This window comes from Rhinolophus sinicus, linkage group LG02 (assembly GCF_036562045.2).
Source record: "Rhinolophus sinicus isolate RSC01 linkage group LG02, ASM3656204v1, whole genome shotgun sequence".
Lineage (NCBI taxonomy): Eukaryota > Metazoa > Chordata > Mammalia > Chiroptera > Rhinolophidae > Rhinolophus > Rhinolophus sinicus.
Genome location: NC_133752.1, coordinates 66,999,966 through 67,288,323, shown reverse-complemented (window position 1 = coordinate 67,288,323; position 288,358 = coordinate 66,999,966). Strand labels below are relative to the sequence as shown.

The window sequence follows — 288,358 nt, the reverse complement described above, 5'->3', positions numbered from 1 at the left end:
ATATAAGCAATATTTGAAAAGCTTTATTCTAAAAAAATATATGATTTAAATTATTCACTGAATTATTTATATATCCTGGCTTTAGAGTAAATACATATCTCTTAAATTTCACTTCAACACAGGCTCATTGTTTCTCTTTAAATCATTCTGCCAATGATTGTATAAGTCTTCTGCAAGCTAAGAAACTTCAATCTTCATGTGTAATTTTGTTAGAGATGAACTGTGGCGGATTTAATAAAACATTGTTGACATACCAGATTATTAAATCTTACTTGGAAATGACTAAATTGATTTTCATATGATGTCTGTTTCATAGACTAGAGGTAGACTGAATGGCATTGAAAAAATATATGCTGTATACATATAGTATTGATTTCTCTCTCCTTATTGGATTCCATCAAAATATATTGAACACAAATTTCTGCAAAGCAAATTCAGTTTCCCAATGAATTTCCTCATAAAATTAGAGATGTGGTCTTTCAGAACAAACTTTTTATTTATTTTTCACTTTTTCCAGATTTTTTTATTCAGTAGAGATGCAAAGTAGGAGCTCATAGGTCTTAGAATAAAGTCTTTAAAAGGTCATTTTAGAAATACATATTAAATTAATTTTTATTAGACATGGTTAATGGCATAACCATACCCACTAAAATCATATTAGTATTCTTTGAGACTTGTGCCACATAAGACTAAGTTCCTGGAATATGCTTTTCTTTCTTCTGTCTGGGTTCAGCTCAGTAGAGATTGGCACCAGTATATGCCAGTGAATGCTCCACAGAGGATATACTTTACTGATAGTATCACAAAATCATATCTGAGATAACAGGTAAATATTAGTAGAAAAATATAAGTAGAAGAGATATAAAGGTTTGCTGTCTAAATATTTTGCTGAAAATGACAAAAGGAAAACTTTTAGTTTGTATCTTCAAATAGTCACACATATTTTAATAGTTCACTTATATGTAGTGTTAAAGAGAAAGAAGCTATTAACTTATATATGGGTTTTTCAGATATATGAAATGTAATGTATAGGACTATGTAATAAATCCAGATAAAAATTACAGTAACGGGATCAAGAGAGTTAATATAGCTCCAGTGTATTAAAACTAAGATTACATCATTTTATTTTGTTCAATCACAGGATTACATTTTACGGGAATATTTAGAGATAGGAGCCCATCAAAAGGATAATGTTCAGAGTGGTAAATTATCTGAAAACCATTCACATTTGAAGAATAGCTAAAAAGGAGAGAATACTTATTAGGTTTACTGATGTCTGTTTTCAAACAACTGAATACCCATTATGAAAACAATCAAAAAAGAGGATTAGACATTAAAAAGTTGAACAAGTAACAGTTGAAAGTATGGCAGATTTCTGTTTACTGAAGAAGCAATTTTCTAACGATTATAATTGCTCCAAAATGAATCCTTGTGTCACAGATCTGTTCAACTAGAGGACTGAAAAATACCTCTTTCTTGCAGAAACCTTCCTTTATTTGGAGAAATTCTATAATGCTTTTTAAAAAAATGTGTTTTGTTTTCAAAGCAAAGGTAAAACCTAAAGAAATTTAGAAAGCACTACACGTGAAATCAGATTTAAATTAACATTAGTTCCAGGACACAAATAGTCACAAGAAAATTTTGATGTGCACCCAGGATTAGGAACCATGATGATTGACTTAGCTCAAAATGCTGGAGAAAATCTAATTACCAAGTTGGGGAAGATTCCTGGAGAGGGTGGTATCTAAACTATAATTTGAAGTATAAGAGGGGATAAATATACCAAAAATGGTTAACAGAGTGGGCAGGGCAGAAGCAGAAGAATAAGTAAACATCAGAACATAAAAGCATAGATAACTGCAGGGGTCTGTAGTACAAGGAAGACTGTAATGACAGGTAAATCCAAAGGTGAGGAGTGGCTCCTGGCTAAAATACGTGCACCTATGTTATTTTTGCAGGCCAACCATAGGTATTTAAAAAGGATTTACCTGGCAGGTTTCACAGGAAAAAGCTACCCTCCCCCACCAGATTTGTGCACAGCCAGTTCATTGTAGTCTCTCTGAAAGGACTTGCAGTCAAGCACTCAGGTCCCCCTGGTGGACCATGATCTTGTACATATCTGCATTCCTGGCCTGGGCCAGGCCTTCTTCAAGCCTCTGATCAGGAGAGGGGAGAAATCCTGATAATACTTTTCTTCATTCTGACTCAGTACTCAGTACTGTTCCGCTCTAGGCTTTCCCCTTCCACTCCCCCTCCTCAGCCTGTAGGTCCCTAAAACTGAAGGAGCTCTTTGTTCTAGCCTCCCTCAGTGGTGATGCAATTCCCAAGTCTGTAGTGATCTACTGACCCTCCACTGGTGCCATCCGTGGGGAAAACTGGAACAGTGGGGGATTCCATCCCTCTTGCTTATACTATCACACTAAGAGACTAAAGGCTGATTGTTACTTTCATTTCAGTTTGTTGTTTTAATTGGCAACTTTGACACCTGGCATCTCAGTTCTCTCCAGCTGAGCTCATCCCTGACAAAAGGAAGGAAGTGATCATTTGAAATCTAAATAGTGTGAAGTTTTTCATGAAAGTAATCTACGTGAGTAATGATAAGTGTCTTCAGCAGCGGTTACAGGAATGCCGGATACAGTTGGTAGCTGTCTAGGAGGTAGACTCCATAGAATTCGATAATTGATGATATGAGAGCATGGCAAGTCATGAAGAATAATCAAGGTGGAGGTTTTGATTTATGTCTTGGGCCGTCAGATGGCCTTAGTTGTTCACTCATATAATAAGTGATACTGAATGGTGAAACGGTTTGGTAGGGATCATTTAGGTTTGGGGTATGGTGACATGCTTGTGGGATATCCATATGAAAATGCACAGGAGTCAGTTGGACCAATCAGACATGTTTGAGAGAGAGAAAGAGTGTGTGTGTGTGTGTGAGAGAGAGAGAGAGAGAGAGAGAGAGAGAGAGAGGTAGACTATCTCTTTTAGTATAATCAGGGATAATTTTTTTAAGTAGTTAAATCATGACAGTATATAAAGTCATCAAGGAAAAGTGAGTATAAAGAGAAGGATTCTATGGCACGGCACCTTCTATTGAAGGTGTTGGCCTGGAGAGTGGCGCTAATAAAGTGTGCTAAGATATAGTAGTCAGTAGAAAATTTACCCATTGATTTCTGCCACTCAGTTTTAAGCCTCACCATATGGGTCTTTTCAAATTCCCCAAAACCCAAGTTTCTCCTTCTTTAAGGTCTCTGAAACAGGTTGTTGTCTCTACTTTGAAAACACCTGCTGCCTGCCTTCCCCGACATCTGCTAGGCATCTATTATCTACTTGCTGGCTTCAATTTATTATTTTATTTTATTTAAGATTTTTATTAAAAATATAGCTGACATACAATATTATATTAGTTGCAGAGGTACACTATAGTTATTCAACATTTATATACCTAAAGAAGTGATCACCATGATAAGTCCAGCAACCATCTGACACCATACTATGCTATCACAATATTATGGACTAGATTCCCTGTGCTGTATGTTACATTCGCATGACTTATTTGTTTTATACCTCAAAATCTGTAATAGTAAAAATCTGGACCTCTTGTTCACCTTCACCTCCTCCCCTTTTCACGTTTTGCAATTAATGTTGAAGTTCAATATTATTTTACACTAATTTTAGGTGTACAGCATAGTGGTTAGATATTTATATATTTTAAGAAAATTTGCAGACATTACCCTTAGTAATATTTTTATACATATATCCCCTTGGGCAAGGGAAGTAAGATTAAAAATAAATGTATGGGATTATATCAAACTAAAAAGTTTTTTCACAGCAAAGGAAACCATCAATAGAACAAAAAGGCATTCCACTGAATGGGAGAAGATATTTGTCAATGATACATCTGATAAGGGGTTAATGTCCAAAATTTATAAAAAACTCATTCAGCTCAACACGAAAAAAACATAAAACCCTATTTAAAAATGGGCAGAGGACATGAAAAGACATTTTTATAAAGAGGACATACAGATGGCAAACAGACATATGAGAAAATGTTCAACCCTACTAATTGTTAGACAAATGCAAATAAAAACCACAATAAGATTTCACCCTAGTCAGAATGGCTATCATCAATAAATCAATAAATAACAAGTGCTGGTGAGGATGTAGAGAAAATGGATCCCTCGTGCACTGCTGGTGGGATTGCAGCCTGGTGCAGCCACTATGGAAATCATTATGGATCTCAAAAAACTGAAAATAGAACTACCTTATGACTCAGCAATTCGACTCTTAGGTATCTATCCAAAGAAATCCAAAACACTAATTGAAAAAAATTTATGCACCCCTATGTTTATTGCAGCGCTATTCACAATAGCCAAGACATGGAAACAATCGAAATGCCCATCGGTAGACGACTGGATTAAGAAACTGTGGTACATGTACACAATGGAGTATTACACAGCCATAAAGAAGCATGGAATCTTACCATTTGCAATGATATCGATGGACCTAGAGAACATTGTGCTAAGTGAAATTAGTCAATCGGAGAAAGACAAATACCAGAAGATCTCACGTATATGTGGAATCTAGAATAAATGAACAAACTAATCAGAAACCGTCTCAGAGATATAGAGAAAAACCTGAAGGTTGCTAGATGGGAGGGGGAGGATGAGGGAGAAGGTGAGGGAATTAGAAAGCACAATCGGTAACCAAAAAATTTCCACAGGAATATGAAAGACAGTTTGAGGAATATAATAAATAATGTTGTAAAGATTTTGCAGGGTACTTGATGGACATTTGTCTTGTTAGGGAGACCACTTTACGGACAGTGTAGGTGCCTGACGACTGCAGTGTACACCTGAAGCTAAATAATAATGAATGTCAACATATATATATGATGTAGAATACAGCATAAAGAACAGAGTCAGTGGAACTGTAACTGCTATATACAATGTCAGAGGGGTAGTAGATTGGGAGAGGGAGGTTATCACTTTGTGAGGGGTATAAATGTCTAACTAGTACATTATTTTGTACACCTGAAACTAATAGGAAAAAAAAAAAAAAAGAAGTGATCCCTCTGACTACTCTGGTACCCACCTGGCACTATACGTGGTTATTACCATATCATTGACTATATCCTTATGCTTTACTTTACATCCCCATGACTATTTTGTAACTACCACTTTGTAATTCTTAATCCCTACACCTTTTTCACCCTGACCTCAACCTCCTCCCATCCTTTACCCACGCAAATCTAGTACCCATCTGACACCATACATAGTTATTACAATATGATTGACTATATTCCTTATGCTATACCCTACATCCCCATGACTATTATACTTTTTAACAACCAGCTTGCACTTCTTAATCCCTTCCCTTTTTTTCACCCACACGCCAACCACCCCTCCCATCTGGCAACCATCAAACAGTTTCATGTATCTGTGAGTTTGTTTCTGTTTTTGTTTGTTTATTTTGTACTTTAGATTCCATATATAAGTGTAATCACATTGCATCTGTCTTTCTCTGTCTGACACACTCCCACTCAGCACAGTACCCTCCAGGTCCATCCATGCCACCTCAAATGGCAAGAACTCATTCCCTTCCATGGCCAAGCAATATTCCATTGTATATATGTACCACCTAATGTTTATCCATTCATCCATTGACAGACACCCAGGCTGTGTCCCCATCTTGGCCATTGTAAACAATGCTGCAATGAATGTATGGATGCACAGGTCCCTCAGAGTAACATTTCAGGTTTCTTCAGATAAATACCTGAAACGGGATTACTGGGTCCTTCTTTGTCTCTTGTTATAGCCTTTGTTTTAAAGTCAAATTTTTCTGGTATAAGTATTGTTACCCCTGATTTTTTCTGTTCCATTTCATGAAATAACTTTTAAATCCCTTTACTTTCCATCTATGTTTGTCTTTCAATCTAAAGTGAGTCTCTTGTAGCCAACATATGTAAGGGTTTTGTTTTTCTTATCCATTCAGCCCTCCTATGTCTTTTTTTTTTAATTAAAGTTTATTGGAGTGACAATTGTTAGTAAAGTTACATATGGATAAAGGAGTTGTAGTATATTTACACAATGGAATAGTATTCAGCCTGCTATGTCTTTTGATTGGAACATTTAATTCATTTACATTGAAAGTAATTGTTGATAGATATGTAGGTAGCTATTGCTGTTTTATTTGTATTTTGATTTTTTTCCCCTGACTTAAAGAAGTCCCTCTAACGTTCTTGTAATATTGGTTTAGTGGTGATGAACTCCTGTAGCATTTTTTTTTTTTTTTTTGTCTAGGAAGGTCTTTATCTCTCCTTTGATTTTAAAGGATAGTCATGCTGACTAGAGTATCATTGGTAGTACGTCTTTGCTTTTCATCACTGAATATTTTCTGCCAATCCCTTCTGGCCTGCAAAGTTTCTGTTGAAATCAGCTGACAATGTTATGGGGGATCCCTTATAAGTTACTGGTTGCCTTTCTCTTACTGCTTTTAGGGTTCTCTCTTTGTATTTAACACTTGCCATTTTAATTATAATGTGTCTTGGTGTGTGGCTGTGTGGGTTCATATTGTTTGTGACTTCCTGTGCTTCCTGAACTTGTATGTCTATTTCCTTTGCTGGGTTAAGAAAGTTTTCAGTCACTATTTCTTCAAGTAGGTTCTCAATCAGTTGTTTTCTCTCTTCTCCTTCCGGTACCCATATGATGCGAGTGTTGTTACGCTTAATGTTGTCCCAGAGGTCTCTTAAACTATCCTCATTTTTTTTTTTTTTTTTTTTGGGGGGGGTGCTTCTTTTTCTTTCAGTTGCTTCAATTGAGTGTTTTCTATTAATTTGTCTCTCAAATTATTGATTTGATTCTCTGCTTCATTTAGTCTCCTGATAATTCCTTCCTGGCAGTCTTCATTTCAATTATTGTATTTTTCGCTTCTGACTGTTTATTTCTTTATGGTTTCTACATCCCTTTTTTATGCTTGCTCTCTGTTAAAGTTCTCACTAAGTTCCTGGAGCATCCTTATTACCATTGTTTTGAACTTTGTCTATGGTAGGTTGCCTTTCATTTGGGACATATTTCTTGTTTCCTCATTTTGGCTGCCTCTTTGTTTTCTTTTTTCTGTATCAGGTAGATTTTCTATTTCTCCCAGTCTTGGCCTGGTGGCCTTATGTAGTGGGTGTCCTATGAGACATTGGCACAGTGTCCCTGGTCACCTGCTCCAGGTGCTCTAGGAGTGTCCCTTGTGTGACTTGTGTGAGTTCTCCTGTTATAGTTGAGCCTTCATTGCTAATAGCACATCAATTGGTAGCATTGGCTCTCAGGGTGATTGGCTCTGGGGTTTGGCTATGTACACAGCTGATGGGGTACTGTGCAGGGGAGCTTACCACTTAGAATGGGATTCACAAATGTCGGCTCTGGTTCCTGTTGAGATTACCATTTGTGTGTGCCACTTGTGGGCCTTAATTGGGCAGTGCTCTGCTGTGGTTTAAAGCTAACCTCCAAGTATGTTTGTTCTTGGGCCTCTTGGTAGGGGCTCTGGTGCAAGCTGAGGTCACCGACTGCCTGTGACTCATTGGGGACTACTTGGTAGGAGTTACAGAGTGATTGTCAGTTGTTTGCTGCCTGTTCTGTACCTGGAGGCTCATGGGAGAAGCCACACTGTGAACTCAGGATGTCTCTGCCACCAGTACCAGGCCTGGGGACAGCTGCCACTAGTACCAGGGCACCCCAAAGCCTGCTACCACCTGCTATCTCCCTTACAGTTCAGTGATTGATAAAGCTTCATGCAGTACATGAGTTGGGTGAGGCAGGGTCTCAGGGATTCACTAGAATGGGAAGAGTTGTGGTCACCAGGTTAATGTAAATGCTGGCTTGGTGCCAGTGCTGAGCCTGGAGCTACTCAGCAAAAATCTCAGAAAGACCAATGCTATTCACCTCCCCCATCTGGGGCCTGCTGACTCCAGTAGTTTTCCAAGAATAAATGTTATGTGGGTGGGGCTGGCTGCTCATGAGAAAGTGACTCTGGCATTTGAGGAGTTGGGAGGGGCGGGGTCCCAGTGGAGCTCACCAGACCAATTCAGATTCAGATTTGGCCACGGGCATGGGGAAGGGGCTTATCACAGGAAAGATGGCATACCACCTGCCTGCTGTATGGGAGAAGGACCCCACACAGGGAAAATGGTGACTGTCCTCCAGTATTCACCCCAAAGACACACACTTCAGTCTGCCCCTTGTTTGTACCCAATGACCCCCAAATCACAGTCCCTCTGCCACAGCCTAGGGCAAGTGCCTATGAGTGAGTAATTCTGTGCACAGACACTTTAAAAAATCATCTGGGTTTCCTGCAACCTTCTGTCCCACCTGGATGGTCAGAAGCCTCACTGATTTTTCACAGCCAGGTGTGTGGGGCCTCCTCTTCCCAACACAAGTACTCCAGGCTAGGGAATCTGGTGTGAGGCTGTGGTTTCTTGCTCCTCTGAGGGGACGCATCTGCAGCCGAGTTATTCCTCCTGATTCTCTACCACCACACAGAGATTTAGGGCCTGTTTCACATCTCCACTTCTCCTACTTGTCTCCTTATGTCTTCTTTATGCATTTACTTATTTAAAAGAGAGAGAGAGAAAGAAAGAGAGAGAGAGTAAGTGAGCCTATAAGCTCCATTTTTTGTTATTGTTGGTAAATTCAATTTGTATTGCTTATAATGGAAAGCAAGAGAAAGATAAAAATCAATTGCTAAGTTTACAGAAAATAAAAAATATGTTCATGGAAGGAAACATGCACAGTCTTTACTCTACCATCTTGGATCTTTGTTGCTGGCTTCAATTTAAAAATACTTTCCTCCCCTAAGGTGTATAGAAAAAAAATCAAGAGAGTGGAACTAGACAATCTGTACTCAAATTCCATCTCTTTGCACTTAAAAACTTTGTGACATTGGCAAGTCTCTTAGCCTCTCTGCACTTCAGCCTCCTTCTTTGTAAAATAGATAATAATGGTTGACTACCTAAAGCACACAGAGCAGTGCTGGTCCAGCATAAATGCTCAGTCAATATTATTAGCCATTATTGTGTTGCCCTCTCAGCACTTTGTCTCTTTTCTACAGTAGCCTGGAAAGCCTATAAGAGGAGAGATCCTGGCTATCTTTTTATTACTCTTTATTCAGAGCGTGGGCCATAGTAGGGTACTCAATAAATGATGGTAGAATATGTGACTCAGGATTTTTTTTGCTTTCAGCTTAGTTGCAAGTGGAAGTTTTCATCATCTTTGGGTATGTCTTTGGGAATGTTCAAAGGATATATTCATTAATCAGGTTATACCTGGTTTCATCTAATTAACTTTGGTTCTAAACAGCGTGAGAATCCATGGTTTCCAAGTCTAGTTTGTTTTTCAGTTCAGAAAATTTGACTTTTTTTTTTTTAATGGCCACATTCCTTCTGATTCAGTTGACTTGTTTTCTACCTTTGGAGTAACTCTAATTTACAGATGAATCTCAAAAATGTGACCTACTGATCTATCTCTTTGACATACTTTATATTTTCCAGTTTGGGTAGTATTTTTCAGTAGTGGTTTCTAGCTCGCAATTTACTTTCTATAGAACAATTCTAATTTTTATTTATTCCAGGGTACACTTAATTTCTGGTGCATTTATTTATTTGGTTTTGTTTGTTTATATACATAGTTTTTCATTCTATTCTTCTCTATTAATTGTCAAGTCTATTATTATTATGGTCTACATTATCCCTGCATTTTTCTCTTATTTAACAGAGATAATTGTCTCTTAAAATTCTTTTAGGTATATTAAGCAGGTATTGTGTGTGTGTGTGCGTGTGTGTGTGTGTGTGTGTGTGTATTATTATTTTTTCTTTTTTACGAGGTAGCTCACTTATAAAGTAGAATTTTCCTCATTCATTCATATGAGGCTATCCCTTTTCTTTTCCTTCCTTCCTCCCTTCCTCTCTTTTGGATTTGGCTATTTTTTCTAGATTGAATATTGGTTTATCTAGATTTATATGACAATTATCAGACTTATCTTTTAATCTATAGTATTCACATATTTTGTCACCATTTTCTACCATTAAGTCCTAAACCCAGAGAACACTGTGAGAAACTTATACAGTTTCTAGGTAAAACAGGTACACTCAATGCATGCTGCATATTTTAATTCAAACCATAGTATAATTTTTCCAGTAGAGCAAAGGGCAATCCCAGCCAAAGCCAAGAGCAGTTTCTGTGGAGTCATGACTAAGAAAACAAGTTGGAGGTTAGGCAAACCTATGAGTTAAAGAACACTATTCCTGGGGTTCTAAAACTGCCTGGACATATAGATGCAAACAAAAGCATTGGCCAAGATAACTTTCTGCCCTCTGTCCACACTTTAGAGACTTGTGCTTCCCTCAGTCCATTTATCTTCTTAATAATTGTTTTCTTTTATGATGCTATTTCCCCAGCCATATATCTTGATGGCAGATAGAATCAAGTAAGCTGATAAATTACAGATAACAGTGTAGTCTCAGTGTATGAGTGTCTCAGTGTAGTCAATGAATGGCCCCCAAATTTATTTCATTTTTTCCACCAGAAAATACTGATAAATTGAAATACGGAGGCCTGAAACTTTCTTATGACACAGGGAGATGTAATGATTGAGGGACATCATTTGCTTGATTAGAGCCAAAACTATATGGTTCACAGAAAAGATGACCACAAACTGGGAAAAAAGGCAAGTCATATACATATTTCCTTAATAAAAATCACCATATTTATATTTGTTGACATAATAGGAGGATGCAACTTGATGACAACACACACTAATTAAGCTATAGTATAGGGATTCATGACTAACAGTACACTAAAACAATGAACGTAAAAAAAAATAAAAGTTTTAATCAGGTGTATAAAGTAATAAAATAATAAACTCCATAAAATAACAAGGCAAAAGAGCAGAATTAGTAGCTAAAGGAAATTCTGAATATTACTTAAATGAGGATGTAGGAAATAAAAACCACAAAATCAAGAATTTAATTTTATTTTTTCCTGTGGTTCCTATAAACTCTGTTAATTTTAATTCTTATGATGGTGCTCAGGGCTAAAGTTAGTATTTCACTTCACCTGGATAGCCCCAATTTATTGCCTACTTGGGACCTAGAAAACAAGAATATTTCCTCTTTTTGCAAAATAATACCATTTATAGTGCATCTGATGACCACGTTATAGCATTACTGAATATAATGATTAATTGTAGACTCAGTACACTTTTGTTCTTCCAACTCAGTTTATATTATTAACTGCCCCACTTATTGGTGATAATTCTGTGTGCATCACCAGTCTACAGTGGCTATATTTAATGGTTCAACTTGGAAGGACTTGAATTCTGTTTAATGCAAGTTTATTGAAAGTATCTAGCTTTGCTCAGGGTATGCTGGCTACCTTAATGTCTTCCTCTGATAGTAAGACTATTCTAATATTACTTGAAAAATTGTATGGACCAACTTAGTAAATTTGTATTAGTTTTAATAGTTTTTTTTTTTTTCTTTTTAAGACCCATATACCACATGGTTATAGATTCCCTAAATAATAACAGTATCTTATTGGCTATAGAAAAATGGAGAATCTCAGATAGAGTGTATAAATTTAGATCAAAATTTGAAATTGAAGTGTACTTTAGTTTGTAAATATACTTAATCTAAATCAAAATATAATGTGAACCACCTTATCTGCCACTATAGAGTGTCCACAGCGTTAGAAACTGAATGAAGTCAACAAGGAAAAATAATTCATTTATTTCTTTATTCAACAAGTATTTACTGAGCATCTAACATTGTTATGTTATCTTCTGAGTAGCACCTAATATGAGTTATGTTATCTTCTAAGTGCTGAACAGTGGTTAACAAATAAAAGTCCCTACCCTCACCGAAGCTGTATTCAATATTATGGAGTATTGACATTCCTCAACTGTATCCTTCAAGTAGGCTGAATTGTCCTTGTTAGAGTCAGCTCAGATTGAATTCAATTAAACTCATTTAAATGTAAAAAATCCTATTATTTGGGAGAAGAGTAGAAACTGTACTTGAAATTGCACCTATGTCTAAAAGGAATGGTGTTTTCAAACTTAAAATATTTTTAGCATCGTTCTTGAAATAAAAGCCCTGACATTATGTTTCTTACCAAGTAAACACTTACTGACAAATCCAACCATTACAACTAGATAGCGAAAAATAAAAAATATTTTGTGTATTTTGACCTTATACAATGCAGTGAGAATCATCCTAAATGAGTAAGTGAAACTGAAATCTCCCCCTAACACCGTGTCTATATAACACATGATTGCGGTTAAAGTAATTGGCTCTGGAAAAAAATGGTTAAACTAAATTATTTCACTCACAAACATGCCTGAAGAAAAAACCAAAGAAATTGTTCAAGAATTCAGTTTTAACTTATTCGTTCATTTATTAATCCATCAACAAATACTTGTTGATTCCTACTGGGTAATAGGGACATAAAAATACTTGATGAATAACTGTGTCCTAGAACAAATATTAATCTATTAAAATTTTAAATATTCCAAATTTACAAATACACACATAATTGGTGAAATGTGAATGGATATATATATATATATCCTGGTATGCTAAAATAATTTGTAAATTACAAAGCTAGACTTTTAGTTTAGTTCTGTCTTATGTATGTGGCATATTAATCATTAGTATTGAATGAAACTGACTTTTTACTTCTTTATACCCACTCAGTATAGTATCAGGAATATACTCAATATTTGAGCTCTGAGTTTTAGATTTGGCAGAAATATATTAGCTTATAAATTTAAATGAAACTTTAATAATCATAATACTTTTCAGAAATGCATCTACCACCTCACACTTGTCTACCACCTCATACATGTTCATTGACTGACATATATAAATCAAATAATATGGTACCTAAGATGTATTTCTTACGTTAAATGTTCTCTGTGATTCTTTTGTTTTATATTAGTTTGTTTCACTGTTATTTCATGATTTCAGTGAATAATTGTATTTCAGAGTAACCATATCAATGTTGATTTTAATGACAGAACTTCTATATCTAAACATATATATATGTGTGTGTCACCAAGACATCCTTTATACTTACAGGGATATGTTTATAGATTCTATTATGTATACTTCAGTGCTTTGTTTTTTGAACCCAAAAAGAACTGAATAACATAAAATCTTATGTGATGGCACTGAAGATATGTATAAAATAAAGAAGTGAAATAATGAATAAAACATTCAAAGGGACAAAAGATACATGATTTTTACTGGTCTGATTAAATTATTCTAATCTTAAACTAGAATGTTAATCTTACCTAAATAATAAAATTCATGTTTTAATTTTAAGCTCTTTAGAGAGTGGAAGTGTAGTTCTCTAGATTGAGACACATACATGACCAAGCACCTAAAATCTATTATCAAACCACATAAAATCATAAATGGGAATTTGCTGTTAATTCTTAGCAAGGGAAATATTGAATATCTATATTTACCCTTTCCTCTCTCTGTTCTATCTCTGCTTCTATCAAAGGAAACATTTTCTTATGTACTCAGTCCATATTTATCATGGATGTTAGCTGTATTTCATATCTTTTATTCTGCCGACAGGGGGCAAAATAACAGAAAGAAGCCCTCTATCTGCAGGCTAGCTCTACTGTTCATACTTCATATGTAGTAATGATCAGTTTACTGCCTCATAAGTCTGAAAATAACTTCTAAGAGTGTAGAATGGACAGATGACTCCGGGCAAAATTAAAATGATTTGTGTATATTTGGCATGGTAAATTACTTCATAAAATATTTACTACACTATAACTTGTTAAAAAGAAAGGGAAACATCAAGGCCAATGGTTTAGCTTAAGTCCAGCTGGAAAGCAGAGCCTGAGCCCTGGGTTGGTATGCAGGAGCAGTGCCCTTAGAGCATATCGCACTAGCTGGAGACGGGTACAAGAGAGGTCTAAGAGACAGTCAGAGTCCGGGATATTGGGATTTATTAAATCATGGTTAGGTGGCTGGTGTGTATTTTTTTCTTTTTTTTAATTTATTGGGGTGACAATTGTTAGTAAAATTACATAGATTTCAGGTGTACAATTCTGTATTACATCATCTATAAATCCCATTGTATGTTCACCACCCAGAGTCAGTTTTCCTTCCATCACCATATATTTGATCCCCCTTACCCTCATCTCCCATCCCCCACCCCCCTTAGGTAGAAAGCCATTGGTGCAAGGATGCAATCAGGGTTGCTATTATAAAATGCTTTAGCTATTAGTTGGAGAGTACATTTTAGAAGAAGAATGGTGGCAAGAAAACCAGATAAGACAGTTTTGCAGTAGTCCAAGTGATAGATGATAATGTCTTTAGCTAGTGTTTAAAGAAAGTGGACAAGGGGAGAATTTAGTTTGGAGAATGATAACCAAGACCTTGTTAATATATTGGTTTTTGTTGAAAAAGGAGGAATCATGGTAGATACCTAGATATTTCACTTGAGTAATTTAGTAGCTGATGGTGCTATGTACTAAGATAAAAAAGGCTTTTGGGGAACCAGCCTGAGGAAGAAATCAAGAGCTCTAATTTGGCTATGTTAAATATGAAATGCTGCTTAGGGAACATATAAGCATTTATTTACTTATTGGTACACAAAAGCTTTACATAAATAATATAGACTGCTTGATGAGTTTGGAAAGAAATATACATCTATGAAACGATTACTATAATCTATGTCATAAACCTATCCATCACCTCCAAAAGTTTCCTCCCATCCATTTTATTTATTTATTTATTTATTTATTTATTTATTTATTTATTTATTTATTTATGATAAGAGCACTTAACATAAGATCTAGTCTTTTAGCAAATATTTAAACATACAATACTATATTGTTAAGTATAGGCACTATGCTGTATGGTAGATCCCTAGGACTTCTTCATGTTGTATTATATAACAGAAACTTCGTACACTTTGACTAAGACTTTCCTGTTTCCCCTTCCACCCAGCCCTTGGTAGCTGCCATTATACTCTGCTTCTATGAGTTTGACTATTTCAGATTCATCATAAAAGTAAAATTATATAGTATATTTCCTTCTATGTCTGGCTTATTTCACGTAGCAAAATGTCTTTCAGTTTGATCCACATTGTCATAAATAGTAGGATTTCTGTCTTTACGAAGACTGAATAATGTTGCCTTGTATGTAGATACCACATTTTCTTTATCCATTCATTTATCAGTGGCCATTTAGGTGGCTTCCACCTACCATATAACAACACAATGATATAAAATAAAAATTAATTAAAATTAAATGTATAAACATCAAGTTCACAAATACAACATTGGGTATAATAGGCAAGTTGTAAGAGAATTTGTAGGTCTAAGAGTAACATATGTATCAAAACATATTAAAAATACAAATTTATACTAACCTTAAGGTATTATTTACCTCTAGGTTGGGAAGAAAAGGAATAGGAGAGGGGAATGAGGGAGATTTAATGATAGTTATGAGTATTCTGTTATATATATAGATAAAGATGTATATCTAATCTATATCTACATATCTATATTTCTAGATAGATAGATAGATAGATAGATAGATAGATAGATAGATAGATAGATAGATATCTCCAATACAGCAAAATGTTAACATTTCGAACTAATATCTAAATTCAGGAGCAAGTCTTAAAAAGGATTAGAATAGGACTTTCAGATAGGGCTTAAGTGATTCCGTTGGTGAGAAGAAGAATGATTATGAGACAGAGGAATCTGGCAGGAAATGATAAACATTAATCATGAGACAACTTTGGCCATTTTCAAATTTCTTGCAACTTTTGGCACATATAATTATGATCTTCAATATTTTTGGGAACACTTACTTCAATTATATGTTCTAACCAACAAAAAGCCATCACTTTCATGATTCCTAAATATAGAATTTAACAATAGCAAATTAGTGTGGTGTTGTGATGATAGAATTTTAAAATAGGAATAGTTTTTATTTGATTGCTTTAAAAGGTTTTTAATTATAAATTATCATAGATTGTAAAACTAATCGTTATTTGGATTGTGTCTACATTTAAGAAAACATTATCATGAGTAGCAGTGAGATGTATCTTAAATTCTTCTCACCAAATACTCTCTGTGATACCTGAAGGGTAGTATGTGTAATGTCTAAGAGAGTGCTCTGAGACAGACTCTCAGGTTTCTACACTGACTCTGCTATTTTCTAGTTGTGTGACTGACACTGGACGAGAACTTCTCTAAGCTTCTCTACCCACATCTGTAGTGACACAAAGGATACTAGTCTGTGTGCGATGTCAGAGGGATAGTGGATGGGGGAAAGGGGGTTGACACAGTGTGAGGGATATAAATGATAAACATCTAAGTATTACTTTGTTTTGTGCACCTGAAACTAATAAAAAAACAAAAAGAAACAAACAAAGAAAAAAACAAAAGCAATGGGGAAACAAAAAAAGAATAGTAGTGATTTCAAGAGAAATTTTTGTTTGTTAAAATAGATACTGCACATATACCACTTAGAATATTACTCAGTAAAGTTAGCTACTATTACTATGACTTGTAGTTGCTTTAATTTTAGGAACATTTTATAATCAGAATACTAGTTCTGTGATGTTGTTAATGTTACATATAAATATAACTTACGTATGAACACAAAATTGGTAAAAAGTTCAACAATTCATTTCCTCATGTTACTTTCTTACAAGTGAAAGAAAAAAATAATACAGCTATTCAAATATATGTTCATTATCTTTCTCAATTAACAGGGAGATTTCTGTCGACAGGTAGATGGGCAAACTGGGAAGAAAAGGGGAATAAAAAAAAAAGATAAAGGGAGAAAAAGACAAAAAGAGTGAAGAGAGAAGGAAAGAAGAGAGGCACTAACTACCTTTCCAGCAATTTACATACTGAATACCCATAACTCTACTTTCTCCATCTACTAGGTCAGCATTTCTAATGGGCATTAAGGGAAAAGCAGTGCATTATCATTTTGCAGTTTCCTCTCGGGAGGTAAATTATCCATATGGCTTCACTTGGGCAAAATAATCATAAGGTTTTTTATTTTAGCTTCTCTGTGTCTATTTGAGTAATTTAGTTGGATAACAAGGGCAGCTTATTGATCAGTAAGTTATATTTGTGCTCCTGAGCATCCTATGCTAGTTAGAAAAGAAGAAAATATATGATATAGAAAAATTCATAGACATGTTTATAGCTGCTTAAAACAATGTTTGTTTATTGGCTTACGTTAGAAAAATTCCAGGAATTTCACTGTTTTATTAAAATGAACATGGACTTATCAGGTAGATCACTTCATAGATTATATAAATGTCTAACCAATGCACTGTGCACCTGAAACTAATATAAAATAATATTGAATATCAACTACAAATATATATATATATATATATATATATATATATATATATATATAGTCATGGGATATAAAGTACAACACAGGGAATATAGTCAATGGTATTGTAATAGCTGTGTACAGTGTCCAATGAGTAGTAGACTTGGTGAGGTTATCACTTTGTGAGGGGTATAAATGTCTAATCATTATGTTGTTTTATATACCTGAAACTAATAAAATAAATACAATAGTTTTTTTTTTAATTTTTAAAATGAACATGGATTTATGTCTTTGAACCAGAAAATTGTATGTAGTCAAGTAAACACTCCATTTTTTTTTTTGTAAATCAGGGGAAGGATCTAATTTTTATTTTAATATGTAGAATTCCAAAATTATTCACAGTATTCAGAATATTCTGATTAAATGTCTCAATAAAAAATGATGCAGCTTTCCGATTTTCCAAATGTAAATATAAAATCTCTACTAAGGAAAAGCTACCTCAGCAGCTTCAAAACAGTTATTGTCTCATAACCTTCATTCATGCCAACTTTAAATACGTCTTGAATTTTTTTTCAGTCAATAACCTCTTTAGGAAAATTGTCAAGTCTCTTTCCATGTCTTGCTTGTGTCGAGTCATATCCATCAAGTAAAGAAGCTCTGTGAAAGGAAACTGCAATGATTTATAAGGGCAAAAATATAACCAGACTTTGACTCATGTCCCTCACACTATTCTGAGGCTACTGAGATACTAGGTGTTGGACCACAGAACTGAGGATGGAGATTGGGAATGTTATCTAACTTGCACTTCATTAGACTTCCTTGAGAAATTTGGGAAAAGCCAATTAAATACAGTGTAGTAGATGTCAGTTTGGATAAAGAGAAAACATTTACAAAGAGTAATAACATAGATGAGAAAGAATTATTTTTGCTAGTCCTGTTTCATAGAAATAAAAAGTAATCTGCTAATGCTGTACTTTTGAGGTACATTCTAAGTAACATGATCCCAAATTTTGTGCTAATGAATGTTAACTGACATTTCGCTTCCCCCTTAAAAAAAAGAAAAAAATGCATGTAGTATCCTGAGGCTTTACTTCAAACTGTTGATAAGCTAGTACCATAAGACTCACAGATTTTAGTACCAGAATCAAAGCTACAGGCTTCTCTCTTCATCTGAACGTGATTTGGTAAAGTTTTCTACCATTTTAACCATTTGTCTTGAAATTATTTTTGTCTGTTTTTATATTTGGAATTATTTATTATATTTCTAATGAGAGGCCGAGGAATCTCTATTTCACTGTATTCCTTATTAATGGTTTATGTGTACTTACTGCATATGTGTGACTACTGTAAAATTAATCGAGGTAAGAAACATTTTTTTCTAACGCACCAAGAGAAGGGAGGAAACTGGGTGGGAACAATATGCTTTCCGTATAAAGATGCAACTTCTTTTGCAGTATGAAAGTCAAAAGATGTCAGCCTCAAGATATGAGCAGATGCTACAAATTGTGTACTGAGATTCACTGCTGGCTACTTGGCCCAACTACTTCATTTAAGTCCATAATGAAATGTTAGGCCACAAAAAACAAAACAAAAATATTATTTTGTTCTGTTATCTTTCAGTATTTTACTTAGAAGAGGGATTATTGGAATCATTGACAATAATATCACAATCATACTTTTAGCCTTACCAAAATGTTTGCAAATCACTAGACCTATGTGTCTTATCATATGTTTGACAGAGTAGTTACCAATATTTTTGGAATGAATGACAAAATGAATGAATGAATAAATCCATAGATGTTAGCAGAAATTTAAAATACAAGTCTCTCCATTGGCATTTACATAGTTTGCTTAGATCAATTTTTATGCAAAGGTATTCTTAAAATGTTAAAAGAATACATTTATATGTTAACAGAATACATTTGTAGATCTTTGATGTTGCAGGTATTTTTAAAATGTCTTTTAAAGGATAAATGTAAAATTATACCACGTTTTGTACTCATGACTAATTTGGTTCCAGCTCTTCTAAATATATATTAATATGTTGTAGACTCTTCTCATTTGGATCATATGTTTCTATGTTTACTTGCATATCACTTAAAATCTATAATATGCCCTGTAGAGATCAGAAATAGAAGATGTTTCATATCTATTTTTCTACTCTGTGTGTGGTTAGTGTACATTTTAGATTACTTCATGATAAACATCTATATAACCAAATATCAAATTCCTCAAACTTTAATGTCAAGACCCAACCTCAAATATATTACATAGATTTTGATTTTATTTACTGTGCTTGTCAATACTGTCTTATTATTCTATTTCATGTCTGATCTTTAATGAAGTACCTGTGAGTTATGATGTGGAAAAATGTCAGGATGAGAAAATGATGATCCCCATTTTTTTCCCAGCCATGACATTTCAGTATTATGAGCTATATCTCACAAAGTTAGGACTGTATGACCTATTTTGCTCTACTCATTATCCACTAATCCCGAAACAGAGACCAAGAGAAAGTAAGGAGTATATTTTAAAAGGACTTCTGGCCATGGTCTTGTGTGATGTGTTGCCTGGGAGAACGGGGGGATATTACTCACTGACCTTTAAGTTAAAATTAACTGAAGTTGTGTCATAAAAAAAATTAACTCATGCCCCACCATAAAGAGTTGGTAATCATATTATCTTCTCACCACCTTTTGCCACCCATGTCTATGACAGAGAGAAAAGGTGAAATCATCTTTTTATGAAAACACCTTTACTGGCCTCATGAGCAAACATTTCTGAGGACAAGAGTTGAAGAATTATAATTCCAAAATTATTAAAAAAAAAAAAAATCTGTCATTTTTTTTTTTTCTTTTTGAAACTAGCCTATCATGCCAATGTGAAACAACAACATAATACTCAAAGCTAGTAACAAATTAACTATATCCACTGAAGGCTAAGAATCCAAATTTTGACAATTCTAACCTGGGAACATATTTGTTTTCCCTGTAATCTTAGCAAATATTGAGAATTATTTTTCATTCCTAGGATTTATTATCTCAAAAAATGGCATTGTCTCCACTTCTAAAGAACATCCATAATATCTAACTGCAAAGGGAAAACCCAGGCCCTAGAACAAATACCAGTAGAATGAAACTGAACCAAACCAGACATAAAGCCATCATTCGTCAAGCCCATCCTAGATTAGCTTAATTGCAGCAAACCTAGACACCCAGGAACATTAAAATAACCACTTTTAAAAGATAAGCCACTGAGTCTGGGTGATTTGTTATGCTGCATTATTGTGGCAGTAATTGGCTAACACAAATACTAAGGGTACTGAACCTGAGTTAAATTCCATTTACCATGAGAAACTTATTTAAATTTTCCATGACTCACTTTTATAATATTAAAATAGAGATATTTGGTTAAATTTACTTGGTAAACTAGGGAGTGAGGTCATCAACAAAGAATGTAAATGGGGGAAGAGGGATTGAAATGAGGATAATGGGAGTGTGAATATAATAGGAAAAACAGAAAAAAAACTCTGGACCGTATTGTATGTTTTACTAGTTTCAAAGGATTATTTAAGTTCAGGCATCTAAAGAAATGAACAAAAAAGATTCAAGATTGTGGTCATAGAGTAGGTTGTATGAATATGAGATCGTGGAGGGGTTAAAGTTATGATCCTGACAAAGTTTAGGATATGAAAATGTTGTTGAATGAATAGGGTAAGGGACAGTAGTGTAATAATATTAACTGAGAAGAGCCATTCAATGACTTGAGAGATGAGAACATTGCAAAGATCAACAATTTGTATAGTACTGAAATAAAAAATCAAGTGTTAGAGAGAGTGACAGTTAACCAGGAGCTAAAAATCTCTAAGAAATGACAGAGAGTACCTAAGGATCTATGGGTCATGGTGACAATAGGGATACTGATACTCGTATTCTGATAACCAAAATGTGTTTGCCTTGATGGAGGAGGTACTGAAAATGGTCTTGAATGGAAAAAAAAGGGACACAGGGCACTCCTAGCTCACCTTCAGGTTTGGGAAAACTGTCACCACCTGCAATGCCATTCGGATGCTAGCTAGTAGAGTTAGCATTGATTTCGCAGGTTAAAGGCACAGACTCCCACAAGGAGTCTTCACTTTAGATACCAGCCACAAGTTTGGGGCTCCCCAGGTCACCCACAGTTCTGACAAATGCTATAAGTTCAGGAGTTCCTCTTACCTTGTTAGGTTCAATAATTCACTAGAACAACTCATAGAACTCAAACAAGCACTGTACTTAGAGTTTTATTATAGGGATACAAATCAGGAATGCGCCAAAAGAAGAGACCCATGGGGAAGGTCTTGGAAGTCCTAAATGCAAAGCTTGCATGTCTTCTCCCATGGAATCGGGAGGCATTAGCCTCCCGGCATATCAATATGTTCACCACCCTGAAAGCTCAAATGAGCTCTGATATCCAATTTTATTGGAATTCTATTACATAGGCTATTTGGTTGAATAATTGGTTTCATAAATGAACTTGACGTTCCTGGAGGGCGGGTCAATATCATCTGGTTCAAAGCCTCAGCCATCTAATCACATGGTTGGTCTTTCTTGCAAGGTCAGTCCCCACTCTGAAATAATCTGGGGACACACCATGAGCCACCATTCTAGGGTAAACTGAGATATGGTCTCAGGAGCTCATCCTGAATTCAAAAAAAGATACTCCTATCACGTGGGAAAATTCCATGGATCTAGAAACTCATTCCCGGGAACTTGGGATAAACCAGACAAGTTCTTTATTATGTAACACCATTTAAGAGGCTGTAGGGAAATCAGTGACCTTACGGAAGAACCTGATTTCCTTTAGAGCAAGAATGTGAAGAGGTTTAAGAAGGGCAGGGTTTTGCTGATGAATCAGCGTTAGAAGGTACAGTGCAAAGATTTCAGAAGGTAGAAAAGAGTGATGTTATCATAAAGTGGACTTTGAAAAGTCATATCAGGATTTGTGTGCAGAAGATAAAGAGTGAACTGGGAGAAATGAACTTGTGGTTACAAATCCAAATTGCTCCAAAGAGACTAAGAAGATTAATGCTGATGGTATTAATGTGAAAAGCAATGTTCAGACTGTGAATACTGGCAAGTAGGTAATCAAGTCTTTCTAGAAGCATGCAGAGTTCTGAAGATCCCTTTAAACTTAAGTCAGAGGAGTTGTGGAGTCTGGGAGGGGTTTGAAGTTCCCGGTGGATACTGGTAAACCATTCACCTTACGCTTTCATGTGACCCAGGATAAAGAAAATACCCCCAAATAACCACCACTGACTTCTTACACCGTAGGTAATTCTTGAATTTCATATAAGGGAATCCTAAACTATGCACTCTTTTTGTCTCTGCTCTCTCTTTACACTATATTAAATTGTTAAAAGTTTTAACCAACTAATAGTTGCTTCATATGGTTGCTCATGCTTTACAAGATATATTATTATATATCATTTCCCTGAAGTCTCACATAAAATTAGGATGCTACACCCACCAATGATGAAAGAATGAAAAGCATTTGGTCCCATAGAATACAGCTACTAAGGAATGAAGCTCTGCTTTAAATGCATAATTTCCCAGTGTGAAATTCTACCCTCTTCCCATTAGTTCCCAGTACCACTCTATTTAAGGGGAGGGGAGCTTATTTCACATAAGCTTATATTCGTAACCCATATATGACATCTTAAGTATACTAAACCAACTCAGGTATGTCTGAATACTTAAGTGAAGTCTTGTTTAGGTGAATTGTCTCTGCAAGACTTCCTGATTTTTACTTTTCCTTTGATTCACAAATATCTTTGATGGGTTTCTGCATCATTCTGCCATAAGGAACTCTACAGAGAAGTAAGACATCTCACTGTGTGTATCTCCTTTGAAGTTAACAAGACTTGTCAGGAACGATAATTCTTGTTTCCTATTTATGATTCAGGGCTTAAACATTTTAGAGGACGTTGCCTTTACAAATTCATTTCATGAACGTTTATAGTGTCCCTCTCCACCCAGTTAGCCCCTAAGGATGAATTGAAATAATTTGATAAAATATAAGGAAAGTGCTCAGTCTTGCAAATTTATTTGAAAGGTGGGTTTTTATTAGCATATTATGAATAATAAGGGGCTTTTAAACAAATAATAAACCAGTTTTGATATTGATGCATATTTTAGTTCAGTTTCCCCTACTTTTGAGCACCAGATTTACTTCATATGTATTTAACATGTTTTCTGTAACCAATATTTACTTACTAAATTATGTAAACAACATAACTGAATCATTAATGTTACAATGGATCCATAGAGTACTATACTTCAGATCCATAATTGTCTGTCATGTATTAGTCCCGCAAAAGTGTTCTTTTTCATTATTAGGGAGTAGCTTCTCTGTTTCTTGTTCTAATGTTTTCATCCTTGACTTTGTTTTGCTTATACTCCTCATCTCAAAGGGGACAGAAGTAAAGAAGAAACCACAGCAATAATTACCAACTGTGCAAGTCATTACCGTTATAGTAGAAATTGAATTAAAATGGTAAGAGTCTGGCATTATTCATAACATATTTGAAATTTGCACAGGCTTCTTTTGAGCTATATATACGTCATAATACTAACACAGCTTAGGATATAAAATCACATTATAATACACTGATCAAGTCTTTTAGGTCAAGTCTCTAGGTGTATCACAGCTCTGATCCTTATGACCTCTCAAAAATGTTTTTCTGAGGAGTTAATAGAGAACAGATGTTACCTAACGTAGCAGCTGTTATAATTAGACAAAAGGGAAAAATTGGCAAATGAAGAGGGCAGAGACTCTTTAAATAAATGATCCAGTTCCTTAAAAAAAACCAATGATAAGTTTTGAAAAGGTCAAAAAAAGGTGTGCAATCATGTGTGTTTGCACATATATGTTCATTAAAAAGAATCAAAAAACAACTTTCACTGAAATAAAAGTTCTCAAGGGTTCATTTGGAATAGTATAGTCATTGTAATTATGAAAAGCAAATCTTTCTATACTGAAAAATGTAAAGTTCAGTTTTATGGAGTTTTCAAGTTTATGTTTCCTCATTTTATTATAGTCAATAATATTTTCTTGATGACTCAAGGTGTTTCTTACTTAATGATGAAAACCTCAGGGGATTTTCTGTTTCTCATTTGTAAACTCATAGACACAGATAATAGTTTAGTGGTTGCCAGAGGGTAAGGGGGGTGGGGGGTGGGGGGTGGGAGATGAGGGTAAGGGGGATTGAATATATGGTGATGGAAGGAGAACTGACTCTGGGTGATGAACACACAATGGGATTTATAGATGCTGTAATACAGAATTGTACACCTGAAATCTATGTAATTTTACTAACAATTGTCACCCCAATAAATTTAATAAAATAAAATTAAAAAAAAAAAAAAAAAGAAAAGAAAACCTCAGGGGAAAAAATGCAATGCTCTCTTTTCCAGTCTAGAACCTCATCTTCTGTCAGTGAAAAGAAACATGTGAACATATAATGCGGTACAGCTACTAGAATTGATGGAAAAATTAATCTCCCTGACAGGAAAGGAAAGTCTTATAAAGAAGTGATATTTGACATGGGTCCTGAAGAATGAAAAAAAATTTTTCAAGCAGAGAAAGAGAACAGTTTTACCACAGGGAACCCTGAGCAATACACAGAGCCCTGAAAGGATATCTAATGTTTAAACCTGAGCAAAATATCAGAATTGGACAGAAGAACAGAGCTTCTCAAATTCTAGTGTACATCAGAAATATTTTGTGTTTTTGTTAAAAATGCAGATATCCGAGCCCTATCCTGGATATGCTGATCTAGAAAATCTGGGGTGGTATCTGGGAATCTTCATCTTACCAAGCACCCCTTACTACTCTAATGAAGTCAGGGAGTAGACTGTATCTTGAGACACGTTTCTCTAAAGAGTGGTTTTTGAAGTGTGGTCTCCAGAAGAGTATCACTGTCATCTTCACCTGAAAACTTGTTAGAAATGTAAATTCTCGGCCACACCCAAGAGTGGTAGAAACTGTGGGGATTGTAGTTATCTGTGCTTTAAAAAGTCCTTTGGCTGATTCTGGTACATGATCAGGTTTGAGAATCATTACTTAAATTGTACAAGTCTCTATTGGCCAGGGAATCTCACCTATTGACTGGTTTCCAGAAGTGGGCCACACTTAACATTCCATACTTAATAGTAACTTCATCTGTGAAAATTGTTAGATGATATAGGAGCAAAAATAAACCCTATGCAGTTTAAACCATTCACAATTGCTGGCTTTACTTGAGTGGTCTAATTACAGATTCATTCTTTTATGGGATATAAATATGGACCAGGATCCAGTTTGAAGTAATATAAAAAAATTGTCCCCAAATAATTGTTGAACTATAATCCTCTGTCTCAGAAGTTTTATGTTCCTGCCTCATTTTAACAAATAAATTCTTTTAGTCAGATTTTTGGATTTTAGTGTAGGTTGTTGAAATTGAACTTCACATGAAATTATTTGGAAGAGATTAGTTGAAGGGTGCTCAATTGAAGTTATATATCTCATTTAGAACGTAAGTAAGAAATCCCTTTAGTGTGAATCAAGGCAGTTGAAGGAACATTGAGGTCCATTTTTTTTTTTTAATTGTTCATATCTTTCCAATGAGTGCATAGGGTAATCTATTTGTAAAGAATCATTATATTTCATGTGGTATATGTAGGATAAAATTTGTTATTTGACGTTCCCTAACTACTACGCAGAATAGATGCTAGCCCTGTATAAAATGATATTTTTTGCAAAATCAGACAGTAGTCTCCTCCCATATTTTTTGCCTGTGAATATAACTCTTCTTCCTGAACTTCAGATACCAAAGCATTATTTCATCTACCTATTAAAAGGACACGGAAGAACAAATATTTCTGATTTTTGTCTTCTTTTACAATAAAGGAATATACAGATTCATTTGTTTCTAAATGGATAGCATGAATACAATTCTTAAATATGAGTGGAAATAACATTCTTAGAAGAATGTGCCTTGCTCTTTGTTCTTCTCTTCCCCCTATTTCTTTTCTCTGTCCCAAACCGTCATGGTCATGTACTAGTCCTTCGTGAAGAAGGAAGAGTCCATGGTCTGCCTGAACTTCTCAAAGAGCACTTCTGAGTTGTTTTTCAAAATAGCAAGGTCAATGATTTTTAGAGCAAAGATAGAATATGTTATATAACTGTAGAAAACTCTATGTTCTCCATTTGTTTACTGTTCATTGATTGATTAGCAGCTATATTCCAGACATTGTGTTCAGAAATAGGTGGAGGCAAATAATAAATAAAGCAAGATTCCTGTAATCTGCAGTCTACGATCTTCTCAAAGACAGAACCACAGGCCAAAGTAGCTTAAAAACAAACAAACAAAAAACTTGGACCAAAGGACAATGTTATTATTTACATGATAGCTCTGATATACCAAACTATTTATTTGACAACCAGTGATATCAGCATATATATATGTAAGTTGACTTTAATCAAAAGGAGTAAGTGGCTTGCTTTGTTTTTTATAGGGTTATTACATCACTTCTCTACAAAATAAACACAGAAGTGGGGTAGAACATAACTTAGAAATTAGTACCGAAACTGCAGAAATGAACTTTTGGAGACAGGGTGATTTTCTTGCAGATGGAAGAGACTTTGAATCCAAGCAGATTCAGGTTAAAATCTGAGTTGTGTAATTTCAGGCAGTTATTTTAACCTTTGAAATTCTGTTGCTTCATCTGTGCATCTGTGAAATGATGATAATAAATACTACAATATATTGCTATGAAGTAATTAGGTGAGATGATGTTTGTAAAGAGCCTGGCATTTGATTGGCACTCAATAAATTTTAGTTTTACTTGATATACATTCTATTTAATGCCTTCATCTTTCATATGGAGACATGTGTCAGCCTTTAGTTGCTTGCTGCTAGTTTAACTGCTTTCACATTATATCTTTTTGATGTCTAAGGAGTCTAACTTAAAAAACAAAAAAATTGTTACACTACATACTCTTTACCTATTATTCAAACAGTACATGGTGTACATCTACTGTATATCATGCATTCCCACTGGTATCAAGAAGCAGTTGGAGTGTGTGGTGGCATGCAGGATTACAGACTGGAGAGTTAAAGCGATAGATGGGTTGGACTGATTGACATTTACGACAAGAATGGATAGGAAGAGTAAATGGAAGAACACAAGGGGAGTTAAAATATATATACAATAAGTCAAACACCAATTATCTTTTAGTGTTGGCTTTGACTAGTTATCTGAAGGTTTCTTTGTAAATACAACACTCTCTATGTTTGCTATGTGTATCTGCATTCTATTTTGACAATTTCTATCATTAACAGTAAAAAATAAAATTTTGTATTTCTTTAGACATAGGAGCAGTGGGGAGAGATATTGAAAATTCGCTTCACATTACATACAGTCTGGAAAACAACCTACCAGATATGTGCTTGCAGTTAGTGTTTGTTTATCAAAGCTGAGAACCAGAATGGAAAACTATGTTTTTACTGGTTTTAATGACAACAGTAGTTTTTACATATTTATTAAATAATGCAACAGTTCATTGAATCATGTTAAACACTGCTGTAGACACTAGTGATACAGATATGAGTAAAACAGGATCTTATTCTGAGGAGCTCAGGGTCTCCTGATAGAGGATACCCAGTTCCAGTTCCGTAAAAGTCTGTTCGCAGTGCAGTAAAGTTTCCACTTAAATGGCAATACCTTCATCACTTAAAGGAAAATGAGTAGAAATACAATGGGAGGGTAGGTTAAAGAAGGATATATATATATATATATATATATATATATATATATATATATATATCAGATAACATCATACTAAGATTTTAGCAAATTATTTAATGTATTGTAAAGTAAAATAGTAAGGTAGAAGCAAAACAATGTTCATTTTTTCACTCTGTGTGTTGTACAGGTTTATAAAGTCATAGTAGCAATATAATGTTTAAAAGAATCCTATAATAATGTTTTGTTCATCATGTGACTAAAGAGAAGACATTATATGTTAGATGAGTGCTTTTTAAAATACCATGATTAATGCAATTGTTTTTTGTTTTATAATTTACCCAAACTATGCTTCTGGGGAATTTTTGAGAAGAGAGCATATCATGCAAAATTGAGTCATATATTTCCAAATGAACTAATTTTTGTATTAGTTGTTGAGACTGCCAATTTTGAAAAGAAATAAATCCTTTTTGTTAACTTAAAAATCTGAACCATATTTCAACAATCATTGTAAATAGTATGCTTTGTGTCCTTCTATGAGAGAGGTCTACAACCAATGTACATGTCTTAAGAGATAAAGCAACCATAAAATCTGTTGACTCTGAGAAGGAATATACCTGCCAAAAAGGACTCCTTGTGGTTAACTGGACTCAAATTCCTAAATAGAGTCTAACAGTGATCGCCTACGGAGATCTCTGCTGCACACTGCATTTCAGAGATAAGGCCACAGACTGATTTGGCAGCCTTCTGTGCTGTTTTCTTCTTGTCTGAGCCAACCCTCATAAAAGAGTTCCTGGCATTTTGTTTCAGGCAATGGGCTGAGACCTGCCCCCTCCAATCAGAACTGCACAGCTGTATCCTCCTTTGCTCTGTACTTACCAATCAGAGTAACTGTATAACAACCAATCAGAACACATAGTTCTGACCAAGGAGGACAGTACTATTGGGATCAATCAGATTGTGCAAATATAGATTTCTCATGTGCAGAGAAATAGACCAATCAAGGACCAAGCTGAGGACTTTCTCTACAAAAGCAGGTCTTCCCTTTGTCTCTGTGGAGAAAAAATTCTGTTTCCTCATGAGGCTGTGTCTCTCAGGTTTGCAAACTGTTTATCTCAATAAAGTTTCTCCTTTTACTGCACACAGATTGGAGACTCCTATTAGCATTAGATTGGTGGCAGTGACTGTTTGTTGACAAAACTCAGTTTTGGATTCATTCTCAGGTTAAAATTATTTTATTTTACAAAAATCTGCACATGCTTCATAGAATGAGAACATTCCAGGGACAAAAAAAGAAGACAAGCAATCCAATAGCACTGTTCTTCAAGCAACACAAAGCTTTTGAAAGATATCTCACTACTCTGAGGAACAAACCTCTCCAGTAAACTGCTATTATTTTTATCACCATATTACAGGGGAAACTAGCTGTGTTTCAGAGAGATTAAATGATAATTATTGACCCACTATGAGCAGATGGTAAAGCTAAAAATGAGTTTTCAAACTTAAAGCCTAATTCTATTCTCCTTTCCCTGGACAAGGGATCGCCTTGTTTTCTGCTCAGAATTTTATGTAATGTTCAGATGTTTGGATTTAAATGAGAAACTGATTGTTTTAATAATACCAGCATATCTCAGAGATATCATGATTTCAGCTCCAGAACATCGCAATAAATCAAATATTTCAATAAAATGAGGCACACAATTTTTTGTTTTGTTTTTTGTTTGTTTGTTTGTTTTGTTTTGTTTTGGTTTCCCAACACATATCAGAGTTCAGATTCCCTGGACAGAGATTAGTGTTCAAGAATATATTAGAAATTTAGAAATTGCTCTTTGGATCAACTCCTGTGGGAGAGAAAGAAAGCAGTAGGATCTGGTGAAGAAAAAAGTTAGTCTGAGTTGCTATCTCCAATGAAAGCTTCGGTCAACCAGCACGGAGTGCTGGAGCTGGAAGGCCATCTAAAGTCTGTAAAGCAAAGTTGCCAAGCATTTAAACCCTCATGTCCATAAGTCATTGGATGTGGTTGCCCCCAAGACGGGGCCTGGCCTTGGGCAAGTCTTCAGTCAGTCATAGAAGAAGACAAATAGCTGAGAGTATTTTACCAGCATCATTCCCAGCAGCTGAGAAAATAATCCTTCAGCCCTGGAGAGATATTGAGGAAATAAATGACAGTATCAATTATATTCCACATTACGCTATTCAGATGTTTACACTTCAGATAAGTCCTGGGAGTAGCAACTTCCAGGAATAAAGGGATAAATAAACGTTGTAAATGCCGCACAGATATAAACATGAAAACTTATAATTAGTATATATTTTTATTTATGGACACTACCTCTGAAGTAAAAGGTTGAATCTGAGTTTTCCACATCAGAGTATGTTAGCGTATTATTGATCCTTTTGCCTTCAGCTTAATGACATGATATTTTTGGTCTTTTCTTCTGTAGTTTCTTTCTCAGGGGATGATTTTGTATAATTTAATGAATAGAGTAATTTTTAAATAAAAATAAAATACATAACAATAATTGCTCACACTTTTAAAGTGCTTTGCAATGTGCCAAGAATTATTTTAACTTATACCCATTCATTCACTTAATTCTCGTTCCCGTCTTACAAATGAGGGAAATGAAGCTCAGAGAAAGGGTCAAGTTATTTGCCAAAGCCAAACAGCTATGGATTTGACCTTAACAGTCTGGCACCAGTGGCTACACTTTTAAACACCAAGTTAGGCCAACTTTTTCGTTTCTTCCTTGTAACTCCAAGAACGGTAAAACAATTTGTCTAAATATCCTGACTGGTGACTATTTTTAGAAATTGAATGTGAAGTTATATAATTTCTGGCTTAGATATCTGTCTTAGACATAGTGTTCTGGGGGAAGATTGAAGAGAGTATTGCAAATATGCTCTCACACTATTTGTTTTGTTTTATATTCTGGCTTTAAGATAAATTGCTTTCAATTCATATAGAAAAATGAAAATGAGTAAAAAACAATGTCCAGCATATTCACCCTAAAAAGACTATAACAATTTGATAGACAAAGAAAAGAACAGAAGAAAAAAAGTTCTTTCTCCTTCTTCTCTCTTTTTTTTAAAGTAATTACTTGCTGAATCTTATCCCTCTGGGAGGAAAACACAGTTATTGTAAAATAACAATGAAAATGAAATCCTTCAACTGTTGTAGACGAACTTTGTTTTCTGCATACTCAAACCATGATACTACACAATTCTCCAAATAATTGAAAATGTTTTTTTCTTGTTAATTTTCTTCTAGTTTTTAGAATTAAGTTTCTAAAAAGCCATCAAAATTAGTATGTGTGAAATATGGACAAACACAGAAATACAGAGGGTGTTTAGGGAAAACAGGTTAAAATGAAGTTATATGCAGTGATCTGGTACTATTATGAGAACTCAAGACTTCTAGGAATATTTTTCTGGGACAATAGCTTATAGATGTTGCTTAGTACGTTTCATTTGCTGTGAAGTTCTATGATTGAATATAAAATTATTTGTACCCTTATAAATGAAAATATGTTGTCTGTTGCAGATCAAAATCCTTTAATTCAAAGAAATGTCTCGTAAGTTCTACTTGTTGAATCCCAAGAGATTTCTGGGTCACTTTTATCTTTCTTTATCTGTAAGGATAGGAAAATTACAAAATGAAAAAGATAAAAAGGAAATTAATTCTCTTTGTTTTTCTTTTTTAAGACACCTCTATTGAGGCTAAATTGACATACAATAAACTGCACATATTTAAGTATATAGCTTGATTACTTTTAAAAAATATTTTTATTAAAAGTATAGCTAACATACCATATTATATTAGTTTCAGGTGTACACCATATCTATTCAACATTTAATTATCTAAAGAAGTGATCACCATGATAAGTCCAGCAACTATTTGAAACTGTGTTTCTCTGAAAATAAGACCTATCCTGAAAATAAGCCCCAGTTGAAATCATCAGCCAGACAGATGCATTTAATACATTATGATGATGTTCCAGAAGAAGATGACATGACTGTATTTGAATAAATGTAGATTGGTTTACATGAAAAAATAAGACATCTCCTGAAAATACTCCCTAATGCGTCTTTTGGAGCAAAAAATTAATATAAGACTTATTATAAGAAAATTAATATACATTAAATTAATAATAAATTAATATAAAATAATATGAGATTTATTATTATAATTAATATAAGACTTATTAATATAAGTCTTATTTTCGGGGAAACATAGTATGCTATCACAATATTATTGACTATATTCCCTGTGCTGTATATTATATCCCTATGACTTATTTGTTTTATACCTGGAAATTTGTACCTCTTATTCCCCTTCCCCTTCCCCCATTTTTAAATTTTACAATTACAGTTAACATTCAATATTATTTTATACTAATTTCAAGTGTACAGTATATATATATATATATATATATATATATATATATATATATGACCTGTGGGGCTCTAGCAATCTCCTTGGTCTCCTGCTCTGGATGCTCCAGGAGTGTCCCTCCTGTGAGTTGTGTGTGCACTTTGGCACTTCTGCTTTAGTTGAGCCTTGATTGCTCTAGGCATGTCAATGGCTGATGGGGTGTGGGGTTTGGCGACATCTATAGCTTATGGGCTGCTGTGCAGGAGGTGTACTCCACTGAATAGGATTCACCCCAGCAGGCTCTGGTATCTGTTGAGACCACCCTTTGTGTGTGCTGCTTGTGGGGCTAATTGGGCAGTGCTCTGCTGTGGTCTGAAGTCAACCTCAAAATATGTTGGTTCTGGGCCTCTTGAGAGGGCCTCCAGTTTAGACCCAGGTTAGCCACTGCCTGTGACTGGCCAGGGGATACCTGGTAGGAGCTACAAAGCAATCCCCAGTTGTTTACTAATTGTGCTAGACCAGGAGGCATGTGGGAGATGCCACACTGTGAACTGATAACGGTACACCAGTACCGGGACTGGGATAGCTCCACAAAAAGCCAGAAACCCCAAGGGCTGCTGCCACCTGCTGGCTCCCTTAAGGTTGAGCTACTGATAAAGACTTGTGCAGTATGTGAGTTGGATGAGGAAGTGTCTCAGGGATTCAGTAGATTGGGAAGAATTGTGGTATCCAGGTCCATGTCAATCCTGATTTGGTGCCAGTGCTAAGCCTGGAGCAACTTACCAAAAGTTTCAGAATAGTCGTCACCTGCATGCTGCCTACAGGACGATAATAGTTTTCCAAGGAAGTATTCAATGTAGATGGGGCTGAGTGCTCATCGAGAAAGTGCCTCTAGCTGTGAGAGTATTGGGTGGGGCAAGTTCCCAATGAGTCAGCAGGGAAGAGCAGTGGAGCTCATCAGGCCAATCAGATTCAGATTTGGCCTGAGGAGGTGGGCTCAACACAGGAAAACTGGCACCTCATTTGCTGGCTGCATAAAAGCTGCCGAATGTCCTCCAGTTCTCCGCCCAAAGCCACACACCTTAGTCTGCCCCCCTACACCCCCGCTGATGTCTCTGAGACCCCCTGAATCATCATCCCTCTACTGGAGTCCAAGGTGAGTGTCTACAAGTGAATGAGTCTGTGCGTGGGGCATTTAAGAGGATATCTGGGTTTTCTGCATCTTTCTGGCCCAACCGAACAGTCAGAATCCCCACTGTTTTCCACAGCCAGATGTTGTGTGTGCTCTTCTTCTCAGCACTAGTACTCCCTGCTGGGGAGTCTGGAGCGGAGGTTAGGGTCCCTCACTCCTGCATGGCGAACCACTAGCCGAGATATTCCTCCTGATTCTCAACTGTTACACACAGATGTGGGGCCCATTCTGTGTCTTCGCCCCTCCTATCAGTCTTGACATGGCTTCTTTATACTTTTAGTTATAGGACTTATGTTTGGCTAGACTTTAGACGTTTCTCCAGGTTAATTGTTCTGTAATTTAATTGTAATTTTAATGTGTTCATGGAAGAAAACAAGTACAGTGTATATCTACTCTGCCATCTTGGATCGCTTCTCAAATCATTTTTAATATCACCATCTACTGTTAATATTTGTGTGTATCTTTCCATTATTCTTCTATACTTATTTATTACAATGCACATAGACAGAATATCTAATTTGGGGGGTCAAGTGCAAAATGAAAATGCAGGGCTCCTTCCTCAAAAATTATTAATTACCAGATGGCAACAACATAACATTAAACCAAGTGCAAGTCTCTTCTACAAATGGGAATGAGTGCAACTGCATAAGTCACAGCCCATGAAGCTGGCTCTGGTTTGTTTAGTGCAGGAGTGTCCAAACTTTTTTCAACGTTTTTCACCAAGGGCCATATGCGGTAAAATACACAAACAGCCAGGCCACTCACTCGAGGTGAAGTACGTATTGCCTCACCTGGTTTATTTAAGTAAACTAAATATATTTTTGGAATTTGCTGTGGGCCAATTAACAATGGATCATGGGCCGCAGTTGGCCCGCAGGCCGCAGTTTGGACACCCCTGGTTTAGTGAGTGAATGTTGAATAACAGTAGTTATTGAATAAGCCAAAGATACATTAAAAGTTCTGAAAAACTCAGGATGACATGAGTTTGGAAATATTGTATGTACTTTCCATTTCTGAATATCCAGAATATGCTGGAGAATGAAATTCGTGTAGAAATAAGAATCCATACTTACATTATGGTTAAGAGAGAGAAAATGAGGTTGGAACTAATAAGCTAATAGTTATCACAGAAATATATGTAGGGAAGAACAGGTTACAGAAATAAATAAAATGTTATTTAAATGAAATAGCCAAATAGTAGGACATAGGCAATCACTACAGGATATATTAGAAAATATTTACTCCACCGTACTTAAATTAGTTCTTAAAGAAGAATTGCAGCATAAGAATATCTAGGCAAATTGGTCACTGAATGTTTGCTAACACTTTCCTAAACTATACCATGTATGGTTTATCATTTTATATTTGCACTTATCTCATTAATGCAGGAGCACTGATAGGTTTTCGACTCTTTTTGCAAATTGGAAAAAAATGGACTGATTAGAGATTACTGGTAATGCAATTTTGATCCAGCCCTTGAGACTAGGGATTTATATCTCCCAAGATTGCTTTCACCTACCTTGAAAGTAATCATCAAACTTTGAACCATAAATGTAGAAATATATTTGCAAGTTGTAGAAATTATACACATATTTATTCCTTGTGTATTTCTGACAACAGTATAAATCACCACTGGAGATTACTTTGTAAATGTTGGTGGCTAATTACTAAATAGTCAACATCTGTCTATTTGAAATAATCAAAGGAAGCAATAATGTGAAGATTTTGGAGGAGTAGATGACATGAAGAATGCTTTTTGCAGGTTTTGCATCAAGATTTGTTTGGTTAAATTATTTATTATTAACTAACATGGTGAAATGCTATTAATATTATTAGTGTAATATTGGTGTATATTAGTGTAACTACTATTATTGATATTAGTTATTAATATCATAGTTAATATTAACCATTACATGATTTATGTAAAATACTAACCTATGATTAGATAACACAATGCAATATTCAGAATATATACTTTAGCACATATTCCACCTTAGGATACACTCAATCTTTATTTTTCTCACAATTGTCTGAGTTTCTCTCTAGATTCTGAGTTCATTAAGCCATGGGGATTGCTACTTCTCTCTTCCCCAATATTACCAGTGCATTTATTTGAACATAGTAGCTGTAAATAACTGTTTGTGGAATGAATAAATTGAAGGATCAATGGATAAGTAACTTTTAAGGAGCATATGGCCCTACTGAGAGAACACTTATGCAAATGAAAACTAGAGAAACAGATAATAAAATAGTATCAAAAGTGATAATATGTATTAATTTTAAAACGGTCATGTTGTATTGTGAAAGACATTATTAAAGTGAGTCAGAATTGTCTGAGTAAGATTCTGAAAGAGATAGGATATGAATGGACACTTGTTCTGAGCAGTATATCCATGGACAAAGTCAAGGATAGAGAAGCACATTTCAAACAAAGGGAGCTGGCTGAATGAAGGGGACAAGGGTGAGGTTTATGCAAGAGATTGTAAGTCTGAAGCAAAGTGTTCTGTTTATTTTAAAACTTTTTTCTTTCTATTATTATGTTATTAACACAAATATAGAGAGTTGAATTAAACAAACTCCTCATGTACTGTATTTATTTGTTCTTCTCTGAATCCCAATCTACACTCCATACTTGAATGTATATTATTATGTATAATAGTACATAATAGGTACTTCACCTTAATAGGTACCAACACTGATGTTTGATATATCCTTAGGCGTGTGTTGTTGTTGTTTTTTGTTTTTTTAACAGTGTTGTTTTTATGTGTTTTACATTTAAATAATTAGTTTCTTTTCTGTGCTCATTCTGTTTTGTGCTCCTTTCACCAAATACCATTATACAAAATTCATTAATGTCACAGCATAGACCTCTAGTTCTTTGCTCCTAATGGATGGATGCCTGGTATGTTATTTACATATCCCTAACTCCAGTAAGCCACACCTGGAGACAAGAGGGTACATGCATCTTATAGTATCCCACCCTGCTCCTGCTCTGGCTGTGTCCTCACTGTAGGGTAAGAAGTCCAGGGTTCACAGACAACTTCCTCATCAAGAACATTACAAGTGTCTTCGCCCCTCTGGCCCAGCACCCCTGCCACTCACTTCTAGACCATATTTCAGATACTTAGGACTCCAAAGTTGTTTGCCCAAATGTCCCCAGGCCATTTGTCTTCCAGGGACCGACTGGCTCTGTCATCCAAAATCGAACTGTGTTTCTGGTGTACTCAGCTCTAGACTGGATGGATGGCCAATTGTGGATGAAGTTTGTGGATGGAGTTCCCACATATCTATAGGTGAAATTCTTTGCAATGTTAGCGAGAGCAGGATGGAAGTACAGGAGGAGGAGGAGGTGAGGGTGACATAGAACGAAGGTATAATAGGTGGTGGGAGTGTGCTGAGGTGTTTGTTTCAATGGAGAAAGGGATTTGTATGGAAAAAATACACATAAACATGCATTTAATAAGTTTGCATAATCACAAAAAATTCAGTTCCTGGGTATATATCCAAAAGAAAAAACAATACAGCAAAATTACAAACTTAAACATATGAAGATATTCATCTAGGCATTATTTATGGTATCACTTAGTTGGAAATGACATGCTATCTATCTCTAGAGTAAAATTAGGTCAGGATTAAATTATTTAATCTTATTAACAGATTATCTAGCTAGCTAGCTATTATCTATCTATCATGTATTATCTATCTTAATATAATACACAAATTATATAACTTTTGTTTGCTTTAAAAGCTCTCTTTTCTTCTAACTATTGCCTTTGACGTGTTCCTAATGATGTAGTTCTAAATATTTTGTTATGTTTTGTGTTCTCTTCTTTAATCCTGGGGTTTTAAAAAATTAACATACATTATTTTTTAGAACAGTTTTAGATTAAAAAAAAATAAGCAAAAAGTACCCTATGATTTCTTTTTCTCTCTTTGCCCTCACTTTCCCTATTGTTAATATCATGCATTGGTGTGGTACATTTGTTACAAGTGATGAACTGATATTGAGATATTATAAACTGAAGTCATTGTTTGTGTAAGAGTTCTCTGTTTGCATTGTAAATTTCTGTAGATTTAGCGAAATGCATGTCATGTGCCCACTATTACAGAATCATACAAATTAGTTTCACTGGCCTAAAAGTCATCTCTGCTCCACCATTCATTCCTACCCTCTTCCTGACCCCAACCCTTGACAACTACTGATCTTTTTATCATCTTCATTAGTTTATTTTTTCCACAATGTCATACAGTCAAATTGTACAATGTGTAATCCTTTCATACTGGCCTCTTTCACCTAGACATATGCATTTAAGTTTCTTCCATGTCTTTTTGTGGCTTAATAGTTCATTTATTTTTAACACTACATAGTATTCCATTGTATCCATTCCTCTATTGCAGGACATCTTGCCTGCTTCCAAGTTTTAGAAATTATGAATAAAGCTGTTGTAAACATTCGTGTACAGTTTTTGTGTGGATATGTTTTAAACTCATTTGTCTAAATACCTAGGAGTAACTAAGACTATGTTTAGCTTTATAAGAAACCACCAAACTTCTTCCACATCCTCACCATATGGTGTTGCCTGTGTTTTGGATTTTAGCCATGCTTTTCTTTAAGGTGTGTAGTAGTATCTCATTGTTTTGATTTGCAATTCCCTAATGACCTATGACATTGAGCATCTTTTCAGAAACTTATTAGCCTTTTGTATACCTTATTTGGTGAGGAGTCCGTTCTGATCTTTTATTCACTTTTCAATTGTGTTGCTTTCTTATTGTTGAATTTTGAGAGTTCTTTGTGTACTTTGAATTCAAGTCCTCTTCAGATATGTGTTTTGCACATGTTTTTCCCTGTCTGTGGCTTGTCTTTCCATTCTCTTAACAGTTTTTCATTGTGTGTGTGTTTGTGTGTGTGTGTATCATGCTTCTTGTGTTGTATCTAAAATGTTATCACCGAAGTCAATGTAACTTAAATTATCTCTATGTTACTTTCCAGAAGATTTAGAATTTTGTGTTTTATGTGTATGTCTTTGATTTTAGGTTTTAGAGTTTTTTGTGATTGTTGTTTATTTATAAATATGAGAACGTTTTGATCTTTTTCTAACTATTGATTTCTAATTTCATTGAATTATAGGAAAATAACTTAGAGTGCTTGATGCTTCAGCATGCTTTACTCATCTTGAAAATTAATTTTTATTCTCCATTCATTGGTTTTGTAGTGCACTCTCTCTTCATATATATTCAAATATATATATATATATATATATATATATATATATATACACACACATATATATATATATATATATATATACATATCTATGCACACATATAAATCCTATAATAGTATGTATTTATACTATTATACATAATAATATACTTGTATGTATATATGTTTGTATGCTTACTAATAATATTATCTTACTGTGTGCTTGTTAATTAAATCATATGAATCTTCTATACATATATTTACCTCTCTCTGTTTGGATCTAACAGCTTCTGAGAATGACATAAATACAAACAAGGGGGAAAGTACCTGTGTGTTAGGTGCTGAAGGCAGTAGAGGGGAGCAAACAAGGGTAGAAGAGGAATATGGGGGCCTGCACACTAAGAGCCAGCCCTCCCTGTGAAATTAGAATCTTGCTTGAAACTAAGAGGAGTCAGACAATTCTAAATTTAAACTCAGACCTGCTCCTTGCAAGTACAGAGCAAGTTTACAAATTGAGACTCACATAGGAGTACTCTAGTTCCAAATATTTAAAGATTATAAATCAAAATAATAAACAATTAAATCAATGTATCCTGTGCATTTACTTTCCCGAAACACCTCATAAAATCCTTCAAGGCCGTATTTAATTGTCTAATTAAAGAAGATTTTGTCAAGTGCTTGTACAGAGTATTTTTAATAATTTTTTTTCTTTCCTGTAGCCTTACATATTTTCAGATTTATCTGTTAATTATTGGATATTATCTTATAATCTGTATTATAGTAATGTTATTGTAACCTTTTGTTGTGAAAAGCTAAAGATTTCCAAGAGTGTGGTTTTAGAATATGGGCCACTGTTATTTGTACATTCACTGAAAAGCTACGAATTCTTTCAAGTATCTTCCTGAGTCTTATACTTCATAAGCGTTGCTCTGAGAGCTGTGGTGAATAGACACCTAATGTTAGTGTAGAATGGCAATAATAATTCTGGCTGCGACAATTAAGCTTAATCAAATATATCAATCTATGAGACAGCTGGATTTTTAGAGGAATAAGATCTTACTGAGATGTGTAAACTCTTTCTTTTGCTGCCAATAGTTATATCAACAATGCAAATTCATGGTACTGTCTCCCTTTTGACGTTTCCCTTCTAGGTCACATCATCACCATAATCAGGCCGTATAATGATAATGACAGTGTTTGGCCTTTGCATTAGCCTTTTAGCTAAAAACCCTTAGGAGATATTAATTAATTAATTACTTTCCGTCTTTCTTGTTGGACAGCATTATCCATACTAAAAAATGGCCTTGGCAGAAAGCATAGATACATATGAGGTATCTATATATAAACAGATGGGACAATAGTTTTTTCTTTGTTCAGAATTTACCTCCCCACCTTTCTTTCTCATGACTATTGAAGAGCATGTGATTATACAAAAAGAGAAGCAAACTCAGTGCCACCAGAAATCCATTGGTCATGAGAATGTTCAGGAGGAGATTTAGTTATGATACTTGAGATACTTTTGGACAGAATTAGTCCTAGAACATTTTCAATCATGTCCATCTGTTTACTACCCCTACAGTTTTCTGAGAGAGATCATCAGTACAGAGCGTACAGCAGGCAAGTGAATACTCCAGGCATGAGTGCACTGCCTGAGATTTTTGACTGTAAATTCCCATGTAATTTTGTCATCTGGTAGATTGAGCTGAACCAATTGAGGGTTGTTAGGACTGGTTTTGTACTCCAGAATTATGTCCTTGGCTAGAGTCAAGATAAAGTGGCCTTTTTGAATTGCGCCTCCATAATTGCTTTGTTTATTTGTTGATTAGTTAGTTTGATTTGTTTGGTTTTGTTGGCTCTAACGATATTCTGAAATATAGAGGTTAATATCACTCAAGCATAAGAAGTCCTCAGTTCATCTGTTTATAATTGCTGTCATGGAGTTGTGGTAGAAAAAAAATACTTATCCAAAGTGAGTGAATAGTGGAAAAGAAGCTCCACAAAAGTGAAAAGGAAACCTAATGTGAATAATATTTTTAATATATTTGTCTATTTCTGGTTGAAAAGTATCTCTTTAATGGCCCCCTAATATGGATTGTCACAGTAAAAACTCATAGTAACAACATAATAACAAACAAAAAACCTACACCCTAAAAACAACCTAATATCAGAAGCTAAGAAGAAATTAGCTAATGTTATAAAATAGATAAATGGAATTTAAGAATTCCTTATATCTAGTACATGGCATAAATTCATCTTGCTTCTCAAAATAGAAATTATTATAATAAAAATAGTGAAATGATAATCTATATACCATCTATGGCTGGACTGAAATATTGGAGTTGGTACCACACAGAAAATTTGAAAAAATAGTATTGATTTCTATATATATGAGATACTGCCCAGTGAGACTGGCAGAATATGATATCCAAAGTTCATCTTTAGCTATTAGGCTGGTGCAAAAGTAATTGCAGTTTAATAGGTTAAAAATAATTGCAAAAAACACAATTACTTTTGAACCAAGCTAATAATCTTGTGCGTCTTGTCAGACTTTGAATTGCGGAAGATAACTGGAAAGGTATAGAAGGAAAGGATGACATTGACATAGTTACTGTGGCAGAAATACCTCCCTACAAAGCCCTGCAAGAGACAGAGGAGGGAGATAAAAAGCAGGAAGATGCTTATGTCAAGATTTTAATTTATAATATTACCCTAAATTGTAAAGTTTCTTGCAATTGATGGTAGCAGAAATAAATAATGACTGGAAAAAAATTCCTTCATAAAAGCTTGCTATAAATGAGATTTAGAGTAAGAATTCAATCTATACATGAAGTTTAGCAACAGGCTGGGCAGATTTTACCGAATTATACCATAAATATGTATAATCATGCCAACATAGAATCTATAGATCACACAAAGGTGGCCATGCACACATATATATTAACATATGCACAGAGAGTGCCAAAAAATGTATATACATTTTAAGAAGTGAAAAAAACGATTAAAATTGTAATAATGCATCCAGATAGCAAAAGATGAATACAAGTCATGTGTATACATTTTTTTGGCATCCCCAGTATATGAACACTCAAAGTGAAAATAACTTTTAATATTTTGACTTTTTGAAAAATTCAAATATAAACATCAGGGCACAAAATAAGCTAATATTCTTTCTAAAACATCTCAGGAAATAAAAGCTATGAAAATATCTACACAGCAGGGAGAAAAAAAAATAGGATACTGTATTAAAAAGGAAAAAAAGAAGAAGACGTTTTTCATTACTATAGCAATCAATATAAATGGCTGAAGCTTTCCTAATAAAATGCAAAGCTTCTTAGATGATAACAAAAGACTAAAATACATTTTCAATAGAGCCAAATAATATAAGTTGTTAAAGACTAACTCCTCAAATATGCTTGTTCCTAAAATTATAGCTAAAGCCACAAGTCAGGTGGCACTGAGAAGTTGCTAAGAAAGCTTTTTGACTATTCATTAGTTCTAATGTGTTCACCAGTATCTGAATAAGAAGTTATTTAAAAAAAAATATTGTAGGTTTATTTTGCTCTCATTTAGCTCATATAATTGTTGTCAGGAAACATTCAAATTTTACCTAAAAGACACTATTCCATTCTGGGGCATTAACGTTACATTAATGACTCAGATTAGCTTATTAGAGATCATTTCAACAATATATTTCAATGGCATATATTTGTTGTTTTCATAGTATTATGAAGAATAATTTATGTACATACGTTTTTCAGATGTCTTATAACAAAATCAGAAATTTAAAAATCTTATCCTTGGCAATATTATGCTGACTTGTAATTCTCAGAGACTCTCGCCCATATGTTTTCTTTCTTCATCTGTGAAAATATGTCATATAAGCAGTTTTCTTCACTTTAGAATCAATAATGGTATGTTTTAATTTGTTCGTTTTAGAAGAAACACTTAAAATAGTAATAGAAACCCCTCTTAAACAAAGATCTCAGGATTCCATGGTGGCTAGTCTCTAAGGGAATTTAAAAGCATCTGTACTTGTATTTTTATTTTTCAGCTAGAAAAACCATGACAGCTTGGCAGGTAACAATTGGAAAATAATTCCCCAGATAATTTCTATACCTTTATATGAAAATCTTCTTACATGATTTGAAATATGACACAAAGTTGCAGCTTTAGGAAAGCTGCTGGTGAATTATCTTGTACTGATATTATCTGAAAATTTGAGGATAATGCTAGCAATTTTGGCTTCGTACTGATGATAGCTTTACATCTATAGAACAAAATTCCTCTTTAGAACTTAAAGTACTTTACAATGGTTCCCAAAGGGCAGGTGTCTTGTCTGTCAATTTTTTTAGTCTAATCCCAACGTTGCATCATATTTATCAGGGCGTATTGTGTATCCGCTGGGTGTAAATATCATAAAGGAAATGTTTTTTTTCAATGTTATATTTAATTTACATCTCAAATATTAAAGGAAGGGAAAATAATTTGCTGTAACAAAGATATCTTCTATGTGTGTAATACATATGATTATATGTTCAATCAAATAGAAGGGTTTATTTATAATTTTATAGTTTGATTTATGAAAATGCAAAAAAAATTATATATATATATATATATATTTATTTATTTATTATTATTATTATCTTTTTCAATTCTCATATAAAGATTCCTGGAAAACAGGCATAGGTGGGGAGCAAGGTTTTAGAATAAAGTGTTTTCTAGTTTTACCTAAGATTCATGTTTAATACATTAAATATAATAATTTGTTATATATGTATATACACACACACCATTGCCCTTAGTTGGAGCTTTAGGATTGGGACTTGTTGAGGATATAGCCAGGAGTGTATCAAACCTTTTTTCAACTTTAGCTATAATTAACATTATAATATATTATCAGATATAGTTTGCATATGTGTGCTTTCAACTATGACTTTTAATAGCATTGATTGACGGGAACCATTTGTATTATAAATACATAGTTTGAAAACTCTGTTCATAGTAATTTATTTTAGGAACCTAAATCATAACACCGTGGTTTCTATGCAGGGAATGGGCACAGAAACATAACAAGGAAACATATTGTGTTCTAAAGGAGATCAGAGGAATAAAGAGATTAAAGAGGCCTATGATTTTGAGTAAAATTTGAGAAAGGGGTATGCTTTTTATAATTGGGTCCTTAAATGATGAAGCGTCTTTTTAATTCAAACTTTATCTTTTAAACTTGTTCTTTAAAGAAGAAAAGAGCAAAAAGAATTCTGATTTTCTTTTTTAATACTGTGACCAAAACCTAACCAAGAGTTTTCAAACTGTTAGCTTTTCTCCGATGTCATTTATTTAAATCCCTAGGATTTACATTGCAGTATTTTGCCTGGCCTCCTTGTATTCCATCATTGTCAAGTCGATGCATTATTTTCTTTGTAGTAAAAAAATAAATCTTATAAATATTTGTCAATTTTAATGACTAATTTTTTAACAACCAGCTTCAAAAAATACACAATTTTTTCGGGGATTAGTAGAAAACTTTTGCATTAGTAATATGGGACATCAAACATAAACAGGCTATTTCATTTGATTTCCCAGTTCCCCATTATAGTCATGCTGTGTACAAGGCACTGTATGATATGCAAAATGGTCTTAGTTCTGAAGAGCTGCCTTGAAGTTATATATTATGGAGGACATATGTATCAATATAAGGCTTAAAATATTTTATATTGTTGTCTATGGATTAACTCGTTATTGTGCTACCTGGACTTTCACTTCCTATCAATGACAGAAATCCTATGAACACAACTGATAGCAATTTGAAAGCTAGAATTGAGACAGTGAAAGTGAAATATAAAGAGATGCCTTCAGAGAGACTTAAAAGAATAGCATTGCATATTTATTTTCCAGGCAACTTTCAAAATGGAGCGCAGATTTTCAAATTAACATAACTACATATCTAAATTTATGGATAAGCACACTTTGTTAAAAGTGAAGCTGATAATCTTGATAGGTTCAGAGGGTTAAGGTGGTTTGCAGATCAAGTTACTGACTCAGAAATTTTATAGAGTGGAAGAATTTTACAATAAGCAGGTACTACTAGCCTTTGTAAAAGTCTAGCTGTACGGACAGTAGTTCAACATTGAAGGTACTTTGTTATTCAACCATTACTCTGGTTGGAATAAGTTAATGCAATGCCAATAGATATAGCCTTTACCTAACAGTCGTTCGCTTTTGATGGTTAAATTAGGTTTGAGCACTCATTGTACATTTACTGTGCCCAGAATGTTTTCTCGGTGGGACTAGGGGATAGAACTGCTTGGCAGAGCATTCACTTTAAGAAGCTTGGCATCAAATTGAATACATAGCATGTAAATACTTGAAATGGCCTCAGGGCATTCACCAAGAAAAATGTCTGAAAAGTATATCTAATATAAACATACCAAACTTGTTAGAAAAGAGAGAAAAATGAGACAATGTCCAGAAGTTTCATATGGCCTAATTATTGTGATAAACACACACACACACACACACACACACACACATATTTAGTTGGGAAGACATAAAATAAACTGACTAACTAATTGAGCAGCAATTAGCATTGTGAATAAAGTCTCAAGAAAACACATAAATGTGAATGAATTAATGTAGATCATCAAGCAGAACAACACTTTCAAGTTAATATTCTGGAATGTGATTTATTCTGAAATAAAGCCTCAAAGCAAAGAATCACTTGATTATAAAAGTGATATGAGGGCTGATACCTTAATATTGAAAAAATTGTTTAAAGAACATGCAAAGGACCTTTAAACCTACTTTCTCTTTTTCTTTAGTAAGTCACCAACCTCTATTCTAGTTACAATGTTAGACCAATTTCCTCACTGGACCCTGAATGCAGCACTTTCCATCATGCCTGTGCCATTTAATTCATACTTTGAGAATGTATGAAAATCAGCTCGCATACAGTAGAGCTGGTAGAGTTGGAGTTGGATTTACAGTTAGTTACCTTTCCTCCATAATCTGTCACCTCCTTTTCCCTTTGTCTCTGTAAATCATCTTTCTACACTAGGTTCTAACTGCTGGAAGACTTCCGTGATTAGTTCAGTCTTCACTGAACTGTACCTTTGAATTTCTATGGGGTTATTCTATTAGCTTCAAATCATTTTGCATGTCATTGTTCACTGCTGTTTTGTGATATATTTAATTCAACAGTGATTTGTTGTGTGTCTTACAGATATAAAACAGAATACTTGGTATTAAATATATTAGTTTTTTTTCAACTAAATTATCTTTTCCTACTTCCTAGAAGATAAGAGTCATGTCTTTCTATTTTTTTATTTTGCTTTGTTTTGTTTTTGCCATTCTTAAGATGGGTTAAGCAGACAGATGCTAAATGAATGTTTTTTGATTAGTGCCATTTGTAATTGACCCTCAATTGCATTAGCTAAGTTGGAGAATTCATAACCTGGAGAGGAACAATCCACTGTATTTTTTATAATTAATTTTGCTAGTAGATACATTGGTTGTTTATGAATTTCAGAGCAAAGAGATAATTTATCCTGTTACGTCTGCACCGCAAAGGAATGGAGAGCTTCCTAGAGTTTCTATTAAGTCTCCAGTGCCACCCACCAGGAAGTACGTCTTTTCCTCTTGCTGCCTGAACCCTCATATTCAATAGCAATGCTACCCATATTAGCCACAACTAGAAACTACTCAAATGTCCATAAACAATAAAATGGATGAATTGTTGACATTCATCCAATACTACGTAATGCAGCATGACACATATGTGCATGAATTGAACAAACAACGTTGAACAAAAAAGGCAGCCATAAAACATTATATGTTGTTTGATACACTTACATAAATACAACACTGGTTACTCCTGGGGTTGTACTGACTAGAAGGGAGCACGGAGGATATTCTGGAGTACTCCTTAATGTTCTGTTTCTTGATCTGGGTTTCAATTATGTGGATGTATAAAATCCCAGCTTGCAAAAGTCTATTAAGCTGTATGCTTAAGTGTTCTTTTCTGTATGATATTGTTTCTCAATTAAAAAAAAAGTTAAAAAATTAAGAAAGGAGATAAGTTTATTAACATAGAAGGTACAAGTATATACAGCAAGGGGCCCTTTCTCCCATTGCAAGTGGATGATTTTCTGTGGACAAATGTAAGTGAAATCTATTGTATGTTTCCCTTTACTAATTTATTTACTAATCAACTGATATCAGTTTATCAATTGCTTATTCCACGTCAAAGAAAATAATAGCATAGGGTTCCTGCCTTTATGGGAAAAAACATTAGCATGCAAAAACAGATTTTATACTATATGCTATTCCTAACCTTGATAATTATCCAGAGAAGATTTGAGTAATGAACAAAATATGTGCAGATGTACAGTACACAACTGAATTTTGAAGGATGGGGAGGAATATTTTTAATTGAAACTTTTAATTCTAATTTTTTAATTGGAATTAAAAAATATATCAATATTTTTTTGAAATAATTGTAGATTCACATATACTTGGAAGAAATAGTACAGAGAGGCCCTGTATACTTTGCCCAGTTTCTACAGTGGTAACATTATGCAACATTTTCATTACAGGATATTGATACTGGTATAACCCACTGATTTTATTCTGATTTTTTCAGTTTGTGTGTCTGTGTGTATGTGAAGGTCTATGCAGTTTATCGCCTTCATAGGCTGATGTATACACCACCACAGTCAAGGTACTGAACAGCTTGACCATCACATGAGTCCCCGCTTTTACTTTTTATAACTATACCCACCTGCTCTTCTTCCCTCCTTCACCTCCCCACTTTGTCTCTAACCCCTAGAAACCACTAATCTAGCTTCCATTTTTAAAATTTTGTCACATCAAAAATGTTATGTAAATAGACTTGTATACTATGTAATCTTTTTGACTCTTTTTCATGCAGTGTAACTCCCTGGTGATTCATCCAAGTTGTTTAATGTATCAGTATGTTTGTTCCTTTTCATACCTGAGTAGTATTCCCTGGTATGTATGTGCCACAGTTTGTTTAGTCACTCATCTGTTGAAGGATGTCTAGGCTGATTTCAGTTTTTGGCTATTACAAGAGAAGCTGTTATGAACATTTGGGTACATAGATCTGGGTTAAGGAGAACTAATGTGGGAAGCATCGATGGAAATTAGATTATGTCATTAGGGATGTGGTTTTCTGTAGTTTTTTTAAAAAAGACAAACTTTAAAACACAAGTGAAGGTATTTAAAACTGATACTATAGCAAATAAAGGGCTACTGTTGGTTCCTTAGCTGGTAAGAGTCCTGTTGTGGTAACTCTGATGGCAATACTGTAGAAAGGGTAGACACAGTAGTTCTCAGCCATGGCTGAATATAAGCTCATGTGGGGAGCTTTAAAAAACACCAGTGCCTGGGCTACATCACAGACCAGTTAAATCAGAAAATCTCTGAGCAAAACTCAGGTATCCATATTTTTCAAAATTTCCCAGGCTAAACTAAGGTGGAATACCACTGCAGTAAAGACAGGTAATTCAATCATGAGGTAGCTCCTGTAATTCAGGGGCAAAATGAAAAGGAATTTAGTTACAGGGAATAAAATAAATTGGATGGTCTGAAGGGAGAAATGTCAGTGTTCAATGATAAAAAAAACACAAAAAACAAAAAACAAACAAACGAAAAAACATGAGGAAGAAGACAAAGAATGGATCAAGAGGTACCCAGCGTCCTGGGCTAAATTGTGGATTTGTGGAATGTTTTTCGGGAGATGTTTGAGAGGTCTTTGGTGGTATTGATCTATTTCATTTGATGGTAATGCACTCAGGTCGATATTTCTTAGAGGCAGCTGGAAATTTTCACAAACTTATTCATTCTTTTCCCCCATGGAAGTCAAAGTTCCATTTTTATATTATAAACAAACTTTCATCCATCTTAGCAGACACTGATGTTTTGTTAAATGCTTCTGTTTACAATATACTGAGGTGATAATATTGCTTCTCTTCTGAGATAAACAAATTTCAAACCTGGATACTCACTGCCATAAACTGAAATGAAAACACATCTTCGTAATATGTGAAATTAGTTATAGCTGTGCTGTGGGATTGGCAATCAGGTATTCAAAACTTGGCAGCAGCAAAGAAGAGCCAAGTGGCTTTCATAATGTATTTTTAAATGAAAGTCATAAAGAAAACTCCATTTCATTAAGTGCTTAAAGAGAGATTCTTGAAAATGTATTCAGATAGAGTAGCCCAGTTCCCCAGTGAGTCCCGTCATTCCACAGTAGGTGACTTTATTTTCCATGGTGGCTGAGTTTGGTTCTATTGAGTTATTTTCCTTGTCACCTTAGGCAAGCTTGATGGTTAATGGGATCGCTAATAGGATATACAGTCAGTTGCGGAGTTCTAAACTAGCTTGGTTTAGCTATGACTAAAATCAATTACCACAGTCCACTGGTCCACAGAAATCAGGGGGAACCTAATTTCTCTTCCTAGTGAACAGCTGTACTCAGTCCCCAAGAGGAGAAAAATATTACTGGCAAAATTGATGCTAATTAGCACCCATGTTGGCAGTCAGAATAGAGACACTGAGAACATTTGCAAAATGAGACTGGTTAAGGACAGTAAAAATTTGTCACTACAATTAGCCAAGTGAAATAGATGACTTTCCTGTGATTTTCTGAAAACCATATTGTTCACTTAACACATTAAAGGATACTTTTGTGATTGATGTGATATACGTTATACATTCCATTATTTATCCAGTTTTATAACTTCAAAATATCCAGTATCAGCAAACTTTTGTGCACCGCCAAATGTTACTGGCTTGCTGTAGATGTTTGCTATGACAAACACTTGCTCTAGTAGATTAGCATTGGCAAGCTGCAGCCAGTCAACAAAGACTGGTTTTTTGCTTAGCATAGTAAATGATAATTCTATTGGTTGTCCCTCAAAATTCTTCCTTTAGATGCTCATTTCCTTTGCTTAATACTTTGAGCTTAAAACAATTCAATAGGAGCAATAGAGCTTTTAAATTATTTACAGCTTAATGTGAGTGAATTTTAGACCATTGCCTGAGTTCACCTTGAGGGAAGAATGGTTGGAAGAACAGAAGAATTATAAGAGGCTCAAAAGACAGGAAGAGTTTGCAAAAATGATGTTTCCAATACTTACTGTATAATTAAGTTATCAGTTGGGTTTAATTAGTACTTTTATGTTATGTCTTAGGGCATAATTTTCCAAGATGAAATATTACTTGTAGTAAAAAAGATGGTGTTTTATTCCAAATCAATCAATACTGTGGTGGATAGCTTCATTGAAAATTGACTTTATTTTGGAAAAGTCATTCAATTTAGCTTCTGCAATTTATAACTGACATGCTAGGAAGAACTGATGTCTAAATTCAATCAAATATTTATGTTATCATTTTTCTTTGAAGATGGAATTGTCAATAAAGTAATACTGGATTAGGCAGCTGGTTGACAGCAAACATTTCATAGGAATCATTGATTGTGGTGATGTCCTTTATTGACATTCCTCTGCTTACCTATTAAATAGTGGTATAAAGGATAAGAGGCTGGCAGGAATTAAGAACAATACTTTAAACTTTCCAGGTAACTAATAGCACACACTCAAACGCAACTAATTTTTATATATGAGACAATATTTTTACCCTATGCTGACCTACGGGATCCTAAGCAATTATCTTCCCTTTCCATGAATGAGTTCAGTGCCATTCATAGATGTTCCTCCCACCTACACAGAAAGGTTAAAACAAAATCTCCTTCTGATAATATGACATCATCATAGAAGAACATGATGATACTTAATTAGTGTACAGGACATCAGAGTTTATGATTTTATAAACATCTTGTGAAGTGATCAGAACAGATATAATCATCTTGACACTAAACAAAGTTACACCAACTTGGACATTTAGCCAAGAATGGGACTGGAATCAGAATACTAGATTTTGAGACTAACTGTTAATGGTGACCAAGATCTAGTGCCTCTTTTGTATTTGATTTCCACTTTGCCTGCAGATATACAATGACAGTATAGTAGCATCATATGTGCATTTAACAGAGGCAAATTTAATTTGGCTCTTGGTGTAAGCAAATAAATAAATGAATAAATAAAATTTAAATAAAGATCTGTAACAATTTATACAATGCACAGTATTCTGCCTGTCATTCTATTTTGTGAGTTTATGCCCAAATAAAGCTGAAAGCATAGGCTTAAATGAGTTCTTCCCTTAGTAAGTCTCAATTCCCATAGCATGAGAATCTCACTATATTTAGTAATAAAGGTCCATATGCTTAATTATGTTTGAACCTTAGATTACAACATTGTGGTGTTCAACTGAAGGATGGTTAACGTTGGAAAAAAAATCCCTCTGTGTAGACTTATTAGACAATTCACATCCTTCTCTAAAATGGTATTGACTATACATTTTTGGATTTGTTTGTTTATTTGGTTTTGACATTTGCTGACTTTAGAACAAAAAACTATTGTAAGCCCAAATGCAGGATGACTTTCTCATCTCTTGGCTTTCATCAGTTAAAGTATTTTTTGGTTCGGTAATCTCAGAGCATGCAATTTTATCCACACATGTTCACTACCTGGCATAAGGTAGATGCTAAATAAATTATTGCTTAGGATAAATGTTACATGTGTAAATATAAGTCAGCTAGTGTGTTAGATAACACTAGAATTTAGGGTATTAGCTGGGTCACAGTGATGATAACAAAGGAAGAAAAAGGGGCAGTGTCAGCAAATACAGGAATTTTGAGCTATTATTTCTGAAAGTTGTAGCAGGAAATCTACAAAGTGAGGTATATGGAAATTGATCTTCAAGGAAGGGCCTCTAAGGAATGGAAGATGGAAGGGATAAACTGTAGGTTAGAAGATCAGCAAGAAATAGATTAGGAAATGTCAGGTTAGAACCTGCCCTAGAAAGAACAAATATTAAGGAAAGAGAGAGACAGGATTTTCAGATTGGAAAGCTGTTTACCAAGAGGGGATATGAATAAAGTTCTTAAGATGTTTATGTAAATATGGATGTATTCTTCAAATTATTCAGTAGTAATACTTGAAATTATAAATGATTAATTACAGTTGAATTATATCTCTACAAAATAGGCAGGGCATTTATAAGATTCAAAACACCAAACAATTACATTAGAGTATGCAGTCTCACAATTAATTTGTGAACTCATCCTAGAAAAAGTGCTACATACCTCATTTGAAGGTGACTATGGTCACCTTCAAAGTAATCCCCTTGGGAAGCAATGCACCGACTCCAATGCCTAGTCCACACTTCAAAGGAATTTTTCAACTCTTTTTCTGGAATGGCCATCAGAGCTCTTGTCATATTACCCTTGATGTCCTGAGTGTTGTCAAAATGTCTTTCATTATTTCCTTTATCTTAAGGTAAAGACAGAAGTCATTGGGAGTTAGATCAGGGGAAAAGGGAGGGTGTTCCAATAAAGTTATTTGTTTACTGGCTAAAAACTCCCTCACAGACAGTGCCATGTGAGTTGGTGCCTTGTCGTGATGCAAGAGCCATGAATTGTTGGTGAAAAGTTCAGGTCATCTAACTTTTTCATGCAGCCTTTTCAGCACTTCCAAATAGTAAACTTGGTTAACTGTCCAGTTGATACAAATTTATAATGAATAATCTCTCTGATATCAAAAAAGTTTAGCAACATTGTTTTGACTCGATTTGGACTGACAGAATTTTTTGGTCATGGAGAATTGGCTGACTTCCATTGTGCGCTTTGACACATTTTTTCAGGGAGGTATTGGTACACCCATGTTTCATCATCAGTGGTAATATGGCTCAAAACATTGTCTTGCCTCTCCAAAATGTCTTGGCAAACTTCAGCGCTCCTTTGCTTTTGTTCATCGGTGAGTTCCTTCGGTACCATTTTTGCACATACCTTTCTCACGCCAAGATTTTCCTGTATCTTTATTGATGTTTATTTGCTTTGCTCTGCTTCTCACAGTCATCCAATAACTTTGATGTACAATTCAATGGATTTTTGCAATGTTTTTATCAGTTCTGCTCATTACTGGCTGCCCTGACCTCTCTTCATCAGTAATGTGTTTTCTCTCCTCAGAAAAACATTTAATCCATTTGTACACTGACATTTCCTTCATGGCATTTTCCCCATAAACTTGGACTAACATGTCCCTGATTTCACTTCTACTCTTGCCAAGTTTAACAAGAAATTTAATGTTTGTCCATTGCTCTAATTCAAGCTCAGACATTCTCGCGATGGCACACAAAAACACATAGCAACAGTAATGAACACCACTCAGCAAGACACCACCACACGTTGACATGAACACAGCTGTGAGACACTGATATACTAAGGTTATGAAACCGTATGGAGCTGTTTGTACAGTGCTGCCAATGTAAGCACATGGTGGCAAGTTCACGAACTTAATTGTCAGACCTTGTAAGTAAGTTTTGGGTAGCTTTGGATTAATTAAATGAAGGGAATCATATTCTTAATGGGGTTCTGAAGGAAGGTATTTGTAAAATGGTAATATATTCCTCAAGTAGTAGATATGAAATGAGAGACTATGTAATTGCATGAACTTGAATCTTATGTTTGAGCTTTAGGCCAGTTACTGCACTTCTCTAAATGTCACTTTGCTCATCTGAAAATAGATATATTTGTTTTTGTTTTGTAATTTTATTTTGAAAGGTAAATTAAGTAAAACATCCGAGGCCCAGTTTAGCACCTAGCACATATTCAGTGCTCTAAATACGATCGGCAGTGATGATATCACAGTGACCCCAAAAAAATTTTTTAGCATGAGTGAAATTCTAATTGATTCCCATTCCTTCACTAAGGTCTCTTTTTAATTGGGGGATTTCTGCTATATGAGACCAGTACTCTTGCTGCTCCAAAATGTTTTTCTTTGAGAACTTTTGCATACAAATGGACCTTATATGAGACAACTCTCTTTTTATTTTCCTTAAGATTTTTTTTTAATTAAAGTTTATTTGGGTGACAATTGTTAGTAAAGTTACATAGGTTTCATAGATACAATTCTGCATTACATCATCTATATATCACATTGTGTGTTCTCTACCCAGAGTCAGTTCTCTTTCCATCACCATATATTTGATCCCTTTTACCCTCATTTATCACCCCCTTGTCCGCTTACCCTCTGGTAAACTATTGTCTGTGTCTATGGTTTTTTGTTTCTTCATTTGTTTGTCTTGTTCTTTTGTTGTTTTCAGTTTTATATACCACATATCAGTGAAACCATATGGTTCTCAACTTTTTCTGTCTGACTTATTTTGCTTCGCATAATAATCTTAAGATCCATCCATGTTGTAGCAAATGGCACTATTTCATTGTTTCTTATGGCACTATTTCATATTTTCTTTAATGTTTTTAATTAAAATATAGCTAATGTAAAATATTATTTTAGTTTCAGGTGTACATCATAGTTATTTAAGAGTACCCACCTATGCCAATATAATTATTACTGCATTATTGATTATGCTCCTTATGCTAAAGAAGTGATCACCATGATAAGTCTAGTGACCATCTGACACTGTACCCTGCTATCACAATATTGTTGACTATATTTCTGTGTCATATATTACATCCCCAAAACTTATTTTTTTTATGCCTGGAACTTTGAACCATTATTCTTCTTTATCTCCCCCTCCCCCTTTTTAATTTTTTTCAATTAGACTTGACATTCAATATTGTTTTATATTAGTTTCAGGTGTACAGCATAGTGATTATATATTTATATAATTTATGAAGTGATCCCCCTGACTAGTACCTACCTGGCACTATACATAGCTATTACTACATTATTGATTATATTCCCCATACTTTACATCCCCATGACTATTTTATAACTACAAATTTGTATTTCTTAATCACTTCACTTTTTAATTCTGCCTCCAACCCCCTCCCATCTATCACCCCAATAGATCTAGCACTCATCTGACACAATACATAGTTTTGCAATGTTGTTGACTATATTCCTTATGCTATACCCTAAATCCCCATGACTACTGTGTAACACCCAATTTGTGCTTAATCCCTTCCCCTTTTCACCTACGCCCAATCCCCCTCCCATCAAAATGTTCTCTGTATCAATGAGTTTGTTTATGGTTTTTTTTTTTTTTTTTTTTGCTTTGTTCTTTAGATTCCACTTATGAGTGAAATCATATGACATTTGTCTTTCGCTGTCTGACTTGCTATACTAAGCACAATACCCTCTAGGTCCGTCAATGTTGTCACAGACGGCAAAATTTCATTGTTCGCTATGGCTTAGTAATATTCCATTGTATATATGAACCACCTCTTCCACCTCTTGAATATAGGGATGAACATGTTCCTTCGAAGTAGCATTTTTGGTTTGTTTGGATAAATACCCAGAAGTGGGATTACTAGGTTCTTCTTTGTCTCTTGTTATAGTCTTTGTTTTAATGTCTATTTTGTCTGGTATAAGCATTGCTACCCCAGCTTTTTTGTTTGTTTCTTTCTTTTCATGAAATAACTTTTTCCATCGCTTTACTTTCAGTCTGTGTGTGTCTTTAGATCTGAAGTGAGTCTCTTGTAGGCAGCATGTGTAAGGGTCTTTTCTTATCCATTCAGCCACCCTATCTTTTGATTAGAGCATTTAATCCATTGAAAGTAATTGTTGATAGGTATGTAGTTATTACCATGTTATTCTTCATACGTTTGATTTTTGTTTTTCTTTTTCATCTTAAGGAAGTCCCTCTAAGATTCTTTGTAATGCTGGTTTGTTGGTGATGGACTTCTTTATTTTTTTCTTGTCTGGGAACCTCTTTATGCATCCTTGCATTCTAAATGATAGGTTGCTGTGTAGAGTAATCTTGGTTGTAGATCCTTGCTTTTTATCATGTTAAATATTTTGTGCCAATCCCTTCTGACTTGTAAAGTTTTTGGTGAGAAATCAGCTGATAGTTTTATGAGAGCTCCCATGTAGGTAACTATCTAACTGCTTTTCTCTTGCTGTTTTTAAGATTCACTCTTTGTCTTTGACCTTCAGCATTTTAATTACGATGTGTCTTGGTGTTGGCCTATTTGGATTCATCTTGTTTGGGACTCTGCGCTTCCTGGGTTTGTATGTCTATTTCCTTCACTAGGTTAGGGAAGTTTTCTGTCATTATTTCTTCAAATAGGTTTTCAATTCTTTGCTCTCTCTCTTCTCCTTCTGCTGCCTCTATAATGTGGATGTTGGTATGCTTGAGGTTGTCCCAGAGGCCTCTTAAACTCTCCTCAATTTTTTGGATTCTTTTTCCTTTTTTAAGTTTTGACTGGGTGTTTTCTGCAACTTTATCTGCTAAATCACTGATGGGAATCTCTGTTTCATCTAATCTACTGTTGATTCCCTGTAATGTAATCTTCATTTCAGTTATTGTATTATTTATTTCTGACTGGTTCTTAATTATGTTTTCTATCTCCTTTGTTGTTTTGTTTCTATCTGTTTGTTGAAATTCTTCCTGGGATCATTGAGAATCCTTATAACCAGTATTTGGAAATTGCATCTGGTAGATTACTTGTCTCCATTTAGCTTAGTTCTTTTTCTGGAGCTTTGTTCTGTTCTTTTATTTAGGACATGTTTCTTTGTCTCCCCATTTTGGCTGTCTCCCTGTGTTTGTTTCTATGAATTAGGTAGGTCTCCTATGTCTCCCAATCTTAGTAGAGTGGCCTTATGTTGTAGGTGTGCTGTGGGGCTTAGTGGCACAATCTTTCTGGTCCCCTGAGCCATGCACTGCAAGTGTGGCCCTCGTGTGTGCCCTCCTGTAGTACTTGAGCCTTGGTGGATAATTGCACATAAGTGGGAGGGACTGACCCTTGGGCTCGCTGGTTGTGAGGATTGGCCTTGTTTACAGTGGAAGTGTTGTTTTGCTGGACTTACCCTACAGAGCAGGATCTGCCTCAGCAGGGCTCTGGTGCATGCCCGATATGCCCCTTCGATGTGTATTCCTTGGAGGTGGCTGGGTGAGGCTCCAGCTTATTTTAAAGCTGGCTGCTACAGGCACTAGCCCCAGGGCCAACTGGGAGAGGGCCAACTGCGGGTCAAATTCAGCCACAGCTCATGTCCCACCAGGGACCACAATGAAATCTGTAGATGGCCATTCCCCATGTTGTACTTAGAAGCGCCTTGAGAGGCCTAGCCCCAAACCAAGGCTGGCTGCCATTAATGCCGGGCTTAGGGCTGCTCAGCCAGAGATGTAGGACATGCTCAAGCCAGATGATGTTTGTTTGAGTTCCACAAATCTTTGAGAGACCCTAGGAAAGTCTACAACATAAGCCAAGACAGGCAGTTTTAAGGATAAAGCCACAGGCAATGGTTTTGGTGTGCCTGAATGTTGGCTGGTGGGGTCTCAAATCACCAGGGCAAAGTGAACAAGCAGCTTTAGCCAGCTTGATGGAGACTCAGATATAGCAGCTACCTGCGTCTGCATAGCAGGAAGGGGGAGGGCTTAACAAAGAAGCAATGGCCTCTGCCGACTTCTCCATTTGGGAGAAAGCTGCTTTACCAGCCCCCGCCCTGAAACCAGACAACTGGGTTCCCCTTGGTATGTCCCTGCCACCTCTCCAGTTGCTGCCCCAGCACTGGAGCTCAGAGACACTGATTCCATAGGTGGGTAAGTTCATGTGAGCTCTCTTTAAGAGGAGCGCCTGGGACCTCAACTGCCCTCTGTGTCACTCAGTTACAATTTCTGCTGATTTTCCCAACCAGAACTTATGGGGACTTCTCTCTCTCACATTGAAAGCCTAGGCTGGGGAGAGACTGGGATCTCTTGCTTCTCCAGGGGGACCTGAACAGCCAAGATATCCTTCCCAGTTTTTAATGGTCACACACAGGTGTGGGACCAGCCTGTTCCCTGTCTCTGCCCTTCTACCAGTCTGGAGGTGACTTCTTCTGCATGTCCTTAGTTGTAGGGCTTCAGTTCAGCAAGATTTCAGGTGATTCTCAGTGATGGTTGTTTTGTAGTTGAGTTGTGATTTTGATGTGGTCTTGAGAGAAGGTAAGCACAGTGTTTACCTACTGCACCATCTTGACTGGGAAAAATCAAGACAGCTCTCTTTCTAATTTTATTACCGTTAATCTTAATTGTGTTCTTAATTCTGTTTGGCAATAATAGTAAATTTCTCTCATCTACCCATCCTCTACTCAGCCTCCTACTCATCTAGAGGACTATTATATGCCTCTCCTCTCTCAAACTTCAATATATCCCCCTCGTCCTTATGCCCAGCAGTTGAAATTGTTTCCTACTTGGCTAAAGAATTTAAAACAAATTTAAAAAAATGTCCACAGATGTCCACACTAATATTTATTTACTTGCTTTTTTTCTATATCTATTCACTTGGTATTTTTTTCTCCTAAAGTAGTGAATGGATTCTCCTTGCTTCAATCTCAAGCTAATTCTTCAATTTCTGCACTACTTCTTGTCCACCCTGGTAAACTCAAGGTCAACCCTCCAGCCATTCTTTTGTCTTTAACATCATCATTTCTTTCCTCTCTTCTGGATCAATTCTACTAGCAGAAAACATTCTGCTGTTTTTCCCATCTTTATGTATATTCTCATTTCTCTTCCTATTTCTCTATGCTTATGCTCATGTTTGCAACAATATTCTTTGAAAGAATTGCCCGTACTTACTGTCCCAAATTATTCATCTCTTATAACCCTACTCAAGTTAATTATCTATCTCCTTTTTAAACCACTCTTATCAATTTAACCAGGACCTTAATTTTGTAAATGTAAAATCATGTTTTTAAATTAAAGTTTATTGGGGTTAGATAAGGGGCTAATATCCAAAATATATAAGGAACTCATATAACTCAACAACAAAAAACAAATAATCTAATTGAAAATTGGGTATAGGGCCTGCATAGACATTTCTCCAAAGAGGACATAAAGTCATTTCTTGATCCTCATTGTAATAGAAGACAGCAGCCTATGGCATGTTGGTTGATCACTTCTCCTTCTTTTCTTCCCCTGGATTTCAGGTTGTCTAACTTCCCAAGTTGCTACTTCTCAGTCTCCTTTTTTGGCTTTGCCTCCCTTATCCTTTAATGTCAGAGTGGTCCTGGGCACTCTTGTCAACTTGTATCCTGATTTATATTCACTTCTTTGTTAATGTCATCCACTCTAATGACTATAATAACTATTGTATACTTGTTCTCAAATGTTTTTCTCCAGGTTATACCACTCTCCTTATCTCCAGACATATATCTGGCTATTTTGACATTTTGCCTTGGTTATCTAATAGACATTTCAAACACAACATGTCCAATACTGAACTAGTCCTTTTTCTACGTTCAAAACTCTGCTTCTCCACAAACATTTTAATTACTGTTGATGAGAATACCATCTTTCCAGAAGTTCAACCAGTAATTCCTCCCTGGCCTCTTCTTTCATACATAGTAAAAGCCAACATTCAAGTGATGTTTTAGAATGTGTTTTATGATCGATCTGGCCTCTCCTATCCTACCTCTTTTTCTAAAACTCTTCCTTACTGACTCTGCTGCTATCAAACTGACTTCATTGCTATTTAGCAAACATTTCACATGGAGCCTGTTTCCCTCTTCCTGAAATTGCTTTCTACTATTCCACCTTTTTCACCCCCGTCAAACTCTTGGCTCACATTTCACTTTCTCCACGAGGTCTGCTTTGACTCTCCTAATTCTATGTCACCCTATCTTCAACATTCCCTATCCGTCTTATTCTGCACCATCTTCTTTCATATTAGAGACTACCTCTTGCCAACATGCCATAGAATTAGGTATTCATTAAACTTACTGTTTTTGTTTGTTTGTTTGTTTTCCTCTACTTTGACTGAAACCTAAGCTGTATAAGATGTGGATTTTTGTCTCTTTTCTTCTTAGACACTTAGAAGAGTGCTTGAAACACAGTAGATATTCAATAAAAAGTTACTGAACAAATGAATACATTACTGTTTCAGAAAGGCAATTCTTTCACATATCAGAACAATGAGTGCTTTACTGTGTGAAAGAAATCTTGGCTAGCATTTTATAGGCTACGTATAGACTTTCATGTAATCACATAGGCAAAAATTAATGTTCAGTATTGTCTAAAATAAGAAGTCCTTTAAAGAATAAATATTCCATTATTGTTTTAGCTCTTTTATATTTTTCAGGATAAAGTAATAGAAACATTGGTACTATCAAAAAGTATACAGTATGTAGATTTACAAATTAGTAGAAAAATATAAGGATAAAAATAAATACTTTGTTACCTTCTTTCTCAGTGCAAACATCTTTATTTAATATACGTAACAGTCACAAGAGACTGTTTTATCACGAAATCATTTCTGAACTCTTTAACTGATAAAAATAATGCTTTTAATAGTAACTGATTGATCTCTGCTCTCCCAGTATCATAGGCATCAACCATTCCTGTAATGACATACTTAATAATAATAGTAGTAGTATTTAAACTTTACTGAATATATACTGTGTACTAGGTACTTTGCTGAGAGCTTATATTAGAGCTTTTCAATTTGAACAGTAATTATCTTTACTCGTTTCTCACAATGTTTCGTTCAGGACTGTTACTGCATTTTTATGTGACCTTATACTTACTTGCTTATATGGCTTTTTCTCACCATACTGTTATTCCCTCATGTATTGGTAGAATATTTGAATCACTGTTGTACCCTGTATAGCTTGACACATAATAAATAATTAACCAGTATATTCTGTATTTTAACTAAGCCCTTGACTTCTAACACCCTTTATTGGAAATGAGATTGGGAGAGATTTGAATGATCTATGCCATTTTTCTGAAAAGAAGATCTAGGAATCTACTTGGGAAAATGTTTAAGTAGGAGAACAATGTAGAGAGATAGCTAGTTTTGAATTAATGACCCTATAATTATTGCAGTAACCTGTTACCACATTTTCGTTCTCCCTCAAACTCTGAGGTAAATTTATTGTGAAATCTGGTTGTTTGGGAACTACTGCAATTTGACAAGTAAATACATTATGTGTAGGTACCAAAGTATCACCCAATATAAGGTGAATCAATAAAGTTCAAATAAAGTCATTGTCAGTGATAATTTGTCTAACAATTTTATGGCATTCTGCTACACTTCCTGACAGGCTGAAGCTTTTATACCCCCATTAAAACATGAGAAATAACTCTAAAAGTACATCCATAAAAACTACAAAATAGAGTATGCCAGGTATATTGAGCTTTTATTTATGTATTTATTTTTATAGAGCATTAGCTTAATAGTCCACTTTCCACTTTTGACTAATAATAAGATAACATTGTAGGGATGACCTCTCAAATTTGTAACAATGTTGTTGTAGGTTTTCAAGTGTCTCATATTTACTGTTATGTAGCTCTTGTCTTAGTTCTTAATTTCCCTATCTTAAAAACCTAGAAAGAATCCTTTCATACTTTGTGTATGAAAGACAGAACATCTTTCAATTATGTGCTTTGGTTTTCTATGGAAACAAGGCTGAGAAGATGTCTTTACTTGGCTAATAATATGTATTGATACATTCTGGAAAGAGGTGAAAGTGAGCGAATGAAAGATGACTTCACATGTATAAAAATATACATTTAATGTTCAAATATAATATTGCATTGGTTACTGTCCAGATTTTCTTTCTTTTTTGATGATTCTAATATTTTAAGAATGTCTGAGCCATACTAAAACAAATAGTAAGCCAAACACTTTGGTTATACCTTGCTAACAAGGTACTCAGGGAATCATCCAGCTTTTCTTTGGAAGTCCTTCATTGAATCCCTGGTGGGTTGTCAGATGTCTCAGAGCAATAGGTGACACCACCCTGTAGCTTGAATGTGTCATGACACCGAATCCTAAGCCTGTCTAATTCACTGTTGGTTTCATTATTTTTAGATGCACTGCATATCTCTTCTAGTAACACAAATCACATTCTTACAGGTGCCAGGTTTTCAGAATTTGCAACCTGACAAACTAGAACTGTCATAACAATTCCTTAAATAAAGAAGATACCTCACATTCCATTCCATCAAATACATCAGAATATTATAGTCCGTGGGTCACAGATGGCTGCTGCTGCGTGTCGGATTTGCTTGGCTTAGACATATCGAGGAAGTGCTTGCTATGCTGCCTCACTCCAGGTATGAAAAGGGAAAAAAAAAAAGTCACCTGGTTTCCATTAAAGAGCCTTTGACTATTGTTCCTCCTGAGAAGACATCTAACCACTGCCCTTTCCTGTTTACCCTTTATACGGAATCACACTCAAAGCCTTTAAAATTCATTGATGATTTGATATGCTGTTCAGTCACAATGCTTTCTATAGCAGGCATCCCAGCTTGAGACTGAGTTATATTCACTCTGAGATTTATGGGAGGGAACAAGGAGCCTTATGAGAAAGAACTCATAATGAGGATATTGTGATACAGAGTTTTGTTTCAAGGATGATAGGTCAGCATTAGAGAAAAAGGTCATAGCTCTCCCTTGGTTAATCCCTCAACCCAGCTGCCATCACATCTACTTCAGTCTTTAGGCAAGTCCATGGGAAATGAAAGATGAGTTTCAAATAAAAATGTCCTTTGGTCTTTCCAGTATTATCCACTCGAGAAATTGAATACATACACTTCAGTTATGTTATTGCGAGCCGCTTCTACAACAATGGGAAGAAAGGCCATTGATTTTCACAATAACACGAGAAAAACATTGGTTCCCTCAATAGTGGACATTGCCATCTCCACTATGATAATGAATGGAAATAACTCATTAGGTGAAGTCTGGGGGACTGGTGCTTTGGCAACCACCACAGGCAGTAGGAAGGTATCTTTTGATGAGGGCCAATAAGAGAGGCCATGTCACCTTTGGTAGGTTCCAGCATTGTTAGTAGAACCATTGGTGAACATCAAGACATAATTCCCACTTTTGTCATTGAGAGTAATAGTCAACACCAATATCACAGAGACCTGGAGATAGAGGGGGGCAAACTAAAAGGATTAGCCCGTAAAAGACCTTTGCAACACACTCCTGTAGGTTTAGAAAATTACCCAGCAGGAAGCTGAAGATATTTTGTTTGTAATATGTAGAGGAGAAATATAATGAGTGGTTTTAATAATTGTAATATGCTTACTCTTCTGTTTGAAAGGCTAAAGTATGTGAAGAATATTTATGTGGTTATTTAATATAATTGGCAAGCTCTAAGTTGGGTGTAGAGTTGTTGACTTGGTAGGAGTATGATTTGAGTTTAGAATACAGTATTACGATGTATCCTTAAATAGAAAAAAAAAAATTTTAAATGATGTCTTCAGAGGTCTTTGATGCTCATTCCTTAGATAAGAATAGATCTATTGAGTGACTACTATGGGCTAAGCATGGGCACAAGAGGGGATAAAACAAAGACCCTATTCTCAGGAAGTTTATACTGTAGTGAAACAGAAAGACAGTAAAGAGATAAGCAACTTAATATATAAACTAGAAATCATATAGTAATAAATATTAGGAAGACTAAATAAATAAAGAATAAAATAAAATAAGAATAAAATATCAGAAAATACCGGTGATGCTATTATATATGTTGTATTCAGGGAAAGCGTTTCAGAGCAGTTGGTCTGATAGGAATCAGTGTGTGTGTGATTTAATAGTTCTTGCTCTTCATAAAGACTATGATTTTGCTGCAACTACTTTATATGTCTCTCCCTAGTTCTCAAGGCGTATGTATATTTTGGAAATTATTTGAGTGCTGTTTCACAGTGGAATGCATGAACTATTGATTCATTTTCCTCTCAGTTCTTTGGATGGGTGGGGTTTTATTTTACTTACAAACACAGGCCTCTATTCATCTTAGTGCTTATTCATTCTATTTCCTGTCCTATTTTATAATATTCACATCTATATAAATATATATTTCAATTGATACACCTATACTCTATATAAATAGGTATGTAAACAAAGATATACTGTTTTAGATACAGATAAAGAGACAGACATAGACATAGAGATCAACTGCTACAGTTTTCTCTTAAGGTCTTTGGTCTGACACGAAAATATGTATTAAGCTTGGAGAACTCTCCATCTGTAGTTTCAGCTCTACAGGGTTGAACAAAAGACTGACTCTGAGTAGGTATGTGAATCATACTGTTATTTCAAGAAGTCTATTGTAGCAAATGCAGCTGCTTGTTCTGAAGCCATGGTCAAAGGGCAGGGAGCTTGCCTTACTGGGAATACTTCCTTTCTGTTGGCTGTCTATAATCACAGATTTTGAAGTTTCTTCAAAGACAGCATAACCCTTTAATATTTATCCTCACTGTAATCAAATTGCAATATGTTATTTACTTAAGTATTCATATTTTGTTTTTAAAAGCTATTGTGTACATGTTGAAGAAACAAAACTAATGAGTCATATCCCAGTTCTCTAGAGGCTAATATCCGTTTGAGGATACAAGCTATAGAGCAAGAAAAATCATGAAAATAGAAGAAGTAAATGGAAATGTGAGAACCATGATGACAAGTTAGAACAAGATGAAGCAAGTGCTAAGAGAATATTATTGGTGTAGAGTGTGCCTACAGTGATCACAAGATATAGCTAAGAAAGCTTTGGTGAAGATGTAAGAACTTGAGGTAAAATCTTAAAGGAGTTTATTTTGGGAGATATGAGCCATTGATGGGTGTTCATTGAAGGAAGTAGGACAACAGGAATGTTTAGAAAGTAATATTATGAAGTAGAATGGAGATTAGATTAGATTAGAAGGGGGGAGGTGATCAGGTAAACATTATGTTTTCAACATTATATAGATCTTAAATATTGGTTAGTTTGGTGAGAGTTTATATATTTGGGCTTTCCCATGCAGAAATTGGTGTTTAAAATAAAGCACTCATTTTCTAACAACACTATGCTATTTCTGCAATTATTTTAAGTTCCTGTATTTCCCAAGAGGATTCTTAGTTGCATAAACTAAATGCATAAATTAATTCCTTTCAAAGAGGAGGAGAGTGCTTTGGAAATTATATATTTGGTGCCAATGGGGAATAAAAGCAAATGTACAGGCGAGATCCATAGGGAAGGAAAATAGTTAGATAATGGAGTGAAGACAAGGTTGGCAATCTTAGCAAAAATGAAACAACAGATGGGGTATAATTTTTGTGAGTCCTCACACAGATGGTTCACCAGATGGATTCTGCCGGGTTCATACAGCTTATATGTATTTTTCAGCTGTTTATCATGACAGGCATTCTGTGTAGGCAAAATCTTTGCTTGGTCCAAGTTATTAAATTTAACACTAGAATAAATTGGTAGTTGGAGATATAAATGTAAAGTGTTTTTATTAACTGCCATTTCTAATTAGACAGAGACAAACAGATAATGTTATTTTGAAAACATTGGAATTCAGAAAGAACTGATAGGTCATGACTTAAATAATGTTATTCAAGGACTTTAAATAGGTTAGAAGATTTAGGGTCTTTAATTTGAATTTCAACTATTAATTGATTATCATCATTTGGAACTTCATTTTTAAAAATGACTTCCACTTAACAACAAAATATAGGATTTAATAAGTTTATGATTTAAATAAATCAAGAAAATATCTCTATGTAAATTAAATCCAATCTGTAATCGGCACTCAATATTCTATATTGTATTTTGGTTGATATTTATACTAGTAAATATCTAGTTAAGTATTATCATAGTAAATGATGAAAAGCATTATCTTTACTAAACTCTTATCCTTAGCATGCACATGTGCACTAATTTTAAAGTAAAGACTCAGTACTATTAATAACCATTCTCATTGATTGATGGGACTTCTTAGAAGGAACACCCCTTAGATAAACGACTGAATAAAAAATAACACATTCAAACATTATGTTTTCAATTAATTGCTCTTTATTAAGATATAGTTGAACAGATAATATAGCACAAACAAGGGCTCTATTTTATTTGGGGGCTGTCCTTTCCACTGTTACAAGATAATATCTTAATTCATGTGATTTTAAATTCTAACAGGAGTGATATTACTCATTGTAGCTATTGTAAGACATCGATTTGTAAAATCGAAGGAATCTGATCTGTCTGGAGACCCTGCATCAGGCTGGAATCCAGTAACTCCAGGATTTTTCAGATATAGTCTTTTTAAAGACAAATACACCAATGGCAGAGTGTTTTAAATAACACAGATACAGAGCTGTATAATTTTCTCAATATTTTTGTATTCATCATTTCATTTCAATCATGCAACAGTCATTGAGGTCAGTATGTCAAATATAACGATCTCCACTTTATAAATGAGAAAAGTGGGACTTGAGAAAAATGAGTGTCTAAATAAAACTTGCATAGTTAACCAATGGCAAAGCCTGGACTCTGACTTACTGCTCTTCAACAAATACTTACTGAGAGGCTACTGTGTGCCAAATGGGTATAGGCCCTGGCTCTGCTGTTGAGTGCGGATGTGAAATATACAAAAACAAGAAACCTAGAGATTGCATCTAATACACAAAAGAAACAAACCACATTGAAGATTTTATTTATTCTTTCAACAATTGGTTTTGTGCTTTATAATAAGTATCACTTTATTTTTTTTAAGTTGGGAGTTGAAGATTTATAGCAAGTGAGAAGGCACTTACTATCAAGACACTTACACTATATATTACAACATAACATTATCACAGTTAAGTGCTGAGGTGCTTTGGAAACAGAAAAAAGAGCACCTCACTAAGACCCCTGGAGGGAGTGAAGGAAACATAAAAGCCAAAATTACCTTTCTGGTGATTCTTAAAGGAGAAGTTGAAACATTCTAGTCAGAAGAGGGGCAAAACCCTTCAAGGGAGGAAAAGGGGCAAAGAGAGTCAGTGCACATTATACGCACAAAGATTTTACTATTGCTCAAACATAAACTCTAAAGCATGCTGTGGCAGAGGATAAGAATGGGCAGGGATGTAGCAGGCAGATCCTGACCACATGAATGGGTCTGTGAGGAGGTTAAGGTTTCTTTTCTATAAGCAATGTAAAGCTACTGGAAATTTTAAACAGAGGTCAAGCTGGGGAAGTGTGGTTTTTTTAAAGTGATAATTCTGGACTCTAGATTTGAAATTTCTGCAGTATGTGAGAAAAATAATAGGATCAAACTAGGCTAAAATAAGTGGAAATGAAAAATAACAACAGAAGTATTGAGGTGTTTGAATTGCAAGGGTTTAGGTAATTGATTGCATTTGGAAGGGGGAAAAATGAAGGGTTGTGGGAAGATGAAAGTATGTAAAATAACTCCCAGATTTCTAACTTGAACCATGTGATAGATGATGGTGTCATTCATCATGATAACAATTAGAGAAGAAAGACCAGATTTGGTTGTTGCCGATGAGTTGAGGGGAAGTTGGGGGATAGAAATGGAGCAGGGTGCAGATTTTATTTCATTTTTAATGGGAAATGTTTAAATTTTCTAAGTGTAGTGGTATTCAGTAGGCAGTTAGTTACTGTATTATGGTGATTTGGGTACAGATTTAGTAGAAAGGATCATGCATTTCAATATGGAAGATTTGGTCCTGAATAACATTCCCCAGGAATGAGTGTACAAAGTAAGAAATAAAGACAATCAAACATGGGGAATACCAATGTAAAAGGTGCAAAAAAAGGATAAAAAGTCTCTAAAATATTTATGTTACCAACTATTCTTATACTTCTTGAAGTAATTCGGTTTTTCCTTATCTGTCCCAAGAAAAGAAGACTGAATTCTATATTTAATTTACTATTTTATTTCTTTTAATTATTGTATGCTTAGTGCCTATAAAAATGTCTGGAACATAGTAGGAACCAAGTAACATTTTATTGGATAAATGGATAAATTATATTAAAGCAGCATTCAGGAAAGCCTATAGAAGGAGAAAGCTCAAATAGATTGGCAAATTTTATATATATGTATTATCAATCACTATGTGAAAATGTTACTTTAAGAAGAGTCTGAAGACTTGAATTGACACATTCTAGATAATATCTCTATTCTTTCCTCCTAGAACTAAAACATTATGCTTTTGTAAGAATGGAGTGGAAAAAATATTACAGGAATACAAATCTACCTAGGAAAATACGTTATTTGAAATTCATTCATCATTTAGGTAATCTTAATTTTCCGTATGGACACAGATAAATAATATCAAATGTAACCACAACTCAAGCCCAGATTTTGTGACTTGTTCAAAATTATGGCTTGTGACAAATCACTTTATGTCACAGAAATTGATTCATTAGATAAATAGAAATATGTGAAAGCCAGCAATTCTGTAATTTTTGATGCTATCTACATGTAGATTGTTTCTTTATTTTCTTATGCTATAAATGAGCAATAACTATATAATCAATCTGTTTGACTTAAAAGTATTTAATTTTCTGGAAAACACCATATTGGTCATCTTAACCAATGTTTTCATTACACTGATACAACTTAAATCATAAATCCATCTGCCATTTCAAAAAATTGTTTGGTGCTTTAAGTTCTTATTCTCAAATAAATGTACAAATATTTTTATTAGCTAAAAAGTTATCATTAAGGGCACTATTACAAGGTTTTCTAATTGATTTCTTAGAAATACTACGCCTTAGTGGAAAAGCTGTATGTATGTGTGTGCCTATGTACACACATGTGTGTGCATGTTTGCATATGTGTATACACATATATATTTATATGCACATATACATAAAATATTTATACTTATATAGTCTTATGACATACCAATTGTCTAGAATATCTAGTGCTTACCATGCTCTCTTGTAATTATTTGTTTACATATATAGTTTTCATTCTAGACTGTAATCTGCTTCAAGAAAAAAAAAAAAAGAACAACCCACTGTATATTTTGTTGTGTACGTCTCTGTGACTTTTCTCAATACTATCTGTATATTGCTTGCTGCTAAAAAGATTTTCCACAAATGCAATTCTTATTTTTTTTAATTCCCTTCTTGAAACTTCACAGGTTCTGTAAATAACTGAAGGATAAACCTAAACTCCTTCGTGAATCCTACAAATTTCTCCATGATTTGACTCCTGCCTAAGCTCTGATTTAGCTGCGGCTTGCTCTCAGGCTGTTTCTTGCTTCGGTGCCTTTCATCATATTGACCCAGGACTTGTGACTGGCTCTCATGAGCCCATACTCCTCTTTCTCTGCCGCCCACGTTGTTCTACTGTTACCTCCTAGCTGTCTGTTTTAAAAATTCAGCTCATGTCTTTTTCTTTGTAAAGTGTACCCTGTCTCCACTCACCCAGGTGGAAATGACAACTATCATGTGTGCCTTTTTGTCCTCACCATAACAGAGTCAAACGTCGATCACACCACCCTTCACATCTGGTTTTGCACTGTTATTTTGTATCCACTTCTCTTTCTCTATCTGTATCTTTGTCTATCTCTATCATCCCCACCTTTACCTCTACCTTTATTCTTACCCATACTTACACCTATATCTGTATAGAGGTGTCTCTATCTAGGTAATATAGATGTTTATCTATAGATCATCTATGTCAGGATATCATTTAAAACCAAGGACAAGGTTTTACTATCTCAGAAACTAAGAAAGTATTTGTCTTATAACAAGTGTATAATAGACATTTCTACTTGAATAAGTGAATTAATGAATATAAACACCATTATTTCAATGTAAAAATATAACAGAAGAGACAGGAAGATACCAATTCAGTAGTAGGTACTGAATAATTAGATGGGAGCTGGGTCAGGACATCTTGTCAGTTCTAACTTCAAGATATATCTAGAATCTGACCTCTTTTCACCGTTAGCCTTCATGGCTATGGGCTTATTCCCAGCTACCATCATTCTTTCTTGCCTCAGTTCTTGCAAGAACTTCCAAACTGGTTCTCCCTGCTGTTGCCTTTGACCCCTACACTGTATTTTAACACAATAGCCAGAAAACACTTTAAAATGTAAATCAGATCATTTTCCACATTTCCTGGCTTCTTTTCTAGAGTAAAAGCTGAAATCTTTACTCTGGCCCACAAGGCCTTTATGTTCTGCCATCATATCCTCCAGTGTGTGCGATCTCTCTCTCTCTCTCTCTCTCTCTCTCTCTCTCTCTCTCTCTCTCTCTCTCTCTCCTCTCTCTCTCACTAACTTTCCTCAAGCCACACTGACATCCTTGTTGTTTATGGATCTTACTAGACATATTTTGTACTCAGGGCTTTTAATCTAAGAATGTCTTTGTCTTGGAGTGCTGATCCCTAGGATATCTACTTGACAAACTCTGTATGTCCTTCAAATCTTTGTTCAGACATCAGCTTTTCCAATGAAGCCTATTCTGACCCACCTTTTAAAACGCTGTGATCAGCCTGCTCACTCTCACCCTACCTCTCAAGCCACCTCAGTACCCTCAACCCACCATGTGGTTGTGTCCATTAAAATGCACTGCTCAAAAAAAAAAAAAAAAAAAAAAAAAAAAAATGCACTGCTCAGATCTCCTCAGACCAGCACATAGTTGACTCATGTTTTGGTTGCTACCCTTCTGGATCGACCCCCAACACTACCCCTGTCCTCCTGTTGGCTCCACAGTTTCCATTATCTGTTCCCAGTCCATGATTGAGTATCATTGGAAGTTTAGTGGAAGCTCATTACTACAAGGCATGAGACTTTTTTTTAAATTAAAATTTATTGGGGGTAACATTGGTTAGTAAAGTTACACTGGTTTCAGGTATATAATTCTGTAAAACATCATCTATATATCACATTGTGTGTTCACCACCCAGAGTCAGTTCTCCTTCTATCACCATATATTTGATCCCCTTTACCCTCATCTACTAGCCCTCTTCCCCCTTACCCTCTGGTAACCATTAAACTATTGTCTGTGTCTAAGAGTTTTTGTTTATTTATTTGTTTGTCTTATTCCTTTATTGCTTTCAGTTTTATATCCCACATATTAGAGTAGATTGGTGCCGCTGCTATGGAAGGCAGTGTGGAGGTTCCTCAAACAATTAAGAATAAAATTACCTATGACCCAGCAATCCCTCTCCTGGGTATCTACTCAAAAAATCTGAAAACATTTATCTGTAAAGACATATGTGCTCTGATGTTCATCACAGCTTTATTTACGGTGGTCAAGCTATGGAAACTACCAAAGTGCCTTTCCATAGATGATTGGATAAAGATGATGTGGTATATATACACAATGGAATACTATTCTTCCATAAGAAAAGATGAAATAGTACCATTTGCAACAAAATGGATGGTTCTTGAGATTATTATACTAACCAAAATAAGTCAGACAGAAAAAGTGGAGAACCATATGATTTCACTGATATGTGGGACTTCTTTAATGGAAGAGAATGCCTCAAGGACTCCCCATCACATTAGCCAAACCCATCTTAGAATTGTGCTGCAGTCAAAGCTCTTTTTACTCAATGCTCTCTCCTTCACCATCTCCTTTATAAGAATCAGGCTTGCATTATAATTTGAAGGCTCTTCTAGCTTTATCTGATTTCCTTTCTTTTCTCCTTCACAGAACTTTCCCTCAATAAATTTCTTGCATATCTACACATATTTCTGGCTTGATATCTGCTTCTTGGAGGATTAAAACACACATGTTTGCTATACTCTTTATTTTCTTCATGGCCTTTGATTTGGGCCTGGGTTTTGACTTACAAAGGTGATTGATGATACAGAGTGGTCAATGTCATTGAAAGAAGATTTTTATTACTTACAGTTCCTGAAATGAGGAGTCGTGCTATACTATGCATGGCCATGGGAAATTCTGGGTTCAGTTAGGATGCAGAAAGAGGAGTGAAGGGAAAGCATAGTTCAGAGCTTTCATTGTATTTCCTATAGTAAAGTCAAAGCAGTGCAGGCGAAATGGCTTAGGGTTGGCCATAGTTTAAATAATGTTGGTGGTCTCTGTGCTTTAGGGATGGGCTTTAGCTATCTGCTGCCTGTCCCTGGGTAGTTTAGAGCAGGGGAAATATTGGTTTGGTATGTGAGAGTTAGATAAAGGAGGTGGTTGGACTTGGGATTGGTTGGAGTGTTGGTAATATGATTTCCACATGCTGTAAAAGCTGAATTACAGGAAGATGTAAACATTTGTTGTTAGTTTGGCCCTGTGTTTAATGGATGTGATATATAGATTAATAGACAAATACGGAATCTAAAAAACAAACAAAAATAAAAACACACATAGAACAAGCACCTATCTTCTAGCACAAGGGTCGGCAAACTACAGCTCATGTGCCAAATCTAGCTCATCACCTGTTATGAAAAATAAGTTTTCTTGGAGCATAGCCATGCTCATGCTCATGCATATAGTCCTTTCCCCCCACAATGGCAGAGTTCAGTAGTTACAACAGAGAACTTACGGCTGGCAAAGCCTGAAATACTATCTGGCCTTTTAGAAAAAGTTTGTCGACACCTGTTCTAGCCTATTGCATTATTTACTTATTTAATGTTTATTTTTTGTTGTCTGATTTTCCCAATAGAAAGTAAGTTGCACAATGAGAGAAATATTTCTTTGTTTTATTCACTAATACATCTCGGGAATCCACACTGGTGATTAGCATGTAATAGGGATGAAATTTATATTTATGGAATGAATGAACGAGTTTACACAAATTTGAATTTTTAACCCAGATGCTTTATTTAGTAGGTGACATGAACAAGTCCCAAACCTTTCTAAGTCTCAATTTTCTCATGTAATGATAGAGTTAATTTGAGGATTTAATAATATAATAAATGAAAAATGCTTAATGCCTGCCTGTATATGGTGAGCATTTAATAAATGTTATGTTCCATAGATAGAGAATGTAATGCTTTTTCTAACTGTTTAGTATTAGAAAAATTCAGTTTATTAAGTTTGAATCCATGTATGTACACTAAAGATTTGTTTGGAAAAAAATGTAAAGGTTCTATCTGAAGCAGTGTTAATAATATTTTCTATATAACCACAGGGTATTGGAAGGGCAGATAAGATTATATTTATAACAGTGTAGAAAACTAAACAATGAAATATGCAATATGAATTTAGATGCTTTTTATTCTTCTAACTTCAAGTAAAAATAATCAATAAATAAAATGATAGAGCAATTTCTGTGTGTTGCTTTTCATATAAAAGGTGTAGGTATAAGAGTAATTGAATTTGACATATTGTTGAAACATTTGAGCCATTTATCAACTTTATCATGATATTTGAATAATAAAAAAAACACCTCAGTTGGAAATGTTAAGCTCGTCTTTATATTTCAGTGGAGTTTGTATCTACATTAGCAGGTATATCGTAGATCTTCTGTAGATAAAAAATCTTCACTAAAGCAGCATTTATAAAGGTGTATTTTCCCCACAATACCAGCATAAGCCTTGGTAAACTGCAATCGTTTATATGGTGTTTGTGTAGGATTAGTACAGCTGCTTTCACTCACTCATTTCCTACTCCTTGTCACAACGTTCTTAATAACTTGCATTCTACCCATTCCTCTGGCACTGTATTTGTCAAGGTCACTAATTATATTTTGGACCTCATATTGGATGATATTTCTCAATCTGTACCTTACTTAATCTCTCAGAAGCATGTTAAATGGTTACCTAACCATCCAGTCTTGCCCTCTGCTTTAGTTGGATTACTTTGGCCACTCAGTCTCCTAAAGTGCTTTCTTTCCATTGCCTGCCTCACAGGGTTCTGATTTACACTTTCTAATTCTTTATTCTTAACCCTCTACTTTTTATTTATTCCCACGGCTTCAGTTACCATCAATGTTTTGATGACCTTTAATATCTATTGCTCCTTTTATGGCTTGTTTCCTAGGCTCCGAGCGCTCATTTAAATATTTACGTGGAAATAGATGAGCATTTCCTCTTGAGATTTAACATTTCTAAACTAAGATTGTCTTGCCTGTCAAGGCTGCCCCTCCTCCTATGTTTTTATTTCAATAAATTATACCATTTACTTTTGATCTTCCAAGCAAAAAAATCTGAAGACATCTTAGACAATTCTCACTCATTTTGTAACTACTCAGAATGAATTATAAAATACCATTGAGTCATTTTATGTAGATATTTCTTAAAGCTGTCTACTTCTCTCCTTCTATAGTGCTATTATTCTAACCCATCCTATCATCATTATTCCCTTGGATTATTAAAATTCCTTTTTGTTATCTCACACACTGGCACACAATGTGATATATAGATGATGTATTATACAATTTTACACTTTAAATGAACAAACAAACAAACAAATAAATAAATAAATAGAATTTTACACTTGAAACCTATGTAATTTTACTAACCACTGCCACCCCAATAAATTTAATTTAAAAAATAAAATCTCAAAAAGAAAGGGAAAGAAAGAAAAGAAAAAGAAAAAACAAAACAGGTAGAACTCAATCAACGACAACCTTGTAGAAGTAATCACATTTGCAAAAATATCAAAATACTGCATGTTAGAATTATTTTGCCCTTTAAAGATTGACAGCACAGAGCCTAATTTACAGATTTACTTAACTTATGAAGTTTTCATATTTATTGTTACATAGTCAAAACATTGCTATTTCTAGACAGACTATGCTTTTTCTTGGAGAAATTATTCAGTGGACTACAATTATAAAGCTACCTTAACTGACTCCATTGTTATAGTATTTCAGAACCATGTTTTATTCTTCTGGTTGGTTCCAGAATAAGGAGTAACGTCAAATTATTTAGAAATGTATTTGTCAAATTATGCTTTCTCGAGATTTGCCACCTCGCATTCGGTTTATTTCAACATAGCAGACATGTCCTCATATAGGATGACTGACTGTCTTGTTTAGTCTGAGACTCTCTGGATTCCCTGGATGCTGTACTGTCAGTTCTAACACTGCAAAAGGCCGGGCAAAGCAGGATGATGGATCCACATAGGTTGGATGTCCATCACATTTCATCTCTTATGTTTTGTGTTTTATTTAGCACCTTTAAAAATTCATTCCTATCTGTAAATTAAAAATTAATCTCACCCTCATAGTGTTGCTGCAAAAAATAAAAATAGCTGTAAAGACACAGTTCTTGTCCTATAATATGCGTAGCTAGGTATTAAATGATAATTCTTTGGATTCTCTGTCTTATTTTTGGAAAATGGAAATAATTGCTTGATACAAATAATATACAAGGATTTAAAAATAGAAAAATATATGTGATTAAAATGAAGAGACAGTTCACAGAAGAAGGAGTATAAATCATAGCATAAGTATATAAAGTAATAACAGGACTTCAGCCATAACAAAACACGTATGTTAGAGAAAACAAATGCTATTTTTAATTGTCAAAGAAAAATATATCAATAAAAATAATGTTAATATCTAGTATCAGTAAAAATATCAGAAATCAATATTCTTATACCTTTTGATGGAAATATAAATGTATAGCGTTTATAAAGACTAATACACACTGTGTAACAAAATTTGTATCATTTGACTGATAATTTCACTACTGGCACTCTATTGTACAGAAGTCTTTGCACATGTAGCCAAAGATATATGATCAGCAATGGCTATTGCAGCACAGCTTTCATAAGGAAGAGTTGTAAACAATCCAAAAAATATATGAGTGTATTATGATGAGTATAGCTCCATACTATGAAACATTATAAAACCATTAAAAACTGTGATATAAATCATTGTCATACATAGAGAAAACTCCATAATGTAGTGTTCTGAAATAAACATGGGAAGAAAAATACTACACGTAAATATGTATGATATATAATAAGATACATAGATAGAAAAATAGTATTTCTTCTGAAAAATTGTGTGTTTGCTCATGTGTGTGTGAGAAGGAGAGAGGGAGAGAGGGAAGGACAAAGGGAGAGAGAGGGGGAGAGAGAGAGAGAGAGAGAGAGAGAGAGAGAGATCTAGAAATATACTCGTACTCCAAAGCATTTACTTTCCACTGGATAGTGAGCCAAAGATTTATTATTATACTTAAATGCATGTATATTTGAATTTTTACATTATGCATATATTACTATTGCATTTAGTATCAATAAATAATATCGTTTTTCAAGAAGAGCTTTAAATGTGATTTATCAGATTTTTGTCCTGTTAGAATATAAAGGTCATAGGTTGAGGACATATGTCTATCATGTTTCTCTTTGAATTCACAACATCTGTCATAGTGCCTGCCAGACATGAGTTGGTCCTCAAAAAATGGTGGGAAAATGAAGAGATATCTTTTTAGTGTCAGTTATTCTACATGGAGCTGAGTTATATAACTGCCTGGGTAGATTGCCAAACTATTTCTTATAAAATGTTACTTACTAGGCTGCCATGAAGTCCTGTCATGGTTTTGGAAAAAATGAGATTTTTCTATTAAAAAAAAAAAATACTGGAGTAGTATTTTAGAAGACTAGAGTAGAGCTCCAATGAACACTTAAGGTTGAAAACACTAGAGTTAGCTTGGAAGGTGAGTATAGTAATGGGACTAATTGAAAAGAGGAGGGGGTACACAGCCAGAGGAAGATCATGAAAGGTGGGAAGACCTTCAACCACATGGGTACAAAGAAGGTGACATTGAGAGGGGGCAAAAGTCAACATAACTTTCGTACTATTTTTTCTAGAGAAAAGCTAGTTTTTATCCATCCTATTTTATCAATTCATCTTTTAAAATTCCATTTTAACATTTCTGAAAACAGACTGCATCTTTCAGTTAATGGTGTTTTCAATTGCTGTCAGTCAGCCAGGTAGCAGTTATCTGAAAACCTATCCTTGACCCCAGCTTCAAAGAATCTTAAAATTATCATATGAATTAACTGCTTCTGATATTATGAAAACAATTATTCTAAGGATATTCCTTGAGATGATTTCTCATTTTAAACATATAAACTAAAAGGAAACAGTGACTTTTGTTAAGGCTGTACAAAATATTAGTAATAAAGTAAGTGTTGCCTTAATAGCAGCAGGTAAACTGCTATATTCAATTGTTCGGCAATATTAACTCAATATCTGCCCTGAGGTGGGCATGGTGTTAGGCTGTGCACTGAGAAGGAAGATGAAGACAAAATGGTTGACGTAAAGGTACTAATTGGATCATTTCCACTTATCACAAAATAGGCTTCTGGATGGCCTACAAAAGAAATTAACTAGCACTTATCTTAGTCAATCATTGGTTTCTATGATTAAGTTAATCTGTAAGAGTGCTTCATAAGAATTACAATACATAAATCAAGACACATTTTCTGATGTGTACTTCTTATGTGTTGAAGTGGAATTACAGACAGGAATAAATACATGATCTAAATTGCAACTAGGTAACATGTAGGAAAAATATGATCGAGTTTAAATTGGTTCTGGAATTAGTAATCGTGTCTGTACTCACCTCAAGTACCTTCTAGTGAGTTAAATTTGTAATTTTCCCCCATGGCCCCTATGTTTTTGTTTTAAAGATTTAGTTTCTGCATTTAAGAGAGTCTTACAATGACTCCTGGGTAATAGCCTTTTACTACAAAGTCTCTACTATGTTGTGTATCTTGTCTGAAATTTTTGTATGGCTTTTTATTTATTGTGAGTCTAAATTAAATAACACTTGCAACTCTGAAGTGTAAAACCTAGTATTATACTTACTTACAGAGTGGTTCTAGCAAATGCCTCATTCTACATGGAAAGGGTAATATGAGGTAAAACATTTTTAAGTTGGAAATAAATTATTTCTGACAATGTAGAATTATTTGTAAATATCCGAGACATGGTAAAGTGTCCCTTTCTATTTATATGCATAGTGAGGAACTAAAACTGTTGACTAGAAAAGTGTCACAGTGGTATAATGTGTCACAGCTGTCTTGTGGGTTTAGAGCTACTAGGGAAAATAAAATCTAAATTGGCCTTAAAATTTATATTTGTATTCAATATATGCATTAAATCCTCCTTTGTGTTATCAATTTATCAGAAGCATCCACTCATGTGTGTTATGTTCTTTCCAGAATCACTTAGCCAAACATGTCTGTCTATCTTTCCAAAAAAGAGAAGATTTTTATAACCCTGGAAATGTTCAAAGCCCTGGAAATTTTGAGAAATCAAATATTCTCAAACATCCAGAATTCAGAAAAATTGAATATTTCTATACACTAAAGAATGCATCTAAATATACAAATGCCTGCCTATGAATTGAGAATATTAGTACATGTTTAATGCAGTAACCAATAAGCCTGTCATAAAGAGAAATGTATTAAAATCACTGCTGAAGAAAAAAAAAGGACAGGCCGAGAAGTCTTTTCCTTCCCATTCCTAACCCCTGATTGTGTATTATTCATTGACACTGTCATTATATTTAACATGAGATGATAGGCTGTCATCATTATTGTCCTTAACATTTTTATTTAACCATTACATATTATTGAATTATTTATTTAAATAAACTTATTTAAAATAAGTTTATACAGTCAATTACTTCTGTGCCTGCCTAGTTTCCTTAAGTGATGTTGAACAATTTGCAATTCTTAATTAGATGTATTTCTCTTAATTTTCTACTTAATTCCATAGCATAAACACTAAGTAAATTGCATGGCAACATATCATTGCTCCTTCTAAACTTTTCTTTGAAATAAAATGTACATACAAAAAAGTTTACACACCGTAAATGAATTATCACAACCATAAAACCAATACTGATATCAAGAAAGAGACTATTACCAGTAGCACAAAAATACAAGTTTCCATACCTGTGTCCTACCAAGGTAATCATTATCCTGACTTCAAATTGATTAGATTACTTATGCCTACTTTTTTACACACTATATAAAATGAATCATGCTGTTTATAGTCTTGTGTACATCTTCTTTCACTTATAATTATGTTTCAGTATTTGCCTACATTGTTGCATTAGATTATAGTTTTCCATTCTCATTGCTATATAATGTCTATTGTTTACATATATAAAATTTATTTGCAGCTTTTATTGTTGTACATTTTAATTGTTTTTTAGCTTATACACACACACAAACACAAAACATCTATCTAGAGAGAGACAAGGCAATATTTTTAGAAGTTTGCTTTCTTTCAGTTTTTTTTAAAACAACAGCATATAACTAAGCGAAGTATGAAAAAAATGTTTCTTTAAAACATACTACGTGCAAGGAACAAACACCTGGACCTTAATGTTACTCATTTCTTTTATACTAAGTTTTGCATTAAAGTAACCTATACACAGTAATAAATTGAAAACTTGCTCAGTTTCTGCCAAAGCAATCCGTGTTCATTAGAATTTTTTTTCCCACTTGGGAAATACATATTATTTTATTTTATTTTATTTTATTTTATTTTATTTTATTTTATTTTTTAATAAAAACTGGGGTGACAACGGTTAATAAAATTACATAGATTTCAAGTGGACAATTCTGTAATACGTCATCTATATATCACATTGTGTTTTCACCACCTAGAGTCAGTTGTCCTTCCATCACCATATATTTGACCCCGTTTACCTTCATCTACCATCTCCCTCCCCTTTTACCCTCTGGTAACCACTGAACTATTGCCTGTGTCTATGAGTTTTTGTTTTTTTATTTGTTTGTCTTGTTCCTTTGTTGCTTTCACATATCAGCAAAATCATGTGGTTCTCAATTTCTGTTTTACTTATTTTGCTTAGCATGAGAATCCATCCATGTTGTCACAAATGGCAGTATTTCATCTTTTCTTATGGCCAAGTAATATTCCATTGTATATACATACCACATCTTCTTTATCTGAGCATCTATAGAAGGACACTTCAGTTGTTTCCATGTCTTAGTCACCATAAATATTGCTGCAGTGAACATAGGGGTACATATATCTTTATGAATAAATATTTTCAGATTTTGGGGGGTAAATATCCAGAAAAAGGATTGCTGGGTCATATGGTAACTCTATTCTTAATTTTTTTGAGGAAACTCTGTACTGTTTTACACAGTGGCTGTACCAAATTTATATTCCCACCAGCAGCATATGGGAATTCCTTTTTCTCCACAGCCTCTCCAACACATGTTACTACTGGTCTTGTTAATAACAGTCATTCTAACGTGTGAGATGGTATCTCATTGTGGTTTTGATTTGCATTTCCCTAATAACTAGTGAAGCTGAGCACTTTTTCATACATCTACTTGCCGTTTGTTTTTCTTCTGGGGAGAAGTGTCTTTCCAGGTTCTGTAATTAGGTTTTGTAATTAGATTTTTTGTTGTTGTTACTGATGAATTTAACCATATTTTAACAAAATGCAGAAGCCTATCCTTGAGAAATCAAGTGTATTTTAATACTCATGATTCAATTTAAAATACTAAATCCCTTTGGTAAAGTTTAAGTAACTAATATTTTGACTAAAGACCATGTAAATAAATATTTTTAAAATTTATAATAAATATAAAACCAGAAATGTTAGGATATTGTAGATGAAAAAGAGGTGCTAAAATACACTTAACCAAAAATAACCTCACAGGTGATCTGATCATAGATTCCTAACTGGGCAGGTCATGGTGGGTAGTCATGTTCCAGGCATATAACTTCTTTAGTAAAAGGTTAATCTTTGTCTTAAGCAACCCCTGTCCATTGTTTTTGCACATCTAGCTTATCACATGTTTGGAATGCCTCTTTCTCAGACCCCTCTGAAGCATAACCACCCTAAAGAGAGCACATAATCTTGTTAACTATCCTCTAATCCAATCTTGCCTTTCTTTCTTCCACCTTCATATAATTTTCCTTGTGTTCCCAACTTAATTCCAAATGTAAAAGAAACTGCAAAACTGTCATTTTCCAGAGCATTTTGTATCTTGCTTCCTGGCAATTCTTGTCAGCTTGGTTAAAATAAACTCATAGACGTTCTCTACAGGTTTGGACATTTCTTACAAGTATAATATAGATCAAATATTTCCGAGAGGAAATGTATTCATTTCCTAGAAATGCTGTGACAAATTACTATAACTTTAGTGTCCTAAAACAACAGAAATATATTTTTGCATAGTTTGGAGGCCAGCATTCTGAAATCAATGTGTTAGTGAGGCAACTCATGCTCTGAAAGCTATAAGGGAGAATCTGTGCCTGCTTTTCACTGACTCTGGGGGCTATCTGCAATTTCTTTTCCTTGGTTTGTGGCCATTTTAGCTCAATCTCTGCTGATCTTCACATTGTCTTCTCCTCTTTGTGTCTTATTCTCTTTGATCTATTACAAGGACACAGATAAGATTAAACTTATTGGGTCTAGTACTGCCTTAGATAATCTCTTCTTCTCAAGATCTTTAATCACATTTTTTGCCATATAAGATATGTCACTCTGTTGCCATAAAACATAATATGTACTTCTTCCAGTGATTAGGTAATTAATATACTTTAAATGAGGCATTTATTCTCCCTTTCACAGGAAAGCAAGTAAAATTAATTCCTGTTTGATTCATTTTTCTTCTGACTATTTTGTTCAAATCAACTATTATCTTTGACATACAACACGTTAGCAGAAATAGTAACAGCTATATTTACATTCCCCTAATTAAATAAGTTCATAATTGAATAATTAAAACATTACAAATCACTAATTTTAATCATTAAATTGCTTAAAGCTAAGTAGCAACTGCTGCTATATTTAACCTCTTATCTTTAATTCACCCAAAATAGAGTTCATTTGAATTTGTTCCTTTTTCTTTTTACTTGTCTTATATTTTATCAAAATCTTACTTTGGTTTTTTACTTCACGTGCAGTTATTTTCTGCTCTTTTTTCTTAAGATTTTTATTTTAAAAATATAGCTAACATACAATATTGTTTTACTTGCAGATGTATGCCATAGTTATTCAACATTTACATACCTAAAAAAGTGATCACCATGGTAAGTCCAGCAGCCATTTGACACCATACTATGCTATCACAATATTATTGACTATATTTCCCATGCTGTACATTACCACCTATTACTTATTTGTTTTATATATGGACAATTTGAATCTCTTATTCACCCTCGTCTTTTCCCCCCTTTTGTAAATTTTCAATTACAGTTAACATTTAACATTATTTTATATTTATTTGAGGTATATAGCATAGTGGTTTGACATTTATGGAAATTAAGAAATGATCCCCCGATAGACTAGTACTCACCTAGCACTATACCTAGCTATTACCATATTATTGATTATATTCCCTGTGCTTTACTTTACATCTCCATGACTATTTTGTAACTACCAATTTGCATTTCTTAATCCTTTCACCTTTTTCACGCTTCCCCCTCCCATGTATCACCCTCACGACTCTAGGATCCATCTGACACCATAGATATTTATTACAATATTATTAACTATATTCTATATACTATACCCTACATCCCCGTGATTACTGAGTAACAACCAATTTGTACTTTTTAATTCCTTCCCCTTGTCAACTCACCCCGAAACCCCCTTGCATCTGGCAACCATCAAAATGTTTTCTGTATCTATGTTTGTTTCTGTTTTGTTTGTTTATTTTGCTCTTTAGATTCCACATAAAAGCAAAATCACAATTCAGCTGTCTTCCTCTGCCTTACACTCCACTCAGCACAGTACCTTTCAGGTCCATCCATGCAACCAATATGGGAAGAACTCATTCCCTTTCATGGTCAAGCAATATTAAGTTGTATATATGTACCACCTCCTCTTTATCCATTTTTCCATCAACAAACACCCAGGCTGCTTTCACATCTTGGCCATTGTAAATAACGTTGCAATGAACAAATGGATGCACAGGTCTCCTTGAAGTAGCATCAGGATTCATCAGTTAAATACCCTGAAGTGGGATTACTCGGTCTTTCTTTGTCTCCTGTTATAGCCTTTGTTTACAGTCTTTTTGTCTGGTATAAGTATTGCTACCCCAGCTTTTTTGTTTGTTTGTTTTTCTCCTTTCCCTTTTCATGGAATTTCTTTTTCCATCTCTTAAATTTCTTTCTGTATGTGTTTTTCAATCTGAAGTTATTTTCTTGTAGGCAGCTTATGTAAGGGTATTTGTTTTTTCTTATCCATTTAACCCTCCCGTGTCTTTTGAGTGGAGCATTTAATCCATTTTACATTGAAAATTATTGTTGGTAGATATGTAGCTATTACTATTTTATTATTTATAATTTTGATCTCCCCCCACCCCCATCTTATAAAAACCTCTCTAAGATGCCTTGTAATACTGGTTTGGTGGTGATGAACTCCTTTAGCTTTTTCTTGTCTGAGAAGCTCTTCCTCTGTCCTTTGATTCTAAAGGATAGCTTTGCCAGGAAGAGTAGTCTTGGCTGTAGGTCCTTGCTTTTCATCACATTGAATATTTGTGCCAATCCCTTCTGGACTGCAAAATTTCTCTTGAGAAATCAGCTGATAATTTTATGGGAGCTTCCTTATAAGTTACTAGTTGCCGTTCTCTTACAATTTTTAGGATTCTCTTTGTCTTTGACCTCTGCCTTTCTAATTATAATGTACAAATATCTCGGTATCAGCCTGTTTGGGTCCATCGTATTTTGGACTCTGCATTTTCTGGGCTTGTGTGTCTGTTTTCTTCACCAGGTTAGGAAAGCTTTCAGTCATTATTTCTTCAAATATGTTCTCAATCCCTTGCTTTCTTTATTCTCTTCTATTACATCATACCCCTATGATGTAAACGTTGCTATGCTTGATGTTGTCCGAGAGGTCTCTGAAACTATCCTCATTTTTTTTTTTTGTATTATTTTTCTCTTTTTGCTGTTCTGATTGGGTGTTTTCGGCTACCTGTCTTCCAAATCACTGATTCAGTCCTCTGCTCCAGATATCTAGTATGCTGGTAACTCCTTCTAGTGCATTCTTTATGTCAGTTATTTTATTCTTCACTCTGACTGATTCTTTTTTATGATTTCTATGTCCTTTTTTATGCTTGTATATCTTTAGTTATAAAACTTCTGTTTAGCCAGACTTCAGATGGTTCTCCAGGTTTATTGTTCTATAATTTAGTTGAAATTTTAATGTCTTCACTGAAACAAGCAGGCACAATATTTAGCTACTCCACCATCTTGGATCTGTCTGAATTTGTTCTTGATCCAATTCATTCTTTATTCAAATTATTCATGTAGCTTGCTGAGAGACGTAAACTATATATATATATATATATATATATATATATATATATATATATATATATATATATATATGGTAATAACTTAGTGAAAGTATATTGTGTGTGTATTTTTGCAAACTCAGAATATAAATTATATATTAACACTTAACATGTGAGTTTATCAAAATATTATCAAAATTAAAACTAAAAAATGAGAAATTTAGCCAAAGAAGTGTACAAATTATAGTCTAAAAATTGCGAAATATTTATCAGAAAATGGAAATAAATTCCTGTTCATGAATCAGAAGACCTAATATCATTATTATTATTATTAATTATTATAGTTTTGTTTTTTAAATTAAAAATTTATTGGGGCGACAATTGTTAGTAAAGTTACATAGGTTTCAGGTGTACAATTCTGTAATACATGGAAACAACCAAAGGATCTTTCAATAGATGATTGGATAAAGAAGATGTAGTATATATACACAATGGAATACTATTCTGCCATAAGAAAAGATGAAATAGTGACATTTGCAACAACATGGATGGTCTTGAGATTATTATACTAAGAGAAATATGTTAGATAGAAAAAGTAAAAAAACGCATGATTTCACTGATATGTGGCATATAAAACTGAAAACAACCAAAGAACAAGACAAACAAATGAAGAAAGAAACACTTGTAGACTTATTATTAAGATGAGAGTGTTCCTAAATTGATCTACAGTGTCCAAACATTCTCTATTAAATTTCAGCTGTTTTTGCAGAAATTGACAAGGTGATTTTAACACTTGTAGGGAAATGCAAGGGATACAGGATAGCCAAAATAATCATTAAAGGAAAGGACAAAGTTGGAGGACTCATACTTTGGACTTCAGAATTTAGTGCAAAGCTATAAATAAATTTAGTACAAGTCTATATACCTAGTGTGGTACTAGCATGTGGCTAGGTATACAGATCAATGATATAAAATTGAGAGTCTAAACCAAATCATTATGTTTATTGTCAATTGATTTATGAAGGAATGTCAACATAATTTAATGGGGCAAGAAATAATTTTGCTTTTTTTTAACAAAAGTTGCAGGGGCAACTAGAAATCTATATACAAAAGAATGAATTTGATCATACCAAAATAACTGTAAATGGGTCATTGAGGTAAATATAAGAGCTATAACTCTAATACTCTTAAAAGAAAACAGAACCAATTATTATGACAATGTGTTATCCAATGGTTTCTTAGACATGACACTAGAAGCACAAGTGACAACATTTTAAAAAAACTAATAAATTGGATTTCATCAAAATTGAAATCTTTGTGCTTCAAGATACATTATCAAGAAAGTGAAAAGAAAACCCACAGAAAGGAGGAGACATTTATAAAGCACATGGGGATTTTATTCAGAATATAAACCAAACACTTGTAACTCAAAAATAAAAAGATAGGGCAGCCGGATGGCTCAGTTGATTACAGCACAAAGTTGTAAAAACAAGGTTGCCGGTTCAATTCCCACATGGGATGGTGGGCTGTGCACCCTGCAACTAAGGTTAAAAACAGCGACTGGATTTAGAGCTGAGCTGCACCCTTCACAACTAGACTGAAGGACAATGACTTGGAGCTCATGGGCCCTGGAGAAGCACACTATTCCCCAATTAAAATAAAATAGATAGATAGATAGATAGATAGATAGATAGATAGATAGATAGATAGATAGACAGATGATAGATAGATAGATAGATAGATAGATAGATAGATAGATAGATAAGATAAATAGCCTATTGAAGATATGAACAGGTATTTATTCAAACAAGATATACAAATATCAAATAAGCCATGAAAAGATGCTCAAAATAATTAGCCATTAGTAAAATGTAAATCCAACCTACAATGAGATCTCGTTTCACACACACTACTATGGCTATAATAAAAGAGACAGAAAATAATAAACATTGATGAGGATTTTGAAAAATTGGAACTATAATATGTGGTGTGTGTGTGTGTGTGTGTGTGTGTGTGAGAATATGGCACAGTGGGTTAGAAAACAGACTAGTAGTTCTTCAGGCTGATAAATATAGTTACTATGACCCATTCCTAAGTAAGTATTTGATAGAAATAAAACATGTCTACATAAGTATTTGTACACAAATGTTCATAGTAGCATGTGCATAGTAGCATTATTCATAACAGACGAAAAGTGGAAACAATCCAAATGACCACCAACTGATGAATGAGTGTCCAAAATATAGTCTATTTATAAAACGGACTATTATTCAGCAATAAAAAGAAATGGAGTATTGACACCTTCTATGGAATAGATAAACCTCGAAAACAGTATGCTAAGTGAAAGATAACAGTTACAAAAAACACCTCGTGTATGATTCTATTTATATGAAATGTCCAGAATAGGCAAATCTATAGAGACAGTAAGAGATTAGTGGTTGTTAAGGCCTGAGGATGGGAGGTAGAGAGATAGAAAGACTACTGTCTATAGGGTATTTTGGGGAAGGTGATGAAAATGTTTTAAATTACATGGTGGTGATGGAAACAATTCTGTGAATATACTAAAAACCATTGAATTGTAGACATCACATAGAATAATTTAATGGTATGTGAACTATTCAAAATTTTCTCCAAAGAAATTTTCTTTTAGTTTTTAAATTTTTGGAGTGGCTTGGTTTTGAATATAAAATCATTTATAAAGGATTATATGCAATGCAAACTGAAAATGAACTTTTCTTTGTTTCTTCTTCTGTGTCTTGATTTTGTTTTTCTTTTTTTCTTTCTGTAGCATCAACCAGAATGAGGAATAAGGAGCAGGACAGAAATTGGTCTTGTCGGAGAAGATCTGGTAAGTGGGACAATTTGAAATTCCCCTGAGGGGTATAGTGTCCAAAATTGGGTTATAAAACATTGGCAAGGTGTGCAAGTGGATAGTTGGTGTGAGAAAGAATATAAACAATTCTTTTGGCAATTTGTTTATACCTGAAAACAACAAGCCTTTGTCTCAGTCTGTGTGAGAGATAGTTACTTTTCACAGAAAAGCTACCTCATACCCTGTGGGAGGCCTGGAGTGTCGCATAGTGACAACTGCGTTTTTCATTCACGTGTAGCTTACTGCAGTGTGTTCCAGGTTATGTGGACTTGCATATCGTATCACTTATCTTTAATGAACCTGACCCTCACAGAATGCAAAACCACCTAAAATAACTCTTGGAAAGAACTGTTTCTTATAAGCACAAGTGAATAAAAATAAAATGGTAGTAATGACAATAAACTTTACTAAATGTCCTCCACTGGAAATATCATGAGGTTAAAACAAAAATAATCTAATCAGTTTTGACAAAAAATTTACTGAGAAAATTTGAAGTTAAAGAAATAATATATTTATTTAGCTGCAATGGTTATTAAATAAAATTTATGAATTCAATTTACAAATATATGGAATGTATTTAATTCATAATTTACAAGTAGTAGAATGCAATACATAATTTAAAATGAGAAGTATTTTGTATATTATCAATATGGTTACTTAAAAATGAAAAAATAATGATTACCATGCTTTGTAATGCTTTGTAATGAGATGAGAAGTTACCAGGAAGGTTATCATCCTATGTAGGGGTGCTGGTTAACTCTGCATATAATACTTCAGATGAGTTTACCAATTCCACATTTGCTGACATAGTACATGGTAAACTGGGAGAAATAAGCAAATGGTAATTTTGATGACTTGATAGCATTATGTGTGGATTAGCATAAGAGTGAGAAACTCCTAGAGGCCTCAGTCTTAGTCAGGGGTCCCAAATTTTGTGGATTTTGCCTCTGGTAACCTTCCCAGGTTTTCACATTTAAGATCTGAAAAAAGATCCTCTCATGTACTGCTCTGGCAGGGGAATGGAAGAGTAATTATTGTGAAAAGCTGCCACCTTTTCTATGAAAAGGGCTTACTTTCCAAGGTGAAAAGACTTTACTAAGGCCTCAGGTCAGTTGGAGGAAGGAATCTCCTTCCATGCAAGTCCTCTTTGGCCTTCCTGTCTCACCTAATGATGCAGAGGGAAATGAAGAAAGAAAGAATACTGGAATAATACATGAGCATGTCAGAGCACAGAGAAACACTAAGAGATTGAAATTTCATTATTAAATTTTAGAAAGCTTCCTCTTCCCCTCATTTTACCATCACAGCAATAGGGCTCCAGTGTAATAGCAGTTGATTGCAGTAGACAGGGCTGCAAGAGGGAGACTTATCGTAGAAGTTCTTAGGGAAGACCAATCTCAACAGGAATTCAGAAAAGGACACTAGAGGAATTTGAAACCTCTGGCACTGTCCACGTTATAGTAAATATTAAGCACAGTTCAACTCCTAGTCGGATTAACATATATCCTCATAATAGAGGTTTATCTACCTCATTTCCTATTACTTGATTCAATTGTATATCATTTCCAATTACACATTTAAGGAGTAGGGCAATTACCCTGAAAGACTCTGCAGATTGTGATTCTATAAACATTATCCTTTGTGTATTCAAAGAATTACAACCTTGGAACCATGGAACAGGCCATGCATATTATCTGAGCCATATTAAACTAAATACCTGACTCCACTACAATTTTATGAGCCCATGCATTGAGATAATAAATGGTCACTGGCTTCCTTAGATATATTGTACTTCAACAAACTATGTTAGCATTCTAACATTCTTGGTTTAAATTCAGTGATGAAAGCACGTCTTCTTAATTGTTAGAATATCTTCATTATTGTTTTTTGTTTGGTAATAGAAATTACAGTATTTGATAAATAGTTCATAAAATGAGTATTGTTGGCTTTCTAATGTAGTCATTCTTACCTCATAGTTACAAAGTTTACCATTTCAAAGATGTATTAAGCAGTATTCATTTTCTTAACCAATATATTCTTCAAAGGATGTAAAACTCAGCACATCTCAGAAAATGACATACCTAAGCCCATTATGACTAAACCACTTGTAAGACCGAGGCCTAAATTAGATGTCAAACAATATAGTCTACAGTTGTGTGCATTCCTAAGCCTTTAGCCTCAGCAAGAGAAACCAATGGAAAAGTTTTCTTCCAGAAAGCTACAGAGCATCACCCTAAACAGACGCATTTACATGTGCTTATGTCCAGTCCAAATGTCACCATCAAATATTTTTACATTCTGCATTCTTTAGATGGGAGCATCATTTAAATCTAGAAATTCTATTCCCACAACTGCAGTGTGGCTCATTTCCACCAATGGTCAGTAAAGAACTGGAAGCTTGGGGATTGTGCTGCTAAAACTCAAATATATTTTATACTTGGAAGGGTTTTAAGTGTTGCAGTGTTTGTCAATGTTTTTCAGTATTTCCAATATTTTGTTTTTAAAAGCCGAAGTGCCTGGATCTTACATTAGAAATCCTAACCCAAAAATGGAATCAGCAACTCAAAGGGAAAGGTCTTATATTGTTAAGCCACAAAGAGGTTACTCATGTCACCTGTTAATAAACTGGTGTTCAGAATCTCCACTGTTTCCACCCCAACAGTGTGTCATTTTGAGTAGGCCCTTTCCCCAAACGTGAGACTGGAAATCTGTGATATACTGACTTTCCTCTCAGGAGATAGTCAATTCCCCCACTTTCTTCTCTGATCTCTTTGTAAGTTATGTATCAGTAAAATATTTTGTCATGTACAAGTTTCTGATTGTTACTTATGCAGTTATGACAACTTTGCCCTGAATAAATGTGTATAGCTCTCAAAACATTTAATAGATAATTGGGCTGAATACAAATGTTAACTAAATTTCAGAAAATCCCTATGGGGAAAAGTAGTTATATGCAATCTTTTCATTTCTAGAATGGTACAAAAATATCACTTTGAAAAATAAAAGGTAGTATTTAGAAGAAATAAAAAGGAAATTTAAGTAGATGCTTTGCCTATGGCCTAAGGGGGAAAAATATTGTGTTTGAAATTAAATAGACTTTTAATCCTGATTTTTTTTTCACTTTTACCCACCAGAGATAATTTATTAGAGATAATAATCTATTACACTAATATAGCATATTTCACTTTTCCTTTTTTTTGGCAATTAAAATAGTGTTGTATCTTCTATTTAAGAATTTTATTAAAATATAACTAACGTGCAATATTATATTAGGTTCAGGTGTACACCATAGTGATTCAACGTTTATATAACTAAAGAAGCGATCACCATGATAAGCCCAGCAACCATCCGACTATACCACGCTATTACAATATTATTGACTATATTCCCCATGCTGTATATTACATCCTTATGACTTATTTATTTTATACCTGGAAATTTGGACATCCTATTCCCCTTCACCTTTCCCCCACTTTTCAAATTTTTCAATGACAGTTGACATTCAATATTATTTTATATTAATTTCAGGAGTATAGCATAATGGTTAGACATTTATATAATTTATGAAATTATCCCCCTAGCAAGTCTGGTACTCATCTGACACTATACGAGTACTATATTTTTTACTATATATATATATATATATATATATATATATATATATATATATTTTATATTTTACTATATTTTTACTATATTATTGACTATATACTCTGTGCTTTACTTTACAGCCCCATAACTATTTTGTAACTACCAGTTTGTACTTCTTAATCCCTTCACCTTTTTCACCCTACCCCCAACCATCTTTCCATCTATCACCCCAACATACCTAGTGCCCATTTGACATCTATATAGATATTATAATATTATTGACTCTATTCATTATGCTGTATCCCACATCCCTGTATCTACTTAGTGACAACCAATTTGTATTTCTTAATTGCTTCCCTGTTTTCACTCACCCCCAAAAAACTTCCCATCTGGCAACCATCAATATGTTCTCTGTATCTATATTTGTTTCTGTTTTTGTTTGTTTATTTTGTTCTTTAAGTTCCACATATAAGTGAAATTACATTGCATCTGTCTTTCTCTGTCTGACACTTCATTCAGCGCAATGCACTTCAGGTCCATCCATACCACCTCAGATGGCAAGAACCCATTCCCTTTCATGGCTGAGCAATATTCCATTGTATATATGTACCATTATATATATGTACCATCTTCATCTATTCTTCCATCAACAAACACCCAGCCTGCATTCACAACTTGGCCATTGTACATAATACTGCAAGGTACAAATGGATGCACACTTCCCCTTAGAGTAGCATTTGGGTTTCTTCAGATAAATACCCAGAAGTGGGATTACTGAGTCCTTCTTTGTCTCTTGTTATAGTCTTTATTTTAAAGTTTGTCTGGTGTAAGTATTGCTACCTCAGTATTTTATTTTTTTTCTTTATTCCCTCCGTTTTAATGAAATATTTCTTTTTCATCCCTTTAATTTCTGTCTCTGTGTTTCTTTCAAACTGAAGTGATTCTCTTGTAGGCAGCATATGTAAACATTTTGTTTTCTTATCCATTCAACCCCCCTATATCTTTTGGGTGGAGCACTTAATCCATTTACATTGAAAGTAATTGTTGATAGATATGTAGCTACTGCCATTTTATTATTTATGATTTTGATTTTTTTTTTTTTTTCCATCTTATAAAAGTCCCTCTAAGATTCCTTGTAATACTGGTTTGGTGGTGATGAACTCTTTTAGCATTTTCTTGTCTAGGAAGATCATTATATCTATTCTTTGATTCTAAAGGATAGCTTTGCTAGGTAGAGTAGTTTTGGCTGTAGGTCCTTGCTTTCCATTACATTGACTATTTCGTGCCAATCCTTTCTAGACTGCAAAGTTTCTATTGAGAAATCAGCTGATGATGTTATGGGAGCTCCGTTATAGGTTACTCGTTGCCTTTCTCTTGCTACTTTTAGGATTCTCTCTGTCTTTATCCTTTGCCATTTTAATTATTATGTGTCTTGGTGTCGGCCTATTTGTATTCATCCTGTTTTGGACTCGCTGCATTTTCTGGACTTGTATGTGTATTTCCTTCACCACGTCGGGAAAATTTTCAGTCATTATTTCTTCAAATACATTCTCAATCCCTTGCTTTCTCTCTTCTCCTTCAGGTACCCCTATGATGCAAATGTTGTTACACTTGATGGTGTCCCAGAGGTCTCTTAAAATATCCTCATTTTATAAAAAATTCTTTCTTTCTTTTTGCTGTTCCCAGTATGTGTTCTCTGCTGCCTTTTCTTCTAAATTGCTGATTCGATCCTCTGATTCATCTAGACTGTTGGTGATTCATCTAGTCCTTTCTTCATTTCAGTTATTATATTCATCACTTCTCACTGGTTCCTTTTTATGGTTTCTATGTTCTTTTTTATGCTTGCAGTCTCTCTGTTGAAGTTCTCACTAAGTTCCTTGATCATCCTATAACTATGGTTTTGAACTCTGTTTCTGGTAGGTTGCTTGCCTCCATTTTGTTTAGTTCTATCTCTGGAATTTTCTGCTATTCTTTTACTTGGGATGTATTTCTTTGTTTCCTCACTTTGGCTGCCTCTCTGTTTGTGTCTATGTATTAGCTTGATCTTCTATGTTCCCAGTCTTGGCCAGGTATCCTTATGTAGTAGGTGCCCTGTGGGGCTCAGTGGCACAGTCTCCCTGGACCTGCTCTGGGTGCTCCAGGTATGTCCTTTGTATGGGTTGTCTGTAACTTCCTGTTATAGTTGAAACTTGATAGCTGTTAGCATGTCAGTGGGTGGAATTGGCCTCCACACTGATTGGCTGTGGGGTTTGGCAAAATCCACAGCATACAGCCTGCTGTGTGGGGGCTTACCCCACTGAATGGGATTTGCCCGAACTGTCTCTGGTGCCTGTTGATACCGACTTTTGGGTGTGCCACTTGTGGGGCTAACTGGATTGTGCTCTGCTGTGGTCTGAAGCCAACCTCCAAGTATGTTGTTCTGGGGTCTCTTGGAAGGTGCTTCAGTGCAGGCCCAGGTCACCCACTGCCTGTGACTGGGCAGAGACTACCTGGTAGGAGCTACAAAGTCATCCATGGTTGTTCCCTACCTGTACTAACCCTGGGGGCATGTGGGAGCGGCTACAGTGAGAACTGCAGATGGCTGCCACCAGTACCAGGCCTGGGGTAACTCTGCAAAATGCAAGAACCTCCCGAGTTCTGCTGCCACTTGCTGGATCTCCAAAGGTTCAGCCTCTGATAAAGCCTCTTGTGGTGCACAAGTTGAGTGAGGCAGGGTCTCTGGGAGTCCCTAGAGTGAAAGAGTTGTGGTCATCAGGTTAATTTAGACTCTGGTTTGGTGCCAGTGCTGAGCCTGGAGTACTCAACAAAAGTCTCAGAGCACACGGAGGCCAGATGCCATCTACCTGTGTCCTGTGAATTCCCATACTTTTTCAAGAAAGAATGCAATGTGGGCGGGGCTGTCTGCTGTTGGAGAAAGTGCCTCTGGTGTTGAGGGAGTTGGGTTTGGCGGGGTCTCAGGGAATCAGCAGGGTGGAGTAGCAGAGCTCACCAGACAATCAGATTGAGATCTAGCCTTCACAGCCACATGCCTCAGTATTCCCCCCATATGCCTTTGACACCCCTCAAGTTATTGTCTTTTTGCCAGAGCCCAAGGTGAGTGCCTGTGAGTAAGAGAATTTGTGTATGGGACTTTTAAGAGGACGTCTGGGTTTACTCCCATCCCACCCTGCTGTTTTTCATAGCCAGATGTTGTGGGGCTCTTCTTCCCAATGCCAGTATTCTGGGCTGGGGATGCTGGTGTGGGGCTAGGTTCTCTTGCTCCTCTGGGGGGAACCTCAGTTCTCAACTGCCACACAGAGAATTTTGGGCCAGCCCATTTGGCTTCTTCTTTTCATCCTTAGTTATAAAATTTCTGTTTAGCCAGTCTTCACATGGGTCTCCAGGTTGATTGTTCTATAATTTAGTTGTAATTTTAATGTGTTCGTGTAAGAAAGCAGGCACAGTATTTATCTACTTCACCATCTTGGATCTCATCTATATTTCACTTTTCAAAGTGCTTGCCCATGAATTATTTAATTTACCCAAGGTCAGTTATACATCTCAACCATATTCAACTTTGTTATCTGAATGCTCTTCAGAGGCTTCAGTGTTCAAGTCTTTACCCCTGTTATTCCCAATGTTTGGAATGATTTTTGCTTCTCCATATCTTTCTATGTCTGACTAGCTCTTTCTCCTAATTCTAACCTAGACATTATCTCTTCAGAGGAGTCTTTTTAACTCCTGCTTCTGGTTAAGAATCTTTTGTATTTGGTCCTATAGAATAATGAATCAGATTTTGTTTCCACCTTGTTTTTATACATTATAATTTTCCAGTCCCTACTCAGTCCTCAGGAGTGTACTCTAAGTACTTTATAAACTGAGACTGAGACCTGTTCGCCATCTATCCCAGTGTTATGTGAGTAATTTAAAAAGTACTCTATAAAATGTGTTGTTGAATGCATGAATGAATAAATATAAATAAGTGAATGTATATTAATATCCCCTTTGAAGCTCAGTATAAATCAAGTCTGAGTGAGGTAAAAGATGATGCTGTAAGGTAATATAGCAAAGATACAGCTCAGACAGAAATTCCCTGAGGGAGTTTCCAAATGAAAGAATTGCTGCCTTATTTAAATTGTATTCTGAGTGTACTATGAGAGAGAAAGAACACATATTATCATCTCAATTTTGTGAAAGAGGAAACTGTGACAAGGGACATAAAGTGAGGAATTGAAGTGGTTTTGTATGGATTTCCCAAAAGCCAATCATGAGATAAAGATTTGGGTGCAGGTGGTAGGAAATCCTGGGATTATATGTATAATTTTATGGTTTTTCCCAGTCAGAGATCTGATTGTAGTAAGACTGTAATTACATTGTTTAATTACATTTTAGTAATAAAAGTAACAATTATGGTATATGACATTGATCAAAGAGTTTTAATGTGCCAGGAACTGTGTGAGAACATTTTAATGGATTAGCTCACTTACTTTTCACAATTATCATATGGAGTAGTTAATGTTATCATCCTTATTTTATATACGAGGAAACTGAAGCTTAGAGAGTTGTTTTTTTGGTGCAGAGTACATGGTTTAAAATCTGACGATTTGGAATACAAATCTTATTTTCATATTCGCAAAGTGTATAGTATAATTAACCTAAGTTTTCATGTCTATAAAAAAGGAGTATAATAGTAAGTACTTCATAGGTTTGATGATTAAAAGTGGTAATATATGCAACCTGTGGCTATTATGTTTTAGTAATAAGGGTTCTTTTCTCTGGGTTACTTTTTCTCCAAATTACAACGTCCATAAAGACAGGGGCTGTATCTGCTTTGTCTATTCTTCTCATTATTCAGCAAAACTTTTGATACTTATCAGATGGCTGAATGATTGAAGTTTTTTAGCCAAAGTCACTTAGTATGTGTTAGGATCAAAAGAGGCCAAATGAATTCATGCTCAAAAGCCATTTAGCTCTATAGTCCTAAAAATAGCATTATGACAATCGAACCTATAATTTATAATTATATATGAATTATAATAATTGATGCAAGATTTATCACTGGTTTGTAGAAAATTTTCTTTACATTTTCAACATGGGGTGCTAGTACATATGTTCCTTAAGAACAATTCTAAATCCCAAGATATCCCTGATATATCCATTCTCTTTCTTTTCCTTTTCCCCTTCTGACTTCTATCTTCCCCCCAATTTTTTAAATTGATTTTAACTGTCATTGTTTATTGATGTCTCCTCCTCTGGCCCTTTATAGAAGAGACACAAGTTTACAAAATTTTCTTCAATAAGAGTCATTAATGTAGCATGATTTCTATTTCTCAGGTTTGATTGGTGGAATTGGGAAAGGTGAGACAAGTGATTAATGTATTTCATAGGGAAATACTATGGCAATGAAAAACCTCCTCTATAGCCATCTTCACTTACACTAGGATGGAAGAAACAAAGATGGAGATCGATGCTAATGTTAGGGCTTTGCACAGAAAAACAGAAAAACAAAACAATGCAGCCACATTTCAGAGTAAAATCAGTTCTACACTCTACTTGTCAATTTATGACAGCAGCATGCCTCCATAGAAGCTCTAGAATGAAGAGGAGGATGGGAGCTTGGCAGAGGATGATGAGGATAAAGTTGAGGCAGAAGCCGGAACTGTGACAAAGTTTTAGGCAGATAAATTTCTCATTTCTGTCAGGTCAGATCAAAACCGATGGAGGTGAAAAGACAAGGTGTGGGGTTCAGGCAATCCTAGCTAATCATGTGGCTAAAGGCAGAAGGAAGGAAAACCTTGCTTGATAAGAACAGATTAGGAGAATCTTTCCAATAAAGTTGCTGTTATCTGATGATGATAATATTTTGGAAGTTTTATATGAGACAGGAACCATCTGTGTAGATGGTGATGGATAGAATTTGTTTTCAAACTATTGCAAGTTTTAAAGGGCTATAATTATGAAAGTCCATCTTAGCATTGCAAATACATCCTTTATGATCTACAAAGTTGCTTCATGATCAAATCAGGTTTGATTTGTGATCTTAAAAATAACAAAGTAAATTTCTGATAATGCGTAATTGACATAATCTTGCCCCAATAATCAGTAATTGGCTACAGTTTTAGCAAACTATGGTATACTTCATAGCTTTTTTAAACTCTTTTCCTTTCCTTATCTGTGCATAATTAGCTATATGATAATGAAGCTAAACATGTACAGAGAAGAGATTTCCCCTTGTGTTTAGAGAATTCCCAGCAGGCTTGACAATATTAACTTTGTAAATCAAGTCCTTAAGGAAGAACTCTGAGGGAGAATTAAGACATGTGTGTTGTGTATTTTTACCAACAATCTGACAAATAATTTTAATTGTAATTACTATAATCTAGCAATAGCTGGTTTAAAAAGAGTTTACATAATAAAACTGTCCCATTTTTTGTATCATACCAAAGTAAAGTTCCAAAGCCAACTACCAATAAATTGCTAATGTATTAAAAGGAATTTTAAAATATATATGCTGCAATGAAATATTGGTGTAAATGGTCATTTGATTAGCTGACACTCTCAATAACCTCCATAAAGCCCTCAGAACTCTTCTTTCAATGAACTTATTCACAAGCAAACATGACTTGAAGTGTTAAATCTGACCATTAGATAAAAGGAAGTAGCAATTATTGGAATCTTGTTGTTTGGATATGTGATTCAGAGAATGATAAAAGCTGTTCATTGCTCACAGGATATGTGATGCAGAGCATGCAGAAAGCTCTTCATTACTCAGGAATATCTTCCTTGGCCTAGCTTTTTATCCCTTTTAATGCAAATTGCACTGGAGGCCTGCATTCATCCAGTACAGTCAATTCCTAATGTCAGCCCGCCATGATAGAAGACCAACCGTGACACAATTTCATGGGTCCCTATGGTACTTCAGTGATGCATGTACAAACAACCTTTTGTGTTTCAGTGGCACCATTTCCCCTAGGAGCTCAGAGGACTTAATAGGGCTCCTAAATCCTCCCAACAGTACTTTTGAGGTGGGAGTAGAGATCTCTGATAACATAATTCACGTGTAAATATACGGCAGGTTAAGTCCCATCTCATAAAGTAACCAGATGTAATAAAAGCTTCTTAAACTAATATTGACCACTAATACAGGTATTAATAGATATGCTAATTTTTTCAATAACTCTATTGAAAACCTGTGTAAAAACTGTGTTTGACATACACGTATGCTCTGACACTATAATAACAGCTGCCACTTACTAAGTGTCTATCATGAGTGATTCATCGGGCTAACTGCTTTTTATGCATTCTTTGTAATTCTTCACAATAAACATCTAAAGTAAATTTATGTATGAGAAACAACAAGTTTTCTCATAGTAGGCTGCCAAATTCAAACTTAGTTAGATCTGATTCTAAAATTGTTCTTTTATCATTATGTCAAACAGTTCTCTCTTAATGGAAAAAAGTCACCTCCCCCCAATTAAGATTATAATGCCAGCTGAAAAAACTGATTTTCTCAAAGTCTTTTAGCAAATAATAATAAGCAACTAATAGAATATTAGAGCTAGAAAATATATCGGGTCATTTAATTCTTTCAGTAATAAGATTTAAAAAAAAGACTTCAACAAAATAAATTAAAGGTGTCACCTCCTGCATAAATGCCATCTTAGCTATAGACAGATCAATTGATAAATCAATCTTGTTTATACCATGTTGCTACTTAAATTACTTGACAATTGAAATAAAACTCAGGTTTAGATATAAACTTCCAGTTATAAAATAAATAAGCCATGAGTTATAGTGTACAGCACAGGGAATATAGTCAATAATATCATAACTTTGTACAGTGACAGATGGATACTAGACTTATGATAAGGTATATAAATGTTGAGTCATTATGTTGTGTATCTGAAATGAATATGCTGTATGTATGCCAACTATATTCTAATTTAAAAAATAAAGTAAAAAGAAACAGGTGAAAAATACCCTCAGGTTTACCTGTGTTTTATATATATTGCTAATAAATCCTTTATGATCTACAAAGTTGCTTCATGATCAAATCAGGTTTGATTTGTGATCTTATTCTAATATAATATAGATTATTATAATATAATCTAATATATTCTAATATATATGTATATATAATTATCTATCTATCTGTCTATCTATCATCTATCTATCTAGATTTATTAAACATTGTTGTTATTTGTACAGGAACTTTGACCATAGTTTAATCATTTTAAACTGTAAAAGCAATTGTAGAAGCTGGAGACCCTTTCATTAACTTGGTATCAAGGAATAGCATTGATAATTATAATTATACTTTAGTATCCCCATGAGGTACATAAAGTCAAGAGAGGCTGTCTTACTTTAAATCACTTACTAATTATGATTAAAAATCATGAAAATCCTTTACTGTTTCCTTTAAAGTTAGTTCATTTTCTATTATCTTAATGCAGCCAGAGTAAAGTCTGTAACTAACATCAAGTAAATTTAAATATCCCAGCAAAACAGGCATTTTTGAATCAATACTGAATACTTGGGTTTTGTGCGTAATTCTTTTTTTTTTAAATTTTTTAAATTTATCAGGGTGACAATTGTTAGTAAAATTACATAGATTTCAGGTGTACAATTCTGTATTACATCATCTATAAATCCCATTGTGTGTTCACCACCCAGAGTCACTTCTCCTTTCATCATCATATATTTGATCCCCCTTAGCCTCTTCTCCCACCTCCCACCCCCCTTACCCTCTGGTAACCACTAAACTATTGTCTGTGTCTATGAGTTTCTGTTTCTCATTTGTTTGTCTTGTTCTTTTGTTGTTTTTGGTGCGTAATTCTTTACAATTATCATGTACATGCTATATGTGTAAAATGTGATGTACACAATAAATACCAGTACAATAATTGTTTAAAACCACCTGGTTATACTTAGTGGCTTAGGAAATGTCCAGAATCCAAATACTATTCAAAGATCATTTATTATGATATTTGATGCTAGACTCATCTGAAATATATGAGAACTTTCAGTAGGCTTTTTAACTCTGTTCTGACTAACATTATAAAATACTAGTAACTATACAATATGTTAATACAAATTTTAGTAAGATATAACATTTGCTTCTTAAATTACTTTACAATAGAAATAAAACCCATATATATATATATATATATGTACTGAATATATAAATAGGATATATCCTATTTATATATTCAGTACATATATTTCCTATCTATTTTAAGATGATTCTAAATGTGAGATTATTTTTTTTTTTTAAATTGTGAGCTTACCATTTATTTTCTAGGATTACAGTTGCTTCCTTGTGTTGGTTGTGTCTTTGTTATAATTGGAATGGATAATATAATATCTATATTGAGGTATGAAAACCATAATGAAAGATTATCGTTCTATGAATTGACTTAATCACTGTTTTATATGTCTAATCAACTCAATGGCAAAAAACATAATATTTGTCAATTTTATATGTCTCCAAATTCAGGATTTCCTTCCATTTTTTTTTTTTTTTCTACTGTGGTGGTGTCTAAGTTTCAGAAGTTAGAATATTAAGATGAAGAGTCATTCACCATTGGTTGATGTCTGTCTATGATGGCATTTGTTAAAAATTACGTTGGATAATGTAATTATGCTTCATGATTATACTCAAAGTTTCCCATTGGCATCCATTGGGATATCCATTTTCCCAATTGTAAAGTCCACACTGCTTTACAGTGCAGTAAATTCTTATCACAGTCATTGGATATTTCTGTTTTTCCTTTCTTCTTAATAAACCTGTAAATATTTCTCACAGAAACAGAATAATTTAGGTACCTTCTAGGACGAAAATTTCCACAAAATACTTGATGAGATTCCTCAGATATAACTTACAGCCATACCTAGTCTGCTAATAGACCATGTTTTGTGGTAATGGGTATGAAGTTTATTTTTATATGTCAATTTGACTGGCCTAAGAGATGTATAGATAGCTGTTAAAACATTATTTCTGGGTGTTTCTGTGAGGGATTTTCTGGAAGAGATTAGCATGTGGTTTGGTAAACTAAATAAGGAGATCCACCCTCACCAACGTGAGCAAAGAAAGGACCAAAGACTTTGGAAGAATTGCTGATTTAGGAATGGGACAAAGACATTGAAAAAATGAGTTGGAGTATCTTTTAGTGCATTTCATAAGAATTATTCTTTATATTTACCTAAGGTTTAAAAACATTTTTAAAGTAGTTAATCGAATTGTCCCTGAAAAATCTTATGCCACAGAATTACTTTAGGTCATTATTTAAATAAGTCTCCCTACATTCTTTCTATCCAGACTCACAGATTGATTGCGTATGTAAGTCAATCATTTATGATATTAAAGTATAATAATGACTACATAGAAATAAATTTAACATATTTTAAGAACATACACATGGCTCTTTTTTGAGAGCACTATAAATTAGTTGCAGCATACTCTTACTATATTTAGAATTGTTTTACTATTGTCTTCTGACAGCACTACATTTGTTTATTTCCTCAAGTTTTGAATAAGCAATGCATATGCATTCCATTAATGTACAAATAAAATTAATACAATTGGACAGGCTCCCCTTTTTTCATCTCACAAAAGTTTTTTATGACTATATATATATATATATATATATATATATATAGTCATAATATACACATATATAGTCATAATAAACATATATATATATATATATATATATATGTATGTACATATACCGTGTTTCCCCGAAAATAAGACCTAGCCAGACCATCAGCTCTAATGCCTCTTTTGGAGCAAAAATTAATATAAGACACGGTCTTATTTTAATATAAGACTGGATCAATATAATATAATATAATATAATATAATATAATATAATATAATATAATATAATATAATATAATATAATATAATTAATATACTGGGTATTATATTAATTTTTGCTCAAAAAGACCCATTAGCACTGATGGTCCGGCTAGGTCTTATTATCAGGAAAACAGGGTATACATCACTTCTACAAACAAGACAAAAATTTTCTGTCACTGTTTAGTGAGCAAAGAGATATATTCTTTCTGGATGATATCTTCCCATCTGTAGCCTTAACTATGGTGAGTTTATAAAGGTCAAACGACATGAGGTTAATTGAATTCTTAGTCAATTGCATTCTTATATGCCAGCAACAAACATGTAAAATTTGAAACAGAAAAATATAATTACACTAAACAAAGAAATAATGAAGTATAAATCTAACAAAATAAGTGCATAATCTGTATGCTGAAAATGACAAAGCATTGTAAAAAATATAAAAGATGATCTAAATAAATAAAGAGATATACCTTGTTCATGAATTGGAAAACTCCCCAAACTTATTTAAAGATTCAATGCAAGTCTAATGAAAATCCCACCATTGTATTTTGGATACATGTACAAGTTGATCTTAAAATTTTTATAGAAAGGCAAAGGTAGTATAATAGCCAAAACAATTCTCTGATAAAGAACAATCTGAGGACGCACATTGAATGGTTTGAAGATTTACCATATAGCTGTCGTAATCAAGACTGTGATATTGATGACAGGACAGACATAAATCAATGGACTAGAATAGAGAGCCAAGAAATGGACTCACACAAACACTGACAATTGATTTTTGACAAACATGAAAAGTCACTTCAATCGATAAATAAGTGTCTTTTCAACAAAGGATGCTGGAATAATTGTATATCTCCATGTGCAAAAAAGATATACAAGTAAATGCACCTAAAATTCATTTTACTAAGAAAGTAAACCTAAAATTCAGTTTGCTAAGAAAGAATGCAGACCCAAAGGGCTACTTGTTATAGGAGTTCAATCATATGACATTCAGGAAAAAAGCAAAATTACGTGGGTAAGAAACAAATCAGTGGTTACCAGGAGTTGGGGAATTGGGGAGTAATTGACTATAAGAGAAAACACAGACTAATTTTTAGGATGATGAAACTGTTCTCTGTGGTTCTGAGGTAGTGGTAACTAGGCTCTACACACTTTGAAAAACCTGTAGAACTGTACATCACAGAGAATGAACTTTAATGTATAAACAGTTTTTCAAAATCAACCAAGAATTCAGGAATCTCAGGATGGAATGTAAACTATAGTAAAAGAATCTAATTGTATCACAAATATAAATCATTACCTCATTGAAAACAGTGGGTAAATATGGGAACTAACTTAAGTAACTTTAAAAAATTATGTGTCCAGTGGAAACTGTATAGTTAAAGAAAAAAGGAACTGCCCATTAACACTGTACTCCTTTATATATATACTGACTGGAGTTGTACATACAAATAAATGGATGGTGGATGATGAAATGTTGGACCCAGATTTCTCACTGGACAGGGAAGTTACAGATAAGAAAGTGAGAAGACTGGAATAAACTATGTTCTACTGAATTAGAGTTGATGCACACACACACACACACACACACACACATATTCGTGTGTGCGTGTGTGTACATACATACATATATAATGAATACACACAAATTAAAAATGAAATTATCATAGACATATGTTTATACATGGGCTAGAATACATACATGCGTTTTCTAGTTTTGTCCCCTGAGAGGGCCTGGCAGTTGTAACACCTCAGTAGCTACAAGCCCACCCAGGAGTAGGTTTCTAATACTGTTCTCCAATAAAAGGACCAAAGACTCTTTGGAAGAATTGCTGATTTAGGACTGGGACAGAGAAACTAAAAAATGAGCTTGGAGCATCTGTTAGTGCATTCATAAGAATTATTCTTTAAACTTATCTAAGGTTTTGTGTTCATACCTTAAAAATATTTTTAGAGTAGTCGATTAAATATCTGAAGTACATTAATTTTCTCTATATTCTGGTACAGTAGACAAGTCTGGATTGGTTCATGGTTTGGTTGACTTTAGTCTGATAATGAAGAGTTTTAGTGCCAGCACCATAATGATGCTCATAGGAGCATTGACTCTTCAGATAATACTTCATTTAGCTATATTTTTCTTATCTATTAGCTATCACCTTAGATTATGTATTGGTGAATAAGACTGTGCAAATGTAGTGAATGTATCTTTATTTGCTTTTATAACACCTTGTTACTTCAGCTATGTAAATGATCACCCTGTACTATAATTGATATGTCTCCTGCAACAGAGTGGAAATTTTGCTACATGGAAGGGGTCTATGTCTGTCAATTAATTCCTAATGACTAGTTCAGTTCTGACCACATAGCATACAACTGAAAAAAAAATGGAATTAATATCTAATAGTTCAAAATATACATGTTTATATCCAGAAGAATGTGGCACTATTTATTTGATTACCCTGAGATATCAAATCAATTAATAGGTCACATGAGTTGAACAAAATTAAAACTACATTAGTGGAACAATTTAATGCCACAAAATTGCTTCCTTTAGATGTCCGTTAGAACATTTCTATAAGTGGGGTCCCATATAGCATTCAATTAAAGGATCTTCTCCTTTGAGAACACAAGTCATTCCAGCAACAACCCTTCTGTGCTATTAAGTCAGGGTTACGGACACTCTTTTTCTGAAGTACCCAGCTGCCTTTGTCCTCCCATAAGATAGTAATCAAGAATTAAATGTTTGTAGATTTTTTTTAAAAAATATTTTTCAGTCACATGGGGAAAATACAGTGTATTTCTCCAACTGAATGCTTGTGGATTTATTGCAAGGACTATTTAAATAATCCAAAGGAAAAAGGTAAAGATGGAAAACCATATAAAGAGTGGAAGTCCCAAAACTGATGAAAAAAACTGATAACATTTTATACATAGCTGCTTTTATTATGTTTGACTCACAAATGAGTCTTTCAGGTATAGTCAGCAAAAACCAGAAAATGCATATTTGGAGCTTCAGAAAGACAATGGAACTTTAGAAATAATCAATAATGATTACCATTAAAAACACCTCCAGCAATAATGTTATCAATATCTCTTATGAATACCCCACGTATGCCAGGGAATGTGCAATAAACATTAGCTACAGAGTTCCATTAAATAACTGTAACTTTTCTGAGTCGCAGATAATGGCATTTATTTTATTCTTGAGAGTGCCAAGGGAGAGAACTCCCGGAAAGAAAACATAGAGGCTAGGGACAGAACTTCCCTCAAACATTGTAACATAGACACAAACCTGTGTTAGGGAATGACAATGAGAAAATAAATTCCAAAATGATATAGAAAGTTCAGCCTCTGAGAAGTTATGAAAGTAGATTCCTGAAGGTTTGCCTAAGTATCAAATGGTACCAAGAAGTAAAGGAGGGTGTGAGGAAGCAGTGGTTAAGAGCCATGAATCAGACAGCAGAATGGCATCAGTGTGCAAATTCAGATAACTAAAGATACTGATAATGGGGATGAGATCCTCTTTGAAAAATTTTCCTAACAGAAAGAGTAAATGAAATTTTATGTTATTTAGGAAGTAAGAAAGGAAATTATTTTAAATCGTGACAGTGATTTATGAACGTGATTTTGAAGATCATGGGCAAGAAAAAGTATTTCTGAAAGGAGGAGGCTCCTTATGTTTGGATCCAACCCATAGTCAATTATCAGTAATTATTTGTCAAACAAAAACCTATATGTAAATTGATTTAGCAAGATCCCTGGAAAGAAACAAACCCAAAAATACGATCATGAAAAAAGGTGAGGAGGCTGACCTTGGGAAAATGTAGAAGCACATTTTTTTCTTTTTATAACTTGTGGTAAAAAATCTGTTAAGTGTTAGTGAAAATAGTCACTTGGAGAGGAAAAAGGGGATTTTTGAAAGTTCATTATCTATAGGCCTTAGATCTCAGGAAAGTAAAAAGCTAAGATATTTAAAGAAAGTGAGAGCCATGGCAGTGGGATAAAGGTCTGAAAGAGTGAAAAATTGGCCATAGTTACAGTGGCACTCTGGAAAACTAAATAGGCAAGCAAGAAGAGATAAAATAGTCATGAAAATTGCATGGCACAAAGGAATCTCTTCCAATTAAACACCAAGAATTAACATGCATACTCGAGGAGATAGAAAAAATACTAGATGAAGAAGCAGGAGACTGTGTGCATTGCTCTAGTCTAGGGTATATTTTTCCAAAATATTGTCAGGACTAACCAGATGAAAATCACCTGGGAGGCTTGTTAAAAATGCAAATTCTTGGCCCACCAAGCAGACCTTCTACATCAGAAAGTCTACAGAGAGGCCTGTAATCTGTAATTTAATAACTCCTACAGTAAAATGTATGCACATTAAAGTGATACATTACACTAGGAGAGAAAAGAGGGGGAGAGAGAAAGCAAGAGCACACAGACATTTTAAAGGCGCCATGACTGCCATTAGCTATGAAGACCACTGTAAAGTGACAAGTAGCTGTTCCCTTTCCTAACCATTGTGGTAGTTGGGAGATACTGTTCTGATATACTGAAGAACTGAAGCTTTTAACTTTAGGCTTAGTTAGGGAGAAGTCTAATTTTTGTTATATCTAGGGGAATCCACAATTATCAAGATGCCTATGTAATAGGGGTTTTTAGGAAACCCTCCCCCCATAGAGACTTGAAACTTCCTGTCCCTACATGTAAATATTTTCTTTATTATGGAAATATAATCATTAATTAATTTTAAAGTATTATTCTTAAATAAAGCATCACAGGTGTTGCTTTTCCTCTGATCCGTAACCTGCCCCTATGTGTTCATTTTTACATCGAGGGAGTTTGAATGTACATATCCTTTTGTTCTTTTGTTCAGAATCCGATAGCTTCATTTTATTAAATGTACACTCCCTAATCTAATTAGCAAAATGTTGGTATTTTTCTTACACCTGAGACTTTCCTCATTGTTAGTGCTAATGGGATTAATCCATGGGCTGAGGAGAATTCATTATCAGGAAACATCACTATTCCCTTCAGCCTCAGGAAAGTTTATATACTGTATAGGGATAAGAACATTAACTATAACTCTTGGACAATAAGGGCTATATTCCTACAGAGGATTATCCTTAGGATATCACTATTTCATGCCCCTTCATTGTCATCATTTGTCTGGCCCAACATTAGCACAACGGATACTCTTCTTATGAAATCAGACGGCTAAAAGCAACACAGATGATTGTTAATGGTGTTGGACATTGTTTTGATTATGGGGAAAATAGCATGGAGAGCCCTTTAACTGATCTCTATCTCTTCATTCTCTAACATTCCCATCACTGAAGTTATAAGAATTGAATTGTAGGGTCTGAACACGTGAATCACCCAGAATTAATGTAGACCATAAGACAGAATGACATTACATATTAAGTTGTAACAATAGCAATCCACTGTAGGTTAAATCGATATGTATTTATATAAAAACTTCAGCACTAATAGAAATAATCATAAAGCAAACAGTAAAGCAGTGCCACAAATATATATACACACAATATATATAATACATATATATATATATATACATATATATATATATATATATACATATATATATATATTTATTTATTTATTTATTTATGGCACTGCTTTACTGTTTACAAATATGTATGTATATGTATACACACACACATACAGTTTTCTTGGCCCACCAAGCAGTCCTTCTACATCAGAACGTCTTCTTCTACATTAGAAAGTCCTTCTACATCAGAAAGTATATGTATATATATGTATGTGGTATATTTAATCCTCAAATTCAACCTAACAGTGTTTTATTAATTCTTTGTACCTAGAATCAGCGGAAAGAGGCTAGTGATAAAGATTTCCTTTTCCCACCAGATGTGTTTAATGTGTTTAGTACTAAACCAGGAGGGCCTAGGAGAGAGAAAGAATGTAGTTAGACCTACAATGTCTAATTCAAAGTTGAAGGATTCTTTACTTCATAATTTAAAATTTTGGATCCCTAATACTTTTAGAGAAGTTTTATCTTTATGTCTATATATGCTATTATATAGATATATACAATTATAATTAGTATATACTTATTTACTTTGCTGTTTTATTCAATGTTAAAAAGAAAAAAAAATAGATCATTTAAATTCAGTTATTTAAAATATTTTTATAATAGTCTTTCATTTTCAATACTGTTAGCAAATATTAGTAAATAGTAAAGTCAGTGGAGCCATGTGCTTGCAGCTATGTCTAATACTTAGTAGCCTTATCTATCACTCAATTATATATGCTAAATAGGAGTCAGAGACATAATTTGATGGGAAAAAAAGTCTAAAAACAAACATAACATCATGAACTCTCTCCTAAAATTGTTTTTTGTTATTCTGATTGTTTATAGGCCGATATCTGTACTTCCTTCTGTCGTTTTCCAGTCATCTGTTTCATAATCCAATACCTTCAGAGATTCTCACTGAAAAAGTTTTATCCAGGAAATCAAATTATTAGAGTCTTTAATTCTCAAAACATTACATTTTCATATGTCAGATTAATAATATGATTGCCTTTGTTTAAACAGATCTAGCATCTCAGTTTGAACTAACTAATGTCAATCTTAGCTGATCAGTATTGTTACTCTTTATAAGGAAACATTTTTAGAATATTAATTATGACCCAGATCACTAGCTAAGGAGGGTATATACATTTAACCTTCACAACAAGAATTCCACAAGGTAAGTCATAAATCTTTCTCCATTTTCCAAATGGGGCATCAGAGACATAGAAATATTAGTAATGATTGAGGATTAGTAGAGCTGGTTTGGAAACACAGATCCATCTAGCTTTAGAGAATAAGTTCTTAACCCACATACTATAATATATCATAACTCAGAAAATGTGATAGAAATAATAAATTTTAGTTTGGTTAAGAAAATGTGGAAAGGATAAGGAATTGAAAACAGCTCACTCCTGAACCTATCAAAACACGAAACTTCACTATGGATACATTCTTAAAAAATTATGTACGTATGTATGTATGTAAGTATGTATAATGTATGTATGTATGCATGTATTCTTGGCATACATTAATGCATTACTTTCAAGTGCAGAACATAGTGATTTGACATTTGTATACCTTATAATGTACCCACTAGTTATCACAATATTATCGACTATATTCCCTTTCATCTTTTTCACCCATACCTTAATAATCAGTTGTATTGAGACACTAAAAAGAAGAAAAACAATTAGATGTTCATAATTAAAATGAGGAAACACTTAGTTTTATGTATTGAATTAAATAAACCAACTACTAGAACATTATTAGAATTTATGTAATTATATTATTTTTAAAATGCAAATTATTAACTTATTTTTCAGTGATTATAACTCACTGATAGTTATTATGCCCTGTATATAAAATAAATAAGGTAAAAGCTTTCCAATACATTCTAGAAAATCTTACAAATAAAAATACACTAATGTTGGAACATGAGATGGATTTTAAACTAATCATCTTTTGAAAATCTTGTCTCAAATTTAGTATATTTAAATAACTACTGGATAGTTGAACTTTTAATTTTTTCTGGTAATTTCTATTGCATGAGTATATTATATAAAACTAGCTGAATACTTGTTTTCAATTGTAAATCATACTGCAAAGCCACGCCACTTACTTATTATAACATGGACAATGAAGCAAAATGGTAGATTTTCCCAAATGGTGACTCATTTTCTATCAAAACAGGCACATTTATAACAATAAAATAAGATAACACAATATCACTGAATAGTCAGTGTTATTTAATCATTGACACTCTTGTTATATTTACCCACACCACATATTCCCGACTACAAAACGAAATGAGATATTTGACAATGGTTCCTTTAAAGTCAGGGTAGAGGAGAATAGGTGTTAAATTCAATGATCAACCATTGCATTATGAATAGAAGCCATCTTACATATAATGAGTTCAGTTTTTTTGTTTGTTTGTTTGTTTGTTTTAATGATTATTTTTATCACTCACCTAAAATTTTTGAGTGTTTCCTCTTTCTAGGAAACTGTCAATATGGCTAATTGAGCTCCTTGAAAGGAAATATTTATAAGCATGATAGACTTAACTACATAGTAACTTCCATAACTCAATGTGCAAAGTGAAGTTTAAAATGACACTAAACATTTCTACAACCATAAACTCATATAAATATTTTTAAAATTTACATTTAAGAAATATGTTTTGGTTGTTAAATATGTATATTTGTAGATCCTCATGGATATGAGATTGAATTCTTGCATTAAATATTACAATCTTCATCTGTACTTATTATGTATGGTTGAGGCATTCTAAATTTTACATAGCTTATACTTGAGATTCATTTTTATGTGAATTTCTGTTCCTAGGAAAGCTTGGCATTTTGGGAAAGTCCATCTATTTGTTTTTCATGCATTTCTTTTTGTACCAGTACATTAAATAGACCATGATAATTTGAGGGCAAAGAATGTCCACAAGTCATTCACTCTTGTATCCCTAGCACCTAGCAATATTCTTGGTATAGAATAGACATGAAATAAATCTAATTGATTAAGTAATTAATCCCTTAAAAGGAAACATATCTCAACTCTTGAAGTGTCATGTTATATCAAAGATACACACTGATTATATTGTTTTTTAAGATAAATATAGAAAACTTCAAGGTTGTTGCCATTGAATAGTGATATGCCATTTGGAATAGCATAGCCAAGTTTGGTGTTTAAATAATTCCTTCAGGAAGTCAGGGGGATGTATTGGGACCAGAACTTTTTCCTTCTGAGTTGCTGTATGTCACATATGGTAACTTATAACCTTGAGAGAGATAAAAATAACTCCTCTTAAGTATCACTCCCCATATCATACCTGTAGAAGCATAAATCAGAAGCAAGAAGGTACTTTGTTTTAAGAAAGTGGGATATAATGAATCTATCTGGGACTTAACTGGTCAAGATTAATTGCCTGTATCCAACTGAAATAATGTGTTACCTTCCAGAAGAAATGGCCCTCGGCTACTCTAAAGCAAATGAGTGACCATCTCCCACTTCTTCTTTCACTCCCCATATCTAGTGTTCACACCATTTACATAAACTCTCTTCTCTCACATTCATAAAACAGGGTAAAGGAAACACTTTTAGGATCTGTTCCTTTTACTATATCCCAAGGAGTCATCTTTTACACTGATATGGTGTACAGAGGAAACCCTCATATCCTACAAATAATATGTTTTAATGCTTGATTACTAATCTCATAAACCAAATAGGTATGTATGTTTAGAATAGGAGTAAGTACAGAAGAGAGGTCAGCAAAAAATTTTTAAAAAGAGTTCAGTTCTATCTTTTCATCAAGGGTTTTAACTGAGAATAAACAGCTATTACATATGTAAGCAGGCTGTTACAAAGATGACTTAATAGGACATTTGCAAATGCTATGAACAGAAAATTCATAGAAAGGGAAAATGTAATGGTCAGAAAGTCTACTGATATCTTCTTTCCTTCTTTAGGCACTGGCATGATAATTAAAAGATAACTTTTAACATTCATTATATAAACAAGAATTTCAAATTATAACTTACTATTGAGAAGCAGAATCACTTACAGTATTGATAATGCAACCTGTCATATCAGCTTTACAGAGAAATTGGACAATATCCAATAGAATTTAAGATTCATATACTCTGGCTTTCTATAGTCTCACATATATAAACTATGTAATGAACAAGTATTGTCACTGCAACATTTCTGATAATAGTCAAATATAAGAATCGACCTAAATATTCATCAATAAAGGAAAATAAAATGTGGTATTTTGTACAGTGAAATAGTATTCACAATAAAATTGAACATACCAGTTCTTTGGGTATCAATGGATGGATTCAAATGGATGGAACTTGAAACAAATTGAGTGAATAAAACCAGACTGAAAAGAAATGTCACACTAGATATGATTTATATATATTTATAAAATATACATAAAAATCATATATTATCTTAATGTATAAATATTTAGTGGCAATACATATGGGAAGGAGAGATACATACCAGCTTAAAAGGGGAAAGAAATACAATGTGATGTAGGCTGGGTAATTGCAACTGTATTTATAGTCATATTTTAAAAAATAGTATCTGAATTAAATATGGAAATATATTTATGTTTTCTGGGTGTAGATGTTCTAGTTATAATGTCTCCATATGTTCATATATAAAGTAATATTACATAAATACAAATAATTGCCCTTAACAAAGTGAGTTGACTTTTTTTATTGGTAATTTGTTTTATTTTCTCTCTCCCTTTAGTGTGGGATTGAAAAAGGAGGACTGGAATCCTCAGAACACGCAAATTAATAGTTTACATATTTTTTGATTTATGTTGTTTTAAAATCAGTGATATTCAATCCCATTTATTTCTTGACCTTCTACAATATAAGCACACGTCAATGGATTTTGCTACAAATAAAGGTCGTGTGTGTGTGTGTGTGTGTGTGTGTGTGTGTGTGTTGGTATCAGGGTGTGATAGGGTTGAGGATAGGGCTTGAGTTTTCTATCTCAGTATGTGCAGTGCAGAAAGGGTCAGAGTGCCCGAGAGGAAGAAAGGATGCCTGAGCTGAACAAATCCCGTAGGAGCAGTGACTCAGAGATAGAGATAACCATGCAGATATAAACCTCTCAGTAATTATTTCAACCTATAACTTGATGCAAGAATTGATTTTATGTTTTAGACAAACATATCTATATTTTTATGTACAAGCTATATCTCTGCCACACGTGCTCATAAATCAACTGTTTATTTCCTGCCAAAATATAATCCATTTTGTTTTATATTGTGACAATACATGTTCAAGGCCCCAAAAAACAATTTTTAAAATACCAAACAACAAAGCCCCAGTATTTTATTCATAGGTGTTATACTGGGAATTGCATGGAAGAAAGCAAGGAATTAAAACAAGGTTTTCTTCTATAGGTCAACTTTTCAGTTCTTGTGTAGTAAACTCTATTGAAGTGGAATAAAACCTTATTCCCTTGGTAGGATCTATATTATTTTTTTCAGTTGATTTGGGGAAATGACACATGCTTCCTTTAGTATCTTAACCACCACTTTTTCAATAGCAATATTTTATTAAGATTTTGTAAAAAGTGATAATGTGATGAAGGGTGGGATTACAATTTGGGTCAAAAGGCAAATAATTAACTTGTAAATATTCTTTGTTGTGAGTAGTAAGCCTTTGTGCTTCATTTTTCTTTGTTTGTGTATGTGTTTGTTTATTTATTTATTCTCAGTCAAAGCTTATTGAGGTGACTATGGTTAGTAAAGTTGTATAGATTTCAAGTGTACAATTCTGTATTACATCATCTATATATCACATTGTGTGCTCACCACCCAGAGTCAGCTAGCTCTTTCATCACCATATATTTGATCCTGTTTACCCTCATCTGCCACCCTCTTGCCCCCTTACCCTCTGGTAACCACTAAACTAATGTCTGTGTCTATGAGTTTTTGTTTCTTTGTTTGTTTGTCTTGTTTGTTTTTCAATTTCACTTTTACACCCCACATATGAGTGAAATCATATGGTTCTCAATTTTTCTGTCTGAATTATTTTGCTTAGCATGATAATCTCAAGATCCATCCATGTTGTCGCAAATGGCACTATTTCATCTTTTCTTATGGCAGAATATGCACAGTAGAATACTATTCTTTGTGTATTTAACTGGCACAAACTCAATCACAGTTCTTGATAAGCATAGCAAGTTTATCATTCCTCAACTATGGTCCTTTGTAAACTGACAGCTTTCTGTGATGAAAAAGTAATAGTTTTGTTTATTTTTTAAACTGACAAATGATGAGTATTCAGTGGCTATGCTTTCTACATGCTACACACACTCAGAGAGAGGTACTTCCAAAGTACTCTAATTCAGGTATTAATACTGCTGCTTGCTTATGTTGCTTGAGGGGAAAGCTGAATTTTTGCTTTTTGATCCACTTGTGATCAATGAAAGAGGAACAGATACTTTGATTCATCTATGAAGATGCTCAAAGTAATAACGTAAATGTAAAAAAAAAAAATCTATGTAGAAACTAATAATAACACTCCCTGGCAAGAATAAGAATGTCTGGTTTATTTAAAATGTGCAATCTTCCTAGGTTAAAATGAATAATGCTTCTGGTTACAACCCTGATAGGATGTACATTACAAGATAATATCCATGTCTTAAATTAATGAGATTATGTGATTTTCATTCATTAGAAGTATATGCTGTTCTAAAGTTCCTGAGTTAATATAAATTTTAATGTTAATAGACACATTTGTGTAGTAATGTATCAAAGCGTGTAGATTTGGTAAATAAATAGGAAAAGCTCATAAGAGTGTACTTGCATAAGACTTGAAAATGATATTAATTCAGACAATCTTTTTCCCATATCAATCACTCCACCCAGCTCTTCCAATGAAGGATAATGTAGTAGTTGCAATTGAATTAGAAATGGAGTAATCTTGGAGCTAAATGAATCATAAATCAATAAATGCCTCAGTCTGCCGCCTCATGGTTTATTGATTCACAAGCTGTTTATCCCACACTCATTGTGCTTCAGTGCAATTATCGTTTAATTACATTTTCTGTATGTACCAAATTGTATTGTAGATGTCTTCCTAGACTAAACAATTTCAAGCTCTATATCTACTCACTAACCATGGGGCTTGTTTATCTTTTCTTCTTCAGTATGCTAGTCTTGATTTCTGCTTGTTCACCAGACACATCTCACAATAGGACCTATTAAAGCACATTTAACAGACTCTTCCTAATTATAATCATGTTTATTGTTCTCATTGTTACATCAAGATTGATTTGAAATATAAGAGATGATGTGTGTTACAGAAAATATAGCATAGAATGAGCCAAACGAAGCTACTAAATTTTATGAATCTAAACCATAAACCTGTACTTTTATTCAACCTAACTATGAAATGCTATAGAAAGAGATATAACTATGACTTGATCTGATGTTGATGATTTAAGATAGTTAAAAAAAATAATTGGGTGTGGAATAGTCTTCCTAATTTCATATTATCTCATGTTAAAAATCTAATCAGCAGTGAGCAATTTAGCGATACCAGGTAATGTTTTACTTATATAATCTGAGACATAAATTTAATTTTTTTTCTAGTTAAAAAAGTTTGTAAACTAAGAACCCATGAAATAATGTCCTGGATGAAGTTCTTTAAGACAGCTTTCAGAAACAATAAACAAGTAGCACATAATGGCTTAAAAAGATTTTCCTCTTAAAGCAGTTACAGACTGCACTTGATCTTGCCAAATGGGAGCAGATTTCAAAATTATATTGGGGATTTAGCCTCATTTATATCTTTCTTCAAATTATATAATCCATATTATTTTTATCCCTATCAGGAAACTGAAGTCTACATTGATATCTGCCATCAGAGTTAGATCTGATTTACATGTTATGAGAGAAAAAGCACCAAGTTTACCATAAACTCCATAAAACACCTTCACTGACAGCGAAAGCCATTTGGAAGAATTTGTTTTAGCATAGTCTTTAAACCCTAAAATTAGAATGTAATCTTAGATTTTGAAACTTTATCAACTTCACAAACATCTCAGAAATGTTTAGTTGCCAATAGCACCAGGTTCATGTGCTACCACTCTGGTCATGAACTAAGAAAGAAATGCCTTGTTCACATCTCATGGTACTTGTACACAATTTAAGAATGTGGCCATAGATATCATGGCCACATTCAATCTATGCTTGTTTTATGAACTAATTGATAAATGTACCAGGATTTAGGAATCTGTAAATGAAAATCAAAACCAGTATTTCACTATTTCTAATTCAATTATGAGGTAAGCGATTATAAGAATTGAATAAAAAACTGATTGACCCTTTTTCTGATATTTTTTCTTAGATTAAAAATGTTGGATTTGTGTGTGCATGTGTCTGTATAAGGATCTGTGTATGTGCATTAAAGATGTGTGTGTGTTAAGCTAATGGAAAGAGGTAATTTGGCCCTATCTATAACACTCTAGCAATTAATAATTAATTTCTGCACATTAAGCTCTTATCAAATTTGGGAGTCAAACTGATTCATACTTTGAGAAACATGTATCAGGCAGAGATGTCACTTTCTGCTGAGCTCAAACCATATCAAACATATTTATATGTATACACAACTACAAAGCTATTGTTCATCCTGCTGGATATCCAAGCTATAGATAATATTTCAGCAATTAACTTTATCCACATAAGTAGTAAAAAAAAAAATCTAAGATACAAACTTGTCAACAAAATAAATTTGTATCTCTAACTGAAATAGGACATAGAAAGCCTCTGTATTCATTTTAGGTACATGTATGAGTATATCCAAAATTAGAGACCAGGGTATTAGGTATCAGCTTTTCCACCATTCCAAAGTGATGTGCTATACCTCTAAGCAGGACTTGCAAAGAAATGTGTGAAAACTATTATTTTTGGTCGTGGTAGTGTCTTGTAGTTTTAATACACTCTCTGCACCATCATATGGATGGTGGTCTTTATTCCAGAAATATTGTCCTGGTCATGTCATCTTATTCATAAACATTTTTATTTCTATAGCATTTCATTCAGCACTATGTGAAAGGCTTTTGGCAGTTGGGTAGCAGTGAGAATTAGAGAAGGGGGTGAAAGTTTTCTATCAAATAAATTTGGAGATTTTTCCTATCCCAGTGTTTTTTTTCAGATATTTCCCAAATAATAATCATACAGATTACTTTTAAAATTTTGAAAATCAGGAAACTAGTTTTAATTATTGTAACTATTTGCCAAATGTATTACATTTGTGAAGCAAAGTTTTTATGAAGACTATTTACATACAAGCTCTAAAACTAAATGTGTTTCTCTTATATTAACAGATATTTTTTAATGTTTTACAGATAATTTTTGATGGATATTATTTCTAGGACACAAAATATTAAGGATTTTGAAAAGCAAACTATATTTAAATTTTTGCTTAACTACAATAATTAATATTTTAGATATTACAATCAATATAATAATTCACTAATTAAATTATTGTCTCTATCTTTCTCATAAAGTATGTCACTGTAAGCTTTTTGAGTCAGTGAAAATTGAAATATTGAGGAAAAGTAATGACAAAGTCATATTTTTAAATTTAACTTTTCTGAGCTTATTAATCTCTTATCCTCTATTTTCAACTTAAGGTCCTCTAAATATAGTCTATAATTACATTTTAAAATCCATGTAGTAGTAATATGAAATATTTTAAATGTGCCCTGTATATTTTTAACAGTTCTTTCATCACTGCCCTGCTATTTTGTAAGATAGAGAGGCTTTTTTTTTTTTTTTTCATTTTTCCAACAATAGATTTTTGTTCTATATGAACATTCTGAATTTAATATGATTTGTCATTTTGTCTTATGCTGGAAATAGTATTCTGGAGTAATTTATGCAGAAATCAAAATACTTTATAGAAGACAGCCTCATTTGGTCAATGTTTTGGTTTCTTTTTCTCCTCTAAAGTCTTAGGAATCACTAGTCTCTGAATGTTTTTGCAAATTAAGAACACTGTCCCCAAACCCATTATGCTATAATTTATTTTTCATTAAGCTAAATTGATGCAATGCTTGCTAATTATCTCCTTTTTCTTGTTCAATTAAAGTGTTTAAAATTGACCAGTTTTCTACAAAGAAATTTGCAGTAGTGGTACTTTAAAAGAAGTAGAAGAGAAAAAACAACTCAAATTTGATTTACCCACATACCTATACGAGTATGTCCTTTCTAAAATTAAGGTGCTTTTTTAAAAAACAAAAACAAAACATTGTTATCTGACATATATGCATAAATAAAATTCCAGTTTATTTTTTGTCAGTAAAAGCACTAAGGGTTTTGATGATTCTAAGTCAAATAATTTGATTAAAATCGTTAAGTGAACAGAATTTGACAATGTAAAATACCTCCTATTAACAATGTAGAGAGGAATTAGTCAAACAATTATATTAGAATTCAAAAACCTGGCAAATAAATATGTTAGGACTTATGGTAAAAACAAAAAAAAACAAAAAACAAAAAGGAAATATGGTTATATTTTTAAGACGGTTGGCTATATGTAAAAATGTAAAATTGACATAAAGTGACTCCAGTGAAGTTTAAAGAATTAATTACAATGGAACTGCATTAAGACTTTAATGTGCATATTTACCTCATGTGGCTTATTGGCCTGTGTCCATACCACTTGATGATACAATGAAACTCAGCTTCACAAATGAGGTAACAAGGGTCAGCTCAAGAGGAGAAAGCCTTTAAGGGACTTGCCTGCTGCGTTTTTATTAGTTAGGTTGCTCATTTCTTTAGCACTAATTTCCTTTCTGCCACTACTAAACGTGTTTGCACAGGATATTTGTGGTATGCAAGCATTTATATATAGAAGATTATCTTATATAATAAGACAGAGTAAATAAGGTAATTAGGATCATTGATGCAAATTCTAGCTAATTCAACACTTCATTGGACTTTTCTGTTTTGTTCATAAAATATTTCTATTTCTTCAACGGAGTCAGCATGTCTGACTTTGTTTACACTCAGTACCAGGGCTAATGTAAGAGTATCAGAGAGCGAATACTCTACTTGGCAACTGAGCCCAAGACACCCGAATGGCAGTAAGAAAATAAGACAGGGAAGAGAAGGCAGCCACGATGTGGGTTATTGGACAAGTGACCACTGTGTGCAATTAGAGCTTAATCCTCTTCGGCAACTCGAGGAGTCAATTGAAAGATTGTATCCTAGAGTTATCCCACCCAGGGGAAAAATATCTGGGTCATTTATACACCAACGTCCAGTAATCATTAGTTGAGGGCTACTTGTAGGTTGTAATATGTCTTCAATATTTGCATGTGGGCAGAGCAAGTTCCAGCAATCAGAAAAAGCCCTTAAGCAAAGAGATTCGCTTGTAGTAACTGGAAGTCTTCTTATGTGCACTAACATGGTGGAACTAAGAAAATACTCACTAAAATGGTGAAACACAAACACACAAACAAACACACTAATCTTGTGGCTGTGATTAGATATCACTTTAGTCAGAAGTTCATTTAAAGATTTCTGTTTGCTTCTGCTTCTCTCACCTCTCTGAATGATCACTTTTTAGAATGTCTCAGAAGTTATGTCATAATGTTGTGTTAATCATTGTACCCTGGTCATTCTCAGTGTTGAGGAAGTAATTCTTTTTGTTTCATTTGTTTTTAATGAAAAGGAAGAAATTCTTAAATCAGAATTCTCTAGTGGGGAGTTCCCTGTGCTATTCTACCAGATGGGACAAGAACAATTTTGTAAAGTGATTTCTTACCATTCTCCAGCTCAAGTCACCTATTCTAGGTAGATAAGTATACTAGGTCTATCAGCACATGCCTGGCATATTCTGCCTTTGCTTACAGTCTTCCTCATTTACACAATATCCTCATTTGAAGTCTAAATCTAGTACCATTTTATCTATCCAGACATCCCTGCAACCCCCAGCGTCTTCTCCTGAGCTTCTAAAATGCTGCTAGCACTACAAATAATTTGGCATTGAATATTCATTCATTTAATAATTAGATATTAAGCTGTTACCTTGAGGCAGGCACTATTTTAGGCTCCAGGAACATAACAGTTAAAAACAGAACAATAAATATCTCTGCCTTCAAGGAGTTTATGTTGAAATACTGGGATATAAATAATACACAACAAAAATAAGTAAAATATATGGAGTGCTGATGGTGTAAGTGCTTTGGATAAATAAAGAAGAAGAAGAGGAGGAGGAAGAGGAGGAGGAGGAGGAGGAGGAGGAAGAAGAGGAAGAGGAAGAGGAAAGAGAAGTGAAAGAGAAGGTGTTGGGAAGTGGGGAATTTGCAAATTCAAATTGGATAGCCAGTAAAAGGACTCCTCTCTAATAAAGTGACGTTTAAGCAAAGATTTGAAAGTAACCAGTTTACATAACTGGTAAAGGTATGTTGATGATGGAATTATGTTCCAGACAGTTGAAGGAGCAAGTGGAAAGGCCCTGAGATGGCATGTGTATCTGGTAAGTTCAAGGAAATGCAGAGGAAAACAGTATGGAAGGAATGGAGTGAGTATAAGGAAATGAGGCCAAAGTACCTACAAGGATTGTGGTAGGTCTTATAGATAATTGTAAACATTCTGTTTTTTACTCGAAGGGGATAAGAAAGCATTGGTGGATTCTGTGAAGATCAATGACATGATGTGATGAATCTTCAACAGGAACACTTTGCTGCCTTGAAAACAGATTGAACAAACAGGTTAGGGAGACTATTACAAAGATCTGGACGGATTATAACTGTGGTTTTAAAAAAGGCAATAACAGTGGAGTTGTTGAAAGCTGTTTAGACTCTGGAAATATTTTGAATATGGAAATGACAGGACATGAGAACACACTGAATACAGGGCATGAGCAAATGAGAAGAGTACAGGATGACACCAAGTTATTTGGCCTGAATAACTGGAAAGATAGAATTGTCATTATCAGAGACAGAGACACATACAAGAATGACAAATTTTGAGGGGAAGATTGGGAAGTCTTTTCTGGACATGTAAATTTTGAGGTTCCTACTAAATATCCAAGTCGAAATGTTAAATAGCAAGGTATACGTTTCTTTCTGAATTTCAGGATAGTAATTTGGGTTAGCAAATATAAATTTGGGAGACATAGATTGGATGAGATCATCAAGAGAGGAAGTAGACTGAAAAACTGAAAACATCCAAGGAAAAAGCTCAGAACATTTCAATATTAATAAAATGAGGTCAAAGAAATGATGAAGAACTTGGAATGACCAAGGAGGAAAAAATAAAGTCAGAATTGTGTGGTACCATGGATGTGAAGTAAAGAAATGATTTTATGAATGAAGGAATGATCAGTTGTGTTCGGTGCTGCTGAAAAGTTAATAAAGTGTCAACTGAAATTTAACTGTGAGCCAAGTAGAGGTTGTTGCTAACTTAGATAATAAAATTTCTTTAAAGTAGAAGTTGAAGGTATAGCCCTAAAAGGAAAACGTTCAAGAGAGCATAGGAGGAGGGAAATTGCAGATAGTGAGTCAAGATCATTCTTTTTCTATGAAGGAGAGAGAGAGAACGGGGATAGTAAATACACAGGAAATTCAGGGGTACACACACACACACACACACACACACACACACACAGAGAAAGTGCTAATCAACAGCTGTTACTGGGCAACTACTGTGTCCCAGGGATTATACTTAATACTAGTGAAACAGCTGTGAACAAAATATAAATATGGGACTGACTTAGTGTCTGTCTAGTTGGTAACCCTACATCATTTTTTCAGCATTTTGTCCCAAAATATGGGAGTCTGGTTTTACCATTATAAACCCACCACCTTAACTTTAGATAATTGGTCTTTGTCTATTACCTTCTATCTATTTCTAAGTATAGTCCCCACCTCTCATCCTGCTTTTAATTTAAATACAACTTCTCTCTATTACTACTTCAGAATTCCTAGATATGGGGAATGATTTGTGACACCTTTCAAAATTTATTTTATAAATTGCTTTCCTCCAACTGATACACAGTTGGTAGACAATGTTGTGTAACAAATCATAATCCTGGCTTTCTGGACCAGGTTGAGGAGCTGGGGGAGACATGGAACAGATGAAGCAAGAAAATGGGGAAACCCTCACATGAAGAGCCACAAAATCCACAGCTGAGGTTCCAAGGGTTTCCTCTAATCTAGATCCAGCCATCAGCTCAGCTTTATCATGGATCTTCTTCTTGAATTTCTGTGGGATTTATCTTATCTCTCCTTATAAAACAACAAGAATAACAATAATGATAATAATAATAGTTAATGTTAACAAAACACAGGGGAAAAAAAGCTCTTCGAATAGCCTAAACTCTATTCCTTGAATCAAACCAATTAAAGCTAAGAATGCTTTTGTATTTGACTTGCTCTCACCCCTTTATCTGTATGCACACCTGTTCTTATATTGTTTCTACCATTTATCTTTATGTTTCTGGCAAATTACATATGTTGATATAAACTTTTTAATCATTAGTTGACATGCCATAGAATTATAAATTGATAGTTTTCAAACTCTTCAGTACCCATAAATGTTTACTTTTGAAGAAAGCATAAAAAGTACACATAGTTGCAGTTTCAAGGGAGTAAAAAACTACTTGTGGCACATCACGCTATTGTAGCATGACCTGCTGACCCTCAATGTTCATTAGAAATTCATCAGTTCCAGACTACCTTCCCTTCTTTGCTTCTTCCTTTTTATCTGATCTATTGGCTTAAGGCCAAGGAGACATTTTCTACGGAGAAACTTTTTAATTAGCTCTCACCCTCCTGATACATTCAGAATAATTCATATAAAATTAAAAAAAATAAAAAACTTCACAGTTCATTTTCCAAAAAAAAATAACTCATGAAAACCTGGAACTATCCAATAGTACTGTTCTCCTAAGAAAAGATTTAGCACCCCCACTATTTTTTAGTGGAGACCATAGGGAAAAATAGTTTTTACTTTATGATATCTGAGACTTTTCAATTCTAGTAAATTCGAAACTTAATTTCTTCATGTAGTAAAAATAATAGCAATTTTTTGAGTGCTCACTATGTGTCAGACATTAAGCTAGTTCCATAAAATTTGTTCAGCGTTCTTGTGCTCATTGTATAGATAAGAATGGTGAAGGCATACATGGCTAAGTGACTTATCCAAAGCCACACAGCAAGTAAACATTAGAGTTTGAATGTCCAAATAGTTGGTCTTATTCCAGAGCATGAATTTTAAGTCTTGATGATATTGTATAATATCCTATTATGATGCATAGCCTATATGTATTCTTATACAGAATAGAAGTCATAGACATATCCTTAAATCTATCAGTTTATAATTGATGAAAATGAGTTTAATGTCAATAAACATGTGTTTATATTTCAGAAGTGAAGGAATGAAACAAATACCACTATTTTTCATTAGCTTGTGTGTAGGAAAGTGTATAATCACGAAAGGAAGAGAATAGTGTCACTTTAAAGGATGGGAGGGCTATAATTCTCCTAAATTTTCTCTTACCCTCATGTTTTCTTTCTGAGCTACATGGAACTAAACATCTGACATTCCTAGAATAGGATTCATATCAATGTTTAATTTTTAGAACCACTACATTCCTTTTTTTCAATACTGAATGTCAGTAGGAGGAGGACCAGCTTATTGACAGTTAGGTTTACCAACGAAATCTAGTTTACTTTCTCACATTCAAAGTGTTGTTAGGGTATTCTTTTTCCTAAGATGCTACTCCTCCTCTCTGCATCCTTACCAAAAACATTGAGATCAAGCACTCAATCAACAGACTCTTCATCACTTAATACCATTGTCCCCATTACATTTTCGGTTTTCATGTTTTTTCTGGTTTTGTTTTTCTTTTATTCTTTTTTTTTCTTTTTTCTTTTTTTTTTTTTTATCACAAAAGGGATATTGGTCAAAATCTTCTCATTTTCAATTTCTTTCAATAAAAAAATGTAGATAACCCATATTCTCCAAGTTTGTTAAGAGACTTTATCACAGTAATCCATGTGAAATATTTTATACAGTTCTGTCTCAAGGTAGTTGTGCAATAATAGCTTCAATGTTCATAAAACTGTGTGCTAAGCATCAGTGTTTAGATGAGTGATTATTTGGAAAGAAAACTCCATTTCAGGATTTAAATAATAAGTAGATATTAATCACATACACGTAATGATTATTTTTTAATATATTTGTTTTATTTTTTCAATTACAATTGACATACAATATTATATTAGTTTCACATTTACAACATAGTGATTGTACATTCATATAACTTATGAAGTGATCACCCTGATAAATCTAGTACACACCTAGCACTATACATAGTTATTACAATATTATCGACTATATTCCTTATGCTATACTTTACATCACCATGACTATTTTGTAATTGCCATTTTGTACTTTTTAATCCCTTTTTCACCCACCCCTCCAACCCCCAATCCCATCTGGCAACCATGAAAATGTTCTCTGTATCTATGAGTTTGTTTTGTTTCGTTTGTTTAGTATGTTCTTCATATTCCACACATAAGTGAAATCATATGGCATTTGTCTTTCACTCTCTGCTTTACTCCACTCAACACAACACACTTTAGGTCCATCCATGTTGTTGCAGATGGCAAGATTTCATTCTTTTTTATGATTGAGTAATACTCCATGGTATATATGTACCACCTCATCTTTATCCATTCACCCATTGGTGGACACCCAGGTTGCCTCTATCCTTGGCCACTGTAAATAATGCTGCACTGATTATATGGATGCACATGTCCCTTTGAAGTGGTGTTTTGGGTTTCTTCAGATAAATATCCTGTAGTGAGATTACTGAATCTTTCATTATCTCTTGTTATAGCTTTTATTTTAAAGATGATGTTGTCTGGTATAAGGATTGCTACCCTTGTTCCCCTCCCCCCCAATTCTCATGAAATATCTTTCTACATCCTTTTACTTTAAATCTGTGTGTGTCTTTCAGTCTAAAGTGAGTTTTATAGGTAGCATATGTAAGGGTCTTATTTTCTTATCCATTCATCCACCTTATGTCTTTTGATTGAAACATTTAATCCACTTACATTTAAAGTAATTGTTGTTAGATATGTAGTTCTTGCCATTTTATTATTCATATGTTCGAATTTTTTTCTTCTTTTTCTTAAAGAAGTGCCTGTTATGTTTCTTATCACAGCTTTGGTGGTGAAGAACTCCTTTAGATTTTTCTTTTCTGGGAAGCTCTTTGTTTGTCTTTCAATTCTAAATGATAGCTTTGGTGGATAGAGTAATCTTGGTTGTAGGTCCTTGCTTTCCATGACTTTGAATATTCCATGCCAACGCCTTCTGGCCTGTAAAGTTTCTATTGAGAAGTTGCTGACAGTACTCACTCCCTTGTAAGTAATTGGCTGTTTTTCTCTTGCTGTTTTAAGATTCTCCATTTGTCTTTAAGCTTTGGAATTTTAATTATGATGTGTCTTAGTGTGAGCCTCTTTGGGTTCTTTTTGTTGGGGTCTCTTTGCACTTCCTTGATACATACCATACTTCCTGGTATGTCGATTTCCTTCACCAGGTTAGGAAAGTTCTCCATCACTATTTCTTCAAATAGTTTGTCAATTCCTTGCTGTCTCTCTTCTCCTTCTAGTACCTCTATGATGTAAATGTTGGCGTGCTTGATGTTGTTCCAGAGGCCCCTCAAACTATCATCATTTTTGGGGTCCTTTGTTTTCTTTTTGCTGTTCTGATTGGGTGTTTTCTGCTACCTTATCTTCCAAATCACTGATTCAGCCTCTGCTTCATCTAATCTACTCTTTATTCCCTCTAATGTGTTCTTCATTTCAATTATGATATTCTTCATTTTTGATGGTTCTTTTTAATGTCTTCTATCTCCATCTTTAAGTTTCCAATCTCTTTGTTGAAGTTCTCCCTGAGATCATTGAGCTCCTTATAACCAGTGTTTTGAACGTTGCATCTTGTAGATTGCTTGTCTCCATTTGGTTTAGTTCTCTTTCTGGAGATTTGTTTTATTCTTTCATCTGAGGCATGTTTCCTTTTCTCTCAACTTTATCTGCCTCCCTTTGCTTGTTTCTGTATATTTGGTAGGGCTGCTATGTCTCCTCATCTTAGTAGATTGTCCTTATGTTGTAGGTATCCTGTGAAGCCCAGTGGCACAGTCTCCCTGGTCACCTGAGCTGGGTGCTCCAAGTGTGTACATTGTGTGGATTGTGTGTACCCTCTTGTTATAGTTGAGTGTTGGTTGCTGTTTACACATCAATGGGAAGGAGCAACCCTCAGCTGCTTGGTTATAAGGACTGTCTGTGACTACAGTGTTGTGCAGTAGCTGACCCTATGGAGCAGAATTCACTTTAGCAGGGTTCTGGTATCTGCCCAGTCTGCCTTTGTGTGTGTTGTTTGTGGAGGTGGTTGGTTGGTACTTTGTCAGGGTCTGAAGCTGTGCACTGGGTTTGTCAGTTGTGGGACCTCTTAGGAGAGGCTCTGTTGCATGCCAATGTCAGCCACATAATGGTTCTGCCAGGATCCACTTGGTATGAGCTACAAAGTGCTCTGCAGATGTTTGCCACTTGTGCCAGGCTTAGGGCTGGGAGGAGCTAAGCTCTGAAGTGAGGTGGGCTGCTGCTAGTGCTGGGCACAGGGCAAGAGGTATGGGGCACACCAAGGCCAGATGTTACTTGTGTAGGTTTTGTGAACTCTTGAGATATTTTAGGAAACTCCACAGCATGGGCCAAGATAGGCCATGGACTGAGTGACTCTGTTATAGAGTCAGTCCATGCACAGGCCCTTTAAGTGTAATGCCTGGGACTCCAGCTGCTCTCCTTCTCACTAATCCACAATCTCTACTGGTTTTAACAGCCAGAATTTATGGGGACTTTTCTTCCTGGCACTGGAACCCTGAGCTAGGGAGCCTGGTATGGTGCTGGGACCCCTCACTTCTCCATGGGCAACTCTGCAGCTGAGATATTCCTATGGATTTTTAACTGCTACATGTGGGTGTGGGTGTGGGACCAGTGTTCAGTGTTTCTACCCCTTCTACCAGACTCAATGTGGCTTTTTCTGTGTATCCTTAGTAATAAAACTTTGTTCAGCTAGACTTCAGGAGATTGTCAATGGTGGTTATTCTGTAGTTTAGTTGTAATATTAATGTGGTCATGGGATCAGGCAAGCATAGCACTTACCTCCTCCCTCGTCATGAGTGGAAATGTGATTAAACTATTAAACAAATATTTGTAATACAACAATGTATTGAGATACGAAATAAGCCCCGATTTTAATGACATATTTATCTAGTTTTTTTTGAAAATGGATTAAGACTGCTTCTAGCACTTGTGTTATTAATTATAAACCATATAATACAAATGTTTGGAAATTGGAGCTTAAGTAGCAATTATATCCCTTACTCGTTATGGCTTTTGATCTGTGAGAGAGAGAAAATAAATTTAAGAAAAGGGCAAATTTATAAGCCACAGTGTTGGAAATATTGGTACAGCCTGAATAAAAATATTTTTGGGTACTGAGGTAATTAATAAAGACTTCTAATCATTAACACTAGATTGAGGTTTATTTTTCCCTAAAAGTGGCAAGATTTCTTTAGTTTGGAAGAATTTAGAAAGCTATCATAAAGTAGGGCTTAAAAGCCTGAATTCTGCAATCAGATGTCCTGGGGATAAATTGCTACTCTACTTTTTCCTAGTTGTATGTTCTTGAGTATGTTAGTTCACTATTCTCAGTCTCAGTGTGATAATAAACAGAGCTAGTTCATAGAGATGAGATACAACACACAGTATAGCATTTGTCTTAGTTTATGGCACTTAGCAAGTCTTCCATATTTTTTTATGATGATGATGATAATTATCATGATTCACAAGCTCTTATCTCAGAAAAGGGCTGGATATAGCCCACTTCATTAAAATGGAATAGAACAGACTGATCATTGTTGGGGCTTGAATCTACGTTCTTGAAACAAAGAGACACTCTGACATAAAGGACCATTTAGATCCAATGGATGTGCATAGCGGAGGTCTAATCCAGCTGGTATGTCATAATTTTCATCAGGTTATGGAACTAGACCACAGGTTCAGACAATCAAGCAGCTTGAAGGGAACAGTGTTGGTTTAACCTGATATTGCAAAATCATTCATTGACTGATAGAAAATCATAATAAGAAATGTCAAGGCAAATTGTTACGAAGCCAAGTAGGGAGTTGGGCAACATTAAAGATAAATAAATAGGAGAAGCCCAGTGATTAATATGGGATTTAATCGAAGGATTTTTGTGCCTTGGTTAAGATTGTAAAACTTAAAAGTCTTTGTTTAGTTTTGTTCTGCCCAGGATCAGACCCAGAGAGAAGGAAATAAGTGCAACTAATTTATTTGGAAAGGGCAGTATATACAAGTAGGGAGTGCAGAAGTTAAAAACACAAACAAAAAAACAAGGAAGTGAAGGCAACTAATAGAGTATGCTATTAAAGCAGCTATACTGTGCACAACTGGGATTTAACCTCATGAGAAAATTGTTAAAACCCACCTGCTTCAAGAAATAAAAGAAACAGAGGAATTAAACACCAAATACTACCAGTCACTTGCTGAACACTTCTGGTGAAAGAAGGGAAATGACCTACCTTGTCTTCAGTGGAAACCCTAAGGCAAAGAGATATAGACCCTACCAGCTGAAAGGTGTTTAGGCCTGTGAGATACATAATAAAGGATCATGGAATCAAGGAAATCATGTCTCAGGTTCATCCCCCACAAATGTAGGTGTCACATCTATCTTCCCTTTCACCACAAAGCCACTGTTCACATAGTTTTCTACTTTTCCTATTCTGTGCCTCACACTTTGTTACATTATCTCAAGTCCCTTGGCAAAAAGAGCATTTTCTGCATGTTTGTAATCATTTATCTGAAACTTGTGGGGCCAGGTAATTTATATATATATATATATATATAAATTTTATATGTATATATAAATTTTATATGTATATATAAATTTTATATGTGTATATATATATAATTATATATAATTTTAGGAAGGTAATTCAGTTAATATTCGGTATGCTTAATATTCCCATGAGGTTTGTGGCAGCACTCTGTAAGCAAACGTATTTCTCGTGTTACATGAATGGATATTTACATTAAGACAATAAATAGCCTCACATAAATTCAGGTCAGGATTGTGCTTATTCTGGATGTACTGGGTTGGGCACACGGTGGAACTAACTCTAGAAGAAGACGCCAACCCTTGAAATGTTTACTTCCATATGAGATGGAAAACACAGGTGTGCAGGAAACATCCAGGTGACCATGAAGCAATGGAAAGTTTGGAAGTAAAGGAAGTCGCCTAACCAAGAAAAAATTGGGGGGAGACAATGGAACTTGCGGTGAGTGCCATTAGTTTGTTCTTCTGTTAACTTAGATCTGCTGAAATAGCTCTTTGCCAAGCTACCAAAAGGAAGATAAGAAATGAGATTTCAGGGATATCCAGATTAATTTTTCTTCACGTGACAATTTAGGAAATTTTCTTGGATTTCAAAGCAGAGTTTGGGGATTGTTGGATTGTGGATAAGTGGTAACTGCACACTGTACTTGGGCTGTATATTAAACCTGTCTTTTTCACTTCATAAAAAATCCAAAACCTAAGTTCTCTCTCACGGAATACAGAATTCTGGGATCCACTGAGATATAATCTTGAGAACTGTATCTCTCTCTCTCTCTCTCTCTCTCTCTCTCTCTCTCTCTCTCTCTCTCTCTCTCTCTTTTTAAAATAATCTTCCCCTTCCCTTACTAGGCTTTCAGACACCTTTTTTCTTTTTTTAATTGCCCACCACAGCATTTAATACCAAAGACATACTGTATGTCTGTTGATGCATTGTGATTCTCTAGAGGACCACACATCATTATAATATTTAACATACTTTGTCTCCCCCAGAACAATTTTTGTCCCTTTGAAAACTCAGCGAAAATGCATGCTCAAGTTAGAGAATACAAATGTTTACCAAAGTGACAATGTAAAAACAATCTTATTTAGTGTCATTTAATACATTTTTTGTAAAAACATTTATCAGTTTAACTGTGTCTTGTTTTCAATCTCTCTTTAAAGAATCTTTAAAGAATCAAATGAGGTTTTTTTTAATACTCAATATAAATTGAACATGGGTATAAAGGATGGTTATGAACATACATTTTTAAACAGAGTACACATTTCTGTGAAATGGAAACTGTACATAAAATTAATGCAAAGTCCTTTGGGGGGGGAATTAAGTACTTTGGAACTTTTATTTATTTTAGGTTTTATATATTAAAATTTTCTACCACAGGTAATATTTTGAAAAGTTTAATGTTAAAATGAGAGACTAGATAGATTTTTACGCAGAAAGCTTATAGATTTTAAGGTAAAAATAACCTAAAAAATAAAGTAAAATCACAAAATCTGGAACTTAAATTGTTAGGAGCTGAAATGTTATGGGAAGATTGCCAAAGTTGACATTAGAAGATGTGGTTCAAAGTATGACTTGACCAGCTTGCTATTTCTTATCTTCTCCAATCACTCTTCCTTTTGTTTATAAAATTGGAATTATAATTACTCCGAAGTGTATTTATAGAACTGAAATGAGGTAACCTATGTTAACTTGTTTTATAAATTGTAAAATGTAAAATACATAAATATTCATTGAATTATGTCAATAATTAATAATGAGAGCTATGTCCAGTGTAATTTGAAATAAAGAACAAAGTCTGAGAGGGTAAAGTGACATGCATGAGCCTTCTCCATCTTGTCTATGCCAAACCTTCCTGGTTTAATTGTATATGCTTCTACAGTTTTGTATTTGATTTGATTTAACATGAGGGCCTATCCATTTTGAGGAGTTACCTGGCAAATGTGTGAACTTCTGTGGTTTGGTTAATATAATTTTGTTGACCAAAGAAATTTTAGAGATAGTTTGATGCTGTCTTAAAATATTAAATTATTTGAGAATATTTCTGCCTGAGTTTGCACTCCTCAATTGTGTCAAGTTTTAAAGAAATAACTTGCCATCATGTGTACCATTTTCTGTATTCAGCCAAATAGCTAATGCAACTTTTCTCACTGAGGAACTTTAGAAGTTTTTCTAGCATTCTAAAATCTTAAATTAAAAAAAAAATAAAAAAATACTGCTTTATAGCAGAATAGTGCGTGGGATATATGTTCTCTTTCTTTTGAACTATTATAACATTCCTCTATTGCAGTACTTTTCTCATTGTATCATAATGGTTTGTTTACTTTCCTGTCTCTCTCATTAGACAGAGAGCTGGGAAGAGAACATTTTCCTTCTGGCCTGCAGCACAGTGCTTGTTAATACAGTCAGTATCCCTTGAATTAAATTAAATAACACTGTGTAGCTTGGTGGCCCACATCTTACATGACATTCTGTTATAGTGATGTGTACATGTTTTCACTCCACAAATGTACTGCATTTGTACTTGAAATATGCAGGTATAGTTTTATTCTGTTATTGTCATGGAGTGAATAAAATATTTGGGGCTTGAGTACTGAATGACAATCGTGGCAATTTTCTTTGTTTCTTCACAGTACCATTGCAACATGTTTCATTTTCTTTGATCAGTTTCCTGATAATCCAGGTCTAACAGCCACCACAAATTCTAAGCCACATAAAGGAAAAAAGGAAAGGAGTGAGATAAGAAAAGGAACAAGTAGGCTAAAGCTTTTGGAAAGCTATAGATTATAAAATACAGATGCCTGTGGGGTGGTAGAGCAAGGAGACATTTGTTTTGCCACATTTTCAAAAACTACAGTTAATAAAACAAGTCATAAACTGCAACATCAAAACTATCAAACATCAGGAAAAACGTGAAAATGTGTGTAAAAGACACCGAAATCCATTCTGTGTCCATATGAACAAGAATTGTCTGAAAGTGGACACATAGAACTCTAATTGGATTATAAAGACATAGATGGAGTATCATTAGTGTGTTATAAATGCTACATCAGTTCTGGGTTCTGATTAAAGATGTCAGGAGCTTGGAAGTCACCACTCTGTCCTAACAACAATCAAAATCTGAAGACTGAAAAAAATAAACATTTCTTGGATCCACAACAGAGGGGAGGACCCATAGCAAATTATTCCACTCAAGGTTTGGAGAGTTAGGCCAATAAAGAAAGGGAAGCACAGCCTAACAGAACAAAGACTCGAGAGTGGAAACTGCCAGGGGAAGAAGCATCAGGGCAGAAAAACCTGAACTGTAACTGATGGATTTCTGGAAGCTCAGTGTAAACAACTCTGAGAGTTAAAAAACTCCAGGGGTTCCAGTCATACAGAGGAGTACTCACAATTTTGTGAGATTTACCTCCAGGAGCTCCACTGTGTTCCCACAATAAAGAAAAGTGACCTCTGCTTTTTGCAGGGAGAGGGGAAAAGGAAACATTTTTGAAATATACCAGAGCACTCTGTTCTTCTTAACAAGGCCCTCCCTCAGAAAAGACTAGTTAACCAGAGCTTAATTTTCTGCAGTATTATCAGCCTAACTGACCTAGGGGAAGGTAAAGACTCAACTCCAGCCCACTTCTGCCATCCTGTCCCACCTAAGAGGGGAGAAAAACCTGACAAAGAGTTGTAAAGTTCACAGTCCAGAGGCATAAGCTCACTAAAAGACTGATACTTAATCATAGGGCTGTAGAACATGTACCCTTCCCTCAGTTTACTACCACATTGTTAAAGGTCTGTTTACAGCAGTTCCTTTAACCAAGTATATCATGTATGTCTATTACGATAAACTTACAAGATTTATTAAAAGGCAAAAACACAATTTGAAAGAAAGACCAAACATCAGAACCAGACAGGGAGGAATACTGGAATTATCAGATGAGGATTTTAAAACAACTATGATTAATAAGGTCTGTAACAGGTAAAGTAGACAGCTTTTAGGGACACTTCCATGAGTATATCCTAAGAAAGAATCAAACAGAAATGCTAGAGGTCAAGAACACTGTAACAGAAATGAAGAATGCTTTTCATGGCTGCACTAGTCAGGGTTCTCCAGAGAAGTGGAATCAATAGGATATACAGAGATATGTATAAGAGGAGATTTATTATAGAAATTGCAGTTGTGGAAAACAATATCTCTCATGAACATCGATACAAAAATCCTCAACAGAGTAAACAAGTCAAATCCAACTATGTATAAAAAGAATTGTACATTATGACCAAGTGGTATTTATCCCAGGTATGCAAGGGTGGCCCGACATTCAAAAATGAATTAATGTAACTCATTATAGTAACAGACTAAAAAGGAAAATATTGTTCAGTGCTGAAAAGAAATGAACTTTCAAGCAATGAACATACAGGGAGGAATCTTAAATGCATATTACTAAATGAAAGAAGCCAATCTGAAAAGGCTACATATTGTATGATTCCAACTATATGGTATTGTGGAAAAGGTAAAGCTCTGGAGCCAATAAAAAGATCAGTGGTTGCCAGAGCCTCAGGAAAGGGTGGGAGAGATCACTAGGTGGAGCACAGAAAATTTTAGGGTTATGAAAATACTCTGTATGATAGTATAATGATGGATAGATACATGTCATTGTGCAATTGTACAAACCCATAGAATGTACAACTCCAGATATGAACTCTAATGTAAAGTATGGATTATGAGTTATTATGATGTCAATGTAGAATCATTGTTTGTCACAAATATGCCACACTGGTGGAAGATACTGATAATGGGGGGTGGAGCTGTGTATATGTGAGGTCAGGGAGTATATAGGAAAGGTCTGTACATTCTTCTTAGTTTTGCTCTGAACCTAAAACTGTTCTTAAAAATATATATATTAAGAAAACAGACCATAGTTTTAATTTATTTTTCCAGATTGTTATAAAGTACATATTTTTTCATCATAGATCACATATAGTCATGCTTATTTTGAAATATACAGATAGTTTTTAGATATTCTATTGTTGAATATTTTAGATTATCAATTTTTGGGGTTTTACTTAGAAATCTATTACTGTCCGGTAAATGGTGAGTGGAGTGGCCTGTGTTCACATACCCACTTAACACACCGTTACAGAAGAGACCTGTACATTCATTTCTAAGTTACATAATAAGCCGAGCCTTTTAAAATAATATATTTTCCTGGTGCTTTTAGCATGCTTTTAAACTAGTCATCCTGCCATTACTTGAAGTAAGTTAAAGAAAGCTTAGGTAATTGTCTTAAGGAAAAAAAAAAAAAAATCAGACCTGAACTGTTACATTAGCTATACAGCTTTTGGTGCTAATTCTGCAAAAATATTGGATAGTGGTGACAGGGAAGTGAACTCTCTTTCTTTTCAAGTATGAGGGGTAAGGATTAGGGTAAGGATTAATTTTTTAACCCCTGCAACTCATCTGTAAGGTAAAGTGAATAAGCTTAAATGCTTTTGGGGGTTTGCCTAGCTCAAAATTTACATTAACCTACAGTAGAAATGAGGGGGATGGGTCAACTTCTAATAAAGGCTAAAGATATTGATGATTGAGAATCATCAGGACATAGGTTTTAAATTTCTGTTAATAATATCAGTGTGTAAAGAACAGAAAAAATAGTAATTTTAAAGATAAATTGGAACAGGGATTCAACAGCTCATAATATGGATAAGTAATTATTCAGTGAAAAAGCAATACAAGCTTTTTTTTCAAGTAAAAGCTGGTGATTTAAGTCAAATTCATATTATTTAAATTTTGTCATAGCCTTTTCAACAAACCATAGGCTCAAGGGCTTGATGGCTCACACATTTGGACAGAACTGTAAAGGACATTTTATTGTCAGGTTTACTGTCAGTAAGCAAAACGAGGCTTTTGCGTTGTTTCTTCCTCTCTATTCCCATTCTTCCATCAGGCCTACTAATATTTTGCATGTATTGAGTTACTTTGCCATTTTGTATTAGCTCTCCCTTTTAAGCTCAAGTTATCACTTTAGGCTTTCTTTTTCTCTCTCCTTGTCTTACTTAAGAAAGCATGCTTTATAATTAATTTCTCACCTTAAGCATGCCTTTTGATTCTGAACATGAATTTCATTGTTTGTCAGTGTCAATTAAAATGTTGCCCTTCCTCACTGTCTTATTGTGATTATCACAATAAATTCTGCATGTTAATGTGGTTTGTAAAGTGTAGAAGTGATGTGTTATTTGTATTATCAGTGAATTTAGATGCAGCATATTTTTGTGTGTGTTATGCTCATTTCTTTCCACATGGACGGTTCAGAATTTAGCACTACACTGGCTGCCCTCCAGGACATCATTAGTGGTGACCTTGTCACTTAATGTAAACTGTATACCTCCTTTGTACCATGGTTGAAAATGGCTGAAAGCCAGTACAAGTGAAGCATTGAAAACCAGGTCTGAGATCGGCAGGTGCAGATCTTATTTCCCAATGTCTGTCAAAATAATGCCGAGATCTCCACCTTACTGTATCTCTTTCATTATTTTTGTCCTGATCTGAAAGTGTCTTGCAAATACTTTCTCAAAATTTTTTGGGCTCAGAAATACCAACTTTTTTTATTTTAAATACATAACATTTTAGGGATCAAATGATTATTGCATAATTAGAACGTTCTGCTTAAATAACACAAATTTAAACTTTTTCACCATGTAAAAAACAAAAACAGAAAAGAAATAAAGAAAGAAATGAGTGTCCATGAGCAAGCTACTGTGTCTCTTAATAAACTTTCACCAAAATTGGTTCATTTAATCCTGTAATCTAAATATAATTAAATCAAATTTTTATAACTATTACTTTATTTTATTAATTTACTTTAATTACAGAGATACTGCAATTAAATATGTGCTTATACATATTGTTATTTTGTACTTAACACTGTCAAAGTGTAAAAGTTTTTATACTATCTTATTTCCTATCATATTTAAAAGAGGACTATATCAAAGCAATTACTGACATTCTGCTTCTCCAAGTAGTTACTGTTAAAGCCAAAGATAAATGGAAATATCCTTTTTTATCCATGCACCATACATCAATAAATTGAATCATTTTCAGGCCATTATAAAAAAAATAATTGTTATGGGCTTTTTAAGGAAACTTACAGGTAACTCCAACCATTTTATCAAGTTAGGTTCTGATGTTAAGAAGCAGAAGACCTGAAGTTTATAGTAAGTTTTCAAATACCTGGGAAAGAGAAAATTTCTTTGAGAAATTTTGAGAAATGCCAGCTGAGTTCTGATTTAAATTGCACTTAACTGAGAAGATGTACAAACTAAAGTATACAAATGTTTTGGTCTCTAGAGAGTACCATATTTCTTTTTAAAATTATTTTTATTAAAATATAGCTAACATGCAATATTATATTAGTTTCAGGTGTACACAATAGTTATTCAAAATTTATATACCTAAAGAAATGATCACCATAAGTCCAGCAACCATCTGACACCGTACCATGCTATCACAGTATTATTGACTATATTCCCTATGCTGTACATTTACATCCCCGTGACATATCTACTTTATACCTAGAAATTTGAACCTCTCATTCCCATTCGCCACCCCCGCTTTTAAATTTGACATTCAATATTATTTTATATTTATTTCAGAGCAGACCAGTTAGACATTCAGATAATTTAAGTAGTGCTCCCCCGACTAGCCTAGTACCCACCTGTCACCATACATGGTTATTACCATATTATTGACCATATTCCCTAAGCTTTACATCCCTGTGACTATTTTGTAACTACCAATTTGTACTTCTTAGTGTTTTCACATTTTCACCCTGCCCCCCAAACCCCTTCCCTGTATCACCCCAATAAATCAAGCACCAATCTGACACCACACACAGTTATTAAACTATTACTGACTATATTCCTTATGTTATACCCTATATCCCCATGATTACTTTGTAACAACAAATTTGTACTTCTTAATCCCTTCCTTTTATTCACCCACACTCCCAACCACCTCCCACCCCAATCTGGCAACCATCAAAATGTTTTCTGTATCTACGAGTTTGTTTCTGTTTTGTTTATTTTACTCTTTAGATTTCACATATAAGTGAAATCACACTGCATCTGTCTTTCACTGTCTGACATACTTTATTTAACACAACACCCTTCAGGTCCATCCATGCCACCACTGATGGCAAGAACCCATTCCCTTCCATGGCCAAGCATATCCATTGTATATATGTACCACTTCCTCTTTATCCATTCATCCATCAATGGACAGCTAGGCTGCCTCTACATCTTGGCCATTGTGAATTGTCTTGTAATGAACATCTGGATGCACACATCCCTTTGACGTAGCATTTCTTCGGGTAAATAACCAGAAGTAGGATTACTGGATCATTCTTTGTCACTTGTTATGGTTTGTTTTCAAGTCATTTGTCTGGTATAAGTATTGCTACCACAGATTTGTGTTTGTTTGTTTCCATTTTCATGAAATATCTTTTTCCCGACACTTTACTTTCAGTCTTTGTGTGTGTTTTGATGTGAAGTGAGTGAGTCTGTTGTATACAACATATCTAAGGGTCTTGTTTTCTTATCCATTAAGCCCTCCTTTGTCTTTTGATGGGAGCATTTAATCCATTTACATTTAAGGTAATTGTTGATAGATAAGTTGTTATTGCCATTTTATTGTTCATATTTTTTATCCTTTTTTTTTTGTTTTGTTGCTGTTATCGTTTGTCTTAAAAAAGTCCATCTCACATTTCTTATAATACGGGTTTGGTGGTGAGGAACTCCTTTATCTTTTTCTAGACTGGGAAGCTCATTAGTTGTCCTTTAATTCTAAATTATAGCTTTGCTGTGTAGAGTAGTCTTGGTTGTATGTCCTTGGTTTTCATCCCTTTGAATATTTCCTGTGAATCTCTTCTGGCCTGCAAAGTTTCTGGTGAGAAATTAGCTGATTTTCGTGGAGCTCCCTTGTAGGTAAATAACTGCTTTTCTCTTGCTGCTTTTAAGATTCTCCTTTTGTCTTTAAACTTTGACATTTTAATTATGATGTAGCTCGGTTAGGACATTTTTGTGTTCATCTTGTTTGGGACTCTCTGCACTTCCTAGGCTTGTATATCTATTCCTTTTTCCAGGTTATGGAAGTTTCCAGTCATTATTTCTTCAAATACATTTTCAATTCCTTGCTCTCTATCTTTTCTTTCTGGTATATTTATGATGTGAATGTTTTTATGCTTAATGTTGTCCTAGAGGCCCCTTAAGCTGTCCTCATCTTTTTGGGTTCCTTTTTCTTCTTGCTGCTCTGAGTGGGTGTTTTCTACTACCTTGTTTTCTAAATCACTGATTTGATCCTCTGCTTCATCTAATCTACTATTGATTCTCTCTAATGTATTTTTCATTTCAGTTATTGTATTTATTTCTGACTGGTTAGTTTTTATGTTTTCTATCTCCATTTTTATGTTTCTTGTCTCTTTGTTGAAGTTCTCTTTGAGATCACTGAGCATCCTTATAACCAGCGTTTGGAACTCTGCACCAGGTGGTTTGCTTGTCTCCACTTTGTTTAGTTGTTTTCCTGGAGCTTTGTTCTGTTCTTTTATTTGGGACATGTTTTTTTTTTTTTTTTTGTCTCCCCATTGTGGCTGCCTCCCTGTGTTTGTTTCTATGCAGGGCTGCTATGCCTTCTCGTCTTAATAGAGTGGACTTATGTAGTAGGTGTCCTGTAGGATCCAGTGGTACAGTCTCCCTAAGATGGAGTGCAGCTTCCTGAACACCAGAGACAGGTGTTCCAAGTGTGTCTCTGTGTGGGCTATGTGTGCTTTCCTGTTGTATTACATGTAGAGACATGATTGATGTTTACATGTCAATGGGAGGGATTGACCCTAAGATTGATTGGTTTTGGGACTGGCTGTGACTACAGTGGAGGAGCTGTACCTACAGTGCAGGGGCTGAACCTACAGAGCAGGATTTGCTTTAGCAGGGCCCTGGTGCCTGCCCCGTCTGCCCTTTGGGTGTAGCGTTCTTGGTTGCTGCTGGGTGACTATCTGGCCCAGTCCAGAGCTTGCCCCTGGGTTTGCCAGCCCCTGGGCCTCCTGGGAGGCAAACTTCTGCTAGCCAAGTTCAGCTGTAGTCTGTGCCCTGCCCAGGGTCACCTTGTGTGAGCCACAAAGCAATCCGCAGATGTCAGCAATCGGTGCTGTGCTTGGAGATACCTTAAGAGGCCAGGCCATGAACCAAGGCTGGCTGTTGCTAGGGCAAGGCTTAGGGCTGCTCAGCCGAAGGTACAGGGCATGCTGAAGTCAAATGCTGCTTATTTGGGTTTTGTGAACCTTTGAGAGTCCTAGGGAAGTCTGAAGCATAAGCCAAGTCAGGCTGTTTATATGGAAAAGCCACTGGAAGTGGTTTGGGTGTGCCCAAAAGTTCTGTGGGGCATAGTCTCAGGGAATCACTAGGGTGCAGCAGATGAAAGGTGATAGACAGGAGGATGGAGACTCAGATATAATGCCCACCTGTGTCTGCATGTAGAAAGGGGGAGGGTTTAACAATAATCAAAGTCCTGTGCCAGTTCCTTCCTCTGGGAGGAAGCAGAACCTCCAGCCCTCACCTTTATGCTGGACAATTCAATTCCTCCTTGTATATACCTGGCACTTTTTGAGCCTCTACCCGAGTGCTGGAGCTCAGAGTGAGTGAGTCTGTCAGCGAATATCCTTTAAGTGGAGGGCTTGGGAATACAGCCACCTTTCATCTCACTCAGCCACAATCTCTGCTTTTTTTCACAGTCAGAAGTTATGGGAACTTATTTCCCTAGCACTGAAACCCTGGGCTGGGGAGGGGCTGGGACCTGTTGCTCCTCAGGAGAACTTCCACAGCCAAGATATCCCTCCTGACTTTTAATGGTCACATGCAGTGTTGGACCAGCCCATTCATCTCTGCCTCTATCAGTTTCGAGGTGACTTCTTCTGTATGTCCATAGTTGTAGGTTCAGCTAGACTTTATGCAAGTCTCAATAATGGTTGTTCTTTAGGTTAATTGTAATTGATGTGGTCCTGAGAGAAAGTGAGCACAGCATTTACCTATTCTGCCATCTTGACTGGAAAATACGAGTACTAAATTTTTTAATGTACTTTCAAACTAATATCTCATAAATAGTTTCTGAATAATTACTGTAAAAACATTATTAAAACACCATTATATGAATGTAAAAAACAAAATACCTACAATACGTAAGGTGGTTGCAAAGAAAATCAGACATTGGGCAAAATAAGTGGAGAGATAATCACGATTAATACTCATTCTTTCCAAATGTGTTTTTGTTTTTTTTTGTTTTGTTTTTCACTCATTCTAGTTGGGAAATAAGAGCTCAAACAAATAAATGCATTTCATAATTTTGAGGGGGTGGGTAAGAAAACTAGTATTATATCCAAATTGTTCTACTGCACATTGGTTTTTGTTCTGTTTTGTTGTTGTAACTTTAAAAATTCTAGCATATATAGCATACTAATACAAAAAATATCATCTATATGTCTGACATGAGTTGATAGTAAAAATATTACATATATATGAATATAAATGCATACATATCTTGATGGATAGTGTGTGTGTCTGTATGTGTATTTAAACAAAGAGTAATTTATTCTATACAAGTTAAGTGATGATTTTCACAAAACATACAGAATTGTCACTGTCTGAAAGTTGAGAACTGTTGGAACTGATTCTGAATTCAGCCAGTAAACAGGCTTTGTTTGACCAAAACTAGTTATACAAAATGAATTTGCCTTTATTGCATCTTTTAGTTGGCCACCATGGGCACCACATCTTACGACATTACCTTTTTTTTTTTTAGACATTAAAACTACTTGTCTGTCCCCAGAAGACTTTTGATTTATGACTTCTGTTTTAAGCCTTAGAAGAACATAGTCAAAATCCTTTCTAAAAGTTTACAGAAAATGGCACTTTCAGGAAAACAATAAAATATTCAAATATTCTACTTTAGCTAAACTTTTGTATAAAATTATGAATAGAGAATCTATAGCTGAATTAAGAAGATTATCATCTATTAATCTCTACCCTGTGGTGGGTAGGTATATCAACAATAAACCATATTTCATGATATATTTCATATTCAAAAGCTTATAGAATAATCCCATTATTCCCAGAAAATCAGAGATTAACCAATAAATTTATATAGAATTGTGGTAGGTTTAATTCTTCTCTTAAGAAGGTAAAACTATGTGTGTGCCTGTGTGTGTGTGTGTGTGTGTGTGTGTTTGTGTATATAGAAAGAGGGAAGAATGTATATACACACATATATATATATATATATATATATATATATATATATAATTTATAAGTAATCAAAGAAATGTACATTTTAAAAGCTTAAAAGCTTGTTTTATTTTAGCTTATGATTAGTAACACTTAAATTCTTTCATCTCAAAATACATATGGGAGTGTGACTTAGTAGACATTTTTATGTATTACTGACAGGGATGCAAAGTGGTATAATCTTTCAAATGGTAGTTTTGTCACACACCTGAAAGCATGGTATTTGTATGTCTTTAGATCCAGAATTCCACCTCTGAGAATTTAACTTACAGAAAGAATTAGGTAAATGCACCAAGAAAGATGTGCAAGAATGGTCACCGCAATGTTATATAAAGAGCCCCCAGTTATCTTTTAAAAAGGTATAAATTGTTTTTAAATTACATGGTGAAATATTAGGAGTATTAAAATAATGATTTCCAGTCACTGAGATAACATATAGTAATGAAAATCTATTATATTTTAGGAACTATTCTAAGAACTTGGCTTTTGTCATCAGAAGAAAGGTGTTAAAGCAGCTGACCAGCTCATTTCATCTCCTCATTAAAAGAGGGATGCCCCTGAGGGAAGAAAGTGACCCAGTCTAATTTCCTTGTGAATGTAATAAGCAGGCTCCTTAACAAATAGACCAATAATATTTGCTATAAAGAGAATACTTACGTGGAATGATTTTAACAGTATGTCCCTAGATAGGATTGATCATGGTACACAAACCTAGATGGAATCTATAAAATTTTCAGGCATGGGTCCCTAGAAAATGTCATGTTAACTATACAACGCTTTGGTGCATAAAATGGTGTCATAAGTAAAATGCTCCCTGTAAGAAGGAACTCATGTACTTCACTTAGAGAACTCATCTGCTTCTCTTGGTTAAAGAAAGTATGTCTGTTGTGGAAATAAAGGACAAGGAGCCACCATCAAAGTCTCACATCTCTCTTTCATTTGCCCATGAGAGTTGATTTCTTGTACCTTTGATGCTAGGTGTTATCTTTGACTTATAAAATCTAATTTTGAAAATCCATTGTTTTGTGTTAGCACCATTGAACTAAAAGAAATAAACAGATTTAATAAATCAAGAAGCTTTTCTTTCAGTTGTTCACTGATGGGCTTTTGAGAAGAGTTGATATCTGAATAATAAGCTAGATATTAAGAAAGAGCCCATGGAAAGAATATGATGAAAGAGCCATGGGAAATTTTTGAGAAAAAATACTTTAAACAGAAGTAAAGCAAACTCAAAAGTTTTGTATCTAACTTTTTGGTCTAAGATTTCTTTCTCACTCTTAAAAATCACTGAAGACCTGAAAAAACTTTTGTTTCTGGGGTCTATATCTATTCCTATTTTCCATGTTAGAAATTAAAGCTGATAATTATAGTATATATATTATTTTAACCATTAATTTTAAAATGATAGTAAACTCCTTACATGTTAACATAAATAATGTTTTAATTTAATAATGATATCTTCCAAAACAAAGTATAGACAATGTCAGGATAGTACATTTTTCAAACTTTTTAAATCTCTAACTTAATGTAAAATATCTGGATTTCTATATCTGCTTTTGCCTTTAATCGGTGGAATATCATAGTTTATTTAGCCTCTTGAAAATTGCACCATGGAAAATTCCCACAAGTGGTGAGAGAATGAAACTTAACAGGCATATAAAATCTTACCATTATAATAAAAATAGGTTTAAAATTGTGGACCTCTTGAAAGTATCTTGGTGATGCTAAAGGTTCACAGACCATAATTTAAGAATTTGTAAGACTGACAATGAGTTTAATGTATTTGAATAATGGAGAAGATAATTTAGCTGGAGTAACATGAGAGAGGGTGAGGTGGGATATAGAGAACATGAGGTCAAAGATGTAGGAAGGAGCAGATCATTTATGAACATGTAGATCATAGTAAGAAATTCAGACTTATTCTTATTTTGAAGGAAAAGGACTGAATGATTTTAGGAGGAGTGATTTAATCTCATTTATATTTTAGAAAGTCAACTCCGGTACCTTATGGGGAATTTAGGCTGGGGGTGCATAGAAAAGGGTTATTAGCTAGGAGACTTTTTCATTTGTAAGTAAAGATGATTAATGGTGGCTAAAAATAACAGGTAATAATTGTTAATTTGGTCACACCACCATCATATGGAAGCAGTACATCTTGAGGAAAATCTCTTCTGCTGAAATCATATTTACCTGATGGAAGATGCCAGCCATAGTATAACTGTGAAATTGCTATGAGAATGGTCCTCTTCATAAATAAAGTCCAGTAAAAAATAAATAAAAGGTACAGAGTATCACAGAGAGACTTGGATAGGAAATCCTGGAAAACAGTCACACACTAATTTACATTATACCAAGAAACAGCTGCCCACAATGACTTTTTAAAGATTTGGTTGAATTAATTAATTCTGTTTTTTGTCCTTATTATCTTTCAGGTGACTGGTTGTCACATTCAAAGTAAAGAACCCTTATTAATACATGGAATTGTTCTGTAATATTAATATGAAGAGAGATAACATGTCAAATTAATAATCTGGATTGAAGAGTTGAATATATTATAATTTTATGTTAATTATTATAGAAAAAAGAGACATGCAAAGTCTCTTAGTGTTTATATATACAGTGATATTAGTCATTACCTTTGAATGGTAATATTACTCTTGCTTATTTTCTTGTTATCATTTTCTAAAATTTTAAAACAGTTACTAGAGTAGTACTTCTATAATTGTAAAAGCACTGTGAAAAATTTCAAACATTTTTAAGTATTTCTATAACATAATTCAGTCTTAAAAATAAATGAGGAACTTCTTATAAAATGGTATATCTCTACTTTAAAGTTCAGATTTATACATTAATAACATCTAATTTAAAATAAATGCCCAAATACATATCCATATTTTAGAAACAACAGATATATCCTTCTACATGATAACTTTATGATATGTGAAACAAAAATTAAAAGTATATTTTATACCTTATATTGTTTTTATTGTTTTACAAGGAGTCTAAATATATTTAACTACACCAGAATATATCAGTTTTAACATGAATTCCAAATTTATAGAGTATTATGCTGAAAGGTTAAGAAATTCACATTGAGTTATGAATAAACTGAAATATACCTGATTGTTCATAACTATTCTATTCACAATAAGCACACAGTCCAGTAAGCTTTTTGAATCATTGTGCATACATTTTAATCTTAGCTGGGCGTGTTAATGGCTTCAGCCAAATTATGAATGCTACATTACAGAATATAACAGAGACTAGACTATAGATAAGTAAGCTTTATTAAACAGAAATGACTTGTTATATAAAGTGTCCTTGAAGTTCTATTTTATGTATAACTTCTTGTATTTGCAGTATTTCTGAACATTCTCATTTAGGTTTAAACCAAGTGAAACATATATTTTTTCCACTTCACAGTCAGAATATTACATATATTTCAAATGTTTTATTTGCTACTTAAGTTTCATTTGGAAATTTACATTTTAATTTTAATAAAATGAAATTGTGACAATGTAATATGTAATACAATAAAGTACCACTTAACTCTTAATTACCTATCATTGTGTTTGTGTTATAGTTAGTAATACATTTCTGTTTGATGTTTCCAAATAGAGAGGACCATGTTATATACATTCCAAACATAAAGATGAATTTTCTGAAGTTTTCTAGGACAAATTGAGAACACACACGTGCACACACACACACACACACACACACACACACACACATGCGCACACAGCATTCACAAGCTTGCTGTAGAAAGCCAGTAGGCGGAGACATGTCTGTAGTCACCAATTTGATTTACTTTTTTTGCTTAGCTGCTTTTGAATAGACATAGGCATTTTGGTTGTAGTTTCAATCAGACAAAATTACCAGCTGGCTCTGAATCTAGAATCGCTAGCTATGGCTCACATTTCATTGTTACTATTGTGATTTTGTTTAACTCTGGTAGAGAAATATTTCAGTCTGAAACAAAGTAGGTGTTTTCACAAAGAACCATCTGTCAAAACCCTTTGCCAGAAACCTGTTAAATATTCTCTTTCGTAATTGGATTTGGAGGTTTTTTGTTTTTGTTTTTTTTTGTTTGTTTGTTTGTGTTTTACAAAAACAATGCTGCATCATGAAGTCAAGTTTATTTTCAAATAGTATTTTGTTTTCACTCAGCACTTGAATCTGAGTGTTTCTATGCAAATTTGTATAAGCTCCCCAAACCATAAAGCATGACAACCAATACCTGTCTCTTCAATGTCAAGGCTCCAGAGAGAAAGCAGAGACATATGATGGGAATCACCTTGTATGTTAGGGGATTTTATAAAATTATATATGTTGTTGTATAAGCAGTACCAACAAGAAAAGCCTGTTAGGATTATTATGAAATGTGCCTAATCTTGACTTAGTAAATCTACTTCTAAAAGGCAATTATATTTTACCATGATATTTGTTATATCATTTTTTGTGATAAAACTGTTAAAATAACATAATTGTATTCCAATAAATGTAGTATATACAATCCAACTGTACATTAATAGAAGATTATATATACATTTAATAGCAAAAAATGAAGCTGTGAACAGAGGAAGTTCTCTTGTATGTGGCAAGTACCATATTATTCAGTCATTAATACTACCGTGTTTCCCCGAAAATAAGACCTAGCTGGACCATGAGCTCTAATGCGTCTTTTGGAGCAAAAATTAATATAAGATCCGGTCTTATTTTACTATAATATGAGAATAATATAAGACCAGATCTTTATAATATGACATATAATTTAATGTAATGTAATACAATACAATACAATACAATACAATATATAATACTGGGTCTTGTATTAATTTTTGCTCCAAAAGACGCATTAGAGCTGGTGGTCCTGTTAGGTCTTATTTTCGGGGAAACACGGTATGTGAATAGATTATACATTTAAGTGAGGGAGAAAGAAATTAATTCAAATAATCACCCACTAACTTATGTAATTATAATATGTTACTGGGTTGCAATGATTTTCCTCAGCTCTTCTTGAGGGAAAGAATTCAGTCAATTATAAATACATATCTATCTATCTGTCTGTCTGTCTGTCTGTCTGTCTGTCTATCTATCTATCATCTATATGTGTAGTCACAGGATGTGGAGTACAGCATAGGGAATGGAGTCAATGGAATTGTAACAGCTACATACGATGTCAGAGGAGTAATAGATTGGGGAAGGGGTGTTAACACTTTGTCAGTGGTGTAAATCTCTATTACATTGTTTTGTACACCTGAAACAAATAAAAGAAAAAAAAGTCAGTCGAGAGAGAACTTTTTTGCAGGTATAGGGTGGTAAGAAGTCTCTTAGTAAAGGCAGATGTACTCCAAGATGTGGAGCAGACCAATCCCAAGAAGGGGAAAGGCCTCTCCTGACCTTGTATGAAGGCTTTTATTTCTACGGGTAGAATTGTCTCCCCATCTCCCTTCTCCTTACCTCTCTCATTCTCCTGCTGAGGTGTCCAGTCTTCACTTTTGGTTCTCCAGGTAGTTCCTGTCAATTTTTTTTTTCAGAATTTGTTTGAGAAGCTCACTAAAAGGGTCCTGCTAAGCAGGATGTATACCGTGATAAGCAAGGTGTATTTCTTCTCTGGCTTTTAACAATGGGTCCCTTTGATTTAGTGGAATGTGTAAGCCTGGAATCCTGCTGGGCCGGTGACACATTGGTGCCACGATGAGAGCAGCTGCAAGGGATCTTGACCCAAGTAGGAGCTGCAGCAAGGAAGGGGCTTTCTTAACTGGGACTAGGTCTCTCCTTCTGCTCATTTCTATCTATCTATCTACTTACCCTGTCAATTATGCACTGTGAAATATTTATCAAGGGAAAGTTCAGGGAGCCATACACATAAAAACTAAGTTGCAAAGTAGTATAGATAGCATTATCTTAATTAAATATAATACTTGTGAGTGATAATTATCAATATGTGTTACCGAACTAAAGGAGTTTGTTTTGCCTGCACACATCAAAGCCAAAGGAGACAGAACAGGAGTTTGCAACAAAGCAAGTTGAGGTTTATTTAAGGAAATAGCACCAACCCTGCAGATATAGGTGAGCTAGTGCTGAAAGACCTGGCTTCCCGATGGCATATGGGTTACAGATTGTACAGGGCAAAGTCACAAGACAGCGTGGGTTAGGGTTCAGGGTCATGTTGGGAGCTGATTGGTCAGAGATGAGGTAAGAGTAATGAATCATTTCTTCAGGTCTTGAGGACAGTTCTGAGGTCTTTGCCGAGTCCCTGTTTCATGGGAAAGTAGCCAAGGGATTGGTCCCCCTTAGGGCTCAGGAGCTGAAACCTAACTTAGGTCAAGATGTTATCTGGCCTGCCAGAGGGCCGGACCTGTGACCTTCAGTCAGGTCCAGGCTACTGTCCTCTGCTGTGTCGGGGTTGCTGATTATCTGGGGGAAGATGAGGCCTCTTAGGGGTGTATATAGAAAGAGATGGTATGATTTCTAGAGCCAGGATTTAAATCTAAATTACATCAGAGTCATAACGGTCCTCGGTTTCATATGCACAAAAAAATCTAAAACAATTATATTGAGGGATGGGAAGAGATGGGAAGATGTTTAGTTTTGAATGGTCTGGACTATTTTTATTTTGTCAATACAATTCAATTATAGAAAAAAATTCAGTTGTAGGAAAATATTAAGTTACATTATTACAAATGAATTGATAAAAAATTTTAAAATTTTCAACATTTCAATATGTAATTAAGAAAATAGATTAAATTATTTAAAAATCAATATTTATAAACTCATTGCTTTCCTTATTTTAGAGAAAATATTTCTGGGTTCAATAACACTTGAACATAAAAATTCTACTCATTGATTTGCAGCTGCAATGGCTCAGTGAAAATTAAAATGCTCTGCTTGTTTTCCTCAACATGATAAACTTCATTAAGGAGAGAACACAGAGGAGTCAGTGACTTGCCTGAGGACAAGAGTTCATTTCTAGGAAAGTAGAAATATTTTCTGCCTAGACCAGAGGTCAGCAAAATAGAGCCTGTGGGCTAAATTCAGCCCACGACCTCTTTTTATAGGGTCTTCAGACTAAGAATAAATGTTACATTTTAAATGTTTGAAGAAAGATCAAAAGAAAATTCTCAGTCTTTTAGTGGGCCCCTGTCCCTGGGCTGTGACAGTCACAGATGTTGCTTACCTTTGTTTCCTTTTTCTGTGAGTCAGGAAGACTAGAAGGATCTAGAGTGGGAAGAATGGCTTTCAAATGATAGAAGGCTCTGGGAGTCTTTTCCCCTGGAAAGTAGGTCTTTGGTATGGAGTATGTGCTTCAGATATTTCAATGTATACTTTTTCCTTTACCCTGCCAGAGCCATGAGGACATCTCTCTTGACTTTTAATACTAAGGTTCTTAGAGGTAAAACCTATGAAAGTGTGCCCTCTTCTAAATCCCACCAAAACCTGTCACTTCTGGGGTTTTCACTGTCAAATTAGTCCACACCCAGCCTCCAGCAAGTCATGGAAATTACCATTTAAGTATTCCTATCAGTTCCAGTGATTTCTGATCAAAATATGAAGATCATGGCCCTGGCTCTTAGGATTAACCTGCTTCTCCATATTGCTGGATGGGGTTATGCAAACATAGTTCTCTGATGAGTACAAAGAAAGTAATTGATTTTTAGTTTTTCAGCATTTCTTTTCTTTTTTTCTTGATTTAAGGATAGTAATGACCACATATAAGCTCTTCACATTTTAGAGCTGAAAGAGAAAGTCCATTATACTTTCTATCGCATGTCTTTGGAATGAATTTCCTGATGAAGGAAATACCAGAATTCTGAGTGGAAATAGAATTTTAGGTATGCACAGAAAATTATAAACCCTGCAAAATGCTAGTGTTATCGCAAAAGTGGTTTGCAAATGTCCTACAATAATATGCAAAACTTTTTTTCTTTATTCACTGATTACACTTTTCACACATGGGATAGGCTAGAATCGTCAGTAAAGTACACATTCTAAGTAATAGAATGTGTACATTATTCATCACATTTTAATCCATAGTATTGCACCACTCCAGTTATGTGTTGTGCAGCAGCTACATGTGCCTTGCATCATATTTTTAGACACCAAATAAATATATTTTGATGTACTACAATGTTAATAACAATATGTAGAAACAAGATCATGTGATGACTAAAATAATAATAAAAAATATCAATACAAGAAACACTGCAAGTTGCTACAATAGGAATACCAGAGGCAATGGATACTGTAGTCTCAGAAAAAGGTTAAGGAGCTATTTAGCCTTAATAGAAAAGGTAAGATTCAATAAAAATCTTAAAGAACTAAATAGATGGAAAAGACAGGTGATAGAACTGTGGTCTCTCAGATTTTGACAGCAAGAGAGATATCCCAATAATTTGGTATGAAGTACAAATAGGATAATCCTACTTGTTAAATCTCATGCTGCTCATTTCTTGGCATACTACAATTATCTTTTTTAAACAAAATTCAGCAGAGTGAATATGAAACAGTGGATGTGAGGAATGTTTGGAGAAATGCACCTCTTACTTATTGTCTCTACCGTGTTTCCCCGAAAATAAGACCTAGCTAGACCATCAGCTCTAATGCCATTTTTAGAGCAAAAATTAATATAAGACCTAGTATTATATTATATCATATTACATTACATTATGTTATGCAAGGCCCGATATTATATTATATTACATTATATTATATTTTACCTGGTCTTATATTATATTAAAGTAAGACTGGGTCTTATATTAATTTTTGCTCCAAAAGATGCATTAGAGCTGATGGTCTGGCTAATTCTTATTTTCAGGGAAACACAGTATAGAGATGCATTTCTGCAAATATTCCACATATCTACTGATTCTCATACATCCTGCTGAATTTTGTTGAAAAAAAAAGAGATTATTTTCTTTGTAGGATATGACAGCAAGAAGAGAGCAGAGATAATTTGAGAGCTGTAGAAATGATAGAATCTATAAAATGCAATTATTTAAGAATATTAAACATGCACAAAGACAAAAATGCATAGATAACAAGAATGCATATTAAAACTAGGTGTTTTTTTAATATTTGAAATTTCCTTACTATTAGATAAAAATCAGAATTGATATAGTGTTTTACACCATATGCATATTAACATAAAATTATATGCCCATTAATTACTGTAGGCAAGAGAGTTCTAGTTAATAGATTTTTATAGATTTTAAAATGACAATCTTTCTCCTCAAGGAATCTTTTCATTATATAAATATATTTTTACACCATTATATAAATATATTTTCTTGAGGATGTGCTTACAAGTAATGAAATTGCCTAGTTGAAATTAGACTAGTCAGGAAGTACCATGGTGACATAATCAAAATACTTATTTAATATATATAAGACACATTATATGTAATATAATAAAAATATTAATTTCCAACTATAATCCATTCATATTTTTCTCTTTTGTTCATGTGAGAATTCATCTATCAAACTCCTAGCTCCTTAGCATATAGCTAATTCTCATTTTCAATTTTAATGTTTTCTAATGACAGTAGCTTTTGGCTCATACTTTCTTGAATGTTATTATTTGATTTAAAGATACAATAAACACATTTTCAATCCAAAATTAATTATATTTTATAAGTATCAGTCTTTAGAATAGAAACATAGGAAATAAAGTGCAGGGTTACAGAATGTAGAAAACTTTCAGAATTACATTTTTCTTGTACCTCTGTTTTACTTACGAGTATATATTTTTGTATCCAAGTTTAATTTTTAATGCTCCTCTTCTTTAATGTCTTATTTTGGAACAATTTAGGTTTACAAAAAATTAATAGGTTAAAAGACAAAATAGTTAAAATAACTGATTACAATAATTAGTTAAGGGATACAAAAGATAAAAAGATGGAAAATGTGACATCAAAAACATAGGATGTGATGGGGAGAGTAAAAATGTTGAGCTTGATAAGGGGATCAAATTTAAGTTGTTATCAACTTAAAATACTCATAGACTGTTATAGATATAAGTTGTTATATGTAATTATATGTAAGCCTCATGGTAACCATAAAACAAATATCTATAGTATAATAAATACACAAAAGAGAAAGGAAAAGGAATATAAGCATACCACTTTTTAGATTAAAAACACACCTATTTACGATAGCCAAAATGGAAGCATCATAAGTGTCCATCGATGGAGAAATGGATAAAGAAAATGTGACATATATATATATATATATATATATATATATATATATATATATATATATATATATGATGGCATATATCATATATAATGGAATATTATTCAACCATGAAATCATGCCATTTGCAACAACATGCATGGACTTCGATGACATTATGCTAAGTGAAGACAAATACCATATCATCTTTCTTGTATGTGAAATCTTTAAAAAAGAAATTAAGCTCATAGACACTCAGAGAACAGATTGGTGGTTGCATGCTGCAGAAGATGGGGGAGTGTTAGGAGAAATAGGTGAACTGTTTTTGGGAGGTTTTCTTAATTTAAATGAATTAAATAAAAAATTAAAATTAAATGAAATATGTTGAAACTAAAAAAAAGTTGCAAAGATAGTATGGAAAAATCTCTTACACCCTTCATCCAGCTCCCCCTGAGAGTATCACTTTACATATCAATGGTATATTTATCAAAATGAATAAATTAACGTTGGTACACAAATGCTATTTACCAACCTACAGAGTTTATTCAAATTTTGCCAGTTTTTTCAATTACGTCCTTTATTGTGCCAAAATTCAAATTCAATCCTGGTTGCTACATTGCATTTACTTATGTAATTAATTCCTCCGATATGTGTTAGTTTCTCAGTCTTCCATTATTTTCAATAAACCTGCAACTTCTGAAGAGTTAGTACCTGATCATTTTGTAGAATGTCCCTTGATTTGGATTTGTGTGATGATTTCTCACCATGAGAGTACGTTATGGGTTTTGAGGGAGAATACAAGGGAGGTGAAGTGCGCTTGTCATTGTATTGTATTTAGTAATATCTGGTATTAACAACACTTATTATTGGAGTCTGACACTAATTTTGGAAATTTCTTGGCTGTTACTTTTTCCAGTATTTCTTCCTCCTGCTTCTTTCTGTTTTCTCATTCTAAGATTCCAATTAAAGCATATAGTAATCATTCTTATATTGATTCATAGCCTTTGGAAAGTATGAGGATTTTTCTTTCATTTTTGTTTGTTTGTTTTTCTACTTTTTTCTACTTGAATTGCATTTGAGCTAATTTTTATTGACAGATCTTCAAGTTCACTTTTTTTCTTCAACAGTTTGAATCTACTGATAATTCCATAAATAATTTTCCATTTCTGTTAGTGGTTTTCAAAAATCATTCCTAAAATTTTAATTTTATTGTTTCTTACAATTTCCACACCTGTGGTGAAATTACTCATCTGATATTGTTCGGTTCATCTGATATTGCCTCCAAGACCTTTCTTGGATCCCCTATGGCAGAGTAACATTTAGGTACTCAATATTTTAAACACACTTTTGTCAAAGTAGTTATCATGTTACAATAGATAACACTAATTTACCATCGCTGAGTCATATATTTTGTTTTTATTTTAACGTTTCAGTGTTTATTTTCCTTTTCTAAATTAGAGACTTTGAGGATAAAATTTTACAATAACTATAGTTCTTTTCTTTATTACAATAGAAAGCTGCCACTGCATCACTGAAAGATTACAATAATGTCTTCAAATCAAATATTTGATTGCTTTCGCAAATATTATGCCCCAGCAGAGTGCAACTTCTGAGAGGACACAGGAACATTAAAAATAATATGAGTGACTAATTAGTATAATTACGACTAAATATATTCAATTTATCAAGAATATTTCACAAACCTTAGCATAATTGTTATGTTAGATGTGTAAAATAACCTTTATCCCTGTGTCCTTAATAATGTAAAATTTGAGTTTGTTTGGGTAGGAAAATGTGCTCATGCTATTGGGAGACCTCGGAGATACTTATTTTGTGATGGTGTGCTAATTGCTGTCAGGACTTTTCTTGATGATGATTAATAATTAGGGTCTCATCTAATACTTCTCTTTCTAAAAGACCTTTATCAACATTAACACTTTTGACCTTTTTAATTGCATGAATTAAAGCTAGAAATAGGTGATTTTTAATGTCCTGTACTTTCATGCCTGGAGCTTGAAATAATGTTTGCTTTCTCAATGGCATTCAGCAAGTTTACAGTTACCTCAGTAAATGTGACTTTACAGGTGGCTCTGTAGTGGGTATTAATTTTGGTATTCATAAACCTTTCAGCTACACTTAGCACTTTCTTGGTGTTTGCTGAATTCTCCTTGATGCATCTATGTCATTCTAATTATAGATTTTAACTGGGCTGCACAAATACATGCACTATTTATAAGATTGTCTGCTTTTTCTTCTTTTTATACAAAATTTAAAATGGCAGTTTTTGGACTTGTCATTCAAATCTGTCAGGGAATGTCAATGATGTGAGGCATATTGAGAATACAGAGCTGTACTGCAGAAATAAAGGTATCTTTGATATACAGCCTCCCAATTAGGCAGGTCACCTATTGTTCCTTTACAGAAAGTGTGAAAAATAACATGATTTGAGAAAAAAATTTATTGACATATATACAGGAAATAAAAGCATACTACTTAGGAAAAATGCATTTTGCACAATAATAAAATTATGAATAAAGAATATAACAACTTATAGTTATCATTAATCCATATATGTATGCTTAACATGTAGAAATAAATAATAGACATATTTACACATGCATACATGTATACATAAATGTGCATTAATCATATATAAAAATATATACAGTGATTAAAATATATCAGCTCTATATTAAAATTTTTAACATATTACCTATATTACTTTTAACATTATATATCTAGAAGATGTACCACAAAGCCGAGAATTAAGTGAAACTTCTTTCACATTTTTTTTTTTTTTTCCTAATCATTATGTGAAGACTAACAGCTGGAAGTTAAACCCATGGTTTTACCTTTTATGGTGTTATCTGGACATACTTCAAATAAAATGAAGGTAGATTAGTGAGAACCTTGGCAAAGATGAGAGAAAAATCTCTTATTTTTCACACATTCAAAACCCATTTGAACCTAATCATTTTAATGCTGACATGAACAGCTGTGCTGGTGCTCATGACTTGATAATGAGAGTCATGTGTCTGTAACACAGTTTTTAGAAAACTAATGCTTTGTAGACTAAAGGTAATTGTGTGTGGATGTCATTATGTACACACACAGGACTAGAAAGCATTTTATAATCCAATTATCATTTCTCCATTATATTTTTTGTTGACACAGTACTTTATAAAGAATAAATGAATGTTGTATTTTTTACAGGTTACTATAAAACATGTTCAAAGTAAAAATTATTTAATTTGATAATTTGCACTTGTTTTGTAGTCTTCATATGTTAGAATATATCATAGATACATCCATTTGCTTTTGTTTTACAGCGTTATGAAATAAAAAGACAAGATATTGCCTTTTCTTTAAGCTTGAGAAAACTGAACTATACAGAGTTTCAGTGACTTGCCCGAGATGACATATACATTCGTGGAAGAATTAATGACAAGTGCCTCTTGATACTTACACAAATTTTGTGCATCTCTGAATTATATAATATAAATTAATAACTGAATAATATTACTTTTTGTATTGCTCAAGATTTTGTTTTGGACAAAACTTTTTTAAAACCTTGTTCAATTAAATTAAACCTTGTCCCAGTGTTCAACATGCAAAACCTTGTTCAAGCCCAACAAATTCAGGAACAAGCACAAGGGAAAATATTTAGTAACTAGCTACCAAAATAGATTGAATAAAAATATACACCTTTTAATTTCATAACATCATAAAATGAAATATAAAAATAATTGTCAAAATATGATGAAATAAAAAATAACTAAAATAAAAGAGAATTTTTTTTTTCTGATAAACTGTCTTGACTATTTTAGCTTCAAGTTAATTTTTTCTGAGATAATTGTTATCCTACCCCACATATTAATGGGGAAGTGTATTCAAACATTATTGTGACAATCTAGAGTAAAGAACAGAAAGTACTAATACATGAAACTGAAAGCCTATTAAATTCCTAGGCATAATTGAGATTTAGTATAGATTACAAGGATAAATAATATAATCCAAATGAGTAGAAACATTGAAAATTTTTCTAATTTTAATATTAAATCAAAACAAAACAGATATATTCAAAAAGACCTTAAAGAAATTATGGAGAATATCAATAGCCAGATTTTCATATTGGAACAGTTCTGAAGATTAACCAAAATTTTCATTAATTACCAAAACAATTAAAATTTGTAAAATGAAACAAATTCCTATAATCCAGATATTTATTAAAACCACTCTAGATATTTATTTCACATTAAAAAAATTTGAAAATCTCTCTGAAGATATTAAACATAGTTACTCTAAAGCTTGTGTGTCTACTGATAATTTTCCTAGCTAAGAGTTTTTTTCAGATTTTATTTTTTTCTGGCTCTCTTTCTTGGTGTTGTATCTCACAAGTTTTAGTCAGTCTTATTGAAAATAGGTATATACTTGAATTTTCTGACTACCCAAATGATTGTTGAGTATGGTATTCAAAGGGACATACTGGTAACTTATCTTTGGGGAGTGGTGGCACTCTGTTATTCATTGATTGTTTTGTAACCTCTTTGGTCCAAACATTTCTACTTTCTACTTTACATTATGGGTGAATCCCACTTCTTCCAGATGTCCAACAAAGAATGAGTTGGGAAGGAGGCATTGACAAATCAGTTGTGTGAAGCTGTATCTGCCTGGTGTTTGCCGCAGGACTCCTTGTAGGTAGGATTTTCAATAGTTTTATCTAAAGGAACTAGAAATTTTATCAGAAACACTCTGAATAGTCTTCATTTTTTTATGTGAAGTAAAATATATATAATGTGAGTTTAATATTCTCATTTTTTGCTTTTGTTTTAATAAAGCAACATATTAAAAACATATTTAAGTAGAATCTTCCTTGCAGCTTTAACATGTGCATTTTTTACACTTACAAGTGACCCCAAAGGTTCATTAACATCTAATGATAAGAAATTAGATGAAGTTAGAGATCACTTAGATCATTCCTATAATAATTCCTTTTTATCCACTATACAAGGGTAATGATATTTTGGAATTTTTTTTTCCAATTTGAGAAGAAGTTTCTTGTACACAACAAGGTTATACTTTCATTGCTTCTATAATAATAATTTCAATTACAATATTACTATAATCACTCTGTGCCATCATTGTGGTTTAAGAAAAGTATGAAATAGGAGGTCTGACAATCAAGTTCGCGAACTTGCCACCGTGCACTTACATTGGCAGCACATTACAAACAGCTCAGTAAGGTTTCATAACCTTGGTATATCAGTGTCTCACAGCTGTGTTCATGTGCATGTGTGGCGGTGTCTTGCTAAGTGGCGTTCATTATTGTTGTTGCGTGTTTTTGTGTGCTGTTGCGAGAATGTCTGAGCATGAATTAGAGTAATGAACAAACATTAAATTACTTGTTAAACTTGGCAAGAGTGGAAGTGAAATCAGGGACATGTTAGTCCACATTTATTGGGATAATGCCATGAAGAAAACGGCAGTGTACAAATGGATTGAACGTTTTTCTGAGAGGAGAGAATGTGTCACTGATGAAGAGAGGTCAGAGCAGCCAGTAACAAGCAGAGCTGATGAAAACATTGCAAAAATTAATCGAGTTGTTCATCAGAATCATTGGCTGAGTATTGGAAGCATAAGAGACCGAGCAAACGTTGATAGAGAAACAGGAAAATCTTAACTGAAAATCTCGGCATGAGAAAGGTGTGTGCAAAAATGGTCCTGAAGGAACTCACAAATGAATAAAAGCAAAGGAGAGTTGCAGTTTGCCAAGACCTTTTGGAGAGGCAAGACTGTTTTGGGCTATGTTAGCACAGTGATGAAACATGAGTGTACCAATAAGACCCTGAAACAAAGTATCAATGTGCACAATGGAAGTCAGCCAATTTTCCACAACCAAAAAAGTTGTGTCAGTCCAAATCAGGAATCAAAACAATATTGCTAATCTTTTTTGATAGCAGAGGGATCATTCATTATTAATGTGTACCAACTGGACAAACAGTTAACCAAGTTTACTGTTTGGAAGTGCTGAAAAGGCTGTGTGAAAAAGTTAGAGAAAAATTACCTGAACTTTTTGCCAACAATTCATGGCTCTTGCATCACGACAATGCACCAGCTCACATGGCACTGTCTGTGAGGGGGTTTTGAGCCAGTAAACAAATAACTGTATTGGAACACCCTCCCTACTCACCTGATCTGGCCCCCAGTGACTTCTTTCTTTACCCAAAGATAAAAGAAATATTGAAAGACATTTTGATGACATTCAGGACATCAAGGGTAATACGACAACAGCTCTGATGGCCATTCCAGAAAAAGAGTTCCAAAATTTCTTTGAAGAGTGGACTAGGCATTGGCATCAATGCATAGCTTTCTAAGGGGAGTACTTTGAAGATGACCATATTCTTCAATGAGGTATGCAGCACTTTTTCTAGGATGAGTTTGCTAACTTAATTGTCACACCTCTTACATTTTAGAGAATGTTTTTCTAGATAAATTTTTCCACCTGTCTTTTATCTTACGTTTAAGAATTCCTTGGTATTAACTATTTTTCTCAATTCTGTTGATGGTCTCCTCAAAGTTTTTTGAAAGGTGTAGCTAATAAATTAATAGTGCACAATAATTAATAAGCTAAGTTAGAGTCATGACACCAGGTGTCCTTTTATAAACTGTTACTAATACATTGTAAAGTTTTAGGAAAACCATTTAACTTATAGGTGAGTTTACCTATACTCACTAAGATCTTTTCTAACTTAAAATTCTTTGCCGTGTAATAAAACTCTCTTGTATTCTCACATTGTGAAACATGCTTAAAAGATGTTTCTTATTGTTAAAACATGACAAACATGTAATCATATTATAAATTATATCATTTTCTCCACTTTGCTGTAGAAAAAGATATGACAGGTAGAGAATTGGTAGTTATCCTTAAAAAGTGTTAGTGAAGTTTACAGTGGAGGGAGTTGGATAATAATCCTGTGCTTTCTGAACTAAAAATTCAATCTTTTCTTACCCAGTGACTCTAAACTGGAGCGAAATACTACTTTTGCCAAATAAATAGGAAAACTGTAACAACAATCACCCTACTACAATTCCTACTGTCATACTTATGTCAGATGTGACAAACTTTGAAAAGGGTCTGTGCAACTAATGTCTGTCATGCACCTCTATTCTTCAGACAATTCTAAAGCTAAGAAAAAGAGATGCTATGGATTTTGTTTATGGTGGATAAAAATGTGTTGATACTAAGAAATTAAAAATATAAAATATAAGCACTAATAGGTACTTCTAAAGCATCTTAAGATTATGTGTGAAACTAGTTATATGATATACGAGGTAAAAATAATACTAGAATGATATATGGTTTTTATATACTTGATGCAATCATAGTGGACAGATCATTATTGTCATATTAAGAAAGTACCACTGTACCATGTTCCAAAAATAAATCATATATTATGGTAATTATTTCAAGAATCACTAAGGTGATCTGAATCCTGAACTAGAATTCTGAAGTCAAGGCTCTATTTTCAATTCCTTTACTTGTTATATACTGTGTGTGGTGATGCACAAGACACCAACCTCTGAGAACATGTTGAATCTCTGGGAACAATGCTGGTTGTACAAACTAAGGTAATGAAATATTCTATGGATACTAAATAAGATTGAAAATTGTGGTGTGTATTTTAAATTTAAATCTGACTATGCTTCTTTTTACTTCTTTAGTCGCAGTGTGTATATTTTTGGATAAACTTGGTAAAAAAGCTTGGTTAAAAAAAAATCCTTCATATTTCCTGGCTTAAAAAAAAAAAAAAAAAAAAAAAGCTTCAAAAGTTTTTTGATGTTTTTCTCTTTCTTCTAAACTGTTTTAGTAAAATAATAGATAAAGTTGAATGAAGGATAAAAATAACATAGATGCTCTGGCCATGCTCACAAGACAAAAGTGCAATTAATCCCTAAGCTTATAAGCAGATAAATGGACTTTTGGGATGAGGAGCAACTCATCTTTAGAGCTTTAAGTTTGAATAGTGTGAATCTTTTGCTCCTCTTAGTTAGATCTAGGCATGTATGGTCAGATGGAGGTTGGTAATACTCATCTGCATATAGGCATTCCCAAATATTTTCTCTAAGCTCCATTTCTACATTGTCAGATGTTTTCTATATAGTATTACAAATAATTTTTCTAGAAATTCTGAGTTCTAACTTATATTTAGATGATGGCAACTTTTGTCTCATTATTTTAGGTGATCTACAGAATTTCATTTATACTATTTCTAATTCAAGGAGTTCTCTATATTTTGTGCACATCAGAATAGTGTTAATTTATAAATAACATTTATAGTCGAGTAAACAGTGATATCTTTTAAATTTTTAATTTTCAGTAGTGTGTTATGTAAGGCAATGATTTGAAATCTGAAAATAATTTTGGAGTTGATAATTGAAGCTACACTAATTAGAATAGTGATATGAACCATTCAGAGAAAAATTGATGAGAGAGAATTGTTGTGGTTGATAATGAAAGAAGCTACATTAATTAGAATAGAGAAATTCTCATTAATTAATGAGAAAGACAAGAAGGGGAAAAAAGGGACAAAGACAGAGAAAGAGATTAAGAGAGTTACTTTAAACTTGAGAGACATCCCCAATAAAATAAATTCTTGTGTAACACAAAAAGAATTTGGGATCAGGATAACAGAATTAAAATATTTACTGTGTGTCAGATTTTATGAAATAGGTACCATATTCCCTAAATCCCAATATTTAATGAATAACAAGATTTTTTTCTTTACTCCACCACTTACATTCCAATTTTGTATTTTAATAGTATAAAATTTTAATTGAATATTTGATTTTCAGTGTTAATAATATAAGTATTATCCAGGTAAAATCTTTTTTTACCAAAATTATAATTTTTCTTACATACATTGACATTTGCATGATAACAGACTGTTGAGGATAATTAGGACCTATCTATAAATGGCCTATGTTTTTATTTTTAAGCCATTATAATGGAAAGAACATATCAAATATTCTAAATAATATATGTAAATATGTTGTAATCAAATAAAATTATACGCCAACAATTAAATGCATATGTTTACGGAATGTTTTAAGGAAAAAAATGTTCATTTGTTTGGTAGGAACAGGCAGTGGTTTAGTTTTAATTTTTTTCTTCTCATTCAGAAAACCAACCAGAGCATCAAGGATAATAATAATTTTAAAAATATATTAAAAACTACATTTTTAGCTAAATTAGGACACAGGAGGGCCTCCAAATTCTTTTTTCTGGTGAAAATGTAGCCAAAAGACTAATTCAGCCAGCAAGCCTACATAGAAAGTAAAAAATAATAAATAAAATAAAAAAAAGGAAAGAAAAGAAAAATTGCTTGGGGGGGTGGGGAAGCACCATCCTGATAGTGCTCTGCAGTAAGTATATTATTATCACTTGGTTTGAGAAGAAGGAAGGCACAAAAGTGGGTGGGAGTGCCCAGAGGTGACTGTTCTCACACAGTCCCTGTCAAATACATTTTCTAAAAGTGACTGCTTCACATTTGAAGAAAAGACTGTGTCTCTTGTGGACTATAAAGAAATCAAAGAAAACCCAGGTTATCTATAAAAGTACCCATGAAATGGATTAGGTTCTAAGGGTCATAGGTGGGGTGGCTACACAGAGGTAGCATGAATTAAGGAAATAGTTCATTATTGTACTAACAAAAGTATGGAGACCTTTAATTGTGAAGCCTGAAAAATCTAACCTCCTGTTATTAGTTGAGGATAATTAATTCAGTCCAGCACAAGGGACAGAAGAAGAACACTCAACGCTTCATATAAGTAGCCTTAGGCAAAATATTAACAGGATCAACAGAATGACCCTAAAGGTAGTAAAAGATCACCAGAAAAATGTATCAATAACAACAAAAACAAGAAAACATAATTCTAACATGAAGTTAAAAAAAAAAATTAAGCCCTCAGATCTATGAAGTAACAGCAAAATAGACTTACAGAATAACAGGTAAACAAAAAGTAGAATCTGATTACTAGAAAAGAGTGGAATGTGAAATAAGTTCTGAAAAAACAAAAAAGAAGGTAAGATTTATTTTAAAGAAGAAAGTAACACAAAAGAAAATAGACATGACAGAAAGCACGATGAGAACACAGAATGTAGAAAATATGAATACAATGATACAGATAAAGGAAAAGAAAGAAGATAGTGAATTAGAGTGAAAATTATAGATCATAGGAAAAGACAATGTAAAGTGTCTATAATTAGAGGTGGCAGTGAAAAAAGAAAGAAATACAATTCAAAATATAATTCAACGTAAGTTTCCTGAAATTAACCTAAATTTGGTGACATTCAGCTCTCATCATATTGCCCCAGAGGAAAAGAATAGGAGCAAAGAAATAAATGAATACATTACTGCTGGGAATAGGTAATAATAATCTGTTCCTGTCCAAGAAATCTCATGTCTATTTTCAGGAAAAAATAGATATGTAAATCTGAAGAATAAGATTTAATATGAGTTTTATAAACAATATTTATAAATAATAATTTAAATAATATAGATATGAATCTATATCTATATATATATATATCTACATCTATCTACTTAAATCTTTTTTTTTAAGTTTATTGGGGTGACAATTGTTAGTAAAATTACATAGATTTCAGGTGTACAATTCTGTATAACATCATCTATAAATCCCATTGTGTGTTCACCACCCAGAGTCAGTTCTCCTTCCATCACCATATATTTGATCCCCCTTACCCTCATCTCCCATCCCCTCCCCCCTCTGGTAACCACTTAACTATTGTCTGTGTCTATATGAGTTTTTGTTTCTCATTTGTTTGTCTTGTTTTTTGTTGTTTTTGGTTTACATACCACATATCAGTGAAATTATATGGTTCTCTGCTTTTTCTGTCTGACTTATTCCGCTTAGCATTATATTCTCAAGATCCATCCATGTTGTCACAAATGGTCCTATTTCATCTTTTCTTGCCACCGAATAGTATTCCATTGTGTATATATACCACAACTTCTTTATCAATTCATCTATCGAAGGACATTTTGGTTGTTTCCAAGTCTTGGCCACCGTAAACAAAGCTGCAATGAACATTGGAGCACACATGTCTTTATGTATAAATGGTTTCAGATTTTTTGGGTAGATACCCAGGAGAGGGATTGCTGGGCCGTATGGTACTTCTATTCATAATTTTTTGAGGAACCTCTACACTGCATTCCATAGCTGCGGCACCAGTCTGCATTCCCACCAACAGTGTATGAGGGTTCCTTTTTCTCCACAGCCTCTCCAACACTTGTTACTATTTGTCTTGTTGATGGTAGCCATTCTGACTGGGGTGAGGTGATATCTCATTGTGGTTTTTATTTGCATTTCTCTGTTGATTAGTGATGTTGAGCATTTTTTCATATGTCTATTTGCCATCTGTATGTCCTGTTTGGAGAAATGCCTCTTCAGGTTGTCTGCCCATTTTTCATTTGGGTTGTTTGTTTTTTTGTTGTTGAGTTGCATGAGTTCCTTGTCTACTTTGGATATTAGCCCTTTATTGGCGGCAAAAATCTTCTCCCATTCAGTTGGTTGCCTCTTTATATTGTCAATGGTTTCTTTTTCTGTGCAGAAGCTTTTAAGTTTCATACAGTGCCATTCATTTATTTTAGCTTTTACTTCCCTTGCCTTTGAAGTCAAATTCATAAAATGCTCTATGAACCCAAGGTCCATAAGTTTAGCACCTATGTTTTCTTCTGTGCAGTTTATTGTTTCAGGCTTTATGCTTAAGTCTTTGATCCATTTTGAATTAATTTTGGTACATGATGACAGCTAGCAGTCCAGTTTCATTCTTTGGCACGTGGCTATCCAATCTGCCAGGCACCATTTATTGAAGAGGCTGTCTTTTCTCCATTGTATATTTTTTTGCTTCTTTGTCAAAAATTATCTGTCCATATTTATGTGGTTTTATTTCTGGGTTCTCAATTCTATTCCATTGGTCTATGTGTCTGTTTTTCTGCCAATACCATGCTGTTTTGATTATTGTAGCCCTGTAGTACAAGCTAAAGTCAGGGAGTGTGATACCTCCAGTATTGTTCTTTTTTCTTAAGATTGCTTTGGCTATTCAGGGTCTTTTGTGGTTCCAAACAAATCTGATGATTTTTTGTTCTATTTCTTTAAAAAATGCCATTGGGATTTTGATGGGGATTGCATTAAATCTGTATATTGCTTTGGGTAATATGGCCATTTTAACTATGTTGATTCTTCTAATTCATGAGCACGGAATGTCTTTCCATTTCTTTGTTTCTTCAATTTATTTTAAAAAATGTCTTGTAGCTTTCAGCATATAGGTCTTTCACATCCTTGGTTAAGTGTATTCCTAGGTATTTTATTCTTTTTTCTGCAATTGCAAAAGGAATTGTTTTTTGTATTTGTTTTTCTGAGCTTTCTTGTTAGTATATAAGAATGCAATGGACTTTTGTATGTAGATTTTGTAGCCAGCAACTTTACTGTATACGTTGATTGTTTCTAATAGCTTTTTGGTGGAGTCTTTAGGGTTTTATATATATAGCATCATGTCATCTGCAAAGAGTGACAACTGAACCTCTTCATTCCCAATTTGGATGCCTCTTATTTCTTTCTCTTGCCTGATTGCTCTGGCAAGGACTTCCAACACTATGTTGAAAACCAGAGGTAATAGGTGACAGCCCTGTCGTGTTCCTAAACATAGAGCAAAGGGCTTCAGTTTTTCATCATTAATTATGAGATTAGCTGAGGATTTTTCATATATGGCCTTTATTATGTTCAGGTATTTTCCTTCTATACCTATTTTATTAAGTGTTTTCATCGTAAGTGGATGTTGTATCTTATCAAATGCTTTTTCTGCATCAATTGATATAATCAATCATATGATTTTTGTCCTTTATTTTGTTTATGTGATGTATCACATTGATGGATTTCTGGATGTTGAACCATCCTTGTGTTCTGGGAATGAACCCCACTTGGTCGTGATGAATAATCATTTTAATGAATTGTTGTATTTGATTTGCTAGAATTTTGTTTAGGAGTTTTGCATCGGTATTCATCAGAGATATTGGTCTGTAGTTTTCTTTTTTTGTGTTGTCCTTACCAGGTTTTGGTATCAGGGTAATGTTGGCCTCATAAAATGAGTTAGGGAGTACTGTCTCTTCTTCAATTTTTTGGAAGAGTTTGAGCAGGATTGGTATTAGATCCTCTTTGAAGGTTTGGTAGAATTCACTAGTGAAGCCATCTGGTCCAGGACTTTTGCTTTTGGGAAGGTTTTGGATGACTGATTCAATTTCATTACTGGTGATCAGTCTGTTTAGATTTTCCAGTTCTTCATGGTTCAGCCTAGGAAGGCTATATGTTTCTAAGAACTTGTCCATTTCTTCTAGGTTATTGAATTTGGTGGCATATAGTCCTTCATAGTATTCTTGGATGATCCTTTGTATTTCTGTGGTGTCCGTGATAACTTCCCCTTTTTCATTTCTGATTTTGTTAATTAGTGTCTTCTCTCTTTTTATCTTAGTGAGTCTAGCCAAGGGTTTGTCAATTTTGTTAATCTTTTCAAAGAACCAGCTTTTTGTCACATTAATTTTTTCTATTGTCTTTTTGTTCTCTATTTCATTTAGTTCTGCTCTGATTTTTGTTATTTCCTTTCTTCTGCTGACCTTGGGTTTCATTTGTTCTTCTTTTTCTAGTTCTTTAAGGTGTAACATGAGGTTATTTATTTGGGATTTTTCTTGTTTCTTGAGATAGGCCTGTAATGATATAAATTTCCCTCTTAAAACTGCTTTCGCTGCATCCCAAAAATTTTGGTAGGATGTATTTTCATTGTCATTTGTTTCTATGTATCTTTTGATCTCTCCTCTAATTTCTTCTTTGACCTGGTCGTTCTTTAAAAGTATGTTGTTTAATCTCCATGTATTTGTGTTTTTTCCTGCTTTCTTTTTGCAGTTTCAAAGCCTTGTGATCAGAGAATATGCTTGGTATGATTTCAATCTTCTTAAATTTGCTGAGGTTAGTTTCCTGTCCCAATATATGGTCTATCCTTGAGAATGTTCCATGTATACTAGAAAAAAATGTAGAGTCTGATGTTTTAGGATGTAGTGCTCTATATGTGTCAATTATGTCCATTTCATCTAACGTGCCATTTGGGGCTGCTAGTTTGTTATTTATTTTCTGTTTCAAGGATGTATCCATAACTGTCAATGATGTATTTAAGTCCCCTAGTATAATTGTGTTTTGGTCAATTTCTCCCTTTAGTTCTGTTAGCAGTTGCTTGGTATATTTCGGTGCTCCCTCATTGGGGGCATAAATATTGATGACCGTTTTGTCTTCTTGTTGTATAGTCCCCTTTACCATTATGGAATGACCATCTTTGTCTCTGGTTACGTTTTTCACCCTGAAGTCTGTTTCATCTGATATCATGATGGCTACACCTGATTTTTCTCTAAGTGCCATTTGCTTGGAGTGTCAATTTCCACCCTTTCACTATGAGTCTATGCTTGTCCTTGTAGCTGAGATGTGTCTCTTGGAGACAGCATATGGTTGGGTTTAGTTTTTTGATCCAATCTGCTACTCTGTGACTTTTTATTAGTGAGTTCAGTCCATTTACATTTAGGGTGATTATTGATATGTGAGGATTTCCTGTCATTCTATCTTTAGTTTTCTGGTAAGGCTATGTCTCCATTGCTTCTTTGCATTTTTGTTGTTGTCTATTATTTCTGTGTGGTGGTATTCTATGATGTTTCCCTCTGTTTCTTCTTTTATTACAGTATATATTTCAGTTCTGGATATTTTTTGAGTGGTTACCTTTAAGTTTATGTAAAAGAAAGTTTGATATTTAGAGTATTACATTTTCTTCAGCACGCTTACTTTCTCCATTCCCATGTTCTGGTTCAGGCCATTACTCTCCCCCTTTTTATGTTTTGGTTGCCACAAATTGTCCCTGTTGATGGTGGTCGAATAGGCTCCTTTAGTATTTCTTATAGTGCAGGTCGTGTATTAGAAAATTCCTTCAGTTTCTGTATGTCTGGAAAGGTCTTTATTCCTCCATATCTAAAGGATATCTTTTCTGGATATATTATTTTTGGCTCATAATTTCTCTCTTTCAATAGTTTGAATATTTGGTTCCACTCCCTCCTGGCTTGTAGAGTTTTTGGTGAAAAATCTGATGATAATCTAATGGGCTTTCCTTTGTAGGTTACCGTCTTCTTTTCCCTGGCTGCCTTGAGGACTCTTCCTTTGTCGTTGATTTTAGACAGCTTCAATACAATGTGCCTTGGAAAAGGCTGGTTGGGATTGAGATAATTAGGTTTTCTATTTGCTTCTTGGATTCGAAGATCCAGTTCTGTCCACAAGTTTGGGAAGTTCTCATCAACAATTTGTTTGAATATATTCTCTGTTCCCTTCTCTCTTTCTTCTCCTTCTGGTTTGCCCATTATTCTTATATTGGTCTTTCTGATGGAGTGAGAAAGTTCTTGTAGAGTTCTTTCATTTCTTTTAAGTCTCAATTCTCTTTCTTCTTCCATCCGTGTCATTTGCAGGTTTGTCTTCGATATCACTGATTCTTTCCTCCATCTGGTCAACTCTACTACCTAAGCTGGCTATTTCATTCTTAATTTCTTCTATTGAGTTCTTAATCTCTAAAAATTATATTTGGTTCTTTTTTAAAATTTCAATCTCTTTCCTAAAACGCTCATGTTTTTCTTTGATTGTGTTTCTGAGTTCATTAAACTGCCTTTCTGTGTTTTCTTGCATCTCGTTGAGTTTTTTCAGAACTGCAATCTTGAATTCTCTGTCATTTAAGTCACATATTTCCATATCTTTAAGTTCCTTTTCTGGAGACTTTTCACTTTCTTTCTGAGCTGTCTTGTTGCCTTGGTTATTCATGGTAATTACTGATTTATTATTTATTTTCCTAGACATCTACAGGAGTGGGTTCTGGAACAGGTTGATAAGAAGAGGTCTTTCTTTTGTTTTCCAGTACTTGTTGGTAGAATGTTTTATTTTCTCTCCGACAGCAGCCTTTATTTCTCTCTCACACGGTAGTGCTATGTTTTCTCTGCACTATTCCCGCTTCTCACACAGTGGGGGGATTCCCTGGGAGACGGGCTTCTCCTCTGTTTATAGTTTGCCTGGGTCGCAGGGCACACTGCCCATGTGGGTATGTGGAGAGCTTTTGAAGTTCCAAAGCTCTTCCTGCAGCAGATTCAGATCCCGTACATTTCAGCAGTTCTGTTTACTCCTGCAGAGATCCACCAGATAGGTGGGGTCAGGGGCGGGGTGAGTTGTGAGAGGTGGCCCAGAGCAATGGCAGCAACCACCACCACAGCCTGTCCATTTCCACAGCTCCCTCCCCTTTGCCGGAACTAGTTGGACTACGAATCCATGTCTGTGGTCCACAGTTCTCAGAGCAGAAACTATTCTGTTATTTTGATCTGACAGTGCTACTTTTCCGCTTCTTCACTGGGCAGGTGAGGGCGGGGCGCGCTCTGGGAGGGTAGGGAGGGGGCGGTTAGTCTCAGTGCCTAAGGCTTACGTTCTCTGCTCGGCAGTGAGGGCTTAAATCACCGTTTTCAGCCTTCTTCCCTCAGTGTTTTCTCCGAGGGCTCTGCCTTGAGCGTTGGGTTCAGCCATGTTATATACTGTCCCCTCGGCCCTGTGGGTCATAAGCGGAGCCCTAGCAGTCTGAGTTCTTCCCTCTCCCACAGCTGCGGTAATTCCGGGATGCAGCGAGCTCGGAGCACTGAGCTAGGTCTATGTCCTGCGCCCATGCGGCTCCATCTTCGCACTTCTCCCTTCCCTTCATCCCCGCTCACGCAATTCACCCACCTTTAGGTGAATTCAGTAGTGGGCCTCTTTGTCTTGCCTATCTGCTTTGCAGGGAGTCCTTTGTGGAGTTATAGGTGTTCCATTTGTTGTAAATTCCAGGGGATATTTACAGAGGCTCACGTCATGCTGACATTTTGATGATGTCTCTCTATGTACTTAAATCTTGTCAACAAGTGTTGCAACCACCTTCTACTCACCCAGTTTTTACTGAAAGGATTTCCTCCCTAGAGTCATGGGGATAGTCAAATACATGACACGAAACACTAAGCAGAAGAGATCAATAGTAATTTACTAGTCACATAGACTCAAAATTTAAGGATTTATAGCAATGTAGCACCATGTAAAACTAATCTTAAAAAACAAAATCAAGCTTTCTGGCTTCTGGTCGAGCATGTAAAGTACTTGGAAATTTCATTCTGTCATAAAATAAATAAAAACATGAAGAAGTTGAAAAATCAACAACTCTTCTTGAATCTGTCAGAGAATTGAAGTTATAGGTCAAACTACTGCCCCCATAATTGGAGAGACAGGTGAATACAGAGAATCACAGATTACTGAGGGCGAAACCTATCAGCAGAAATATCTGTGGGAACAGTGTTAATGTAGGAAAACCAAACTGTAATTGAAAAATCGCTGGAGGCTCAGTGTGGACAACTCTGAGAGTTAAAATTTCCAAGGGCACCGAGTCATGGTAGGCAACCACATGTCTGTGAGTCTTACCTCCAGGCACTTGACCAGGTTCCAACTGTGAACATCAGAGCAAAATACCTTTCTAATTCTGGTAGATGAAGGGGAGAAGTAACCATTATGAAATGCACCCCAGCATTTTTGTAACACGACTTGTCCTTAAGAAACAATTTTACTAAAGCCTAATTAACTGGGTCTTTTCCAGAGCCTACCTGACCTGGGGGAAGGGATAATACACAATTACAGCCTGCTCTAACATTCCATGTGGGGGAAAGGAAATACCCAACTTTAGTCTTTCCTAAGAGAGAAAAAACAGAACAAAACAAAACAGGAACCACTGAGAAGCTTTGTGAAGTTCAGAGTTCAGAGGTACTCTGAGTACATACAGTTGGAATTATAGGACTAGAGAACATTTTATCACAGCTCACCACCACATTACCAAAGGCCTAGTAACCACAGTTTAAACACACACACACACACACAAAAAAAAAAAAAAAAAAAAAAAAAAACAAAAAAACACATACTACATCATGTCTGACTATCAAGAAAAATTACTAAGCATACCAAAAGTCAAAAATTTATCTTTCTGTTCCCTTAGTCAGACCTCAGGGAATCTGCAGAGGGATCTCTCTAGCCTAAAAAAGGACCACATGGCAAAAAGATTCGGTGAAAACAATTAAGCACACCTGACAGTCCCCAATGGGACAAAGGAAGATTCTCCATCACACACATGTGAGCAAATATAGGACCTAAAACTACTGTTCAAGAAAAGACCATTGCGATAAGTACTCCCCATTCTCCATGCTGCCATAACACAAGTGGACCCCGATACTAGATCTTGGCTTGGTAATTGGCGTAATTATCATTCTTACCTTAGCTCTCTTTTGTAACAGCGCTTCTATCAATTTCGTCTTCCATAATGGCTACACCACCCACCAACAAATGTTTCCTGTGGTGCCAAGGGTTGGCAGCTGTGCCAAAAAGGCTTCCGCAGCCTGTGGTGTTTGGGCAGCAGCCCAGCAGTCAAGAGTGTCCTGGGAGATGTAGCACCAACTGTGCAGGAAGTGGGGGGACCCAGGGCGTCACCAAGGCAGTGTGCACATGTGTATTGCACCAGACCAAGGCAATCCCAGATGTGGCCCTTTGGGGGCGGGCTCAACACTGAAAAGATGGAGCCATCCTATAGGCCACATATGTGTCAGGCTCCCCACAGGGACAACAATGGCTCCTCTCCCTCCAGCTACTGCCCCAAAGACACACAACTCAGTTCTTCTCTGCACATCTGTGGTCCTCCCAAGCTGCTGCCCCTCCATCAGAGACCAGGTGAGTGTTTGCTAGCCACTGAGTCCGTGTGTGGGCTCTATAAGACGGCTCTGAGTTTCCAGCTTCCCTCCCTCCCACTGGTTGGGGCAGACAGAGTCCTCGCTGATTTTCACTGCCAGATACCATGGGAGCTCCTCTTCCAGGCATAGGCCCCTTGGGCTGGGGAGCCAGAGTGTGGGGCTGGGACCCCTTCCTCTTCAGGGGGTCCTCTGCCACCAAGGTGTCCATCCTGTCATTCAGCCACCGTCCATGGGCTTGGCGTCAGCCTATTTCACGTCCCCCCATCTCCTACCAGTCTAGATGTGGCCTCTTCTTTACATCCTTAGTTATAGGGGTTCTGTTCAGTTAGTCTTCATGTGATTCTTGAGGTTGACTGTTATATAATTTATTTGTAACTTTGGTGTAACCCTCGGATGAAGTAGACCTAGTGTTTATATAATCTGCCATCTTGGACCTCTTCTTAATTTAATTTGAACAAGGAAAAGTGCTGCTTACATTTATTTTGATAAGATAAATAATTTCATATATTTCTGTTTTTTTATATTTTTGTCTACAGCATATTACCATATCTGCTTAAGAAAAATAATAGCATATGTCATCCAAAGCTAATTTAGAACAAATGCCATGAGGAGTAAACAATAAAATCCTGAAAAGTGCCTCATTAATTGTTTGCTATTCTATGAACTTACATAATTAATGTTATATCCAGAAGTGAAATAGTTTGCTGAATATTAACATAACCATGAGGAAAATAACTATTCATGTAGTTTATTTAAGACATAGTTTTTCCAATTGTTTGGATTACTTTCGGAATGCTTCAAGTTTGAGGACCAAAATCTTTTATGCAGTGAGATGAAATGGGACACACACACACACACACACACACACACACACACCAAACTATATCTTACCAAAAATTTAAATTTAAAACTCTTTCTGTGCATCAAATTACTATATTTGTCTTGTCCATTTCAAAAGAAATTTTCTTAAGAAGTTTTCTGTATCTATTGACTTCTTTTATATATTATTCTTATAGCTTTTACCTCTTCAATAAGGTATAAAACACACCATACTATTGAAAATATTCTTGTCAATTTTTCCAAGGATTCCTTTTTATATCTAATGGCCAATTCTATGCTATTGTCATGCTATAAGTCATGAGTTGACTTGTAACAAATTTTAACACTCTTGAATACACTGTTCATGATACAATTTTTCATTTGATTTCTAGAACAGACCACTATTCTGATTTTTCTGTCTCCCTGGAACTTCTAAGTTTTTTTTTGTGAGATTCTTCTCCTCATATAGATCTCTTCTTGTTTGTGTAACCTGGGGATTACTCCTTGGCTCTCTTCCTGGGTTGTGTTCTCTCACTAGAGATGACATTTGTTCTTGAGTTTCAAGTACTGCATAAACTGATAATTTCCAAATTCATGTATCAGTTCTCATTTTGCCCCCCGAGTTCCTCACTTACTATATTACATCCCTTTACTTGAATTCTCCAATTCGTTGATACCTAAAAGGAAACTCTTATATCCTTCTCTTACCTCATATCTGTTCTCCCAGTCATGCTCATATTTGATGAAGCTATGATCCTTGAAATAATCTTTATTCTTCACTTTCCTTCAGATCTAACAAATAATTCAAGAAGTCCTTTTTTTTTTTTTTGACCAAGCATTAAAGTATATTTCTAAAAACATGTGTTTATTTCTCAGCAGTATCACTCTTATCTTCCAGCCCTGGACTCTTTCATGTCTAGCCCAGACTAACATAATGCCTTTATGAGCTGTGTCTCTGTTTCCACTCTATTCCTCTATGGTCTGTTCTCCACTCAGCAATTCAAGATGAGGGGGAGGGGAAAGAAATAAACCATTTCCCCAGCTCTTCTTACTCTGGTACCATTTGCTCTCGGTTGCTGAGTGATAATGCATTCTATTCTTTATCTTTCAGAAATATACAGGACACAGATTAGTCAGGAATTGTGTTCCAGTTATATCTACCCCTATTGAAATAATTACTTTTTAAAAACACACAAACAATGCTCTTATTTTTTAAAAAAATGAGAGGTGGTTTTTATTTGTTTATATCATCTAATTTCCATCTTCTTAATAACTCTTCCAAAGATCTTCCTTGTCATTCTTACCTTGCTCCTACCTATGGTTTATTGGTATATTACTTTCTTTCTTTTTTTTTTTTTTTTTTAATTAAATTTATTGGGGTGACAATTGTTAGTAAAATTACATAGATTTCAGGTGTACAATTCTGTATTACATCATCTATAAATCCCATTGTATGTTCATCACCCACAGTCAGTTCTTCCATCACCATAGGTATATTACTTTCACCTATATATTTATAGCAAGTAAAAAAAATCCATAATACCTAATTTTAGGAATATTCAGTTTTACATATAATTTATAATATACTTGTATAACCATATAATAACTTTTTTAGCTATTTTATAAAAGACTTTGTATTAACTGTATGGTAATTTAAATGTTTCTGTTTTGTAATCATATTCACTACTCAAAATTAGTGCGGTGAGGCAAAGAAACTATCCATTTATATCAAGACTGATAGAGATGGGAAATATAAAAGAGAATCATCACACTTTCCTTAAAATGTACAGATAAAGTGAAGTAACTGGTTCTAGGCCACATATTCCGTGGTAGATAGATCCGTGAGTCTTCATTTGCTTGCCTTTGCTAATTGTGCTCTGAGATTTTAAACATTCATTGAATATATAAATCATGTCACTATCCTATATCCATTTTTATTGATAAGAAAACTGAGGCTCAGAGAGGTGAGACCAGTAGCCCAGGATGACAAGAAAGCAAGTAGCATAGTTATAATCATTTACGAGTTCTAGAAATAAAACAGGTGTGATCTTGCTTTTCATAAAGATTAGTTTAGTGAAAATTAATATCCTATCCAACTATATTATTTCAATAAAGCTTAATTTCATGAATTATTTTAAGTGAGTTAAGGAAGATGAATAAAGGCGGGAAATCATTCTCTTTAATCATATGTTTTCATTGCTTTCATTTTTACAAATAGCTATTTCAGGTGGTTGTTATGATTGAATCACTAAATGCAGTACAATCTAAAAGACCAATGACAAATTTAATCATGGAAGAGCTGCTTTCGATTAGTAGATTTTTAATATTTATTGAACACTGAAATAGTCCTGGGTATATTTCTGGTAACAAACATAGTATCTTAGAATCTGAAAATGTCAGAGTTGGAAGTTAACTGCATTATTCAGGACACATTCAGTCGCAAATGATATGAACATCATTCAACATGGCCCAAGAAAAAATGATTTAAGAAGCACACAATTTATCTGAAGAGCACTGGGTAACTCAAATAATTAAGGGCAGTGCTTCAGAAATAGGGCAGTCTCACAGCCTGAACACAGCCATTCTATCCATCTCTTTCCTGCTTTAACTTTTGATGTTCATGAATTTTCCTGTGTTTTTCAGCATAACTTCATGTAGTTTTTCAGTTACTAAACCTTTTTACCAAACAGGAAGAAGAACACTTTCTCTGGAATCTCAGGAAGGACAATTCCATGCATGAATTTTAGTTCACATGGCTCAAGGAACAAGCACTTCTCTGACTAGTCATTTTGTCCAGGGCCTTGGGTGCTATGGTTTTCTCAGCATTGGTCACATTACTGACGCTAAGTACTCAGAAGAGACAGTTCTATTAATAGAAGCTGGAGGGTAGAATGCTGGTGGAAAAAGATAATAATCACAGGTTACCACTTGGTTGCCCAATACACATGACCACACACATAATAACACTTTTCCCTTACTGTAAGTTTTTTAAGAATGCTTCCCAGGTATAATGCAACTATCCAATATATTGTCATGAATGAATGCAACAAAAGGCTCTCCTCAATGATATTTAACAACTGCATTGAGAACCAAATCAATGTGAATTCCTCCCTGTTACATCTATAAGTATCTACATGATATTGCAAACTATGGCAAAAATATGCACATGCCTATGCATCCCAGAAACTATAAGCCTATCAAAACCTCTAATTTAGATTTTAAAAAAAGGAATCCCATATTACAGTTTTTATAGATCAAAGCAAATAGCACAGCTTGTTGAAAAGTGTGAGTTTTCTTTGTTGAGTGAGTCTCTTTGGCAGAATTTATGACTGAGGAGTTTCCCTTTCTCCAGTGCTCTCAGTGAACACATCGGAGTGGGGCACTGAGGATCATTTCCCTAATGGGTACTGTACAGCTTTAGCATTCAAAATTACTTCTGTCATGTTTATGACAGCCGGGAATTTGCTCTGGTAATAGATCAATCCTAAAATTTCCTTGTATAGTCCTATGGTTTCTATGGCAATGCAACATCATGAAAACAGTTGTCTGTTGATTTATTTGAACCTAAGTCCTGACTTGGGGATTTCTATTTCTGAAGGCAACAGGGTCTGTGTAACCCCTGGACCTCTGCTTTGACCTCTGCCATGAAGCCAAGTGAAATTGTTAGGTAACTTGGTTAATTGGAATATCCCCCTTCTATTCCCCAGACTACATTTCCATGGGTATGTTTTTAACAAAGAATGTTGTGAGTTCTTTTTTGTTTGTTTGTTTTTGAAGGGGGGCCGTGGTAAGAAGGGGCCACCCTGATTTTCTAGAATACTGATTTAGAGGGCCAGGAGAATTCATGTTTGCCTATTTCTCTGGGACCTCCTGAGTGTTCATGTTATCTCCTGCTTCTGTCATCTCCCACACTAATTTTACTATGGGGATCTGGGTTTAGCCTTTTTAATCTTAAAGATGCATTACTCCCTCGCTTCTGCATTCATACATAACTGATCATAGAGAAAAAGGAATTTTAGCAAGAAATTGCATGAATGGCTTGCTTTACTCTTCTTTTCTGCTTTCAGGTAGGCCAAGTAGGAAAGTAGCCCTTTTGCTGAAAAATCTGATAGAAGGTATAAGAAACAGTCAAGCATTCCAGTATCCTGAGCTTTACTGTCAGGATCCCAAAGCAAAGCTCTCACACAGTGTTCTCAGAATAGGAAGAGGTGTGCTGAGTAGCTTATTCCCTCAGTTTTAGGTAGCATGGCAGAAACAAGGACTGTGGAAACTGGAGCAGCCCCTGAATCAAATGTTTAGTTAGGGACAAAAGCAAGTATAATTTTCTAGGCATGTGATGGAGTGAAAAATATGTATATTTGTAAATACTACCAAAAGCTTCAAGTAAGTTGAAGATACATTTTGAAATTCAAAATTCATGGAACAATCGTTTAAGCAGTTCCACTGCCACAACATAAGCCCCAAGTTTGTCCTCCTAGCCCTGGATAGAGAAATCATTATCTGCCCTCAGTTTGGTCAGTTTAATGTTTAAGTGTCTTTCATAACAACACTCCATATCAAATGCCAATTTTTGTAACAGCTCAAGTTGTGATAATTGTAGTCAGCAGAAACTGATGTTAGCTAATAAAAATGGGATTTGTTGCAAATATATGGGGTAATTGTCTTAACTGAGGGAAGAGATGCAGAAATTAGAGAAATGACAGCGAGTGTAGAGTCTGAAATGTGGGACTTGGGATTAGATCATCAGGCAGTCAGCAACCTGGCTCATTTGAGGAAATCAAATAATAACAGAATATGGAAAAAGAGGAATTAGTAAAAAATAAAGTCAAAGATAGGTGAAAGCCAGATTATGATAAACTTAGTTGTACTAAGTAAAATTTAAAGACTTTCCTATGTGAGAGAGAAAACTGTTCTGGCACCCAGCGTGCAGTCAATTTTTCATAATCAGTCCCTGGGACAAATGATGTCTCAGGTGTCCACAAGTGTCCCGTAATGCCCCAAGTGTGCTGCACATTGAATTGCAGCTTGTTAGGGATGGGGCAGACAATAACAACAAAATTAAGGACTTTGAAACTTTTTTCTTTCAGTCCTGACATAAAATAGAAAATGGAGCTGCTGAGTAAAGTTATAACCAGGTAGTGGCAAAGAATAATAATGATAAATTATCTTAAATCTTCTGATTCCCAGGCTTCTGTTTTTTTGTTTTGTTTTGTTTTGTTGTTATACTATTTTATAAAGAGGCATTTTTTAAATAAGCTATTTAGCTGTAATTTGAAAATGGAACACATCAACTTGAAATTATGAGAAGTTATTACCTTTAATCTGATTTTCTGTTTAATTTTTCCTGATGAATTTTATGGCAAGAATGTGTGTTTATCTCCTCCAAAATTCTTTGTGGAGTGGAACTGAACAGCACTTCAGATAGCACACCAACTGTGGGCTAACCTAGGGCTCCGGTGTAATGCAGTTAAATCCTATCATGTTCACACTCAAGCAATAGTAGTTCCCAAAGATGACATGCATAAAGCCTAAAAAGGTTTGTCTCTCCAAACTTTGCACAAAATAGAAACAGTCAGAAAATTCTATCTTCACAGCTACCTGAAAGCTAGAAGTTTCTTAAATGTCCTGGACTAAAGCCACAAAGTGATTTAAGCAGTGAGAGGTGATTCTAAAGTGAGTACTTTGTTGTAGCAGCAGGTAACAAAGATTGCAAAAGCTTCTGAACAGACAGGAAAATGGGTAAAAAAGAATTATCCTTTTTTACAAAAAAATCTTTGCCAACTGGAGTTCAAACAAACTCTTATCAGGCAAACCAGCTGAGGGAGCTGTAATAATCTTATCTTAATGTGACAAGATTGTTGATAAACACTTCAAGGTCTGATAGAGATTAACTAATAAATAAATAAAACACTACTTGACCAAACTATCTCTTCAATAGGAAAGCAGATATAGCTCTACAAAAGAAACTCCATCATTAAAAAAAACAAACACAAAGCAAAACAAAACAAAACAAACAACAACAAGTGAACACTAATGGAAGTTCTTTCATTTTAAAAATATAAAAATGGACATTTTAAAAATGCTTTATTTTAGAAATAATATAAATATTTAAATACAAAAAACCCCCAAACATTTAACATTCATGAAAACCAAGGAAAACTAGATAAGGCATTTTAGAAAATAGGAAAAACAATTTTATACAAAGAGGCTTTCCAAAATTGGTGAGAAAAAAAATAATTAAGGTATAGTTTATAAGACTTAGATTTTGAATATTCAAGCATCGCGATATTACCAAAACTTCGTGGTATATTGAAGATCTGTGAACGATAAAATAAGACAGTTGTATTTTTGATTTATAGAATCAGTATTAATCTGTGAACACTGATACACATTGTTATGTAAAACATTTCAAAGCATTATTAATTTCAAATTATTTTCCCCTAATGGCTAACATTTCAGTGACATGTTACATCAGCATAATATAATCATGGTGAAAATACACAATCAATGAATTCTGGGGGAGGTATACTTTTGGCAAGATTGTTTTCAATAATTATTTAGAATCTTTAGTCTTGTCAATCTGTGCTGAGTCACAGCTGAGCAATCAATATGAGCTGCTAGCAATCATTAGCTCTTTCCCTGTCTCCTATTTTCCATGTGAGTTTTAAATATGGAACTACAGCATTTGGATAATGGGTGTTTCTTATATAAAGTTACTGAATTACCCATAATTGTCATCTGCTTAATAGTTTTCTTTTTCGGTGAAGTTTGGTTTTTTTCGGAAGCATTAACTTCCCTCAATTGTTAAGCAAAAACAGTATCCACATAAACATGATTGGCATAAGAACTCACATCCTTGTCAGTACATGCATTGCAGAAATAAACAAGGGCACCTGGACTACAAGCTGATGACAGGCAACGCAGTAGAGATGGACATTGTACAGGGCACATGCAGAAGCTTCTAGTTTCTTGATACTTTTTTATTTTTAAAAAACTTATTTACTTCCCAGACCAAAAAAAAAGAAAAAAGAAAAAAAAGGTATTTACTTCCCAGATATCAATCTACATTTTTCAGCTAACATGTTCTGGCAGAATAACAACCCTAGATGCAAACTGGTGAGGTATGCTGATTTCCCTGAGACAGTTCAATTCACTTGTAATTATTAAGAGGAACTTTTCACTCCAAAAGTGTTCTGGTTTGGACCCATATATAGAAAATCAACTCATCTTCCATCGTGGTTGATCTTTTCAAAATATACCCCTATCACAATTAGGGTTATTTTCCTGGCATCATAGTCTATCTCATATGAGATAGCTTCCTTGGGCCCTTAGATCAGGCTTATTTAACCTCTGCAACTTGTACTTAACCAAAAGATGTATACGAGTATTTCATATGGTGTTATCATTGTTCAGTTTGGTTTACTGTGATAGATCGTGTCTGTTAGAAATTCTTCAGGCTGCATGCTAAAAATAATGGCGGATATCACCAATAAAATATGCATTTAATTAGCTCATATTGGAGGAGAGTAAGGGCCACTGATTCACTTTAATCTTTCCACTCTGGCGTAGTTTCTCTTTTGGCAACTGTAATCTGTAACCATATAGGGAAAGGAAATCTGGGGAAATAGCTTCTAGTTTAACAAAGATGACAATTGCTTAGCTTGGTTGAAGAAGATTCTTCAGCACTTATAGTCAACATACTAACATTTTAATTTTGTTTTAAAAACAGAGGGTATATTAAATGATTGCTTATATCTATATAGAAAAAAAATGTATCTTCTTGTAACAACAATTTTTATCAATTTCTTCAGATCTCCTATTTGTCTTAAAACCTCAGAGCCAGGAAAGCCTTGACAGAGTCATATTATTTTATTATTTTGTCCCTCATCCTTCCTTATACTAATTATTATAACAGAGTATATGATAAAACCCAAAACATGTCTTCTTGGTAGCATTCCTAATGCAAATGCACTAACTATGACATTCCGAAAAAGGAAGCTAAACTATCACATCTTTATTCATTTATTCCTATGTTATACAAATTTTTGAAAATGTTTTTAAAAAATAATTCAGACTATTATATTTGGCATAAGTATTTTACAAATTTGTGCAGAAAGTACAGTGACAATATTTTAAGAAAACCGTCCTGGTATCACCTCTGAGGAGCTTTGCCACATACCTATGAAGGTTGTGAAGATGGTAAAGTGAATCATACTATGTGGAGAGAATGGTAGCACACAGACTAAAGAGAAAGTCAAGAAAATATAATTTGTAGCCCGATTGTAAAGAGTTTGTGAGGTTATACTGAAGGATTAATTCAATAGAGATATGGAAGATATGATAATATTTTATATACCTGTTGAAAATATAACATTGCAAATCTAGTTAGCTGAAAACTCCATATGGACATGATGAAAGTTGATTATTATTATCTTGATATACTTTATACCAGGATGGAAAAAAGCTTTGAGTCTTAAACAGAAGGCATTCTGTGATACCTTGATTTTTATTATTTGACTTTAAAATATTTAGTTTTACAGTAATGATATTATTTTATTGTTATAAAAATGAAATCTATTTTATAATTCAAAATATTAGGATTGAGGAAAAATGGCTGGATTCATGCAGGCCATGTGATATAAGCTCAACTGTTTTTGCAGAGATTATAACAGATAATAGTTATGTAAGTGCCCAAAAGTTTGGGTGATCTTCCTAAAGGAAAAATAAATTTTATAGCAAAATAAAAAAAATGTGTATCAATTTTTCAAGCAATTTTGAGAAAATATAAAATAGCCAATATGTAGAATAGATTATAGAAAAGTGACTCATAATGTGTATAGCATAAAATTACATAATATTATAAATCAGGTGGACCTAACAGGCATCTATTGAACATTCACTCCAACAACAGCAAAATATATATTATTTTCAAGTGCACATAGAACATTCTCCAGGGTAGACCTTATATTTAGGCCATAAAACATAGCTCAGCAATTTTGAAAGGATTAGAATTATATAAACTATGTAATTCTATCATAATGGAATGAAATTAGAAATGAATAATATGAAGACATTTGGGAAATTCACAATAATGTAGCAATTAAACAACAATAACCTAAATAACTGATAAGTTCAAGAAGAAATCACAAAGGAAATTAGAAAAGACATTGAGATGAATTAAAATCAAAACACAACATTCCAAAACTTAGGATGCAACTAAAGCAATACTTAGAGGGACATTTATAGCTGTAAACACCCATATTAAAAAAAGAAAGATCTCCAATTAATAGTCTACAATCTCCATGTGAATATAATTGTGTTTGATTGTTCTTCTCCCACAGTAGCTGCACTGAGAAAAAGTTATTTTCTCCTCTATCTGCAGACACTACGCCAACTCAATAGCATCTCATACTTTGTACTTAGATGACTTGGTAGTCTAACATTAATAAAGAATGGATGAAATTTTGCTCACTTTATCAAGCCTAATTTAAGTGGTTATTAGGGATATCTCAACTTCTCTGACAATTTTTGTTTGTTTCGCAGTATTATGTGATAATGTTTTTGTGAAGAGTACTTGGGTTCTATATAAAATGTTTTAAAAGAGGCAATGCATGATAAACATCAAAGTATCACACTGAGACGCTTACACAACATGTCTTATTTTTATGGTTGTTTACTTTTCAATAGATTTCATATTTTAGAGCTATGTCTTCCTCCTTAATAGAATCTTACACCGCATGGGTATGGTGATTACCTTGACTTTCACTGAAAAGAGACAGTGTTGAGCAAAACTTCATATTTTATGGGGTATTTTAATGCTCTTTTGCCTTCAAAAGTTTGTCAAGAATGAATGTTAAGTAGCATTTTAAAGTGTGCCTTTCCATTTAATGGATGTAATTAAATACAGCTGCATCTCATAAGTTATAGAAAAGATGAGTATAAATCAATATTTTACATTATAAATAAAGGTTTTTTGTTTTTGTTTATTTAATAAATGGTGAAATGTGTTGTAGATACTCATGCATGTGTCTTTAATTTAATTTTGCTTCCATGTGGAGCAGATTTTAGCAGGGATGTGAGTCATAGTTAGCTTCTTGAAGGCTTCTGTTCTCTTTTGACACAATTTTTTTAAAGGATTACTCTAAACAATTTTTAAATCAATAAGTAATTATCATGCTTCTTTCCAATCAAATAGGTATTGACTTAGAAGAAGACATACGCTTTTGCTCTATTTCTGGGAAAGAATGCTGTGATGGTCGATTGCCATCATTTCACGTTAAATAAACTCAGATATTTGTTAAATGAAGTGATACAAAACATTTAAAAGAGATACACACTGACTTTATATTGTTTTGCTGGGAATTATAAGAGCATTTTCTGGCTTTTTGTTTTCCTACCTGATCTTTGCATATCAGTTTGTAAGAGATATATTCAGACAAATATTAATGTTTTTATTTGAGGCATTAACATAAAAGCTTGACAGCATTATCTCTACTGTTTATATCACCATAAAATTGTTTTATAGTGATACAATTAGTAATGTTAAGCCTAGATATTGTAAGGAGCAGTACTGATTGTTCTACAGTAAAGTTTACTTTACAGTGACATTATTGAACAATATTTGTGCCATCATGCTTTATGGCATCACATAATTTCACTGTAAGAGAATAACAGTTATCCTGAATACTCTAATCTCACCATTAAACTTTGCATTCATGGTGCATTTTACTTCAATTCCATAACAATTCACAGGCTTTTCTGACCATCTAAATTTGTAAAGAATTTCATTTTAAGCAAAGACATTACAAGTTATAAACTTAGAAATATTTTTGCATATTGAAATTAATTTTTAAAGATATTTTTATTCTTCTGAATATGTTTTGGATATTTCATATTCTGGTTAGGATATGAAAGCACAGATTTTTATTTTACTTTTGGATTTTTTTGTAGATATGTCATTTTGCAATAATATTATAAACTCTATTTTAAATGAATATAATTCAAGTACAAGTTTGCTTTTTTTTTTAATTAAAGTGTATTGGGGTGACAGTAGTATTACAGAACTGAACACCTGAAATCTATGTAACTTTACAGGTTTTTCACTTTTAACCATAGGGTATTCATACCATAACATTTGAAGTCATGGATGTTTAATAATAGTTGTAAATTGATTTATAGTCACTATATCATATGTTGCCTAAGTAACAAATGAGTTGAGTTACTATTTATCTATTATATTCCTAAGGATATGTTAGGATATACCTTGTTATTCAATAATCAAAAAAATATCAGATGTAGTACAGCAAAGATTATTTCTTGCTCATGAAATTCTAGGCAAACGCCTATATACTTGTCTTCCATGTAGTAATGATGGATCCTGGAAAGCCTTCATTAACCTATCACTGCAATGTGCTGAATAGGTGTTCTTCCTATTCATTGTGACAGTTTACAGAATTTTGGAGGGTCTCAAACAGGCAATTGAGGACTTTGGCTAAGAGACAATAAATATTACCTCTGAACACAACCCACTAGCCAACATTAGTTATATTGCTACTTCCAATTGCGTGGAACTGGAAAATGCCATTTTCCACATGCTCCAAAGATGGGAAAAGATGATATTATATTAGAAAAAGCTATTGCTCATCAAAGCATGGCTCTCTATTAGTTAAATTGAATATACCATGCTGTCACAAGTGGCACTATTTCATCTCTTCTTAAGGCAGGATAGTATTTCATTTGTAACAACATGGATGGATCTTGAGATTATAATGCTAAGCGAAGTAAGACAGACAGAAAAAGTCAAGAACCATATGATTTCACTGATATGTGGTATACAAAACTGAAGATAAACAAAAGAACAAGACAAGAAAATGAAGAAATAAAAACTCTTAAACACAGACGATAGTTTAGTGGTTACCAGAGAGTGGGGGAGGGGTGTGTAGATGAGGATAAAAGGGATCAACTATATGGTGATGGAAGGAGAACTGACTCCAGGTGGTGAACACACAAGGTGATATATAGATGATGTAATACAGAATTGTACACCTGAAACCAATGTGACTTTACTAACCATTGTCACTCCAATACACTTTAATTTAAAAACAAACAAACAAAAAGAATAACAAAAACAAAAAATCGAATATACCAGGGTGCCAGAAAAATGTATACACATGACTTGTATTCATCTTTTGTTATTGGTATATATTGAGTATCACAATTTTAATACAGTTTTTTCCTTTATTAACATGTGTGTACATTTTTTTGGCACCCTCTATATATTCCTCCATCATTACTTGCTATAAAACAAGAACATATAAATTATTAAGTAGAGAAAGTTTCCTTTGTAAATTGAACACTTTCAAGTATTTTTAAATTATTTCTAGACATAAAGACTTCATTATATTTAGTGCATTATTTGTAAGTAAATGGAACAAACATTCTTAGAATCAATTCACTCAAAAACAACCCAGCATATTCATGTACATTTCACATATTTGGCGTCAGGTTGTTCACTACATTAAATTACGTTAAAATGATTTTTCTTATATGAAATCATACATATAAAATTTTACTAATGGTTAATTTCCCTCAGTATTATATTTAGGAAAAATAATTATAATTTAAATCATACATTAGTTCACTAATATCTTTTTATCACAGATTCAACTCTTTTATTATTTTTTCATTATATTGAATGATATTGCTCATAAGACTTTTTGTTCCAAAACCATAATTTATTTAGTGTATATCTTCGTGTAACTACGTTCCCAATAAATTGAAATCTGGAAGAGACTTTGGTCTGATACTAGCTGGCTAAATGTGGAAGGAGACATTGACCAGCATTGGACTGGATGTATGAGAATCAATAGAACTTCTTATTACACAAGAATCAAAGAATATTTAAGACCAAAATGCATATTATTTTGTTAGGTGATAGACCTGGATAAAAAAATACCAAGGATAAATTTACATATGTCATTCCTATAAATGATCTGACAGAGATCAGAAAATAACTGTGGGCCGTCCATGGAGAGCAGAATTTCTTAGATTATCATAACAAGTGCCAGAAACATTTGCCTCTGTTTTGTAACCTGCACTGCTTGGCTGTTATAGATGGGGGAATAAATCCTTATTTTCAACTTTTTCATTTTATGCCTGCTCTTTAAAGAATGTATATCAATTCTATGGGAAAGTTACAATCAACGAAAAAAATTCAAATTTAGAATTTTTATTTTCTTTCTCAATAATTGAAGCAGTGTTCAGTATACCTTTTCATTTATCCCATATGACTTGTGTATAACCCAAGAAGCAATTCAAGTTGTACAAAACGTTCCACTTGTTCAAAGATTCCTGTGTGATGCTAAATGGCTTTCTTAATCTTCACTTTTCAAAAGTTAACTTTTTTATGTTACTCTCTCTGGTTCTGTTAACTTAAATTTCTGCAGTGAATAGAGCTGTCCTGAGGAGCAAAATGTATTCATGAGTGCAGTGGTTTGCTGACATTAATGCTAAATCATCCAGGTTGCTTGGTGGATAAAAAGGTGCTTGAGAATGATGTAGTGTTTAAAAACATGTTTTTGTTGTTGTTTCTGTTCAAAGAAATTTTAAAGCTAAAAGACAATTCCCAACAATATTTTCAATACAAACAAATAGACAGGAACTAATGTATTCTATCCTATATTTATGCTTCTATTTAAGTAAGTACTGATTAATATGAAAATTGAATTATTAATTTATTTACCTTTTCCTTTGAAATTTCATTTCCTTTTTAAAAAATTATTTCAATAAGAATTGTATATTTTTAAAATTTACAAATGATCAGTAACTAGAATTCAGTGTTTATATGAAATAATTTCCCCATTGGATGTGATGTTTATGTACAATGAAATACACTGATTGCAAGTGTACTTTTACTTAGTTTTAACAAATACATACACCTGTGTAAAACAAACCCCCCTCAAGATATGAGATGTTATCCTAACCTTAGAATATTCCCTTATTCCCTTCCCCAGTAAATCCCCACTCTGACCCCCAGTGGCAACTACTATTCTTATTTCTTTTCTACCATAGATTGGTTTTGCCTGTTGTAGAATTTCAAACAAATAGAATCATAGAGTATATATACTTTGAGTAAGGCTTTTGTCACTTGATATAATGTTTTTGAGATGTAAGTACTTCATTTCTTTTTATTGTTGAGTACTTATCTATAGTATGCATGACTCAGTTTGTTGATCCATTCTTCTATGGATCTGTTTCCAGTTTGGGGATATTTTAAATAAAGCTGTTACCAGCACTCTTGTATATGTCTTTCTGTGAACATACACTTTCATTTTATAAAGTAAGCATTCGGTAGTGGAAGCACTACATCTTAGTTTTGCTATACATCTTGTATTACAAAACACCACCAAACTACTTCCTAATGTGTCTGTACAAGTTCACCTTTTAACAGCAATCTCTAGGAGTTCCAGTTGTTATGCATCCTTAATTGCTTTTACAGTTGCTAGTCTTTTATTTTTAATCTGTCTTGATAGCATTAAGTGACAGCTAATTATGGTTTAAATTTGCACTTCCCTGATAACTAATGGTGTTGAGTAGTGTTTTATATGCTTTTTGGCCATTTGTGTATTATCTTTTAGTGAGGCATCTGTTCAAATTCTTAGCCCATTTTTTATGGAACTACCTGACCTTTCATAATTGACTTGCATGAAGTTCTTTATATATTCTGGATACCAGTCTTTTGTCAAATATATGTCCTGTGATTTTTTTTTTTTAATTGGTGATGTACCTTTTTATTTTTCTGTGTCTTTTGATGAATAGAAATCTTTAATTTTATTCAACTCCATTTTATCAAGTGTTTCTTCATAGTATTGCTTTCTGTTACTTTTCTACAAAAATTTTGCCTAATCCCAACACAATATTTTACTATATTTTCTATTAAATACATTATAGTTTAAACTTTGGGTTGTTTTGACAGCTTTGAAAATATCAGATGTATGTGTGAGTCCGTTTCTGGGTGTCTATTCTGTGTTCTTATTGATCTAATTGCTTTTGTTAATTAATTTTTATCCCATTTCTCATTGTTTTCATTAATGTATGTTTTTAATCAATTTTGGAGTAAGACAGTGAAAGTCTTAGAAACTTTTTCTTCTTCTCCAAGGCAGACTTGGCTATTCTAAAGCCCCTTTCCACATAAATTTTATAATCAGCTGGGAAATTTCAATACCAATAACAATAACAAAAAGGATGCTGGGATGATATTGTGGACTGCATTAGATTCACAAATCATTTGGAGGGATATTGACATCTTAGAAATATTGAATCTTTCAATCCAGTATACAGAAGATGCCAAAAACAATGTATACACATTTTAAGAAGGGAAACAAAAACTATATTAAAATTGTAATACTCAGTATATACTGATAATAAAATATGAATGCATGTGTATACATGTTTTTGGCAACCCCGGTATATTTCTTCATTCTAATAGGTCTTTTTAACTATCTCTTAATAAGAAGTCTTGCTAAACACCTCAAAATTTTAGTCATAGCCCCAGAGAGCACGGATGAGGAAGTAGGGCCATATACTAGATGTAAAAACCCTACTCTAGAAGCCAGAAGTAAGTCACTTAAGGAATAAAGCTACACCTAGGAGTAAGGGGAAACTTAAATAGATCAGACATATAAAAACAAAACCTAACATTAGAGAAAGGATTTGTTTTAAGCTCAAATTATGTTGACCAAGTACTGGTAAGCAGGTGAAACTACTGAAAATCTCATGCATTGTATTGGAAATATAAATTGCTACAGCTACTCTAGAAAACTCTAGCAGGATATAATAAAATGTAATCTTCACTATCAGCCACAATTCTAGATACATACCCCCAAGGAACTGAAAACTGTATGTCCAAAAATTAAACAAACAAACAAACAAAGTGCAAAGAATGTTTATAACAGTTTTATTTATAAAATTCCAAGCATGGAAATAATCCCAATGTCCATCAAAAGAAAAATGGATAAATGTGTTCTGGTACATTCATGCATGTCTTACATAATACCAGTGAAAAAGAATGGACTAGTGATAACCTAACAGCACTGATAAATTTCACAGAAATTATGTTAAATGAGATAAGATAGGCATAAAAGACTATATATTGTATAACTGTGTTCATAATTGTGTGTTCATAGTACATTCAAATACAGAAAGAACTAATCTATGATCAGAGAAGTGATTAAGTTGTGTAACATATTGTCTAGAGAGCGATGTGAGGGAGACTTCTAGGGTACTGAAAACGTTTTCAATCCTAATGTAGCTAGTGACTATACAAGCATATAAATATATACAATTAACTGAGCCTAAGGTTAAGATTGATGCTCTTAACTGTGTGCAAATTATATATCAGTTTAAAAGAAAGAGGGGAAAAAAAGCATAGTGATTAGATTGCAAGTCTTACTCTCTACTGTATTCAGAACAAAAGTAGGAAAGCAGCTATTTTCTAAGCAAGTGATCAGATAATATTTATGAGAAAGCAAAGAGCCCTAAAGAAAATACTTCCATCTACTGAAATCTGGGAGATATACCATTAAAATAGTTGGTTCTGTGGCAACCATTGTGCAATCAACCCAACCAGTTGACTAGCTCAATGCAAAGCCAAACACTTCAGTACTTTCCTCTTTAATATAAAGATATGATCAAGGATCAGAAGTTATGAGAGAAAATATACAAACATGAAAATCTCCAAAATGTGGAATAAAGGAATTCAGAGGAAACGATGCTATTTGAAAGAACAGGAAAACATTAAAAGACAAACAAGCAAACAAATAAAAAGCAATAATATCTTCTGGATGACAGGAAAGTCTTGCATCAATTTAAGAATGAAGGCAGGTTTTAATGAAAAAAATAAAGGAAAAAATTCTCTTAGGAAAAATATATACAAAATAAACAAAACTTTTCAGTAGAAGAATTGAAAGACATTGGCAAGTTAAGCTCCCAAAATATAGTGAAAAAAGGCAAATAGAAAATATAAGGAGAAAACTAGAATATGATTAGAAGAGTGCCAATGTTAGAATAGTATGTCTTCTGAGACAGAACAGTAAATAAGAGATAGAAGAGTAATATACCAAAGTAGTTGTATAACAAAACTTCCTAACAACTGAAGATCATGTGTCTCATGGAAAAAAGACCCACACTGGAAGATAGAATACAAAGAAGGCATGATAGGAAAGTGGTTGTCAGTCTAGAATTTATGTCTAGTTATACCCTCCAAGTATAAAGGCAAAATAAAGACATGAAATGATACAGAAAATTTACTTCTCATGCATGCTTTCCCAGGAAACTACTAGAGGATATATTCCAGCGAATCGAGGAAATAAATTAAAACCAGAAGTAATGGGGTTTAGAAGACTGTGGCCCTAATGAATGATAACAGTTTGGAAAAATTCCAAAGTTGCAACTATACTTCAGGCATAGAGAGCAAAGCATTCAGATTAAAGCAGGAGGACTTGGGTTGATTCCAGGATGCCAATTGCAAACCACTGCCTCACTGAGTGATACACTAGACAAGTTCAGCCATAAATTTGTATCAGCAGCATACACACAGTGCACCAAAAGCCCAGACCTGTCTACTGCCACTAAAAAAGGATTTATATTACATAGCAGCCTGGAAAATGAAAAGCTGCAGGGACATAACACCCTGATATGTTGTTTATTAGCTATAGTGTCTTCTAAATTGATTCTTATATATTATAAATCATAGCAGAAATGATCAACATTTAAGGAGTCACTAGCAAAGTAATTTGGTAAAAATAAACAAATCAAAAAAAAAAACAACCCACAAAAGTCTACTATACAACTTTCCTCTTGATTTTATTAAGTAGAGCCTTTATGACTAATAAAACATGGTGGCAAAGGTGGAAGATAGTTTGTATTTAATAGAATAAATGTGTTACTATATTAATATAAATATATATTGACAGAATAAATAATAGAAATTTCAAAATATCATTTAATATTTTAAAGGTAACTTAATGGAAAAATGAAAAGAGGACATATTTATTGAGAGGTTGGATATGGAGCACAGAGCAGTTAATAAATCCAGAAATAGCAGTTTAATCATATTATTTTGAGATATTCAGGTGATTATCTGAAGTACCAAAAACAAAAATACTTTAATTGGATTCTTGGAAAAGGAGGTCTGGTGATAAGGTATCAGTATTTTCTTTCCTACATTTGATTATAATCTTATTGTACTGGGATTTTTTAAATACTATGTTTATACTTTAATTAAATTAAAAATACATAAAACATGCTACAGACTTTAGGGAAGATAGGAAGGGTGACTTTATTTTTAATTTTATATTATCCTGTTTAATTTTAATTTTGAATTTTATGTAACTTATTTAAAATTGCTTTAAATGAAATATCTATCTATCTATATAATATATATCTATATATATTATAGACATATAGATATATAGATATAATTTCCCTTGTCGTAGAGTTAGTATCACAAACTAGGGCTTGTGTGCTAAATCCTGTTCACCTCTTGTGTTTTATATGGCCTGTAAGCTACTTTTTTTTTTTTTACCATCTTTAAGTATTTGAAAAAAATCAAAGTACGAATAGCATTTTTGTAATAATTATATGAAATTCAAATTTCAGTCTCCATATATAAAGCTATATTGAACTGCATCCATTATCATTCAATTGCTTATTGCCTGTGGCAACTTTTACACTATGATGTCAAATTTAATTGACTGTAGTGGAAGCAGATATATTTACTATCTTACTTTTTTACTGAAAATGTTTGTTAGCCTGCTTTTGAGGATAATTCTTAAAAACGTCTCATAAGACAAATGTTCCTAATTTTATATAAAGTCATTTTTTAAAACATTGGCATATAATGAACATATACATAACTTTGATACCCTATATTTATATAATTGAGTCTTTAATAAATGCGTAAAGATGTATGAGAAAATGAAAATAATACAAATGATGCAAACTACTTAGTGAATTAGCAGAGATGTAAGTTTACTAAAGCCAACTGTACAATGTAAAGATGACCTAATGGTGCTTTTAGTTCTAAGGACATTCAAATTTGGGTCATAGGAGAGCTAAATTGGCTCTCAGACAAAAAACAGAAAAAACAAAACAAAAGCTGATGAGAAAATGCAGGGACATTAAAAGATAATTCTCCTAAAATTGAAGTCTGGCTATCAAAATTACATAAGTTGGAGAATTCCAAGAAGTGTACACACATTATTACTGCTGGGGAGTGAATCATAATATGAAACAAATTTAAAATTCTTCTACAGTCATTCTGTACGTGTATTCTAAAGAGAAAAGGAGAAAAGCTAAGGAAGAAAGGTTCAAAGATATTCTTTTCCCTAAGTGGAAAACATTTTGTTAGAGTATCTACTTTTATTTTCTTACATATTTTCATTTGCTTGTATTCTGTGAAGTAATTTAATAGCTTATTTTGCTTCCTTAACAACATCTAATTTAATACTAAGAAATTCAGGAGATTAAGACAAATACTGGTGGATATTCAATTAAGGAAAACAGTAAGATGAAACTGGTTTTACATGTTTTCATGAAGCATTCTCTATTAACTGGCACCTCTACACTATTATATTATAAAGAAAATTGAATTTCTGTGATAAAGATTCTAATGTTCAATCCATTTTAGGTGTACCTTATCGTCACTATGTTCTATGTGAAGTACTTTGAATGCTTGCTGTTACTTACAGCAAGAGAGGATATATAAAACGATAAAAGCAAACAGACATAAATGGCATTTCTTTAGTTTACATACACTTATTACTATTTCTCTAGTTTACATGTCATCATCTTGAAACTGTTAAGTAATTTCTCAAGACATGTGGATTAGTGATATGGCAAAGTCACATTTGCAAACAAGAAGTAATCAGTAGTTTACTGGAAATAATAGCCAGCTTGCATCAAAAAATTTCCATATGATTTATACAATTAAATGCTGATTTCTTCATATTATTAAATATCTTATTATATTCTAATAATTTGGTAAATATTCAAATACAAAAATATAATTTCATGTCTGAAATATTTGATTTACTAGAATATTTATTTCTTCAATCTGGTAACAAAATATTTATAGAGTATTGGATTGGAAATCATAGATATCATAACAAAATCATAGCAAAATCTTGATATGTAGCAATGCTATTCATGTCCTGCATGCCAGTCCTAAGAATCTCCTGACTGATTTATGAGAGCTGCTGCACGAGTTCCCTTGAAGATTCATTAGTATATCATATAGGTAATTCACAAATCCTCAGAAGGAAAGTAAGGCCCTTTCTCTATTTTTCACAATCTCTAAAACTCACTTTTCCTGAAGGACGTTTGGAAACTAAATCAGTAAATAATATAGGAGCTTGCGATACTAGCAGATCAGTGCAATAAGGAATAGAACTTAGAAGGTCTTTCTACACTGCTCCTGCTAATCCTTAGCCTTCATGTACATTACTTAGCACTTCACATCACTTATCATAGTATACATTTTAAGTTCTTACACTGGATATTTATTGCTATAGAAAGCCTAGTATCTACCCAATTTTTCTGCAAATGACATTTGATTTTCTCCTTGAGAACCATCATTTTTTCATTAGTCCATTTATGTGGTTCATTAAGTATTATACCTTCCATCCACAAACACACATATATTTATGTTTGGATACAGGACAAAGCTCTATTGTTAAGTTTTTTTCTCATCTGAAAGGTTGGGACAATTGGGTCCAGTTGGACCAATCCCAAAGTTGTCAGAATGAATCTCCCTATGGATAATAATATGAGAACCATGGAAAAGAGATGCTGTCAAGCTCTTGTAATAAGTTTGGTAACTGTTAAGAAAGATATACCATGTTTCCCCAAAAATAAGACCTAGCTGGACAATCAGCTCTAATGTGTCTTTCGGAGCAAAGATTAATATAAGACCCGGTATTATATTGTATTATATTATATTATATTATATTATATTATATTATATTATATTATATTATATTATATTATATTATATTATTATATTAAGACCAGATCTTATAGTAAAATAAGACCGGGTCTTATATTAATTTTTGCTCCAAAAGACACATTAGAGCTAATTGTCTGCCTAGGTCTTATTTTCGGGGAAACACCATATGTCTAGAGTTGCCAGAAGTCCTCTAATGCATGAGAATCAATCAACATAGATCAAAGGAGGAACCAAGAAACATATTTCTGATGACACTAGAGTTCTGCACCTTGAGCAACGCCTAAGTCACCCATCTCTTTAAACTTGTGCTTCTATATCTTCAACCAAAAATATCCTAATATGAGGATACTGAAAGGGGAGCTTGCCACTGACAACTTTGACTATGTGGGTTTAGATAAATTAGGTAGGTAGAAGGCAGTGTTAAGTCCACAGATTCCAAACTCTGAGAGTGACAGTTCATTTTACATGGAAGAAAAATGGCAGGATAATTTCTTGCACCTGATGTACCCAGGAGCATAGACTTTCAAAGTATTTATCAGGTAACTATTAGATTGTTGGAGTTTAGTAATTGTTGTGTCTTTAAGTAACTTCTTACCAAAAAAAAAAAAAAAACAACAACAAACAAACAAAACAAAAGGAAACAAAACAAAACACATAGACAAGTTTTGGTTGAGGCTGGCCCAAGGGAAAGCAGAAGGAAAACAAATAGCCCTCACACCCTAGAGTCAGACCTGGCAGAGAGACAGAGTGAGAGTGCATGAGCGAGACAAAGAGAGAGAGGAAGAGAGAGAGAGGAACAAGAAAGAATTGTGGAACACAACCAATGGAATTAATTTATTTCATAATAATTCACAATTAATGAAGTACTTTTGTGCTGGGGTAAAAGACACTGACTGATGTGGTGAAGCTGTCATGAACGCTAAATACAGTCATACCTTGTTTTATTGCTCTACAATACCTGTGTTGCTCTTTGCTTTGTTGTGCCTCACAGGTATTGTGCTTGTTTACAAATGACAGCAAGACCCTTTATCAACAAAAAGATTATGACTCGCTTTATCGCTATCCTTTATTATGATGGTCAGGAACCAAAAGCTCAATATCTCTGATGTATGCCTGTACCCTTTAAGATGTACTCTCTGAAATCCCTACATGCACAGAGGATTATTTTGTCCTTTGAGGCCTGGTCGTGTTGCTTATTCTAGGTTGTTGAAAAACCTAGCTGTAGTGTCAATATTTATCTGTAAATAGTTATAAAAACTCCTGTTACTTTAGGCGCTCTATTCCTTGAATCCAAAACAATTAGACAAATATAATGGTGATCAGTAAATCACAAGGGACCACCCATCTTGGACCCCTAAATTTATATTATTTACCTCTATGATCGAGTGGTTTCATGGAACTCTGTCTTAGTCAAGGGATGTGACTAGCTGATATATAAAATTCTTGCTTATCAGAGGAATGCAACCGGATGGATATGTTTCCAATCAGCTGATATTAATGTGATATATGATGGGAATATAATATATGATGCTGATTTGACATTTTATGTGACTATGCACTTATTGTTAACATGACTAAGATTTTTTTTTTTTTCATGACAGTGGTACTATTTTGGCTGTGTTTCAAAACTGGGCAGGTGATCATGAGTGTTCAATCTACCACTCATCTTTCTTTAAACTCCTACTGAGCTAAATGGGAGTTTTGTACTCTAGCAAGCGGTGAATTAGGTATCCAGTGATGTGAAGAGGGCAGACAGTTCCAGATGGCTAGTGCCACAGAAGCTAAGGGTCAATGTTTGCAGAGGAGGGAGTGGGCGCAATATACAATCTCAATTATTAAAAGTCAGTAGACAGGAAAACAACCAAAACAGTAACAGATGAATGAAATGACTGTGTTGGCATGAGTAAGCACTGTAAGCTTTTTCAAAGCTCCTAAGGGCAAATGCATTATTGGTGGATTTGTATCTATTAGGAGCATGCCATGGAATTAAGCTGCTGTGGGTTTACCCAGACTCTTCATTTTTTTCAGCTTCTAAATTTAAAAAGTTGAAGCAGCAGAGCTTCATAGTTAACAAACCTTTCATTATTTGAAAATAACGAGTCTATAAGAACACAATGGATTTTCAGTTCAAGTGAATGGAACCGCTCCCTTTTATACTTTTCCTAATTGGACTGTTCTGCATTAATATAGTTAGAACAGAAATGATACTGTTTTTCTTTCCAGAGGAACTGAAATCATCACACATTGCTTACAGCCTAAATTTTTTTCCCTTTTGACTAGTTGTAACGCAATAGATATCAGCTTTGTTTCCAGTATTCCATTGTTAATGCCTCATGCAGGATTCATGCATGATTATCTCAATTTAGTGTTTTTAATTTAACACAAACATTAGCAAGAAAAACCAATTCACCAAACCTAATGACTGGTCATAATGCAATACAATAAAATGCTACTTTTTACACCATTCATTATGCAAAATTCATCTCAAAACACATTTTAAAGTTAAATGACATTATTATAGAGTTAAATATCATCTCATTGTATCAGCAAATAAATCAGAGCATAGAGAGAAATGAATTTATCTACAAATCCATCAAAAGAAAGGTTTATGGAATGTGTATTTCAATTGGATTGTAACAGTTTCTAGAGAAGAAATAAACAATGACATCAATGGGAGTTCTGGGAGCCATGGTTGGAAGCTCTGTGAGAAAGTTTTAGTTTGTGTTTCTTTGTGTCTCTGAATTGCTTTGTGAACTCAGGTAAGATACTTAATTGCCTATAACCTAGGTTTGCCTCGCCATTAAATTAAGACAGAGCATAGGTTTAGAAAGGATGGAAGCTCTTATTAAATGTAAGTGAATTGCTATGTTTTGGGAAGACAGTGTTTCACCTTTTTCTGAGCACTGAAACTCAAGTAGGAATGATTATATGCAAAACTTTAAAAAGTAAGATGTATGTTCAAAAAGGGAGCAGCATTATCCCTCATCTGCAAAACTAAACATAATACAAAATCTGTGCTCTTATGTTACTGATATATTCCTGGATATGAATTGCACCTTTGAAAAAAACACACAAACTGGTATCATTGATCATTAAGTACTGGAACAATTTACTCCTTCTCATCATATCACATCATATCAGTATTAGAAATCAGGGTGAATGTCAGAAGTTCAGAATGTTATTCTACAGCTCATTAAATTATTTGAATAGAATCGGCATGTGTCTCCACTCCAAAGCACTTACTCATAATAAAGTCAATGACAACATAGGGAAGTTCTAGATTTCTATTTTTTAAATATGGTGTATCTGTTAAAATAATTAAAAGGTATTGCTTATATTTTTCTAGCTGTCAGAATGAGGGAAATTACCATAGCTATTGCTAAAATAAATCAACCCAGAAGACTTCTATTCCATACCACCTCCATGGTCATCATCTTTGGTGAACTCACGAGTCCTTAATTTCAATGAAACTCTACTTTGTACTTTCTCACCTATGAAATTAAAAGAACGGACTGAATACTTCACAGATTCAAATACCCACAGAGATTCAATAGGTAATTTAAGTAAATTAAACGTGTCAGGTGACTATTTCAGCAAATTGAAGAGTAAATATCCCTTCTAAAAGTAATCTCCTACAATTATTTCCATGTAGAAATTTGGCCTAGTATAGCAACTTTTCCGTGTCTTTTTTTTTTTTTGGTTTTCTTTTTCCACATGTATCTAAGATTTTTTTTAACTTCAAATATTTGCTTTTTAAATGCCAGTCCAAACATTTTCAAGAAGGTAATATAAAACATTGATACAGTGCAAACTTAGACCTAAAGCCATCAGTTTTTAATTATCAAAATAGATTAATTTTTAGGTTTCTCCTTACTAACAATCTGTGATTTTATATATCTATAATGTTGGAATGATACAAGTGAATATAAATTCTCATGTAAGATGAGGAGATGAGAAGGGCAGCACCCCTTACATACAAATTAATGGACAAGTTTTGTACAAAAAATAATGATATATAAATACATATTTTTTCTCTTCATTTTCTTATTCTCTCCATTTTCCCCATTCTAATGTCTCCATTTTATGTTCTGTTGTAAAATGGCTATTACAGTGTTAATGTTGATTCTAATAATCACCATTTTAGAAAATATTAATAAAGACTTATTAACAATTAAACTTTATTACCTCTACCTCACCTTTGTAACCCATAGGGAGAGTAGTGTCCTAGATGGAATAGAAGTGTGGAAATGGAGGGGGTTATCTCACCTGGGACAAACCAGCTTTTTCCAGAGGATATCAGTATCTTGATATTGTCCCAAAACTCCAGAGTCTCTTCTTTACCATTGCAGGCCTAGAAAATCAGCGATTATTTCACTGAGAGAAAAATGAACTACCCAAGGCCTTTCGTGGTAAGTACACTCAATAAGAAATAGATGTACTTAAAATATGAACATCATATTCTTTATTTTAAAACAAATATAATAACCAAATAAGACACTTGTGCTCATGTGTTAGTGAGTACTTATTCTTTTCTGCCCTTGTGTTCCAATCTAACTGCTTTGCCAATTATAATTACGATTTTGCTCAATGGTCATTGAAGTAGTTTGAAAGTAGAGTTTTAGTTAAATGTATTCGTGCAGCATTTGTTAATAAAATTATGTAAGTTTCAGGTGTACAATGCTATAATACGTCATCTGTGTATTGCATTGTGTGTTCACCACCCAGAGTCAATTCTCATTCCATCACCATATGTTTGACCCCCTTTACATGCTTCTAGCTCCCCCATATTATCTTCTGGTAACCACTAAACTGTCGTCTGTATCTATGAGATTTGCTCAATATGTTTGTCTTGTCCGTTTGCTGTTTTCAGTTTTATATCCCACATATGAGTGAAGTCATATGGTTCTCGACTTACTCTGTCTGACTTATTTCGTTTAGCATAATAATCTCAAGATCTATCCATGTTGTCACCAATGGCATTATTTTACCTTTTCTTATGGCAGAGTAGTATTCCATTGTATATGTATATACCACATCTTCTTTATCCAGTCATTTGTCGAAGGACACATCAGTTGTTTCCTTGTCTTGGCCACTATGAATAATACTGCAATGAACATAGAGGTACATATGCCTTTACAGATAAATGTCTTCATTTCTTTTTTTATAGTAGATACCCAGAAGAAGAATTGCTAGGCCATATAGTAATTTACTCTTAATTTCTTGAGGAACTTCGATACTGTTTTTCATAGTGGCTGTACCAATATACACTCCCACCAACAGTGTATGAGGGTTCCTTTTCTCACCAATCGCTCCAACACTTTTTATTATGTCTTACTGATAATAGCCATTCTAACAGGTGTGAGGTGGTATCTCATTATGGTTTTGATTTGCATTTCAGTAATAGCGAGTTAATTTGAGCATCTTTTCATATATATCTGTTTGCGTTTGTATATCTTCTTGGAAGAAGGGTCTGTTCAGGTCCTCTGCCCTTTTTTTCATTAGATAGTTTTTGTTGATTGTTGTTGTTATTGTTGTTGAGTTGTATAAGTTCTTTATATATTTTGGATGTTAGCCCTTTATTGGAGGTGTAGGTTTGCAAATATCTTCTCCCATTTGGTTGGTTGTCTCTTTGTTTTATTGTTTCTTTTGCTTTGCTGAAGCTTCTTAGTTTGATATAGTCCCAGACGTAATACTTCCTAACTTATTTTATGAGGATAACATTACCCTGATACCAAGACTTAGGTAATGATAACACACAAAAAAGAAAACTACAGGCCAATATCTCTAATGAATACATATGCAAAAATCTTAAACAAAATACTAGCAGATCAAATACAATACTCATTACTGAGAAAAGAAACAACCCAATTTTTAAAAATTGACAAAAATATTAGAATAGACACATCACTAAAGGAGCTGTATTGGTAAAAATAAGCACTAATATCAAGAGACATTAGTAGTCATCAGGGATATGCAAATTAAACCACAATAACATACCACATTTATTATAATGTCTCAAATACAAAATTATAATAGTAATAGTAATACTAGTAGCAGTAGTATGATAGTAGTAGTAATAATAATAATAAACTACGTGTTGGTGAGGGTGCAGAGAAATTGAATTCTCTTGCATTGCTAGTAGATAAGCAAGAAGTACAGTCACTTAAGCAAACGGTTTGGCTGTTTCATATAAATGTAATCATAAACTAGTGCTACCTAGTAATCCCACTCCAGGGATTTGTCCCCCAGAATGAATATTTATGTTAATACAAATTTGAGAACTGACATGTTATCCTTTTGTCTTTACCTGATATTGGTACAATTTTGCTGATTTTCTAGCCTCTAATAGATATGGGACAGACAATGGCTCTCTTGTGAATGAAGAAGAAAGAAGAAAGTAACTGAAAACTAGAGAACTATCTAAAGTGTATCTTTTAGATTACCTTTTGCCTTTTTTTCTCCCTAGGCTGACATTTATCTGCCTTCGATCACACACACACACACACACACACACACACACACACACACACACACTGCACTATACCACATACACACCTCTCATCTCTCTACCCACAGTTTGTCACAGCTTTTACTCCTATCTAGGTTTGAGTTTTGTGCTGAATATTTGAGGATAGGTTTTCACGCCTAAAAAAATACTGTCAATTGGCTATTAGGCTGTAGATAGGCTGAGAGTCTGGAAAACTGTTTTGAATCGAAAGACTAGGTTGAAGTGTCAGCTCTGAATTTATCCAGATAACTTCATCATGTGTGGCTATTAATAGAATTAAGTAAGAAAATAATTCAAGGATACTTTATCAACTATCAAATTATTAATGGAGACTTTCCCAACATTGCCTATATAATATTAAATTTGCCTTTCAACTTAAACTTTCATTTCAATTTTACCTTTCTACAACCACAAGAAAACAATTTTGTTAATGTCTACACCCAGAAAATATGTTTTATGTGACAGATTCATGACAGCCAAATTAGGGTTTGAAATGATATATGCTTAACATGTGGATAATATGTCATCTTTGTTCTTAGAAGGAGATATAGACAATATACCCTGACCCAGTATTGAGCAATCTTCTGTGTGATATTTGGTTGCCATGGATTCCTGAGATAAGTGTGCAAAGACATACACTACCAGCAAAGCATTTTAGTATTCTAAACTTCTAAACGCAGGTAGATTTTTCTTACATGAATGATACAGAGCTTAAAGATTCCTTCCATTCATACAGCAAACCCTAATCAGCCCTTTTGCCTCCTCCTTCCAAAGCACACAGTCTAATATGTTGACTGTGTATTTTAATACTCCACTGATAAAACAGGATCAAGGTAAGGAAATTTCAAGAATTCCCAAAGAACATAATTTCTCTCTAAAACCTAGAGAAAGTCTGTTATACACCTGTGCAGCTAGGCCATCCCAGGACAATGATTTGGGTGATAGCTAGAGGGCAATTTTAAAACTACAGCATTATTCAAGGAGCCAATCCTCATATATTAGGTAGACTCAGTAGTTTGAAATCCCTTTCTTTTACCCACCAGAAGATATCACCTTCATTTAATAATGTCCTTGTCTCTGATCATAACTCCTATCAGTTCTTTTCCTTAGTGGTATAATTAATTGGGGCAAAGTACAATTTGGGAGGATGTAAAGGGGATAAGATGTAAATGTAAGCCAGTAAGCCATGTTATAGGGTACAAAATTTAATTTTCTCTCCATATGGATTTCGGTTCTACATACAAAGTAAATATTTTACTAAGTTATTATAGCCATAAGTATCCCACATAGAGATGATAAAGGGTGGGGGGACACTATTATGAGTATTTTTTTTTCTTTGACAGTTTCCTTCCTTGATTCAGATGTTGTAACTTCTAGATCAATTCTCCAATTTTGTTATTCTGTTTTTATCATCATAGCAATCTATTTAACTATTTGTTCTTTCTGAAGACTTTCTTTAAATTTGCCTTCTGATATTATACTGTTGTTTTTTGTTGTTATTTTCAAGTTTCTTTTCTTTCTTTCTTTCTTTTTTTGTTTTTTTGTTTACAGGAAGATGTGTATTTCAAGAGAGAGCCTCTCTCAACCATCAGTTCTTTTATGATAAATTTGGTAATTTCAAGTTAGTAAATGCCTCATTTTTTTTTCTTAGATTTCTATGTACTCATTTTTATTTTTCCCTAACAATTTGACCAATTCTCACAGGTGTCATCCTGAGACTACTCTTTGAAATCATTTTAAAACTAACATTTCACATTTCCTGTGTTGAATACCCTGTTTCTGGGGAAGAACATCTACCTCTTTCTTTAGCCATGCCTCCATTTTGATGAAGTGAATTATTCAATAACTTTTTTTTTTTGAAATGCTATAGAGGATGTGTATTTTCTGAGCAACTTTATTGTCTAACAATATATGTATTCTGTCTTCATATCTGATATATAGTATGTCTGGGTATAAAATTACAGTTTGCAAATCAGGTTTAATCAGAATGTTGATGTGTCTTGTCTATTGTCTCTAGCTTCCAATACCATTGGTGAGAATACAAATGTCAGCTTCTGGTAAATCCATTGGTTGGGACAGTTTTTCTTCTTTTGGTGAATTTTAATACTTTGTCTTTTATTCGAGTTGTTTTGAAATTTTATTGTCACGTGCCTTACTATAGCATCTTTAAATGTATTGCTACTGGTGCTTCATCTTGCTTTTCAGTCTGGTGATTCATGCTATTTAGATGTATTAGGTCAATAAATTTCCAGTGTCCTTCTGGTCAGGAAAAGAGGAGTTGTGTAGTTTGTTCATTGGTAGACATCTGAGGAGGAGGGAGGGAGAAGTGTGTGAGAAACATAAATTTTTAGAGACTCCTTAATTAATCTCTTCACTAGTGTTGCTATTCTAGCCCTGCCATGTCCCTGCCTTGTGTAGTATTGTTGCATTCAAGTCCTTGTGATTTCTCAAGTTCTATGAAGTTGTGCCAGCTCATTTCAATAACTGTCTTCTCTAGGAGAAGTTTTATCTTAGCATGTACATTAAATTAGGCAATTGCTATTGATTTATCTGTTGTCTATTTCCTAAATATATATTGAAAATGAAAATCACTTTTTGTACATCACATTCATTGATGTTTATAAGTGTATTAAAATGTGCACATTTAAGGGTATTGTTTAATGGCTTTTGAAAAATATATGCAGTCATATAACTGCCATTGAAACACTACATAGGATATTTTCATCACACCAGATATATTTTTTGTGGTCAATCGCCTCACCCCAACATAAGCAATGATCAGATTTATGTCAAAATGATTGATTTGTATCAAAAACATGTCTTTGAATGAGTATAATATATATCTTTCAGCACTGTGATTCATTGTTATCTTATTCTGATACAATATTGAAAATTCTGAAATGTATATATAATCCTCTATATCTGACCAAAAATAACTTCGTAAGAATTCTCCTCATATCAGATTTTAAAACACAAATCTTAGCTGTAATGAAGTTTTTTCCATCAGTGGCTGAGAAAATAATGGGTTGATTTTACACTGGACACAATTTTAGGTGGACACTAATGGAATCACTGTCTTTGAAGTGTGAAGTATCAGCAGGGTTTTGTGTGCATTGGCCTGGGAGATAGGTGATCTGGATACTAGACCCAGTTTTTCTCATATCCACTAATTAGATAAAATTGAGAAAGACAGATGATCTTTCTAATTTTAAATTTTAAAATTTACAGTAAGATATATCAGCCCTTGATTATGATCCTCTAGAATTTTTATTTAAATTTAATTTTAATTCTTCAGGATTTGATTAAGTTCATGGCTCAAGAGATGTTTGTGAAGAGAAAAAATTGAAGGGATTTTCTTGACAGAAAAATGGTGGTAGTTGAGAAGGAGGAGAAACAAATGGAAGATAGAAATAATTAATTCAGGAATAAAAATGTTGCAATTTTAAATATGAGGCGTACTAACAAAATAGTTTAGAACATGGAAATGATAAGATGACTTGTATAACCTGGCATAGTTTCTAAGAAATAATTTAAAGAATAAAACAAAATTATTTGAATTTTGCTAGAAGTGAACACATAACTGTCATAGATTGATGAGGTTTTAAACTGACTATGCATTTCTTTAACCATTAAAGTACTTTTTAACCTGAAAAATGAAGTCCAATTGGTTTGAAAATATATGGGACTATATTTGATGTTTCTTATTTCGCTTCAGTTTTGCAGTATGTTATTCAAATAATAGACTACAACAGTAGGTAAAATTTAAAGTCAGAAAAAAGAAAGATTACTATCTACCTCCAGGATTAATTTTCTGAAAAATCAATATTTTTATGGTTTACAGCAAGCCCAATGATTGAGTGGATAATAGTGAGTTAAGAAAATGATTCTGTAAGTTCATTTCATTTAGAAGACAACTTTTGTTTGGAAGCAGTGAATATTTTCCTAATAAAACTTTTCTCCCTGGTAGATAAGAAAGGAGTATCTCACTCTGCTGAAATTGCCATATAGCCACTTATGTATTGACGTTTACATTTTTGTTACAGTACTTTTTAAAAAATTGCTAGTATGTTATGAATAAGTAATGAGATTCAACTCATAAAACTTACATGTAAAGTTATTACTCCTAAGTAGGCTAAATTTGCATTTTTAATTATTCAGGTTGCTTACAAATGTAAATGACATTTTAAGTATTAATGATATTAATGTCACTACAGTGCAATTTTTTTCTCCCAAAGAAAACATCCCATTTATTTACAGGATACAAAATGAGGGCTCTCAGAGCATTTGTGGTTGTTTAGAATGTAAAGATCTCAAGTATGCATGCAAAAGATTTATCAAGTATATCTTACAAGAGACGGATGCATAAACACTTCACAGAGAATTATTTACTTGAATAATTGTTGCTTTTTATATTTCAATAAATGAAAAGTATTTTCTCTCTTGAAGACATTTCCACAGAAAGACAATTTGGCCATTGAAGGAATATTTACATAACAAAGAAATAGCTCTATTAAAGTAAATTAAAATATTCCCAAATGTGATTTCCTCATATCAGATTTGTAATTTAACATTTCACTCCAGCTGCTATGTGTCAAGAAGGAACTCTACAAAGCCAGATTATCTGAGTGGATACCAGTTAAGAGACTATTACAGTGTTCCAGTTAAGAGATGATGATAAATTGAACAATAGAAATGAAAGTGGCAATAGAAATGGCAAGATGTGTCTAGATTACTGAGGTGATCAAGGAATAAATCCACACACTTACATGTAAGAGAAAAATAAGAGTAAGATGTCAAAGAATGCAACCAGATTTCTGGCTTGTGTAATAGGTAGACTTATTCCCTGAGATAGTAAACATGTAGAAATACTAGGTTTGGGGGACACCAATATGTTTTTGATTTAAGACTTGTTGAATTTGAAGTGTTTTTGAAATATCAAGGAAATGGATCTAGTTTCCAAAAAAGAGTTTGGACATATTGATGTATATCTGAGAAACATATATAAGTTAAATTACCTAGGAATAGGGTATACAGTGTTTTTAAAAATAAGGCCTAGGGAAGTATTTTGAGGAACTAACTGCAATATTTATCGGAAACCAAGTGGAGAAAGATTAACAGGTAAAGGAGATTAAGGACAAATAACCAGAGATGAAAGAGGCATTTTGAGAATTCAAAACTTTATGTGGGAGAAATAAAGACAGATATTAAAATAAAATGTAAATCTTCGAATGACGACATGGTTAAAGCACCAAGGACTCAATCATCTACTGATCACTGAATCACTACAAATAATTGTAGCACTGGACACAGGGAAGCCTATGATAAGGCTATAATAAGAATTTGACCTTGGGTGTTGCACATGAGCAGGAGTTTGCCTATTTAACAGGGTGGGAAAGGTAGGAAGAAAAGAGCGTGTGCTGGGGCACAGACTGAAGAAAGACAGGACATAGGTGAAGGGACAAGAGATGTGGTTTGGGCTTTGGTTGTGAAGAATTGTGAAACCAACAGAAGTTAAGTACAATAACACAACCCACCACCATGGGAACGAAATATCATTTAAATCTATGTTTTCCTTCTTCGTCTCCTGCTATAATATATGCATTTAACAAAGTGATGATTCTCACTTTGTTGCATCTTTTAAATAAAAGTTACACACTTCATCCAAAATATAGTACATGTATCTTGGGAAATAATCAATCAGACATTACATATTGGCCACTAGATTGATGTCCATGATAAAATATCATTGCCAAGTTTAGTATCTTTACATATCTTTAAAGAGGGCCAGATGCAGGGTTTCAAATCTTCATTTTCATTACATTATATTAACGACTATTATTTATCTTCTAGATTGCAGAGTAAATTAAGTCTTCAACCCATTTTTTCCTACTTAGCATGAAACCCAACAGTTTAGATGTGTTGCTGCAAATTATTTTCAAATACACTGACAAGAAATAAAGATCAAATCCATAGTTTATGTGTATTAAAAATACATACAAAATGTATGTAATAATTAGTTACCAACATATAAAGAAATAGCTCATTCAAGAGCTGCTGGAAAATAACCTGTTCTGAAATAATTCACTTTAATATATTACTGATTTTTTAAATGTTTCGGCTCTCATTCTTTATTAATGGGGATATTTGCATTCAAATAGAGATCATTTGTTTTTAGGAATTCATCTGCTCCTGCTGTTTATTATCCACCTACTATTTAATCCACGGTTTATAGCACAGACATAGGTTGCAGTGAAAATGATTAGGATGTCACTAAAGTTTATGCCTTCAGGTTAGAAATATGGTACATTCTGAGTGCAGTATAACTGGGAAAGTAATGCTGTATTCATTCAAGTTGTTTCAAATTAAAATGTGTAAGCAAGGACTGAGAAATTTAAAGAAAATGATACAATTATTTTATCCTAACTGATCTCTGTATGGTATATAGCTTTTCTCAACATGCCACCTGTTCTCCAGAAATATAATCATCATATAATAGACATGCTTAAATAAGTGCCTTAGAAAATCCACAAATTGCAGAGCTATGAGATTAATATGTTGCCAGTACCTTTCTGTTACTCTATTGTACATGTAAATCCCTGTTTATGCGGTTGGGAGTTACTATTTACCAGAGGTGAATGTAAATTAATCAAAGTAATTTTGCATAGCATTGCTGTATAGAGACTTTACATATTACATATTTGTCAGACTGTAGAATATTATCCTTTTTATGTCTGTAATCAGTGGAGATTTAGGTTCATGGAGAACAAATGTGACTAGAGCTCTATGTTGTATCGCCTTGTGACAAAGCCAAGTGTTACAATGTGTTTCATTTGAAGTGCAAAACTACTAATCTAATGAAAATGTTACTGTTCTAAGCAATGTTCTTAGTATTCTTGTAGAATACCATGGAAATGCCTGCATTTATATTATTCAGCAAGGGAAATGACAGCAAGATAATTTTAAATTCTTATCAAGTGGGGTATTCAGAAAAAAAATCAACGAAGTACATGTTTCTGCTAAGCTGAATAGAAAGAAAGTACGAGTGGGTGTAGATCATTTGGAATAGGATAAGTTATAGAATACATAGGGTAGGTCTCCAGGTTTAGATAAGAACAGTATTTTCAAGGACAGGAACAAAGAAAAGAGTTCTGGTTGAAATCAGTTCTCAAAATTTTGATGAAAATTGTTTAAAGTGAAAGAAATATAAAGTTTACATCAGCTCCATCAAAAACTGAATGGTAAACTTTCAGTTTGGTTGTACAGGTCACATATTTAAATTAAATCTCTCTCTCTCTCTCTCTCTCTCTCTCTCGCTCGCTCGCTCGCTGGATCCCCTTTGGTAATATTTTTACCACTTTGCCTTACATTGGAAGAATTTATCTATAAATAGATTACTTTTATGTTAAAGTGTACTCCATGAAGAAGCAATTTCTCTTCTAAGATTATTTTTAGAGTAGTGTTTTTCACACTGTGATTTATGACATCATTACTGGGGTATAGAGTCCAAAAAATGGATCTTGATCTGCATCTTATGTAATTAAATTGAATGAAATTAAATACAAAAGAACTACCAAGATATATCTCAAGCATAAGAATAATTAATATACTGTGAATATTTTGTTTCAGTTTGTGCACGTGAGTGTGTTTGTATGTCTTAGATTAGGGGGTGGGGATGCAGGGAGGAGTCAAAATATACTATGCATGCTTTTTATTATAAGTATGATCAAAAGTGTGGAGTCCACTGATAAAGAAAATATATACATGTGTACAACACAGAGTATTGTTTGGAATGAAATAATTAATAGCCTAAATAAAAAGTGATACATAAATACATATTTATATATTGATATAATTACATATTATACAGAGCTTAAGATGGATAAACTAGATTTTCACGTTTCAAAGAAAATAACACTTCATAATGTAATATTAAGAAAATGAAGATAAAAGAAAAAATAATGCCATTTATATAAAATTGAACACACACATTACAATTCTTTACATTGTGTGCATGTGTATATACGTATATAAAGCGAATATAAACATAAGTGTAGAATTGGGAATTTTAAATAATTCATTATTACAATGTACTCAGGGGAAAATGGGCAGCAATGGAATAGGAAAAGATGCCGAAAACGTCCACTGATTCTGTTATCTAGTACTTCATTAAAAATAATGGAATTCAAAAATGTAAACTATTAATATTTAACAGAACTGGGTGCTATGTACAACATTTATATTATATTGTATATATTTTTTGGTTGAAATATTTCATAAGAAAAAATGTTAGAAAATTGGAATGCAGCAAAAACACAGGGAAGATGAGTGGTTGTTGGCCCAGTTACACGGCACTCACCCCATAAGTGATGCCCCTCAATACACAATTTCACTCTTATTGACTTCAAGAGGGAGCAGATGCTCCCTCATACCTCAAAGAAAGTTTTATTTCTACGGAGTAAAATACTTGTGCCAAATAATAGAAAATCATTCTCTTAGAGAATAGCATAGAAGTCAGGGTGACAGCTGAATAGCCTACTATTTGTTTTCTAACAGTTTTTGAGATTACACTAGGCATCTATATTTTTAGAGGTGGAAAATTTAGTGATCCCATGTGCTACTCTCTAGGGAATAATCAACAGTAGAAGTGAAGTATGAAGCACATTTAAGGAGGTGGGCTGTGACTGCATTTAGGTTGAAATAGTTTCATTTCAGGCCAAGTGTGAAGACAGCAGATAATCACATATTCTTTTACACATTCCAAGTTTTACACTTTACAAATTGGGTGAGGAGAGTATTGGGGGTGGGGGGAGAATAAATTAGTCACTTATTAATTCATTTTTCCCTATTTTGCCCATATGGTAAAGGCAAAAAAGAACATTATTTTGACAAATATAAAATGCTAGGAAAGATTAGAACAAAGTGCCAGGAGATTTAATCTAATATTCAGTGGATTTATAAACTGAAAGCATGTGTGCATATGCACTTACATGCACACACACATATGTGTTTTTAGAAAAGTGGTTTAACATGATCTCTTCCAAGTGACCGTCTTTAGGATCTTGTATATTATGGGTTTGTTTAACCATTCACCTACTTCCAGCTTGGGGCTGTTTCGAGTAAAGTGGCTGTATATATTTAAAAAAAAAAGATAATAATAAGAACCAGGTCATGAACAAAAGTCCTGCATATCCAGTAGTGCTTTCAATAGGGGCACTATTGGCACTTTGGAGGTCAAATTTTAGATTCATGAGACTGTCATATATCTTAAGGATGTTTACCCATATGTATCCTAAAAACTAAATGTCAATAACAACCCAACCATCCCACACATTATTTAAAACTACCTTTGAGTGAGGTGGGGACCATTAGGCTCTGGTGAAAAACCATTGGTAGAGTATAGAATACCTCAAGCTCAGAAATGACATAGTAAAGAGACTCATCATCCTATTCCTTCTTAGTTATGTACAGTAGCAGGGAAAGTGAAATAAAAGGAAGGTGAATGATTAAGTGATCAGGAGGATGGTTTTAAAAGATTAAGAGAGTGAATAAGGTCAAGGAATTTGTGACGTGAAAGATACAATCCGAGGATATATCCCAAAATTGAATCTTTACAAATAACACAAAATATAAATTATGGTCATATGATTTGGTTGACTAAGTAACTGTCACTGAGTAAAGATAATTTTACAACAGACTAAGATTATGATGTAGTTTTACGTATAATCCATGTGATGCTTCTACCATCGGTTTACAACTTTACAGCTACCATTGGGGAAAAAAAATACATATATATATATATATATATATATATATATATATATATACACACACACACATATACATTTTCCCTATTTCACAGAGGGGGAAACTGAAGTCAGAAAACTTATCTAATTGTGTGCTAAATGACAAAATGAAAGTTTAAACCCTGTTTTTTATTCCCGAGATCGTTCAGTGAAAGTGTTAAATAGGTCATCAACAAAGATGCTAAAACTGCTCAAGAAAATGACAGGAACTGGACTTAACAAGAAAACTATGGGCGTCAAAGTTCCCAAATAACATGGTAGAGGAGAGACAAGCCCAGGATGATGGAAGCTATGAGGGTGGGAAAGAATTTGTACACAGATTTTAGAGGTGAAATGAGGGAGGGCATGAAGTTGTAGAATCATAGAGGAGATGTAGGAATGGAGAGCAGGAAGGCTGTGACATTGTCCCTACCATGGGTTTGCAGAAGGTGTAATAGACAAGAATGAGCATCCTCCAATTGGAGGAATTTGAAGAAAGCAATATTAACATACCATGGATAACATTTCAAAACAATGATCCCACACTATATTCCCTTTCTATATTGATATCCATGTACAATTAAATGTATTTTCTTTCTCCTACAACATTTACATAAACTGTTCATATTTACAAAAATAAAAGAAGAAAGAAAGAAAGAAAGAAAGAAAGAAAGAAAGAAAGAAAGAAAGAAAGAAAGAAAGAAAGAAAGGAGAGAGGGAGGGAGGGAGGGAGGGAGGGAGGGAGGGAGGGAGGGAGGGAGGGAGGGAGGGAGGGGAGAGATAGAGATAGAGATAGAGAGAGAGAGAGAGAGAGAGAGAGAGAGAGAAGAGCACTTAAGATCCTCAGAGCTTTTGCATATGATTTTCCTCCTTTCCCTGATATTTTACAGCTCCATCTCATCCTTTTGGTCTTGGCCTCAGTGAGTAATTAGTCTATCCAAAATAAGTCCTTAGATTTTTCTAAAACTCATTTCCAGCATATTTCCCATGATAAAGAACAAAATTCAACTGAGTAAATTTGAAGATTTAATTGGTTTTATTAATGATTTACAAATCTGGCAGTATCTCATGCATCGTTTAGAAGGGCATTCTGAGGGAGTTGTACAAAATGGAAGGAAGAAGAGTGGGGACAAGGGAGCTTTTAACAAAAGAAAAGAAACTGTCATTTTTAGACCAACAAGTCATCTTCTTTTGGTAGGGGAGGGAACTGCAAGGGTTTATATCATGTAAGTTGCCAATTCCTTCTTTGGGGGATGGAGAGGGCCCACATGATATGACAGATTACCTTAGTGGTTCTTGATCAGAAAATTCTAGACTAGTTGATTAAAATTATATTTCTAGGAAACAGTAGTTAGGACAGGTATTAAATCTAGGTTTAATATGGGCTTTAGCACAAATGGTGCTATTTTGGGCCTGTGTTTTTCTCTTTAATACCTATAATGCATTTAATACCTATTATTTCATTTTGTAATTATTTTACGTGTTTGTTTTACATGGTTTGATATCATTTCTCCCAAGAGAATTAATCTAAATAATGACTGAGGCCATGTTTCTTTTATGTATCCCTGTATTTCTGTCCTGTAACATAGATTCTAGCAAGGCAGTAGAAAGATCATCATTACTTATTGACTGGATTAAGTGTCTTCTTTGATGCATGATTTAATGACCTGCCAATTTGTATAAAATTTTAATGGAAAAATATAAAACTTTATATTTGGCTACGGGGGAGCCTGTTATATATTAGTATAGCAAATATGTACAAAAAGATAATTTGTGATGAGTTATTTTAGAGTCTATAGAGTTACTATTGGAATCTATATAGAGAAAGTAGAATATACAAATGTGTGCGTACTATAGTCAGAAGTCTATGAATTACTTTGTCCTATACATCAGTAATTCAGTATTTTTCATTCTTATATAGGGTATAGTCTATCTACAGAGTGCTTAAGGAATGCAAGCTAGCTATGCTAAAACACAGAGGGGTTCTTCAAAATATAGGCAACATCTGATTAGCTCTGATTATAATTTGCCTGTTCTTCGTTTTCACTTACCTCCTACTTCCTCTCCTCTACTCTCCTTGGATACAAATGTGGATTATCCCATAGGATTTGAACCAAATGTTTGGCAAACAGCAGCACTCAACAGATGCCTCATCATTGTTCTAGGATCAGCTACCTGCTGGGGTTTAACCAATTAATCTTCCCCTCAATAATCAAAAGATTAGTGCACTTTTTTGTTTTCCATTATTTGGACTTATATTGGTCCTTTCCCATGCCCTGTCATTACTCCCACATATCAAAGGTGGATTTTATGTAACTAATGTTCTACTAAATTCCATTTACACAGACTCCCCAGCCGTGCATCTTTTTTTCTAATAAACTTTTATAACAGTTGTGAAATGTTACAGTGCTAATGACATGTAGTAGCTTTGGCATCTGTCCAGGTGAATAACTCTTTAATTTATCCAATTTCCCTTCACTTCTACACCTAAAATTGGATATAGGTGATTCAGAACTTTTAGAAATGCATCAAGTTTTGTTCTGAGTAAAGGAGAAATCATAACTCAGCATGTATTAAGTAAACCTATAAGCGTAAATTGTCTTATATCCTGCAGAATATTTTCCAGGTATTGTCTCTTGCTTATCTAGATCCTAAGAATTACTCATGCTGAGAACCAAAATTGGCAGTTAGAAAACCCACCTCAGTGATTCCTATTTGTATAAAATTTTGTGAATCAACACTTTACGAATCAATCGAAGGAAATATTGGAGGTTTCTGATTTTATTTGTACTCTAGATGTGGACTTAAAGTGATTACTGATTAAATGAAGCCTTCCATAACAAACAAACAAACAAACAAACAAAAAAAAAAAAAAAAAAAAAAAGAGGCTTAAGAGTGAACACTCCGGAGTCCTAGAAATTCAAGTTTAATTTGAAAACTCTTTGAGGCTATGTTCATTTTTCAGTGTTCATAAACTGTCCATACAATGCATATCAAAGACTAAGGAAAAATTCATTCTTATGTGTTCCCAAAATACATATACTTGGAGTTCTATCAAAGTATGCATAATGCAACAATCACCACACACTTTCTCAATAATAGGTGATATTTTTTGGAACACTTAATATGTACTATATTCTCTTTAAAGGTTTTACATATATTAACTTTAAGTAACCAAGCTGGGTTTCAAACTTATGCAGTTGAGTTCCAATGCCACTAGCCTCCACTCTTTTGTACTATGATTAGCAGTTGTTCATTATTAGATTTTCTCTGTCATATAAGTGCTATTATATATGACTATGAATTTTCTATTCCATGATCAGATCATATGTCCCATTAGTTTATCCATTTGAATGATAGTAATAGTAGAATGGTTAATAATCAAAACACAGTATCAGAGAGACTTGCGTGGGACCCTCTATTCCCATTATCTTTACTCCTGCTAAGGTCCAGTGTCCATGGATGTCACCAATAGGGTTCTCTCAAAGTACTATTTGAAAAGGACTGACCTGTATGGTCTCTTATTCTCTAAAGACTGTACGTCCTATTGAGATAATTGCATGCAAAAAATCAAAGTGATTTTATGAGTCTTTCTATTTTGTATTTGCCATTTAGAAGTGAATAGCCAGAGAACAAGGACTCAGACATTTTCAGTGTGCCATGAAACATTGAGATATCAGTGATATGGTTAAGTAAATCAATGCCTTATATTATTTTAATGGCCAGAAAAGTGTTAACATTTGAAGAAAAATATTAGAAGTACTAGAATCTAGCAAAAATGCAGCTCCAGAGCCACACAACCCAATCCCATTTCTACACATTCATAATCATATTGACTGGGGCATATGTTTTTATTATCATCAGAAAAAATAAAATTAGATGATGTAATTTCATCTTAATCACAACATATTTCAATTTAATTCCTGAAAATACAGCTTCATTTTTCTTTTAACTTTTCAAAAGTTATTTTTTTTTTCTTTTTGCAGTTTGTTTTTTATTTCTTTTCTGAGACAGATCTATAGAACGCTTAGGACAAACTCATAATAATGAAAAGTTTATAGCAAACTTTTAATTTTTTCCCATGTAAATATTTTCCTAATAAGGAGATGAGACATTCAATGGAATCGCTTCAATCAGTTTGTAGTAGTGGTTAAGCTTGATTTTGCCACTGGCTGAAAGCTTTCATTACTCACTAGTGATAGAAATTGATATCTGACAGAACTCAATGAGTTGTCATGCATATTATATGGGTTATAATATGGGTGGTTTTAATTTGTGGCATCCATTTATTGTAGAATATATATAACTGTTATTCTTTTTCTCACAAATATATAGGTAAGGCTTATATAATAAATCAATACCATTTGATATTTGCACCACTCAGTATTTTGCTAGTATTTGCAATCCTTACTTTGCTCCTTTTCTGTTATAGCCAATTTACATTCTTTAACAGGCAGTTAATGCTATCTAATTTAGATTCTATTATTATTACTATATTCCCTAGTTGATGCAGCTGACTTGTTATATTTAAGCAACTCTAGTGAGTTCAAAACCTACACTATATTTTATTGAGTAACTACTATGTGAAAGTGAATGCAAGTACCATTTTTAGTAACTTACATTTTTGGAGCATTTTGATTGCATCTTCTTGCTGAATAAATTTATAGTAAACAGAGTGAAGAATTTTAAGTGTTTTAAAATTGAATTAGCTAATATATCAGATTCCATGTAGAGAATGACCAATAGAGTGGAAGAGTTATTTCCCAATGAGCAATGGCTGCAATATAGAATACACTTTACCTGTTTATATTACTTTATGTATGCAAAAAAAGTCATCAGTAAAAGGATAGGTTGATGAAAGGAAGAAAGAAGACAAGAAAGGAAAAGAAGGGAGGAAATAATTTTTTTCTGTTTTTATTTATGCTACATTAGGTAAAGTGCTGACTGTAGAGACAGAAGACTTGGGTTCAAGTTCACTCTTTAAATGTTAATTACATTGGACCAAAGACAATACACAGCCTCTTAGCCTCAGGTTTCTTATCTATATAATGAGTATAACAATAACAACTATGTTACAGAGATTTGGCAAGGATCATAGAGCACATGTAAAATACATTTATAATTATTTACTAAGACTGGTGTCTTTTTTTTAAAAAAACCATCAACTCTTTTTTGCAAGTTCTTAACCATAAACTAAAGTAATCTGATAGAAAAAAAAAATTACACAAAAATTTTACAACTAGCAACTGAACCCTGTAAAAGCAATACAATAAATAAACATAGATGTGTATATGTTTCTGTTATTGTGTGCATTTCTAATGACTACTTGGCTTATTTTTTTTGTCATCTGCTCCATAGTTCTTTTAAGAATTATTTGTATAATGTTTGATAAGTAATTAGACTACAAACATTGTCAGATCATGGTTACTCCGGGAAAAAGTCTCTTATGGGCACAAAAACATGATCTGAGATAAACTGCACACTACTTCATCTCTTACATTAAAAAAAAAAAAAAGAAAGATATCATTAATGACCTATTATTTTTTAATTCAGTAAACTATCAAACAATGAGGTTAAGTCTCTAGAATCACTATATAGTGAATTAGAATAACTTCCAATGGAGACAACTGGACAACAAAAGTTACAGATGCCTATTGTATTGTCTGTTAGGTGGCTTTTCAGTTTGGGGAATTCCCAAATAGAGCCCATTATATTGGTCTTTGTGAGAAGAACAAGGGGCTCCATCATGCTATTGATATCTGTTGAGAACAAGATGTAATCGAGAAGCATATCAAAACCTTCTGAGTATTCAGGAATAAGAAAAACTATCATTAAAAACATTAATTGATCAAGTAATTAAGTGGATATGCATTTGACTTTTAATACTAATTTATCCCCGTGACAGCTTTCATTTTTTTTTTTTTTAGTATAAATTATGTTAGTCATTTAAAGGGGTAACTCTAATTTTAATGGTTTATTTGAATAATAGAGGTTGTTTTGTTTGTTTGTTTTAATCTCCCTTATCTCACTAGAATGCCAAAACATTCAGTGGTATTGAATTCCGGGTCATTATTTGGCCTTTTTATCATGGCGCCTGGCATTGGTTCGTTTCGTTTTTGTTAATGAATGCTTACCTGTGTGAAGCATCTTGACTAAACTTCTCTGACCCTGATTATCTCAGAATTGGGAAGAAGTGCCTTGATGATTTCAATTGTTGGAAATTTACAAAAATTAAATATTTGATTTGGATGACAAGCTTATTTAACCAATAAGCTGTACTTTCTTTGTACTTGCGTAGCTCAGATGCTTTAATATCCTTGTCTGCTAAATCTAAGAACTGCAAATGCTTTTTAACTATTTTATAATCCTTGGTTTCTTCACCTGCAAATGGACATTCTGTTACCTATTTCCCAGTGTTGTTAAGAGGATTAAATGAGACAGCTAATACACTTAAAGCAAATAAACCTTAATTTTCCATTCCTGTTACTCTATTTATTGATATTTTTCCCTTAAACTAAACTTTTATTCAATGGAATAAGAAGAGATTGAAAACCCACACAAAAAGTATTATCACACACACATACGCATATGTAAAACATAGATGTTATAATATGCTTAATTTTATATACTATATCAGATACATTAGGCATTAATAGACCCTGTGAGACATAATTGAGTGTTATAGAATATATATTATAGGTTCAAGCATATATGTGCAACACATATCCCTTGATACTATCAATATGCAAACATTTGAGCACATGTGTGTTAAACACGTTTAACACATTTATATTCTGCTCAGTGGTTTATGCTACCAAACATTAAGACCTGTAGCAGTTAATTTAGGATCTTAATTTCTTTAGATACTATAAGTTGCATCCCAGAATCTCTTAAATTCTGTTAGGAAGTAGTTTTAAAGACGGAAAGCAGAGATGCTCTAGCCTCCAAGCACGTGGGTGTTTTCCCGGGCAGCGCCAGCCCTCAGTGAGAATGCATCCACTGAGATGGTTGGCTAAAGTGAGGTTCTCTTGTTCATCTTGACCTATCAACTATTTGCGAAGGATGTAGCTAACATTTCATATTATTATTAATAAAAGTTGCATTTTACTTAGAATGTTATAATTCACTCCTGATGACATTAATCAAATATATATTAATCTATTCCCCACAAGTATAATTTGAGTAAAGTCTAAGTATAAACTAATCGGCAATGTGTGGTAACTTGGTAACAGTTACAGCACAGCTTGATTCAGCAATCGTTCTGATATATTTTGCAATTATTTTCAATCATAGATATTCAACAGTTCTTGTAAATGCTAGGCTGAAAACCTGATACATCGTTTTCTGATTTTATAATCATCTCCTTGAGAGGTTCAATCTAGAAAGGAACACTGCTGAGCTGAAAGTGTCTGTGAGTGAATAAAGATCTATATAAATACATATTCAGTTCTGTGAACATGCAATCTTTCATTCTTATTCTGACAACCATTTTTTTTCTCTGAAGCCTCAACTTATTATTATTATTATTATTATTATTATTATTAAATTTATTGGGGTGACATTGGCAAATAAAATTATATAGGTTTCAAGTGTACAATTCTATAATACATTGTCTGTATATTGCATTGTGTGTTCACCACCCAAAGTCAAGTCTCCTTCCCTCACTGTGTATTTGACCCACTTTACCCTCTTCTACCACCCTACCACCTCCCTTTCCATTTGATAACCACCATACTGTTGTCTGTGTCTACGAGTTTTTGTTTGTCTGACAACCATTTTGAAAGTTAGTTTTGCTGATCATAATGAGGGGTTGAAAAACAGAAAATCTTCTCATGTTATTAAAGCAGAAAATTCCTCAATTTTTTTTTTTACTTTACCAGTGTTTTGTCACCACCTTCATCTATAAATGGCAATAAATAAACATATTTCTATCTCTCTTTTTGTGCATATCAAGAAATAGAATCCAAAATTTCTTAAGACAACTTTGATTCTCCTTTATAATTGATTTTATAACATTGAGGGCAAAACATTTCTATTGTAAACCATATGGCAATTTTTCTTAACCCAGAGACTTGTACTTGTTTAGCAAAACACCTTGATGTGCTATTTGGGTTGTTTGACTGTATGTAGCTTGTTGGGCAATGAAGTGGTTGTTATATATTAAAACAAACAAACAAAAAAAACTTGATGAATAATTTGGTATTTCTACCAACTTCTAGTGATGGGAAAAAGAGGTGAACATAGATGAATTAATAAGCTCAGTAAATGTTTGGACGTACGGGGATTTAAGTCAAAAGCTCTCAGACTTGTCAGAACCAATACTTTCCTTTTATGTATTCTATCATAAATGTTTTAATAAATTGTATTGATATATAAGTTACCTAAAATAAAATGAAACTATTTTAAGCATATAGTTCAATGAGATTTGATAAATATGTGTATATATCTATTCAACCACCACAACAATCATGATATAGAACATCTGCAGCACCTGGTAAACAAGTCTTGTACTCTACAGCAGTTAATCCTGATATGTCTTTTCTCTTTTTTCAAACTACTTTTGATCCACTCTCTTTCTCTGATTAATTTATCTTTTCCCAAATTTTATATAACTGCAATCAGACAGTGTGTTTTTTTCTGTTTGTTCATTTGATATGGCTTTATTCACTTAGCATGTTTTTGAGATTCATCCATGTTGTACCAGCACCAATATTTAATAGCAAATATTTTATAATACTCCATTTCTGTAATAAAATAAAATTCATAGATGTATCCTTAATTTAAAATAGAAATGAAATTAATTTATGTAAGTAGATATGTGTATTATAACATGGAAATATACAGACATTTCTAATACTGTGAAATAGCCAGATACTTGTATGCCATTAGAAATGATGCATTGACCTATCAATCATTATAGGTTATCTCTCTTTATTTCTAGCAATACCGTGTTTCCCCGAAAATAAGACCTAGCCAGATCATCAGCTCTAATGCGTCTTCTGGAGCAAAAATTAATATAAGATTCTAATTTTATTTTACTATAAGACTGGATCATGTGTAATATAATATAATATAATATAAGACCGGGTATTATATTAATTTTTGCTCCAAAAGACGTATTAGAGCTGATTGTTCAGCTAGGTCTTATTTTGGGGGGAAACAGGGTACTATTTCCTCTAAAATCTTATTTTTTATATTAATTATAGCTATCCCAGTTTTCTTTTGATTAAAGTTAACATGGTATGTATTTTTCATCATTTTACTCTTAAACTGCCTGTGACTTTATATTTGAAGTTTATTTCTTGTTCTATAAACTCTTATTGGTTGTTTTAGGGTTTATTGTATACATGCTAACTTATCACATTATTTCAAGTGATATCATGCTTTGTTGCACTGAATTTCCTGGATCTGAAATTATAGTTTTCATCAAACTTGGATAATCACAGGTTATTTCTTCAACAAATGTTTTATTGTCTCCTTCTATCCTACCCTTTGGGGAATCCAATTACCCCTGTATCAAGTCAACTGAACTTGTCCCAGAGCGCACTGATACTCTTCGTTTTAATGTTTATTTTTTCTTCTTGCTTTGTTTAATTTGGACAGTGTCTCTTTCTATATTGTCAAGTTCACTAGTTTTATTTTCTTACAGTTTTTGTCAAACTTTAATAATTCACTCAGTGTATTTTTTTCTCAGTTAATGAAGTTTTCATCTACTTATGTTTCATCTAAAATATGTTCAATGTTTCTACTTTATTTTTTAATATATTGAATAGGGTTTTAATATCTTTAATAACTATTTTAATATCTTTATCTGCTAAATCTAACATCTGTGTTAGTTCTTGATCAACTTGATTTATTGATTTCTCTCCTAATTTACAGTATCATTTTGCTGCTTCTTCCCATGTCTATTAATCTTTAATTAGAATGTGAATTTCACCTTGTTGGATACAAGAATGATAAATACCACTGAATTCTTGTAAATATTGTTGGGTTTTGTTCTGAGACGTAACTAATTTATTTGGAATCAATATAATCCTTTTAGATTCTACTTTTAAGATTTATTTGGCAGAAGTAAATCAGTGTTTAAAGTTTACCTAATTATTTCCTACTTTATTTCTTCAAATACTGTTTTGGTTGTTTTTTTCTAATTTTCTCTCTCCTGTTTTTGAGGACACAGATTATCATGAATTTTATTTCCTATATCTCTCTCACTTTTCACCGTTTTTCTAATTTTGCCTTTCTGTTCTTTGTTTTGCATACTTATTTTCATCTATTTATTCAGTTTTCACATTACCTTTTCTATTGTGTCTAATCAGTGTCAAATCCATCTATTAAATGCATAAATTCACCAATACATTTTTAAAATCCAGAATGTTCATTAAATATTTAAAGTTTCCATTTAACTGTTGGAATTTTCTGTCTTGTCTTTTACATTTTCTAACATATCTAACATTACTTTTAGAATCCATTTCTGATAATTCCATCTTCTGCTTATTCTTCCTTTAGGTATCAACTGTGACATCTTGTCTCTTTGTATGCCTGCTTATTTTGGACTGTGTGCTGACAATTATATTAGAGAGATAAATTGAGACCTAAGATATTATCTTCTTCTAGAATGTATTTTTGTGATTGTAAAGCAGTTAGGGTTTCTTGTAATTCAAGATCACCTTAATCCAATCATAGCTTAAATTATTTTGAAGCTAGGCATGAATATTTATCCTGTATTCCTTGTGAATTGGTACAAAACTGTCTTTTTAACTTCTGAATCCTTGATTATCTGCCTGCACATAATTTTTTGTACTCCTGAATGATGGTGCCTTACCATACAACTTCACATCTCTCTATTTTGGCATCTACCTCTCCATTTACCTGAAATGTCATCCTGCACTCTTAGAAACACTTGTTCATTTTTTCCATCCCAGATTAAATGTCACCTACCTGTAATACCTTTTCTCTCCCTCACTGCCAAAGCAAATAGCTTATTTCCCAAGACTCTCATAGCCTTTTTAACAAAATTGCTTGGCTAGTACTTTAACATCCTATAATTAGGTATCTTTTCTACCTTTATAATATGAGCTGTTTGAGGAAAGAACTAGGTCAAAGTTGTAATTGTAATAGGGGACCAAAACCTCAAAATCTTTATGTCCCTAATGTGTAATACATTACCTGAAATATAGAAGATTGCCTAATAATTGTTGCAGAATTGTGGTCCTGGGGTTTCATTACTGTATTCTTTAGTACATTTCACACCTTGTAGCATTCTCTGGAAATATGCTTCTGTAATCTTTGACCAAATATGACTGTAACATTTCTATATTAAAGGCCTGTGAATCCCTAAACAGTGATTTCAGCGTGCTTCCACTCTTATGCCAAATCCAAACCATATGCTGTCAAAAAGCATTGCCCTAGGATGAAATTAGATCAAAAGAAATTAAGTGTTTCCCTGAATTTAGGCTAATTCCCAGTAGTTATTCTTGTTCCAATTCCTGGTTTCAAATGATTTAAAAAAATACAGCAAAGTAGACTAAAATATCTGTTTTCATATGGTAGAAATTAAAAAAAAATCTCTATAACAAGAGCATGTGTACTTAAAATGCGAGCTCAGATTTCATTGGTTCTTCAAGATGCTAAAGTGGATCTAGGAAGTTAAGTGGGTGGTGGGATAGCTGGATTAAAAGAAAAAATATGAACATCAAATAGTAGACCAATTCATTTGGGCCAAGACCCAAACAAATTGATGAAAGGAAATATAGGAAGACAGGTAGAGACTGCTGTTCAAAATGAATGATAGCAAGCACTAAGTGATATACTTTTGAAGAGGAATATCAGTAGGTGGAAACCCTTCATGTTTTTGGAAAGATTAGACAAGAAAATGGAGGAATCTAAATTTTGAATCAATTGCATACTGAGCTTTTTAAAACTCACATTTAATTGTGTCACCCACTCCACCCCAGGCACACACACACACACACACACACACACACACACACGTTTCAATTTCTCAGTATTCTGAGAATTTAAAAACATAAAATAATAACAACAAACAAAATATAAGATCTCAACATTGCCTAAAAGGGCTTGCATGACCTGAACTTGGCCTTATTCCTTAACCCTATCTCACCTACACTCCCCTCAGTTTGCTCACTGCAGCCACAATGGCTTTCATTCAAATCCTTAACCACTTCATACTCCCTCTCCCCTTTACCCTGTAAACTCTAAATTGTTTTTCAAATGCTGCCCAAGGCTTCCTAACAGAAGGTTTCTCTGAAATCACAAAGTCATATGCATCTATTATAGACTATAATGACATCATCCAAATTTCTTTGTAATATTATCAAAGATTAAGTGTAGTATTGACATTCTTAACTAAATGCTAAACTCCATGAAAAGAGAAACACTGTATCTTTTTGCTTACCCTGGTCTCTTCAGATCCTAGTATAATGTGCAGCATAACTAGATTCATTATAGCAAGAACTAAAGAAAAAAGGATAACCAGTGAAAGACTTATTACAACAGAGTACAAGTTAAATTCATGATGTAGGATCAGACTCATATTCCTGACCTTAGAAAAGGGAATATAAGGATAAAACAAAACTTGCAGAAACATAGCTGAATTGCCTATAAGGGCTCTCCAAAGTCTGGAAAGATACCTGATAATGTTATGTATGTATCCACCATTAAAGTATCATACAGAATAATTTCACTGCCCAAAAAACACCTCATGCTCCAACTATTCATAACCCTTCCCCCTGAACCACAACAAACACTGATCTTTTTACTGTTGTTATAGTTTTACCATTCCCAGAATGTCATGTAGTTATTATCATACAGTATATAGCCTTTTCAGGATGACTTCTTTGTATCATTAATTGTAATGATCTGTCTGAAGATTCTCTATATTTACCATGTACTCATTGATATTTGTAAATAATGACACCATTTTATTTCCATTTCAATTTTGTACTTACTATTTGTTTTTTTCTTTCTCATAGCATTAATGTGGATCATATTTATGATATACAATAGTCAGGTCTCATTGCTAATTATACAGGGCAAGATTCTAACACTTTATCATCATAAGTGACATCAGCTAAGGTTTCTTTGTAAATACATGTTATCGAGTTTAATATATTTTCTTGTCTTCATTTATTAAGATTTATTTTTCTAATCATGAAGAGGTGTTGATTTTCTTCAAATATTTTAATTGTACTTTTTAAGGTAGCATATTATTTTTCTTTATTAATCTGTTAATATTGGGGATTATATAAATTGATTTTTATTATTAGAATAACTCTGAGTTCTTAGAATGAATCAAAGTTGGTCATGGTGTACGAGGTCTGACAATTAAGACTTGTTGCAGTGATGTTGCTAAACTTTTTTGATATCAGAGGGATTATTCATTATGAATTTGTACCAACTGGACAAACAGTTAACCAAGTTTACTATTTGGAAGTGCTGAAAATGTTGTATGAAAAAATCAGACAAAAACGACCTGAACTTTTCGCCAATTCATGGGTCTTGCACCACAACAATGCACCACCTCACACAGCACTGTCTGTGAGAGAGTTTTTAGCCAGTAAACAAATAACTGTATTGGAACACCCTCCCTACTCCCCTGATCTGGCCCCCAATGACTTCTTTCTTTACCCAAAGATAAAGGAAATATTGAAAGGAAGACATTTTTATGACATTCAGGACATCAAGGATAATACCAGGACAGCTCTGATGGCCATTCCAGAAAAAGAATTCCAAAATTGCTTTGAAGTGTGGACTAGGCTCTGGGGTTTGGGAAGCTCATAGCTTACCAAATGGAGTACTTCGAAAGAGGCCATAGTGATATTCAGCAATGAGGTATGTAGTACTTTTTCTAGGATGAGTTTGCAAACTTAATTGTCTGACCTGGTACAATGAACTTGATATTTTGCAACATTTTGTTTCTAATATTTTGTTTAGAATTATTGCAGTTATTTTCATAGTGGCCTCAAATTGAAAAAGTGGGTAAATATTCCTTCTTTCTGTTTTCTAAAATTTTCTATAATCTTGGAATACATTTTTGGAAGTTTAATAGAATTCTGTTTTAGAAGTTTGTGCCTATTTTGTTGTTGTTTTGTTTTGGTTTGCTTTAAGTTTTTAATAATTGGTACCTTTTTTTAAGATACTGAGGGTATTTTGACATTTATTTATTCAATAGTAGTGAGTCAGATTTATCTAGAACTCTTATATTTCCTTTAAATTTTCAAATGCATATTCATAACATTCTTGAGATTCATTTCTGAATTTTCTCTTGTAGTTGTATTCCCTTTTTTATTTTTAATAATTCTCATTTTCATCATCTCTTTTGTTTTCTTTTATTCTCAAAGAATAAACTCTTGTTTCTGTTGATAATATTAATTCTATCTGTGTTTTCTAGTAAATTATTTTTTATATATTTTTTGTTATTTCTCTCTTTTAATTTTCTGGCACTTATTCTGTTCTTTTTTTTTATTTCGTGTAGTGAATGCTATATATTTTAAATTTTCTGTATTGTTTAACATAATGTTAATTTCCAAATACTTAAAAATCTCTTTACTTTTGACTTCTGAATTATTCACAAATGAATATCTTACAACTTTATTTTTAAATTTACTTGTCATTTATTTCCAAATTAATTGCACGATTTTAAGTTCATGGAGACTGCATGTTGCAAATTTTGAAAATCTTTTTAAGTGTTTGCTTAATGACCAAACTTTTGTAAGTATTTTCCTTTACTTGCAAAGATTATTTACTCTCCTATAATGGGATGCTGGGATCCCTATATGTCCATTAAGTTAAGCTTATTTTCTATATTTTATACTTTTACTAATATTTTTGTTATTATACCCACCAATAATTTACTAATTCAGCAGATATATATGGAGTACCTTCTTTGTATTAAATGATGTTGTGGTCAGAATGTGCCTCCCTAAAACTCATATATTAAAATACTAACCCCTAAATATGATAGTATCATGAGGTATGGCCTTTGAGAGGATATTAAATCATGAGGGTGGAATTCTCATGAATGAGATTAATGCTCTTGGAAAACAGACCACACAGAGCTCCCAAAGTCTGCAGCTTGGAAGAGAGCCCTCACCTGACCATCCTGGCACCCTGATCTCAGACTTTCAGCCTCCAGAATTGTATGAAATAAATTTATTTTATTTATAAGCTTCCCAGTAGTATTTTGTTATAGCAGCCAAAACAGACTAATACAAATGACTATAGTAGTAAACAGAGAGACAAAACTTCTGACTTAATGGAACTTACATTATTTATATTAAGTGAGAGGAGTAGATTCCAATATTAACATAGTAGGAAGTTGTCATTTTCCCCTTGTATTTTCATAAATTGTTGCATTACTTATTTCTAGGTTGTATTATTAGAATATAAATATTTAAAATGCCTAAAATTTCATGGAAAACTGAGATTTTTTTACCATTAATACTAGTTCTTCAAATCCTGAATAACATTTAAAATTATAATACATTTTGTCTGATATTAATACAGCTAGTCAATATTATTTAGTAGTAGTAGTAGTAGTAGTAGTAGTAGTAGTAGTAGTAGCAGTAGTAGACTTGTGGTAGGTACAATCCTGATTTAAATAATTTATTTCCATTTCCTTTACTTTTAATCTTCCCATGATTTTTTTATATCTGTAGTGTGCAACTTTTGAAAAGCATTTCACTGGACTCATTTCTTATATCTAACATGAAAATCTCTGTTTTTGATATAGTGCATTTAGAGCATTTACCTCTATATTGATTAATGAGGTACTTGGTCTTATTTCTACCGTCCAATTTCATGATATTTACCTTTGTTATCATAAGTCACTGGAATTGTTGTTAATGGAGTAGAGCCTAAATATTCTTAGCAATAGACAATGGTATAAAAGAAGTGACAGTGCAGCAACGCTGAGTGCTATGCTAATCTGAATTCTGTCATGAAACTTACTTGTGTCTTCAAGATCTACTCAAGCTCCATCATCTATAAAATTAATCCTCAAGCAGGAAGTCTTCCTATTTAAACCCAACCACGCAGCTTGAGATTCAGCAACCACCCAATTCATGGATGACAACTCATTCAGCATAGTCACTTTGAATTCTGTGGTGAGATGTTCAGTGTCTGAAAGAGCACATTAGCAACTCTGAACTGCTTTCCAAAGAATTGCAGAATTGTTTCGAGAAGAATGCCATAAGGCTCTGTGCTGTGATTCTCCTATTGACATCAGCATGGGTTCCTCATTACATCACTTTATGATACAGACACTGTCTTCCAGGTCAAAGGTCCAAAAGGCAGAACTTCTTGCACTGTGATTTGGATCCTCCTCATAACTGTCACTTATTTTGAGTTCCACCCCAAACTGGTAGCCTTATGGGCTACCTTGCAAATGGTTCCGCACAGCATATTAAAATGACATTGTATATGTTGCCTGCAAATTCCATAGAGACCCATTAGATGCAGTGACTCTATATTGATTATTATTCCCATGATCTAATGGGCCTCTAAGGAATTTGGGGTCACAGTGTTCATTTTTCGCTCTGACAGGATAATTTTTATTTAACTTTATTGTGGTGTAATTTATATATCATAAAACGTTTCCATTTGGAGTGTATAGTGAATGATTTTATGTAAGTTTATTGAGTTCTAGAACCATTATCAAAATTTTCATCATGAGGAGATATCTTAACATGACTTAGATCACTGGACCTGTTAGAAAATCTACTGAGAGAAAGGTCTCTGAATTTGGTGAGGCATATTTCATATTCTGTCATGCATGTGGTATATGAAGGCTTTTTGCTACTTCCTCCTCTGTCAGCTCATTTGGTATGAGGCCATCCATGAAACCAAGGTGTCCAGGGAGGTAATAAAACAATCAGATTGACTCCAGTCTGGATGGTGACTGAGGAAGACTTGGCAAGGCCTCGAGTAAGACAATGACATGTTTCTGCTGTCCACCCAAACTGCTTCTGGGGGTCCATGATAAATGATACAGAGGAAAAAGTATTGTCAGCTCATTTGTTGCATCCCATGTGCTAAGGCTATGTTGATTTGCTCCATAACAGAGAAAAATCTCAAGCAGCAACTATAATTGGAGTCACCACCTGTTTTGATAATCTACTGCCATTCACCGAAGCTGTCCAATGTTAACATAAACAAAATGAGTAAGCTCAGTAAGTGTGAGGGAGGGCTACACACCCCTGCCATTTTTATGCCTTTGCTGCTGTTCCTAGGTATGTGATGGTGCTTTAGATTCCTTGTTTTATATGTAAGACTCTGAAGCTCCAATTACGGGTTTCAGCATTTGCACCTTGGCACAGTCCCAAATTGAGTGTTTATTGCTCACTCCATTCTCATTTTAACCATTCTTCTTCATCTTCCTCCCCAACTCCTCTCCTTCTCTTTCTTTTTCTTGTTCTTTTTCTTCATATCGCTTCTCTATCTCTCTCTTGTTCTCACCTGCCTCATTCTGTTTCTTGAGATTTTCTTCATTTTCCTATGTCACAACAATACATTTACAATGTGTTGTAGAATATTCATATTTTAATTGCATTGTAACAGGTTATTTCATAATAATTTAGTCCAGCATTCTGCCATAAGTGAATTGAATATGTGCGGTAATTACTTACTAGAATAGAGTAGGTTAAAAAAATTATAGGAAAAAGCTCAAGATGTGGTGACTTCCTCTGACATTTTAGTTTTTCTTTCATAAACAACTATATAGCAAAAATTTCTTAGGTTAAAAATTTTCCTGTCTCCACCATTTTATAAACAGCATTTATTTAGACATCAAATAAAATAAATATTTTTTAAATCCTTTTTTATATTTCACTTAAAATAGTTTGTGTTTATCTGATTTTCCCTGTATGTAGAAACTTTGCACATTAAAATAATTAATATGTCATTCTCTGATTCATAAAAAACAAACTATCCTTGGGTTTTATTCCATATCTCTAGGACTTGGACCTTCAGAAAATTCAAGTCTGTAGGAAGTTGAATTTATCTCATCCAGCCTCTAATTATACTTCTTTTAGCTATAAGCAATAATCATCCCCCTTCATTGTTTTAGTCAGTACTATAGAGGCATAATTTTACATACAGTAAAATTTATCAATTTCAAAAATATGATTCAGTGTTTTGAGAAATGTACACAGTTGTATAAATACCATGACAGTCATGATGTAAAATATTAATATATCCTTTCACCCCATGAAGTTTTCTCATGTTCATTTATAGTCATTTTTTTCTTCACACATTCAACTCCTGACAAACACAGTTCTGCTTTCTTTCACTATAGTTTTATCATTTAAAAAACATTATATAAATGGAATCATACAATATGTAATTTCATGCTTTCAGAATCTGAGATTATTTCAAGTTGATACATGTATTAGTAGTTTGTTCCTTTTATTGACAAGTTATCTATTAAATGCATTTATCTGGTCAGAAGTTGGTGGAATATTTGGTTGATTCCAGTTTTTGACAATTATGAATAAAGCTGCTATATACAATTAAATACAAATCTTTCTGTGATCATATATCTTTTCCTTTCTTTTGAAAGAGCTTTTGAGATTGCTGAATGGAAATATGTTTAACTTCATAAGAAACTGCAACACTATTCTCTAAAGTGGATATATCATTTGAATTCTCATCAGAAATGCATCAGAAATGAGTAGTAAATAAGTTACAGAGAGCTATTGCATGATATAATGAGTATAGATAATGATATTGTGCTACAATTATGTAACGTGATAAATACTGCTACCTTGGCAATCATATTACAATATATAAATGTATCAAAGTAGCAGTCTGAACACCTTAAACTTACACAATGTGTATGTCAAATTTATTCACTAAAAAAAAAGACATGTATAAGGTTTAGTAGCGCCAAATCATGGCTAATATTTGGTATTGTCAGATATTTGTTTTGGTTTTATTTTATTTTGTTTTGTTGTGGTAGACACTATAGTAGGTATGAAGTAGTAGTTCAGTATGTTCCTAATGACAAGTGATGTTAAGCATCTTCTCATATGATATTGGATTTTGTTTATCTAGGATAAAGAATGTATGAAATTATTTTGTCATATATATATATGTATATAGTGGTTTATCCACTATTGGAGTGGTGATGCCTTTTTCTATACCTAAAAAAGTAATTTATCATCTATATGTTTTGCAAATATTTTCTCCCAATTTGTGGTTTTTGTTTTCATTATCCTAATATTGTGTTTTGAGAAAGAAATATTTTAAAACATTTTTTTTTTCATTTTGGTAAAGTTCACTTTGCCACTTTTATGTTTCATAATTTCTACATACAGTCTAAGAAATTGTCTCCTAAACCCTAGGTCCCAAAGATTTTCTCCTATATTTTGTTTCAGAAGTTTTATAATTTTAGGTTTTATTTTAGGTCTCTGATCAATTTTGAGATAATTTTTATAGTGCCAGTTAGGAAGTTGTTTTATTGCTTATGGATAACCATTTTTTCAGCTTTATTTTCTGTAAAGACAATCCTTTCCTCTTGAGTTGACATATTTCTTTAAAAAAAAAAAAGTTGATCATTTTGTGAATCTGTTCCTGAAGTCTCCTTTCCAGTCAATTGATCTGAATGTGTATCTTTAGGCCAATAGACCGCTGTCTAACTTGATGCCAACACTTTAATATGAGTGAACTTTAGCTTAGTGAGAACTTAGTGTGGGAAATTAGCTTGGCATATTGGGAAAAAATGTGAAATTTGTAGTCAAACAGACAATGTTTTAATATTTCAGTTCTATCAATTCCCAGCTGTGTGATGCTCAGGTTGTAACCTTTTTCTTCTGAATATAAACTTCTCATCCTAAAATGGTTATGTGGAATTAATGACATTTAATTACATAAAATACATCCCAGTGCCTGACAAATAGAAAACACTTCAGAAATGTTAGGTCCCTTTATTCTTTGTTCAGGATGTTTTACTAGCAAAAAGATTAACTGCTGTGCTTATGATAGTAACACCCATGTTATACATTCATAAAAAAGGAGACATAACTTCTTCAACTAAACATATACCTTGCTATAATAATTTCTACCCTATTTTGAGTAAAGCAGACATTTTTGGCCATGCTTAATTGCAATATGTTTTTAAAAAATAGAAGCATAATTTACTATCTGTTCAGATGGAATCTCTTCCTAAGGAATTATTTGTTTTTTCAGTTATAACAAATTGTATACAAAATATGGTAGCAGTGTTCTTTTCATTGCACTGAATAAAATGGATTTTTTTCAGCATTTTAATGTGTTTACTTTAGAGACTAGTGTCCTGATTTATAAAACATTTGCTATTTTGTATTTTACATAAATCACAAACTAATTTATGCATCCCAGTTTATGCTGCTAAAGCTCATTTTATGAATATGGGGAAGACATTTAACTTACCAAAAAGCATTATGCATTTGAATGGATGTTTTTGAAGCATAGTAGAGAATGAAAATTGGAAGGAAGTGAGTTTTTGAATTCAGTAAAAGTATTGTTTATGTTTGCTCTGTAACTTCATGACACAATTCTGAATAGTTATAAAAGTCGTTCTAACTACTGTCACTCCTTTTTTCTCAAAACCTCACAGATTGAATGGGTTCAGAGATACTACATGAAATTTCCAACATTACCTTTTAACACGAGCTACATGGTACTTGGATATGTTGTAAATGGAAATGGTAAAAGTTAACTTTCTCTGAGTTAGCAAATACAATGTGTTGCTATCTAATGGTTAATTAAATCTAGATGTAGTCTAATTTGAGGGATTTAACATGTTTTGTCCTTCTAATATGCAGGAAATCTTGAACCTACCAATTTTTTGGAGACTACACAACAGCAGTGTATTGACAAAAATCCTTAATTAAATCATTTCCAAGTTTTGGTATACCTATATCTCATGCTTATATGGGGCCACATAATTATGAACTAATAATAATGTTTTTTGATTATTAAAATAATTCTATTCCTCTACATGTTTTATTATTCCCCAAATCAGTTAATCTCAAATATGGTTGGGACACCTAACAGATATTCAACTCTCTGAGATAGGAAATTTAGGATGAGAAATTAATTTGGTTTTTAAAATTATGAGTTATAGCTGACTCAGAACATGCTATAATTATTTGCTTTTCAAATCATTCTTTATTTTTGTCTTAATGTCTCTTTTGTATAGTTTGTCAGCTTTACATTGAGATACAATTTTGTTATTCAGGTATCATTTTATTATACAATGTGAATATAGAAAAGTTCACAAATCATAAATTTACAGCTTGATGAGTTCAGAAATGAATACACCTGTGAAATCACTGAGATCAACACACACACATACATTAATTCCTGGCATCCCAGAAGTGCCCTTTGTTCCTTTCTCAGGCACTAACCTCTTCAAAGGTAACCACTACTTTTACTTCTACCGTCAAATAGATACCCTTCTTTTTAACCTTATATAACTGAAATCAAACAGGTACTCTTTTGTGTCTGTGTTTTTATTACAATGCAATAATCATGTGTTGTATATTTATATAATTTGTTTATTACTATAGTTTTATAGTACTCTATTATATGATAATACCACAATTTGTTTATCTATTTTGTTCTTGACTAGCATTTGAAAATTTCCAATTTTTGGTTATTACATATTGCACTGGTATGACCTTCTTGGGCATGTATTTTAGTGAATATATTTAAGCTGCGTGTGTGTGTGTGTGTGTGTGCATGTACATGTGCATGCCTGGTATAGGTATTACTAGTTCACAATAGATCATTGAAGGCAGTTATCTGAAGATTTGATTTCAATTCACACTGCTACCAGAAGTGTCTGAATGCTCTGGTTGCTCCTTTGGTTTATAGAATACCTTGGCATTTTATTTTTGTGTTAGTCATGCTAGTATATGTGTACATGTGTCCTATTATAATTTTAATTTACATTACCCTGAAGCGTAATGATTTGAGGATATCTTCATGTATGTATTAGCTATTGGATATCCTTTTTGTGTGTGAGAGATGTCTATCCAAGCCATTGAACCATCTTTCTCTCGGGTATTGTATATAGAGCATAACCACAATCTTCTAATAAATTTTGTATTTTCTTGATGAAAATATACGAAATATTAAGGGTGCTTTTCCCTAGATAAAGCTTTTAAAATATTTTTCATTCTTCTTTTGTATACATTTTTAACACAAATTGTACCTTGTGAGATTGAAAAAGTACACACTGTTCTCACACTTTTCATAAAAACGTGGCTCCTTTACTTTCCATATAATTGATATAATGTGATGCTCACTTTCCCATTCTCAGCTAAGGAGGAGAGTAAACTTCCCCATTAAGGTTATTCCTTTCCTTCTGGTTGTAAGACACACACTTTCAGGGTAGAATCGTGTCCTTCAGGTATTAGTGTTCTCTTTCGGGTAATGGCTGATTGTTAAAGGTTTCTCTCTCTTTCTCTCCAGAAGGTAACTGCAGAGTGCAACAGCCAGCGCTCGGGTCTAACCTCTCTGCGGGGCCTCGCAGGCTATCTCCAAGTCTTGGTCTCTGTCCTCAGGAGCCCACCGAGGATGTGCTGGGACCCACCGCCGTCTTAGAGGTATGATGGGCAGCTTCAGGGGTGTCTTCTATCTAGTGTGGGTGAGCCTGGAGCTGACCCCGCCACTCCCAGGCCCCCCAACGAGCCGCACCACCCGCCACGCGTCACTCATCCTGGCGCCTGCGTGGTGTGCTGACGTGTTCAGCACAGCTGTCCTTCTGTCTTTTTTGCTCTGTCACTGTCTTTGTCTCTGCCCTGCCACCTGCTCCTGCCCAGTGGGACCTGCTCAACACAATCTTTCCAGTGCCTGAGCCTCAGAAAGCAGGTGAATTATTTTTGTTTATTTGTTTTAGATTCCACATACAAGTGGGATCTTACAGTATTTGTCATACTCTGACTAATTTCATTTAGCATAACGCCTTCAAGGTCCATCATGTTGTCGTAAATGGCTGGATAGTGTTAGATTTATTTATATATGGTATGGTATATGGTATATGGTAGATATCATATATGTTTATATGTGTACTATGTCTTGGTTGTTGCAAATAATGTTTCAGTGAATGTGCTAGGGGAGACATCTCCTCGACATCGATTTCATTTCATTTGGACATATACCCAGAAGTGGAATTGCTGGATCATAGAGTAGTTCTATTCTTAATTTTTTTAGGACCCTCTGTACTGTTTTCCATAGTGGCTACACCCATTTACATTCCCAAAAACAATGGGAATTGCACAGGAATCCCTTATCTCCGCTTCCTCTGCAACAGTTATCCCATTTTTAAAAAATAATATCCATTCTAACAGATGTGAAGTGATATCTCACTGTTTTGATTTGCATTTCCCCTGACAATTAGTGATATTGAGCACCTTTTCATGTATCCTTTGGCCATTTGAACATCTTCTTTGGAAAAATGTCTGTTCAAGTCCTATGAACATTTTTAAATTGCATTATTATTATTATTATTATTATTATTATCATTATCATTATTTTGCTATTGAGTTGTATCAGTTCTTTATATGCTTTGGATATTAACCCTTTATCATATCTATGAATTGCAAATATTTTCTCCCATTCGGTAGGTGGCTTTTCATTTTGTTGATCTTTTCTTATGTTTTGCAGAAGATAGTTAGTTAGGTGTAGTCACACATGTTTATTTTTGGTTTTGTTGGTTGTGCTTTAGGATTACATTCAAAAAGTCATTGCCAAGATTTATGTCAAGGAGTTTTGTTTATGTATTCTTCTAGGTGTTTTATGGGTCCAGATCTTATCTCTAAGGCTTTAATCCAATTAGAGTTAATTTACGTGAGTGGTCTATTGTAGAGCTCTAGTTTTGTTTTCTGCATGTGAATATCCAATTTTCCCAGCACCATTTATTGAAGAGATTTCTTTTCTCCACTGAGTATTCTTGGCTTCCTTATCAAATATTAGTTGACTGTATATGCATGCATTTTTTTCTGGGCTCTTGATTCCGTTCTTTTGGTCTATGTGTCTATGCCACAACCATACTCTTTAGATTATTATAGGTTTATAATGCAGTTTGAAAGCAGAAAGTGTGATGCTTCCAGCTTTATTCTTCTTTCTCAGGATTGCTTTGGCTAATCAGGTTTTCATATATATTTTAGAATTATTTTTCTACTTCCATAAAAAAAAAAATGCCATTAGGATCTTGACAGTGATTACATTGAATCTATAGATGTCTTTGGGTAATATGAACATTTTAACTATACTTCCTCTAATCCATGAACATGGGATATCTTTCCATTTTATGTGTGTCATGTTCAATTTCTTTCATCAATGTCTTATAGTTTTAAGTGTGGAGATGCTTCACATCCTTGGTTAAATTTATTCCTAAATATTTTATTTTTTTGATGCTGTTGTAAATGGGTTAAATTATCATGTTTCAAATGACAAATTTAAACAAATTTGAACGCTATCTGTATATGTTTAACATAAAACAAAAGATTATAACATATCACTTTTGTGTTCATAAGTATTATTTAACCTATAGAATATGATAATCCTATACATAAAAATATACAAACAGCCTAGTTCTAGAATCAGATAAACAAGTAATTATTTGGAAAAAAAATTTACATCGCTTGCTTATGGTCTTTTATTTTCAAGTAGTAGCCCTCTATATAAATGGTATTTATACATACAGGTATCCTTTACTTGATTCTCAACACACATTTTAAGTCATTCCATTTTCTTTTGTCCATATTCTGATAGTCTTTCATCAAGCAATTGCTGATAATTATTTTGGGGCTATTCAAATGTGTTTAGTACACATTCTAGTTGGGTATTTTTGGTCATTCTTTAGGTGGCCTGTATCTTTTTTTTTTTTTTTTTTGCCTAATTTCATATCAAAGTTCATTTTTACTTCAATTTGCTGTCCAGGCATCAAACAGAATCCTCATATTGTCTTTTTTTTTAATATGTCATTTATTTAATGATTTATAATATTAATTGCATTTTAAAAGAATCTGGAAATTCTATGTTGTTATTTTAAACATTCAATAATATTTAAGGTACAGAGTTATTTTTTTAATTCCCAAATGGTAAGCCTGTTCTGATATTAAATTCTTCTAATAATTTATCCATGGATGCTTAATTAATTTGTCCCAAATTTTATGAAATACTGATATAAAGATGTAAGAATTATTAAGTAACATTTATTCACTTTTGATAAGCATTATCAAGGAGATACTTTTTGAATTGGCTAAATAAGAACAGATTCATTTAAATTAAAGTGAGAATAATAAGTTAAAGAAATAAACATACAAAATAAGAAAGCAAAGTTACTGAATAGGCCAATCAGTGGCAGAAAATCAAATTCATTCCCCCCTGCTTGCACTTGATTCTGAGCAAAGGTAGCAAATGATTATCTCTACATATACACATGCAGTTGACCCTTGGACAACGTGGGTTTAAATGTGTGGCAGACTTATACACAGATTTTTTTCCAATAAATAACTTTCTCTTCCTTCTGGTTTTCTTAAAAATATTTTCTTCTTTCCAGCTTACTTTATTATACGAATACAGTATATAATACATATAACATACAAAATATGTCTTGATCAACTTTATATTATCTGTAAAGCTTCTGGTCAACAGTAGACTGTAAGTAGTTAAGTTTTGGGGGAGTCAAAGTTGCACACAGATTTTCAACAGGGTTGGGGCTCAGTGCCCCTAACCCCTGCATTGTTCATGGGTCAACTGTCTATACATATTATGTGATAATATAACATAATATAATATAGCATAATAGTAACTAAATAATTATGTAACTATATATGTGTAATTTTTCTCCATATATTATATAAAACTGAATAACTAACTATATATGTGCTCGTATAACTTTCTCTCTCTGTTTCTCTCTCTACACACATACACAAACACTAGCTTTATTAAGAATTAACACGACTGCAGCCTTTATCACATTCATCATTCTTATTCTTCTGAAAATCCTAGAATTTTCAGTTGCCCTAATCCTAGCCTACATGTTTACTTTACTAGTAAGTCTCTACCTACATGATAAGACTTAATGACCCACCAAACCCATGCATATCATATAGTTAATCCAAGTCCTTCACCACTCACAGGGGCCATCTCAGCCCTCTTATAACATCTGTCCTGTACTGCAATTCCAGTTCAACTCCACACTATTATGATCCCTATTCCTGGTAACCAATGTATTAATACTAATCATATATCAATGATGATAGGATATTATCCAAGAAAGCACTTTTCAAGGCCACCACATGCAAATTGTACAGAAAGGCCTATGATATGGAGTGATTCTATTTATTATTTCAGAAGTCTTCTTTTTCCCAGGATTTTTCTGAGCTTTTAATCATTCAAGTCTAGCTCCTACTACTCCTGAATTAGGTGGATGTTGACCACCCAGAGGCATCAACCCTCAAAATTCCCTAGAAGTCCCCCATCTTAATACATCAGCATTACTGGCCTCAAGAGTATCTATCATTTGGGTATATTACAGCCTAAAGAAGGAAATTGCAAACACCTAGTCCAAGCCTTATTTATCACAACCTCCTTAGGAGTTTATTTACACTATTGCAAACTTCAGAGTATTATAAAACTTCATTCACAATCTCAGTTGGGGTATATGACTCAACATTCTTCATAGCTGCTGGATTTCATGGCCTATGCGTTATAATTGGATCTACTTTGCTCATTGCTGTTTCTTAAGTCAACTGAAATTTCACTTCACATCCAGTCACCATTTCGATTCAAGCTGCTGCTTGATACTGGCACTCCGTAGATGTCGTTTGATTATGCTTTACGTGTCTATTTACTGACAAGGCACCTATTTTAGTATTAAAAACTACAGTTGACTTCCAATCAATTGGTTCTGGTACACTCTGAAAAAGAATAATAAATCTTATACTGACAAATACCCTGCTGGCTTCATTACTTGTAATTATCACATTTTGACTCTCTCAAGTCAATATTTATAAAAAACAATCAAGTCCATATAAATACGGATTGGACCCAATAGGATAAACACAACTACGTTTTCCATGAAATTTTTTTTAGAAGCCATCACATTTCTGCTATGTGACCTGCAATTTGCCTCCTCTTACCTTTACCCTGAGAATCCAAACTAATAATTTAAAGTTTCTACTTACCATGTCACTAGTTCTAATTTCTCTGTTAGCCAATAGTCTAGCCTACAAATGATCTCAAAAAGGGCTAGAATGAACTGAATAATGATAACTCATTTAAATAAAACAAATGATTTTGACTCATTAAATTACGATCATACTCATCATTTTGAAGTGGCCCTAATTTACATTAACACTGTATTAGCATTTACAGTATCTCTTTTAGGTTTACTACTATGGTATGTGGGTTCCACGTGATATCCTCACTCCTATGCTTAGAAAATATAATATTATCAATATTTGTTATAGCAGCAGTTATAATTCTAAACACACATCAGACCTTATCCAGCATAATGCCAACATTATTACTCGTATTGGCAGCCTGTGAAGCTGCTGTAGGACTGTCTTTGCTTGTTATGGTATCCAACACCTATGGCATTGCCTACGTACAAATCTAAATTTTCTACAATGTTAAAAAACATTATTCCCACTGTCGTGTTAATACCACTCACATGGCTTTCAAAACAGTATAATCTGAATTCACCTTATAATACATATATATCCTAATAATTAGCCTTATGCACCTAAATGATTTCAATGATAACAGTCTGAACTCCTCTTTGACATTCTTCTCCGACTCATTATCTACACCACTACTAATACTAGCAACAACGTGGTTACTGCCACCTATACTAATTGCCAGTCAACATCACCTTGCCAAGCAGCCACTAAATCGAATAAAACTGTATATCATCATACTAATTCTACTGCAAGTATTCTTAATCATAGCATTCACAGCCACGGAATTAATTATATTCTATATTCAAAGCAACACTACTGCCAACTCTAATTATTATTACACGATGAGGAATCCAGACAGAATGATTAAATGCAGGACTATTTCTTATTTTATACGTTAACAGGATCACTCCCACTCTTGGTTGCACTAATCTGAATTCAAAACCTCACAGTCTCCTTGAACTTAGTGCTGACTGAGTCTTGAATCCAACCACTACCCACTTCTTGAAGTAATATTTTCCTATGATTAGCATGTACAATAGCATTTATAGTAAAAATAGCACTGTACAGCCTACACCTATGATTACCAAAAGCAAATGTAGGTGCCCCTATTGCTGGATCCATAGTTCTTGCATCTGTCTTACTAAAACTGGAGGGCTACAGCATACTGTGATTCATAGTGATACTAAATTCCCTAACGAGCTTCCTAGCATATCCATTCCTCATGCTATCGCTGTGAGGAATAATCATAACCAGCTCTATCTGCTTACACCAAACAAACCTGAAATTACTCATCGCGTATTCCTCTGGCAGTCATATAGCATTAGTTATCACGGCACACAATTTTGTCAGCATCTAAATGCCAATTCATTCTTCAGATTAAGAACATTTACTATAAATTCTCAGTACTTCCTACTCCTTTTTACAAATGGACATTATCTTCCAAGTTTGACTTCTTTGCTAAAGGAACTGAGTGAGCCACCCAGATGAATGAGTGTTCTTCAAATTCCGTAATTCACTGAAGTCAGAGTATTTATAATACGTATCATGAAAGATAAGCATTTGCTGGTACTGCTCTATTCTGCATGTCTAAATTTAAATCTAAAATTATCTCAGCAGGCAGAACTTATGTGGATGAAGAATTTTGAAAGAATGGGTTATCATTTATATCTTTACCCAAAACGCAGGCATCACTTGATACTTTAAAGGAAAATGAAGATGATACTTTTAATTTGGGGAGATTTAGAATTAGAATACAAACAAAAATTGGATATTTAAAAATTGATTGAACCCCCTTTTGTTGAACTAAACATGTTAATTCATATTTAAATTTCCTGTTGATTATAATGACAGGAATAGCAAAAGAATTGAGTCACCAAAAGAGGATTTATAAGGAAATATTGGTGCTCAATACTATGTATCAGATATTGTTTCTGTGAAAAGTTGACATAATTGCAGCCGTTTTTAAATAGAGCTAGGGCTTCCATTCCAGAGCAATTGCCTTGCATGTCTTACTCTGTGAACTTTTGGAATGTTTGAACTAGGCAAAATAACCTTTCTACTGGGTCAAACCAACGTTCTATTCCTAAGAACCGTAAAGCTGATAGGAAAGCAGACATCCTGACTACAAAGGTAGAAAATCAAGGACATTCTTTAGAATCATAGTCAGCCATTTAGCTAAAGAATAACTTAGCTTATTAGCACCAATAGAAATTCCTTCTATCTATTCATGTAATTATTTCCCTCCCCTTTCTTATAAAAAACCCTTGTCTTCACCCCCTAATAAATATAATTTGTGTTTCTGCTTGAATCTATGCCCCTGGATTGGAATTAGTTTGGGTTAACATCCCCATGATAAAAGAAATGCAATTATCTTCAGTGAGATAAATAATGTATACATTATACCTTTACAGAAGAATATGTGTGGCTATATATATAATCAAGGGATGAACTGTAGTTCTGGTTATGCATTACATTTTTTTAATGGTAACTATAAATAAAATATTTTCTCAGTTCTTTTTCATGAACATATTACCTACTAATGCCTATAATATTTATGAGTACAAAGAAGTTGCATCTCAGTAAATCCAAACAAAATTTCTGAATGACATGAAATAGTGCCACAAGCTTTTTCTTTCTTTCTTTTTTTTAATACACTAATATTTAGGTTGATAATTAAGGTTTACTTCTAGAATAGCAAGGAGTCTTTGGCTATTTATGGGATTGTTATCTAACATCTCTGATAAATACACCAAAATAATACTTTCCTGTATACTTCCTACTTAACTTGCAAATGGAGAAATACATTTTGTATACTTTCAGTGGAAAGTAAAATAAACTCGATATCAAGAGAGTATTGATTCTTAGTTGTGTGGTTTTCTTTAGAAAAGTCACCGTTTTCCTGGAACTAATTTGAATTGTTTGTAAAATGAAGTTTCAGATTAGATGACCTCAAACATAATTTTTCAACTACATATGAAGTCTGACAATTAAGTTTGAGAACTCATGCTAGAAAAAGTGCTACCTACCTCATTGCTGAATATCACTACAGTCACCTTCAAAGCACTCCCCTTGGGAGGCTATGCACTGATGCCAGCACCTAGTCCACCCTTCAAAGCAATTTCGGAATTATTTTTCTGGAATGGCCAACATAGCTGTTGTCCTGAATGTCATCAAAATGTCTTCCTTTCAATATTTATTTTATCTTCGGGTAAAGAAAGAAGTCATTGGGGGCCAGATCAGGTGAGTAGGGAGAGTGTTCCAATACAGTTATTTGTTTACTGGCTAAAAACTCCCTCACAGGCAGTGGTGTGTGAGGTGGTGCAGTGTCGTGATGTTGGCAAAAAGTTCAGGTTGTTTTCGTTTAACTTCTTCACATAACCTTTTTAGCACTTCCAAATAGTAAACTTGGTTAACTGTTTATCCAGTTGGTACAAATTCATAATGATCCCTGTGATATCAAAAAAGGTTTGTGAACATCGTTGCAACAAGTTCACAAACTTAATTTTCCGACCGTGCATAAACTATTAAAAGTGTGAAACGGATTTTTGAAATTACATAATGCAAAACTTAAGCATATCATATTTAAACTACAGAAAATCAAAGATAAAGTCTTAAAAGAAGAAAAATGGAGGGGAGAGCCCACCTTATGAATAGAGGAACAAAAATAAGAATCATATCTGACTTTTCCTCAGAAATAATGCAAGAAAGATGAGTTGAGTGTAATATTTAAAGGGTCGAGAAAAAGAAAACACCAGCCTCCATTTCTGTATGCTGTGAAATCATTATTCAAAGTTGAATGAGATAGGAAGACTTTCTCAGAAAAAAAATTGAAGGAACTTGTTGCCAGTACATCTACCTTGAAAGGAATGTTAAAAGAATTTTGTGTGAGAGAAAAATGAGGTCAGAAACTAGGCTTTACACAAAGAAAGTAAAATCATCTGAGAAGGAATAAGTGAACGTAAAATAGCAACAATGTATTAATTATATATGCTTATGCACAAATATATGCTTATGCATAAGTGAAATGAAAAATAGTAATAACACAGGGACAGGAAGAAGAAATTAGGAATATGTTGTTATTATTAGGAACTTTCACTACCTGCAATGCAGTATATTATTTAAAAGTGGACTTGGATTAGTTGTAAATGTATACTGCAAACCCTAGGGAAACTACTAAAAAAAGGTTTGAAGAAGATGTAGAATTGATACACTAAGGAAAGAGAAAATTGAATAATATAAAATGCCCAATTAAAACCCCAAAAGGCTGGAAGATAAAAATATAAATGAAGGAAAAGGACAACAAATAGAAAGCAGTAATAAATATGGTACTTATTAATCCAACAGTACAATAACCACTTTATTTTTTTACTTTTATTTATTTAATTAAATTTATTGTGGGTGACATTAGTTAATAAAATTGTATAGGTTTTAAGTGTACAATTTTATAATACATCATCTATGTATTGCATTGTGTGTGTTCACCAAGTAGTCAAAACTCTGTCACTATTTTTGACACTCTTTACCCTTTCTTATTTTCACCCCTACTTTCTCTCTGGTAACCACTATACTGTTGTGTGTGTTTATGAGTGTTTGATTGTCTTGTTTGTTGCTTTCAGTTTTATATTTCACGTATGAGTGAAATCATATGGTACTTAACTTTTTCTGTCTGACTTATTTCACTTAGCATAATATTCTCAAGATACATCTATGTTGTTGCAAATAGCAGTATCTTATCTTTTCTTATGGCTGAATAGTATCCATTGTATATATATGTACCACATCTTCCTTATCCAGTCATTTATTGAAGGACACTTCGGTTGTTTCCGTGTCTTGCCCACTATGAATAATGCTACAATGAACTTTGGGGTACATACATCTTTATGGATAAATGTTTTCAAATTTGAGGGGTAAATACCCAGAAGAGGAATTGTTGGATTATACGGTAATTATATTCTTAATTTTTTGAGGAAATTTCATACTGTTTTCCATAGTGGCTGTACCAATTTACATTTCCACCAGCAATGTATGAGGGTTTCTTTTTCTCCATAGCCTCTCCAACCCTTGTTATTACTTGTCTTGGTGGTAATAGCCCTTCTAACCTGTGTAAGGTATCTCATTGAGGTTTTGATTTGCATTTCCCTAATAGCTAGTGAAGTTGAGCATCTTTTCATACATCTGTTTGGTCATTTGTATGTCTTTTTAGAAGAAGCCCCTCATCAAAGGTGTTATTTGCAAATATCTTCTCCCATTCTGTTGGTTGCCTCTTTGTCTTGTTGATGGTTTCTTTTGCTGTGCAAAAGCTTTTAAATATGATATTAGTCTCATTCCTTTATTTTTTATTTTACTTCCCTTACCTTTGAGGTCAATTTCATAAAATCCTCTCTAAGACCAAGGTCCATACATTTAGTACCTATGCTTTTTGTATGCATTTTATTGCTTCAGGTCTTATGTTTAGTGGTTTTTTTTTAATCCATTTTGAGTTAATTTTGGTATATGGTGACAGATAGCAGTCCAGTTTCATACTTTTGCATATGGTTTTCCAATTTTCCCAGAACCATTGATTGAAGAGGCTTTCTTTTCTCCATTGTATGTTTTTGGTTCCTTTTTTTAAAAATTGTACGTTCATGTATATATATGGGATTTTTTTCTGTGTTCTCTTAAAATTCAATAAGAAAACAACCCTATTGAAACATGGGCCAAAGGCCTAAAAAAAGACCCCTGCCTCACTTTCACTAAATAATAAATCAAAACACTTAATATTTTTGGGGGATCATCAAAGTAATTAAAAAAAATACAAATGAAAATGCCAATATTAGCAATTAAAAAACAAAGTGAAGTGGAAAATATCATTTTTGTTAAGTATTAATATTTACCCAACAACATTGAAGTAGTGACTTGAACTCTGCTGGTATGTGCATAAATTGATTTAAGAAAAGGGTTCTGTATAGCTATTTGGCCCAATGTCTGAAATTCTTTAAAAATATTTTTCTTGAACCTATTAATTCCCTTTCTAGGAATGTATCCAATAAAAATTTCAGAGTTTTAGACAATAATTTATTAATAAAGATGTGCATGGCTCTTTATGACAAATAAAATAAAATAAAATAAAATAAAATAGCAACAATCCCTTCTCACTAAGACCATCTCTGACCACCACATCTTACTTTAACCTCATTTGTAATCCTTTATGTACAGTTCTATATTTTTTTCTATGACAATGATCACCTTCTAACATACTGTTACAATTTATCCATTTGCTATGTTTTTTATTTATTTGCTATTTCATAGCATGGGAATATAAACTCTGTATGCAGAATTTTTTTTTTTTTTTAAGTTTTGTTAACTGATGTAAGCCATGCCAAGAATAGGCTCTTTCTAGAGTAAGCATTCAGTAAATATTTTGTGAATAAAATAATTAATATTGAAAAATAACTGAATGATACAAAGACATAATTATTAGAAATCAAAATTTTGCTTTTGAAAACAAAATATGAGGTATTTAAATATAAGTAAGCATATATAAATATATACATATGTGTGTGCAAAGCCCAGAACCCATGATATACTTATTCTTATGAAAATCATACAAATATGTACATGTATGTATACAGAGCAAAAGAATGCTAATGACTAGATAAAAGAATTAAAGATGGACTTCATTTTTCTTTTATTTCTATCTGTAAATATTCTATAATTATTACATATTTGACATTTAGAAATAATATAATTTTAAAAATCGTAAGTGAAATAAGTCAGACAGAGAAAGACAAATACCATATGATCTCACTTATATGCGGAATCTAAAGAAAAGAATAAGTGAATGAACTAATCAGAGACAGTTTTGGAAACATGGAGGAAAAAACTGAGGGTTGCTAGAGGGGCGGGGGGGTGGGGATAAGGGGAAGGTGAGAGGTTTAGAAAATAGTCGGTAACCACAAGATGGCCACGGGGTTTTGAAAATTAATTTGGGGAACGTACAGAGGGATAGTGGATGGAGGGAGGGGGGTTCACACAGTGTGAGGGATATAAATGATAAACATCTAAGTTTTGCTTTGTCTTATGCACCTGAAACTAATAAAAAAATATATTAAAAAAAAAATCGTAGGCTAAGTATGGCTTGACTTACATAGTAATTTATGATGATAATGTATTTCAGCATTAGATATTTAAGTAATTACATAGAGAGGCAGAAATATCTTAGTATATAGATTTGAAAAAGGAAAGAAAGGAAACACATGTGATATAAAATGAGATGCTATAGTACAGTAGTGCACAGTGAAGATTTGCGACTTTAAAATGGAGCACAGAGGTACAGAATTCATAAGAGTACTGATTTCTACAAGTTACCAGCATCCCTAGGCTGGACTATTTATCACTATGGTCCCCAATTGGTTTCCTTGTTTGTCCATTCTCCACACAGCAGCCAGAGGGCTTTTACATACTGTGTCATATTTCTTCACAAAACTCTCCAGTTATTTCCTATATTACATGTGACAGAAGCCAAAGCCCTGAATGTTGTACACATGGGCCTTCTGTAGGATCTGAAACATCTTCCACTCAATTTTGTCATCAAATCACATTATAAGAAAGTTTTCTCTGACTTGTTTATGTAAAATAGCAAACCCCCAACCACAGAAAACTCACCTTTTTTTTTTTACCCTGCTTTATTTTTCTTCATTGGAATTGTTGCTACTTGATGCGTAAAATGGCATTGGTACATATGCCTTATATATATCAAATATACATACATACATATGCACATGCACACATATGTCATACACACACACACAGACACACAAACACACACACCCATAAAACTCTATATTCATACGCCTAATGTACCTGTACCTATGCATATCATATATTTAATATCTGTATAATACTACCAGATGTGTGTGTTTGTATCATGCCTGTCTACCATTTGCTGTCTCTGTCTTTTGTCATGAAAATGTGCTGTCCATGGGAGAACACATTTAGTTTCTGTGGTTCAACACTGTATTTTTTATTGAACGGAAGTCCTGGCACACAGATAGAAACCTGATGACTATTTACTGAATAAATTATTAAATACATTAATGTATTTTCTGTAGTCATTCTTCCTACTTTAAAGAAAATTTGATCTACATATAACATGAAAGACATTGTAAACCTACCTAGTTATTTATATATGTATCTATCCACTGATTTGATCAATTTGTTGTTCTACCTGTCTGTATCTATGACCTAGCTTTATGCTTAAGTTATTCAACAGCTTTAAGCTACAAGTTGCTGCCATTCCTTTAAGTTCTCTGCCCAGTTCTATATAAAACTTCTTAAGAAGGAAGTTGAAAAAATGGCTCACAATGGCATTATATTTTTAGCTCATTCTAATAAACTATTCATATATCAAGGGTAATATAAAGAGAGGTTGAAAAAGTCTGTGCATATTATTTCACACACCTCAACAGACCCTGACTTTTTTCTAAGTGATGAATTCCTCTAGGCCCATTTAGACAGGATTAGATCTGACTGAGAGTCTCTCTCTTAACATGATTATGTGATTATCTTGAGAGTCTCCTTTTATTGCTCTTCCTGCATCTCATCAATTGGGAAAGGGAATCTTTAGAATTGTAGCTTTTGGTATCTAGCATTTTGTGAGTATTGAGCATACCAGCCTTTGAGACAAGACTTTTCAGACATAGCAGATAAACATTGATCCTGTCCAACCATGTATGTGTTTCATAGTCTATACATGCCTAGATTTATAGTGAGTGGTTATTTTTAAAAGTATTAGAAAAGATGATGTAGGAACATTTGTGACAACATGGATGGATCTTGAGAGTATAATGCTAAGCAAAATAAGTCAGACAGAAAAAGCAGAGAACCATATGATTTCACTGATATGTGGTATATAAACCAAAAACAACAAAAGAACAAGACAAACAAATGAGAAACAAAAACTCATAGACACAAACAATAGCTTAGTGGTTACCAGAGGGTAAGGGGGGTCGGGGGTGGGAGATGAGGGTAAAGGGGATCAAATATATGGTGATGGAAGGAGAACTGACTCTGGGTGGTGATCACACAATGGGATTTATAGATGATGTAATACAAAATTGTACACCTGAAATCTATGTAATTTTACTAACAATTGTCACCCCAATAAATTAAAAAATAAATAAATAAAATAAAATAATCTGGAAAAAAAAGTATTATGACTAATATTTCTATGGTTTAGAAAAAGTACCTGACCTGTGTGTTCATAATGGCATGATTGTTAACCAGCACATCTGAAAGAAACAGGTCCAGGCTATGTTATTATTCATTTAATTTGCCAAGTCCTTGATTTCTAAGAGAGCTAAGGAAATAAATTTAATAACATTACAAGAATTATCTAGAGATTATTTCTCATTTTTATGAGATTTAAAAATCAGCTCAGAATACCTTTACATCAATAATTGTCTCATAAAAAGTTAAATAGAATTCCTACAACATTGGACTTACCTTAAGCTAAATGGTCACTTATACTTTAGATCATCATATATGTCTATAAAAATAACAAATGTTTGAATGAGTAATACAAAATTAAGTCAAATATCTGAATTTTCCAAAGGCTGACTCTTTTCTCATTCAAACAAAGAAGCGTGGTCTTGACTGCAATGTTTCTCCTAAGAAATATGTTATTTTTTTGTTTGTTATCTTATTTGCTTAAAAAATATTCTTTCAAGTGAATATCTGTTTTTGGGATATGGCAACTGGAACAAAGCTATGTCTGTTAATCAAGTAGATTCATTAGCAGCCCTCATCCAGAACTTCTTTGGTAAACAGCTCCACTCCTGAAGAATCTATTCCTTCCTGAGTTGAAAATTAGTGAGAAAGCTGGTCAAGTAAAAGACAAGGAGGGGGATAAATACGTGTATTCATCTTTTAGAATTGGAAATGTCATTTTTATTAGGCATCAAATAAAGCTAGAGTGTACCAAAACGTTCAAACATATTTCGTTTCAGATTATTTTAAAAAGTTGTTGTTGTTTATTTTGTTTTTGTTTTTTTGTTGTTGTTAACCGTTTGGCTGACTTAAATTAACAGTGTGACAGCAAGCATCAATTAATGTTTCCAGAGTTATTTATTATCATTCAATAAGACTGACAGGTTGGATGTAGTAACTGGTTGTGAGATAATAGGAGTTGCCAACACAGAGAATCTATTGATGTAGTTGCAGAGATTGGGGAGATATTTTAAGGGGGGAAAAACAAGACAAACTAATTCTGGCCAAAATAGAATTATAGGAATATCTGTAGGGAGCAGAGGGCTAATATTGGAGCATAAGAAACTGTTGAATTTTCACTTAGAATTATACATTTAAGTTTTGTCCATGTATTTTCTTGGCTTGATATCTCATATGTTTTTAGCACTGAATAATATTCCATTGTCTAGATGTACCACAGTTTATTTTTCCAGTCACCTACTGAAAGTTATCTTGGTTGATCCAAAGCTTGGCAATTATGAACAAGGCTACTATAATCATCTGTGCAGTAAGTTATATGGTATAAGTTTTCAACTCCTTTTGTATTTACCAAGGAGCATAATTGCTGTATTGCATGGGAAGGCTATGTTTAGTTTTATAAGAAACTACCCAACTGTCTTCCAAAGTGGCTGTACCATTTTGCATTTCTACGAGCAATTAATGAGAGTTTCCGTTTTTCCACATCCTTTTCAGCATTTGGTATTGTCAGTGTTCTGGGTTATGGCTGTTCTAGTAGGTGTGTAGTGGTCTTTTATTGTTGTTGTTGTCATTTTTTAAAAAAATCATTAGTGAATTTTATGTCAGAGGACATAATGAATCTAAATCAACTGTTGAACTGGATTTTTGTTGGATGAGATTATGTTACATTTTGGGAACCAGTTAAAAGACAATGATGTTAATTCTGAATGCAAACTGTAATTTCTTTATTGACCAAGAGAGGGACTATCAGTGGTGTGCTGGTCTTAAAATTTGTCCATACATTCTTTGTTATTCCACTATTCAAAAGATGGAGTTTGATTTCCCTCTCCTTCCATATGCTTGGATTTAATGACTCTCTTTTAATGAATAGAATCTGAAAAGTGATGCAATGTTATATTGAAAGTTAGGTCATAAAGAGAATAGCTTCTATCTGGTCAAGTCTCTCTCTTCCCATATTTTGAGGAAGATAGTTGCCAGGTTATAAAAACAATGAAGCAGCTTGTTGGGGAGGAACTGAAGCCTCCCAACAACAATCGTCTATCAATTATTCAGTCATGTGAGTGAGTCATCTGAGAAATCGATCCCATTGCTCCTTTCAAGGTTCAGCTGACTATATGTAGCCTTGTTTGATATTTTGACTGCAACCTCAAGAAACCCCGAGTCAGAATCACCAAGTTAAGCCGCTCCTAAATTCCTGACCTACAGAAACTGAGGATAAGAAATTCTGTTTCAGGTAATCTTAAAAGAGAAAATTAAAATTATACCAGCTATGTTACATAATCCCCTACACCTACTCTTTAGATTTCAGCACAATTAAGGATATTGCTCTGACAAGTGCTAAAGTATTTAGTGTCCCTGTGTCCTGGGAGGTTTCCCCATGCATGGTAATATAGGATAGTTACTGATATCTGGTTACTTGTTGCCAAATGCCTTCCAACATCCTTCCCTCCCCATAATAACCTGTCTTATTCATTTTTGTGGCTTCCATGTCTTTGTATGGTCAACTTCCTGTTGGTACTGAACTTCTAACTTCTAGCATAAGCAAGACAGCAATTGTAAAATGTTCTTCCACAGTTCTTTAGGACATTTTGTCACAAAGAGGAGGGCTGAGTTTATGGACTTTAAGGACGAATTGAGAAAATGCTTGTTTTAAAGGTTGACTAGATGCAATACTTCATAGTAATTAAGCAAAGAACATTTTCTATAAATATCTAAGGCACCCATGTTGTGCTTAACTGTTTGTATTTGTTGCATCCTTTAATTCTCCATCCTGTCACAGCCCTGTTTGCATCACTAAATATATGTTAGAGATTACAGGAGGATAACCAGGTAAACTAATTAGCACAAGTCATGGAAAGAAGTATAGAGGATATTCCTGAGTAGGGGAGATATAAGTTAGCTATCAACTTTTTACCATTTTGGTATTTTGGTAGGAGCTAGAACTGAGAATTCATGCCTTACATTAAGTTTTGTTACAAGTGGTGGGCATCTACTATATTTTGTTTACATTTAGACAGGATGTCCTAAGGAGTAAATAAAAGATAGTGTTTAATGCTACCCAACTCTCTTTTCTGATTTTCCTTCTCATGTAGGTACCTCCTCGTCCCAGGGTTTCCTTACAGCCTCTTCTCATAGGGAATAAATTACAACATAGTGAAGTATTAAAGACATAATATATTGTCTTGCAAAGAACATATACCTTCTAAGAAGATCTTCCTGAATGACGAATGATATCCTAATGATGTGAGGAATCATTGTAGTGGAATATTTGGAGATTAGAGACACTTCAAATTTGGTGCAATAGCAACACCCTACTTACTCTATTTATTTTACAATTGTCCATACATGCCTATATTATGATTAAAGAAAAACATGTACTACTCTTTTCAAATTATAGCTATTAGCATTTTCTTTTCTCAGCATGACATTTATAATTACTTGTGAATTATTCTGGTGTATCTTCTTTTAAAATGCATGAAAATAGGAGTTAAGCCATTATTGTGTTTGAATATGGCTCCCACTTCAGCTATGTAAGCATGGATAAGCCACTGAACTCACCTGACTTTCAGATTGTTTCTCATCTGAAAAAAAAGTCGTACATCATCGGAACTCTGATACAATAAAGTGAAATACACACACACACACACACACACACACACACACACACACACAGAGGCAGAGGGTGCCAAAAAAATGTATATACATTTTAAGAAAGGAAAACTGTATTAAAATTGTAATACTCAATATATACCAATAAAAAAAGATGAATACAAATCACGTTTGACTTCTGCAATTGCAAGAGGTGCTCAAAGTGGTTGCCATCTGCATCCAGATACTTCTGATTATGGTGAACTACTGCTTGAGCAACATTGACCGAAGTGTCCACTTGTATACATTTTTAAATAATATATATATAAATATGAGTGTGTGTGTGTGTGTAATAAATAAATATATATAATTTTAAAAATAGTGAGGCACATCATTTTGATCATTGACTTACATGTTGGGTAGCAATGATCCCCTTTACACTAAATATGTTGTTAAATATGTTTATTTTGGCTTTTTTCCTGAACTAAGAGAAAAAATTAAATTTTATTTAATTGCAAATGTACGTACATTTTAACTCACATTAGAAAAATGAGTGATTTCTTTCAGGTAAAGAAATAGCAATAAAAATTGCTTTAAAAAGTGAAAATAAAACTAAATGTTCTAACTATTTTTACCTATGTTGATCCATTAGAGGTCTCCCATGTCCTTCATTTGAAATATGTCTTTTTGTGAGAACTTTGTGTAGTTCTTTCTTAATTAAAACTTATACTGATATCAGATTTAACAGACTTCAGGATAAGAAAGGTAGCAAGGGACAAAGATGGACATTTCGTAATGATAAAGGGGACAATACAACAAGAAGACATAACAGTCATCAATATTTATGTCCCCAGTCAGGGAGCACCAAAATATACAAAGCAACTACTAACAGAACTAAAGCTAACAGATAAATAAGTAAATGATCTCTTTAAAAAAATACAATCTTGTGTATACCTTTTTTTTTTTCACTGTTTTTCATTTTCAAAAAAGAAAAAAAGAAGTTCTGATGACCTAATTAGAATTTTATCCCAAAGAAAAGTCTTTTTTTGTTTGTTTTGTTTTTGCGGGGGGAGGAGCAGTAAGATGCAATTTTCTGTACAGGTGGTATAAAGCATGTTGTTTTTTGTTGCTTTTATTAACTGCTGTATAGTAAGTGAAAAGAAGTGCACCTTAGAAAAGTGCAATAAAATGTGGCCAAAAAAATGCATGTCTTATTTTTCATATAATGCAGTATTTTTTACGTATACCCTCATCACTTTCTGTATTTTCTGTACCCTCATCACTTTCTGTTTTAATATTTTGGCTGGTAATGTGGTTAGGATAAAAAAATCTTCTATAGCATATGTTTTTATCAGTTTCTGGATAATCCAGAAGGAAGACGTTATTTTGATATTTCTTGTTTTGAATAGGAATTATTTAAATGTTTATCTTCTCCTTATCTTGTAGTCCAACATAATGTAGGCGGACATGAGATAATATGACATTGATGGATTTTTTATTTTTTTTATTTTTTTGGTAATGGACTCTCATTGACCACAAATTTATAATTTAAAGGCACATATCAAGAAATATAGAAATTTTAGAAAAAATAAATAAGAAAGGGACAAAAAGTATACATGAGTAGAAGCAAAAAACAATGACTGGAACTCAGGAGAATAGCATGCAGTAACTGTGTTGAAAATTGGGGGTCACACAAGAATAGATGAGATATGAAATGAGGAAATGAAATGGTTATGGAAAAGATGTTGGAGGGTAAATGATCTTTAGTATCTGTGGAAATGGTGTGAGGTGAATTATTTAACTAATAAATAATTAAATACATCTTAATTAATTCCATGAGTTTTTTAAAAAGGTATAAGACAACATGTAATATTCACCACAAAGAACTATATATTCAGTACTAGTTTTGCTAATACGTCCATACTTATATATTCTAAATAATTCCTGTTTTAAGTAATATCATGTCATGCCTTCTATTTTTAATTTTTAAAAACTTTTCAATTATAGTTGACATTCAACATTATATTAGTTTCAGGTGTACTGCATAGTGGTTAGTCATGCCATTTCTTTTATACAATAAGTAACATTACCGAGTAGCTATATTGTATTTGGACTTCTAAAAGTTCTAAAATAAAGGAGTTTGTATTTTTTTAAATGAGGGATATCATTTTAATCTGCCATTTGACTAGAGAAAAAAAGTATAAAATTCAAAATTAAAAGCAATGTTAATTTCTTAGATTGCAGATGGTTCAATACTGGTGATTAAAAAGAGAATTAAATAACTTTGATTATGTAACTTAAGTGTTTTCTTTCAAATTATTTTTGACAGAGGGCAATGCTTTAATATTTTGGTATTCAGAAGATAGAAACTAATAACAGGTGTTTATGCCTTTGACTGATTATTCTTTGACTGCAAAAGTATATTTAAAATATTAATTCAACCATGGCTTTGATGCTTAATATTAATATAAAAATGGAGTTTTCTTTTCTTTACCAGTGTTTCAAATATCAGAATGTTGTGAGAAGTTTCATTTAAGAATATTGGTAATTCACAGAAATCACATATCAATTTAATAAAATCAACACTTTTATGGATATTCACCTACGTACTTATTTAACCATACTTCTTTTTTCTCTAGTTAGGATAAATTATTGGTGATCAAATCTAAATGGTAGAATCATTAGGCCAATGGGTATGGAGAAGCCTCAGGTGAGGCATATGCTTGTTCTTAGCATTTACCTCACCTCCTCTCCTGACACCCACAGCAGTAGCGTGTGTTATGCAATCCCAGCATTGCAGCCTAGGGATGGACAGATTTGCTGACAAAAGAAGAGACTGCACATTAAGCGAGTTGAAGGATTTAGCTAGTGTCTACCAGCATGATTGGGGAGAATATGCATAGCAATCTATTCAGAGGTTGTTGGATCCACAAGGAAAGAACATAAAGTTGAATATTGGAAATGTTCATAACAGGCAAACATTCTTCTATGATATAGATTTTATACCCTGGCAAGGACAATGAGAGATGGCACTGACATAGTGCCACGGTAGGTCTTAAAAGCTTGGAAAAAGAGTTGGCGCACAACAAGTAAAGCTGAAAGCCAGAACTTTTAGGGAAGATGGTGGAGGAAGAGATCAAAAGGCTCAGAGAAATCGGCATGTCTTAGTATATTAGTAGAAATACTACTATGCATAACCAGAATACACAGCACTGAAGACCTCAGTGGTGGCTTTTCTCTCTGGTCCAGAGCTGATCAGAGATTGCTTTGCAGACCTGGACTCTCTGACAGCAATGTAGAGAATAGTAATCAAAATTATAGAAGCCAAGTGGTTAATATTTAACCATAGGAGCAATGTGATCACAATTATCCCAATAAACAGTAATACTAGAGTGACATCCTTGGATAAGACAGGGAGTTATCTTTCTCAGAGTTGTACAGTTTAGTGCTTAGCTAATAACAGTTGAAGTAGTCATGAAAAATGGGGATGCTTTATGGAATCTCTGGCAAGTATCAATAGAAGAATCACAGCACTGATTTCTATGATTTTGGAGCAAGTCTATGCCTTCTTTCTTCAGATGAACTGTTCTTTTAAGAAATTATTTTAGATGGGCTTTTTATTCAATGTCTCAAACCCTAAAATTTCCTTCTCTGCCCATGGACCAGTGTGTAGGTTAGAAAGCACATTCAAATTTCAACACATCTCAATTCTCCCTTGACTTTTACTTTCCACCAGACTCTCTCAGGAAGAGAACTACAATTGACCATTATTTTCCATCCAACCAGAAATGTGTGGAGAATCATCTGGCCCTCTATTCTTCTCTAATTTCCAGGATCTTTTTGTGACCAAGAGGCTCCCCTCAGCTAGATGAAGTGTCTTCCTGTCTCTAGGCCCCAGACTTCTTTTTCCTTAGAGCATTTAACTGAGAAAATGTGTAATTATAAATTCTTCTCTACGCCTTTGATATGTAAATATTTCAGAAGTCCCATCCAGATGTTAAATGGTAGGAATGTCTTTCTTGAGGATGTAGGAGCCATTCTTTTGCAAGGTAATCATCAAGAAGATAGGGCCTTTATCTCCCAATTTCTGTGGGAGGGCACTTAGAGCAGGCCTTCCACTTTGTTCCAAGATGTGAAACTACCCGTCATAAATATATAAGAATTTGATTTTCCCTTTGGATAAATCAAGTTCGCAAACACAGATAGCCTGCAGTCTCTCTGCCCCTCTCCTTCCCCAGCTCCTAAAAACTCTCCAAAACTTTGTTTCAGCAGAGTTCAGCTCAGAATGAGTTCTGGCTGGTCTACCTATTACGGACTGTATTGTATTCCCCCCAAATTCATGCATTAAAGCCCTACTCCCCGGTACCTCAGAATGTGGCTGTGTTTAGAGAAAAGGCCTTTAAACAAGTGATTAGGCACAAGAGAAAGACACTTTGAGGACATTGCAAGAAGAAGGCTTGCCTAAACCCAGAAGAAACATACCTGCCAACACTCTGGCCTTGGACTTCTGGCCTCTAGAATTATAAGAAAACAAATTTCTGTTCTTTAAGTCACCATGTCTGTGATAAGGGTGCCCTGGTAAACTTATACACTCACCTTTTGCAGTAGCCTTGGATAGTCTTCCTTGCCTGTTTAACTTTGTCTAGTGCAGCCTTTCCTTTGACAATTGTCACATTTCTTGCCAGAACACCTCTTGTTTCAATTAGAATAACCCCCTCAAGCAAGCCAAAGAGCAGGATTTTCTCCACTTATTTTCTACTGACAACCTCTTTCAGTTGCAAATTTACTCTTTTCCACTCACCTCCCACTCTAAACTGAAAGCACTTTCTCTGACAGACAGAGACAAGGGAAGTCTTTGTCATGCCATGTCCGGAGATATGTGGGGCACACATGCTCAACTCTGGGCATGTCCACATCCAGGGCTTGCATCCCTCCAGCTTTTAAGCACAACATGTATCATGGGCCTCCCTTATGCTGATAATATAATATCCCAGTCCATCCCGAGAATAGAGGCGATAGGGGTCCCAAGACCACAGGCATGTGCTCCATTTCCCATTGTATTTACTTACAAAACACAAATTTGAAGATAACATTATTAAGAATTTCAACACAGCAACCACAAAATATTAAGCATCAACCATGAGGAAACTCTGAGTTCAGGGTCTTATGTGACTACACTATTTCTTCTGCCTATTCCCCAGTCCTGACATAGGCAAAATGAATCACTCTCTCTGATTTGTGCCTAACAGACTGGCTGAAGCAAGAGTATTAGGATCTTATTGTATTCACAGAGAGATCCTGGCCCAAGTGCATTCAGAAGAGGTAGGGAGAAGTGGTTATGTTCTAATAAATTTTACGCCATTTTGCCAGTGCCAGTTACAAAAGAAGATATTAAAAAATATTTGGATGTTTGCCTAAGTAGTTAATGAATTGAAGAGTTCATGTTATCAATTTTGACTGTTACAACCAACTCATTGGAAGATAATATAGAAACTCAAATATAGTGGAAAAAAAATAAAAGGATTTTTTTTATATGTTGATGTCTGCATAATCAGGTATGACTAAGGAATAATCCATTTATGCAGCTGCTTTCTCAGGACAGATTTACACAAGGAAGTAACAGATTATTGGTTATTATCAGTTTCTGATGGTCAAAAACCAAAGAGCTGATTTGTAAATAATTAATAAAAGGGTACTTCCTTTTAGGCATAATCCCAATGGAACCATCCGAGCAGCTTGATAACGATATTATTTTTATGAATTTATAGGCAATTCACTTAAGGAAAATGAACGAAGAGAGCAATGTTTGGCCATTTTATTTTTAGATTTTAATTTTCTTTGCAAACAACACATATTTCTGTACCAAATATTAGAAGATATTTTAGACATTTTTTAAATGGAAATATATGTTAACAGAGCTGAGTGTCTGTGAGGAATTTTTTCTTTCTTTGTATTTTTCTTACACAGGTTATAAAATAATACATATGCGACATATTTATTTGAGCACATAAAAACCAATGAAGATTGTTTACTGAAAGAGCTTGAAATCTCATAACAAAGCCATTTTTAATTGGTTTTATTCATAAAATAGTTTACTTCATAAATAGTAGTTTTTCCCAAAACTTTTCAAACTAAATTAACAAAATAATTCATATGCCACAAGTATTTTGGAATGTGGCAGTCCTGTTTCCCACTATGCCATTGTGTTCTATCTTTTGAGATTATATGCAAATGATATTTATTGTTATAGTGATTCCTTTATTACAAACAATATAAATATATCCTACAAATTTTCGAAAATGTTCATTTGATGTTTCAAAAGTCAATTAAAAATAATCAACAATGTTTTAGTTGAGATTATTAAAAAGTGTTGTATTTCTATTCTGCACATTTGTACAGATGCTTTAAGTTGTCTTGCAGAACTATTGTAACTCTTTCTGCAGACTAGGGCTGTGCTGTCTATACAAACATTCATAAATTACCCAGAAGAATGATTCATATTCTCCTAAATTCACTGGGGTCATGCCGAGACAGTGGCTCACAATCCTGCAGTATCCATTTCAATATGTGGTGTTTTACATATTTCATAATTATAAATTGAAACAGATGTATAATAAATTGCTAATTTGCGAAAAAATTACCTTTATTTAAAAATAATTTTCCTTAATTATATTTTATTTGGGGGAAATTGATCAGTGTATTAAAATTTAACACACTGCATTCACACCTGGACTAAAATTCTGTCTAAGTCAAATTTTTTTGGTCATAAATAGAAGATATATGAGGAAAAAAATACAGTCTAATTAGATTATGCTCTGATACTACTTTATTATTTCAAAAATTTTTCTGGAAATCAATTTACCTCCATTCAACAACTCTCTGTTGAAGATAGACATCAAATTGACTATTTGATTATTTTTATAACCATGTATGCCCCTTACTTTTTCCTACTTAATTTCAGATAATCAACACAAGACAATTATCCTTACTCCTAACTCTTGAGCTCCCTGACACATCCCAAAATAATGTTGACATTGCATTCTTTATTAGTAAATTAGCTTTCTGTTTTGCTGAATTTATATTCAACATCTTCTCTTTCTTTCTCTCTCTCCTTCTCTCCCTCTCTCCCTCTTTCCCTCTCTCTCTCTCTCTCTCTCCCTCTTTCCCTCTCTCTCTCTCTATAATGCACACCATTATTTTCCAAGACTTCTAAGGTTGGATACTATAGTCTTATTTCTCTCAGGCCTACCAGCTTCTCTACAAACCTCCAAATATGTTGAAACTTTCTTCATATTCTCTAATTCCTCTTTCTTTATTTCCCAGTATTACCAAGAAGTTCAGGCTTTTACCACTCTGAGATTGTACTCTGACAATAGCTATATCATCTGGTTTCCAGCCTCCGAGGAGAAATGAATCTTTGTTCACTTTTGAGTATTGTAAGTTAGAAAATCCAAAACAAGACAATGAGTAAAAGTGGTGTCAGGAGAATGTATCTTCTAGGATGTTATTTTATTCTTCTTTTTTATCTGTGGAAATCTCATTATAGGTTTTGATTCTCATATTTCTAGTAACACGTAAAACAGAATCGAAAACATAATTTTGATGGATGATATCAGCTGGACTCTAGATTCTGACCTGTTTTTTAAATGATTCTAATTACTTGTATGGGACATATTGACCTAGTCCTACAAATTCAATTTTAATTCAAAGGAAGATCTAATGAGGACTACAGTAGAGGCTATGCAACATTTTCAATTACATATGTAGCTTAGCTTTTTAAACAGAAATTCCTATAGCCCATTTCTCAAAAATCAATGGCAAAATCTATACTAAATTTGAAGTGTAGCACACACAATAAATGCACATTTACACATAAACATAATTTAAAAATAGAAAACTATTTCTGCTATACTATCTCAGCTGAAGTTAAAACTTGAAAAAAGCGAAACGAACTGATTAGCCAAAATTGTCTCCATTTTTCATTGATAGGAAGAAAGAAACCAAACAAAACCTTTAAGATACAGTAAGTCTCTTACCTACTTTGTAGTCACTTAACACTTCAACCACTTTTATTTTAAATATTTATTAATTACCTATTTTATGCATAACACTAAATGGTAGTTGTTCGATGTTGATGAAGAACACTAGTCCTGATAAAAAGGAGCTAATTATGTAATACTGTACAAATTTGGTCTCCTTCTTAATCAGATGGGACTTTATATTTCTTCAAAAATGGCATTTAAGTTGTGATGATATCTATTTCCTCATTAATCTCTAAGCTCCATGACAACCTGGGCTCTGTCTGTTTTGCTTATTCTTAGTCAGGCTTAATTCTCGTCAGGTGTCAAGGTTTTATAAATATTGTTTGAGTGAATGGATGATGAAAGTTTGTAATGCAGAGATGAATAAGTCTTCTAAACAGATACAATTCAAAGGGCTAATGTTTAACATCCAGTTGACAAGATGAGGAAAATAACACTTGAGAATGAATTTTATAAATGCATAGGATTGAGACAGACTGTCATGGATGGAGATATTCAAGGAGAAAGACATGCAGGAGAAAGGGCGTGCAATTGAAGAAGCATAATTCTAGTACCTAGGTACTTTTAGTTTATAAATACATATGTCACTTGTAGGTAGCTTTCAATATTTTGGTAAAGAGAGAATGAATGACTTCTGAGCCTGTCTTTCTTAAGCCTTTTATTGCCTCCATATATTAATGCATTTTCGTGTGTGTGTGTGTGTGTGTGTGTGTGTGTGTGTGTGTGTGTGTATGTGTATGCTGGATTTGGGGCATGTTGTATGAGAGTACTTTTCTGGAAGTTGATATTGAGAAGTGGAATGAGGGCATTCTTAGAAACCCTACATGCTGCCTTATCATACAGTTTTTCTTGGGTGAGTTTCCATTGATACAAATTTCCTAGAGAACTATTTGATAAAAACAAACAAGATCTTTAAAATAGTCGTATTTTGATAGAATGATTCTGAATCTAACCATTTATTGCAAGGAAATGATAAAGAATATACATAAAGAGTTATATACAAGGGTACCATCACATTATTTTTTATAACTAAGTACTGCTAGATGAAACTAAATTTCAATACTAGAGAATTAACTAGAGTTCCAGCCCAAGTGTGAAGGGCTAAGAACCAGGAGAGTCAAAGGTGTAAGTTCCAGTCCAAAGGCCCGTAAACTTGAATCCAAAGAAGAGCTTGTGTTTCAGTTTGAATCTGAAGCTAGGAAAAGAACTATGTCCCAGCTCAAGGCAGTCAGGTAGCAGTCACTTACTCAGGGGAGGGACAGCCTTTTGTTCAATTCAGGCCTTCAACTGATTGGATGAGGACCCCACAGTAGGGAAGCCACTCTGCTTTACTTAATCCACCTATTCAAATGGGTGGATTTAAAATGTCCTCACAGACAGACACAGAATAAGGTTTCCCCAAATACTTGGCATCTCATAGCCCAGTCAATATATTTTTGTTTATAAAAAACCTGTAGAATTAATGATCACACTAGCAAAGAACATTAAGAGAATCATAACAATAGAAGTGCAGTTAAAAACTGGACACAGTCAGCATTTTCCAAAGAGCGTCAACAGAATTTGCAGATCAGTTAGTTAAATGAAGCTTGCTAGAAGGAATGTTTTTATTAGTTGAAATAAGACTTTAGGCAAAGAATGAAGGCTCAGGAAGGCAATTATGGAATTTTTTAACGCATGAAAATTGTTTAAATGATTTGAGATTTAAAATTGTAGCAGCTAAAGGATCTATATCAAAGGAGTGAGTTTTGGACAAGGGATAGTGAGAAACACCGTAATTGATCAGAGGGGTCAAGGAAATAAACCTGCTTAAAACTTTAACATTACATTGAAACGAGTCAAGACTGGCGACTGAAAAAGTTGTTGTGAAATTGGGTTATTTGCACAGCAGTCTTACAAAAGAGCCTCTCTCATGTTCTTATTAATTTTTTGTGTGTAATATATTCATATAACAATTTGAAGATAAATGCACTATTATAAGTCATAAGACATTATAAATAGCTGTGGGTATAGTTATCGTTAGAAATCACAGGGTTTTTTTCTTTTTTTCTGTTTTAATTTTCCTTAGAAGGGAGTGACTCTCCACTCATCAGCAAAATAGATTAAAGTTCATTCTACTAAAAGTAATTCATTTTATACAACGGACATTTTTTTCTTAGTTAATTTGAAAAGCTTACTCAGGGACTGGTCTAATACAAAAACTGACGGGTTATCTTTAGCTGCATCTTAAAGTAAAACTATATAGACACAATTCAGCTCCTTATTTGTAAAGGTATTACAGGGAATTAAAACAATCAAAACTAAAAATGTTTTTAAGGAAATTCAATGTCTTTTTCTGTGTCTGTTTCTCTGATAGAACAAAAGTGAGGCTAACCTTAGAAGATTAGCTCCATGTAAAATGGAAACACCCCCCACACACACATTTCTGTGTGTGAGGCATCTAACATAACTGTGTGTAGTGTCATTGTTGACTGAATACTGCTAGTTTGAAATGACCACTTCAATTCCTTTTTCCCGAGGAGCACACATAGAGCTCTGTATTTTCCATATTAATCTGTTTTAAAAATGATAAGCTATAACAACATAAGTATCTATAAATAGTTAATATCTTGAATATAAAAACATTTAACTATCAGGTAAGGCTATGCCTTGTTTGAATGCAGAATTGTGGTACTCCATGTATAATATGGGGACATAAACGAATTTAAATTTTTGATTTACTGTAGAAGCAGTAAGATGCAAATTTGTTGGCATTGATGTTGAGACTATTGCAGATACTTTAGTTTCTCAGTAAATTAGCCAATCTTACAGGGGACAAACGTGATGAGGTGCAAAAATGTTTAGGATCAAGTTTACTATTTTAGAGATTCACATGTAGTTCTTTAAATCTGTAAAAATATTGCCGTGTATTTTCATAGGTTTAAAGTAATTAATGCAAACTTAATTTTTAAGATGCTCATGATTGAAGAGACTGAGCCGCAAGGGATATTGGAAACCCTCTCCTTATTTATTTCCTTATCAACCCTAATCTTAAATGAAGTCAGTTGTTCAACATGGGTGATAATCTCTTAAATTCTTTTTTTTTAATTTATTTTTTTAATTTATTGGGGTGACAATTGTTAGTAAAATTACATAGATTTCAGATGTACAATTCTGTATTACATCATCTATAAATCCCATTGTGTGTTCACCACCCAGTCAGTTCTCCTTCCATCACCATATATTTGATCCCCGCTTACCCTCATCTCCCACCCCTCACCCCCCTTATCCTCTGGTAACCACTAAACTATTGTCTGTGTCTATGAGTTTCTGTTTCTCATTTGTTTGTCTTGTTCTTTTGTTGTTTTGGTTTATAAACCACATAACAGTGAAATCACATGGTTCTCTGCTTTTTCTGTCTGACTTATTTTGCTCAGCATTACACTCTCTTAAATTCTTGATCCTCTATAAATTCTCACTAGAGACAGTCTTTGCAATTATGGCTGAAGGTTTTCCTCTCTTTCAGGGTAGTAGAAATTTTAATAAATAGCTGTACTTCAGCATGAAACACTTTTAAAATTCAGGGGAGTAATGGACCTTGTTTCTTCCAGTAGTTTAGATGGATGGGACTTATAGGGAAATTACACCCTTTGTCTTGCTTATCAAAGTAGGCCAATTTGCTCAATTCTCACAATACAATAAATTTTGTGCTGTTCCTCCTTTTTTTCACATCAATTTTTTTCATCTCATTTTTATCTCTTTTTGACTTCTGAGAAAAAATAAAATGTAAACTTTTTGATTAATCTTTATTAACTACAAATGCTATTTAAATATAGCTTTAGTGTAGTTATAAATCAAACAAACATTTATTTGTATGTGTACATATATATTCTAAATATATATTATTGCTAATTTCTGAAAATGAAGCTCTTCATTATTGTATTTTAAAATATATTTTCAGATATACTTCATAAATAAAATGGTTTTCTGAGGGCCTTAAAAATAAATATGCATCTAATGGAGTTTGGATTTTGAAAAGAACATACATATTTGTAAAAATACATGTTTTACTCTAAAAGTCTTTTTACCAAGTCCCCATGGGACAGTAATGTCCACATCTTAGTATGTTTCTCGTCAGGTCTAATGTACCATTTGTACAAGTTAGAGGCAAAAACAAGTCCATTATATTTTGCTGCATGTGTGTATGCATGTGTGTGTTTGCATGTGTGTGCATGTTTGTGCGTGTGTGAATGTATGTGTGTGTGTGTGTGTCTATTTGTTTGGACAACAAGATACCAGTCTTTTAAGGGAAAAACATGAAATGTAAGTCTATGATGCTATATTTTTAGATTTCAGACTGTTTTTACTGCTTTTCTGTTAAAGTTAACCTTGGTAATGTAAGAAAATCCCCCTTCAAACAAATCACTTTTTCTTCAGGCTTTCAAATGTGAGTAAATATTCTACCCAAATTGTACTTTGCTTGATTGCAGTTAAACTTCCATGTGATACATTTTGAGAAAAAAAAAGGTTTAAAATAACATGGACCAAGACCAAACATTCATATTTTATATGAGAGAAACATGATCCCTATACAATGTGAGACCTTAAATAAATGTTCTTCTACATCTTAGATTATATCCTAAAGAAGTTGTAACACAGTACAGACATTTGGAAAAAATTTGCAGACTTGGCTTATATAACAAATACTCGTAGCAACTCATAGGCATTTCTTTGTTACAGAGTTGACAAAATATGTGATGGATTATGATTGTCATGCATATAAAAATTTTAAATTACTATTTTTGTTCTAGATCATTGATGGCCATTTTCAAGCAATCTGATTTCTAGAATACAGACATATAATTTTCCTCAATCTCTCATTTCTAAATGAAAAGACATAATATAAACAAAAACATATGTACATCAATCAACAATGGAAATCTAAGATGGTTTTCAAATGTGTAAAAACTGAAGCGATTTTTGCTTGACACAAAATGCTCATTGCTAAATTGTACAGTAGTGTGTTGAGAAATTAATTCATCTGCAAAACTGAAATCAAGATATCTATTCATTTCCAAAGTTAAAAAACAGCAATTAAATTTAATACACAATCCTAGAATCCTAGATCAGGGAGAGAAAATGCTATAAAGGACATTATTGGAGCAATTGGCTAAATCAACAAATCAATCAATCAATCAATCAATAAATAAATAGCATATAGAGTGTATTAGGTAATAGTATTGTGTCAGTGTTAAATTGCCTGAACTAAATCTTTGTTGTGTAGTTATTTAAGATAATGTCCTTGTTCTTAGGAATTATACACCATAATAGTTAAGGGTAAAGAAATGTCTAAAATGTGGTTCAGAAAAACTAACAGGGATTATGTGTCTGTATCTACATGCAAATCTGTATCACTACATTTCTCTAAATCTATCCTGATACACCTACTATGCCTATACTCATATCTCTATTTATCTATTATACATATATATAGCTATAAATACAGGTACAAATACAGATATAGTTACAGACACAGACACAGACACAGACACAGACACAGACTCAGACACAGACACAGACACAGATACAGATATATATATAGATATATCTAGACAGTGAGAAGTAAAGGAAAAAGGGGAGGGATACTAATGATAACCTTCTCTCCACCTGTCTCCTAATAGACAAATATTCTGTGCTACCTATTTTCTAATTGCTCCTCCAGAAACACTTTTTCCTTCCCACTCTACTCTCTGACCCTAGGAGACTGACATGCATGGACCATAACATCAGGGTTCCCATTATCTCTGGATTTCATTTTGGTTCCACTAATGGGGAACCCTGGCAAGGAATCCAAAGGAAGAAAGAACATGAGGTCAAAATATTTATTACCTGTTCAAGATATTGACTTCTTCCAGGTTTTAGTAATCTCTGCTTGTCTTCATGCCTTAATGACAAGGGATGGTAAAAGCTTTGGGCTATTAGACCCAATTTCCCTTGTGGTTTTCTTATACCTCACTAACACCATTGCAATTATTCCTTTGTATTAGGTGGGTACACAAGTAATTGCAGTTTTTGCAATTATTTTTAACCTGTTAAAACACAATTATTTTGCACCAACCTAATAAATAAACCTCTTTGAATTAACCTCGAGTTGGTCTTCTGTTCCTTTTTGTGATACTAATTTACTAATACTCATTGAGCGCTAAATCAAGGTCATGATATTGAAAGCATTAGATACAATTTTTGAAGTCCTGCACGTATACCTTGCAGCTTGTATTACATCATCTGCATTTTAGAGAAGGGAAAATTGATACTCCCATGTTTGAGTAACTTGCTATTATGGACTGAATTGTTTTCCCACCAAATTCATATGTTGAATTCTTAATCCTCAGGGCCTCAAATTCATATGTTGAATTCTTAATCCTCAGTGCCTCAAAATGACTTTATTTGGAGATAAGGACTTTAAAGAATGATTAAGTTAAAATGAGGCCATTAGGGTGGGCCTTAATATATCTGACAAATGTTGTTAAAGAAAGAGGCCATTAGGACACGGAGACACAGACCAAGGGGTGACCATTTGAGGACACAGTAAGAAGGTGTCTACTTGCTAGCTAAGGAGATAGGCCTCAGAATAGACCAACCCAGTCAATACCTTGATTTTGGACTGTCAGCTTCAAGAAAATAAATTTCTGTGTTGTAAGCAACCCAGTCTATGGTATTTTGCTATGGCAGCCCAAGAAACCAGTATGGCTGCTTAAACCATATGTAAAATAACCATACCCCAAAGTTATAGAATTTATCACAGTTGCATCAATCCAGTACTCTGTTTAATATATTATTTTTCTCTTCTAATTAATTGTGGGAATTACTTACCATTTACTGATCATTTCAGAATATTTGTATTGATTTATCAATTAGATTATATAATTATTGAAAGCAGTTTTATAGTTTTATATTCTCAAATGATAAGAACAGCTAATATCATTGAAGAGTTGCCAAGCTAGATATAATTGTATAACCTGTATTATGTCACTGAATTCTTCGAAGCACCTATTTTTTTATTAATTTTATCTATATTTCATAAATGGGAAAGTAAAGTGCTGAGAACTTAAGAACCTTGCCTAAGTTTACAGAATTGGTAAACTGCAGAGCCAGGATTCTTATTTAGGTACACTCAGGTACTTGACTATATAGGTTATGATTAATCATGATGCCTAGTCCAGACAACAAACAATGACTTAGCATGATGCAGGGCACATACGTGTAGTAAATGCTTAAAAAAAAAAGTCTTTGAGTAATAATTAACAATTGTAAATCACACAGTAATCAAAAAAACAGATTCAGTTTAATATTACATTTAAAAATTGACACTGTGTTTATAAATTGTGAAATACAGTCACACTGTTTTTCTTCTCAAAGTATAATCCTTAAGATTTTGTGAATATTTTCAGCTGAAATAGTAAAATATACTAAGGAAGAACTCTTGATGCATGTGTCTTTTCCAGAGCTGAAAATCTGTTCTATCATCAGTAATTGTGGCATTTTTTTCCATCTATCATTAAAGGTTATTGGAACTTGACTCTACTTTTCTTCAAAGTCCTTATCACTATCTGACACATTGTATAATTATTAGATTGTGTGTTTATTTCCTGTCTCTTATAACTAAACCATAAGCTCCATGAGAGCAAAAGCTTTTCTTCTTTGGCTACTGCTGTTTATTTAGAGCCTGCAATGGTAACTGACGAATGTGAGTGAAATACATGTGAATCATGAATGAATTTAAATTAGATCCAAGGACAGCTGCTGTCAGTGAAGTAAGGGACAGATGAATAGGAGCCCTCAAGATACATTCATTCCTCTCATGCAATACAACTAGTAAGCAACCAGCTGAAAACCAGAAATAATAGGAAATACCAATAAAGGTTTTAAAATACCTTGTTGACATTCTGTCACATTAGCATAAACATGCTTTTTAGTTTCAGCTTCGCCACTGTCATTCAGAACAATAGTTTCCAAACATGAATATCTATGTATCAAAGTATTTAGGAAACCTTTCCAAAATTCTCATTCCTGATCTTTACCTTGTAACTGGTAAAGTCAATTGTGGTAAACAATATCTTAAAATTTTAGAAGCTGGTAGTTATGATTTAGGCAACGATATTAATGACACCAAAGCTATAAATTACATGTACTATATATAGTACATATAATTATAATATAATTATTTTAATATAGGAGGGGTGTAAAGATGTCAGTGATTTAGAGGAATAGAAGAACTCTACATTATAATGTAAAAATACTGATTAGAAAGAAGACTATCATTAAATAGATTCATATCTCCTGTGTGAGTGTTCTTAAAGATACCTTGAATCTATTCACTAACTTTCATTATCAAAAGGTTTACAAATCATTTGAATTAGAAGGGACCCAACTGTTTTATTCTAAAATGATAAAAATCTCTCTCCCAGGACTGTGAATGGTCACTGTTCTCATCTGAAAAAACAAAAACAAAAACTGTTAATGCGATGACTATAAATTTTGGGAAAATTAAAGCGACTGTTGTACATTATGGATGAAACGTACCATCGCTAGCCAATTTTATAAAATTAATTCTAGTATATTCTCCTTAAAAATTAAAAACGAAAGTTTGGTTCCTTCAGATAATACACATAATCGCATGTTAGGAAAAAAAAAAAAGTCTGTTCATTTTAAGATCAGTCATTCACATGCTTAGCATTTATACTAGGTCACAACTTTGTAAACACACATATATACACAAACAAATTCTACCAGTTGATAAATGAGGCATTAATCACAGGAAATGAGTTGTCTGAATTTTTTTCATGTCTTTTTGAAAATTCTTTTAACTTTTAATATAGTGTCTTTTTGTTGAAGAAAATTTGTGTTGAAAAGTGTTATTTTTTCATTAAATTTGTCTTTGAGTTATGATTTTTAAGTTTACCTACAAATTAAGATTGTGTATATATTCAAATATGTGTTTTCCTCTATTTATCTAACTCTTTATCCACCACATATTTGTTTTTTCAATGGTGTTGAGCTAAACAATATGTGTTTTCCAAATTGTCATTTTTCTTGCCCTTTTGGTTTCAATGATTTTTCAAGATTCTTTGTATTTTAGATTGAGTGTATATATTTTACTGGGGTTTATTCCTTGGCAATTAATTCAAATCATATACTATTTTTTTAACTGAAGGTTACAATTTATTTTAATGTATAGCAAGGTGAGTTCTTAATGTTAATGAAATATTTGAGATAAAGATACTTTGGTTATATTTGTAAACAGAAAAAGTATGTAAGAAGAAAAGAGAAAATTTAAGATACATAAGAGGATAAATTATAGGAAAACATCTTAATGAGGTATAAAAATTATATTAGCTTTAGAAAGAAAATGTTTTAACTCCATTTGAGAAAAGATAGGAGATAGAGAAGGTTTTGAGTGCACATATGAGTACATATATACATATATATGTGTGTATATATATATATATATATATATGGAAACAGAAATTGGACTTCAAATTGATTATCTCACTTTATCTGTAAAGTAGAAGAAAGGTTGTTTGTTGGTTGTAAACAGTCAAAAAGACAATATTTAAAGAATAATTAAATTGCTGTTTTAAGTAAGTTGCATTTTAGAGAAAAAACTTATGATGTTTAAAGGAAAAAATAATTTCAATATATCAATTCTCCTTTTTTGTCTGAAGAAAGTCCTAATTTGATTGCATATTAATTAACAAATGCAAAATTGTGCTATGAGGTAATTAACTCTCTCTGTAATTAGCAAAAGGAGTAAAAATCAATATTACTTTAAACTAACATGTATCACAATAGTGGAATGGTCAGTATAATAAGCCATCGGGGATACTTTGCTCTGGTTCTTGCGGTTTCTTGATAAGTAGGAACTTTAGTTCTATAATCAGTGGAGTCTGGAAAAAAAAAAAAAAAAAACATCCCAAACATCACCCAACTTAGTTGGAAAAGCATATAAGGCTATTTGTGTGATATTCTGTGCAGAAGAAGAATCAATTATCATCTATAGTTTTTAAGATCAAGAAATTTGCTCTACACTAGGTGATGTAGAGCCAGAATCTACATTTGTCTTTGCAAATTGCTTTACATGGTAGTGGTGGTGGTGGTGGTGGTGGTGGTGGTGGTGATGGTGGTGGTGATGACATATCATCTCTAGTCCTTCATATCAAAGTGATTTCAGTTATTTTAAGTTTATTGGATACTCTGTCTCTTAGCAAAACTAAGGATTAGAAGGTTGCATTTAATAGAATAATTCAATTAATCTACCTACAAATATTTGGCCTTTTTTGTCCTTGCGGTAACCTTAAGCAGTTTAAACGGCAGATATATATGTTATGCCCAAAGCATAGTGAAGAATTACTGTAACTATTTGGGAGTTGTTTATTTGGGATATAGAGATAAATACAGGGGGTCCAGATCATCAAGGTCATGTAGACTTACTGACATCTAGATTCATTGTAAGTATTTATCAACAAGGTAGTGTGATGAGGCATTTGAAGCATCATTCCCTGAGTACCAGAAAGGGAAAAACTTTAGTTCAGAAGATGTAACACAGCTGTCATGTGAAGACTTCCAGTAGCATATTCTGTCTTTCTCTGCCTATATGGTCTAAAAATCCCAGACAGTATTTCTTCACCCATGGCCTGTCTCTTACATCTTGCTGTTGCACCAGTAGAGTTTAGCAATCTGCCTGTGTTCTCCATTGGCACTATGCTGATCAAGCTGGCTTTACTATCCTCTCTGGCTGGCTCTAATTTTTCCAAGCTGTGTAATCCTCCATCTGCTTCCTTTTGTGGTGGCAAAATGGCTCTCCCTATCTTAACTTTGCATTCTACCATCTTTCTAGTTTTGCTGTTGCTTTAACTATATTTTAAACATGTATCACAGTTGATTCAAAACTGAAGAAATGCCTAGTACTTGTTTAGATTCTTTGCAGAGAACAGTTAGTCTTTGCCACAAACTAAACTGTGCTTTAAACCAAGGTGCAGAAACTTCTTGCAATATGTTCTAAGTAACCAAAATGGAACATCCAAGAAAACTGTTGCCTGTGTTTAGCCTTGTGATTTTCAGACAGCTGGTAGAGATAAGCCCTAACATAAATCTTGTCTGAATCTCCCAAACTCAGCATATGAATTGTGAATTTTTATAGCCTTTTTTGGATGTTTAACCATTAGTGATGGTGATAAAGCAGAAAGAACAATGAATTTGGATTTAGAAAATCTAGGTTCAGAGTCTTACTCACTTGCTAGTTATTTGACCTTAGAGAAATAACCCTCCCCTCCAATTTTGGAGATGAGGAAATTGAGGCTGAGAGAAAATATGCAATTTCCTGAAGTTTTCAAAGCCAGAAAGTGTAAGGGAGTGATACCAAAGTAGGTCTTTTGACCTCAAACCTATGCTCAAAAACCACACAGTGTACCCAAGATTTTTTTTTTAATGATATATTATAATAATGTAGTTTTAAAGTGATGCTCATTGCTAGAGCTTATTCATATTTGAAAACCTATGTAGCTTATGATCAATTACTACCTACTGACCCGGTTTATCATTAGTCTGCAGTTGAATTCTTTGAGTCTTGATTATTTGTATCCTTTCTCTTTCATAACTGAATCCACAATGACCATTATTCTGCATTCAAAACAGAATGTCTTCTCACATATTTCATACTGATAGTCCCCCCTTTATTTTCTCCTCTGCATCAATCATTCTTTCCTTCTTCCAAAAATCAATCCCAATTCATAATTAATAAAGTATCTTTTGTTTCAATCTTTTGCCTAATCATTCCCTTTGTCTTCTTGGGTTATCAATTGAACTTGATCATCAACTGAACATCCTACTTCTGTTGTACCTCCCTCCATTCAAAATTTAAATTCTCTCCTACTACATGAATCTTATGATACCTATATGTGTTTGAAATCCTCCTATTTGCCTACAACAAATTTAGAACATTGAAATTCTGCTCTCCTCTAAAGCCCTCTCTTCCTTGTGAGTCATAAAACTTGCCTATATCACCCTCACTTTCACCTCATTCATAGAACTCTTTTATATATTCTTTATTCTTGCAAACATTTGGTATATGGTTCATAGTCTTTTATTCCATGGAAATTCTGACCACTGTAAATGACTACAAAATTCATATGGACGTCTCATGGAAAACCAGGCCTCTCAGTTTTCTGAACATTTAAAATACCATGACTTTTATTATCTCTACACATTGGCCAGACAAGCCATGGATACAATCCATGGATACTTACTGTTATACTGTTCAACCTGAAAAAAATCACAATTCAGACATTGTATTTTATGACCTTACCTTTCTATTGCTTTCTAAAATTTTTGCTTAACCTATGCCTATTACAACTGTACACAAAATTCACATGGCTCACTTTAGACTTCTATTGTGTTCACAGTTCAGATGTATTTACTATCATGTCACTTATTCTCTTATCAAAATTCTAAACAGACTTACCCTTTGTGCCTTTGCTACAGTATATAAAACATTAAAAAAAAATCCTGGATAATCTAACTCTCTACATTGTCTTGCTCACAGCTGGGGTGCAGAGTATTTCTGAAATACTATATATATATAGATCTATATCTATATCTATATCTATATCTATATCTATATCTATATCTATATCTATATATTCAAATCGAGGATATTTACAACTGTAAATTGTCAAAAGTCTCAACTAGATCTTCAATATTCGATCCCACCAAGCAACTCCTTTATTCTATTTCTCTGGATGTTTCATTTTCCACTTTCCACAACTATTTCAATCTCTTTCAACTATAATCAAATATCCAAAAAGTCATCTTTTTACCATTTTATTCTCAACAAATTGTTTATCATCCAACTTAACAGGGGGGAAAAAAGACCTGAATAGAACAGACAATAAGTAAATAATGAAATTACAGCCCTAAATGACACATTAGATGAAATGGACATAATTGACATATATAGAGCACTTCATCCTAAAACATCAGACTATACTTTTTTTTTTTTTCTAGTGTACATGGAACATTCTTAAGGATAGACCATATATTGGGACATAAAATCAGCCTCAGCAAATTGAAGACGATCGAAATCATACCAAGCATATTCTCTGATCACAAGGCTTTGAAATTGGATATCAACTGCAAAAAGAAAGCAGGAAAAAACACAAATACATGGAGATTAAACAACATACTTTTAAAGAACGACTGGGTCAAAGAAGAAGTTAGAGGAGAGATCAAAAGATACATAGAAACAAATGACAATGAAAATACATCCTACCAAAATTTCTGGGATGCAGCGAAAGCAGTTTTAAGAGGGAAATTTATATCATTACAGGCCTATCTCAAGAAACAAGAAAACTCCCAAATAAATAACCTCGCGTTATACCTTAAAGAACTAAAAAAAGAAGAACAAATGAGACTCAAGGTCAGCAGAAGAAAGGACATAACAAAAATCAGAGCAGAACGAAATGAAATAGAGAACAAAAGACAATAGAAAAAAATTAATGTGACAAAGAGCTGGTTCTTTGAAAAGATTAACAAAATTGACAAACCCTTGGCTAGACTCACTAAGATAAAAAGAGAGAAGACACTAATTAACCAAATCAGAAATGAAAAAGAGGAAGTTATCACAGACACCACAGAAAAACAAAGGATCATCCAAGAATACTATGAAGGACTATATGCCACCAAATTCAATAACCGAGAAGAAATGGACAAGTTCTTAGAAACATATAGCCTTCCTAGACTGCACCATGAAGAACTGGAAAATCTAAACAGACCGATCACCAGTAACGAAATTGAATCAGTCATCCAAAACCTTCCCAAAAGCAAAAGTCCTGGCTTCACTAGTGAATTCTACCAAACCTTCAAAGAGGATCTAATACCAATCCTGCTGAAACCCTTCCAAAAAATTGAAGAAAATTAATGGTGAAAAACTGAATCCCTTTGCTCTGTATTCAGGAACACGATAGGGTTGTACCCTATCACCTCTGCTTTTCAACATAGTGTTGGAAGTCCTTCCCAGAGCAATCAGGCAAGAGACAGAAATAAAAGGCATCCAAATTGGGAATGAAGAAGTTAAACTGTCACTCTTTGCAGATGACATGATGCTATATATAGAAAACCCTAAAGACTCCACCAAAAAGCTATTACAAACAATCAAAGAATACAGTAAAATTGCTGGCTACAAAATTAACGTACAAAAGTCCATTGCATTCCTATATACTAACAATGAAATCTCAGAAAAAAAAAAATACAAAAAACAATTCCTTTTGCAATTGCAGCAAAAATAATTAAATACCAAGGAATAAACTTTAAAAAAAGGATGTGAAAGACCTATACACTGAGAACTATAAGATATTTTTAAAAGAAATTGAAGAGGACACAAAGAAATGGAGAGACATTCCGAGCTCACGGAAGGGAAGAATCAACATAGTTAAAATGGCCATATTACCCAAAGCAATTTACAGATTTAATACAATCCCCATCAAAATCACAATGGCATTTTTTAAACAAATATAACAAAAAAATCATCAGGTACGTTTGGAACCACAAAAGACCCCGAATAGCCAAAATAGTCTTAAGGAAAAAGAACAATACTGGAGGTATCACACTCCCTGACTTTAGCTTATACTACAGGGCTGCAATAATCAAAACAGCATGGTATTGGCAGAAAAACAGACACATAGACCAATGGAATAGAATTGAAAATTCAGAAATAAAACCATATAAACATGGACAGTTAATTTTTGAGAAAGAAGCAAAAAACATACAATGGAGAAAAGACAGCCTTTTCAATAAATGGTGCTGGGAGATTTGGATAGCCATGTGCAAAAGACTGGACTGCTGGACTGCAATCTGTCACCATGTACCAAAATTAATTCAAAATGGATCAAAGACGTAAGCATAAGACCTGACACAATTAACTGCATAAAAGAAAACATAGGTACTAAACTTATGGGCCTTGGGTTCAAAGAGCATTTTATGAATTTGACTCCAAAGGCAAGGGAAGTAAAAGCCAAAATAAATGGATTGGACTATATGAAACTTAAAAGCTTCTGCACAGCAAAAGAAACCATCAACAAAAGAAAGAGGCAACCAACTGAATGGGAGAAGATTTTTGCAAACAGTGCCTCCAGTAAGGGGCTAATATCCAAAATATACAAGGAACTCATGAAACTCAACAACAAAAAACAACAAACACAATTGAAAAATGGGCAGATGACCTAAAGAGACATTTCTCCAAAGAGGACATACAAATGGCAAATAGACATATGAAAAAATGCTCATCACTAATCATCAGAGAAATGCAAATAAAAACCACAATGAGATATCACCTCACCCCAGTCAGAATGGCTGTCATCAACAAGACAAATAGTAACAAGTGTTGGAGAGGCTGTGGAGAAAAAGGAACCCTCATACACTCTTGGTGGGAATGCAGACTGGTGCAGCCGCTATGGAAGGCAGGGTGGAGGTTCCTCAAAAAATTATGAATAGAATTACCATGTGACCCAGCAATCCCTCTCCTGGATATCTACCCAAAAATCTGAAAACATTTATACATAAAGATACCTGTGCTCCAATGTTCATTGCAGCTTTGTTTACGGTGGCCAAGACATGGAAACAACCAAAATGTCCTTCGATAGATGAATGGATAAAGAAGTGTGGTATATATACACAACGGAATACTATTCGGCGGTAAGAAAAGATGATATAGGAACATTTGTGACAACATGGATGGATCTTGAGAGTATAATGCTAAGCGAAATAAGTCAGACAGAAAAAGTGGAGAACCATATGATTTCAGTGATCCATGGTATATAAACCAAAAGCAACAAAAGAACAACACAAACAAATGAGAAACAAAAACTCATAGACACAGACAATAGTTTAGTGGTTACCAGAGGGTAATGTGGGTGGGGGGTGGGAGATGAGGGTAAAGGGGGTCAAATATATGGTGATGGAAGGAGAACTGACTCTGGGTGGTGAACACACAATGGGATTTATAGATGATATAGTACAGAATTGTACACCCGAATTCTATGTAATTTTATTAACAATTGTCACCCCAATAAATTAAAAAAAAAAAAGAACTGAATAGATGGCAACAATTAAATGTCCAAAAAGAATACCACAAATCATAAATTGGTCAATATACGCATACATAACTATGTTTTTTCTTTTCTTTTTCTTTTCTCTTCATTTCTTTTGCTTTCATTTCCTTCTCTTCTTCTCTTTCTGTTACAAAGAAGGAAGACTAAAAATAATTATGTCACTTCCCAAAAGTCACTTAATTGTGAAGGAGCAGGAATTTGAACCTGAACTTCCTGCCTTCAAAGCCCATGTCCTTACCTCTGATAAAGTCTAAATTCTATAGAGAGATAGTATTTGAATAGGTATAGTACCTTTTATTGAATTTAACATGATTCATTTTGCTGTGTCCTCCAAATTTCTTACTCTGATAAAAACTATGCTGTGAGTAATTTTATATAAATTATCATGATTATGACAAATCTAATCTTAACACCATCTTTATAAAGGAGAAAGAAACCCATAATTCAAAATGGAATAGAGACTAATGCTAAACATATCTTTGCTGTGGCCAGTAATCTAAGAAGGCCACTGTTCTTTCTTTGAAGCTCCAAAAGGTCTAGTACCATGTGATTTATTCCTGAAACAGTGTGAAATTAATGCGGGGGGAAATGAGTTTACTTGCATTTGTAATAGACTTTGCCTACAGCAGCAGCTGTGCCTGTATCAAGAATCTGCCATACTTAAAAATGGAAGGCTGATTTCTGTTGCTTTTCCTTTCTTTCCTCTTACATTTGTTGTTAATCATTTTGAAGAAAATGAGAATCATTTTTTAATTATTTTATTACACTATGAGGGAAGAATAATAGTATGACTGGAAATTCAGCTATGCCCAACTCGCTCTTACCATTTAGGTGATTTTTCTCCGTTACCTAAGTTTGCTCAAATGCTGTTAAGTACGAGAGATTAATCAGTTCTACCAAACTCATATGAAAATCAGTTTTAGCTCTTCCAGAAGAAAGTAAGTCAGGATTTTGTTAGGAAAGTGGGTCATACAAATCATTTATTTAACCTTGGGATTCATTCTTCCTCTGAGGTGTTTCAGACTTATAGGGTAGGTATGTGGATTGCTCCTTGAGGCCTGTTCTAGGAGGATTTACTGTAGATTGTCCTTACTGCCTTACTCAGTACTCCCTTGCAATGACAGTTTAACCAGTGTCATGTTAGCCACAAAGATATATTGATGATTAAATGCCTTTTTCACATTCATTATATATATAACACTTCCCCACCCCCAAGCAAAAGAAAAGACTATAAAAGTAGAATAATAAAATTGGATAATATTTAGGTTTGCTTTATATTTTAGATAAACCAACATTAGGTAACTTTGATCTAACAGCATATGCTAACGCCATCAAAGCAACTGTTCACCAATGCTTTTTAAATCCAGCCGGGGTTTGGCATCAAACTTACCAGTTTTAATTTCTTTTACTTTTCATTATCTAACTCTTTTTCCTTTTGAACATGAATACAAGGATGGACTCTAGTATATTTGTACAATACCCACATTTCATTATTTTTCAAAGAGTTTTTCTCAAATGTGTCCCTAAGCATACATTTGTAGGTTCTCCTGTCTTGCAGGAAGGGTTCTGAATTTGGATTCAAAAGGCCTGGCTTTAAGTTTTGGATCTGCTCTTTAGCTCATGCAGGTTTTAAGGCAAGTCAGGTATGGCTGCTGCTTTCATCAGTAGACTGAAAATAAGAATACATTCCTCAGACCACTATTTAAACAATTAGATGGGTAATGGCATAGTACTTCAAAGAATAGAGTGGAGCATGTGGATAAGAGTAAATCAATGATTACATATAACTGATTTTGTTAATTAGAATTTATTAGTATCCTTCAACACCAAACATCTAGACTAAGTGTGTTGGCTTATGTTATTAGTCAATGCCTTCATGTTGTAGTTCCATTCAGCTTGAGCTCAACTTGCCTTTAGTTGATACTTGATTCATTTATTCAGTTTGAAGGTAATCATCCCTCCCTTCCTCCCTTTCTCCTCTCTCTCTCTCTCTCTCTCTCTCTCTCTCTCTCTCTCTCTCGTTGTCTATGACAGAAGACACATAGGAGCAGATTATTTTTTTATGCTGTAATAAGCTTTAAGATTAACTATTATTTATTCTACTTCTTGACTGAAAAGCAGCCTAGAGCCTATCTGTGACTTGATATCTTGTGCAAACCTCATTCCATAATGAAATTCAAGTTTTCTTGAATTATTTCTACAGACTGTGACTCTTTCTTAGATAACCACTCTTTCCCAATATTTATGCTAGTTAACTTGAAAGTTACCTAAACAGAGAGATCCTTATGCAGTTGTACAAGTTTCATTAAAAATCCAATTATGTCCTTCTTAATTAGCATTACTAAAATGAGTTTTCTTCCATTTAAAAAGTGGCCTCTTCTGTGCCTGGTATTGATGACGTGGAGATAAAGCAGTTTTCAAGCATGTTCAGTGGATTTAGCAATCCTATGGGAAAGAAAGAAAGAAATATTTGCTATGATTTATGATATACAAGCAGAGAAAAATGACACAGCTCAGATTGGGAAAGTCTGGGTCAGTTGAGGAATATTTTTCTAGAAGAACTGATACCTGAGCTAGGTGTAGGAGGGAAAACAGAAGAAAAATATTTTTGAAACGGAGTGGAGACAGCTACAAAAAAGCATGTAAGCAATGTTTATAAGCATAGATGAGATGGGGGCACCCAAAAGCCCGATACCTTTGATTCCCACCCCAACCATCAATATTGGCAGGAGTGAAGAACAAGCAGCAGGCCTCATCTCAGCATGCCTTTCTCCCTGCTTGTTCCTGTCATTCAAAGAAGCCCATGATTCTCATATGCATTACCTAATCTTATCTGTCTTCTAGGCCTTCTCCTCTTCCTTTGTGATATGCGTTCTACTATCAAAACACCCTGTATCTCAACACTTTCTTAGAGAATTCCTTTCACCTTTTTGCTGTTATTGAAATCTGCCTCTCCCTTGAGGACATCGCTCTCCCATGCCTTATACAAGTGATGACTGTTTTATCTTAATACATGTAAGCACTACCTATCACTGAAGTGAACTGAGATACACCTGACCCATTAGACATGCATTATCCATCATTCCTTCTGGAAGCACTTTCTTTGTTTAACTTGCCCTTAGGTCACTGATGCTGTCTCAGTCTCCTAAGCTTGTTCCTTTCCGTTTACACATCATTTTATTTGAGTGTTTACGTGGCATCTTAAAACCAGTATGGCAAAATCCAAGATCCTTATATTTTCACCCCAACTCTCTCTTCTTATTTCAATTAGTGACAGCAACTTTAGTTGATCAGAGATACTTATGTCTAGATTCATGAGATGCTTCCACATTTCTGTACATAGCTATACTTTATATATTTCAGTGTTACAATATTTTATTCAAAGAGTATACAGTTATCTATCTATTCTAGTGTTGAACATTTTTGTGATTTCCAGTTATTTGGCCATCATTAATAATAATGTTATGGGCATTCTGTACAGGCCAGTCATCCTCCATTCACCCATAATATACGAGGTCAAACAAATAAGTTCACAAACTTATCCTAGAAAAAGTACTACATACCTCATTGCTGAATATCACTACAGTCACCTTTGAAGTACTCCCCTTAAGAAGCTCTGCACCAACACCAGAACCTAGTCCACCCTTCAAGGCAATTTTAGAACTCTTTTTCTTTAATGGCCATCAGAGCTGTCATCATATTACCCTTGATGTCCTGAATGTCATCAAAATGTCTTCCTTTCAATATTTCCTTTATCTTTGGGTAAAGAAAGAAGTCATTAGGAGCCAGATCAGGTGAGTAGGGAGGATATTTCAATACAGTTATTTGTTTACTGGCTAGAAACTATCTCACAGACAGTGCCATATGAGCTGGTGCATTGTCCTGATGCAAGAGCCATGAATTGTTGGTGAAAAGTTCAGGTCATTTTCGTCTAACTTTTTCATGCATCCTTTTCAGCACTTCCAAATAGTAAACTTGGTTAACTGTTTGTGCAGTTGGTACATATTCATAATGAATAATCCTTCTGATAACAAAAAAGTTTAGCAATATTATTGCAACAGTTTCATTACCTTAATTGTCAGACCTTATATATTTTAAAATCTGTTCTGTGTCAGGCACTTTCCTAGGTACTGGAGATATATAAAGAACAAGGCATATAAAGTCCTGCCTAATAGAACTTGCGGTCACTTGGGGAAGACAGATAATATTTCAGATAGTATTGGTTGTATAACAAACTACTCCACAATGTAGTGGAATTTGACTCAATTTTGTAAAGCATTTTGTTTTGCAAATGCCCACATGTATACCCAGAGTTTTTTGGGAAAAGTATTACATATTTTATATGTACAGGACCTTTGTTTAAAAAAGATCATTAAATATGTTTTTATTTTATTTTATTTTTTACTTTTTAAGAATCTAAAATTATACTGGTAGAGATGGAAACTTAAATATATTGCTATAACATTATACATATTTTTAATTATAATGATATTCTAAGATTAGTTGTAAATAAAACACCAGAGTTACCAGGTTCACCAGAATTAGTCGAGACTTTTCTGCAATGAATGTAGCAAAAAAAAAAAAAAAAAAAATTTCAATTCCATTCTTGATGAAATATAGAAGCTTCTACTCTCTTTCAAAATGAAATACTTAGAAAAAGAAAAATGCTATGGCAAATCATCTATTTCTTAGCTTGTCACTTACATGAAACAGTTACTGCAGTTGGTACAAGCACAGCCTATTACAAATACCATAGACATTTTTCTTACAAATTCTATCGTTAATTCAAAAATCCCCTAAGCATAAATTTTATATATAGCATATATACGTAGAGAGTTGAAAAGAGTTCATTTTCTATGCTAAGTGAGTGGAGGAACTTCATAATATTTATGTATCTATCACTAATGAATGATGTTTTCTTTCCAATTCACTGATAAAAATATTACCTTTCTTCAAGAATCGGTAAGAAATAATAAGTACAAGGTAGAGTTTCCTTATTCACATTTACACAACATATTACAAATATGACAACTTGTATAAGATGGAAAGTCCTTAGTGTTGTCAATACAACCACTGACCTAGAATATATAGGTTGTTCTCTAGATAAGCAAGGATAAGAATGTCCTCAAAAGCCTGTGTCTTATCTTCCTCATTCCTACAATGAAAGAGGTTAAAATTATTAAAAATAATAATGTATGCTCTGAGGAGTACCAAATTTTTTCTTTAATTTTTTAAATTACTTTAGAAATTTGTACCCCATTCAACATTGGATTCACTGAATCTAAGCAATTAACATTGAGAATTACAAATTCCCAGATACACAGTTACTTCCTGGACCATATATGCTTGTGAAGAGAATCTCAAAGACTTAATTTGTTAACAACATGGAGGAAGGCCAATATCAACCAAATTTCATTTACAAGAATATCATGCAAGTGGGAATATTCAGTAAATTCATTATGCAAAGGAAATATGTGCAAAGAATTTTCTAAGTAAGGCTTTGGTGTGAGTGTTGTAGAAAATACAGTAATATATTTGAAGGACTGGTTATTCTAGAAAACAAGAAAACATTATTTTCCTAGTAACCTGTATTTCAAGCTATGATAAAAAGAATACTGAAACTGGAACTCAGAAGATTTGTATTCTGAAATAAGCTCTGGTAATAATATATGCCATTAGGTAAATTACATTACTTCTATCAAACACAATCTTCTTGATTTCTTTCCCCTGAGTGCCAGTTTTCTTACTCGCAAAGGGAGTAGGCTAAACTAAATACAATTACAGGTACCTTATACTTTCTCTTTTTGTGAAGCATCTCTTCACTTTTTTTCTAGAAGGAAACAGCAGCAGTGACATGTCATTTCTAACTTTAGAGAAATAATTTGACTGAAATTTGTTTACTCTGGTTAAATTATTAGTCCAGCTCAGAGGTAATAAATTATACAGAAGACATGGGTATTTGAAGAAAAAATTAGGCTTTCAATACTCAACATGGCTTTGGGTATTTGCTGAATGTTCTTGGAGATAATCTGCATTTAATATCTGTTTCTAAGGAAACAACCACCAAAGCCAGTTATTCTTGCCCAATATTTTACTTAATGAATATGTAGAACTGGAGATATGCTTTGTAGTATTCTTTCTCAACATTTTGATATCAAAGGAACTTCCTCACCTTGCTTAGTTGCTCATATTCTTTGTTTTATCTCCATTCATAAACAAATTCACTAAGCATCTAGAAGTGTATGTTGTGTGTGTAGGTATTTGTGTGTGTGTTTGTGTGAGAGTTGTGATTTCTTGTTAAATTAACATATAGAGCCTCGCAGAGTCCTGTTCTATGGTGAGCCATGGTTCAAGAGAAGAACCAAAGGGAAAGTGAAATAGAGAAGCTGATTACTCACTGGACTTAGAGGAGGTTCAGAGCATACCTTGAGGGTCCACATGGGGGAATCAAGAAATGGGGGGGTGGGCAGTGGGCATGCAGCAGGACTTGGGGCACATGCCTTTATTAGGTTCCCCAGGTGAAGTTCTTTGGGGAAAACAGGCCAAAGCTGAATTGGTCAGTTCAAAGCAAAAAGAGTGGGGTTGTGGTATGCTCTGTGAAGGTCTTATCTAAGGGTGCACAAGGTGAAGAACTGGGATCCCGGGGAGACTATTTATCATAAGGAGAACTGGGGTAGTCATATCAGGAACTTATACTTACCTTTGACTCTGCGGACTGTTGTCTAGGGCATGCTCTAGCAGGAGGGGCTACTGTAAATTAGAGGCCCCTACAGGCTGCCAAGCCACACAAAATGGATGCCAAGGAAGAGCTATTGTGGACGAGTTTAGCTAAACTCTCATCAGTGAGAGAGAGATTGCTTCTGTCAATTGCTCTTTTCAAGTTACTCTGAAATGAAGTTGGGAAACTAACTAAAGGAAAAAGTATTGTAATGACACTGTTGTGAGTACTTCATCCAGTCACGCTATCCCACTGCAGGTGTCAACTGTATGGAAATTGGGTGAATCCATCTGATTATATACATCAAAATAAGTGCTATGTTTTAAGTCAATTCATAGTAACTTTCTGACCTCCTTTTTTTTTTGCCTCTTTATTGTGTTCCACTTAGTGTTTCTATAGTTCTTCACTGTACAGTTTTAACCAATTTAATTGAGAGATGATTTGCATACAATAAGTGCACTCATTTTATGTATAAAGTTCAATTGATTTTTGACAATTATAATCACCTATATAAACAAAATCATAATCAAGGTACAGAATATTTGTATCACCACATATGCCTCTGACTGTTTTCTATCAATTCAACTTCAGTCTGGTCCCTGACAGACACTGATTTCCTGTCACCATAAATTAGGTCAGTGTGTCCTATAATTTGATATAAATGGAAGTGTATAGTCTTATTCTAATGTATCCAGCTTCTTTCACTCAACATAATCTTTCTGAGAGTCAAGCACATTGTTACATGCATCAGTATTTTGTTATTTCATGTTACTGAGAAGTATCTCATTCTTTAGTTATACCAGAAATTATTTATCCATTCACCTATTGATGGTCATTTAAGCTGTTTTCAGTTCTGAACTGAGAATAAAGCTGCTAGGAAAATCCATGGTAAAGTCTTTGTGTAGACCTATATTTTCAGTTCTCTAGGATAAAAACCTTATAGTCGGCTGGTTGGGCTATATGGCAAGTATATATTCAAATTTCAAAAAATGCCAAACTGTTTTCCAAAGTAGTTATGTCACTTTACATTCCCATCAACAATATTTGAGAGTTCCAATTGTTCCACATCTTTGCCAATATTGATATTTTATTTCTTTTCAATTTTGTCCATTCTAATAGGTATATAGTTGTTTAAATTTGCATTCCCCCAATGAATAATAATGTTAAGTAGTCTTCAGGTATATATGGCTATTTTTATATTTTGTTTTGTAAAATTGCTATACTGGGCTCTTTCCCATATTTAAGATGTTGTGTCGTGTCCCATTAATTATTTATAAATCTATATCATATACATTATATATAATATATGCAGGATACAAGTCCTTTATCATATGTAATTTATAAATAATAGTAATATATATTTAATAATTTATAGTAACATATAACTAATAATTTTCAGTCTGTGCCTCGTATTTTTCTTGAACATATCTTACAAAAATCAGGACTTTTTAAATTTTGATGAATTCTAGTATCAAATACATCAACTATTATTTATAAATTATATATGACAACTTCCAGTTTATTAATTTTCTTCTTTCATTGTTAGTGCTTATTGTATAATGTTAGGAAATCTTTGTCTACCCCAAGGCCATAAAGATGCTTTTATACATTTAGCTTTAAATTTTGGTTCATGATCAATTTCAAGTTAATGTTTTGTATGATGTGAGGTAAGGGATAAGGTAATTATTTTTCATACAGATGTCCAGGGGATTTGATATCCTTTCTTGAATAGACTCTCTTTTATACACTAAATTACTTTTGCGTATTTGTTGAAAATCAATTGAGAGTGAATGTGTGCCACTATTCATGAGTTCTCTAGTCTATTCATTGATCTACATCTCTGTATTCACAATACCACACAGTCTTGTTTACAGTGGCATTATATTAGGTTGGTGCAAATGTAATTGCAATTTAAAAGGTTAAAAATAATTGCAAAAAACTGAAATTACTTTTGCACGAACCTAATAATAAATTCTGAAGTAAGGTCCTTCAACTTTTATTGTATTTAGAAAATTATTTTACCTACTCCATTTCCTTTGTAGATCCAGATGAATTTTGAAATCAACTTGTCAATTTGTTTAACAAAACTTGCTGAGATTTTGATGGAGATAGAACTGAATCTGTAGAAAAAAAATCAGAAAGTGCTAAATCCTATTATAAAGTACTTCCTCAGATATTTAGAAAATTCTTCAGTCTGTAGGCTTTGAAATCCTAAATAGATGCATATGTCATTTAGAGTGTGGTATCCTGGTTTAGAGTATAGCCCTGAGGGAGAGTTCCTGAGTTCATTCTCAGTGTACTGCTTATTATTTAGATGAACTTGAACAAGTTATTCAGCCTCTCCGTTCCTTAGTTTCCTGTTTGTCCAATTGAAATAATAGTGAATATCTTGAAAGGATGTTATAAAAAATAATTTAGTCACTATTTGGAAAGCACTTATAACAGACACCGTCAAATATTATGTGCCATATAGATGTATGAGGGTAATTTTTGTTTTTGCTACTGAAATAATTGCTGTGTTCATTGCCATTCTTCCAAAAAGGCCGAGGAAAATGTATTTTTTAAGTTAACAGTAGGCTGCAGGCTAAGGTAAGGTTTTTTTGTTTTGTTTTGTTTTGTTTTTCAGTGTAAAGTAAATACCAGTGTGGACTCTGTGTCCTACTGGTGGATTTGAAAGTAGTTATAAAGCATAAGAGAAGGTGTTACATATAAGACCACAAGATGGGGTTAATAACACTGGAATGTGTAGAACCAATATAGAGACTGAATAAGGTTAGAAATAGTTAAAGTAATGTTCCTTGGAGAAGTATTAAGAAAATCAACCCCATGTTTTTGAAATGCATATATATATATTTGTTAGTGCCCTTTCTTATCCTTTCTTTCCTTAGATGCAGAGATCACATAAGAGTAGAGCTTGATTTAAGAGAGGATTTAATGCAATTTAAGAATCTGGATAGATTGCTTTTATTTTAATAAGAAGGAGATTTGGTGCTGTGGTGGACCTGTCTGATGTGGAATATCTTTTGGTCACATGGACAAGTGTGCACGTCCCTTGCTTTTCTGATACAGATTGCTGTGCTTGGAGGTCATCAGTGTTCCTTCCTCATTAAGTTAGGAGCCTAGGATGCAGGTTAGGAAGTGTACAACTTGTTTTAGGATCGAGAAACAAAATAAAAAGGACCTTCATTTTTCGTTTCTCTTTGTATTCTATTCTAGTTACTAAAGGGAAGAAAAAAAGTGTATAGGTAATACTTAGGCTGTTTTTGTGTTTCTCAGATCCTAGGAGGATTTGTTCAGGAGAAGAAACCTCTAACCATACACAACTCTGATTCATCAGGGGAAAATTGACCTGAAAGCTGCTACTACTCTTTATCATCAAAATGTTAAATACGTAGCTTATTAACAGTAATAACTTAAAGTAGTGGGGTCAAAAAGATCAGAATGTGTTAGCAAGACAAACCGGTAGCTGGTGTTTTGTGGCATTATGATTTTTCTAGTACCGCAGGTCAGTAAAGAGGGACATCATCTGTTATAAGCTGAAAGAGCAAGGACTGTACCAGAGACAGCTGCTACATTCAGATACTGAAAGGTTCCAACAGATTCTTTGTATTAGAAAATGTTCTCATTATAAATCTGGTTATCTGTGATTGTCCCATAAAAAAGGTTGATGACAGAAGAACTGAAAATATGATAGAGATAAACAATAGGAAATTTGTGACATATTTTCTGACATCACCTAACAAAGTTGTCTAGTGTTTGTTAGCTGTGATAAAGGCAAGAGAAGAAATAAAGTTGGAATGGGCTCAGGAGGCTTAGTCTTATATTCCAAATTCATTCTTTGATTGTGGAGGAAACTAAGATATTATATATGCCATTTATTGAGATCTGGTTTCCATATGTTAACGTAGGAATAATAAAGCTTTTGTTCTCTACCTCCATGCTATTATTTTAAAGTGTAAATAATATAATGAGTATAAAAGAATTATGTAACCCATTATGCCAGAGTAGTTTCCATCTTCAAGAATAAGTATGACTACCCTTCAGGGCAAAATTAGTTCTTTAACTGAGAATCAATCAACTTTGCCCCAAAACGAACCGACTCTGCTGATAATAGCAATAGCTGATAACTAAGGGTTTGGCTATATATTAGGTTGGTGCAAAAGTTATTGCGGTTTTTGCAATTATTTTTAACATTTGAAACCGCAATTACATTTGCACCAACCTAAATATTCTTCTATAAGGGAAAACGGCTGTTCTTATTGTAAGGTTCTCTGGCACCCTTATACATCTGCCAGTAGAGGATCTTGGAATCCAGAATAGAATTATGTAAGTTACTTGGAATTTCAAATAGGCCAAAAGCTGAGCATGTGTCCATCATGTCCATTTGTATTCAGTGAAACTATTTAGCAATATTAGTCCATCATTAGTAATCTAGACGTAGCTTAATTATTCACAACCTTGGGTTCATTATTTTTCCATTTGTGACACAGAAGATAATTAATAGTCTCCTACTATTTTGACTGTCACCAATGTTCAGTTGCTAGTTTGGAAGCAGGAAACATTTCCTTGGGACCATATAAAGCAGCACTGTGTATTTGTGCCTGTGTGTTTTTCTTCCAAATTAAATTTATTAGATTACATATGCTTGCATTTCATTATGAGACCATAAAATGCAATATACTCTATAACTATTGACGTGATGCAGTGCCTAAATTACATTTAGACTGTGCTGAAGACAATCACAAAGCAATGAAAAATTAAGTCTCTCATGATAACAGAGGTATTCAGAGCAAAAAAAGAAAAGAAAAAATAAACACCACAACTTCTTTTGAATATAGCACAAGTAAGACATCTGCCTGTGAATAACAGTAAACGTAACAAGAATATTTAACTTCAAAGTATAATAAAATATGTTTAAATTAAAATAGAATTAAGAAAATGATTATGCTAAAACTAGAATAGCACTAATTTCCTTTCCATGAAGAAAGCGTACTCAACTACTATAACTCCCAAATGAAACACTCTTACCACAGTCTACCATTTACTAAGTTTTCTATATACCAGCCATTATGTTAAAGGGTTTACACAGATTATTTTTGTTTAATCCTCACAACTCATTCCTGATGTATTAGTCTTCTTATTTCATACTGCAGACACAAAGAACCAGTGAGAATCAAATAACTTGATGGATATCACGGGCGAGAAAGAGGTAGAGTGCCAACTGTACCCAAAGCCATAGCACTATATTGATGCACAGCTTTACTATATGTTATATAACCCCCGCCCTCCTGGAAAGTAGTGTGAAGTTTCTCATCGACTTAGCTTATCAGAAAGGATGCTTCCACATATCTCCCATCAGATGTGGCTCCTAACTCTCTGTGTAGGTTGTGTAAAGTTCTGGAAGTAGGCCTTCTTGTAATGAGTTCATTCCCTTCTCTGTTTTAAGTAACATCATTTTGTCCTTATCAGCAGCCTTATTATTGCTTTAGCTATGAGGATATCAGAATGTGCCTACATATTTCTGAACCTCAATTGCATTAGAATTCACATTGATCATGGAACATGTTTTCTACACTCCTTTGTTCATGAGACTAGAACACAGTCTTATAAAATGTGATTTTTTTCAACATGAAATTATCATTGGCTTGCTCAGAGTTTAGGAATTAAACTTCAAAATTGAAATATCTTTAAGTATCAAGAAAAATGCAATTTTCTTAATGGAATTGGTAATTTAGATGGTGATTAAAGACTTGAGAAGTTCACAAATATTTTTTATGGAGGGTGGCTAGTTACTTGGTCACAAGCTATAATCTGCCACAATATCTGAAATTATAGAAAAATTTTTAAAAATATGATATTCAGTAAAAAAAAACACACTTCTATATCTCGATGACTGTTGGTCATTAAGTGTGCATGTAATTCACACCTGCTTTTATAAAAGATAGAAAAATGACTATTCTGAAAATTTTAGCAATTGTCTCCAAGCAAGACAATTTGAACAATTCTTCAAAATTATTTTATTTTTTCAAGAAAAGTCACTCAAAGTGCTCCGAGAAATAGCTGTTTTTATTGGTTTTATTAAAGTAAATTAAAATTTGATATTTAGGAAGTACTGTTACAAATTGTATAGTCTATAGAATATGGCTAATATGCAATTTTTAGCATAAAAATTCAAGTAGAATAATTATATATGCAAGACCAGAGTCTATATTCTTTCATTTACTTTTGCCAATTGTTTAAGGGAAAAACAAAAAACAAAAAAAACTCTATGTCTCTGATTGTTTCAGAAAGTTTGTATATCTGACTACTTATAATTAGAAGTAGTCCATGTCTCCACTGATGCTCTAGACATTGGTGATAAATGGATTTATTTGCTTTTCATGTTGACATGTACGATTTTAAACAATGTATAAAGATTTGGATTTGAGTGCCCGTCATTGTCTTATGGAAGGTGAGGACATTTTGCTTTCAAATTTTAATTTCAAAACCTTTTTTATTTTTGTATATGAGGACACTAAATATGTTCCAATATGCTGTTTCTCTTAATACTTGGGTTATAATTCAGTTTATGGGGAATGAGTTTTGAAAATCATGAAGAATATCACAAAGAATTATAAACTTTTATGGCCACATAAAAAATGTATATGAATTAACATCACTCTCCAGCAAAATCTACCATAGCAAAAACAAGCCATCATTATTACCATGTTTTAGAAAATATGCTAAAAGAGTGCTTTATATGGGTCACTTTTTTATTTCTTTATCTCAGCCGTTTTCTGAGAATTGGTGGTATGCAGTTAATTATGGCGTAGCTTTAGTAATGACTCTGAGGCTGTAGCTCATTTGTTGAGTCATTTCTGTATTTCTAGAAGTAATTTCTTATGACCCAGCCTAGAACCCATCCCTCAGAGCCTTCCAACAATTGTATAAGCATCTAATTTATGTGTTACAATATTTCCTGCTTTAACTACCTGTCGTTTTTTCTCTTTCCTACACTATGCTGGATTGATATGATTGCTAAGCTTTGCTTGGTCTTAGGAGGTCTAAAGAGAAAACTGAGACCAGTTATGTAGCCCAATTGAGAGCCAATCAATAGTGACATGGATGGTCTCTCCTCTCAGAGATAGTGAGAAATGGTTTGATTTATGATGTGATATATTGTGTTGCTGTGCTGAACTTGTTCATCATGAATTGAATCTTTGGAGTTGGAATGGGAAAGAAAATAAAAAGAAGTGTAGTCGGCTAAGTATAATAATGAGTCTAAATTCATTTTTGATTTTTGACTACTGACAATTTCAAGCTCAACCACTCCCCTATTCCTTTTGGCCCCAAATCTGGCAAGCTGATAAGAAAGCCCAGGTTCTCCCTCCTTTGGTGTCAGCAGGAAGTTTAATCCATATAAGCCCCAGTTAGAGTACGAACCCTCAGATGAATCCCATTTCCTAACCATCATGAAAACTAAGACATTCTCCTTACCCAGATCTCTCAAGCCATTTTGTGAACCAGCTTGAGAGCCAGCGCTGTTCTCCTTATAAAATGTCATTATGTGAGTAATGAACCTTTCCATACTCTCTTGGTAAAAATATGGCATCATCAGTCTTGACGCCTGAACCAAATTTAGGGTAGGGCTCATGCACAGTATTGTTGTGAACACACAATCAGCACAGTGAACGGGGTAGCAGGATGTCTAGATGTTGACCATCTCTGAGATCTTCTTTGCCATGGCTTGCTAACTGTCTCTTGCTCAATTTCTCATAGTCCCATTGGACATGATTGCCCAGACCTAATAGGTAAAGAATTTAAATTAAGTCTTTAGCAGTTACCATCAGCTTGACAAGATAAAATCCCACGGACCTTGGCTCTGCCTTGCCCTTGTTATTTTTACAGATAAAGATGTTATGGAAAGCTAATACAAGTATTTCTGGAATGTATTTTCCCCCAGGAGCTAGAAAATTCAAACATAAGTGGTTAGAAAGATCAGACGGAAGTTCAACTTCATAGTTGTCACTGTTTTTATCAGATCAGGAATATAATATTGGACTGAATTGAATTAACTAAATTTATGCATTTAAGCTTTGTGCATATACTACAACCGTGATTTCTTAGACTTTAATCATGACACAATTGTTTAAATTAGAATAATTTCAACAAATTGTATTTTAGTATTTTTTCATTAAGTTTCCATTTTATAGATTCACCTGAATATGTTTATTCATTTGTGAATTATTAGTCAAGTAAATATATATATATATATATGCATACACATATAGATTATACACACACATTTATATACATATAAATGACAATTTAAAATGATGTTAAATGTCATAATTAAGATCAAGGATGTGTGATACTTTTTAGGCTCTTGCATGTTATTAGACAACTAGGGGATAAATTTCACTTTGTGGTCTCAAGTATACTCCATATCGCCACTCACAGTTTCTGGATATCAGAATTGATCATTTTGCTTGGATAAAAGGTGTGTCATCTTCACCGTGGCTATGAAGATATATGTGTGAGACCATCTGCCCTTTATGAAGGAGAGTCATGCTGGGAAGGCAGAGATTTTTGAAGTTTTCTAGACTCTAACATCCTCTCCTATAATAGACATTATTAGTCAATAGTTTTTGTCATCATGTTGTAAGAACATCTCTTGGCCGCTGCTTAAGATCTAATGAAACGTCAGAAACTAAAGCACCTTAAAAAACCCTCTGAATAGAAGAAAGAAAAATAAAATTGCTTTTCTGCTAATAACTTGTATAAAGCAAATGAGTAATTCCCTATTGTCCTGCAGTGCTCTCTAAAATCAACTAGCTATCTTTCAGTAAGTCAGGCTGCTTCAAGCTGTTCCTTTTCTCACAGAGATATCTACTGAGAATCATTCACACAGCCATGCCAGATCAAAAACTATGTTTGATTTCTAATGATAGCTATGGTATTTACAGTTCATTATTTTAACAATTAAAAAAAATTACCCGAGAGTAACATTGAGATCAAGTCTATGTAACAGTAGGCAGCGTCCTCCTCCTGGGTGATGGTCTTTGCTCCGGGCAGGGCGTAGACTTCTCTCCCATCTGATGCACAGTGAATTTCTCCATTGTATTAGACTGTCTTACCTCTGAAGTCATTATAGAATTGAGAAAGTATTCTGTCCTCCAAATGGCCCAAAACTTATACATAGGGCACTTGACAAACATTCCTAATTTCTCATTCAGTGCATTTGCTCTAGCCTCCCCTCCCATCAGTATTCACCATGGTTGGCAGTACAAACACAAATCAAGTTCTAGAAAAGGCTTTGGCCCTCCTATCATCCCCAAAGCTAACAACATTCTAAATCTCAAATGTGATCTAGCATTATAAACACATGGATAGTCCAGTGGAAATATCCACCCCCCCCCCTCCGCAGTAGAAACTAAAAAATGGAATGGTTTAATGGTAGTGTTCAGTGAAGAACGATTCTTGACTGCAGCAGAGAAGTAATTATAATCTGGCAGTTAGTAGTCATTGAATATCTAATTTATTCATTCAGCAAACATTTGTTTTTTGAGAAGTTGCTATGTGCAAGGTACTCATTTAGCTGTTAACAATGCAACAATGACAAAAACAGACAAAAATCCCTGACCGCATAGATCTAGGTAATGCTCCCCTATTAAATAACTCCAAAATCTTACAGGTTTGAAACAGTAAAGGTTTATCTTATACATGTTGAATCTTTTTACAGATTGTCTGGGGACTCTGCTCTATATGCTTTCACTTTGCCGTCAGGACTTGGTGTAGCCACTGTTACTACTTCCAGTCACAGGGAGAGAAGTAAAGAGAACTAACTATAAAGGGCATCATACTTGAGCAAATGCTCCATAACAAAAATGACGCACAACATCAGTGTTCACACCTTATTAGGCAGACCTAGTCACATGATCCCATCCAGACATAAAAGGGTCAGGCAGAGGAATCCTGCCACGTACCCAGAAGATGGAGAGCTGGGTGTACTTCATGAGCAACACAGATTACTACCACGTGGGTATCGGCTTACAATAGGAAATCAAATCAACAGAATATATGGATTTATGTGTGTTATGGAGTAAAATAAAACAGGAAAGTTGAATAAAAAATTTAGGTTCAGGGGTACAATTTTAAATAGGAAATCAGGGAAGGTCTAACTGGGATATTGACACTAAATAAAGACATGACGTAGGCAGAGGGATAAGACAGAGAGTCGTCTGTGAGGAAGAGAATTCTAGACAGAGAGAAGAGAAAAT

The 288,358-nt window shown here is 33.7% G+C and overlaps 1 long non-coding RNA gene across 1 annotated transcript; it reads left to right on the top strand.

Moving 5' to 3' along the window:
• The first annotated feature begins 86,668 nt into the window (after window positions 1–86,668).
• Window positions 86,669–229,815, top strand: LOC141568312 (uncharacterized). Its single transcript, XR_012491435.1, has 3 exons — window positions 86,669–86,730; window positions 195,271–195,330; window positions 229,688–229,815. It is a non-coding gene; the product is annotated as an uncharacterized LOC141568312 (long non-coding RNA).
• Window positions 229,816–288,358: the final 58,543 nt, after the last annotated feature.